Source organism: Gopherus flavomarginatus, chromosome 3, assembly GCF_025201925.1.
Source record: "Gopherus flavomarginatus isolate rGopFla2 chromosome 3, rGopFla2.mat.asm, whole genome shotgun sequence".
In the NCBI taxonomy this organism is placed as follows: Eukaryota; Metazoa; Chordata; order Testudines; family Testudinidae; genus Gopherus; species Gopherus flavomarginatus.
Genome location: NC_066619.1, coordinates 237,968,856 through 238,249,308, shown reverse-complemented (window position 1 = coordinate 238,249,308; position 280,453 = coordinate 237,968,856). Strand labels below are relative to the sequence as shown.

The window sequence follows — 280,453 nt, the reverse complement described above, 5'->3', positions numbered from 1 at the left end:
TGAGGTGGGTAAGGTAATATCTGTTATTGGAACAAGTTCTGTTGGTGAGAGAGAGAAGCTTTCAAGTTTATACTGAGCTCCTCTTCAGGTCTGTTCCACCTTGTATTAGCATAAGTAGTTACATATTTCAAGGCACCATTCAGGTGAAATTACTAGTTAACACCTCCCCAGTCAGAAGGGGAAAAGGAGACACACACATCTCAGGGTTTGTTTGTTTGTTTTCCTTCTTCACCACTTATGGGCATGGCTACACTTGCAGATGCAGAGTGCTTTGAGTTAAACCAGTCTTCGTAGAGTGCAGTAGGGAAGCACTGCAGTCTGTCCACACTGATAGCTTCAAGCACACTGGCAGGGCCATATTTGCAGCGGCATTGGGAGCAGTGCATTATGGGCAGCTATCCCAGCATGCAAGTGACTAACATGCTTTTCAAATTGGGGTGGGGTAGAGTGTGACAGGAAGTGTGTTTGTGTGTGGGGGGGAAGAGACTGACTGTGGGTTTTGGTGGGGGCTGAGAGCATGTCAGCATGCTGTCTTGTAAGTTCAGATAGCAGCAGACCTCCCCCTTGGCTCACTCTCCCACACACAGCACTCCATACTAATGGTTGCTTTGTCTTGGAGCAGATAAGCAGCCAGCTGTCAGAAACGGAGCTTTCAAAGGACATATCCACTTTTCTATAGTGATTCAAAACAATGACAAAAGTGGCCACTTGACTTAAGGGGATAATGGGACGTTTCTGGAGGCTGATCAGAGCGCAGTAATGCAACCCTTCATCCACATTGACGCCTGGGCGTTGTAGACAAGGCACAGCAAACGTTACTCCTCTCACCGAGGTGGAGTACCAGGACCGCTCTAGCTTCAAAGTCAGAGTGCTCTATGTGCCTCACCAGTGTGGACGGGGAGTGAGCTAGTGCACCCGGGGGTGCTTTAATGTGCACTAACTCACAAGTGTAGCCAAGCCCAGTGACTCTAGAGGTGTTGACTGGCCACTTCACCTTGAAATATGTGTTTTGCTAAACAATCTGTATTTAGTTGTGACATTTTCCAGACCTGAAGAAGAACTCTGTATGTGCTCAAAAGCCCATCCCTCTTACCATCAGAACTTGGTTCAATTACAGATATTACCTCACCCACCTTGTCTCTAATACCCTGGGATCAACGTGACTACAAAAACATTGCATTAAAATAACAAGCACCAGGGCTATTATTTTCTTCCATGCAAAGGCTTCCCAAAGCTGCTCCATTACTACTATAGACTTTCAATTATTCTCAGACAAATGATTAAATAACCCATAAACATTTCAGTGGGAGTTAAATTTGAATAAGTATGTGTAAAAGTTTGATCAGCACCCTAGTTATTACATACACACAAGTATTTTCACCAGCAGGATGGTAACCAGGTAATGTTTCTTATTATGTGTGCATTGTCTGCTCTCTCCTATGAACTCCTAAGTAAATAAAATATGTCATCAAATGAAACTACTCATCCTTCTATAAAAAGTTAATATCTAAAGTAAACTTCTAGTAACACTTTCCTTTCAGTCTCACATTAAATTGCTCAAGTTCTATTGAAATAAATACAAATTTAGAAGTGTATTAGTTTTCTTCTACATTATTTTCTGTTGCATACTATTTTGACTAAAAAATGATTCTTAATTGCTTTCCACAACTGATACAAATAATGTAATGTATATTGATCAGGGCCGGCGCTTCCATTTAGGCGACCTAGGCGGTCACCTAGGGCACCAGGATTTAGGAGGGCGGCATTTTGCAGCTCTCGGCGGCAATTCGGTGGCGGGGGGTCCTTCCGCTCTCCGAGTCTTCGGCGGCAATTCTGCGGAGGGTCCTTCACTCGCTCCGGGACCTGCTGCTGACGTACCCCAAAGACTGGGAGTGCGCAAGGACCCCCCCGCCGCAGAATTGCCGCCGCCGACCGGGAGTGAAGAAGGACCCCCGCCTAGGGCACCAAAACCCTGGCGCCGCTCCTGATATTGATTGGCTACTGATTGTAGCTCCAGCAGGTTAAAAAGCTATCAATATTTTAATGTTAGGGTGGGCTGTAATTCTCTGTACAAATAGATGTTTCTATCCTAGTTTTTAGTCCTGCTGTCTTCACAAAATTGTCCATTATTTATACTGTAGTTTCCTGGGTTTTTTTAATTTACATATATATTATTAGTATGTCAAATCTCTACAGCACTTTAGTTTATAAGGGGAAAAACATATGCTACCTGTACATCATTTCATCTAGGTCTTCTTAACACATCGTCGATGTGTGTAGTGTTGGCTGTGGGATATCACCAAATGATTGAGGGTATTTTTTTTTCTATTAAGTACTGTGTTCCAAATGCTTAGAATGAGATTAGTTCTTATAATGAGTTTATAGGAATACGAAAATCAACGTGGAGGGTACTTTACTTATTTATACAGATTTTAGTTACAAGGGTCCAATCCTATGACAAAACTCCCATTGACTTCAAAAGGAGCAAGTTCAGACTCATAGGAAATACTGAAAAAAGGAACATATGGCATGAAGATTGAATGGATCTGATACTTATCTCACAGCGCTTTATACTGGTATAATTCTGTTGACATTCATGGAATGACTCCCGATTTAAACTAGTAATGGAGATCAGAATAAGATCTGGCATCTTTACAATAAATTAAAGGTTCACAAGGCACACTGTCACATATGATCCTGATCCTGCAATTCGTATTCATGCAGATAGGCCTACTAACTTCAGGGGGATTACCTCTATGAGTTAATGGATTCAGGATTAGGCCCTTAATAGTCCCTTTTTACTGTTATTCTTTGTCATTGGCTTAATTATACTTGAAGATTATGTTTTTATGAATATAGATACAGATTCTCCACATTTGGGAAACTGGACATTCATTTCTTAGTCCCTAAATAAAAAGGACTTGTAAAGTGCTGAGCAAATCCTAGAGACTAGAAGTACCCAGAACTCCCATTAAAGTCACCACCTTGAAGGACTAAGCCCTGGATAAATTTATTTTATAACAATTAATAATCTGAGAAATTGTCACTTAATTTAGCAGCCACATTTTCAGTTCAATTATTTTCCTCTGTCACATCTTCCGTTCCATTTAATTACTTTCCTCACCATACTGCATAATAAAGGAACAGGTTCTATACTAAATAGTACAGTATATTTTATTGTTTTGTTATTTGTTTACATGACATTTGGTAAGAAGAAAAATGAACACAATCTATTTTTACCCCTCGGAATGTTTCATTACCAAGTGTGATGCTGAATGCAGGTTATGTTGAACAAGTGGAACTGTGTTAAACCCTATGGACATCTCTGTCCAAGTGACTGAGTTGCTTCCAGCCTAATTCCTTATGTTGCATTCCACTGATGTCCCCTCAGAAACAGTCTCTCTAGGGAACATAGGCCCTCTGACTCCAGTTCCACTGATCATGATGTGCCTCCCTATTGTACAAACACTTTAATATAAACATTAAAAAGAAATTACTGGCATTGAGAACCCCACCCAGTGTCTCTTTGGCCATAGGTTTCTAGCACCATAGCTAAATTGGAGTCTAATATTTACCACATCCTCAGCTGGTTACATAGCTTAAGACAGTTTGGTCTCCTCCACAGGTGGTCACACTGGGAGTGACTTATCTTTGTCTCCCTGTCTCTTGTCTCCAAATCTAGCAAGCTCCCTAAGGAGTCTCCTCCCTCCCTGTGCGGTTGGCCCCTGGATGATTCTCTGTCTCTCCATTCTGTGATGATCTCTGTAGGCTCTGAGTGTTTTGTCACTTGTCCCTCTTGTGGGGTGACCTCATATGATTTAAATGCCACTACACCACTCAGGACTTCTTTAATCCACTCCTTCCGGTCTCTTTCTATTGGCTGGATCCTCACAGAATTACCTGTCTCCAGTGCCAGTATGTTCCTGACCTGTTGTATTCTAGTGCAACTCTAATACTCTCATTGTTGGCTAGATCCTCTCAGTGGAATCCCCATTCTGGCTGCAACAGGTCCCCTCTTTAGTGGCAAAGGTTTGGGCCTTTGACCCATAAGTGCCTGCACTGGACTGGTTTAGCAACCTGTGATGGTGCATTTGTGCGTACTAAAAATTTTAACAAGGTGTCCAAATCAGAAGAATCAGCCTAGTGTAACAATCCCATTATCATTGAATACAGTATCCAGAATACCATAGCTCATGAAATGGGTCTTCAGTTTACCAGTCACTAACTTGTTTCTTGCATCAAGCAGGTCATCAACCTCCCAAAAATTTGAATAGTAGTCCACTATAATCACATTCCACTTTTCACTGAAGGTAAATAACTTCGCTCCCACTGTTTCCCCTGGAAATTGTCTGGGGAACCACACAGACTTCTGGCCTGCTGTGACTTCAGACCACACTTTGTTTTCTGATCTCCAGTCTTCAACATCAGCCTGACTCTGACCCTGCTCTTGCCTTCTGATTTCAGCCTGATACTACCTCTAATCTGCAGTTTCCAACCCCAGTCTTACACTGACTCTTGCTTACTGAACCAGGCTCTAGCGCTTCCTCCAACCCCTGCTCATGGACTACTTTCTCATAGCTGTCTTTGATGTGTTGACTCCAGCCCAGCTGCAACCACTAGGCCATACCATCTGTGTCCCAGTCCATATATTAGTCCATACAACTTCTTTTTGCTTTTTTCACTGAAGCTATAAAAATTTGACACTGCACCCTTATGAAATCCCTGGCTTTTATGACCGTATTCCCCAAAAGGAACCTGTGGTGCTTACTATCCACCTGCACAAACTTCAGTCAGTACCATCTGTTATTTTTTGGGTTAGTTACTATGAGGCCACATTTTCCTATGTGTGGTTTTATGCTCTTATTATACATTAGATTGTGCCTGCTGTTTGTAATGGATGTGTTTGAGTCCAATTCACCCCAAGGAATCACACTGCAGGAGGTCCTGCTATCCACACAGCATTTCCCTGTTGACATTGTTGCATGCACAGAGGTTGGTATTGACACATGTTGCTTTCCCATCCTGACAGCCTGGACTTGTTATGTTCTCAGACTCAAGAAGAGAGTAATGATATTACCAGTCTGATGTGCCATCCCCGCCCCCCTGTGCAAGTCTGACTGAATATTTCTGAGATTCCTTTTCCTCTGCTCTTGTTCATCCCACTCCAATGGTTCAGCTTGCCACATTCCTCACAATGCTGTCCTGATTGGGGAGCAGAGGCTCTTCTCCTTTACTTGCTCATGCAGTCTCCTACAGAAAAAAGTATGGAACCCTGGATACCTATTCTCACTGCATGTAGTCCTTGCAGCATTGTGCATCCTAGAGTTTTCATCCTTTTACTCTAGGCTTCTGCTGCGAGCCCCATGTCTATGTATGAATCTAATGTGAAATCGCCCTCCTCAAGCAGCTGCTTCTGCAGGTGGTAATCCCAAGCGCCACATGCTATCCTGTCCCAAATTAGGGAGCCTGTCAAGTCCACAAAATTGCATGTAGCAACCAGTGTGCCCAAATCACTAAACAAAGGAATCTATCCTTTGGATTAGTTTGTAAAAACAGAGTCATGCCACAATTTTGTTTTGCTTTGGGGAGCAATAGTTCCCCAGGCCTCCTAGGATGGCTGTGAGGCTTAAGGCAGTAGTTGCAGACCTCTCTGCCTTCTTCCCCAATGAGACAAAATAGGAGTTTACTTTCCTGCTGTTGTCATCCTTCTGTGTGGCCACAGGCATCCATACACACTCTGAGATCTGGCACATCTGTAGACTATAGGTTTTCAGACACTTCTACGGGTCTATGGGAACATTGCCACCTGATCGGCTGCTTTTTCCCCATTCCCCTACTTGTAGGGAAAGGGCAGACAATCAATATCTTATCTCTTAGCATGTGTAGCAGGTAATACTCCTGACCACCACTACCCAGCCTCCCCATTATGAGTAGCTGCTCCCAGCCCCTTAGGCCTGCAGAGAGGGTAAGGTCCCTCTCTTCCCCCTGGAAAGCTCTGTGTCTTGCCAATGAGGTCCACGTTAGGGGTTGTAGCTCCCAGAATTCCCTACCTTCTTAATGTCAGTGGTTACTGCCCCCAGGTGCCTCCGCTCCATGCCATTCCCTTATATATCCCTACTTAATTTGTTGTCCTCCTCCCCCATAAGCTGCCCCTTCCCTCATTGTACTATTACTCTCTGATTTCCCCCATAGGCTAGCCCTTCCACCACTGTGCTGCCTCTGTCTTCCATGACACGATGTTCCCCCTTTTCACAAGTATCTTACTGCTCCAGCTGGTTTTTGGGGGTATCCAATTCCTTCCATACCTGTCTTCCGGTTTCTAGATAGGAAGCTCCTAAGGGAGACTATGACAAGAAGTGTGCAAAAGACATAAGTCTATCCATAGACTTTTGGGTCTAGAGAGAACCCATCCTTCTATCTAAGGTATTTATATGGCCCCCATTTCCACAGTATCAGAGCATCTCACAATCTTTAATGCATTTATCCTCCCCTGTGAGGTATGGAAGTGCAGTCATCCCCGTTTTATAGACAGAGAACTGAGGCACATAGAAACTGACTTGCCCAAGGTCACACTGGAAGTTCATGGTGGAGAAGGAAACTGAGCCAAGCTGTCTCAAGTCTCAGGCTAACACCCTAGCCATGAGACCATCCTTCTTTTCTTAGGTTTATCTTTCTGTTTGGGATGCATTACAAAACCAAGGACTCAAAGCCAAGTATTCCAACTAAGCCAAGTGACTGCATGTGATGGCATGTCCACCCCACACAGGATTGGAGGTGGTTAAGTGGCCAGGTAGGCCTATTAACTCCACAGGCTGCACCTGGAGGAAGAGCCAGGGAGCAGGGAATTGATTGTGAGCAAACTTAGCTGGGAAGGAAGAAGTGGGGCCTATACAGCCAGGAAGCTGGCAACAGAAAAAGCAGTGGTCAGTCCCTGGGAAGAGTCCAGAGAAGGAGCAGTGATGGTTGGGAGAAGAAAGCCCAGAACTGATGGGTATAGGTCCTTGAAGTAGCGAGTGGGCCCAGGTTCCCCTACCAGCCACCAAGGGCATGGCATACATTGCCAGGGGCAGTGAATGGGAAGCAGCTCTGGGTCACTGTGGGAATGACAGGGAATTGAAGGACTTTACTCCAGAAGGGGAAACTCTGAGTGACCTAGCCAGAGGGCTGAGTCAAAGAGGATGCTGTGGTTCCTGCAACAAGAGAGGAGCTGCAGACCTGAGTGAGAGATGAGGTGACAGCATGTGACCAAAGGAAGGGGCATCAGCCTCTAAGATCTAATTCCCAGAGTGACCAGGAGGAGGTATCAGACGACCAGTGAGTGAAGCAACCTGGGATACTGCAGTATTGCAAGTTCAACTATAATAAAATAAATACAAAATCTAAATTCTATTCCCTTCCCTCCTTTTACCCAATTCCTTGTAAAACCACCACAAGTGTCAGAAATTAAATAAGTAAAATGAAACCCATTAATGTTTCCTGTCATATAGTGGCTGCCACCTGCCTTTCTTGCCCCTTCAGCAGGGCCCCTTTAAAATCTCACTTCATTTCCAGTCCAAAATCCTTTAATTCACTCTTTGCCAGCCTGGCAACAGTTTGTCAAAAACTGAACTCTAACATCCAAAAACAAATGAAGCTTTTCCATCAGTTCCATGTCCTCAAAGGATGTATGTACACCAGCTCTTAAACCCTGAGACACACTACCACAGGTTATGTCAACATTGCAATTAAACACTTGCAGCTAAACTATCAGCTGATGCAGGGCTTGGACTAAAGAGCTGTTTAACTGTACTATAGACATTCAGGCTTGGGCTCTGGTACCCCCTGAGGGGGAAGGGTCTCAGAACTTGGGCTCCAGTTCAAGCCTGAATGTCTACACAGCAATTAAACAACCCCTCAGCCTGAGCCCCATGAGCCTGAGTCAGCTGACACAGGCCAGCTGCAGGTTTTTAATTGCAGTGTAAACATACCCTTAGGGCCTGACTGTACAGACTCAGGGTCACAGGGCTCATGTTATAGTGCTCAGAACAGCAGTATTAACATTCAGGCTTGGGCTGGAGCTTCAGCTCCGAAGCCTGGGAGATAGGAGTGGGTTTCAGAGCCCAAGCTGCATCATCTATACTGCAGATTTAATTCCACAGAGTGCAAGCCCTAGTCTCTAGCCTCAGGCTCTGAGACTCACTGCTGCAGGTTTTAAAACACAGTGTAAACATACTCACATTCCCCTATTTACTGAGTATCCTTAGATAACCCCCAGGCATCCTCCAGCAATCCTGGAGGATTGCCATACTTGTTGTCATACTTTTCATGACAACAGATAGGAAGTGGGGGACAGGCCACATCCCCCTCCCCTAACTGGACCTCCAAACAATATCCAAAACCCGATGTGGACATTAGGCCAAAAAGATTGCCTGACTCTGCTTTAAAGATAGGGTTCCTATGGGTAGGATGCCTCACCCTAGGGTTAGAGTCCCTATGAGTAGGGCACTTGGAGCTAGGCTTAGGGTTGCTATGGGTAGGGCTTCCCGCCCTAGGGTTAGAGTTCCTATGGGTGGGGCACTTGGAGATAGGATTACGGTTCCTATAGCTAGGGGGCACAGCCCTAGGATTAGGGTCTCTATCACCTGTGCACTTGGAGCTAGCGTTAGGGTTCCTATGGGTAGGGAACTTGGAGCTAGGAGCATTTGCTCTACCCATAGGAACCCTAATCCTAGCTCCAAGTGCCCTACCTACAGCAACCCTAACCCTAGATCAAAGTGCCCTACCCATAGGAACCCTAATCCTAGGGCGGGAAGCCCTACCCATAGGAACCCAAAAGCTATCTCCAAGTGCCCTAGCCATAGAAACCCTAACCTTAGCTCAAAGTGTACTACCAAAAGGAACCCTAACCCTAGCTCCAAGTGACCTATCCATAGCAACCCTAACCCTAGGGCGGGAAGCCCTACCCAAACAAACCCTAACCCTAGTTTCAATTGCTCTACTCATAGAAACTCCAACCCTAGCTCTAAGTGCCCTACTCATAGGAACCCTAAAACAAGCTCCAAGAGCGATACCCATAGGAACCCTAACCCTAGCTACAAGTGCCCTACCCAAGGGAACCCTAACACTAGGGGAGGAAGCACTACCCATAGAAACCATAACCCTAGCGCCAAGTGCACTACTCATAGGAACCCTAACCTTAGTTCCAAGTGCCTTGCCCATGGGAACATTAACCCTATGGTGAGAAGCCCTACTCATAGGAACCCTAACACTAGCTCCAAGTCCTCTACCCATAGGAACTCTAAACTTAGCTATAAGTACCCTACCCACAGCAAACCTAACACTAGGGTGGGAAGACCTACCCATAGGAACCCTAACACTAGCTTCAAGTGCACTACCTATAGGAACTCTAACCTTGGCTCCAAGTGCCCTAACCATAGGAACCCAAACTCTAGCTCCAAGTACCCTATGCATAGGAATCCTAAAACCTTAGTTCCAAGTGCCCTACCCATAGGAACCCTAACCCTAGCTCCAATTGCCCTACCAATAGGAACCCTAACCCTAGCTCCAAGTGCCCTCCCCATAGGAACCCAAACTCTAGTTCCAAGTGCCCTACCCATACAAAACCTAACGGTTGCTCAAAGTGCCCTACCCATAGGACCTCAACCCTAGATCCAAGTACCCTGCCCATAGGAACCTTAAACCTAACTGCAAGTGCCCTACCCATAGGAACCCTGACTCTAGGTCGGGAAGCCGTACCCATAGGAACCCAACTGTAGGTCGGGAAGCCCTACCCATAGGAACCTTATCCCTAGGTGGGGAAGCCCTACCCATAGGAACACTAACCCTATCTCCAAATGCCCTACCTATAGGTACTTTAACCCTAGGTCAGGAAACCCTACCCATAGGAATCCTAACCCTGGCTCCAAGTGCCCTACCCATAGGAACACTGACCGTAGGATGGGAAGCCCTACCCAAAGGAACCCTAACTCTAGGTCGGGAAGTTTTGCCCATAGGAACCTTAACCCTAGGTCAGGAAGCCCTACCCATAGGAACCCGATACCTAGATCCAAGTGCTTTATTGTTTGGAACCTTATCTCTACGTCGGGAAGTCCTATCGATAGGAACCCTAACCCTACATCGGGAATGCCTACACATAAGAACCCTAACCCTAGGTCGGGAAGCTCTACCCATAGGAAAACTAACCCTAGCTCCAAGTGCCCTACCCATAGGAACCCTAGCCCTAGGTCTGGAATCCCTACCCATAGGAAACCTAGCCCTAGGTCAAGAATCCCTTTCCATAGGAACCCTAACCTTAGGTCGAGAATGCCACCCATTAGGAGCTCTAACCCTAGATCTGGAAGCCCTAACCATAGGAACACTAACCATAGCTCCAAGAACCCTACCCAGAGGAACACTAACCCTAGCTCCAAGGGCCCAACCCACAGGAACCCTATCGCTAGCTATAAGTGCCCTACCCATAGGAACCCTAACCCTAGGTCGAGAAGCCCTAGCCATAGGAACCCTAACCCTAGCTCCATTTGTCTTACCCTAGGAACCCTAACCACTCCTAGGTGGGGAATCCCTTCCCATAGGAACCATAACCCTTGGTCGGGAACCCCTACCCCTAGGAACATTAACCCTAGCTCCAAGTGCCCTACCCATAGGAACCCTAACCCTAGCCCCAAGTGTCCTACCCTTACAAACCCTAACACTAGATCCAAGTTTCCTACCCATAGATACCCTAACCTTACGGCGGGAAGCCCAACCTATAGGAACCCTAACCCTACCTCCACATGTACTACCCATAGGAAAGCTAACCCTAGCTCCAAGTACCCAAACCGTAGGAACCTTAACCCTATGGCAGGAAGACCTACTCATAGGAACCTTAACCCTACCTCCAAGTGCCCTACCGATTGGAACCCTAACCTTAGCTTAAAGTGCGCTACCCATAGGAACCTTAACACTTGGGCGGGAAGCCCTACCCATAGGAACCCTAACCCTAGCTTCAAGTGCCCTACCGTAGGAAGCCTAATCCTAACTCCATATGCCCTACCCATAGGAATCCTAAACCTAGCTCCAAGTGCTCTACCCATAGGAACCCTAACACTAGGGCAGGAAGTCTTACCCATAGAATCCCTAACCCTAGCTCCAATTGTTTTACCTATAGGAACCCTAACCCTAGCTTCAAGTGCCTTGCCCATATGAACCCTAACCCTAGCTCCAAGAACTCTACGCATAGGAATCATAATTATAGCTCCAGTTGCCCTACCCATGCGAACCCTAATCCTAGCGCCATATGTCCTACTGACAGGAACCGTAGCCTTAGCTCAAAATGCCCTACTCATAGGAACCCTAACCCTTGGGCGAAAGCCCTACCCATGGGAACACTAAACCTAGCTCCAAGTTCCCTACACTTAGGAACCCAACCCTATCTCAAGGAACCCTGCCCATAGGAACCCTAACCCTAGGGCGAGAAAACCAACCCATATGAACCCTAACCCTAGCTCCAAGAATCCTACTCATAGGAACCCTAACCCTAGGGCCAAAAGCCCTACCAATAGGAACCCAAACCCTAGCTTTAAGTGTCCTACCGATAGGAACCCTTACCCTAGCTTTAAGTTCCCTGCCCATAGGAAACCTAACCCTAGCTGCAAGTGCCCTACCCATAGGAACCCTAACCCTAGTTCCAAGTGCCCTGCCCATAGAATCCCTACCCCTAACTCCAAGTGCCCTGCCCATAGCAACCCTAACTCTAGCTCCAAGCACCCTACCCATTGGAATCCTAACTCTAAGTCAGTAAGACCTACCCATGGGAACCCTAACCCTATGTCTAAGTGCCCTAACCATAGGAACCCTAACCCAAGCTCCATGTGCCCTACCCATAGTAAACCTAAACCTAGGGCAGGAAGCCCTACCCATACGAACTCTAACAGTCACTCCAAGTGGAGCTAGAGTTAAGGTTCCTAAGGGTAGGGCACTTGGAGCTAGGATTACAGTTCCTATGAGTAGGGCTTCCCCCCGTAGGGTTTGGGTTCCTATGGGTAGTGCACTTCAAGCTAGGGTTAGGGTTCCAAGGGGTAGAGCACTTGGAGCTAGGGTTAGGGTTCCTGTGCATAGGGTACTTGGAGCTAGGGTTTGGATTCCTATGGGGAGGCTTTCCCGCCCTAGGGTTAGGGTTCATAATTTTGGGCACTTGGAGCTAGAGTTAGGGTTCCTAAGGGTATGGCATTTGGACGTAGGGTTAGGGTTTCTATGGGTAAGGCTTCCCGCCCTAGGGTTAGGGTTCCTATGGGGAGGGCACTTGGAGCTGGGTTAGTGTTCCTATGGGTAGGGCAGTTGGAGCTAGGCTTAGGGTTCCCATGCGTAGGGCTTCCCGCCCTAGGGTTAGAGTTTCATAGGGTCGGGAATTTGTAGCTAGGGTTGGGTTCCTATGGGGAGGATTTCTTTCCCTAGGGTTAGGGTTCCTAATTGCAGGGCACTTGGAGCTAGGGTTACGGTTCCTATGTGTAGGGTTTCCCACCCTGTTTAGGGTTCCTAAGTGTAGTGCACTTCAAGCTAGGGTTAGGGTTCCAAGGGGTAGAGTACTTCGAGCTAGGGTTAGGGTTCCTGTGCGTAGGGTACTTGGAGCTCAGGTTTGGGTTCCTATGGGCAGGGCTTCCCACCCTAGGGTTAGGGTTCATAATTTTGGGCACCTGGAGCTAGGGTTAGGGTTCCTAAGGGTATGGCATCTGGATGTAGGGTTAGGGTTGCTATGGGTAGGGCATCCCACCCTAGGGTTAGGGTTCCTATGTGTAGGGTTCTTGGAGATAGGGTTAAGGTTCCTAAGGCTAAGGCACTTGGACCTAGGGTTAGGGTTCCGGTTCCTATAGGTAGTGCTTCTCACCCTAGGGTTAGGGTTCAGAAGGTTAGGGTACTTGGAGCTAGGGTTAGGGTTCGTATGCATAGGGCACTTGGAGCTAGGGTTAGGGTTCCTATGGCTAGGGCTTCCCGCCCTAGTGTTAGGGTTCCTAAGTATAGGGCACTTGGAGCTAAGGTTAGGATTCCTATGGGTAGAGCACCCAGCCCTACAGTTAGGGTTCCTATGTGTAGGGCACTTGGAGATAGGGTTAGGGTTCCTATGGCTAGGGCTTCCCGCACTAGGTTTAGGTTTCCTAAGGGTAGGGCACTTGGAGGTAGAGAGCACATTATTAGAAAAGAGGGCATCATGTTAGTTAAGTTTAAGCTCTAGAATGTGTATTATTTTATCTTATGTGTAACTCTTTGTTTCCAGTATTTCTGTTTTCTGTCATTTGATTCTCTGTTCTTTGTTATATAAACGTACATATCTTTATGGAGAAAGCACATATAAGTGCTGTATGTTACATGGAGCTGTGTTCTACAGTATAACTGGTAAACTGTGGTGGACTGTTCCTTTGGGAACTGTGGGTCTGATCATTCTATGAGTGTCCCGCAGATAAGGGGCTGGGCACTCCAGGGGGATGCTCAGAGGAATTGTGGGTCGGAGTATATCTATCACTTAGCAGAAAGGGGACAGCAGAGCCTGTGTGGGCTGAGACGGGACTGCTGGTGTTGTCTGTGGCTACAAGTGTCAGGGAGCTGACTCCTAGCAGGCACGGACAAGGCTCCCTCACACACAAGTGGAAGTGAGGTGCCTCAAAAAGCTGGGTACCCTCAGGGAGTATTACACCCTGGCAACAGGGTTATCCTGCCATGGCCAGATATATCAGCTCTATGTCCAGAATATACTGACATATTATAAGTAGAGCTGTAGAGCTCAAAGCACTATACAAAGGAGGTAAGCATCATTATCTGCCCCCACTCACCCACCTGCACATCCATCCTGTGTATTGAATGCTGTGGGAAAATAGTTTGTGATCATGTAATTAAAGACTGTATCATACAAAAGGAATGAATTAAACAGGCAATTTTAATTCAGGCATTTCCTAACTCTTGAGTGTTTTTCTTTGCAACCCTAATAATGTTCTTTTAATGTCTTGAGTATGTGTAAATATTATATAGGCTATGCTTTTCTCATGTGTCCTCTTTAACAAGTGGGCTTTTCAGAGGTTTTGGAGTGGAACTTGAAACTGTTATTTTTATTTTACATTATTTATTTACAACATGTTTGCTTTTACTAAAGGTTATACCCTAAGGTGCCAAGTGAATAGATTGCCGTGGGACAACTATATTTAATACGTGCCACCAACTTTTAGGGTTTTAGATTCTTCTCCCAATATTGAATTTGTATCCCTTATTTACATTCATTATGCAAGGAAAGGCTTGTTATACTGTATCGCAGAATTTTGCTATACTATGTCATAGTATTCACAAATACTCGATACTAAGAAAATATATGATCAAAAATTGGAGAAAGTTTTTCCCAAGAGAATTCTCTATTATTTAATAATGATAGTGAAAATGTGTACATGGTAGAATTAGTGTGATAAATGAAGGAAATTCAGATTTAAGATGGCCAGTCAACAGTTACTTCACCCTCTGTGGAAACTGCAGAGTTCTCAGATATACATAATGGTAGATAAATGCCTCAATATCTAAGTACAATAATGTTACACCTTATTACACGTGATTTAATATTAGTTTCCTCATACTACTTTTCCTTACTTTAACAGGGTATTTAAAAAGGGGCAGCCAGGAATTGAGATGACATTATTTTTGTGGTTCCAAATCTGAATGGATGGATTTTATTTCTGCTACTGACATAATCATGGAACTGAAACTTTGTTAATACTCGCTTGCTCATATTACACTCACACACAATTTACTTTGCCAAGATGCACAATATGTTAGACTCGATCCTTCAAACACTTAAGCATATGCAGAACTTCATTCAATGGAACTATTCATGTGAGTAAAGTTACACACGTGCCTAAGTATTTGCAGGATTAAGAGCTGGTCCTGTAAATCTACTAGACTCTGACATTTTCCCAAATAAAGACCAGGATCAAATGCAGTTGCAATGTGATTTTGTTTCTACAAGTTACAGGTAGTTTGAACAGAATATGAAGTAAGTGAAAGAAACCAAAGAAGCAAACCCCAATGAATGGGCTACCATGGCATTGTTGGGATGTGTATGGTGGAACAAGAAAGTAGACTGAAAAGAAGAAAGAAAGAAAAGTAATAAGAAGAGCAGAAGATAACCATCTATGGAATATCTCAATCTAGTTACTCCAACACCAGGTATTCTTGACCTTGAGAAGTGGGCAAGTGAGGAGCACACTGAGAATAGATTGAGGACAGACAGTAGTTCAGTCAAGACCAAGAGAAAAACACTGAACATAGAGGGAAGGAGGAATTAAAGCCTAGATTTTTCTGGGTCAAAATCAGGTGGTTGAGTGTCAAACTTCTTGGGTCTTATTGACATTTTTTATTAGAATCTACAGTGAGTTAATTAATGGCCTCCATCTTGTTTTTGGCAAAGATGCTCACTAGTGTATGACAGGTCCAGAAAAACAATTCTTGCTATTGTTTTGCTTACTGTTAATCTGTTCTGTCAGATTCTACTTTTAGACTATTTAGTCTAAGTACTGTAATTTCTGCTGCCCTAATTTTCTCTCATTACCGATGCTCAGTCTTTTTCCCTACAGTATAGAAAACAAATTTGCAAAGAGAATGCCCCATTAATCAGATTGATTCTAAGACATTAATGAGTTTTAATTAAAAAACAGGGATGGTATCCCTAGCCTCTCTTTGCCAGAAGCTGGGAATGGGCAACAGGGGATGGATCACTTCATGATTACCTGTTCTGTTCATTCCCTCTGAAGCCTCAGGCATTGACCACTGTCAGAAGACAGGCTACTGGGCTAGATGTACCTTTAGTCCAACCCAGTATAGCCATTCTTATGTACTAAAACTAAACAGTGACATTTAAAATATCCATCCACAAGCTTAATAATAATAAATAAATCAATCTTGGGTTCCCCTGGAGCACTCTTTGCTGACTTTTCACACTTGCATTTTTTCTAATATGTCCCCATATCCTATTTAAAATATAATTGTTCCTGTGGAACAATAACTTAGTCTTTACTAAGATAAATGGTTTGTGTTTCTCCAGTATTCGTATCATTTTCATTTTGCATTCTGCTGATTTTAACACAGCACAAGCTAGACAATACTTTACTGAAAAGCAAATTGTTATTTCAATCAGAAAGCTTCTTTTCCCTAGACAAAATAGAGTTAATGACTTGATTGAAATAGGCAGTTTTCCTTTCTCAAACAGTTCCTCATTGTATGAAATTAAAGGAAATGCTGACTTCACAGTAGTTTTTCGTGCTACCTTACAAGGAACCTTTTCAGGAATGAATGACGTGTCATAGGCAAAAATTGGTAGTAAAAACATTTTTGCATTTAAACATTTTGGGGAAAATAAAACTCTGAAAACAGTATTTTTCATATATATATATATCTCTAACCTGGGCCTTATCTGCATGCCATAGTTCTAAGTTTAAAGTAAAAGTTGTACTAGTATAACTATGTCCATGTTACAGCTTTTACCACTATAATGATTTCAGATTTTTTTTAAATCACCCTCCTCACTGATTTAGTTACCCCAGTACAAAATCTGTGTGTTGACTTGGTTTTAGAAGCAGTCTTGGATAGAACACCTGGACCAGAACTGCAACACTGAACACAATAAAAGATTTGACATTAACTTAAATAATACATACCTAGCTCTTAAGGGCACTTTTCATCTAGAGTTCTCAAAGATCTGTATCATCATCTGTTTTTGACAGATGGGGAAACTGAGGCACAGGGCAGTGAAGTGTCTTGCCCAAGGTCTCCCAGCAGGCCAGAGGCAGAGATGGGAATAGGACTGAGGTCTTCTGAGTGTTCTTATATAAGTTCTTACATCAGTTTCATAACCATACTAACTGAGCACTTTCCAGTAGAGCATTAAACAGTATGACTATACATTTGTCACATTTTTTGTTCTTTTACTCACTAGGCCACACTGACTCTGCTGGAGTCAGCACTGTAGCCTAGAGCATGGGACTGGGTTCTATTCCCAACTCTGCCACCAGCCTGCTGGGTGACCTTTGGCAAGTCACTTCACTGCTCTGTGCCTCACTTTCCCCATTTGTAAAATGGGGATATTGATACCTAGCTCCTTTGTAAACTGTTTTGAGATCTATTGATAAAAGGTAAGAGATAGGTATCACTGTTGTTATTAAATGGAGGCTGGTTTGGACATCTGTGGAGCACCTACAAATCATGCTGGAGCCAATAGCAATTATGAGTGTTCAGCAGGAGCTTACCATGTCAGTATACGGTCCTTAGTTTACATAAAGATAATTTTTGGAAGAGAAGGACTTCTTCTACTTCATGGTGGATATGGAATCTGTAAAAACTCTCAGATTAAGATATAGCTTTTAACAAAGAAATTACCCCTTTTCCCAACCCCCCTGGTTGTTATAATTAGTTCAGGAATAAAGGGCCAGATCCTGTGATGCACACTTATCTGAGCAGTCCCCTCAAGGTAGAGTTTCTACTGAACATGATTGTAAGATTGGGTGCTAAAGCCCAGATCCTCAAAGGTACCTAGCTCCCACTGAAATCAATTGGGATGCTCTGGAACTAAACTTCTAAGCATTAAGGGTTTAGTCCTGCACCCAATAGCCTTTGATTCTCCACTGCTTTGTGTAATCACTTACATCTGCACAAAAGAGTGCAAAGCAGGTGTAAAACACTGCCATTTCCATTTGGTAGCATTGTAGGCCCGCTTTACACACATATTATATAACTCCAAAAAGTGCAAGGCAATGAAGTCTCAGGGCATAAGCCCCTCTAAGCTGTGCGACCGCACTGCAGCCTATTAAGCACCACACAGGCACTCACGGCTGTGTGGGGAGAGGTGCCCCTCCCCCAGCCCCAACCTGTGCTGCCCAGTTGGTACCGGGTTTATAATGGTGCCAGGCCCATGTTCAGCAGGGGCCCCGCTGGTCCAGCCCAGCGCTCTACTTCATTTGTGCTGTGGCCAGTGGCCACAGTGCTGGCTCCTTACCTATCTTCTCTGGCCCCTCTCCCACGCTCCTCTAGACCCACAGGCCCAGGGCTTCTCCTCTCACTTGGCTGGCTGAGGACTCCTCTCTCCACCACCTTAGAGATAATGGAGAACATATTGCAGACATTACAAATCATTGAAAGTTAATATAATAAAAGAGTTAAAAAGTAGCTTATTGATATTGCTGATTTACACAAATGTGCAGACAGATCTAGTTTTCTGTAATAATAAATCTGAAAGGATTGTTGCAGGTTTTAACATCAACAAAAATGCATAAAATTATGCATAGATTGAAAAAAGCATGGCCTTTTCCATTTAAAATTACAGAGAAGAAAGTTGACAAGGAATGTGATTTGGGAGGGAAAAAGTTATTGACTGTGAGATGGAGATCACAGAAGGAGAAAGATGAAAGAAAAATTAAATGGAGAATTTTCCCTGATAGATTGAGCAGTCATCTGCTTTTTATATATGTATAAATATTTGTGTGAAATGAAGTGGTAATCTGACTTGCACATTTCTATTCAAGTAATATACTATCTTTTGTTTTTAAAATGGATTAGGTCTAGTATATATTTCAAAGATTAATCACAGTTTAGTCAAAGAGTAATTGAAATTACAAACAGTGGGGAAAATAGATGTTTAGAATCCTAAATAAAGTAGTTTGAAAAAATAAAAATGTTCAAATAAAAACTTTCTTAAAGGGTTAGAATGTGAAGGAAACATGGTGTGCATTTGGTAGTATAGGTTTCTTATACCAGTTGATATGAGAATTAAACAGAAGGAAACTTTAAGGCATGGCAATCAGAATGAGATGAGATTGTGGAGGACAATGGGGAACCAAGTTTTATTACGATGCCAGTAAGGCAACTGGTAACTGAAATCAGTCTGATCAAGAGAGTGTAACAACAGAGTTTAAAAGCTCTGCAAATGAGGACCTCTCAGGTGTGTTTGCATTGCAAAGGGAATAACCAATCCTACAAGTCTCCAAACATTCCAGTAGTGGCAATGCAATCAGTGAAGGAAAAATGAGCAAAGCAGGAAGTATCGGAGAGTACATGATAACTATAGGTGCCACAAGCGGCAGATCTGTTTATGGGATCAATAACATATTTGTATCTAGACAATTCCCAAGCCACTAATTTCTGGCCTCTGTGAAAGAAAACATCTGCTGCAGGGACTTTGCATTCAGAGTATGTTCAATCTTTTATGCACAATTTGGTCCTCTATGCATATGATGAGACATTTATAGTGGCGCCTCACATAAACCATGCCTCCCTCATGAAATCTTGCAGTGGGGTAGGTTATTGGAAGCTAGCAGCCATTACAATGGTAATTTGAGCTGGGACACAATAATGGCATCGCATTATGAACCAATAACGGGATACTAATGTTTGTAGTATACTCTTGCAGTGCATAGTAATGAAGAGAAATGCACGTTTAAAATTAATCCTTAATTATTTGGATGAATTTCTGTTAGCTAAGCTCCCAAACATTTAAACTTGCCAAAAATGTCAGCAGTCATTCAGGGCTTTGGGAGTCTCATTACCAAAGGATAAAAATATTCTCCTAGCAATCAACGTTTTAGGGGGTATTAGCTTTAGTTTGTATTGAATCAAGCCACCTGAGCCACTGAGAGTGGGTTTTAAAATCTTTGGATTAGCATACAAATTTAGTCCTGTAGAGCAAGTGATCTTCTGCCGTTCAGTGTACCCACACAGGAATGAACACATGCTATCTTTTCATCAGAACGAGGAGGCAACATAATAGGGAAAGTTTGGCATTTTAGGTACAGTCAGCTCTAAACAAACAAAACAAAAGAAACAGCCATTTAGCTGATACCAATGATTTCACTAAACTTCACCAACTGTGTTTACAAAACGCTTTGTATCTTACTTACCAGGGCTCATCCCTTGTTGCAAGGTTGCTTGAAAGCAAGTAGACTCAGCAGGGCAGTAATAAAGTGAGCTTGTAATACTGCACTTTAGGAAGCTCCACATATCTGAGAATGGCAGCAGCTAAGAATGATGTGAAGGCAGCCTGCTCATCTCTTGGAGGGGCTGAACAGCTTGTGTTGCTTATTTGGAGGGTGGGGCATGATCAAGCAAAAAGGCATATAGTATGATTATGCCTGCCACAGTACCATATATTGGCCCAAATTCTACTTTGCTACAACAATGACTTCAGTGAAGTTAATCAGAATTTGTAGTAGCATGTCTGAGAGAAGAATTTGGCTCAGTGAAAGTTTAAATTCAGACTTTTCTCTTTTTTTTTCTTTTTTTAAGTTTTGATTTAAGAAACTTGTTTGATTTAGCAAAGCTTTTTAAGAACAATGTATGAGAACTCCAGAAATCCTCTTGGGTATGGTTATCCCAAGCAAGTGTATGTAGAACAATTTGATTGTTCCGATTCCTTTCAGCAAAAGGCTTGTGCAATTTTCTTTCATTTCAGGGGTGGGGTAAGATTTAAAGGAAATCTAATAAATACTCAGAAGATGCACTAAAATGTGCAGAGTACATTACAGCTACTATATATAGATCATATATTCATCAGCCTATTTGGCAAGTCTCTGCCTACTGGAAAAGCTGATAGACATTAAGCAGGGAATTCAAGTCAAAGGAATGCTAGAAGGCTGACAGAGACAGGAAAAGAAAGTAGCAGATAGGTAACAGGCTATCATTTATTAACCATTAAAGGCTATTTTACGTGCTGTTCATTAGGAGGCCTCCCTTGGACTGAACAGAAAAAGGCCCAAGATAGTGATCTTCACAGACAATGATTTTTAATATATAAAAGAAGGTGTATTTTCTCAGAATAGTAAATTGGCACCCTCCCAGGTGTCATGAATTGTTATTTCCAGTGAAATGTTGGTGAGTGGCTGCTCACAGTTTAGGTTAACAAATTACTTTTTAAAGGTCTGGTGGTGGTTTAGATCATTTAATTGAGGTCAATTAAGTAAATTTCTAGAAGTTTGGTCACATTTGGGTCAATTAATTAAGTTTGGGACTATTTTTAAAAAGTTTATATTTCACACTTCTGTGCAGAATTACAGCTGAAACTAATTGTGTATATGAAAAGCAGTCATCTTTCTCTACTCCCACCCACCGGTAGCTATATTTCTATTATTTGTAATGGTGTAGAAGCTAGGAACCCCAGTGATGCAAATGCAGTGGCACTGATTCTCATTTACAGTAAAGCCTCTTTATGCCAATCTGGTGGTAAAAGTGATTCAAATATAGAGTTCAGTTACATTTAAACTCCCCTTAAGTCCCTGTTACTCTCCTCAGGTGGTGTAAAATGGCCTCGATGTAAATGAAAATCCAGCCCAATGTCTGATTGGGGGGAAAACTGAGAATATTTAATGAATAAAGACAGGAAGTGGAAATGTATAACTAATGGTAATACAGTAACTCCTCACTTAAAATCATCCCAGTTAACACTGTTTTGTTGTTATGTTGCTGATCAATTAGCGAACATACTCATTTAAAATTGCGCAATGCTCCCTTATGAAGTGTTTAGTAGCTGCCTGCTTTGTCCACTGCTTGCAAAAAGAGCAGCCCATTAGAGCTAGCTGGTGGGGGCTTGGAACCAGGGTGGATGACAGCCCCCCTATCAGCTCCCCAACTCTCTTAAGTTCCCTGTGTGGCAGCCACCCAGCAGGCTATCAAATGACGGCAGTTCAGCTGTTCCTCCCTCTACTGCCATGTGCTGCTCCTGCCTTCAGCCTTGGAGCTGTTCCCGGGAGCTTCCTGCTTTCTGTGAGGGGGGAAGAGTGGGGTTAATATCAGGGTGTCCCCCTCTCCCCTGCTTACCCCATCTCCCCATAGCAGGGGCAGACATGACAGGGCTCAGGACAGAGGGAGTGTGCTGGTAACAGCTGCTGTCTCAGCTTCCTGGTCCACTTAAAAATGCAATCTACTTAGATTGGTTCAGCATACTTAAAGGGGCAATGAGCATCTCTCTCTCACACACACACACACACACAGAGTGTGTGTCTCTGTCTGCCATGCTGTTTCCCTCCCTCCATTTGTGCTGCCTTGTAGAATATGAGGCTACATTAACAACAATCTGTTAACCCTTGAGAGCTCAGCCAAGTTCTAGTTCAACATTTAGCAGTAAGACATTCCTTGGGAGATACCTCACCCTCTGACTCCACCACATCAACCAAGCTTCACAATCATCATTGCTGTGTACAGGATTAAATTGTTTGTTTAAAACTTATACTGTGTGTACATATATATAATACAGTCTTTTGTCTGGTGAAAAAAAAATTCCCTGGAACCTAACCCGCACCCATTTACATTAATTCTTATGAGGAAATTTGATTTGCTTAACACTGTTTTGCTTAAAGTCACATTTTTCAGGAACATAACTACAACATTAAGCGAGGAGTTACTGTGATATGATAAGTTATTTAGGCCTCAGTACATTTCTATCATGGGCTATTAAGAGTGATATTATTTATATTATCACAGTAGGAAGAGACATTTTCTCTGTGTGCTGGTAGGCACATATCCAATAACATCACATAGGCTGGTTATTCAGGTTAACAAAGTTTTCTCCCACCTCATGCTCCCTTTCCTCCCCACCTCCTACCAGCATAGACTAGTTTGTAAAGTAGGGTTTAGTAGTTGCATTAAAGCAAACATTCTTTCCCCAGAAAATTGAACATTTGCAGCAGCAGCCTAACACTTTCAGCTTGTCTCTGCTGAGTCTGTAACCGGAGCTATTTTTGAGGTGACTGTAGCCATGAGGGAGGATAGCAGCTTCAGGCTTGTTTTTTTATCAGTTCAAGCTCATAACCTTATTGTCTGGAATGAAATAATCATACGCTGTTGAGAATGTAAGGCAGGAGGGAAGAATAGTGAGGAGAGGTGTCAAAAGGGGAGTTGTTGCACCACTTCGCTTTTCCTTGGCCTGAAAATGAAATCTGGAAAACAGGAAAGCTTTTATTTTATTACCACCCAGAATGGTAGCAAGACAGAGCATTTTGTTATGAGAAAACATCTACTGTATTTTCATTTTTCTGTTGCTGTAACATTCTGGTCTTTTCTCACTGCTTAAATATATACCTAGTTGAGTTACGCCCATGTTGTGGTACATATATACTCACGAGGCACCACCTGATAGTTTTATTCTCCTGTGCAGCTGACTTAACCTACAGTTAAATAATTCATTTTATATTAGTAATCTCTCGGAGAAGCATGATACAGATGTAGAAATCTTCATGTAGGCAAGCTCTCAACCATGGAGCAGGGTGGCACAGTGGAAATGTGCTGGATTCATAACACAGTGGTCAATGGTTTGAAAACACTCTCTGCTAGTTCAAGGGTAATAACTCAGTAGAACAATTTCTGAGATGTTGTGATGAATTCTTCATCAGTGGCAATTCTTAAATCAAGACTGAATGTTTGTCTTAAAGATATGTTCAAGGTCAAAATTATTTTGGGGAAATTCTAAGGACCTGTATATGCAAGAGGTCACAAATAATCACAGTGGTCCCTTCTGGCCTTTAGAATCTATGACTCTGTGACAGTCAGTCAATAGCAACAGAACATAAGTGCAAAGTTAGGACTGAAATAGCCAAGAGGCTTACGCATTCATTTTTAAGGCCCCAATTCCGCAATCTGATCCATACAGGCAGACTTTTATACCTGTGCAGAGTCTCAGGCACAGGCTCTGATAACACATCAGATTTCAAAACCGGGGCCTAAGTTAACCACGCATTCCTCGTTATTTTTATGATGGGTTTTTCAAGTTACCAGGACAAAAACAGTTGACCAAAACAAAAAGAGGAAAGGGCAAAGTATTATTACATAAGGTATAACAGGCATTAGATGTAGAGGAGGAAGGCAACCGAATAAGCATTAACAGTTACACAGGAAGAAAATTAAGGGTTAGATATTGCTTTCTTTAATCACAATTAGTCCCATTGATTTAAAAACAAGGGAGTGAGCAGACATTGTGAGCTCAATTAGCCCAAATAAAACTTAAAGAGAATCATTCTAAGGAAAAACAACCAAAATGATATGGGACCAACAATCATTTCAGCACTTTGCATTTGTATCACACTCTTTTCAATCATATTGTTTTGTCAGTTTCAATAGTCTTTAGGACAGGGAATATATCTTTTACTTTCCTGTAAAGCACTAACAATAATAATTATTATTATAATAAAAAACTAATAACAGTGTGCCTTGTGAGGTACTATATAAATTGGCACGCGGATTTAAATTTATATCATTAATAAGTCTCTCTGAAAATTCTGGGCCAAAAAGGTACCAGAAGGTTGGAGAAAAACAAATACAGTAAAAGGTTTCAAAAATGGGAAGAAATGTCATCCTGGCAAACAATGATTCAGATGTACAATTTTAATCCCTAGTAAATTATCAACAGAAAACATTCTCTGAATAACTAGGGTCATAACTTGACACATGAATCTTCTGTGGTACAGATCCCTCATGGCCTCTGAAGTCTAGCTGGGCCCTACAGCTATTCTTAGCGGGGACAGGGACACATCAGCAGCAGCCATTCATGTAGCCACCACATCCTGCATCTTACCTCCTACCACTGCAGGTAGGGTCTATGAAACTGCCTCCACTGTTTTATATGGCATGGTATGGCAGGTGATGCTGGGGGATGAGGGACTATGCCATTGCTGACATACCAAAAGATTGTGTAGGGATCTTGCCCACTTAATGTCAGCTAGGGGTATGGACTAAGTTGGGAGCCCACAGCCTGCAGAGATAGCTGCTAGCTCAGAAACGGAACTGTCAGCTGGGGAAGATAGGACCAAAGGGGTTGAGGATCTCCACATCCCAGGGCAATCAGAGGGCAGAAGTAGCAGAGCTCCATCCCTTAGGACACCTCCAAATTCTCAAAGCCACGGAGGATTGTCTGTCCTCTATTCATGCTTTTCTTCCCCAGGGAAGCGCTACAGTGTTGACTAAAGCTTCAGGGCTGTGGTAACCTCATCAACATCTCTGTAGGGAAGAGAGAGGGGGAGAATATATAAAGGGCCAGTCATCCCTGTGTGTTTTATGGACAACTCATTTGTGTGAGATCTCTGCCCATTTTAGCAGCTCCATGGGTCTGGACCACAGAACCACTCAGACCTGTCTGCCAGCACTCAGGCTTGGTCAGGCCAGCATGGAGTCCCTTAACACACCCTTCACCCCAGCACAGTAGAAGGCTGGAATATGACTTCTATAAGGTATCAGAACCATGAGCAATAAGCACTGTGGTTTATAAAGTACAGATCGTGCTCAACAAACATGATTGTTTCATTTGGTAGTATTACAAAATTAGTGGATGAAAGGAATGTGAGAACATACCTGTAATTTATTTGGTTTTTACTAAAGCATTTAGTGCTGTGCTCTAGGAAATTTTTACTTGTAAAACTAATCCAAATCGGCTCGGATTACATGGAGTGGAAAGTGGCAGGAGAGTTAATGGCTAAAGAGGCATGGCAATGTGTGGAGATGAGGGAGGAGCCTAATGGCTATTGCAAAGAAGCAGGAGTGTTTCAAAGGCAGAAAGAGAAGTTGGGGACCAACCCTCACTGAAAGTCAGTGGCGTTGGGCACCTATTGCTCCTTTGTGCCTTTGAAAATCTTCACCATCATTACAAATTAGCTGGAAGTTGAAATAAGCAGCATGTAAATGAAATTCAGTAACAGAAAGAGATCTAGAGATATTAGAAACATGGACAGAATACAACAAAACCTGATTGGAGCTTGGGAAGTAATTTAAAACATATGCTGTATATTTCTAATGGAAAGGAGGAATTGGGAAGCAGTGATGCTGAAAAAGACCCACGGGGTGAATGCAGGCAACAAATTTGAATTTGTAATACCCGGTGGCAGTAAATAAAAAAGACAACACAACATTAGGTTCATATGCAGAGGCATCATATCATAGAGCAGAGCGATAATAGTCTCCCTCTCTATTGCACTTGTCTGACCAAACCTGGAAAGCTGCGTTAATATGTCGGTACCTCATTACTAAAAAGGTATTGATTAACTAGGAGTTTGGAGAAGACAAACAACAAAAGCAACAAAAATTATTAGAGGGTCTGAAAGACTGACTTACCTGTAGGTTCTGCTGCAATACTTGCTATGGAATTCTATGCTTTAAGACACACACTTAGAGTCTAAGGCTAGATTCACAAAGGAACTTAGGCATGGCATGCTGACCATCAATGTGCCTAACTTTTAGGTGCCTTGAAATCATTGGGATTCATAAAGCCCGAGTTAGGCACTTGGGCTTACTATACAATGAATGAGGAGAGAGGTGTCTCAGATTGGGATTCACAGAAGCCAGCACATTAAGCAGTTCCCCCATGGGAGGTGCCAAGGAGAGGGTTGTGTCCTAAACTCCACCCCTCTCAGGGAGTTCAGCACCTAAATCCAGGATGAAAAGAGGCTCCTCTCTCTGCGTGGCATTCTCAGCAACAAGTCTGCAGTTAACATTAGGTGTTTATGCCATTATTGTTGTAGCTGCTGCACTGCCACCACTTTTAACCACAGGGGTAGGGTACTCACCATGGATGTGGGAAACCCTTAATTCAAGTCCCATCTTTGTCTAGGGGGCAAAAAGATTTCAATAGAGATCTGCCACCTCTCAGGTGAGTTCCATGACCCCTTGGTTGTTGGGTATTCTGATGGGGGTGGCGGGCTCCCTCTGTCTCTCCTCTTAAAACTGTTCCACTGTGGATAAATAGTTTTAAAAGGCCATTGGAAGAAGGGAGCTGGACCCTGGGGCTCCCAGGTGAATGCTGTAACCTCTGGACCACAGAGTCAATCTCATGCTTGCTCGATCTCTGTGGCCCAATGACTCTTTCATTATCAATTCACAGTGGGACAGCTTCAACAGGAGAGATTGAGGGAGGCCCACATCTGAATATCTTATAGTCCAGGGACTGGAGTGTGCACATGAAAGGTGGCAAGATCCCTGTTCAAATGCTCTCTCCTCATTTGGAGGGAGATCTGAAGTGGGGGTCTCCCACATCCCAGCTGAGTACCCTAACCACTGGGCTAAAAGTTCCGAGTGAGGTCCTCCACTCCTGCTGAGCTTGCCTATTGGTGGGGCCACACAGGCAAGTTAGGCAGAGGAACGCCTATCTTCCCATGATTCGTGTATTGCTCTGGAGCAGGAGTCAGCAACCTTAGGGGTCCCATCAGGGTAATCCACTAACAGGCCATGAGATATTTTGTTTAAGTTCACTGTCCACAAGCACAGCCCCCTGCAACTCCCAGTGGCCGTGGTTCTCCATTTCTGGCCAATGGGAGCTGTGGGAAGCAGCAACCAGCACATCCCTTTGGCCTGTGCTGCTTCCCACAGCTCCCATTGGCCAGGAACGGCAGACCCCAGCCACTGGGAACTGCGGTGGGCCGTGACTGCTGATGGTCAACATAATCAAAATGTCTTGCAGCCCGCCAGCAAATTAACCCTGAGGGATGTGTGCCATAGGTTACCGACCCCTGCTCTGGAGCTTAGGCATCTAGAACCTAGAAGGGAATAGCAGTGCACATCCCCAAAGGCAGAAACATAGGCACTTTGTCTAAATTGCTGCCATAAAACCTCCCAATAAGCAAGTTTTGGTGCCTTCACAATTTGGTGATAGTTCTGCTGAGGTTTTGTGAATCCTATTGGGGCCTGATTCTGGGATTTAGGCACCTAACGTGACATTTAGGCACCTAAGTCCTTTTGTGAACCGAGCCCTATGTCTTTAAAGTTAAACTTTCAGCATCGGATTTTCAGAGGTGCCCAGTATTGGCCTAACTCTACTCCCATTGGAGTTCTACCATTGAGATCAGTGGTGACAGAGCTAGCCCAGTCCTGAGGCCTAGATCCTCAAAGGTATTTGCATGCCTAACTGCCATTTATATCAATGGGAGTTAGGAGACCTGTGAGGACCTGGGCCTGACTGATTTTGTAAATCCCACTCGCATTTTGTAAAAACAAACTTACATTTCTCCTTACAAAGAACGAACAGACATCAGAGAGCAATTTGTTTCTCTGATTCAAGATGTACTATCAAATCAAAGCTAATCATTAGGGAAGGTGTGCTAGGGTATATTTCTAGACATAGTCAAGTGTAATAAATGGAGATAGTATCATAGCAGAGAAGATTAAAGAAAGAATTATTGCATAGAAAAGGAAATAGTTAACAATAATAATACAAAGAAGATAATCTTATAAGAGTATCACAAATATAGGTAGAATAGGGTTAACTAAACCCTCATCTGTTTTTTTTAATTTAAAATTATTTCTTAATTTTAACAGCGAGCATTATTTATGTGTGGAAGTGCTTGACTACAGAAAGTTCTCTCCTCATTTTGAGATAGAGCCTCAATTGGTTCTTGGAGAAAAAAATATTCACTTTTGTCATAGGTTTCACCCCCACTCTGAACTTTAAGGTACAGATGTGGGGACCTGCATGAGAACCCCTAAGCTTAATTACCAGCTTAGATCTGGTTGCTGCCACCACTCAAATCATTTAAAACAGCTGTTTATGAGTCATTTGGGAAACTCTGTCTTCCCCCCCAAAATCTCTCCCTCCCAAGTACTGTAACCCTTCCCTGGGTAACCTTGAAAGACTTTTCCACCAATTTCCTGGTGAACACCAATCCAAACCCCTTGGATCTTAAAACAAGGTAGAAATCAATCAAGTTCTTAAAAAGAAGACTTTTAATTAAGGAAAAGGGGTAAAAGAAATACCTCTAAGAGATTAGCATACTAGCTAATACTAGTCTCACAGACAACAGATTTAAAACACAGAGAATGTTCCTCTGGGCAAAAACCTTAGTACACAAAAGAAAACCTAATTTGATTATCCCTCTAATGTAAAAAGACAAAGTCACAAAAGGAAGAAACATAAGCTAATTCATTCCTTCTGTAATACTCACTGCCCTGGGTGATTCCTTGATCTTTTCACTCTGGCACAGAACTTAATGAAGAGAACAAAGGAAAAACTTCCCTCCTTCCTCTTGAAAAATCTTGTTCCCCCTTTGGTTCCTCTGGTCAGGTGTCAGCTAGACTAGGTGAACTTCTTAACCCTTTACTGTCTGTTTATGACAACTTTCCAGACAATTAGTTATGTAAATTCAGAGTGATCAGCAATCACAGAATAGAAGTGATGTTGGCTTTCTTTTTAAGGACTCTTCAAGAGAATGTGGCTTTGGCAGTCCATGTTGATGTGCTTCCCTAGTGGTGGAAAAGCCTATGAAGGGGGAAACTCTTTTCCCATGATACTTGGACTTGGTCCTGCAAGATGCTGAGCATTGATGTAAAAACAGCTATCAGCTGGGCAAGAGGCTTGGATTTGTCCTATTGAGGATAATCAGAGGGCTGAGGTAACAGAATTCAGCCATGTTAAGACTCCTCCAAATCTTTGCTGTCACAAAGGGTCATTTTCCCTCCTATCTTCCTTCTGATCTTCCCTGTAGCAGTTGTACAGGAATTACTATAGCCTCAGGGCTACTGTGGCTTCATCAAGACAGTCGCCTTAGCTAGAAATTTCAGTCGGATCATTAATGTGCTTGAAATCAAGCTTATTCTTCAATGCTTTGCTAAGTCAGAGCTAGATTGCTCAATGCCTATGGTATTTAGCCCATAAAGATGAACTATGAGTTACTATTTGTGTGAAATGTAATGTTTTTACATCAGACATGAACATGAAATCACAGGAGAATGCAGTTTAAGCTTCAAAAGCAGTTCAGATAGACTTGGGCAAAATGGGAATTTTTGGAAGGTCACCAGTTCAGAAGATACCATACACTGCCATATACAAATCTAATTAAGTAGATGAGAAAAATAAATGCTCCATTATAGGCTGCCTTTAGATAAGGTTCACATTAAGTACATCTGGCTTATATTGTCTGAGAAGACACTGATGTACAGCACTGAAGAATTTAAGGAACACAAACCTATTTAAGGGTCATATGTGCACCCAGCTCCCACTGACCACACTGCAATTTGAAAACACCACAAGCCCTAAGAGTTTAAACTTTTAACATTTTATGGATTGATTATATTACATTAATGAATTACATGTCTCTTAAACAACTAGTAGATAAAAGTAACACTAGTTTAAGGATTGTATGTTGCTTCAGAAGGTAGATAGGCCATTTATTTCCTATCAGTGCTGCTACCTGTGTTTATATTAATTTAATATATTCCTTGTGACTAGCATTAATCTATTCTGGTGTGACTTCTTGCTAAGTGTTGTGTTATTAAATAATAATTTAACTTAATCTAATATTGCACATACAATGTTATACATATAACATTCCCTCCTATTGTTTATATTCCTTTAATTTACAGACAAAACTGCTCTAGAAATGGTTTAAAGTCAAATACTAGGGGGAAGGATGGCTTGGTGGTTTGAGCATGGGCCTGCTAAACCCAGCCTTGTGAGTTCAATCCTTGAGGAACCTATTTAGGGATCTGGTTTAAAAATCTACCTGGGGATTAGTCCTGCTTTGAGCAGGCGGGTTGGACTAGATGATCTCCTGAGGTCTCTTCCAATTCTATGAGGAAATACTGTAGTTTAAAAACACCATAGTCCACATCCTGTAGTACTTATCAAGCCCTTTTTAAGGTAAAATTCAAATTTAATGCAACATGAATGGTTCCTGAGTAAAGACTAGATAAGAACTTACGGATTTGATCACCTGTGAATAGCTTGAAACCTGTAAAAGATCAAGTGAAGCTGTCAAATAATTTGTATGTAATGGAACTATAATATTTAGAAAATATTCTATTTGTAGCTCATATTTAATCTATGAAATATTTTTTCTGTATCTCTCTCCCTCATTCTTCATTCCTAACCATATATACATGAATATATTACCAGAGGCGTAGCGAGCGCCCTTCGTACCCTCCGACCGGAGGGGGCCCCACAAGGAAGGGGGCCCCTAAAAGTGGCAAAAAAATGTAAAGTATAACTAGGTAAGTGACATTTATTGACGCTATTGCACAATCCATGTCGGTTTTACTGACAAAACCGTGAAGTCATTATGATACATCATAATGCTATTGGCTACATCAGTTGTCTGTGGGTCAGTTTCGAATTTTAGTTGGACCCATTCAAAGAATGTGTATTTGTGTTCATAATGGCGGTCAGCGGATAAATGTTATTAATTTAGTTGTTTAGTTTTTTATCGTTTCTGCATTGTAAGGGGCCCCGGACATATGTTCGGAGGGGGCCACATTCTTTGTTGCTACGGCCCTGTATATTACATTATTCTCTTAAGAATTCATTGCTCCTTCTCACTCCAAGCTTTGGGCCATATACTCCTCTTTGTGGCATGCAGTGGAGGGGAATCAAACTCCAGTAAGTTGGTGGGGAAGGGCCACATGCCCAGGGGGGTAGGTGGCTACAATGTTGCATTCCTCCACCGCTCATTGCTACCCTTTGTGCCATCTACCATAGCTTAGCTGAAGGGAGGCTTGGCGAGGGACAGAAGGAGTGGCAGGGGAAAAGCTGGTCAGCAAAATATTATTTCTCTTAATTTAATCATAAATTGCAATGTATTTGTACTTCCCTTCTACTACTTGCACATGCAGTGGTGGGTTAGATGTGGTACAAGTCAGTGCAGTTGATGGGAATGGGTGCTAGGAGACTTGCTAAGCAAGGTTCTAGCCAGATGAAAGCCCAGAGAACTGCAAGATGGTCCCCTGTGAATCATCCACAGTTTTTACTGCCAATGCCCCCTCCTGGATTAGCTCCACTGTGGGCTGTTTCTGAGAAGGAACTCTGTGATGAAACAGCAGGGACCCAGGGTTAGTAGATCTGTCCTCCCCTCAGGGGCAGCTCTAGGCATTTTGCCACCCCAAGGACGGCGGCATGCCTGCGGAGGGTCCGCTGGTCCCGCGGCTTCGGCGGACCTCCCACAGCCTGCAGGAGGTCCGCCGAAGCCATGGGACCAGCAGACCCTCTGCAGGAAAGCCTGCGGGAGGTCCGCTGAAGCTGCGGGACCAGTGGACCCTCCGCAGGCATGCCGCCAAAGGCAGCCTGCCTGCCGCCCTCACGGTGACCGGCAGAGCGCCCCCCGTGCCTTGCCGCCCCAAGCATGCGCTTGGCGTGCTGGGGCCTGGAGCCTCCCCTGCCTCCCCTTCCACAAATTTGAATACACAAAAGGTGGGATTTTGCCAATTGTGACATCAGAATTAATTTCAGTGGAAATAGTTATGATACAACAAATGAAAGATTATGGGTCCCATTGAGATGCGATGGCAAAGAGTAGTGCAAGTCTAATGAGGTATGTGTAAGTTATACCTCAGAAGTAAATGAAAACTACAATGTCCTGTGGTGTATAAACATGCATATAAGGGGTTTGATTGCAATCTGATATCTGAACAGTAGACTGGCTGTGCATAGACTAGTGATTCCAGCAAAATACCAATACCAATGTTGATAGCACACCTAAGGTTGCTAGTGTTAAGTTGCTCATTTGTCTTTGAAAAATGCCTTTATGGTTCACTGCATTGGCTGATTGGACCATGCTGAATGTACTTGCTGCCTATTATTATGAACGAGTGCTTCTTGGACTCAGTATGCTGTCACACCTGACTTTACACTGTGCCTTGTCTTCCTTCACCAGCTCTGACTGTGTTCAGTCTGGCAACATCCCAAACATGCCCCCTTTCCTTCTACCCACACCCTCACAGACTTTCCATCATTATTTATTGCCGCAATACCTTTTACATTCTGAATTTAACCTCAAGAACAGAACAGATAAGCTCATAAGTAAAAGACTGATATAAGAATGTCCTTAGTAACTATGAAAAACATAGGACAGGTGAGTGGAGAAAATAGTATCTAGGAGAAAAATTGCTTTTAGACAGAAGTTTCCAAAGTTTTTGCAGGTCAGATCTTGAAGGAATGAAGATATTTGATAACCTGTACTATATAAGCTGATGTACATAAACACTGTCTTTACAGGGAACCAAACCATACTGTGATCCTGCAAAGTGCTAAGAAACTCTTCAGAATTTCTGAGCTCTTTCTAAGAACTGAATTGAAAGCACTCAGCATCTCTCAGAATTGACTCAGCATTGTTTCCAGGTTATCAAATATGTTCCATTTGTGTTTTCCAGCTTTTGTGAGAGAGAGAGTGAGTGTGTGTGTGTGTGTGTGTGTAAAGTATATAAAATTTCATACATTATAAGACCAGAAGGGACAACTGTGATCCTCTAATTAGGTCCATCAATGGCTAACAGCCCGGATAGGCAGGGATGGTGTCCTTACCCTGTTTGCCAGAAGCTGGGAATGAGTGACAGGGAATGGATCACTTGATGATTACCTGTTCTGTTCATTCACTCTAAGGCACCTGGCATTGGTCACTGTCAGAAGACAGGATACTGGGCTAGATGGACCTTTGGTCTGACCCAATATGGCTGTTCTTAGGTTCTTAGTCTAACCTCCTGTATAACACAGGCCATGAGTCTTTCCTGAATATGTTCTAGTTCAAACAGGAATTAATATTTTAGAAAAGCATCTCATCTTATTTAATTTGTCAATGAGGGTAATTCATCATAACCTTTGGCAAGTTGTTCCAATGGTTAATAAACCTCAACATTAAAAATTTGCAGTTTATTTATTTACAGTTATATAGGCAACATGACAGATGCTGGTAGGTCAAACAAATTTGCAAAAGCAGATGGTTTTTTTAAGAAGACACAAATGGCTGTTAAGCTATTCAGCAATTTTTGAATCTTTATTTGTTTTGATCAACTTGCATGATACTAAACTCAAATCAGTTTCTTGCTGTAATACCTGCAGCAGGTTGCTTAATGCATGATGACATTTTGATTCTCTAAGGATTGAACATTTGTACAGCGGTTTGTGCAGCCACAGCAAAAAAAAGGGACAAATTTAAGAAAAATATTAGCTTCAAGCAACTACAACTTTTAAAAATAATTTTCTTAAACTTAATTATTGAAATGATTTGCGATGAAAATGGAAGGATCATATTTAAGTCTGTTAAACTGATTCTGTTTCAGAATAAATTTCAAAGCATGTACAGTAGGCTAACCTTGCAGCCACTGTTGACTTTTATCTTTCTTGCTTGAAGAAGATTCTAGGAGACCAAACAGAGAGATAGACACAGAGGGATGGCCATTAGATCATTTAGGCTGACCTCCTGAATATCACAGACCATTGAAGTTTCATCCAAGATATCCCTATATTAAACCCAATGACTTAGTTAAATTAAAGCATTTCAGTGCTCAGGAAATTCAACTGTTGTATGCGACAAGCAGAGAATAGGAGAGAATGCCTGAGGTCCATGCAATGGCAGGGAGTAGATTAGGTGAGACATGCTCTGCTGTTCCCAGTAGGCAATCCCTACTCCCATCCTCCATCCCCGCCCAAAATTTCCTGACAATCTAATCTGGGGGAAATTCCTTCCCACCTCAAATCTGGCAGTCAGTTTGACCCTGAGCATGTGAGCAAGACAGCCAGACATCTAAGAAAAAGAATTCTCTGTACAACCTGAGAACAATGGTCCAGTCCATCTGGTGTCCCATCTCCAGCATAATATATCTAGCCAATTGTGTACCAAGAGAAAAAAATTCCTTCTTGACTCCTGCAGATGATAGTCTGAAGCATGAGATTTGATTTTAATCATTGTCTTAATGCAGAGCTACAAGCATTATGAGCATGTTGAGGGCAATGCAGGCAATCCCATAATCCCCATAGCCCATCGTGGAAGGGGATGAACAGGAGGATTCATAAATTCAGATTTCAAGGCTAGGAGGGACCAACCAGCCCAATTCCCTGCCCATGCACACAGGCCATATAATTTTGCTCAGAAACTGCACAAAAGCAGATATATTAGAAACATTTTGCCTTAAAAACACCAAGTGATGTTGAGTCCACTGCCTCCCCTGGCAAGCTGTTCCAATGTTTATCCTCACTGCTATGAAATTGTGACTTATTTCAAGGTTGAATTTGTCCCCCTTCCAGCTATTGGATCTTGTTATGCTTTTTGTCAGCAAGTCTGAAAAGCCGCTATATTTTCCATGTGTATCTAAACACACAGTGATCAAATCACATCTCAACAGTCTCTTCAATAAACTGAGTTCCTTAATCCTCACATTGTAAAGCTTGTTCTCCAGCTCCTGCCTGAATCATCTTTGTGGCCCCCTTTTTGAACTCTCCACAGTATTACAACACCCCTCTTGAAGTGTAGACAGAAGAATGGGACACATTATTCTAGTAGCTGTCTTACTAGTGCTGTTTACAGAGACAAGATCATATCCCCACTGCTATTTGATATTCCCCTTTTTATACATCCAAGGATCCTATTAGCCCTTTTAGCCACAGCATTGCACTGAAATCTCATGTTGAGGCAAATATTTATGGTGACCCTGAAGTCCTTCTCTGAATTAATGCTTTCCAATAGAGTCTCCCATCTGATAGGAATAACCTACATTGTTGGTTCCCAGAAGAATTAACCCAAATTTGGCCGAATTAAAATGTATTATTCTGGTTTCTGACCATTTAACCAGGTAATTCAGATCACTCTGTAACAGCAATTTATCCTCCTAATTATTTAGTACCCCACTAATCTTTGTGTCATTAGCAAACTGTACCAGCTAATATTTTAAATCATTGTCTAGATTGTTGATATAAATATTAAATAGAATAGGACTGACAACTGCTCCATGCGGGACTCTGTTAGAATTTAGAATACCATTTAAAATACCCACTATCCATGACAATATCTATTACAATACCAAATAAACCAAATATCAATCACCAATTATTATAACTTAAAATGCACTAAATCCTAATTTTAATATAAAATAAAGCAAAAAGAATACATAAAATTGAAAATAAATAATGAAATAAAAATAAAAAAGTTGAAATCAAAATCAAACCTTTTGATTGATCCAAAACAGCTTTATTTAATTTGATTTCGTGGAAAATTTCAAAATTTTATCTTTTGTTCCAATTCAGTACAATTTTTTTTTTAAATGTCAGTTTCCCATTGAACAGAATTCTGAGTTTTGACCATGTTTACTTGTGGACGGAAGTGAATTCCAAAGTCAAGGATTCCTCACAATGAACGCCTCACTCGTTGTATACAAGGGACTCAAAGTTCGAGCACTTTGACTAATCTAACTGTGGCAATATTGCACAGAAAAAGATGGTCTCTCTGGACAATAGTTCTCATAGCAACTGGGGCCAGATTTTCACAAGAATTCTGCTATTTAGGCACCAAAATAAAAAGCCAGATTTTCAGAAGGGCTCAGCATACTGGATGAGTTCTTTTGAACATCTGGCCATAGGTTTCACTATTGGAGCTATTCAGAGCTGAGTACTTTTGAAAATCAATTATGTGCACTGAGCACCTGAAAATCTGGCCTTGGGGGCTTTTTTGAAAACCTTGTTCCCAGGAGCTCATATTTGTTTTGATGTGGTTCTCCTGGTATTTTTGTTGGGTTTTTATTTTGTTATATATATGCTGCTATGTATTTATGTTAGAGAAGGCAGGGTCAAACAAATGCATCTCGCACTTGGAGCGGAAAGTGAGGAGGTTTGTGATGGGTCTTAGTTCCTGGGGGAGTTCATTTCACAGAATCAGACCAGACCCCAAGAAATCTCTGTCTCTTGCAAAGACAAGCCTTACTCTTATCAGACAGAGTTCCATTGTGCCAGAGGAGTGTACTTGTTGATCGTGATCTTCATCCTGGAGCTGTGGATGAGCTTTTAGACATTCTGGTCCCAGATCATGGAGTGCATTAAACATTATAAATAAGACCTTTAACTTGATAGTTACTAGGTTTACATAGTGATTATGCCTTCTGAAGGAATGAAGTGGCGGAGCAGCTATCAAGAATATGCAATTTTTCATTAAAAATGACCTCCTATATCACAGGACTCATAGGGTGCAAAGGTGATGGGGATGATCCTGGTGTTTGCAACCTTTATTTACTAAATCTAGCTAAAATGATTATTAAGAACAGAATTGTGTCTTCTTACATTGCTGCAAGAACATCTATAGATCTTCATAACTCTCTCTCTATATATATATATGAGTATAATAATAGTATTAATAATTATTAACACTTATGCACACATTTGCCAATTCTTTCGAAGCTCTCCTCCATGCTCCCGCAACACTTTTATAGATTCAAAACATGTTTGTTTTAACCAGAGATTTTATGTTATATTGAAAAAGATATTGATTTTCATATCTGGTTTATGAATTCAGTTTTTGTCTACTCTAGAGTTGAATATTCATACTAACCTCATCACTTGTAAGTGTAGTACACCAGGTTATTGACATTTTGAAATCCAATATTTTAAGAGGAGTTTTCCAATAGCTGTCAGAATTGGTTTTTGTTTGGTCAGTTAAAGTATTTCGTTAGTGCACTCCTGGTTGAGATCTTTATCATAATTGGTTGTGTGCTTTAAAATCAGTAATGTGGTTCTGTTGATCTTACTGAGTGTCTGTCAAAAACTCCAGTTAAACTCTAGCACCCAAACATTTACTTACTGGCTGTTAAAACATATTTTCTTTGTTTTTGTTTTTTTCAGTAACAGAGTTGAAGTATTATGCAAACACAAAACAAATTGTAACAATTAGCCTTAGATCTACTCAAAGAAGACAATGATAGCCGAGAAAATCTACCAGATGGTTCTTTTTAATAAATACATTAATGTCTTTTTTATTTTTCTCCAATTTTGTTGACTAACATGATAACAGAAACTTTCAGATCATCAAACCAGTTTTCACAATCTGCCATTAAGTTTGCATTTCACAGAAATAGTTCTGACAAGTACTAATAGATGAATGTTGGTGCAATAATGAAACAGTATAAGGCATATTTACACCATCCTTACATACAGAACACTGTACACACAAAAAATCACAGATCTGCAAATTCAATCCCCAAGACATTTTACGCTTATAGGCTTGGCATTAAACAAATATTTACCCAAGCAACAGACAAACCTCTTGTTCTTGTGTGATTTATTTGTAATATTGTGCTCATGCAAAATAGATATTTGCTTTATTGCATTAACATTGAAAGAGTATTCGGATTTGGTTCTGTAACCAGTTCTATCAAATTTAAAACCCTGTTTCTCTCCATCCATAGCAAGGTTGAGTAATTTTTACTGATGACATAAAGTGAGCAGTGATCTGATGATTGGGTTTTTTATTTGATGAGTTACAAATTGACAATGAATCCCAGATGATTATAGTGTGAAAACCAACTTTCTTGATCATGCACATTTTGTTTTACTAATATAAAATGGTTTAGACCAGATTCATCTTGTATTTGTTTAATTTTTTTTTAAGAAACCGTGTACTATCCAACATCCACTGTTCACAGAAAGAAATAAGCAGCAGGAATCACTCTGACTGCAGAGTGGACCATAAGGAGGACAGCAGTAGGATAGTGGCAACTTTAATAAACATCAAATGCACCAGAGATACTTCATGAGGGAGGCAATTAACTATAACCCATATTTTTGTAAGAGTTCAGACTGCCATGGCCGTTTGCGCTCTGGAAAGTAATCTGGAATATGGATTTTTTTAAAATCTTGAATACATTTTTTCATTTCTTCTTCAACACTCAGCTTCTCACATACCTTCTTTTTAGAAAGATTTGTTTCTCTAGACTTGCTAATGAGAGTTTGAAAGAGTTCACTGTTCCTACGTTTGTCTGGAGGTGGCATCCACTGCACTGGGGCCTTCTTTGATGGACGATCCAAAGTTAGAGTATTTGGCTGGTGTGCTGTTGACTGTTGGGTGCTAGCAGCATTTTCTTGAGGAGTGCTAGCCTCTGAATGGCTGTCACAACTAGAGGTGGACAACTCATTGCAGGAAGTCCCACTTTCGCTTCCCTTGTCTGTGACTTTGTCATGCTTCCTTTCTTCGTGTTCTTGTTTGGGAGACACTGTTCTCTGAGGTGATCCTAAAAAAAGCAAAAAAAAAAAATTATAAACATTAACTAGACAGCAACTTAAACAGAAAATTAGGCTCTGTTTTTACAATTTTTAACACTATTTTGTGATGCACTTTTGTAAACTACAGATCAGATTCTCAGCTGGCATAGGATGGTGTGGCTTCATTTTATTTGCTAGCACTACGCCATTTTATCACAACTGAGAGTCTGGACCTAACTTTCTGTTCAATATGAAGTTAACACAATAGTCTCCCTACTGAAATATATTTCCATGTCAAGAATAAATTCATCTCTTGGATTCTTCTGCAGGCAATGAAATGTGCATAATGTTGACAGATTATCTGCACCAGAAATCCCTCCAGGCATGTTTAAATGAGCTATTTTGCCATTATGCTCCAAGTAGCTTATTATGGAAAACTAGATTGTTGGAGTATTAGGAAAATAATGCCATACAATTTGCAAAACTTGTCCTTTGCTTAAGTAAAAATGGTTTTAGGGTTCCGGTTATGTTATAGAAAACTCTGGCTTACTCTGTTCTAACAAATATCCACTAGTTCTGTGTTCTGTAGATGTCGCCATTGCACTGAAGCACCTGACTCAAAGCAATGCTGTTCTACAGGTAGCATCATATATGCTACTAATGGAGAGTCTCGGGCCGATTCTTATCACACACTTGTTTAGTATTAGTGTCTGTGATGTCTACCACATCTACGTAATCTCCCTTGGGTTGTTTACCAGAGAGGCAGAAGGGCAGTTTTGTAGGTCACAAGACTTCATAGTAGACTTGGGTGAACATTTTTTTTGCATGGAAATTTGTTCAGATAAAAAAAAAAGGAACGTGCTTTGCCTGTGTTCATGCCCCCCTCTTTGTTTGCTTTCCATGTAGATTCTATCAAACAAAGGTACTGACAGAAATGATTGATAAAACTATCCACATTACAACAAAATATTCATGGAAAGTGAACATTGGATTCCTAAATGTAATTACTTGTACTGAAAACCTGATTCTAAGAGCTATGCTCATCCAGACTGGAAACAGAAACAATCCCTTGGGTCCTATATGTTAAACCATAGCAAACCAACACAGCTCAAATATGGAATTTCAGATAATGAATATTTCAATGAATTATCCACAATCTATAGACCAAGAATTATTAGCAGAAAATATTCTCTAAATAAGTCTGAAAAAACAGCTACTCATGGAAAATTCACAAACAGAAAAAGTTAAACTATCTGAACAGGTTACAGAAGATTCTCTCAAGCTCTGTTTCCTACAATAAAAAAATGTCAAGTTGGAAATGTTAGAAGAATTGTGATATTACCACTTATTCATATTTTACTTTTCAGGACAGATATTTGTTTCTTTTAAACATTAATAGATCAGACTCAAAATTAGGGTGAGCATATTCAAATCCAAATTATTTGCCTGCTTCCTCTGCAGATGCACTGGAGAAGAAAGGAGTTGGCTTGGAGAGTCTCTCTGTTTAGTGCACACCCTCTCTGAGCTTCTGTAAATCAGCCTATTACATTTATTTGAAATGTTGCTTTTACTGTGTGTACAGTAGTGAAACTGATAATGATCTTTCTTCTCCACTCACAGTTCTTTTATTCATACAGTATGTCTCAAGTTTTTTCTGTTTGTTTATAAGTAGATTTGCTTTTACAGGAGATTATTATACTGCAGAGTTCTCATAAAAGTTGCAAGCATATGCATAGATCATTAAGACACTTCAGGTTTTCTATTTTGATGAACTATTAAAAGGGTGTTAGGAGCAGAAGAATCTTATTTCCTCCACAGTATAGAAGTTACAGCTGAATATGACACATATGGATAAATATAGAGATGGAAATAAATATCATGATCATTTGAAAATAAAAAAAAAATTCAACACATCACTTGTGTCCAATATACAGTAATGGAAAACCTATCAGGAAACAAATAATTCTGTTAAATACACAGATTAGATAAAGAGTTAGTTAATAGAGCAGATCAGGCAATAATGATTTTTCTAGCACTTTTTTTGACAAAAAATGAAACACTTCTAATAAATACTTGCCATTTTTGTCAAACAATAAAAACAATATCAAAGTGTGATTTTTTTTCAATTTTTTAAAAAAACTGGAAGAAAGTTGAGTTTTGATTTTTTCAATGATAACCTGAACATTTTCAATTAAAATATTTTTGTGGAAAATTGTTTTATCAAAAAGCCATTTTTCATCCAAAAAAAAAAAAGTTTTGACAACATCTGAGGATCTGCTCCCAAAAGTTCATCAATTTTTTAAAGAAATTTATGTGCAAAAAGTGTTAGGGTAAAAACCTGGCCCCATTGAAGTCAATGGCAAAATACCAATTGACTTGAATGGGGCCAGGATTTCATCCTGATCTTTCTATAGTGAAAACATTATATGACCCTAAATCTCATTTATATTAAGACTCTTATACACTATTCTGAGAGGAAAGAGATCTTAAAGTGGGCAGGAATGTGATTAGGGCCCTTTTACTCTGTCAGGGCAATGTAAAGGAGCCTTAGCATAAAGGAAAATCAGGACTATAATCATTTGCCTTCCAGTAACTCAAAAATGTGAAACAGATTTTGTGTTTTTTAAAATCATCATTGGGTGAAACTATGTTAAAAACATTCAACTCAAAAGGAAAATCTCCGAGAAAGTTTGAATATGTGAAAAGAGAGGGTTATAACAAAAGCCTGACTGTAACCTTAGTGTTTGCTATAAGTCAAAAGCTGTAATAGCAAAGTGCTTAAGGAACCATTATAGAGGAACTAAAGGAAATGGCGAGAATCATAAAAATATCATGAGGATTATGAAAATGGGCAAAGGCAAGATATGTCCCTTGATTTATTCCATTAGGTTTTATTATATTCAAATGATAAAAGGACAAAATGATTTGTCCATAATAATTCTAGTTCTGTATTACTGTACTCAGCGCAGGGGAGAGGGATCTCACTTGCCTAACATCAACAAAACATTTGATAGTGGGTTGAGTACAGTCAGATCTTATTATGTACAGAAGTGTTCAGATGTTCAGGAATGTTTATTTGCTGCTTGAACACATGGACAGTTCAAAACGAAGAGTGTGTATGTGATTGCACACTTGATGAAGCCTTTTATTTTAATCTCTTTACCTGCCTTTGTATGATAAAAAGACTCACAAATGATGCTGCAGCAGGCACAATTCCTTCAGGGGAAATTACCCTTTAATAGTGTTAAGCTCAATGGTGTGTGAATGGTTATGCGGTATTTGAAGTGAATGAATTGATTTATCTTTAAGATTAGGACCACATGCCTGTGAGTGATAAGTGCTTTGTATCAAAAAAAAAAAAACAATTAAAAGAAAACCTTGTGTCATAGTTACTCCATCTGGTGTAAACTTGGAATCAAGACAGTCTTTACAATATCTTTTACCTAAACACCTTTTTGAAAAGGTAAGATGGCATGGGTGATGAGGACTCCTTGAGGAAAGCCATCTGGGTGGGGACATTCATCCATTCATTTCTAATTACTGCTTCTTGATTTATACATAGTAATCCTGTCTAGATATATAAAGAGGGGAATTTATTCGCTATGAGATAGGTCAGACAATGGACACCACTATCCAATCTAATCTTTTCTTCAGGATATTACACATGCATATTTTTTGGATGTATTGCTTTTCCACGAGGGTTTTTTTTTTATTAAATATAGCATTACCTACAGGGGAAAACACTGAGCGAAACTGTTTTACTGGCAAGTCATCATCTTCCAGGGAAATCAACTAGTCCAAAAACTGTCTAGTGTTTATGACTTAATAGTAATAAATCTGTAATTTTTTAAAAAAATATTATGCCTATTGTGAAAAGTGCCATTTCCTGGCAAGTAGGTTACACAAGGCAACCATAAAAATGAGGGCAAGCTGCAGCATTGCACATCCAACCAAACAGAAAGGAAATACATTGAAGATGATTTACTGGGGAGATGCAGACAGCCAGAACACTGACATGGTACCTCCTCCCAAAATGGTTTCCTACACACTCCAGAGGGTTGGGAGAAACCTATGTTGGAAGATACAAGAAGAAAGGAAATGAGGGTAGGGAAAATGTAATATAGAAACATTGAAAGACAAGTTAGGAACAATCAGCATCTACCAATGCCTACTACAAGCACAAGAAGTGCATTGAATTCAGCATACTTGGAACCTAATTGACAACCCTAGTTTAGTTCTGTAGAGCAGTTTTTCTCAACCTGTGTATCACAATCATAGGGGGCTCATAAAAGGCAAGTGGGGGGGGGTAAGGTCACGAGACATTAAACATTTTTTTACAAACTAAGCAAAGAAAACCTTGCTCCTTTACTCCTTGCATGCCCTTACTCTTGAAGGCTAAGTATTGCATGTCTAATTCTCAAAACACCCAAACAAATACATTAGATAGGCTTATTGTCATCATAGATACATATTTTATTCTTAGTTTTCTAGTAAACAGAAGGTGGTTGCAAAATTTTTTACTTTGAGAAAGAAGTTACCAACCTGAAAAAGACAGAGGACAGCAGCATCTCTCCTCAGACCTTTAAGGGAAATTCTTTTCCCATATCAAATTTGATGATGATAAGATTAATCATGTATATGCAAGTAGAGCTGGTTGGGAATTTTCGATTAAATGTGTTTTCATCAGAGAATGCTGATCTGTCAAAATTAAAACGTTCACAGAAAACATTTCTGGTTCCACAAAAAGTCCATCTAGAAAGTTTCTCAGGTCTAGGATTGAATAAGAAGACCCATGCCAGAATAGCTCTCGCTGAACTGGAGCAGTGACTTGAACCTGAATGTTCCATGTCCCAAGTGAGCTCTATAACCACTATGCTATAAAGTCAGTCTCTCTTTCTCTGAACCAATGAATATTTCATTATTTATACAAAGTGAGATAGCTTCAATGAGAGAGATCGAGAGAAAGATGTGGGAGGCCCAGATTCAAGTCCCTGCTCTGAATCACGTCCCATGTGAATGCCCTAAACACAAGACTATTGGCTATTCTGGAATGGGTCTCTCTCTTGCTCGCACTCACACTCCTGTTTTTTTGCCACAAAATTTTTGAAAGGTCTTGTTTCCATTCTGCTTCGTAACAAAAACAAAAGCCCAAACCTCAACAATTTCTGTGAAATAGAATTCTCATTTTCCAGCCAGCCCTACATGGAAGCAAGAATCACCACAGTTAAGGAGCTAATCACATTTACAGCCCGCGTTACCTCTGATTTCAGTGGGAGCTTCCAGTTACTCAGCACATGTGAAAATCAATCCACTTACGAAGATGCTTAAATATGAATTGAAGACATCCATGTCTGAGAATCTTGGTCCAAATCATTTGTTTTAAGAAATCTTTATTCAGAACTTGTATTAATTTTTTTCCTGCTTCATTGTCAAAGGTCCTATTATTGTAATTTGTTCTGACAATATAATCACCACTTTGCAGTACACAAAAATCAACACAGTTCTTATTGTCTCCTTTTTCCTATATTTTTTAAATATAATTTCAAACAATTTTATTTGTTAATTTTTTCAGTTCCCATGTTGTTTTCTCACATTTTTCTTTGTTAGCTATTATTTTACAAGCCCTAGAAAAAATGCCTAATCTTCACCACTCGCTCTTCCATTTTTCATAATTTTCTTTCCTACAAACATGTGTAACAAAATAATGTTAATATGAATTTGCATCATATGTAAAAACATGCTAACAGAGACTTAGCAGAATACCAAGCATGGGCTCTGGTATTAGAAAATGGCTCACATTAGAGAAATCATGCCCTAGATAACACTGATCTTGGCAGTCTGTATATAGTGTTACATTATACTAATGACAGTACTTCAGGCAATATGGAAAATGCAAAACAATGGGAAATGCACTCTTGAATCAAATTCCTGCTGTACATTTGGTTATTGAGAAGTAATAGAGAATTAAATCAACTGGAAGAAATAGAGACCACAGTGAATTATCTTCAGGATTCAAGAACTAGTAACAGGGCTATAATTCACAAAATACCCATCTTAGATTTGTGTAGTTCTGTACCCGTAACACAGGCCCCCTGGATATTGGCAATTTCTCAGTCTGCAAGAATCCTGTCACAGGGTCAGAAATTTCTGCTGAGAGCTTTTAGTGTCTTATTAACTATTGAATGGGGACAGTCAAGTGCTGTGATTCTTTGGAACTTTCTTGTCACAAGCCTGAAATACAATTCAAATTAATTATGTCAACACTGATGGTGCTAGCCATCCCTTGTTTTATCATTAAGATCTTATACATAAAAAAAAAAAGAAACAGAATATGAAACCAATAGGGCATTACATCCTAAAATATGTAAACATGTGCCAATAACAACATACTAACTATAGGTCCAAATTGCTAGATTTGCTTTATAGATTATTCAGCACATATCCACTCTGGGTAAACAATTTCTTTCTCTTGATTAATTTTGTGAAAAAAAAAAAAGACACACACGCCTAATTTTTATGATGTACATTTTAAATAAAAAAGCATTATGTTAAAATATGTAAAGTTACTGCCTTTAATGACAGAGTATAATGCAAGCAGAAAGGATTATTGTACATACAGTCAGTGTGCAAATAGTATTCCATCTTCACATAAAAAAGCAAACGTGTTAAGCTCCAAAACATGTCAATCTAATGAATACACAACCTCAAAAGACTAAGGCCTGATTCACTATTGTGTTGCTCCAGTTTTACACTTGTATATCTCCTTTGAAATCAGTGGAGTTACACAGGCACTAACCTGCAGTAACACAGTGACGAATCAGGCCTGAAATATTTAACAGAAAGACACACATATTTGCAGAAGGGGAGAAGGTGAAAGATTTGCAGTAACATAGAATTAACAGAATTTAAGGAAAAGAGATTATGGATCACCATTAAAAAGTCAATAGTCATTAAGCTACCCTACAGGGATATTGGAGATATCACAATATTTCCTTATATTTATATATACTTGTTACAGGCAAGCCAGGCACACGGATCCAGTTCTGCACCAAATAAATCCTATTCAAGTAATAAAAATAGGTCCTAGATGGGACTTATTCTTATTTGTATTTACATAATGCCTAAGATCCCTAGCCTTTGAACAAGACCCCACTGTGTTAGGGGCTGTACAAACACAGAAGAAAAAGATGGTCCCTACCCCAAAGAGTTTATAAACTAATTATAAGACAGGAGACCATAGATGGATTCAGACTGATAGATGGGGGAGTACAAGGAAACAAGAAGACAATACTGGTCAGCCTGGTATGCAGTGGAATCAGCACACCAGGGGCCAAACAATTGGCAAGTTTTTTGCGGGCATCACAACAGAAACAGAGAGTTTGAAGAAGGATAATGAGGTACTTTTGCAGATGTTTACAAGGAACTCTTCCCACCTGTGAGGGGCAGCATGGGAGAAAGTACAAATGCGCTTACTGGAAAATCTAACAAATAAGCGCTGGAGAAAGGTATCATGGGCCAATCAGAGGCAGGAGTTGATACCTCTATAGCAAATGAGAGATGATAGGTAGGATGGGAATAGGTGATGAAAGATCTTGAAAGTGAAGATAGGTAGCTTGTGTTTGATGCGATAGAGAAGGAGGAGCCACAGGAAGGATGCAAAAAGATGGGTAAAAATGATGGGCTAGGTCAGAGAATGCAGTAGCATTCTGAACGGACATGAATGGGGCATGTTACAGTAATCCAGATGTGAGTTGCGAGCCTCAGCAAGAGTAGTAGCTATGTGAATAGACAGGAAAGGCTGTATCTTAGATGTTATGCATACAGAATCACCATGATTTAGATTAAAGCCTTAATGTGAGGCCCTAGACAGAGATTCAAGTCAAAGACGATGCCCAGGTAATGGCCCTGAGTGACAGGCAAGATGATGGTATTCTCCACAGTGATCAAGAATGGAAGTAGCATGGAGGGCTTAGAGTGTGGGGGGGAGACTAGCTTTGTTTTAGTGATGTTGAATATGAGCTGATAGCTAGACAGCCACAAGAAGATGTCAGAGAGAGGCTGAGATTTTAATTTTGACAGAAGGAGACAGGCCTGGAGAAGTGAGGTAGATCTGTGAGTCACCAGCATAGAGGTGGTAGCTGAATTTGTATTTGGGGATGAGATTACCTGGAGATAAGGTGTCAAGTGAGAAGAGAAGGGGATCAAGAAAATATCCCGAAATATCCAGAAAGGTGGATGGGGATGAGGACATTCCTTCAAAGAACACGCTGAAGGAATGATTAGAGAGGTAGAAGAACCAGGAGAGGACAGAATCATGAGAGGCAAGGAAGGACAAGATTTTAATAAGAACATGGTCAACTGCGTCAAAGACGTCTGATAGGTCATGTAGAATGAGGATGGAGCACTTGTTTTGAGCTTTAGCTAGGAAGAGGTCATTAGAGACTTTGATGAGAATGATGTCGGTGCAGTGCAAGGGGCAGAAGCTGGACTGGAGAGAGTCTAAGATGGCACTGGAGGAGAAGACCTCAATAGCGATTGGAAACAATGTGTTCAATGAGCTCAGAAGATGAAAGGGAGGTGGGGTGACAGTTGGAGAGATAAGTGGCATCAAGAGTGGTTTTCTGAGAGAGTAGCAGGCTTTGCTTGGGGCCAGCAGGCCTAGTGGTCATACTGCATCCAAACAGTCTCTCCAAACCTTGAGGTGACTCTTCTGGCCAGTCCAAGGGCATGGCTGCCAAGATACAGTTTGTTCCCTCTCCCCGGTCCTCCAGGATCTCTCAGGAGGTGGGACCCAAGCTCTACCTCTCCATCGGGTCCCAGCCCAGGGCCCAATGGGAGAGAAGTGAGGGATTGCTCAGTCCCTTCTGGCTGCCACTCCAGATCAGCTTTCCCTGGGCCATTTTCTATTTTCCCTGTTTCCCTTCAATTTGGGGTATGGCCCCCAGCCTTCTGCTTCCACAGTCTCAGTAGTTCAGGGCATCAGCTTAGGAGAGGAGGTTTGCTTCCTAGCTCACTCTGAGTCCAGGTCTCCCTCCTCTTAGCCAAGGGGGAAGATGGATCCCTGTCAAGCCTTATTCACAGCCCCAGTCCTTCTCTTCTAGATTGCTCCGCCTCAGCGGCTGCAGTCTGTCTGCCTTCTTGTAGCCAGGCTCTCCTCCACGTTCCCCTCATGTTGTAATACCAGAGCTCCCTTTTAAGCATATCCTTCATGGGGATCATGCCCAGCAGCTTCTTCGCCCAGTACCATTCTACCACTCTTTTAACCTGCGTGTAGGATCTATAAACCCCATCATAGAAGGGAAAGAGCTAGGGGTGGGGGCAGGGACAAAGAGAGAGAGATTAAAAAGAAGTGTATGGTAGAGGATGAGAATAGGTGCTAGAGCAATCAGGAGATGGGATGGGATGCTGTCACTAGGTAAGTGGAGGGGTTACGGGACAGCAGATGAGAAACTTCTACATGTGTGAGAGAGGAAGAAAAGGAAGGGACTTAAGTGGTGAATTCTGCTTTTTATTTATAATTTTCTATTAATTTTTCCAAATACAACAAATTTATCAAAATACTAGATCTCTTATAATATACAAAATAAATAAAGTACTGCTTTAAAAGTAAATAAAGAAGGTTAGGATAAGGGAGGGGAGGGGAAGCAACATAGCTATCTTCAGAGTCTATGTTACTAATAAACCTTTAAAAAGTCAGCCCAAATTGCTTTGAATTTTCTGCCAGTCATTCATTAGCTGCGAGCTAAGCCATATCCCTGTGCCAAGCTTCAATATTTAGTGGGGATCAACTTTTCCATTTTCGCAGGATTAATTTTTTAGTGATCAAACTTGCATGTTGGAACCACGTTACCAGGTAATACCCGGGCATCGGGAATATACCCAAGAATGAAACTTAAGGGGGAAGGCCCCAGCTTAGCATCCAAATATCAAATTGGTCCTTTGACCCACTTAAGTGGTGCCTTCTGCACAGGGGTGAGTTTCACCCTCAGATATCACTGTCTAGAAACTATCGGTACATACTGATCCGTTAATGGTGTACAGTCATGGGACCAGATGTTCTACTTTGCCAATTTAATTCTCAAGGAGCGAGAATTCATTATTCTTCTATTTTAAAACTTTTAATAATCCAATTAGGGAGCAGAGGCAATACATGTGATTTAGTTGTCCAATGATATACAACAAAAAGTCAAAGTTGAATAATTTGCACACAACTCAGTCTGAAATTATGTTAATCTAAACTATGTGGTGAATACTTGTGACAAACAGAAATCAAGATTGTAGACATTTGTGAATAGTACAAAGGGTTAAATTAATCTGATAATTTATTTGCAATGCATTACATGATCAGCTATAGTAAAAATTATTATAAGTCATGGTATTTTTGTTAAAACAAAACAGATTGTTTTCTAAAGAAAATAGCCATGTATGACAAAGTCAGGCCTGAAGGCTGCAAGAGGGTGTGAGAAGGCAGATATATTATCCCTAGAATGTTAAAGGCCCTCTTCCCTATAAGCTGAGAAAGGGTTACCTTAGGTCAGTTAGAAACACCTGGATCCAGTTAAGGGCTGCCTGAGACCTTTTAAAACCAGGAGGGCAAGAGAGACAAGCTAGTGGCAGCAGAGAAGTAAACTTCTTTAGCCTGAGTGCCTGTTAGGGGAAGGACTGACACCCCGGGGCAAGCTATATGGAGACAGTCAGCCCCAGCGAGGAGGCAAGGGAAGGTATCACCCTTTGTTTTTGTGTTTACAGGACTATTCCCCTTTTGTTTGGTGGATGATCATCCTGTAGGCCTATCCTGAGGCCTACCCAGGAAATATGGCCAAAGGAGCACAGAAGTGGGCAGGACAAATGCTGCCAGAGTGGAGTGAGGCTGATTTACCCCACGCCCACCATCGCCAGAGGGGGAAGTGCTTGTTAGGGTGAGGCAAAAGAAGTGCCTTGCCACACATGGTACAATTTGTAAGAATTTATTTTTAATTCTTTCAGAAGAATCATTTTTAAAATCTAAAAGAATAAAAAAAATTCTGGATGGGATTCTTGCAAAATGAATGTAAAGAACTACCAGATCAGAGTGGTAGTGTTTTTAAAGAAAGTTGAATCTTTCACATATTCAAATGACCCCAGGCACTGGGGCTTTAAGAGAAACACCAAATATTGTGAAAGTCACAGCAAACTGGGTGTCGACAATACTGAGATAAAGACCAATGGTATCTATATAATTTAGCTGTACAAAAAGTAGGAATAAAGTACACAAAGAATGATACAAGAAAGTAGAATGTGAAAATTGCAGAGACGTGTTACATTTATTTATAAAATTTTGCATGAGTACTACAAACTGGGAAAACACCTAGTTCTGAGGACTATTTAAATTAGGCAAAGCGTGGCATAGGGTAGATATTCTCTTTTCATTATAAGATTACACTGGTGTTGAACTGCGGGAAGGAACCAGACACAGACAGCTTGTTTGCTCAGGAAGGCGCCCCGTTAGCCGGCGTGGCAGCCCTTTTATTCTTTCTGGTTACATTGTCAGCATGAATCAGCATGAATCACAGCCTTGTTTACTTGTTTTTTACTGGCGGAGGATTTCCCTTATCTCCCTGCTTTTCACCCGCTGCTTGCAAGCGTGACGTGCTATGTTTTTCATTTTACTCAGGCATGTAGTGCTGTACTTGCCTGGTCTTATAATCAGGGGGGGTAACGGGGGGTTGCAGGAATTAACTATCTGGTGGTTTGCCAGCCAGGATCAATCCCTACACTGAGATAAAGACCAATGGTATCTATATAATTTAGCTGTACAAAAAGTAGGAATAAAGTACACAAAGAATGATACAAGAAAGTAGAATGTGAAAATTGCAGAGACGTGTTACATTTATTTATAAAATTTTGCATTAGTACTACAAACTGGGAAAACACCTAGTTCTGAGGACTATTTAAATTAGGCAAAGCGTGGCATAGGGTAGATATTCTCTTTTCATTATAAGATTACACTGGTGTTGAACAACAATATTGAAGAAGTATGGAAAAGAGGAAACAGCCCTGAAAAAAAGATCAGTTTGGAAACACAACAGATACTATTTAAGAAAAACTTTTACATTAAAATCTCATATCTGCTAAATAAACTGCAACAATTTTCTCTCACCATAGTTAACCTCCCTCCCAATGAAAACACATTTGCAGGTTGTTGCTATAATTCTAATAGTTCCATCTGGAATTTATCCAAAAGGCACAGTCAGTAATTGTTTATACTACAGTTTCATTAAGTCAGAACTAATTTATTTTGTCTTATTTTCTTTCCCTGCTTGGACCACCATAAAGGAGGATTGGCCAGCAGGTGAAACAATTACTTGGGAATACTGTCACAGAGAAAAATGCAATGCTGCAATAGCACCACTCAATGCATATTCGTAAGTAGCTATTTACATTGTATACAAGCTCATTCAGTACTATACTCACTTCACGAGTTAGGATTTTCATTCCATTTCAACAGTGAGAGTTTTCCTAAGTTTTAGTTGTGCAATTAGATAAAACTCGTAAAAGAATATAAAATATGAACAAAAACTATAGATAAGTTTGATTTGGTATTAAAACAGATGTTTCTTCTCTCCTGTAACAGTCATACACTTTGCAACATTTGCTATTTTGAAATCTCATAAGAACATAAGAACAGCCATATTGGGTAAGACCAAAGGTCCATCCCGTCCAGTATCCTGTCTGCCGACAGTGGCCAATGCCAGATGCCCCAGAGGGAGTGAACTTAACAGGTAATGATCAAATGATCTCTCTCCTGACATCCATCTCCATCCTCTGACAGAGGCTAGAGACATCATTCCTTATCCATCCTGGCTAGTAGCCATTAATGGACTTAACCTCCATGAATTTATCCAGTTCTCTTTTAAACTTGTTATAGTCCCTAGCCTTCACAACCTCCTCAGGTAAGGAGTTCCACAGACTGACTGTGCGCTGTGTGAAGAACTTCCTTTTATTTGTTTTAGACCTGGTGCCCATTAATTTCATTTGGTGGCCCCTAGTTCTTATATTATGGGAAGAAGTAAATAATTTTTCCTTATTCACTTTCTTCACACCACTCATGATTTTATATACTTCTCTCATATCTGAAAAGTCCTAGCCTCTTCAATCTCTCCTCATATGGGATCCATTCCAAACCCCTAATAATTTTAGTTGCCCTTCTCTGAACATTTTCTAATGTCAGTATATCTTTTTTGAGATGAGGAGACCACATCTGTATGCAATATTCAAGATGTGGGTGTACCATGGATTTATATAAGGGCAATAAGATATTCTCCATCTTATTCTCTATTCCTTTTTTAACGATTCCTATCATCCTGTTTGCTTTTTTGACTGCCGAGGCACACTGCGTGGATGTCTTCAGAGAACTATCCACAATGACTCCAAGATCTCTTTCCTGATAAACTGTAGCTAAATTAGCCCTCATCATATTGTGTATATACAGTTTTCCAGTGTGCATTACTTTACATTTATCCACATAAAATGTGTGGATCTCATCCATAACCAAAGATGTAGTGGTGTTTTTTTACAGTAACACAAGGAGAACTTGTTTCAAATAACTTCCATTAACCTTACATCTAACTAAGAGCACACAAGCCAAAGCCTGCTCCAAGCTGCAGCAGGCAGTTTCCTGTTCTGATCAGCATTCAGAACTTTGCATTGTTGCCTGAGGAGGATGACCTTTTGAACTGTCAAGCAACACTCAACACCCTTACCTAACAAAAGCATAAACAGGGTTATATCAGGGGTATAGAAGCTGTATGCATAGGTACCAACAATGATACACAGCAATATTATGCAGAGTGCTGAGGTAGGTAGAAATGGATGGGTGGAATCCCTAGGTAGGGATGTTGGGTGGCTGCACTGACGAATGGCCCCTACACTTTATTTTTGGAGGGCCAGTGTGTGTTCCCTCAGTGACTATCCCTGGACCCACCTGCTGATATGAAAAAATGGGTGAAATCACAAACCTTAAGAATTTGTCTAGAACAGAAGTCGGCAACCTTTCAGAAGTAGTGTGCCGAGTCTTTATTTATTCACTCTCTAATTGAAGGTTTTGCATGCCAGTAATACATTTTAACATTTTTAGAAGGTCTCTTTCTATAAGTCTATAATATATAACCAAACTATTGTTGTATGTAAAGTAAATAAGGTTTTCAAAATGTTTAAGAAGCTTAATTTAAAATTAAATTAAAATGCAGAGCCCCCCAGACCGGTGGCCAGGACCCAGGCAGTATGAGTGCCACTGAAAATCAGCTTGCATGCCACCTTCGGCACAGGTGCCGTAGGTTGCCTACCCTTGGTCTAGAAGCTCAGTCACTTACACAAGCATCAGATTTCTGGCTGTACTCTACACAGTGATATAAAAAGGAGAGGAGATCCACGCGCCATCTCTTGCTCAGCTTTGCCCACCTGCTGAGAGGAACCCCAGCAGAATCGTTGCATCTGACTGTCCTCAACGTACACTGATGTAAATCAGGAGTAACTCCACTGAACTTAATGGACTTATTAGAGTTGCCCCCTCTGAGGCAGTCAGTCTGTGAATGAGGCCAGGTACCTGGGATGGGGAAACTATTGGGAGGAGCTCAAATCTTTGAAAATTATATAGATTTGGAGGGATTTAGGTGTGGTCTAGGGAGTCACTTCCCCATTAGCTGGTGTCTGTCCCAGCACACTGCACGTATGCAGGGTGGGCTCGGGTGCTGGTCAGGAGGCCACGGCATGCTCCCAGCCATGATGTGTGCAGCTGGTAGTTAAGATCACTATACATGCAGCTGCACATATTGACAGCAAAAAATGCAGTAAATTATCTCTTCTGACCGGCAACTGTTCTAGCACTAAAAAAATCAGCCAGGCTGCTCAAAAACTGGCCAGTAGATACCATGCAACAAAACTGTTTGGGGCTGACAAACTGAGAAAAGTAAGGATAGTCATAATAGAGGCTCCAATTCTGTCAACCAGATGTAACAGGATTAATATATCAGAATCCTTGTTTCTAATAGTTCCCTTCCATTTGAGTTGGACTCTGCAGAAATTATTTTAACAACCTCCTTTCATTTGGTTTTCTTTAGCCTTAAAGTAAGTTTAGTGATCTCCCCCTGAGCCTTATGGGGAGGGATGACACCACTGCACTTGGTGGAGCCGAACCAGCTACAGCCTCCCACCCACTGGAAGCAGAGAGGCAAGACAGGAAGTTTAAAAGGCGGGCCCTACAGCTCAGTTGTGAGAGAGTCAGGGAAGGGTGCAGATATCCCTCGCCCACTGCCAAGCTCTGCGCCAGAGACCGAGCTCCACAGTGCCAAAGACCCAGAGGAGATGTCAGAACTGTCGACTGACAAATACCCAGAGCAGCTACTGAGACTGCCACTGGCTATGTACACTGGGGAGATGGAGGAACCCCAGGAGACAGAGGTACACTCAGAAGGGGTAATAGAAAGTAGCTCAGGGACACCAGACATTAGTCCAGTTGGATTCTCGCTGACCCAGTGATGGAACCTTCCGCCACTGCCAGAGACCCAGTGGAGTAGGGTGGGCCCAAGTTCCCGTACCCCCTGTTGTCATCTCCAACCGCACCCCCCCCGGGTTGGCAGCCTACCCACCTCAGGCTGAATGGCTTGCATTTGCTTATTGCTCTACCCTGCCCACAGGGCCAGAACCCTTAGGCCTTGTCGACACTACAGAGTTTTGTCAACAAAAGTCAGCTTTTGTTGACAAAACAGTGGGGATGTACACACTGCAATGCTCCTTTCGCCAACAAAACTCTCCTGCTTTGCTGACAAAATAAAACCACCTCAGCAAGAGGCATAGAGCTTTTTGCTGCAAAGTTACATTGACAAAGTGTCAGTGTAGATGCTGCTCTCCAGAAGATGCCCCACAGTGACCAGCCTCACCGCTCTGCTCAGCAGTTAGAACTTCACTGCCCTACACCCAGGTACACAGGCTTCTGGCCCTCCCACTTTAAAGGTCCAGGAATTTTTTTTAATTCCACTCTCTGTTTGCTCAGCATGGACAGCTCACATCACATCTTCCCAGCTGATCTTGGTGACTCCACATAGGAAATGCTTTCCCACTTAGAGCACACCTGAGCTGTTGGATCTGCTGGCGCTTTGGAGAGAGGAGGCTGTGCAGTCCCAGCTCCACTCCAGCCATAGGAACTTCGATACCTATGGTCAGATTTCTTGTGCCACGTTGGATAAGGGCTATGAATGAAACACACATCAGGACCATGAGAAGATAAAGGAGCTGAGGCAGGCATACCAGAAGACAAGGAAGTAAACTCTTCATTTTGCTGCTGCCCAGAAGACCTGCTACTTCTATAAGAAGCTGGACACCATCCTCGGTGGAGATCCCATCTCCATTACCAAGAGTACCATGGACACTTCAGTGGGGCTGGAGACGGCAGACAGCAGACTCAACCCCAAGGATGAATTCATGGATGAGGAGGTCGAGTTGGAGAACGATGTGATTTTTTTTTAATTGATGCTGCTCGGTTATATGAGGTAGAGCTGCCCTTTGGGTTTGTATATTCTAGAAATGTGTGAAGGGATAGAAATGTACATGACTAGTTGTGCTTGCTTGTGCTTCACATTCTCCTATGCAGCTAAGCAGTATGATGGAACAGTGTGTTAATGCACAATGAGATTTCCTGGAAATCCTCTAGAGAGATCTCTAAGCAACTCTCCTGGAGGTACTCGCTTGTGCTGAAGGTTACTTGGCAGAGCTGGTTTGTTCCCTCCCCTGTTGTAGAAACTTTCCAGTGCCAATCGGCAATCACTTGTACAGGCAAGTTACAGAGATAAACACCTACAAGATCTCTATCAAGCATTCTTAAAACTACAATACCCACCTGCTGAAGTGAAAAAAACAGATTGACAGAGCCAGAAGAGTACCCAGAAGCCACCTACTACAGGACAGGCCCAACAAAGAAAATAACAGTATACCACTAGCCATCACCTACAGCCCCCAACTAAAACCTCTCCAGCGCATCATCAAAGATCTACAACCTATCCTTAAAGATGATCCCTCACTCTCACAGATCTTGGGAGACAGGCCAGTCCTCGTTTATAGACAGCTCCCCAACCTGAAGCAAATACTCACCAGCAACCGCACACCATACAACATAAACACTAACCCAGGAACCTATCCTTACAACAAAGTCCGATGCCAGCTCTGTCCACATATCTATTCAAGTGACACCATCATAGGACCTAATCACATCAGCCACGCCATCAGGGGCTCGTTCACCTGCACATCTACCAACATGATATATGGCATCGTGTGCCAGCAATGCCCCTCTGCCACGTACATTGGCCAAACCGGACAGTCTCTACGCAAAAGAATAAATGGACATAAATCTGACATCAGGAATCATAACATTCAAAAACCAGAGGGAGAACACTTTAACCTCTCTAACCACTCAGTGACAGACCTGAAGGTGGCAATTTTGCAACAAAAAAACTTCAAAAACAGACTCCAAAGAGAGACTGCTGAACTGGAATTAATATGCAAATTAAATACAATTAACTCAGGCCTAAACAGAGACTGGGAATGGTTGGATCATTACACTAATTTAATCTATTTCCCTATGTTAAGTTCTCCTCACACCTTCTATGGGTCATCTTAATTATCACTTCAAAAGTTTTTTTTTCCTGCTGATGATAGCTCATCTCAGTTGATTAGACTCTTCCTGTTGTTATGCATACTTCCATCTTTTCACGTTCTCTGTATATATAAATATCTCCTGTCTGTGTGTTCCATTCTATGCATCTGAAGAAGTGAGCTGTAGCTCACGAAAGCTCATGTTGAAATAAATTTGTTAGTCTCTAAGGTGTCACAAGTACTCCTGTTCTTTTTGCGGATACAGACTAACACAGCTGCTACTCTGAAACCCTTCAAAGAGCAGATGCCCATAGGTGAAAATCACATCTGATTTGATGATGTGTTTCTATTCATGTTTTGTCTTTGTTTTTCTAGGGAATTCCTCCCGACTCATACACACTTCCCCTATTGATTGTGAGCACTATGGATTACAAGATGCATATTGTGATAACAACGCGTGGTAAGGAACCCTATTTACCCTTTGCCACTCAGTTCCACCTTCACCATGTCACACAGATTTGATTTAGAAAACAAGTAAAACTACATGGTGAACAGCAGCTGCAGTGGAATTCTTATTTATGAAACCATTTAAAACCCAAAAGTCATTGGCTTTTCTTCACATGCAAAACTTTTCACAATAATCCCAGTAGTGTCCTTGAAATCCTTTTCACCTTCTGTCATTGTTATGCTGATTTTCTAGTTGCTCCTCCTTATGGGTGTCTATAGTCAGAAACTGGAAAAAAACAATAAAGTGGACATCACTGTTATGTCAGTTTGCTATACATTGATCACTTTGTCTATACAAAAATATGGTGCACCTCTACCTTGATATAACGCTGTCCTTGGGAGCTAAAAAATCTTACCGCGTTATAGGTGAAACCGTGTTATATCGAACTTGCTTTGATCCGCCGGAGTGCGCAGCCTCGTCTCCCTCTCCCCTCCCCGGAGTGCTGCTTTATCACGTTATATCCAAATTCATGTTATATCGGGTCACGTTATATTGGGGTAGAGGTGTATAGTAAAACTCATATTTAAATCGCTGGATTATTAAACATTTTAGCACACATGTTATAACATGGGTGAAGGTAATCCTGATTAATCTTAAATGCTCCTTTCCTTATTTCTGATTTGAGCTTGGAGTTCCATTATGATATCCTCTATAGACTTATCCTATCTTACTGGCACAACAGAACGTATAGCTCTACTGTTCTTTAGGTAATATCTGAAATATCTGTCTAAAGCTTTTGAATGTTTTTGTGTAAGAATAGGAAAGTGAGAGGGAAAAAGTATAAATAATTTTACATATACAAATTAGAGAAGAACACGAGTGTTTATCAAAAGTGCAAATACAAATCAGTGATTCACATCTGAAAGACTTTTTACATCTCTACTTACTGCATTATGTGATACTATATAGGCTAATAACAGGAAAAATGTTACTTTCCCACAGCAGGTAGAGGTGTAATTATCCAACAATCACCATGTATTTTGCTTCCTACTGCTATTGTCGTACTGAGAAATGAGCATCTCAATTCTGGCCAAGCAGCAAAGAATCCTGTGGCACCTTATAGACTAACAGACGTTTTGGACCATGAGCTTTCGTGGGTGAATACCCATTTCGTCAGATGCATGTAGTGGAAATTTCCAGGGGCAGGTATATATATGCAAGCAAGCTAGAGATAACGAGGTTAGTTCAATCAGGGAGGATGAGGCCCTCTTCTAGCAGCTGAGGTGTGAAAACCAAGGGAGGAGAAACTGGTTCTGTAGTTGGCAAGCCATTCACAGTCTTTGTTTAATTCTGAGCTGATGATGTCAAATTTGCAGATGAACTGAAGCTCAGCAGTTTCTCTTTGAAGTCTGGTTCTGAAGTTTTTTTGCTGCAGGATGGCCACCTTAAGGCCTGCTATAGTGTGTCCAGGGAGGTTGAAGTGTTCTCCTATAGGTTTTTTTATATTGCCATTCCTAATATCTGATTTGTGTCCATTTATCCTCTTCTGTAGAGACTGTCTAGTTTGGCCGATGTACATAGCAGAGGGGCATTGCTGGCATATGATGTCGTACATTACATTGATGGACTTGCAGGTGAATGAACTGGTGATGGTGTGGCTGATCTGGTTAGGTCCTGTGATGGTGTCGCTGGTGTAGATATGTGGGCAGAGTTGGCATCAAGGTTTGTTGCATGGATTGGTTCCTGAGCTAGAGTTACTATGGTGCGGCGTGCAGTTACTGGTGAGAATATGTTTCAAGTTGGCAGGTTGTCTGTGGGCGAGGACTGGCCTGCCACCCAAGGCCTGTGAAAGTGTGGGATCATTGTCCAGGATGGGTTGTAGATCCCTGATGATGCGTTAGAGGGATTTCAGCTGGGGACTGTATGTGATGGCCAGTGGAGTCCTGTTGCTTTCTTTCTTGGGTTTGTCTTGCAGTAGAAGGCTTCTGGGTACACGTGTGGCTCTGTTGATCTGTTTCCTTATTTCCTCGTGCGGGTATTGTAGTTTTGTAATTCTGGCCAATTTATATGGATTAATTTTAGATATATTGAGTCAGATTCTGACCAGTCTTACATTGACCTGAATCTAGATTAACCCTAGCAAAGATAATGGAGTGATTCATGACCTCAGAAAGTTTGGTTCTATGCATGTATGTGATTTTTAAAATTAGTTTGCTTTTTCCTTCCCTTCCTTATGATTCTTATGGTGATTATTTTCCAGACTTTTGCCTTGATTCTTACTCTCTGCCTACCTGTAGAGCTGCGTTGCTATCCCTACTGAATCAGGTATTTCTAACATTCAATCTCAACTCATAACCCAAAATGTCTACTTTAACCTTTCCTAGTAAAATAGGCTCCTACCTGCATCTCCTCTCCTTGCCTTGAATCACCTCATTGTACCCAACTGCTTCCTTTTCCCACATATTGCTTTCAACAGCCAAACTCCTTTCCATACAAATCAGCTCAAGCCCAGATGCCACATAGTCTACTGAAGCATCTGCCACTGCTACCTCTCTCTCCTCAAAAGGTAAGGAAAGGGTTCTGCGGAAGGTAATGATGCTACCCCACATGATGTTGCTGGCTAGGAATGCAGATGCACCAGATTTATCTAGTCAAGATTGTTATAATACAAAATTTTTAGTTTGTAAGTAATGCAGGAGATTAAGCATGGTAACGTAAGACTGCACACTCTCAGTCAACTCTGCATTGCTACTACCTATGTCATCTGGATGAGTACACTCTTTGTCCTTTAATCAACAGATTGATTATAGATTATAGATGACAATTTACTAACTCAGAAAGTGTTGCAGTCAACCTGGGGGAATTCTTTATTAGACCTTATCCTAACAGATAAAGAGGAACCTGTCACAGAATAACAAAAAATAATGGTGCTGTAGATCTTTCAGATAATGACCACACAATGGAAACAGGAGTTGTACCTCAGCTTTTGCAATATCATCTAAGAGACACAAAACAATCTAAGAAGAATTTATCCACCTAAATTTAACTCAGATAAGGACTTCTAGGAGAATTAGTCCTGCAGTTCCAAGTAGTGTAGGCAGTCATGAGTACTGCTAAGACCACTAAACCATATCTTCAGGCATATCCCTCCCTATTCACAAATCAATGTCACTCTTGACTCAAACACTTTGAAATACTACTTCTTATCATAAATCACTTGTGTATGTGTATGTTACTGTGAGATGGTACTCTCTTCTCAGGGATGGGTAGTGCTCCAAATCTATTTGATATCTGGCCTGAACAACTGATCAAGCCCAGTAGTGAAAACAAAATAATTCAGTGGTCCAGTTCCTTTGCTAGTTCCCCAGGAAAGCTCATCAACCACTCTCAACATGATTTCGAAGAAGTTCTGCTGCTGTAAAAACAAAGGGCAGATATGTTTGTGTCCGATATTCAACTGCAGGTGTCTTGACAATCCTTCTGTATAACAATTCTCTAAAGTACAGTGGCCTGGTCTATACTACAATTTTAGGTCGAATTTAGTAGCATTACCTCAATTTAAGCCTGGACCTGTCCACATGACGAAGCCCTTTTTTTCAACTTAAAGGGCTCTTTAAATCGATTTCTTTACTCCACCTCCAACGAGGGGATTAGTGCTGAAATAGGCATTGCCGAGTCGAATTTGGGGTAGTGTGGATGCAATTCGATGGTATTGGCTTCCGGGAACTATCCCAGAGTGCTCCATTGTGACCACTCTGAACAGTGCTCTCAACTCAGATGCACTGGCCAGGTAGACAGGAAAAGGCCTGCGAACTTTTGAATTTCGTTTCCTGTTTGGCCAGCATGGCGAGCAGATCAGCACAGGTGACCATGCAGAGCTCAGCAGCATGATGTACAAATTGCCGGGGCGCATTGCCTGGCCCATACTTTGTGAGAAGTCTTTGTCCATGTCTATGTCCTCATCGCTCTCGTCACCGTGCTGCCATTGCTTCCTCACCTGGTTTTGCTTTCGCAGCTTCTGGTTCTGCGCTGAAAAAAGGCGTGAAACAATTGTCTGCCATTTCTCTGACAGAGGGAGGCGCAACTGATGACATGGCTTACAGGGAATTAAAATCAACAAAAGGGGTGGCTTTGTATCAAGGAGAAACACAAACAACTGTCACACAGAACGGCCCCTCAAGGATTGAACTCAAAACCCTGGGTTTAGCAGGCTGTTGATTTCACAAACAAAATGGGGTCAATTTCTTGTTTTGATCCATTTCATCTATCTTTTACATCTTAGGGTGGCAGCAGACGGTGCAGTACAACTGCTAGCCATCTTCATCTCTTGGGTGCTTGGCAGAAGATGCTGCATTACACTGCTAGCCATCGTCATCTCCTGGCTGCTCGCCAGAAGATGGTGCAGTATGACTGCCAGCCATTGTCATCTCCTGGGTGCTCGGCAGAAAATAGGAATGACCTGGCTGAGTCACTCTCATGTCTGCCCAGGCACCCCAACTGACCTCACCAAGGTCGGCTAAAAGAGCATCCAGGATGACGATGACGATGTTTACCAATCATAATGCACCATCTGCTGCCAAAAGGCTATGAGCTGCTGCTGTGTAGCAATGCAGTCCCATGTCTGCCAGCACCCAAGAGACATACGGTGATGGTGAGCTGAGCGGTATCCATTTTTGCCCCATCAGGCATTGGGATCTCAGCCCAGAATTCCAACGGGCAGCGGAGACTGTGGGAACTGTGGGATAGCTACTCACAGTTCAACGCTCCGGAAGTCGATGCTAGCCTCGGTGCTGTGGACGCAGTCCACCGCCTTAATGCACTTAGAGCATTTTGTGTGGGGATACGCACAATCGACTGTATAAAAACGATCTCTAAAAATCCAACTTCTATAAATTCAATCTAATTTCTTAGTGTAGACATACCCAGTGTCTACCAAAATCTGGCCTGTATACTGTGGTAACAGGAGAAAGCAGGAATGAACATTAACTACTCATTTCTATTCTTTGTCTGTCCTTCATGTGCAGATTTTTTCTACTCTTTTTAACTGCTCTATGAAGAGGGAAATAGGTCAAATAGTGATTTTAGTTTTGCCTCATCTAAGTACTGCAGTACTAATGTGCTGTGCAAAATAGTGGATAGTTTGCATGTAACAGGCAGATTACCAAAAAGCCTTTAAGAAGCAGGCAGCTAAAAATTAAACCATGATAAAATATGAACAAGGAGGGGAAAGGAATGAGTCTTTCTACTGAGCTTATTTGGTACTTCCAATAGGAAAGAAACAAGTTAAATGTACCATACTGTAGGTGAATTTCACTACTTTCATATGATGGAGTCATTCTTTTCTTTGCCTGTTTGGATAACGGAGCTGGAGAGAAGGCAATCCCATACAAAACAATTGCTGGACACTATAAACTTTCCTTGATTCTATGGATTGTATTATACTCTGGATCACTTTGAAACAGACTTGGCAAAGGCAACCTAGTCTATCTGGTCATAGTGATAGCACATCCAGCTTTCAGTAAAATATTGTCATAATAATAGGTGCATGTGTGCTCTACCTATCATTGATTTCATATCATTTCAGGTCACTGTTACAGGCTACCAGTCTCAGCATAGTCTGTATTATGGTTCCTTCCCACACTGGCCCCTCAAATTGAGTAACATATATCAGCTTGTGGAGTGTGATGCAGATGTTGCCATCTCTGCTACTGTTGTTCCTATCTATAACTGTGACACAATCTGTTAAATTGAGAGAGATAATTATTGATGATATAATTAAATAATGATAATAACAATGTGTTAGGTACTGAGTGACTTTTTCTATAATTTAAGAAGCAACTCCTCACCACCACAATCTGTGTATGGCTAGCTAGACAGCAGTACAAAATTAAATATCTATATTTCAGAGTAGTTAGTAAAAAACAAGTTATTTAATGTGAATCCATAAATTAACGTGGAGCCATCACTTTATTTTAGTTCCCGTGAGGTTAGAATTAGTAAGTAAGCTGTATGTCTCTCCAGTGCGTCTGCATGATATGCCATGTCTCTCCAAAACATCTGTATGGCAAGCCATCTATACAATTTTGGGGGTCAAGTAATTGGAAACACAATCTACCGTATGTCCTTCTCGGTGCAGAGCTTTAAAGTTCTTACTTCCCCACAGAGGCCACAGAAGCAACAGATGAGTCAGGGGCCAGCCTTAGTACCTACCAGAACCAAAATGTCCATCTCAGGAACTCGGACCCAAGAGGGTATCCCCCACTACCACCATGCAAATCCTAACCAACTAATAACACCAGAATTAGAGAGTGAAGCTCAAAATTCCCCATGCTCCTCTGGAGACCACAGCATCTCTTTGCTTATATGTTGAACTCTTTCTCCTACCAATCATCTGTCTTGGTCTTTTTAGATTGCCAACTCCCCAGAGCAGGGACAATGCATCCTATGCGTTTGTACAGTGCCAAGCACAATGGGGCTGTGATTCTGACTGGAACCTTTGGGCACCAAGGCAATAGCAATGAAGTAGAATTTTAATGAATTAGAAATGTAACAAATAATCTTCCCTCTTACTGGTTCATAAACATTTGGTTTTCTTCCTTCGTTGAAATGCTGAATCAGAAAGCTGTGACATTTAGCTCCATCATTTAGGCCATTCATTTGTATTCCATAACTTCTGTGGAGAACTGACGTGTGATAATCCTCTAGCCCATGAATAATGTTCTTGGCTGGCAAATCTACTGACATGTGGGAAATATTTCAATCTTCTCCCAGTTTCTCTCTAATGTTCAGGCTTCTGACTTCCTATAATTTCATCAGTAATGTTTACTGAAAATTGATTCAGAGTAACAGAAGAGACAGATGAGCCTCACACTTCACCAGTTAACAGCACATAGTCATTAACAAAACAATCTATGTACTTGGCAGATACTATATCTTGGGCAAAAGTGACTATGAAGATCACTTATAATGACTTATGGACATTAGGGCTCTACACATTAGTCAGTCCCTGATATAAGCTAATGCAGCTCCATCAATATTAGCGGAGGATCACTTGCTTACCTTGGGGATGAATTCAGCTCTACATTCCTTTTTCAAATTCCTATGCAACATGATCCCAGTTCCCCTACTCGACACCTATCTTCCCCACCTGCATTTCAGTGTTGATTTTTTCACCCCACAATTTACATAAATAGTCCTGTAAAACACCATGCATATTTTTGGCACTGTAGAAATTATGGGCCAGAAACTGGCATGTGGCTAAACTGCACAGCGACAAAGTCAGGGTGTGTGCGCAAAATTGGCTGAAGCTTACTTTTGCTCTACCCTGATCTTGGTGCAGAGCAGTGCAGCCCAGACTCCCATGTTGTGTTTGAACAGCCGGAGAGCTACTCTCCTACCTCGGGTTGCAACAGCCCTGTCCGAAAGCACAGAAAAGGGCAGGCACAGCACAGAGGGGTCAAGCCACATCCCCTTTCCTCCAGCTTATCCCTTCTAACCAACAGCAGGGAGGATGATTGGCATTAGGTATATCTACACCTGCTCTGTGCCATCTGAGAATCACTGCATTGCGGTGATCTTTCCAGGTCAGGTTAACCTGTCTTTAAAGGCAGATTTTGTGCACAGCAGCCATACCACACTCAAGAATCTGTCTCATAGACAGTATTACACTTACAATTTGAAGACACTGTTCATATAAGAGGGCAGGAGTGGTGGAGTGGAACTCATTGCAGCATGGCCAAATCCAAGCTGTCATGGATTAGCGTTGAGCAGAGCTTTAGAATTCATGTAATTCAGGCTGCAGAGTGGGCTGGAATATGGAAAACAATTCCCAGGTTTAAGGCAGATGTACCGTACAATAGTTTAGTTCCTGAAGTAGGACATGCTTTTGGAAAAGGAGAGAATAAAGCGGTAGAGCTACAGAATAGAAAACAGAAATATAGGATGATTCATATTTTCTAGTTACGTAAGTACAGATTTTAATGGAACATAAACTTATCTTTTGACCCATAAAGCTTCTATCTTCCCCTCCCCCCAAACAAACAACCCCCCCCAAAAAAAAACTTGATTAAAAAAAACAGTCAAGAGATCAAGGAAGAGGCATTTCCTAATCCTATAAGGTAAGGTGATAAAAAGCAAGCTAACAGGATAATGAGATAAGGAAAACAGCCTAATTGTTGATAAAATGTCAATATTCCAATAACTGTGTACCAGCAGTCCATTAGATTTAATTAGGCTCTCTCTCAGCAAGCAATAAGTCATGTGAAAGACGAATTTCAAGGGAAATCAGCTGACTGCTGTGAAACACTCAAGGGTTGGTTTACCAAAGCTAAGAAAAGTCTTTGGGTAAATTAAGGAATACCATACACATGTTCAACAATTTGGGGTTTGGAAAAAGACCAATGTCTCATATTACAAGACCATTACGAGATTACATATGAAAATCTAGAGGTGCTACTGATTTAGTGGGTTTTTCAAAAATCATCATCTCACTTCTTACTGGCATCACTGAAGAGAGATTTTAAAGCAGGACCTGAATTCAGAAGATTGGTGCATTTGATAAGGATGGCATCTGTCCTTAGGCCTCAATCTTGCAACTGATAGCGTCTGGGTTGGCTGCTGCATCTATATGGAACTCCACTGATTTCAACAGGGCTCCATGTGAGCACAGCATTCTGCCCACATGCTATCAGATGCAGGATTGGAGTCACTAGTTCACTCTCCATGCATTTCCCCCACACTGGAGTATATAAAGATATAAATGGGAAGTCAGAAGATGGGCTAAGTATGTGGGCCGGGGTGGAGAGGTGGGAGGAAGAAGAGAGATACAACAGACAATCCAGGGTGGAAATGTGAGCAAAGAATAAAAATGGAGATCTGAATTAAATCTATGTTGGAAATGTGACTAGAAATTAAATATAGACATGTATGTGGACTAAACTTTTGCTTGCAGAGTTAAGCAAGATCATGTGATTTTTTTAACAGAGCTGCTTTCAGCCTGATTGAAAAAATATGTCAGACAGATATGAATGTGAAGTTTAAAGTCTTTAATGGATGAAGCAAATGGACTGAAGCAAAAGGAAAAAGTTTGCCTCAGTAGAATCACAGCATCATACAAGACATAATAGGAGCACAGTATATGTTCTTTTCAAATCTAAAATACAAACAAAAATTGCAATATTTAAGACAGGTTTTATGTAAAATGATTCTCAGTACTGTTCTATTTACAAAACAATTTTATGAAATTGTGGTAAGACATGAGCTGTTTGGGAGGGCCACTTTCCTTCCCTGATATTCACACAAGTATTGATGGCCCTACTCTGGTCATAAGCAAGCAATAAATCTTCCTCTCTCCCTCATAAAGTATACATGCACTGGGTTAGATGTGGTTCTTTTTGGTTTCATACTGTATGTTAAACATTTTGCAGAAACAGTACAAAAGGAAAAACCTTCCTTTCTTTTTAACAGCCTTGTACAGCTGTATTTTCTATGGAATCTCTGGAAACCTGAGCATAAATGCAGTCCAATGGACAAAATCTGCCTTCATGTTAGAACTTGGAAAATACTGGGAAAACATTTCCACAAATACCCACTGGAAATTTTAAATTAATTCATTCGGACTTTTTTGTCTCTTTTTTGTGTTCTCTTTATATTCATATTCTAGCAAATGGCTTTAATGATAGAAATGTTAGCTGAAACAGTGACTTCAAGTGAATTGGAGAATATTGGCAGAAAGTGAATTCTCAATTTGTAACCTAATCTACCTGTCACCTCCAGCACTGTACTTTCATAAGTATTTAAAAATAGAAATAATAATCTCTCTCCCCTCTCTTCTTTCAGCCTGTAAGAAAAATACCTTGATTAGTTTAAAGGTTCTTTTTTTTAATGTTTGTGTGTAAAACTGATTGAGGAGAAGCTAATAAAAAGTTTGAGGTTTGTATTTAGTTTTGACAATAATAAAGTTATCTTAATCTTTTACAGCATTAAGGTCTATAGTCCTGAGAAAGTTCAGTCTCCTCCCTCTTTTGGGCAACAGTGTCTTTGTTCCAGTGTAACAGAGCTCTTGGAAGAGGTCAAGGTTACAGAGGAAGAGAGGATCTCTCAGGCTGAATCACATGGAGGGCTTTGACTATACAGGACAGGTACCTTCAGCACGACTGTGTCCTCAACAGAGAGCCTGTGTCGAGAGCTGATTTTTCATGGAGACCTGTGCTGCTAAGCAGACACAGAATACTGGGTTTGGTAATAGCTGGAGGTCTTTTGGGGTATGTGGCTTCATTCCTAAAAAAGATCAGTTGCAATTATCAAAATATTGAGGTCACAAATACCTGGATTACCCTGACCAGGTCTGAGTCCAAGAGAATGGGTGACACTTTCTGACTAGTCACAGATAGAAGTGGGCATTTTTAATTACATGGCTATTTGGGGATCCAGCAACAACACTGAGAAGAACAAGTCTACTCTTATTAGACTTAACTATATGAAAGTAAATACTGTTGCAGTTGTTGTTGTTATAGAAAGGTGGATAGGTAGGAAGAAAAAGGGTGTGCTGAGGATGGAGAATGGGCGTTTCTGAGGAGAAATGCACGCATATAAGTGTCATCTTCAGCATGGCAATGAAGCATTTCTTTCTTAGATTCATAGATTCCAGGACCAGAATGGACCACTGAGATCATCTCATCTGACCTCCTGTATAAGATAAGCCATAGCATTGCCTCAAAACAATCCCTACAGCAGATCTTTTAGAAAAACATCCAATCTTGATTTAAAAATTGTCACTGACTGTAAACTGTTCCAGTGGTTAATTACCCACATTGTCAAAAATCGAGGCCTCATTTTCAGTCTGAATTTTTCTCGCTTAAATTTCCAGTCATTGGATCATGTTATACCTTTCTCCACTAGACTGAAGAGCCCATTATTAAATATTTTTTCCCCTGGTAGATATAGTGACACTTCTGGGTTCAGCCCAGACCAGTAAGGGATTGTGCAACCAGGGCGGTCTATGTATTGTGCCACCCTAAGCACAGCAGTCAGGCGGCTTTCAGCGGCATGTCTGCGGGAGGTCCACCATTCCCGCGCCTTCGGCGTACCCATCGCTCAATTGCCGCCAAAGCCGCGGGACCGGCAGACCACCTGCAAGCATGCTTGGTGCGCTGGTGCCTGGAGCCACCCGTGTGCAACTCTGGGAGTGTTCACTGCTATGGCTCACAGCCCCAACACCAACAGCCAGCACACAAGCATGCAGGTCAGACCCTGGCTTCTACCGCCCACTTACTTTTTGCAGAGTGACACAAACACCCTACCAGTCCTGAATTTCCCCAAAACCATCTACGTGACAATCTGCTGGGGTTCCCAGAATTGTGAGTTAATGTGTTACCCATCTCAGCCTTAACAAGTGAGAGATTTGCTACTGCTAGGCTACGTGGCAACTCCCTGACATACCGGCTTGCCTGCTCTATCAGTCCAAACACTGCCTGGCAGGTAACAAACAGTTGAACCCCAACTCCTGAGTTCCCTGGAGATGTCTCATTGAAGTATCCTGCCTGCTCCTGGAACTCTGACAGAAGTTATTAAATTTGTTGTTCCTTTAAAGAGACAATACACTGCATCTCATTAGTTTAGCTGGAGGTTGATAAACACTCTTATTTCAATTAAAGAACTGAACAAGTTTATTAGTCAAAAAGTCACAGGTTCAAATGATACCAAGTATAAGGAGTAAAGATAGAAAGGGTTACAAACAAAAGTAAAAACGCACTTCCAAGACTAAAAAATGGAACTTCAGCAAGTTACAATTTTTACCTAAGCAGGTTTCTCACCTATGTTCAGATCCCAGAGATTTCAACCCCCGTGGTTGATGGACTTAAAGTTCTGTGATTTCAAGAACTGTTGGCCTTAATCCCCCAAGTGATGGGCAACTATGGGGTTCTCTCCCCTTTATTTCTATAGTCCAGTAAACCCTTGAAATGTATTCTTTGAAAAGTAAGTCAGACAAGGCTCCTCTCTCCTGCTGGAGTGTAGATACCCAGCTGTCTTTTCAAAGCATGGCCTCTGATTGACCCTGCTTCAAGAGGTAGGAATGCTTCCTGAAAGTGAGAAAGTGCAGTCTCCATCCCCCTGCTGACTAGTATGTAAATGGGGCTTCGATTGTTTTAATTCCACACTGCCTAAATTGCATTAGAGACAGGTAGATAGCTGCGTTCCCTCCTGTCCGGGAGAAAGCCTGTTTCTCCCTGTGTTTGGTCACAGACTTTAAAGCATAACATCAGTGAGAATCCATAATTCTTCATATAGGATTAATGCCTACATTTCACAATGATATTAATCACCAGTGTGTCACAGCTTTTCAGAAAACACCTTACTCGATACATTTTTATAATATAGTAATATTATATACAGTCAGTTGATTCAATTGTTTATCAATTGAAGGTCAGACCCCGGTCTTTATAGTTAAGAAGGTATTTTCCACACCACCAACACTAGTTTCATGGCTTTGTTTACTTTTTTGTAAATGCACCTTAATTGTCTCTGCCTGAAAAGCAGGCTGGTCAAAAAAGTCAATACACATTCCTCATATAAGGCAGATTGTGATTATGGACTACTTGCCAAACAAACATAATTCTAGCATATAACCCTTTGTACACATACATACATACATCACTCAAGAATATTAATGAGTTAATCAATGATTTATTAGTTTACCAATGATACATTACATGCCACCTTTTGGGTATATATCATGACAACAGTGTGTTATGTGCAATAAGTATCTCAGCCCTCACAAGAGTTGCTGACACAGAGTAGTAAACAACAAATGGGCCTCTGTCACAGATACTAATCGATTGTAATTAAGTCACCCCTTAACCTTTTGTTTGCTAAGTTAAATAGATTGAGGTTTTTGAGTCTATCTTTTAAAGACATGTTTTCTAATCCTTTAATCATTCTCCTGGCTCTTTTCCAAACCCTCTCCCGTTTATCAACCTCCTTAAATTGTGGGCACCAGAACTGGACCCAGTATTGCAGCAGGGATCCATCTAGTGGCCAAACACAGAAGTAAAATAACCGCTCTACTCCTACTTGAGATTCCCCTGTTTATGCATCCCAGGACTGCATTAGCTCTTTTGGCCATAGGGTCACACTGGGAGCTCACGTTCGGCTGATTATCCTCCACAACTCCCAAATCTTTTTCACAGTTACTACTTTCCAGGACAGAGTCATCCCTTCTGCAAGTATGGTCTATATTCTTTGTTCCTAGATGCATACATTTATCTGTATTAAAATGCATTATTTGTTTGCACCTAGTTTACTGAACAATCCAGATTGCTCTGAATCAGAGACCTGTCCTCTTCATTATTTATCACTGCTCCAATTTTTATGTCATCTGCAAACTTTATCAGTGAGGATACCAGCATCACCTCAGTCTTTCCTGGGTTCATCTTTTGGACATCTGCTCTTCATTCAAGTGACAAAGGAAGAGTTGCTTATAATGACTCTCTGACTTCAGTTTGAGAGGAATGCTCTAACTCAGTGCTTCTCAAAGTCGGGCTGCCCCTTGTTCAGGCAAAGCCCCTGGCGGTCCAGGCCAGTTTGTTTACATTCTGCGTCCGCAGGTTTGGCTGATCATGGCGCCTACTGGCCGCGGTTCACCACTGCAGACCAATGGGGGCTGCGGGAAGGGTGGCCAGCACATCCTTTGGCCCGTGCCGTTTCCCGCAGCCCCCATTGGCCTGGAGCAGTGATCCACATGGGAGCCATGATCGGCCGAACCTGTCGACGTGGCAGGTAAACAAATTGGCCCGGACCACCAGGAGCTTTCCCTGAGCAAGCAGCGAACCGGCTTTGAGAAGCACTGATCTAAGTATTCCAGGATATTACTGTTAATTCCTGCAGCTTCTTGGAAGAAAGACATGAGTATTTGATATTTAACATTATCAGCGGCTGAAGAGATGAGCATGGACTTACATCCCTAGTCTACAGACAGGAAGTCATCGAACATAGCAACAAATACTGTCTCTGTTCTATTCTCTGCCCTGAGGTCTGACTGAGAGGAATCCAGGTTACTGGCAGCTGACAGGTAGTGCTGGAGACTAGTTTTTGGTATATTTTCAATTAGCCTGCTTAACAAAAAAAGAAGATATGTACTGAGCATATCTGCTGAGCTTCTAGTGTAAAATGATTCTTTTTATTTATTTTTTTTAGTACTCAGAGTAATTCCACATTTTAGGATTAGTGGTCAATTCCCCTCAAAGGAATGATGACCACTTCTGTCAATAGGAGGTTCCAGGTGCTCTATATTCTCTTTTGCAATGGAGGAAGGACAGGATCAGAGTTGCAGAAAGTAGCCTTGACTGCCATTTGTACTTCCATGATTACTTCCTGTGCGAATGAGCTGAACAATTTTTAGGAGGATGGGTTTCTAGTCTCTCAGATTGTTTGTCTTGGTGACCATGAGGCCCTTTCAGATGAGGGTGGTCTTTGCGAAATAAGATAATTCTTCACAGTGATTGGTGCTGAATTCTGGGGTCAACTGGTGGCAGTCTGAGTTACAAAGCAATTTACATGACTATTAGTATTGGAAGCCCGATTGCAAGAATTATGGCCATCTGAAGTGGCTGATGTGTCCAATCAAGGCAGTTCACATTCTGAATTGTAAATATCAACATGTGAGAAGAATAACTTATATGGAAATACTGACCTATAAAATAATTTAAAGTTGATGTTGTAAGTAGATTTCATCTTGATAAACTTTAAAGTAACTCTTCTCTCTCAAGATGAAGATTTCAGAAGATAAACTGTTTGACCTATACCCTCGCTCCAGAATAGGAAGGCAGAAGAGGGAAGGATAAGAAACTGAGATTAAATGTATTATAAAATTGAATTTATTTTTAATATTGCTGAATGATGAATGCTAAGTGACTGATTTGTTATCCAATTAGCTGTTTTATAGGATTTTTTAATATTGAACTTTCCATAAACTGGTCAAACAATAACATCTTAAGATCTTTCACCTAGATAAGACCATGCCAGCCTCCTCAAAAGTGGTCAAATGATCCCACAGATATTTTATTTTTTTTATTGGCAGGGAGGAGGGGGTTACAGATGTCAGTATGAGGCATTCAAAACACTGAATTTTTTTAAATTGCTTATTTAAGTGGACTTTTCCAGGTTGACTCTAGTGAATTATGACCTAACTCAAACCAAACTGGACCAAGTTGTGTGGCACCAGATTAGGCCTTGCATCCAATTTCTCCTAAGACCATGGAGAGAGGCACTGCAAGGCTGAGTAGGCAGTTTGCAAATTATAAAAACAGAGATAAGGCCGAGAAACCTCGCTTTTCAGGTCAATACACCACCTGAGGGAAGACTAACTTTCCAGAATGTCCGAAATCAGCCACCTTGGGAACAGAAAGTCATAACATCAACAGACAGACCACTCCAGCCTCTCCCTAAACCCGAAGGATGCCCTCTAGCAAGAAGTACTGGCATCCTCTGCTCTCTGTTCCAGCTCTTACTCTACAAGAGTCCAGAAGACAGAGAGCTGAAATGTTCATGAACTCCCTCTTCTTTATTTTTGGCTTTTGTTTTTATTAACTGGGAGATATTCTTTTTATTTTTAGGGTATATACAAGAAAGCATGGCTATATGCATGCATAAATATTAGCGCACCAATAAAGTTCACACAGGAAAGGTGCTGAAAATGTTCCGTAAGTTTAAACAGTCCTAAATACTGTCTCAAATTATTCAAAATGTGTCCTACGTTTTAAAGGCCTGAGAGACATGAGATTGTCATCTGTAATCTCTGGTAAATCAGTTATTAAATTCCCTGGTAGCAGAGGAACGGGGAAGGAAAGATTTGGCCATCACATAAGATTTGAAGTCTAGCACATAAGAGTTATACTTGGCTCTGAGGTTGTGGTTTAGACGTTAGATAGTTTGGTTTCAGTTTTAAGATACTTAACCATTCTAATTAGATTTGATTTACTTCGATAAAATTCTTTAGTAGTGAATCTATAACCAACTCTTTAGTGTAGACTGCTTCTTAGAATGTATATAAGGACTGATTGTTCTGGGTATTTATTTGAGGATTTAACAAATTTTAGCATTTAATTCCAATCCAACATGAAGACTAACTTGTTGATTTGCCCTTGGTTTGATAGTTAGAGTGCTTTATGCACAGTTTAATTTTATATTATTATATGATCTTTTTAATTATTAGTATTTTATTATATTATTAGCTTAGCTTTGGAAATATATTTTCTTAGGTTTTTTTTTATTTTTTTTTGTTTTGTTTGTGGCTTAATACAATTTATAAGAAAATACTTAAGTCACATTTCATTCAAGCAAGGTTGGTCCAGGACCTTTGAGGGCCTGGGATGGATAACAGCCTGTCAATCTAAAAGCCTGACCAGCTCCCCCTAATATGTCTTTGTTCTGACAAAAAATTGTGCAGTGAATTGTTCACAAACAAGTGAGAGACCAAAAATGATTGGCAAATAACTTTCATACAATGAATAAATTAGATAAAGTGTTGATGTTTGTGGACAATTCTGAGAGAAAAAGTATCATTAAATAAATCAATCTTTACAAATTATTTACCCAACTCTACCTTAGGACTGCAGTCAAGTTCAGTGAGAACTGCACATGCACTGCCAGATTTTGGCGTTTAGATTCTGCTTCAAGCAGTCTGTGTAGAACAATAATTGAAAAGTAGCAGTACGATTAAATCTAACCAATACGTGACAGAGTAGCCCATCTGAGAAAACACTTTGCTGATAGTTACTGAAAGTTGCTATTTGTATATCTCTGATGTACATTTTAAAAACCACATAAACTACCTAAAAGGAAGATTATTTTAACAGTTTGCTGAAACAGAGAGCATATTGATTTCAAGCAATTTATAACACTAACTGCCCAGCTCATCTGCACTGAGCAGAGGTAATTCTCAAGCCCTTTGCCCATCAGCATCTCTAATCTAAACAGTGCATCATAGAAAAGGGCTGAGCATATATGGGAAATGGTGTGACTGGGCACATTTGCTTAATTGTGATCCAGAGCTGCTTAGCTAGGCATGACCCCTCTTCAGGAAGGTTTACACTCCTACTCTAGGTTGCAGTAAGTTAGTGGCCCCACTGAAATGCTCTGTTTGGGTGACTCTGCATTACTTTCTCTGTTATCTAATTTAGGGCATGGGCACTTTAAAAAGCCTTTTTTAATGGGTTACTAAATTATTTATGTAGCTCGAAGACTTAGCAAATTTACATATGGTGATTGCATTAATTGAAAACACCACAACTCCCTTGCTAATCTACATCCATCACCTATCACTTCCTTAACTTTTCCTTTTATTCCTTTTTAGGTAAAGACCATCAAACGCTTTAGTATTTATAAAACTACCAGTTATTACAGCAAGTAAAAAACCAGCAAAAAAATTAATCAAAAATGTAGTTATTTTTAGTCAAAAATTTTAATATTTTTTGATTGGCTCTAATAATCAGGTTTGATTGGCCCTATCAGTTATATATAAAATTAAATCTGTAAGAACATTGCATACATGCTTATGGCCCCATCACTTATTATGACCACATTTAGTGTTATTCACTTCAAACTATATGATGTATGTCTCACTGATTACTCCAGTAGCAGAAATTTGGGGCCCAAAACAATGCCAGAATACCTCTGTATCTGAGGCATTAATGTAGTTTCCCCTTCTGCTATCTGTGGTATTTACTTACTATAGAATTGATGTTACAATTTTTGTACTTTAAGCAAAACAGTATTTTACTTTCTAACAGAAAATGTGGATAATAAACATCTGTTTAGAAAAGGGATAATGGACTGATGCTGAATTTGGTGTCTGTTCAAGGTATTTTGAATTTTATACATGTCACTTCATTTTGTTAATTCATCTATGGGTCCTCCATATAATATGAATGAGTATTCTAATAAAAATAAATTCAACATCTAGAAATATTCAAAAGGAAGATGCTTTTCCTTTGGGATATATAATTCATTCATTTGTTCTACCTAATCAGTATCCACATTAAGATAAATTCTGTGATGGAAAAACAACTTTTACCAATACAAGGCTTAAAGTTAATATTCATGACTGAGAATTATGTTTTTTGTAGATATATCTGCAACCATTTTATTTCACTAATCCTTCATGAAAGGAGTTGAAGAATTCTGAAGAGTTGCACTTTAAAAGCTTAATGAATATCGCTTGAATAAAAAATTGTAGGGTTCATGAAGCTGTAACAAGTTTTGTAGGTTGAGGCAATGAAGCACACCATAGTCTATGGTTATAAAACCACATCATATAAATCATTAGTCTGTACAGAGAAACACTGTGAATTCCTAGAAGTTTACTTTTTACACTTTGCTTTGGAAATCCTTTGTATCATAAAACTGTATGTTAACTAAGGAAGGCATATGGCTGTACCCTCTGATTATAATGTTTACACTGGAGGATATGAAATTATGGACTGATGAAAAACATTACCTTTGATACGAAAGTGACAATGTATCCAACCAATGCACTAACAGTATTGCTTTATGATCTGCGTTAAATGAAACAGGCATCAGAAGGCTGGAGACAGTAGAGATGAGGGTTCTTCAGAAGATCACAGCCATAAAGTGGAATGATTTTAAGATAAATTAAGAAGGAAAGTGGAGAGTAGGATGTGAAATCAGGGTATGGACTTGGCTGCAATCATAAATATAACAATTGTGGGGACACAGTAGTAGACAAAATGATGATAGGATGCCAAAGAAAATAATGAAAACGCTTCCAAGGTCAGTCAAACCTATAGGCCAACCATCGACTAGATGGCGAGACATCATATGCAGGAACGTGACCAGGCTGGGCTTAATGGAGGAACAAGCCAGGCACAGACATGAATGGCGATGTTGTACTGCTCCCTATGTCTGTAAAGATGCTTGGGATGAGAAGAAGAGGAAGAAGAAATATGCTAATTTAATTTATCCATTATATAAAAGTTGTGAAAGAGGATGGATTTGTCACATCCTTTAAATAAACATGAAAACATTTCAGAGACTTTATGGCCTAAATTCTGTACAGAATGTTACCGTTGTTACCTCTTACTGCATGTGAAATAATCATACCAGACATGATGACCTCTTCAGTTTCTTCTCCTACTTCCATGCCTCTTCCCAGATTACCCCTACACATGGAGCAAACCTACCAGCCCAGTTCACCAACCCCACTCTGTCTGTTAATTCCAAGCACTCTTGAAAGTTCAGTTTTGCCATGTCACCTTTATGAAGCAAGTTAATTCACATTAAAATTTTGACTAAATAAATTTATAAGAATCATCAAGATTGATGTTATTTACCAAAATTAAGTAATAGTGTTATCCCATTGTCCCTCACCATTATGTTGAAAGAACTGTTAGTATATTGGCTTGGAGTACTCATAGAACTTTGTGAAATAATGATAAGAGAAAAACAATGAAAATTACTAGAAGATGAATTTTATACCATTCTTATAGAGTGATCTATTTTTATAAACCTATTTTTGCAACTGTTTAAGGCTGGTGTTGTGCTTGGGTCTGATTATAACAAAAACCACAAGAATGGAGTATTCAAGGGAACATAGTTCGTCTCACAGGTCCATAGTAAAATTTGATCATAAAGGTGGTATTAACTTCTGACTGTTTAAAACTCTTGTTTTGAACCTATGCTAAGCTCTATAGGTCAAGATGTTTTGATTCTTTGTAAAAATTAGAGCATAGCAGAGATTTGCCACTGAAAACAGGATGTTATGATGTGAGTGCAGGCATATATGGAATATGACATTTTGATAACGATAGCTTGATGCTAAACCACAAATTATAATCTGCAATAAACAAGGGGATCTATAAAAGACCTGTAAACTGTAAACCAACTTGGACCAGTGCGAGTGGGCAGACTGATATCCCAGGTTGGTTTTGTATGTACACATTTATTTTGGTATTATAGTTTGGTCATGACCATAAAAAATTAATTCAATTCTTAATAAAATAAAATAAAAAAGTAAAAAGCCAGGTCATGCTTCTGTCATATATGACATTGGAGTATAACTTGTGTTATACAGGGTATGGTTCCTATTATATTGTGTACAAACTGAGTTTGTGTATAAATTGAGATTACTGGAAATAAGAGTGATATTGATAATGCTAACCAATTTAAGCTGTTCAAAGGACAATTCTCTTCTGATAGAAGAAGCCACGGAAGGCAATATGCTGCTGGCCCTGCTCCTAAAGATCTGTTTCTCAAGGTGTGGTGAAGAAAGTTCATTTCTCGACATCCATGAATCTCCAGTAATGGGGTAGTAGGAAATGATGTATTCTTACCAGTAATATATAATATCAAAAAAATTGAAAATTCTTTTACAAATTTTCATTTTATCGATAAACAAGATTGCATTATTCTTTGCATGGCATCTAGGACGCTGGCAGACCAGGTGCCAGCTCATACCAAGGCTCCTCAGCCTCCCTGAATACTGACAAATGCATAGCTGGGAACCATTCTGGCTTCTGTGTGTGTTAGTATTGTTACAATAAATAGTAGAGTGATAACAATGTGTTTAGATTATACGAAATACTGTAGGATGTTGCATGTATTAATCTTAGTTAAAATATCTGTAACCCATGTTATAAGGTAATATTTAAGTGCTTGTTCCATATCTATGAAAATGTTTGCTAAGACTGTAAAACCCCCACAGTCAGGAGAGAAGCATTACCAGGTTTGAAATATTTGTTTACCACAGGAGGTGTCGTCTCCTCCCCAACAAAAGAAGGCCTATAGACACCAGACATAACATTGTGGAACATCAGTGGACAAAAACACTTTGATGACTGCTTTCCCCACGCCTATGAAGAGGGATGTGCAGAACTCTGGTCCCATCACAGCTTGAATGGGGGCAGGAGGGAATAAAAAATCCTATTAAGGAGAAACTATCATCGCTATGCTGCTTGGAACTTGGAGCATAAGCAAGGGATCCTGAAGCTGTTTAGTTTGGGTTAGCCCTAAAGGACATATTGTGACAGGGCAAGGCCAGATGGCTATAGAAAAGTAGTGTGAGACAGATATATTAGCCCCTGGTTAAACAAATCCCTGGTACCAGGATAAGTAAATGGCAGCTGCTCCGGGTCAATTAAGACACCTGGGGCCAATTAAGAGCTTTCCAGAAGGCAGGGAGGATGCTAGGTTGATTGGGACACCTGAAGCCAATCAGGGACTGGCTGAAACTAGTTAAAAGCCTCCCACTTAGTTAGGTGGGTGTGCATGTCAGGAGTGTGAGAAGTTATGCTGTTGGAGTGACTGAGCTGTACACACCATATTAGGCACAAGGAAGGAGGCCCTGAGGTAAGAGTGAAGTGGAGCTTGAGGAAGTGGGGGCTGCTGTGGGGAAGTAGACCAGGGAATTGTACGTGTCCTGTTCCTAAAAGGTCAGCTACCATAGCTGATACTATTAGGGTCTCTGGGCTGGAGCCCAGAGTAGAGGGCAGGCGCAGGCTCCTCCTTGATTAATCACAGAGACTGGGAGACAACAGAGACTGTGCAAGGGAGGATAGCTTCCCCTCACCTCCCTCGCTGGCTTATGATGAAACTGTTGGTGTCACTAAGCATAACCCTATGTAACTCAGGAGGGTGGAAGGCCACAAGAGTATGGAGCCTTCCTGGTTTTAGGCCTCAGCAGACAAGAGTCCCTCCATGTTTGAACTTTAATCGACCTAAAAGGCCAGGTGTAACAGCCGTTATCAGTTGCAACAGTTCTAACTGGTCTAAAGCAGAAATAATGAGGCCTGTGCACCTTTAGCAGAAGGACAAGATAACTTGCAGAAGGAAAACTTACTAACGAGCTGCCGCGGCCAAGATTACTTAATGCACCTGCGCTTACGTAATTGCTACAGGGGGAGGAAGGAGGAGGAGGGAGGGGAAACGGGGGATTGCTAGTCAGTGAGAAAAGTTCTCATGGATATAAAGGAACAGACTGCTTGTTTTAGGTGTGCTTGATCTGAGTCAATCTCCCTGCACCGCTTTGAGATCTCAAATAAACTTGGTTTGCTTCTCCACCCTGGTGTGTTTATTGGCGCGGCACACCGGGCGACGGACCCCCCCGCTGTTGCTTGGCCTCAGGCAGTTATCTGCCGGCAACAGTTCTTGGCGCCCAACGTGGGGCATTGAGGCTAAAATTAGCCTTGCCTGGATCCCTTCTGGTGGTCGACGGATTGCGGTGACGACCGACGCCCAGCGCGCACCGGTGACTTCACCGGGGGCCTCGGCGGAGACGCAGTTCGACTGACACCAGAGGGCACAACGGTGCAACGCGCTCGAGTAGTGGAGAAGCAGTTGAGGGCGACGGTGAGGAACCGGTCCCTTGGATAAGGTAGGAACAGTCCAGTGGTCTGGATTTTTGCCTGTTATGACCTGGGGACGCCCAGTGTCACCCTAGGATATGGGGCAGGGACAGAGTACAGGCAGGGCACGGTGTACACCCTTAGAATGCATTCTAGCGAATTGGGAAGTGCTTGGATCAGATCCACTAACTAAAAGCAAACTAAAAAGTTCTGTATAGTAGACTGGCCTCAATATCAACTAGAGGACCAGAAAGGTGGCCACCGGAAGGATCACTTAATTATAACACGATCCTCCAATTACTCCTGTTTTGTCAGTAAATGGGTAGCTTCTGAAGCTGTTTGTATGGAGAGCTCTTGTAAAAATACCCCACTGTAGCTCCAGTTCTTCCCTCTGTCTGGCAGAGTGCAGGGATCCAAAAGCAGGTTAGGGATAGTGCAGGGACAAAGGAGGGACCTGTTTAGAAAGGGGAGACCCCATGTCCTAGTGCACTCTCTCCCTGTTGTAGCTAAAAAGCAAGATCAGATGCAGAATGGTACTGGGGGCCAGTATGAGTGACTGTTACCGGAAGACGCCCAGAGTACCCTGTGAAGCAAAAGCTCGTGACCAGGACTACTCTAACGCAAGCCCGGTAACTAGTGGATCTTTAGGAGGTCCAACCCATGGTGGGCTGACTTGGCCTGGCATCGTCCGGTGAGGAAGCTGCCTGGGTCTAGGAGTGTGTGTACCCATCTTCCCTTCCCCTTTCCTTTCTGTGTGGGCTACTGACAGTCTGATCATCTCACTGGATGCAATCAGAGTAAGCGGCGCCGTCTCCCAGAGACTAGCCGACGCTCTTTGCTGAAGGGAGGTGTAGGAGGGTCGTGGCCATCCTCGTTAGCCTCTCCTGTGTGAGTACCCTGTAGGGAAAAATCCTTAGTTTATGAGCCGCTAGCGCGGACAGGGCACCCTCCCTGTGTGTGTAAGTGGAAAATGGGTGGGGGACAGTCTAAACATTCCATCTCACCCCCTAAAGGTACCCCAGCATATTACATGTACGTACATTATAGTTCAACAACCTGCAGGTATTTAGAGAATTGGAATATTTACACGGTGAAAATCCATCTAAATAATGCCCACTAGAAGGTACTTCAATCTAGATAAGATCATACATCTAAGAGGAGCGTTTAATCACCAAAAAGCCCTGACACAGGGTGAGCAAATTTGTCTATTGAGGAAAGGAACGGGTTAATTTAAAAATCATCTTGGCCCAGGGATGGAAGGGGGGGATTGCTCTGCGTTCAGGGTCAGGAATCGGCGCGGACTGTGCTTGGTGCAGGGAGGGGCTGCTTTCGGCCCCAGCTGGCTGTGAAGGAAAAAATATAGACAGAGGCGAAGCAAAGGAAATACAAGTTACAGAATTGAGAATACACTTCCAAAGCTTAACTGTCCAGTAAGATCCAACAGTGTGCCTTTCTGACCCCGGAGCCGGTGTGGCTTGGTGACACTGAAGAAGCCGCAGGCAGCTGACCTGGACTGGAATCTCTGAAAGAGATGCTGCAGAAGATTCCAGGGTGCAAGAGAACAGCCCTCCAAAGAGCGGAAGCATGTTAGAAATTCTGGACAAACTGTATACAGGATAATCTCCAGTCCACCTCTCCCCCCTTCTCTGAACATTATACACAGAAGTGGCCAGTCTGGACGTACGTGTGTGGGTATGAAAGGGGCTTGGGGCATTAATGTTTTCCTGAGTGATGAGGGAGCGTTCCCAACACTCTCCGTTGTTGTTTTATTATTTTATTAATGGAGCTTTAAAATACAGTTATATGGTGTGTTTTCTTTATCTTCTCCCAACGATCCTGTAGTGTCAGCCTGATCACCTGACACGAGGGATAGATTGGTAACAGAAATTTGTCACAGTTTGGTGAGCAATTAAGAAGGGGGGAGCCCTGCAGAATTTACACCATCTATTTGTTTTACCCTTGTTATTTTGTGTTTGCTTTGCTTGGTACTGTTGGTGTTATATGTTGAGAACTGCATGAGTAAAAGTGAGTCCTAATAGGATAAGAAAACGCTATCTGGTTCTGGTTCTGTTCTGTTTAACCGGTTACTGTTGTTTTTCTGCTCTGTTCATTTGGGCGTTAGGAGTGTGGGCAGAACTGAACCTCTTGTTCGTAATTCCTCGGAGTGGAAGCCATGTGTGCAAGAAAGTTCTGAGGTTGAATTGAGATCCTTCTGTCCCGTCCCCTGTAGCGGTCAGTGTATAGAAGTGGGAAAGTCTGGCTTAGACTGTAATTCCCTCTGCTCTCTGTGTAATTCTCTTTTCTGTTTAAGTGTCAAACAGATGAATGAGTCTCTGGGTAAACCCTCTAAGAATAGTCCTTTAAATTATATGTTAAGTAAATGGCCTTTGCCCAATGGGCCATGTGTTTTTGTCCAGGTGGCAAGCCTCATGAAGGAGGACTTGGGTAGTCTTGTGAGTAAGAATGTTTAAGGGAAGAGACCAGGAGGGGTGGGGGCTAGATGAGAAGCCCACCCTCCTAGCTAAACTGGTAGTGGAACAAGTTGGTGCCCATGGAAGGGACGGTTCAGCAAGAAAAGCAGGATCGGGCCCAGGCGGGCAGGCAACAGACAGAGAGATTGGAAAACAGGTTGGAAAACTTTAAGGGTGTAGTGGAAGGAAGGAGTCAGTAAGTGTAAGCATGGAGATTTCAAATACCCAGGACTTACTTGGAATGGTGATTTAAGTTGATAAAAGTGGCTGTTGGGAGACAAGCAAGTGATTTAAGGGAGAGTGAGAAGTTAACTCTGTAGTTGCTGAACGAAACAGCAGTTGAACTTTGTAAAAATGCTAAAGAAAAAAAAGTTTTTGGTGTCTGTGAAATGTTTGTAAATAAATTCAGGAAAAGAAGTTATTGGATTGCAATCATTTGGTTTGGCTATGAACAATTTAGTTGAATTAGCTGAAGAATGTATACAGTGTTATGTAATTGAAAACCTGGGCTGCCTATGGCCACGTCCAGACTAGGAATTAAAATCGATTTTAGATACGCAACTTCAGCTACGAGAATAACGTAGCTGAAGTCGAATTTCTAAAATCGAGGTACTCACCAGTCTGGACGGGGCGGCATCGATGTCCGCGGCTCTCCGCGTCGATTCCGGAACTCCGTTCGGATTGATGGAGTTCCGGAATCGATGTAAGCGCGCTCGGGGATCGATACACCGCGTCCAGACTAGACGCGATATATCGATCCCCGAGCAATCGATTTTAACCCGCCGATGCCGCGGGTTAGTCTGGACGAGGGCTATGAAACAAATACAAGAAACTATGGGGTAATTCCTCTGTTTTGCCTGAAGCCAACAAGAGTATTTGTATATTTCAAGCGATGATTGTCTGCCCAGAAGGGGTGGGTAGACCTCTCTTTTTTTTGTCTTTCAGATAATCAGAGAAAACTGATGCCAGCTGAACAGCATTCAACGTACCATGCATTTACTGGCACAATAGGAATCATGTTTTGTGTTCTATGTTCTGTCCTGTGGTGTTTGTCTTGTGGCCGGAATTTTTGTGTTTAATATTTTTATAAAATAGTCTAGTTTAAAATCAAACAAAAAGATTAAATTAAAATGCAGATATTTGTTTTGTTCAACTTGGAATACAAAGTGTTTGGATAAATCAGGAGAATGTAATATACTAAAGTCTAATGCATTTCCTTAAGTAAAGAAAAGAAATTTCATTGGCCAAACTGTTAATTGCAAAAATTGTTGTTAAAATTTGCATACCAACAGTCTTTGAAAGCAAAGACATGAAAAGTTAACCCACTCCCCATATTGTACATGGGATCTTTTTGGCTACCTCAGATTTCTAGCCAGAGGGCTGGGGATGGTGAAAGGCTATTGGACTAGAGGTTGTATTGAGTGAACTCCTCAAAGTGGGTGTGCTTGTCCTGGCTTGTTGCTCCAAAGCTCTGTAATAAGGTTATTTTAGTAAAAGGGTGTGTGTGGCATATATTAAATAATAAGACTAATGTACTGTATAATGACAATGTTTATGTCTTCATTGTTGGGAAGAAGGTGTATAAGTAAAAAGTGGAAGTTTCCTTTGCAGGTTAAAATAAGCCAAGAAGGGAAGAAGGACAAAGAACAGAATGAATTAACTGAAAAAAAATAAAATAAAATAGCAAGCTCAGGCTATAGATAAGACACTGACTCCATTCAAGAACACTGCTCACAGTTAAGACTTGGCTAACAACCAGGAAAAGGAGGGCTTGAATTTGCCCACGCAGCTATGAGATTTGCAAAACATTGCCAGGCACTAATGAAATGTGTTAAGTTTCTTTTCTCACAGGTAAAGAAGCGCTACCCAAAGACCCTAGCAGCCCTACCACTCTTTGGAACCAGGAGACGGGATTGATGTAAAGGTCCACCGACGAAAGTCTGCTCTGGCTCCACCCTGGAAAGGCCCTTAAGTCCCGGTGACTACCACCATCGCTGTAAAATGTCAAAGACTGACTGCATGGACCCAAGAGTCTCACTGCAAAAAGACCCCTCCACATCGGGAGAATTCTCCTACTGATGATTAGCCTATTTCACCTTCTAGCTCCACTGTGCCTTCTGGACAGTAGGGAAAAAGTACAAGGATGCTGCACCACGACTGTTTTGGGAAAGAAGAAGGAACACTCGCTCCACTGAAATTGCCAAAGTCCAGGAATTCCTGACTAGAAAGAACATTAAGAACTGACCCTGGTGAAGAAACAAAGAATTATACACTGGTGGGAGGACATTTGTGGGACCCATGTTTGGGAATGTGGTATTAATTGGATTTTGGGGTTTATTCTACAGGCTGCGCCCTGTGTCCTGGAGAGTGACTAATAATGTAACCCCCCTCCTATGCTATTAATGTCGATGCCTTTTGAAAGTACCTGAGAATAGTTAAATAACAGGTGTATTATAGTACTACACCAAGGAAAGATGGTATTGAATATCACTGAGGCTGGGAAGGAATTGCAGTGGGATCTAGTATGTTTAGGAATTCGGGATTTCCTGAATTACCAGATGATGGCCATTTGAAGTGATCTTGAGTACCAGACTTGGCCCACTGCCCTTACAGACGCATCAGAAATACCATCTGATCTGTGATCATGGAGACATACTTGGACACTTCCTGGGTGGAAGTGTGGCTTCCCAGGGCAGGATGTGCGCCCTTATAGGGGATGAATGCTGTACTTATGTCCCAGAAGACGCACAGGATATTAAAAAGTACATCCTGTCAGCCAAACAGGCTTTTAAACAGTGGAAGGCCCAGGAAAGGAAACCCACTATTTCTGATTCCCTCTGGGGCTGGTTACTTAACCTGGGAAAAATAGGGGAAGGCATTGTTCACCTCCTGCTCACTGGTGTGGTGTTGTGTATTGTTACTCTTCTCTTGCTTGCTTGCTGTAAAGCACTTCAGCTCCCTAGAGCTAAATCACGTTATCCTTTAAATGTGAGAACACTCAGCCAAAAGTTTGTTGAGTATTCTCAAAGGAGGGAGTTGTTGGTGTCACTAAGCATAACCCTATGTAACTCAGGAGGGTGGAAGGCCACAAGAGTATGGAGCCTTCCTGGTTTTAGGCCTCAGCAGACAAGAGTCCCTCCATGTTTGAACTTTAATCGACCTAAAAGGCCAGGTGTAACAGCCGTTATCAGTTGCAACAGTTCTAACTGGTCTAAAGCAGAAATAATGAGGCCTCTGCACCTTTAGCAGAAGGACAAGATAACTTGCAGAAGGAAAACTTACTAACGAGCTGCCGCGGCCAAGATTACTTAATGCACCTGCGCTTACGTAATTGCTACAGGGGGAGGAAGGAGGAGGAGGGAGGGGAAACGGGGGATTGCTAGTCAGTGAGAAAAGTTCTCATGGATATAAAGGAACAGACTGCTTGTTTTAGGTGTGCTTGATCTGAGTCAATCTCCCTGCACCGCTTTGAGATCTCAAATAAACTTGGTTTGCTTCTCCACCCTGGTGTGTTTATTGGCGCGGCACACCGGGCGACGGACCCCCCCGCTGTTGCTTGGCCTCAGGCAGTTATCTGCCGGCAACAAAACTGGCTCAGTAGACTGTGACTCTGGTCTCTAGAGAGAGAAGGGTTAAAGTGGAGGGTCACAGTGAGACTCTGAGGCTAGTGAAATCTGTCAAAAAATGCAGGATCCATGGAGACCAGGACAGAGCTTTGTCACAATATATAGCAGCTATTATCACCTTTTGGAACCTAAAACTGTAATTGATTTGAGTGTGTACATTCTTCTGCTTTAACTTTGTAGATAACTCATTTCTTTTCTTAGTTAATAAATATTTTATTAGTTTATTATGGATTGGCAATGAGTGTTGTCTGTGATAAGAGGTCTGGGATGCAACTGACCTGGGGTAAGTGACTGGTCCTCTGGGACTGGGAGTAACCTGAATATTATTGTGATTTTTGGCGTAAGGGCCTACCTATCAGAAAAGCAGGCTTGCCTGGGTGGCAAGATAGACTCGAGTGCCCAAGAGGGCAAGTTCTGTGACTCCATGCTAAGGATGTTATAGGCCTTTTGGAGCTTACACTTGTTACTTAGTTGGTGAAATCTAATTTTAGAACATACATCCTATTTGGGGTTTGTGCCCTACTTCTTAATGGTCTGCTCAGAGGCTGGCACCCACATTCGTGAGCCTATTCATACACCTTGACACTGGCATAGTCAGAAGGATTTGCATGCCACAGATCAGCTGGATTTACAGAGTTTTAAAGGTTAAAGATTAGTCACAATGAGTGAACCACAGTCATTTCATGGTCTTGACACAAAAGATCTTGAACAGTTAAGCAAAAGGGGAATATCCTTTAAAAGGACCAGGAACTGAGAGTTTTGCTCATAAATTTTGACCAGACATCCAAGCATCCTCCTGTCCCAGACTCCACAAAGAAAAACTTCAATAGAACTGGCCTGAATGCAGCATCTGAGAGCCCAGGAAGAACAGAAGCACAATATACTGATGGCAGAGCTGTGAATCAAGAAGACCAAAGAAGCCAAGGACGCTGAGGAGAAAACCCACCGAAGACACATGGAACAACTAGAAGCTGAGGAGAGGGCATACCAGGAACAGACCAAACCTCATGTACTGCAACTCAGAGTACTGGAGCAGCAAAAGGAGCTCCCCCAGCCAGTGAGTACACAAGGGAGTGGGAGAATGTCTGCCCAATTTATAAAGAGACTGACTGTACAAAAGGGTTCCTGTCCATCTTTGAGAGACTGTGGAGGGATCCACAAAGTCCTGGAAGCTAAATGGATGCCTATGTTCTTGACCAGTTTAACTAGGAAAGCCAGACCAGTTTAACTAGGAAAGACAGACAAGTTTTTAATGATATGGAGGAGGGTGATGCTATGGTATAAAAGATATTTTAAGAAAATGTATTTAACAGGCTTAAGATTTCCCATTGAGTCCTATAGATTGAAATATAGAAATCTTAAAATGTTTGACAATATCATATGTTAAATAAGTGCACAAAATGTGTAATTTTATGAGAAAATGGATAATGGGGGAAGGGGATGAAGGTGATTATGAAAAACGGTTTGACCTGATAGCCGAAGAACAATTGTTATGGGTAGCTACATAGGAGGTAAAGGCATCTATCTGTGACAACAAATCTTTCACTGTTTTGGAGGATGCCAAAATTGCTGATGAATATGCTGAATCAAGAGCTTGGGAGGGGAGGGGTACAAATTCCAGGGGAAGGGAAATCCCCTTGTCACCCAGGTTAAGAGGAAGGAGGGGTCTGGGAATAAACCTAACTCCAATTTTTATATTAAAAAAAAAAACTGCAGGAGAGCCCAGGCTTTAAAATCCCCTATCCTAAGGAAAAATGGGTTGTCTGCCATCACTGTGGGGTTCCTGGACATATAAAACCAAACTCCATGATCCACAACCCCACCAATGAGTGGTGCTTCCACTGCCCTAGAAGCAATAGAAGAGGAGGTGAAAGGCCCGGTGATCTACATTAGAATTAGGGAGATTTATTACGAATGCTAAGGTAAATGGCATAGAATGTAAGGGCTGGAAAGACACAGCATCCCAAGTCACTTTGGCCAAGGAAAGTTTGGTAAGGGAGAAAGACAAACTTCCTGGCAAGAGTTTAAATATATGAGCTTTGGCTGAATTCTCTGTACATCTGACTAAGGTCCAGCTCAAGTGGAAGAATTTTAAGGGAAATGTAGATTTTAAGAATCAATTTCCTTTGGATATTTTAATATTTTAGCCATGTCTAAGCAAGTTAATGTCCTAACTTGCAGCCAGAAACAGTATGGCTCTAACTCACCTGCTTTGTCTGTGTACAGCAGAGAGGGCTGCAAGGGGGAGGGAAGTATTTTCAGTCCTTTGTCAGCTGAAAGTAGCACTTTGTCCTCAGAGGAAGGATTTGAAATTCCATTGCTCTGCCAGAATCTGCTCTCAACTTAAGTGAGACTCAAAAGGAGTTTAGTAACACTCAACAGGGTGATCTTTCCCTGGACCAGGAAAGGGTTGCAGGTCAGAATAACACCCTGTTGGGGAAAGGAAGGTTTTTTTGTTGTTGTTGTTGGTTTTTGAAAGAGGGTTGTTGTACCAAGAGGCTCCCATAGATAAAAAGAGGTATCCTGGGGAGGTTTGCAAGCAGGTGCTGATGCCTAAGTACAGGACAGAGTTGTTGGAGTAAGCCCATGATTGCCCATTTGCTGGACATTTAGGAGTGGAAAGAACCTGTGAGAGGCTTAAACAGAATTTCTACTGGCCTCACATGTTTGAAACAGTAAAAAAATTACTGTAAAAGTTTTGCCCTGTGTGTCAGAAGTGTAAGATGTTAAATGGACCATGCAGGGCACCCTTGCAGCTGTTGCCCATTATTAAGGAGGAGTTTACCAGAATGTCTGTGGATTTTGTAGGGGCTCTCACCTAACCTTCCAAGAATGGAAAGAAATATATACTTGTTGTGGATTCTGCCAACACATACCCTGAAGCAATAGCTCTATCTAATATAAAAACTAAAACCATGGGTTACTGCCTTATTCACCATTTTTAGCAGAGTCTGTGTCCCCAGGGAAATCTTGTCAGACAATGGTGCAAATTTCACATCTGCAATTTTCCAAAAGTTATGGGAGTTGTGTGGAGTAATGCATAAATAGGCTGCCCCGTCATCCAGAAACTTATGGTCTGATGGAAAGATTTAATGAGGCATTGACAGCTAAGTTGGAGATGTATGTTACTAGGTGAGAGAATGACTGGGTGTGTTGCTCCCTTATTTGTTATTCACATACAGGAATGTACCCCAGAAATCCATTGGGTTAGCTCCCTTTGATCTCCTGTCTGGGAGACAAATGAGGGGAAACAGACTTGATCTGAAGCTCTCAAGAGGGTAATACAGAAGAGACAAGATAGCCGGACAGCATCATTATATTAGTGGCAGAAGAAACAACGTGCTACAAGATACACCCAATCTTTATTTATGTTTTTCATTGTATGGGTTTTTTAGCAATGGTTTCGTGTTCATTAAGAACTTAATGAAAGATCGAGAGTTCTATGAAATAAATGTTAACATTTTCTCCAAGGAAAGAGACCTGCAGGGCCCATGTACCAAAAACAAAAACAATTACCACGTGGATGGTGGACCTGCTCATAGCAACTACCATAGCAACAACTGCATAGCCTCTTTCATGTCCAAAAGTTGACCCAGGATCAAAGAGTGGACTTATTGCTATTCCGATACCTGGGACTTTAATTAATAATGTACATTTTATAGATGTATTTATGGTTATAAATTTGTCACACTGGAATATGGCAAACATTAGAATTTGTACATATACTAATGGGTCTAGACTGTATACGTCTGTGCTATGTGAAAAATTGGCTGTATATCAAAATCAAATAAGAAATACTACTGGGGTCAGAAAATTCAATCCTCCTCTCATATTTTTTTAGAACACAGGGGTTCTAGAGCCTTGTTATAGGAGGCTTGGAAGCAGGGACGGCTTTATGACCTGCGGGGCCCCATTCCAATACCCAACGGCAGTCCGGGGCTTCAGCGGAACTTCAAAGCACGGGGGGGTCCACTCCAGGTCTTCCACGGCACCAAAGGACCCCCTGCCATTGAAATGCCAAAGACCCCCGAAGCATGGCCCTCTTACGTGCAGGGCCCGATTCAGAGGAATTGGGTGAATTGGTTTAAAGCTGGCCCTGCTTGGAAGGCCAGTCAGCCTAGTGGTTGGAGTACCTGATTTCCTGCCACCTTCTTCCATGATTGAGGTACTTTTGTCTTTAAGGTGTGAGGTAGGGGTACCAGACCCCTGCCCACTCCACCAGGTCCCAGTCCAAGGCCATGTGTAAGTCAATCCCTGAGTAGGGGACTTCCCAGTAGGGTGTTTACGTCCACTGCCCTGGGCTACTTTCTACTGTTGCTCCTTCAGTTTGGGGCATAGCTCCTATAGTCCAAGTTCCAGCGGTAGCTTATCTCTAATAGTGTACCCTCATTGACCCTGGGAAGCATCCTGCTTCAGTCCCAGGTTCCTCTGTGTGTGGCAGCCATAAGTTTGGCAGGGTCAGAACCCCCCCAAGGTCTCTGCGCTTCAGTCACCTGGGTCCCTCCTAGGCTGGGTGCTCCTAGGCCTCTTTCTCTGACTCCTTTGGCCAGGAAGATGGTGTTTGGTCCATGGTGGCTGTGTCAGTTGACTGTCTCAGTTGGAAGGCTAGTGATCCTTCCCTTAGGCAGGAAGGCAGCTAGCTCCTGCCTCTTAACCAGTCAACCCTGAACTAAGCCAGGCTCCCTTCTTTTCTCTCCCCTCCAGGCCTGGAATTGACTGCAGGTATAATAGGGAGGGGCTAGCTGAGCGAAGGTTCTCTTTAACTCCTTCCATGCTGGTGAGTGGTTTCTCTGCTTCACCACAAGGAGAAACAAAATTATAGAATCTATTTTGGGTCTTTCTGAATCGGGTATATCACTTTGGAACAGGGCTGACATAGAGAATACCAAAACAAATGAACAAAAAAACCAGAAAAACAAGTTAGCTATTTCAGTTATGAGGCTGATATAGTACTTAATAACAAATGAAATTGATGGGCTAGCTCAAGATGTAATTAATGTTAATAGTGGAAAGATAACTGCATGGGTAAGGAAATAATTTGTACTGCTTATGGTAGTTCTATATTACAATCTGTGGATGGAGTACTAAAGAATCTTTAGGAAAACAGAGTGCCTCGTTTAATTAAAGACAACCAAACGGTATTGTCCTAAATATACCAAAGGAAATCAGGCTATAAGTTGGGCCTGTGTTCCGATGTTACTGATTTAGATGACACTCCAGGTAAACAAAACTACAATGTATTAGATCAGGGATCAATTCAATGATTCCATAGAGTTTAAAATCATCAAATTTTGATGTAGACTTGTTTATAAGCTGACCCCCACTCTTTGATGCATCACTTTTTTACCAAAAATATTCAGCTTATGAAAGAGTATATAAGGTAATTCCATTTAATAGTATCAGGAAGTTGAGGTTGGTAACACCACACGCCAGTGTCAATGCCAATCTCCTATGTGTTTCTTTTCTTGTCACTGCCTGTGCTTAATTGAATTCTTGGCCAGAAGGATAAGTTGGCAGCTTTCCATTCAACAGGTTACCTGGAAGGAAACTTTTATAAAGAAAGCCTGGAGATATTGGAGCTTTTGGTATTTCATGATGAATCCAGGGTCTGGAGAGCCCCTCATAAGCTCTGCTGGTCTGTAAAAAGGAATTTGTACATATGCCAATGTTATGTGTGACAAAACAACTCCAGTCTTTGGATATGCTGGACTGGAAAAAGAGTCAGAGACCAGTGAGCTAGCTGCCCATATGGCTCACCAAGTGGTGTCAGCTGACTGTGAGAGTGGCATATAACATGAAGGGACAGCACTGTGTGGTAATTAGCCATAAAAACTATCAATATGGGTCTCCAATGTGACTTGTTACTGATTTCTGTTTTACACCCCCTAGAAAAAACCATCATAGGACACAATGTTGTTATTCCTGTCTCATATTGGGGTGGGGAACAACACTGATGGTATTCCAGAAGAAATGGATCTTGACCAATACATACCCCTGTTCAAGAGCCACATAAATATTTTAACTCTGTCTTAAAAAGTTATTAACTAAAAAGGATACTCATGTCATCTAAATCAGTAACAGCATGGCCTAGTTCAGAGAACAACTGGATGACCTAATTCACAATAATAATTCTGAAGTATAAATAACTCATACATGGTTAGAAATTGGATTTAAGGTTTTCCTTGTACTAAAGATATTAGTTATATTTATTTGTTGTGTTGCTTACAATCTGTAACCCTGGTCCTCCCCCAGCCCATTTTGTTAACTTAATTTAGTCTGTCATATACATTGTAAGCTCTTAAGAGCAGGGACAGCATCTTTAATTGTACTTAGCTTAGCACACTTTTGGGTAACATAAAAACAAAGAGCAACAACAACAATACTCACTGTGTACCACTCCTTTATGAAAGTGGCTCGGAGGAAGAACGGGATGTAGTATTACTTTGTTAAAGTCTTCTTAGTCTCCCAAGTCTATCTGAACACAAATTGCACTTCACGGTGAAGTCAAAAGTGATTCAGAGTCCTCATCTCTCCTATAATGAGAGGTGCTAGAAGGTGAATAAATTGGCCTCAGGACAAGGGGCTATCTGTACAGCTGCACTGAGCCTAAACTAACGGGACTGCAGAAGAAAAGTGGCATATTTCTGCTCCGCCAATCTTGAGGCCACTGGTGGACAAAATGGACCCTGGAGTAATTTAAAGGAGCCTATAAATTATGCCAGTTGCAGGGACGAATTGGACACAGTACTATATTCTCCAGAAGCTAGCATAAAACCAGCTATGCCGGCTTTACAACAGTGGAGGTTTTCTCCATGCTGAGGAAACCCCTATCAGCCTCTTAGGGCTGATTTATTGTTCCTTTTTTTTGGTACCAATCTGGCAGTAGAAAGGGATGTTAGCTGGAAATTAGGATTTATCTGTCCCTTTATCTCCAGATTTAAATATAGTTGTGGTTTTTTTTAAACACACAAGAAAGATGACACAAGTCAGTGCACAAATAAACAAAAAATAACAATAAAAAGCTGAGCCAAATAAGATGGCAAAATATGCACCACATCGAACCCTCACTGCAGAGACCTATTCTCGCCTTCTGAAATCAAGGCAGGACAACCAGAATATTAGAAAGTGTAGCTACGTTTAGAAAGGAACAATTTTCCAGAAAACCCTCAAAGCCTTTGAGCTCCAGCTCCATGATCTGGACTACATTCCTCTGGATTGCCTTTGTGGGACCTCACTCCCGCAAGATGACTCTTTAAAGCAGATATTCATAAACTTGGTTCGTGGCTTTTTCAGGGTAAGCCCCTGGTGGGCCGCAAGATGCTTTGTTTACATGAGCATCCGCAGGTACGACCACTCGCAGCTCCCAGTGGCCACGCTTCACCATTCCCGGCCAATGGGAGCTGAAGGAAGTGGTGTGGGCTGGGCCACCATGTTCCGCAGCTCCCATTGGCTGGGAACGGCGAACCATGGCCACTCGGAGCTGGGAGTGGCCAAACCTGTGGACGCTCATGTAAACAAAGCATCTCGCGGCCCGCCAGTGGCTTATCCTGAACAAGCCACAAACCAAGTTTGGGAACCCTTGCTTTAAAGCCTAGCAGGGCACTAACCCTGACGAGAGGCAGCTGCAACTGAAAAAAAATTCCCACAGACACACAAATCTTCCACATAGGCCAGAATAATGAAATGCATATAAATAAAAAATATTGAATATATCTATCTCATAGAGCTGGAAGTGACCTTGAAGGTCATTGAGTCTAGTCCCCTGCCTTCACTAGCAGGACCAAGTACTGATTTTGTCCCAGATCCCTAAATGGCCCCCTTCAAGGACTGAACTCACAACCCTGCATTTAGCGGGCCAATGCTCAAACCACTGAGCTATCCCTTCTTGCATTTAAAGATAGAAGATTTTTAATAAATATGAATGAAAAAAAGCTTTTTACTAAAAAAAATTGCCTCATTTCTTCTAAAGTAGCAACCACGTGCTTTTACTTGATAAAAGGAGCAAATTCATGAAAGAGTGGCTGGATTTGTCAGGAAAATAACTTACATTTATGTCATGAATAAGTAACATTTTCACTTCCTTCATTGACAAACTGAGACATTCAATACCCCTATTTCACCCTACAAAAATCAGCATTTCTCCTTCCAGGTATGTGTACAGTATTATTTGAGTGTAACTGAGATACAGGAGAGTTGCAGAAAATAAACTTGCTGAAAGAATTTGAACCCAAAGCTCATCTGGTTACCAAAGTCCCAGAGACTCTGAAATCTATTCAGTGACCTAGGCAATATTTTAATCAACTCCCTCCCAAAATCAGCAAGTCTAACCATGCAAGATTGCAATACTTGAATATACAAGTGCAATTTCTCCTGGCATGAGAAGAGTATATTTTTAGCATAGCAGATCAAGAGGAAAAATCAAGTTGGATTATGGAAACAGCTGCCACAGAGAGAACCAAACAGGCTGACTCTACAGTTTAAATGTGGAGGGAGATACAGTTTACCAAGAAATCTATAAACACTCTTGAAGAAACAAAATTATTTCTAGATACACTCTTGTCCTTCTCAGCTGGAACCAGATGACAAATCAGTTTTAGAATCCTAATTACAAAAAGAGAGACAACTCTAGATGTCCAATGAAAATCAGTAAAGCAACAAGGCCAGATGGCCTCAAACAGGAGCTCTATCATGCAGTGCAGAGTCTCTTAATCCCCAAAATGAAAATAATTCAGTTACATTCTAAAAGGATTTGGGTTTGAGTGTGATATTCTTTAAACCTGATAACTATTTAAGATGTTTCTCATTACACCATCCTTCAGTCCTCAGACGTGGGCTGTAAGGTATTTGTACAGATTTCTGCTTCACAATGGGAGAATATTTTTCATTAACGTAAACTACTTCACCTAGGTGACGATTAATAATACTTCACTGTTTTTTAAAACAGGATCTGGTAGGCTGGGTTAGAATTACAATTCCTTTTTAGTTATAATTCCTGATAACATTTGTTCTCAACCTTTTCCATACAGTGACCCCATATTATGAGAGCAAAATGTTTCTGGACCCACCACCTCCCTGATCTAGGTATAAAGAGAGGGAAGGTTGTTGCCATCCCTGATGTTCAGTTGGAGAACCCATGTACTACCTGGTATAGGTGATGGAAATAGGACAGTGGATTCAGTCTGTGCAGCAACACCCGAAGAGAGGTTAGGAGTCGATGCATCATGGGTCCTATCCCACTTAGTGAGAAACAGATTTTTTTTTAATAAAAAAAAATCCTGCAGGTCCTGGGACTCAGAGGTGAAAGATAAGGGAAGTTACAGAAACATTTCTTGTCTCCCTCCACTTCCCTCTGCTGCCATCCCACTCCGGGATGTCCAGAAGGTGGGATAAAGGGGGAAGCAAAACCACCACTCCCAGAAAATCACCACACCAAGTATTAGAAAATGGGACATGTTTTTTCCCAAAAAGCAAATTTAAAAAACATCTGATCTTTTTTTCAAAATTTCACAACAAGCTCTATTCAATACCTACTGTCCCTCTAGCAACTTCCACCTAAAAGCAGCTATGCATTCTTCCTATGACCAAAATAATATGCAGTTGCAAAAGATCTGGACAAACCCAGATAAAAACTAGACTGTATTTTTAGTCTTAAGTGAAAAAAGACTGAAAATCACTGATACAGACTAAGGATACATCTACACCTGGAAACAGCTGCCACAGAGAGTGTTTGCAGACACTTTCAGGTGGCATGCTGTTTCCTGGAGGGAACAGTTTGGAAGTGACATCTCCTGGGGAGTTGTCTGAGAAGCCAGAAGGCTGGAGAAGCCACAATAAAGCTGGAGTTTTTAAAATTATCCTTGTATCATAATGAGATCTTCTTATGGCAGATGATCCAGACACAATGAAGAATAAAACACGGTGGCAGCAATAATCGAATCCTAGACAGAAGAAGAGACCATTCAGAGCTGCACTGCAGAGAGCAGAATACTTCTGGATGTACATGGTTTATTTTACAAGACAAGGTTGATAACAGAAAATAGAGGGCCTGAAACCTCCAGGAACATTAAACCTGCAAGCTAAGAATTTAGTTCAGGCATGGGAGAATCGGAAAGAGGAATTTAACCTCTATATAAATATTGTGATGGCAGATAAAGAGGATGCTGTGTAAATAAATCTTTTTTTTTTACCTGACTGGAACAAGGGAGAGAGAGATAAGTAAGAATCTGTGCATGGAAATCCCAACTCAATGCACCTTAAAAGCAAAAATGGGCTGTTATGATACTCACTGTAAACCCAGGAAGAATAAACTGTTGCAAGATATAATTTCCTTATTCAAGATCAAGCAGCTGAGGAGGGCATGGATGAGTACAGCACTGACTTACAAATGCTAGCAGCCAGCTGCAATTTTGGAAATATTAAAGATTCATTAATAAGAGACAGGAGGGTGTGTGGGATACACAACTCACAGTATGAGAGTGGTTGCTGAGGGAAGCTGACTTAACTTTGGGAAAAGCTTGGAGATATCTAGGGCTGCAGAGCTTTCCAAAGAGAGGATCAGAACCCTGGAAGGGCAGTTGGCATTCACTGTCTATGCAATACACAAAGAAATCAAAACCAGATACAACATCAGAAAATTACAACAGTATAGATACATGCAAATACTGTGGGAGAAAACATTTAAGACAAAGAAAAGTGTCTGGCTTATGAGGAAAACATACCATATCTGTGATAAATGTAATCATTTTGCAGCCAAGTGTTTGTCCAGAGAGAAGAAAAACAAATCGAGGTAGCATACAAAGTAACTGAAGAGAGTAACAGTGAGTATAAGGGCAATATGTAGGTGACTGAACAGCTGGGAAGCACACTGCAAGAATACCCTGAGAAGCACCAAAAACAGTTGTATGCAGTGGAAAGAAAGTGATACGATTTCAATTAGACCGCGACACAAATTGTAGCATTATCCCAATCTGTCTGGTGAACCAGACATGTGGTTCGAAGAGACTAACCAGCTGTTAATGTACAACCATATATACTTAAGTCTGTGGGGAAATACACAATTCAATTAAGAAAACCAATCAGCACAAAGCTATGGCCCATGTGACATCCTTAGGGCCACACAGGTACAACTGGATGTGGCCCACAATGGTAAAGAGGTTGAGACCACTGAGATGGCAGTGCCACTTCTGAGCAGCAAGATCGCCCAAGCAATGAACCTGATAAAAGCATAGTTCCAGAACATAATGAATGTAGATAGTGGGGTGACTGAAGATACCTTGGATGGTATTGCCTGGGACCAGGAGGTGAAGCGGAGGGAGTACAGAAATGTATTTCAGGAAGCTGGACAGCTAAAAGGTGTATATAAAATAGAGACTGACACCGTGTGAAGCCAGTGAAACTGTCAAAAAGCGAAGTACCCATTGCATTACTGCAGCCAGCACAAAGCCTACAGAATCATGAACTTATACAGCCTGTAGAGAAGAGCACAGACTGGATAAGCAGTCTAGTGGTGGTAAGAAAGTCATCAGAAAAAATGAGACTATGCATAGACCAAAGTCTTAAATAAAGCTTTGAAATGGAACCATTTCCCTCTGCTTATAATAGAGCAGTGATTCTCAACCAGGGACATGCTTACCCTTGGGGTTACACTGAGGTCTTCCAGGGAGTACATCAATTCATCTAGATATTAGCCTAGTTTTACAACAGGCTACATAAAAAGCACCAGTGAAGTCAGTATAATCTAAAATTTCATACAGACAATGACTTGATTACACTGCTCTATCTACTATACACTGAAATGTGAGTACAATATTTATATTCCAATTGATTTATTTCATAATTATATGGTAAAAATGATAAAGTAAGCAATTTTTCAAAAACAGTGTGCTGTGACACTTTTGTATTTTTGTCTGACTGCATAAGCAAGTAGTTTTTATGTGAGGTGTAACTTGGGGGTAGAGGTGGTACACAAGACAAATCAGACTCCTGAAAGGAGTACTGTAATCTGGAAAGGTTGAGAGCCAGTGTAATAGAGGACTATTACCAGATCTGTCTAAAGGAAAACATTTTTACAGTATGTGGTGTAAAAAATGGATTCTGGTACATTGAACTGGATGAAGAATCCAGTTACTTGACAACCTTGGCAACTCCATTTGGGAGATACCAATGGTTAAGGATGCCAGGGGGAATCGGTCCAGCACCAAAAATATTCCAGAGCAGACTGACCCAAGCATTGAAAGGCCTGATGGGAACATGGCAACAGCAGACAATATAGTGGGAGAAGATGACAATCCAGAAAAAGCTCAACAAGATCATGCCTATATATTACTACAAATTTTACAGAGATGGAGAAAAAAACAACAACATTACATTTAATTTAGTCAAGCTCCGGTTGAGGGTAACCATGGTGCCATAGATTGACATTTGTTGACCTCCAAAGGCCTGAAAGTAGACTTAGAGAAATTTAGGGCAATTAGACAAATGTCAAGATGCAGCGATGTTAAAGGAGTTCAAAGATTTTTGGGAATAGTCAGTTATTTCGCAGACTTTTACAACCATCTGCTTGAGAGCTGTGAGATTCTGAGAAAATTCCAGAAAATAAAAGAGATGACTGGGAAGACTCTCATTTTGAAATATTATAATGCAAAGGAACTCCTGGTGCTGCAATGTGATACAGCCGAATTGGGTCTAAGGGCTGCCATGCTGTAAGGGGGACAACCTGTTGCATTCACAAGTAGAGAATTATCTGTGAAGGAGAAGGGCTATGCTCAAATTGAAAAAGTGTTGTTAGCAATACTTTTTGGAATGGACAAATTTCACCAATATGCTTACGGTCACATTGTGGACATACAATCTGACCATAACCTCTCAAAAGCATTTGGAGAAAACCATTACTCAGAGTACCAAGATGCTTACAGCGGACAATGATGCAACTGCAGAGATACAACATACAGATCAAGTATTACCAAAGCACAGACTTTGTGTTGGAGGACACCATGAGCTATGCATACCTGTCAGAACCAAGCAAGGAGAGATCTGTAGAGAGTGAGGTAGAGACAATAAATACAGTACAGTACTTACCTATCTTAGAAGAAAGACAGAGATACACAGAGAGGTACAGAACAAGCAGAATGGTGCAGACATTGATACTCGTGATCCTACAGGATGGACAACGACAAAAGATCAAATATCTAAACAGATAACACCATTCTTTCAGATAACAGATGACTTTTGTTATACAGAATGGCATTATATTTCTGGGAGTAAGAGCAGTTATTCCAGGCGTATATAGCAATGAGATTATGCACAAAATTCATTCATTATATCTGGGAACTGAAAGTTGCTTCAAGTGAGCCAGAGAGACTATATACGGGCCAAAAGTGAATGAGCAATTACAGACATTCATGGCTCCTGTGAAGGGACTGCCAGTACACGGAAGCCAATCAGGGTGAGGCTCCAGTCCACCCCAGGCTACCCAGCACCACCAAGGAAGGAGAGACAGCAGAAACCCTAAGACTATTAGCTTTGGAAGGACGGGTGGGAAGTAGCCCAGGGGAACTAAACATTGATCCAGTTGTGGAACCGGGGATTAACTGAGTGTGTTTCAGAATGATCCCTGCTAAGTAGGTCGTGGATACTCACCCCCCCATCCGCACTCCTGCAGACAGGGCTCTGGTCCCCCTACTCCAGCTGCCAACCCTCCCATGGGTGGAAGCCCACTTCCCTCTGGCCATGAGGCTGCACAGCCCTGCTTAGAAGGGTAGTCCTACTGACTCTGGCCACACTGCACCACAGCAAAAGGTAGTCTTATTGACTCCAGCCATTAGGCTACACTGCCTGTCCAGAAGGGTAGTTCTGTTGAATCTGGCTGCTAGGCTACACTGCCCTGCAGTGAAGAGTAGTCCTCTTGACTCTATCCTTTGAGCCATGCTGCTCCGGGAAACAGGGCTGCTGTGGCGCCTCAGGAGATTGGGCCATTTGGGCCACCTAAGTTCTACTCTAATGCCCCCACAACCTAATAGCCCCTAACTCTGTAACAGGTGGAAATGAATGCCTGATTTGATTTTTAGTTTTGTTTGAGGCTATACCCTTTAATATGTTCTTATTTATAAAAAAAAATCTAACTTCTAATTAGTTTGATACAGCAAGATAGGTAGGTTAGACTGAGCAGACTCAAGCCTTTTAGCAAAACGGTTTTACATTCGATTACTGGACCTCTAGGCTAAGGTCTTTGACTCTCTGTCTCCTAGTGCCCAGCTGGAAATATTTTTCTAGAAAGAGACTGAAACAATAAAAAGGAAAGACATAACCCCAAGGCATCCCTCTCTCTCTCCCTGCCCGTCACATTCACTGAACCTGAAGTGACAAAGGAAACATTCATGTGACTCTAGGAGAAGGGTCCTGACCTACAGAGTTTGGTCAGCAAGTCTTCAGAAAGCATTTGGTGAGAATCTTTGCTTGAACCTGAAGTAGTTTAAGTTAGTTATCAGTAAAGTTTTATCTTTAATGTTCTTGTATCAATTTCTGACTTTTATGTATCATTACTCGTACTCACTTAAAATGTATTTGTAGTTAATAAACTTGTTTTATCTAATCCAATGTGTTTAAACTGAAACGTCTGGATAAACCAATTTGGGGTGACAAGTTGTGTGCATATTATCCTCAAAGAAATCATGGATACAATATAATCCATACACTCCAAGAGAGGGCTGTGCAGTACAGAACATACATTTCTGGGGGAAAATCTAAGACTGGGGATGTGTTTGGGGGCACCCTGCAGTATAACCAAGGCACGTAAGAGCCAGAGTCTAACCCAAGTGTGACTGGCAGGCTGCAGTTACACAAAGACACTCAGGGTGTGGCTTGCATGCTGGAAGGCTGTTTGGGAGCAGCCCAGGTGGGAACTACTTCAACAAGGCATTGTAGGGCATGCAAGGTTGCAGAGCAGGTATGACACAGCTGCTCATTAGTCTGGATTGTACCCTGGTATGGCAAAATTATAGAAATTTTCTTCTCTCTCTATTTATCAGTAGTCTTTGCAACTTTTGGATGGGAGTAAAAATGAAAAATACCACAAAACCCTACTGCCAAACTATTTAGCCAAACTAAAGTCACCAATCACTTCTCAGCTGATGTCCCAAGCAAGTTGAAGATGCTTTTTCAGTAGTGTACTGTAGGAGCTGGAAGACAAAAACAGGAGGCCAAAGGGATTCTCCCTTGTTCATTTTTAAATTAGCCAATAATTTTAGTTTAAATAAGTTAAGTTTCTTGTAACTGTGTTCTACTCATGACTGAAAATGAAGACTGGATGATTAATTCTGGAAAGAAAGTATACATTTGGTGTAAATGTAAATGAATAAATAAAATACATGTACATCTGAGAGCTCTGCCAGGTTTTCTGGTAGCGTTTCACTAGGTTTTGGCAGAATTCTACACCTCCCCTAGTATACCGCTTGAATTACCAGACCTTCAAATGTTTGACACTAAATACAAAATTAATTTTAAAATGATAAAAAAACCATCACTGGACATGGAGAATAATGACCATAGTCGTCTTTTTAACAGCCTGTAACACATTTGAAGACTATCATCAAGTTCTTCTTCAGTCTTCTTTTCTCAGGACTAAACATGCCCAGTTATTTTAAATGTTTCTTTATAGTTTGAGTTTTCTAAACCTTTTATCCACTTATATTGCTCTCCTCTGGACTCTCTAATTTGTCCACCTTTCCTAAAGTGTGATGCCCAGAATTGGACACAGTATTCCAGCTGAGACCTCATCTGTCCTGAGTAGAACAGGACAAATATCTCCCTTATCTTACATACAACACTGATGTTGATACAACCCATAATGTTATTAGCCTTTTGCATAGCTGGATCACATTATTGACTCATATTCAATTTGTGATCCACTGTAATATTCAGATCCTTCACAGCAGTACTACTACCTAGCCACTTATTCCCCATATTGTAATTATGCATTTGATTTTTCCTTCCTAAGTGTAGTACTATGCACTTATCTTTATTGAATTCATCTCATTGATTTCAAACCAATTCTCCAATTTGTTGAGTAGTTTTGAATTCAAATCCTGCCTCTCAAAGCACTTTCAACCCCTCAGTGTCATCTGCAAATTTTATAAGCCTACCCTCCACTCCATTATTCAAGTCATTAAAAAAAACTGACTAGTACCAGACCCAAGATTGACCCCTGAAAATCCCTACCAGATTCACCTCCCAGTTTGACAGTGACCTATTGATAATTATTTTTGATTATGGTCTTTCAACCAGTTGTGCACCCACTTTATAGTAATTTCATCTAGACTATATTTCCCTAGTTTGCTTATGAGAATGTCATGTGGGACTGTGTCAAAAGCCTTACTAAAATCAAGATACTTCACCTCTACTACTTCCCACCAATACAGTAGGGCAGCAGTCCTCTCAAAAAAAGAAATTAGATTGGCTTGGAATGATTTGTTCTTGACAAATCCATGCTGGCTATTCCTTATAATACTGTTATCTTCTAGATCGTTACAAACTGATTGTTTAATAATTTGTTCCAGTATCTTTTCAGATATCAAAATTAGGCTGACTGGTCTATAATTCCCCAGATAGTCTTTGTTCCCCTTTCGATACTGTGTGTGCCCTTCTCCAGTCCTTTGGGACTTCACCCATCCTCCGTAAACTGTCAAAGATAATTGCAAAAAATTCTGACATTGCATCAGCTAGTTCCTTATGTATCCCTAGATTAATTTCATCCGGCCCTGCCAACTTGAATATACCCAATTTATTTAAATATTCTTAAATCTGTTCTTTCTCTATATTGGCTTGTATGCCTTCTCCCTTGGTGTTAATATTAATTGTATTAAGTATATCAGTCCACTATTGGATCTGAGAGAAGTTAGTTTCCTCTTTTAAGAATTCATGATGAGTGAAATTTAAGTATTTCTTAAATTGACACTGCAAACTTGTTATTAAATTGGCTTTAGTGAACTTTCAATTGGTGAAGAGAAAAACAATGATAGTTAGAAAAAGATCTTATGAGTAGCGGTAGGTCAAGCCATGGTATTGTTCTACTAACAACAGTAGTATCTTAACAACCTGGGAAGTATTTGGGGTGGTGGGTACCACATGCACAGGAAATTAACATGAATCAATGCAGGATCTGTTCAAAGCAGTGGTCCTCTTAGCATTACCCTTAATGCTCAACTGGCTGCCTCCTTCTCCTCTTCCTCCACCCACCACACCTCCTTCTGGTGGAAGGCTGCTATGATCCTTCCATCCTGACCACCACATCTCCTGATAGCCACTGCTACTCCTCACAGCCAGAGGGAAAGGGCTCTGGGACCCCACTTTCTCTGTGGCCAATGGTGTGCTGTCAGTCAGAGAAAGGGAGATCCAGGCCCCTCTGTTCTCTATGACTGCTGATGGGGATAGAGGGGGGAGGAGATCTGTTCATCTTCTCTTGTTCTCCCCTATTTCTCCATAGCCACCATTCCTGCCTCTTTGCAAGGGGAGGAAGGAGTGAAAATCATAGTACTGCCTCACCCAGGTCTGAGGAAAGACAAGTAAAGATCCTGGCCATGTCCACCATCTATTCCAAGATATGAGGGGTGGGGAAGGGGGATTGAAAATTACTAATTTAGAGAGACCCCAAAGGGAGTTCACTTGGACCCCTATAAGCCAGTGACTCTCCACAAAGTTTGAGGAATTGGACGCCAGAAAGTTTGGTGTAGTTTCCCATGGAGGCAAGCCAGGCATTTGGAACCTGGGCTGAGCTCTCCCACTGCAGAAAGTCTGGTGTATTGGAATTCATTATGGCTTCTCCTTTCTGTACGACACCATGAATATTCAACTATTGTGCAAATTATGGTATTGGGTCATTAGTATAAAATATCCAGTTTTCAGGGCCTGTACTCTTAAGTGTTATGTAAAATCTCAGCCAGCCTTGGAACTTCCTGTCTTGCCCTTTAAGAAAGGCTCGCTCAATTCTCCCTGTAACAGCTGCTGTCCCTGCAGCATATTACAAGATAAAAAGATAAGAGAGAAGTAAATTGTTGTGTTCCAGTGGAATTTTCTGAGTTGAATTTTTCTGAATCAGAACCCCCCACTTTACTAGTCAACAGAGATAAGCTGGCTTTCACAGCTTGATCTGTTGTCATGAGACCCCCCTCATTACTTGATATTTAAAGCTTGATAAACACTATTTGAAATGAGCAATAAAAACAAGAGCACTACTTCTAGACTGACTATTGAATTGTGCTCTGTGCAAAGGCTGAATGCACCACATATATGTAATTTGCAGCATATTCAAGATCCATTCCTGAAAACAAGTGTGCAGTTGATATCTCAGAGCTGCACACTGGAAACACAGAGTACTTTGAATGTCAAAATGCACAATCTTTTGGCAGTGTTTTTATATTACATTTCATAGGATGTTTGTAGCAAGTATCTGACAACATTAACTTATTTAAATTGATTTTCAAATAAGCCGAAGTCATTTTAAATAATTCCTGAAATGCTGTCATTATGCTGTCAAGCTCTAAGCTCCATGTAATTCTTTATTAAAAATGAGCAGCAATCTTTTGGCATTCTGCATTCTATATCCAATACCATCATAGCTCATGGGACTGGGATCACAGTACTACCCCATGTGCTCCTTACCCTGCTTCTCAATGATGTGTCTGCTAGAGGAACAACTCTTTTAGCAGCTTAAATGGTGCGGCAAGTTAGCCTTATAGCACTTCTGCTAGTAGGCAGGCTGAGAGTTTATTCCCCTGCTATGATAAGGCTCATTTTTGTTTCCCTCCATACTCTACAGTAAGCCTGTGCTGAGGAACAGAAATGCCCATTCCTCAAGAGAAGAGAAACTGTGGAAGGCAGGGCAGTATCTCTTACCTTCTTTTGGGATGTAGATGGGTGCAGGACATGGAGAGGCAGATGAAGGGAGTAGTTCCCCGAACCTAGGCCAAATGAATGTTACAGAAAGGAGTGTGGAGATCTAGGAAATTTCAGATTTATTTTTATGAAGGATAGGTGACTCAGTTTCCTCCATTGCAATGTACTGTTACCCACTAAGGTGCAGGGCTTACCTTGTCCTCTTCTGATAGGGAGATGTGAAAGCTATGAAATTTTGGAAGCATGAAAACTTGAAACTATTATACTGAGATGTGTTATACGCTATGAGCACATGGACTACATTAATGACTGCTTCATTACTGTAGCTAGTCCTCAAGGGGGGGATTCTTTATTTAGTCCTAAATAGGGCACAGAATCTGATAATCTGGTCCAAGTGGTGAAGACAGCTGAACCACTTGGTAACAGCGACCATACTATAATTACATTTAACAACCCTGTAGGGGGAAAAATACCAAAGAAACCCACCACATTTAACTTCAAAAAGGGGAATACAAAAATGAGAAAGCTAGTTAAATGGATATTAAAAGGAACAATCACAAGAGTGAAATGCCTGCAAGCAGCATGGAAACGTTTAAAAAACATCATGAGAGGCTCAAAATAAATTTATACCCAAATTAAAAAAAAACACCAGTGAGAGGACCAAAAAATGCCATCATTGCTAAACAAGAGAGTAAAAGAGGTTGTTAGAAGCAAAAAGGCATCCTTTAAAAACTGCAAGTCAGAGCCTTCTGAGGAAAACACAAAGGAACATAAACTCTTACAAATTAAGTATAAAAGTATAATTAGGCTAAAAAAGAATTAGAAGAGCAGCTAGCAAAAGACGCAAAAACTAACAGCAAAATAATTTTAAAGTACATAGGAAGCAGGAAGCCTGCCAAACAAAAGTGGTGCCATAGGATAATGGAGGTATTAAAGGAGCGCTAAAAGAAGTGAAAGCTATTGACAAAAAGCTAAATGAATTCTTTGCATTGGTCTTCTCGGCTCAGGATGTGAGGGAGAGTTCACATCTGAGCCATTCTTTTTAGGTGACAAATCTGAGGAACTGTCCTAGATTGAGGTTTCATTAGAGAAGATTTTGGAACAAATTGGTAAATTAAACAGTAATAAGTCACCTGGACCAGATGGTATTCACCCAAGAGATCTGAAGGAACTTAAATATGAAACTGCATCTCAAAAAAGATATATTAAAATTGGAAAAAGTACAGAGAAAGGCAACAAAAATGATTAGGGGTATGAAACAGCTTACATATGAGGAGAGATTACAAAGACTGAGACCGTTCTGTTTAGAAAAGAGATAACTAAGGGGGGATATGATAGAAGGCTATAAATTCATAGAAGGCATGGATAAAGTGAATACATAATTGTTATTTGCTTCTTCACATAATACAAGAACCAGGGGTCACCCAATGAAATTAATAGGCAGCAGGTTTACAACAAACGTAATTAAGTACTTCTTCATACAAAGCACGGTCAACCGTGGAACTCATTGCCAGCAGATGCTATGAAATCCAAAAGTATAACTGGTTTAAAAAAAGACTTAAGTAAGTTCATGGAAGATAGATCCATCAATGGTTGTTAGCCAAGATGATAGGGGACACATCCCCTTGCTCTGGGTGTCCCTACCCTCTGATTACCGGAAGCTGCTAGTAGACAACACGGGATGGCTCACTTGAAAATTGCCCTATTCCATTCATTTCCTCTGAAGCATGGGTTTGATGGACTGTCAGAACCTACCAGGGTCTCCGTGTGAAAGATGGGTGACACCTAGTAAGCTTAGCATGCATGTACACTGTTTATTGCTTCATTATATGTTTTCTTTGTAGTGATTTTGTCGTAAATAAATGCACTGTGTTTATGAATGTTGGCTGGTCACTGGCATAACCTGTCATAGTCTCTGGGAGATAACAGAACAGCAGGCACTGGACTAAAGTCAGACCTACTGGGACAAGCAGAGTGAACTTGAAGGGGTCTGCAACTTTAAATCTCTGGTCTGGAGGGAGAGAAAGATAGGCTCCTGCCCACAGAGAGGTGATGGCTAGAGGCCTGAGACCTAAAGAGGTGCCCTGGAGGAGACCATGGAGGGAACAGAGGAATTGAACCTGGTTCTTTTATATCCCAGGAAATTTTTTTTTCCCATATTGATGTCTCTTTCACAGCTATGCTTGATATAACAGCTTTGATTAAACATTTTACATAATTGTTAGCTTCCTGAAGGGAGTGGAATTATCAGGTGTTTCAGTCATATTCCAGATGGCAAGAAATTAGTAACAAAAGACACGATAACAAAATTTGTCAGAAGGAAATATGTTGTAACTTGCATGGAACATGGAAGGAGCAGCACAGTTTGCAAGAGGGAAGAGTTTGGCGAAGATGTGTGCAAATGGATAAAACGCTAGTTGAGCTGCTCCAACTCTGTTGGGAAATATATAGCTAAAAGTAAATTGCAAAGAGGCAGGAAACAACTGAGACCTGCTGGAAGGATAAGGAAAAGACAGAACACCAAAACTACTACTTTGTGGCAAGCTTCCACCTTTAAGACTTGACATCAGAGATGATAAACTGTATATAGGGGCAAACCCATTCACAGAATGATTATTTTGAATCTGAGTGACAATACACACTATCTGTAGTTATTCTTGCAGAATTCTGTTTATCACAAGGGAAAAAACACACCGCCCTCATGTTCCACTGTAAGGAAATCATCCGCGTTGTAAGCATCTGGTCAGTTGCGCTTTGTAACTAGTAAGTTGCCCAGTATTCAGCTGATTTAGATCTGTGAATTTCCTTTAACATTAGCTATTTAGATTTTTTTGTAAAATGAAACACTGAAAAAACAGCACCTGAAATTGTTGTTTCCTTTGTAAATAAAAGGGCAGATATGTATTTGAATGGTTACCCCATGGGCAGGCTGCAATGTTCTGTGCTTAGTGTTAGCTTAGAGCGTTAGCCTGTGCTGAGGGGGTTAGTTTTGCCATTGAATTAAATGGGAGCAAGTTGAGTCATGGATCTCACATACAGGGCTGAAACTAGAGGTGGCTGAACTAATCATTACAGAGTATATTTGCTATAAATGCCTACTAAGTCAATGGAAAGAAATGTTTGCAAGTTGATTGCACACTATGGAGTTAGGGACATATGAACACCTAGATTAATGGACGGATATGATAATACTGTGTGTAGATAGATATGCTATAATAATGTCATTTAGCTGACATGTACTTCACAGGAGATATGTACCTCATGCTAACCCACTAATATTCACTTGATTATAGTATATGTTTGATTCACAAAAGGAGTATTACTTATGGCACTTCAAATATTTCTTCATATTTTTAAAAGGTATTTGTGACAGGCTTTTTAAACTTGACACCTTTTCAAATCAGTTCATAAAAAAGGAACTTTCCTGAATTGAATTGAGCTTATCACTATGCTGCTGCTGCAGACAGTATATAACAGCCATCTGATTATGGAAGAGAAACCTTTTATTTAAAGTTTTAAAATGCAGTTCTTGTTTAATTTTCAATACCCACAGAAAACTCTGGGTTGGTTCTGTGTTCTCAGCCTGCTAGAGTCCTTTCTGTTTAACTTTAAAACACATTCCCACCTCTGAAGCAGTGAAGATAACTATTACCTTCAGTGAGGTGAAATGGAAAGTCAGGGGCAGGTTAACCACATGAAGGCTTCTGTAGATAAGAATGTTTGGCATGAAGGATTCCTGGCCCTTTAAAAACCAGGTACTATGTAGGCTCAAGACTGACTACTAACTCACTTCCTAGTCAATTTCAGCAATCAGAAATATTTTTGGGGGGTAGGGGGAGGGAGGAATTATACAGCCAAATCATTGCTTCCAGCTCTTTCACTTTTAAAGCAGCCTGATGTTTGATATTGCTTATTGATATTAGTTGCTTCAACTTACATGAAAGAAACAGTTTGCTGTAAATTTGCCTTTTTTCTTTTGAAGGAGTTATGGGTCACATTGTGGCTCGCTTCTGGGAGGTATATAGGGCTGGGAGAGGTTGCAGCTACTGCTCTTTATCCTCTTTTGTGCATCGAGATAGGAAGAACTGCAGTTCCCATGCTCCCTGGAATGAACATAAGAACACCCATACAGGGTCAGACCAAAGGCCCATCTAGCCCAGTATCCTGTTTTCCAACAGTGGCCAAAGCTTCCACTTTTTAAAGGATGCCTTTTTGCTTCTCACTGCTTCTTTTACTTTGTTGTTTAGCCATGGTGGCACTTTTTTGGTAGCAGGGATTGCTCCCTCTGTGTAAAGAGGCAAAGAGCGGACAGGAGGAGGTGGGACCATGGTCTTACCTCCCACAACTAAAGCTAACCCCTAGATGCTGAGGGAAATATTCTACACCAGTGTTTCTCAATCTTCTTGATACTAGGGACCAGCTTCCTGCCTTCCTAAACTGTGTCAGGGAAATCTCAGGGACTGGTCTTTGAGAAACACTGTTCTAGACCCTTTTAAGGAGTATAGCAGCAGACAAAGTATTGCTACAGAGCTCCAAGAAGCAGTGTAGATGACAGATAAGACATGGATTTTATTAAAGATGTAAACAAGGAAAGGGAATTGGGAAGACAAGATGGGTGAGGTAACATCTGTGACATTCTATACCTTGGGGGAACGTCCTGGAATGCCCATATTCCTCATTTTTATAATCGTGATCTTACATATAAAGCATGCCTTGTAAGGTATCAGGGGAACAGTTGTGATCTGCTGAAAGTCATTTCTCTATCCATATATGTATACCATTAATGCATATGAAGTTATGAGAATTGTATTGTATGATTGTCACTAAAACGTGCTGTAAATTGGGAAATCAGCCAGATATTACTTCCTCAGCGGCAACAGCAAGGAAAGTAACCAACATCCGGGTAAGGTGTCAAACAACCTAACAACAGCCATTGTCCAGCAAAGGAGCTGCAATTCAATGAGGCCACACCAGAGGAATTACTCAACCTTGCCTGGAGACTCAGAAATGCCCCCAGACATGCCTGGACTTGTGCTCCCCAAGCACATGGACTGAGGGTATAAAACCGAACACAGGGGGCCCATGCTTGGCCTTTCTCCTTCACCCACCTATGCTGCAAGCAACAAGGACACTCTGAAAACTGCAACTGAGAGAACTGGCCCAGGTTAAAAGGACAAACCTGTATATTAAGGACTGCAATATCCAGTGGGGTGAGAAAAACTGCTTAATCTAGTTGTTGCCCAGTCTAATAGGGTTGAGAGTTTAGACTTTGTGCTTATATTTTATTTCTGTTGTTAACTAACTTTGACTTTTTGCCTATCACTTAATATCACTTAATCTATCTTTTGTAGTCAATGAATTTGTTTTACTGTGTATCTTTACCAGTGAATTTGTATAAAGTGTGTGTGGCAAATCTGCTCAGGTTTTGCAAAGGCGGGTGTATATCCACTTTCCAATGCTGAAGTGGTGAACCAATTAATAAATCTGCATTGCTCATCTTGAGGAGTGCAAGATGGTATATTCCTGAGGTACAGTGCTGGGAGCTGCAGGGATTGGGCTGGTGCCCTTCCCTGTGTGATTCATGAGTGGCCCTGGGAGCATTCATGCAATCTAGCTAGGTGTTGGGCTCCACATGCGGTTGTGCTGAGTGATAACAGTGCCTGGAGGGGTTTGCAGCTGGTCACTAGCACGGCATTATGAGAGACAGCCCATGCTGGAGAGCATTCAGGGGGGCATACCAGTCCCACAATCCCAGGCTGCAGCCCAAGGATCCTGTCACAATATCTTTTATTGGACCAACTTTCATTGGTGAGAGAGACAAGCTTTCAAGCGTTCACAGTTCTCTTCTGTGGAGCATACAACTCCATCCCTGACTTAAGATGACATGAATGGGAAAACATCTAAGAGAGAAAAAATCAATGCATTATTGAGGAAGAAGTCCGAGCATCTGATTCATCCTGTGTGGTTCCAGGTCTACATCAGTGTAACTCTTGATTTCAGTGGAGTATAGTTGTAGTGCATCAGGTCCCAACAATTGACTCATCTTTTCTCAGCCCGGCAAGAATAGCAGAGTTCTTTTACTTTTGTACTATTTCAACAGGCGTGCTCATTCCTTAATTCAAGGGTACATAAGAGACCTGATACACAGGGAAGTATGCTGCCTTAACAGTATCCAATACGTTATTAAGAGTGAGTTTGCCTTCAAATTTTGTTTTTATTGACTTTCCTCTAGAGCGACTGTTAAGTCTGAGTTGCCCTTAATTGTGTGTGAAGAATGATGATTGTGCTGCTTGCTAATGGACACTTGTTGCTATTAGCACGCTTGATCCTGACTGAGTCCACTTATAAAAGTACATTTTATATTTCAACTTTTGTCCTTAAATGTTCAACAGTCATTCTAGCCTCCTCATCCCCAGGTACAGCTTATAAAGAGTATTCGTTATTCCATTCCAGTAAGGACCAACCATTAAATGGGCACTATTCAGCTATTTCTTTGTCTAGGTATATCCATGACTGTTCCTTTCCTTCCCTGCCCCACCCCCTCACTATAGCTACTGAGCACCTCCTCAATGAATGGCAGTGTTAGAGCAGGTTCTCAAAATCAGTGACTAAGGCTATCAGATACAAGGTACCCATAAAGCAGTTCTCGGGATTTCAACAGCCTTGTAGTGATATTTTCTATTATTTTTCTTACATATTCCCTGTTTTCTTTTCTATAGAGTAATCATATGCATAATCAATCATCCTGCACCCAGGATAGCCAAATACTAACAAAGCCCAATATGCCATCCCAGAGATAAGATCAAGGTCTTCCCTTATAGGCCAGGAGCACTCTTTCCAAAAATGTTCCTAACCTCCACTTGACATAAGGCAAAGCAACAGCCACAAAGCTTCTCACAAACTTGTATATGGAATATTTATTACAGTACACTCCAGTGCTCATGGGGCTGTGACTTTCAAAATGTTAATGTAAGCAATTTTATAGCACTTTAACTATATGTAATCTCTTCCTGCCCCAACAAGTTCCCCTTCCAGAAAACTGATATTGCCAGTAAGCCACATAATAAAGCACATTATTAAATAGTTTAATTATATTTTAGAAAAAAGAGTGTTTGCATGATTACATAGGAATAGAATATGACACAAACTTTAAAATATGAAATTCTTGTTGGGATATACTCACACATACTGTGAACCAGAGAGCACAGTGCAGTTCAGCAGGGGAATGTTCAAACGCATCCTTTCCAGGCTCTAGATGCTGGGTAACTAGGCTGCTCTAATTTTCGCCAGCTAACAGCTATAAAGGGGCTAATACTGCAACTGGAGATTAGTGGGATGTAGGGAAGCCCTAACACACCTCCTATGCCAGCAGCACAGAGATGGAAAACGTTAAAGCCAATACTCCGGCTCTACATCACTAGAGAATCCACCCACTCAGGAACAATTCTCCTGTGGCCACTACACCAGCTTTATATCCATAATCTGTCATCAACCCAGTGAAAAGCAGCTACAGTGAACCCTGGGCTTTGGGCCATGTTGTACTGGACACTGTACAAATATACCAATAGATTTGGTCCCTGCTATCATGAGTTTACAATCTAGGGAAAGAATCCATTTATAGATTATTACATAAAAAATAACATGCTTTATAAAGGTAAGGCCAGATTCTGATTTCAATTGCAATGGTGTAAATCCAGGGTAACTCATTAAATTTCATCAACCCACAGATTTTTTCACTGGAGTCCAGATTATATTTTGGATAAAGTCTTTTTATACTGCATTATACAAAAGACAACAGTACTGATGTTTCAGTCAAGTTTCTTATGCAACCATTTACTTTCCCACTCTACTTCCAGAATGGGTTTTCACAGAGCATAATCATTCATGCATGTGCACAAGTCATCAATAAATCAACATCATGCCAACTGGTTTGCAGCCTTTGAGGCACCACAATGTTAGTGGATGTCCAAATATCCTCAGTACCAAAACCCAACCATTTCCATCTGTTCGGAGATTGTTTTTCATTCCACCAGACACAGTCTTGGCTACAGTGATAACATACGTATGTGACCTCCATGATTAGTTATTGCCACATATATCTAGGAACAGAGCCACACAGGGGTCTAAAATGCAGTGACCCATCTGCTTGGTAATGCACACCACAGAGAGGACATTACTCTGATGCACTCGCTCCCATTGAATAGAGTCCAGTTCAAGTTTTGTCCTGATATTCAGATGTCCATGAGATAGGTCCCACCTAACCAAAAGTTCTCGTCTCTCTGCTACTATTATGATCTCTCACAGCAGCTGTGTTCCACTGACTCGTGAATGCAGGAATCCTAACATTCACAGGAACTCGACCAAAACAAAGGAACTCACTACCAAAAGGAAAATGGCCATAATTTGCATGCAGAACTCTTTGGCTTGGCTTTCTCTCAATAAACTCTTCTCATACAGAAGCACATGCATATAAATAAATCTATTTTTTTCAAACTCTATAAATTAATAATTTTATTACCCATACGTTCTGGAGAAGGAGACAGAAATAACTATGAAAATCTTTGTCTATTTTAAAATAATTTGCTGCTGAATGATCAGCTGCACTGAGCTCACCTTTCTGTCATCTGAGCTTTCCCTGGCCAGGGGAATCTTCAGCTGACTATACAGAGCATTTTGCAAAGCTGCAGGGGCCTAGAATTTCACCCTTTACAAGTGGGGCCTTATACAAGGGGTACCTACAAGGTGGCCAGATAGCTTGGTTGCTCATGATGTACAGAGAGACTTTGACAAACCAGTCAAGTGCCTGAAACCACTATGGCTTATTGTTAAAGAAAGCCTAGTCAGCAAGCTGTTAAAAGCAAGTCTCAGCTTGACCAAGGCAGGAGGGGAGGGGGTTTTGGGTGTCACCGAAAGGGCAGCTTGACCCCGCGTCCTTCCTGATAAGAATTGAATTAAAATTGCTGATACATGCATTTTCAAAGGGTAGGATATGCCCCAGGAATGTCTATTGAGGTTTCAAGGCTGCAAGTTCTGGAAAAACCCACACCTGATTAATCAATAATCAGAAGGAACCTCTTGCTTGAAACTGCTTACTTAAGATTTCTTTAATTACTAAGTATAAATAAGGGGAAAAAGCTTGAGACAGGTGGGACTCGTTTTGGGACTAGCCTCTCCCTCTGGATGCATCTTGTGTTCCCCAGCAGCAAACGGGCTGACGCTGTATCACTCGAAAGCCACACTAAGCTTTGGTAATTATCAAGGGTTGGGGGTATTTTACTAACTTGTTGCAGACGTGTGTAAGTGCTTGAGACTAAGTAAAGTTGAGCTTTAAGTGAAAGCACTCGTGTTGTCTTGTTTGTGCCAGCCATCTATCGGTCGGACGGCAGTGTCTCCCCTGATTTATTTCCTGACACCTCCTCACACAGAGTAAAGTTACTAAGAGCTTTGGGTTGAAAGAACCCCAGGTAACAATGATACTATTGTTAGTACATCTCTACATCATGGAATCATAACAAACCTATACTAGCAAAGATATGCGTTCAAGACTGTAACCAAGAATTTATAGTTTGATGTTTGTGTCATTGCAACTAGATTGACTTTGGCAGGGCTTGTCCTGTGCTTGCTATGTTATATGTAAGTAGAAAACAAATATTTTAAAGAAAAATTATGGACCTCTATAAAAGGAGCTATTATTGTTGCCCCTTCTTATGACACCAGTGTCACCCCTGCAACTGAGCAGTTGCAGAATTCGAGGGCCTTGCTGAGTGATTTCCTGTGGAAGAGAAATCCATGGTATGGAGTCTGGGTAAGCTGTAAATGTAACTTATTTTATTTATACATATATCAGTCCTGAAATGAGATAGTCAAACGGCATCCAGAGAAATCCCTTCAGGAATCTCAGTCCAGCACCAATACATGGGGCCCAGAGAGTAACTTTGCCACAAAAACTAACACTAATCAGAGGCCAAGCTGGTGAGCAAACTTGCATCTCACTTTCTACCCAGAACCTGGCATAACTTGAGCAAGCAGCATGTCTTCCCAAGAGCTATGTCTTACATGCTGAAAAAAGGAACTTAGAAGACCACTTGTAACAGTTTCAGCTAGTGATGCCTGACATAACATTGTTCTGTGTTTCACCATAGGCAATAAGCCTATTGTAGAATTCCTTGATATAACCTGTTTTGTTGATTGTCATAAATCACAACTATCATACTGTATTTATTTACACTTATTACACTTACTGTTACTAACACTGTTTTGTATGGCTATTACCTTTTGCTACATTTTTGCTAGAGAATGAAAGATCTCTCTAAAATAATAATAATAGCACACATCATATTTTTGTTGTCTAATATGTTAATACTTTAATCTAGAACACATCTCAAAAAGGACTAGTATATATGGATTCCAAGTAAAATCAGCAAAGGCCCAGGTATACTTAATCCTGCATGCCTCACCCTGGGGAGATGTATTAGATGAATTCTTGAATTTCCTTGCAGTCCTACATTTCTATTCCTAACTTCTGACTGTTTTAATTCTTTTGAATGACTAGAAAACAACTCTAAGATATTTTCATGCATAACTCCTGTTGATTTCAATGGGAGTTAGGAGCATAAATACCTTTACAAATCTGGCCCTAAGTCTCTATTTCATCTACCTATTGTTCATTTCTGATATGATCCAGACATCTCTAAAGTTGTTAGAAACAAACTTACACAAGAATGAAAATGGACATTAACACCATTTTCAGGGAAGATTTATTCTTCTAATAAGCTCTAACAGAGATTTGTGACCATACCCAATAAGGAGCTCAAGCCTTTCAGTGAGGATCTGAACTCCCTCAATTCCCTGAGAAAACAGTATGAGTTGTAATTACTCAGGACCTTGCAGAATGTGACCCTTGATTCTCAGAGACAAAAAAAAAGTTATTTATTAAATTAATGAGTAAAAGTTACAGGTCATGAATTTCCTTATCTTAATTGCCAGCTGATGAAATCAGTCTCTTTTTGCATAGCTCAACACTGCACGAGTTATATTTGCTGTTCTCCACAAACAAGAACTTTTAGGAGACTGAAGTTCAAGTGAGGAAGTTCTGATGACAAAAGCAAAATGGACACATGTTGAGAAGTAAATCTTAGTAAATCAGATTGATATTTAATTTGATTCAAAATCTTTTTGCAGCCATTTTATCAATAAATGCCTCAGATGTTTTAAAACAAAAAATAGTTTAATTTGTTTGTTGGTAATATAAAATATATAAATCTCACCCTCTCAAGCCTCTCTATTTCAAGTAAAACATAGGACTTTCATCACTGTGCCTTCCATCTTTGCCAGTCTCCTATTGCAGTCTTAGCTTTCAATTCTGCTTCTGTTGTGCATTTCCATGTTATCCTTGGTCTACCTCATGGCCTTTTGTCATGGGGTTCTAGTCCAACGCCTATCTTATTATATCATTCAGGTTTTTCCTCCAGGTATGACCTAGCCATCTCCATTTTCGTTCCATAATTTCCTGTCCTGTTGGTTTCTGTTTCCAATGATCTCCAGGCCTACCCACAATTAGTAGGATTGAAAATCAACACCGAGAAAACTAAAACCATGAGAATTAACACACAACAATAAACACCAGTAACAATTTCTGGCACTGACATAGAAGAGGTCTAATATTTCACATATCTTGGCAGCATTGTAAGTGCAGCAGCTGGAACAGACAAAGACATTAAAGTCAGAACAGTGAAAGTCAGACAAGCCTTTGTAACTCTAAAGCCAATCAGGAGAAACAGAAATCTTACCCTCCAAATTAAACTTTGAATATTTAACATCATTGTAAAGTTAGTCTTACTATATGAGCTGAAACCTTGAGACTTAAGACCTTATTATCTAAATTCCAAGTGTTCATAAGCTGCTGCCTTAAACAAATACTCAATATAAGATGGCCAGAAAAAAATCACAAAGGAAGAACTCTTGAGGAGGAAAATATACAAGTATATGTAAATCTATGACATACGTACTGTAGTACAAGTTTACACAATCAATATCCTTACATATTGTTTTTTCATCCCATTACAGAAAGGGGTATTCTTGCATTAATATAAGATCATTATTTTTAAGGAGGTATTACTTGTTAAATACCTTGAGTGAGTTCTTGGCCAACTGAAATTGCAAGAATATGGATTTCTTATCACATGAATACACACTATAATGGCTCAGAAATTGCTATGCATTACATTTTATTTTACCATGGTATTTCTGATATTTCTTATTACAAATATAGGAAGAATCATGGGAAAAACATAGACCACAACAACAGCAGGAGTGGATCAAGATAGGGTCCATAAATGCTTAGATCTGAGAAGGAGGGGACATAGTATGCAACCTCACTACAAACACTGCCTCCACTATTAAATATTTGTGGGAAAAGGGGACAGGACATCTCTATTGTACAAATCTGAATGTGAGTGGATTACCAAAGTTTGAGGTTTTTGTCTGTTTCCATGTGTTTTTCTACAGTCACAAGGCTGGGTTGTGAAAATGTAGGCATGCACAATGGAATTTTGTGAAAGAAAACCTCTCTTGATAATGAAGTTTAGATCTATTTATCACTATATGCAATGAGATGTAAAACACCAAATTCCATTTCAGTGGGATTTTTTTTGCAACAATGATGCAGTTTTTCTTGCATTTTTTATAATGATGTGAAAAAATGTGTTCAAAGTCTTCAGTGCTTTAATATTTTGCCCTCCATTTTGAGGCATATTATGCTAGGAGAATTATTGAAAATCCATTTCTTAAATTTTAGACTTCCTCTTTCAGATTTTCCCACCCTATCTCTGTGTGCACCCAATTCTGCTACCGTGTGCACCTAAAACATCTTGTCCAGTTAAAATCATAGCATTTCAAAAATCAAATTAATATGGTTGTTATTCCAAGGATCTTCAGGAAAGTTATCGTTACAAATTTGCACAGTATGTTTGCTGCTCCTGCTCGGGGCAAGCTGCTTGCAATCTGCTATACCAGTGTTCTATACAAATGGAGTACCAGGAACAAACAAAAAAAAAGATAAATAGGGAAACATACCAAAAACAGAAGCCTGTGGCTAAATTCTGCCTTCTGTTATGGCCATGCAAGCCCACTGAAGTCACTCAATGAAGAGTTGGTCCCCTGGAGTCAAGATTTCTAGTGGCTGTGTAACGTAATTGATGTTACTCACAGCTCTTCACACCACAAAAAAGAGCTGAAAGCCACATACTCAGGCATTCAGAGATGTTAATTACCTGAAACTTCTTTTAGGAAACAATGACCATTGATCTGATTGTTAACCTTTCCTGATTATTTAACTCAACTTCCCATTTCTGCGGAAAGAGACAGATATCAGTCCCTTGCTGCCACTGTGAACAAACAGTTTTAATAACATTTACCTTTGTTGTTAGTTCTTATTGTCTTATGGCTTGTCTACACCTCATTCCAAAATAATTAATGCACTTGCAAAGCAAAGTGATTATTCCCAAATGAAGTCCTTTTTATTCTGCAATATCATATCTGTGCAGGGAACTATTCTGGTGAATTTCCCTGGGTAGACAGGCCCTTATTCAATGTATGCTCTTTTAGGCTCTGCCCAGTAAATGTCAGACACAGGAGTTCACACTAGTAGATTACATTTCAGGATCAGAGTCTTAATTACCATCTTCTGGTAAAATAAATATTGTTAAAGCACTATGCGAACTCCAAGCTTTCAAAGTCATAAGTTAGGGCTCAAAAAAAAAATCACAAGATTGGCTTATAAATAATTATTTTTTTAAATGAGGGTTCATTTTATTTGTCTTCTGGTTTCTGATGCTTTCAGGTGCACTTGATACATGATTTCAAGCTTATCTCCACAACCACAAGGTCAAGAAATTTACTTTAAAAAAACAAAAGCTCACATTCTCAGGTAATTAGATGAATCTGTGAGCTGGGGCTTTAAATCAAATGGACACTCACCTAATAGCATGAGACTCATGACAAAATAGAGTTGGAAAACTACACTGTTAAATCATCCAACATAATCACCCAACAGCACTTTACATGACAGGTCAGTATCAACATCCTCATTTCACAGATGGAAAACTGAGGCCAATTTGACTAAAGTCCCTCAGCAAACCTGTGGTGGAGCCAGGAATTGAACCCAGATTTCCTGAATCCTATTCCAGTGTCCTTCCGCTAGGACACACTGTCTCCAAAAAGACATCTCTCACAGTCAGATTTAACAACTTGTCTATAATAACTTCTCCAGCTTTGTTCAAAGGGCAGCTTTTTATTTTAAATCTTATGCACAGAGTTAAAAAATGAACATAATTCTGTTACATTAAACCTTAGTTTACTAATCACTACTTGCTGTACACTAAAGTCTCTAGGATCAGCTGCAAGTAGCAAATGTACATGACAGAGGAGTGCTTAGCATGGGGTGGTGGGGGGACAGATGGGGAAAACAAGGGTGGGCAGGGAGCTGTCAGCTTGTGATAGCACACTGATTCTCTTGGTACTACATAGCTCCAGCCATAATCTCAGCCATGACATATGTTGAAGTAACCTAAGGTCTCCAAGGAACTATCTATTAGCCGAGGATTGGCAGAGCACATCAGTGCTCCAGCCATGCCCCTCTATTCCTGGTGCTCTCTTTACACCATGGCCAGGACAAGGAGGTGGCGTAAGAGCCGGCTGTATCAGCTTTAGGCACTGACAGGTCCCTACACTGAGGGAATTTATGTATTCATTTTACCTTCTGCAACAAAAAATAGTATTCCAGATGTTTGCTTTTAAATTTTCAGTTTTTTTCAACCTGGCTTGTCTAGTAAATGCAGAAATAATCTTCCACTTCAGAGTTATAATGAAAAATCCCTTATGAACCTTTGTCATAATTGTCCCATTCTCTGCCAGTGTGGTGCCCTACATTCTTGTATCTATACAAGCAGAATTCAACTCATCTGGTAAATATTTATATTAGTTTAAAAAAAAAAAAGATGCCAAATTTTTAGTAGGTTATCTTTAAAATATAAGAGGGGGGGCATTATATTGCTCTGCCTTGATGTCTTGTCAATTGCCTCAAATTGCCAATATTTTTCCAGGCCAATAATTTTCTAAGCTGCAAGGATAGCCATAAAAACTGATTCACACACTTGATTTCTTTTTCATAATCCATTTTCTCCAATATTTTGCCTTCTATTTTAAAAGCTAGATTTTTCAAAACGATTTCATTGTTATGTAAATGCAGCCTGAGTCTGTGCTTTTGAGAAAAAGAGAGATGTTTGCATGTTACTGGTATGTCAAATCACCAGTGGCTGAGAGTACTGAGAGTGCAGGATCTGTTTGAGGTAGGAACCAGTTTTTACTTTCAAACACACTGTAAGAGGTCAGGTTCTGATCCACATTTAGGCCCTGAACATGGAACGCCATCTAGGCAAACCCAGGTGCCCATGTGTAGTTAGGGACCATTCTGTTAAACCAGATGAAGCAGAAAGCCTTTATCTCCCAGCCTGTCCATGAGTGTGCAGAATTCAAATGTTGAAACAAAAACAAACAAAATAAATCCCTTATAGGATAGTTTGTTGAAAGGACAAGTGCTGAATATTAGTGTGGAAAGACAGTATCAGAACACCCCTATCCATTTCTAATGTCTGGGTCTAAAAGAAAACTATACATGAAATATAAATAATTAAGTGTGCAAGGCTAGTGAGCTTTAAAATACCTTTCTATTCAAAGGCAGATAGGACTATTACTTTTCCTTAACATATCACCGTGTTTTTAACCTTTAGATTCTTGATGCTGTTTAAAATGTACAAGCATATAGCAAGATTGTTTATCATCCTCAAGGTCAGATGCTCATCTAGAGCCAATCAGACATTAACCAGTGCCATTGCTGTGGATGAGTAATCAGGCCAAACACTGCATTCTCTTTGATATTATGAAGAAAAGATGTTGACAGGGAGAGAAATGCCTTCTCACTTGAATTCTAAAAAATGTTCAAAACCCAATTTACTCTCAGTCTCTGTGATTTGCTGATCTGTCTTCTTCTTCTGCTATTCAGGGTTCATTTGCCTCTACCATAACTTGTCAGGGACTGCAGGTCATGAACAAGTGGTGCACAGGGCTCTTAGGAGCTAATCAATTCCAACTTTCCATCCTGTGACCTGCTAATCAGTTGCCAGAATAGAAGCTGAACTCTGGCAGAGGATGTCAGTCTTGGGATCTGATTGATGGAATGCTGGGGGCCTGTCTCAAACTCTGATCTCCTGGTATCTGACCCACCCTGACTCCCAATTCCTGCTCTGACCACTAGGTCAGACCATGCCCAGGTCATGACAGTTTGCATGGGCCACCGGAGTGGGCCCACTGCTGGAAGAATGGACTTGACTAAGCCTTCAGGAGCACTGGATGCCTGGCAGACAACCAAACCCTGCAGGCCTGGGTCGTCCAGCTGTCCTTGGAGAACCATCTGTTACAGAAGCAAGTCAAGCAGTTGCGTGCTGAAATCACTGCATTCCAGACTTGGCTAGCACAGCTCTGTTCCCAATAGAGCTGCCAGAATGGTTTGATGGTAACTGCCATCAACTTTGGGGGGTTTAAAAACCAGGGCTTTCTCCTTTTCATGATGCATCCTCAGTCCTATATTACTGATTGGACAAAGGTGAGCTTGGTCATCAGCCTGCTCCCCAGGGAAGCATTACACTGATCCTCCCCCTTCTTGAAGTATGACAGCCCAATACTGTTGAACTATGCCCAATATTGTTGAACTATGAGGTCTTCCTCCAAACCACGTTGGTACTATTGGATGAGACGCACTAAACTTGAACAGCAGAGGCTGCCCGAAGGAATCTCAAACAGGCACAGGGCACTTTAGCCTATGCCACACAATTTTGCTTCTTCACAGCCAATACAAATGGGAACAAGGTGGCACAGATGAAGCTATGTCAGAACTCCCCTCAAAATACGAAGACCACAGCAATGTTTTTGAAAAGAAGAATATGGAAATCCTAAATCTACATCAGGACTATGAAGACCCAATAGAGCTGCATCCAGGAGCAAAAATGCCATTTGGACAGATTTATGCTATCTCAGAATCTGATCTAACAGCGCTCCAAGAATACCTCCAGAACAACCTGGCCTAAGAGTTTATCCACAAGTTGACCTCACTGGTTGACACACCAGTGCTATTCATCAAGAAGAAAGATGTCAGCCTCTGACTCTGCATGGAGTACTGTTCATTGAATCAGATAACTATCAGGAATCGTTACTCACTACCCCGATTCATCAGCTGCTGGACGACATGGAGGCTGCCTGTATATTCACCAACTTGCCTCTGTGGGGGCATACAATGAATCAGGGAAGGGGATGAATGGAAGACCACCTTTCAGAGTCGGTGGACAGCCACAATGAATATCTTGTAATGCCTTTCAAGTTGACCAAATGCCCTGGCCACCTTCCAACATTTTATAAATGACGTGTTCTGACACATATTGGACCAGTACATAATAGTCTACATAGACAACTGTAGCGGGGTGGTCACCCGCTCCTGCCCTGAGGGGTTTAAAACAGCCCAGGAGAGGGCTGTGGCTGGGGGCAAGCAGCTCCCAGGCTGATTGGGAAAACAGGCACAGTTTTGGCCATGCCCCAAACAGACCTCAGCTAGCCCTTATAAAAGGGGTGTGAGCCAGAGGCTAAGGGAGAGTCTCCTCTAGCTGTGAAGGGAGATGGGCCTGGCTGCTAGGGAGTGTATCAGGGTACCTGAGGTGGAGCAGGGTTGGAGAAAGGTGAGAGGAGCTGGGGAGCTCCTGCCTGGCAACTCCCAGGCTGCCGGCCTTGTGCAAAGCCAAATAGGTACTGGGGTTGCAGGGGGCAGCCCAAGGGTAGATGGAGGCAGTAGGTCAAACCCTCCCTTGCCTGTGAGGCTTATACACTGCAGTCTGCCCCAGTGAACGGGGGCTAGATGGTGAGTGGCAGTAGCCTTATGCTGAGGTGAGGTGGGGATAATGGGTTGGGGGGTTCCCCTGGGTGGGGAGACCCATAAACAGTGGGAGTACTGTCAGGGGGCAGCCCTCAAGAGAAAGGGGCACCGGGGTCTGGGAGGAACAAGGGGGGGCAGCATAAGGAAAGACACCGGTCAACAGAAGGTGCTCTGGAGGATGGAAAGCTAATTCCCTGGATGACCATCAGGAGAGTCACGGCAGTGAGTCTTGCCTCGTTACAACAACATATTGATTTTCTCCAACAACCCTGAACAGAATACTACTCATGTCCAGACAGTCCTGGAATACTTATGGCAGCATGGACTTTACACCAAACTCAAAACATGTGCCTTCGATCAGTCCTCCATGGAATTCTTGGGCTTCATCTTATCCCCAGAAGGGATCCAGGTGGACCCACATAAGATACAAACCATCCAAGATTGTCTGACTCCCCACACTATACGTGACCTGCAACGATTACTGGGGTTTGCTAATTTCTATCGACAACTTATCTTGAATTTTTCAGAAAACAAATCAAGCCTCTTACCACTCTCCTCTGGAAAAATGTCCATTTCTATTGGTCTTCCAATGCCTAGCATGCATTCAATCAGCTGAAACTCATCTTTACTACAGCACCCATATTGTCTTGCCTCACTGTCACACAAACCTTCACTGTAGAAGATGACACCTCCAGTATGGCAACTGGTGCTCACCTCTCCCAGAGACTTGGTCCGAAACAAGTATTACTCTATACTTTTATTACTCAAAGAAGCTCACTCCTACAGAGCTAAATTACTAAATACTTGGTAAGGAGCTTCTGGCGATAAAAGCATCTTTACAGAATGGACGGAGCTTGCCACCCACTACAGGTATTCAATGACCATAAAAACCGGGAATATCTATGTAGGGTGACAGCCTTAAAACAACAACAATAGCCTCAGTGGGCCCTATTTTATTCATGATTCAATTTCTTTATCACATACTGCCCTGGATCCAAAAATGGTAAGGTGGATGCCCTATCCTGAAGATACAATATCAATCCACCAGGAACCAACCTTCATTCTCAAAACCTTTAACTTTCTCAGTGCAGCTCATCACTAGAATATATTCAGATTGATACTCTGTGCCTCTGCCTCAGAAATTCCATCTGACAAATGAGCTGTTATCAACAAGCAGCCTCATGACTTCCGGGAAGCAACTGTGTATGTAAGGGACCGCGTCTATGTGCCCTCAGGACCTGCAAGACTAGCAGTCCTGCAACTAAGCCATGTTTTTCCCCTAGCAGGACACTTGGAGGGCTTTGAAATCCAAGGACTAATATGCCACTCCTTTTGGTGGCCCTGGATACGCGTGACAATACAGTTGTTCATTGCCTCCTGCAATGTTTGTGTCCATGCCACAACCCCATGCCACAAGCCCTGTGGTCTACTTCAGCCCTTAGACTCCCCATTTCGACCTTGGACGGCCATCACCAGAGACTTTATTGTAGAATTACCAGAGTCCAACAGATTTACAACAGTTTTAACAGTAGTGGACCACTTTACCAACATGGCCCGCTTCATCCCTAGCGCAGGTCTCCCCTTCACTGAAGAGATAGCCCAGCTACAAATCTGCCATGTAGTTTGCCTCCACAGCCCTTCTGGAGCACATCATGTCCGACTGAGGGTCTCACTTCATGGCCCAATTCTGGCACGAGGCCTTGCACTTACCCGGAGGCCACACACGTCTTTCTTATGCTTACCATCCCCAGTCCAACAGCCAGACAGAAAGGGCCAACCAGATTTTCAAGCAGTATCTGCGATGCTACATCATAGTCACCAGGACAATTGGTCCTCCCTTCTCCATTTTGCAGAGTTTGCCTACTGCAAAACGGACCATGCTTCTACAGGTCAAAGCATCCTGTGCCCTTTGTTTTTTTAAACCAACTACGAGTATCATCCCCGATTCCACCTGCAATTACTTGCATCCTCTTTCAGCCTGGCCACCTCAGACCTAGTGCACCATATCTGTCAAGCCCAGGAAGAATTGAAAAAGCTCCTGGAAAAAGCAAGATCAAACCAGCATCAACAGGAAGGCCCCACCTAGTCAGTGGGGAAAAAAGGCCCTCCACAGAGCATCTCCACACAGGCAGATCTGCTCACAAGCTGGACTTCCAGTTCCCTGGCCCTTTTAAGGTCCTGTGACAGGTTAATCCAGTAAATTTTGAACTCCAACTACCTCGCTCTCTGAAGATTTACCCGGTGTTTCATGTATCACTTCTGAAACCCTATAAAGAAAACCCTCACATGATCCAGCCACCTCCTCCACCAGTACAGGTACAGGCCCACAAGTAATACAGAGGTCACAAGATCATGGACTCTAAATGTAAATGTAGCAGGCTCTGGTATTGTATTGGCTGGGCAAGGTAGGGTCCTGAGGAGCACACCTGGGAGTCTGATGAAAATGTACACACTCCTGCACTTGTGAGAGAGTGCCATAAGAATCACCCAAAAAAGCTTGGCCCCATCTTGACCTGAGGACACCCCTTAGGGGGTAGATAATGTCAAGGACTGCAGATCTTGAACCCTAGTCCACAGAGCTGTGAAGAGTTAGTTACTTCCAACCTGCCACCCAATGACTGGCTAATCAGCTGCCAGAATAGAAGCTGAATTCTGACAGAGGACTCCTGTATGGGGATCTGACTGGTGGTACACCGGGGGCCCTGGTTTGTTCCCAACTCTTATTTAAACCAAGCACAGGAACACGACATTGTCCACACAACTGGGTTCTGCCTACTTAGGTCTGCTTCCCCTTCAATACCTGTTCCTACTGATTTCCTAGTAACTTGACCCTGCCTGACACTTGACTCCTGGTTTGCCCTCTGGCTTTCCTCTGACTCTCACTTCCTGGTAGATAAGCCAGCCTGACTCCCAACTTCTGCTCTGGCCACTAGATCAGACTGCCCATGCCCCCATCCTGATACATCTATACCAAAAACTCCTTTTCCACAGTCACAAAAGCTTCACTGTATTTACTCATTTTAAAAAAGAAAAGCATATTCAATTGTTAGTGAATTCCCAATAACTGAATCCCAATACTACTGATTATATACTGTGACAGGTTTATGAAGGAAAGTGTGGACATATCAGGAGCCATAGGTCTTTAAACATTCACAGAAAGAATTTCAAAAACATAGTCTCAAATATTTACACTGGAAACAATTCTCAGAGTTACAGTCAAGGGAAAAAAACATCCTATGTGTCCAAATAAAACAGCTCAGATTTACATACTGAGTGATTGCAGTAAACTGCTGACAAACAAGCTACAGACCAAGAATTATGGACTGAATATAAATTAGTCACTTATTTCGAACAAATAAATTTGAGAAAAGTACAATTTGTGTGTGGATTATTAATGAATAAGGAGAAAAGCAAAATTTTACCAAATAAATAATTAAATTTGAAATATTGAATTTTGAATTATTTTACTAGTTCTACTCATGGCACTGGTAGCATGCTTTGGTGCTTCAAAACTTTCTAAATACTAAAATAATCAAGTTTTAAAATTTAACAAAATCATTTCTACAAAAATTATACGGAATATGCAGATGGATTTTAGATAGCTAAAGCTTACCAGTAGAACTTACACAAAGTACTTCATAATTTTCAAGCATATTGGTTTAAGTTCTCGTGGGTCAGACAATGGTCCATCTAGCCCATTACTCAGTCTTCTACAAATGACCAATGCCAGATGCTTCAGAAGAAATAGAATGAGGCAATTGAGTGATCCATACAATCTCCACTGTGAGCTCTAAGTACAATTTACTCATTATCTTGCCACAACATCACATTTCCACCAGCAAGCAATCTTTGATTAGTTTCATTATTCTTCCCTAAAAATATTAAATAACTTTTTAATAATAAATTATATCGGCTAAATAGTATCTTGGAATATATGCGGCCCTGCCCTACTGAAATCAATGAAATCTGCATGTGAACATTCAAAGGCATAAATTTGCCCTGAAGTTCCATCACAGGTACCATAGCTGAACATTAGCAACAGTTCTAGTATAGTAAAGCTCATAATGATTATATGGGAGACTTTTAAAGCCACAAATGGTAGTTAAGTGCTCAACTCTCATTGACTAAATATTTAAATATGAAATTTCTGCTGATCTTTATTACCATATGCTCTGAAAACAAATACTACCTATGATTTTACCAGAAACATCAAAGCAGTTGAAAATGTTGTGCAATGCTTACAATTTTCCATTTGGCTTATGGACAAAGGGTAAGGCTTTTAAGAATCTTTCGGAATATACTGAAGGCACGGTGGTCTTATTAAGAAAATCCCCTGACCTCCCAACAAAAATACCAGCTTGCATAGTACACTAAAGTCCAGAGGGACATATGCAGGTGGGTTGACGTGCAGGTGGGCTAAGGCAAAAATCCTGATATACACCTCTACCCTGGTGAAACCGTGTTATATCGAACTTATATCAAACTTGCTTGGATCTGCCGGAGTGCACAGCCCCGCTCCCCAGAGCGCTGCTTTACCATGTTATATCCGAATTCGTGTAACTTTATTTCCATTTCAACAGTAGCCTTTGCATTACATGTTAGATGAAAAAGTTGGAAGTCTTTCACAGAAAAATGCGCTTGGTATTTTGAAGGCAATTATCATTTTAGCATATTATGTGGAACTAAAGGCCAGAGGAAAAGATTATTATTCAGAATGCACTGCTTTTTTTTCTTACTTAGGTATTCTCTGACAAAGACATGAGAAAATGTAGATTTTAACCTTTTAGATATGTACTTCACATGGTTTCTGTCACTGAATGCAACACTATAACTATCACTGATGGTGTTGACTAAGTGTAAGTCCTGTCATGATTACTGAGGAATTACCATCAATTAAACCAACAATTTAGTTACAGTCATTTTAAAGAGAAAATCCAAAAGATTACAGGAAATCATGCCACTTGAAACTGACAGCAAATGTTGTAATGGACAGAAACACATGGAAGTTCTACAGATATAGCAAAAAATGTAAAACTTTTCAAATACAAAGGAAGTCTGAACAGATGTCATACCTCACAATATATTTCAAACATTAATGATTATTCTTACCATTTAAAATAACATGTATTTATTTTAAATGGCACATCATATTGGTACATATATGATCCTATAACCTAAAAGCAACATGAACATATCTTGTAAATGGATTCCTATTCTGCTATTCCCACATAATTATTCACAATACTTTCTACAAATAGATGCAGAAAATATTGCACATGATAAAGGGTGAAATTTGTGACTGAAAAGCTATGTGGAAAGCTTCAGATCTGATAATGCCAATAATGCCATCTGCTACAGCTAAATATTGTTCCAAAGCCAACAGGTGTGTGTATTTTTTAAATGTTGCCACTCAGACTAATGGGAATGATATGACATAAGCTGTATCCATTCAAAATAATGAATGAGAATTTTAAAATAATCAATGTAAGTGTTCAAATATCAGAGTAGAATTAATATTTACTTGTGGAAGGGATCTGAAAAAACTGTGAAATTCAAATCTCATGCTACTTCCTATTTATTGCAAAGTGCATCTACTCCAAGTGAATTTCTGAAATAGACTGCCTTATCAATTTTCCGCAGCAGAATTACATTGCAACAATGGTTAAAATTCACTTTGCACCAAAAGCCCAAGGCAAGCAAAACTTCCAAGTTAGTAGTAAAAATATCTTTTTGTCACTAGAAGAGAGAATTAATCCCATTATCAAAACACAGCAGCAAGCCTGTTTCTGGAATTACATCCAAGTTATAGCTTTGAAAATTAGCATTTTTTCATTTTATTTTAATTTTTAGAATACTGTCTTCTAGCAAACTGTCACAGAAGAAATATGAAGAGGAAAAACTAGCTTTTGGGTTGGCAGCATTCATCTATTAGAAGTGTCACCTGCAGATTAGATCTATAGAACAGAGGTAAGTAACCTAAATGTGTTCACCTACAAAACCTTTAGGCAGGTCATTGCAGTCATGAACCACCCTTTGGGCAAATTTATGCATCTGAATGTTCTCTTGTCGTATCATGTGAATTAAACTGGAAATAACAAAGCAATTCAAACTCAAGTCTTTTAGCTACTTAGCATTTCTAAATTATTATACTAGTTTATGGCATATTTTTCTTTCTGTTTAAAAGGCTAAAATAGTTTCTTCCAAAGTATTTTTTCTAGTATTATGGCTATTGCTTTATTCTGTTTTTTGTAGTTGATGGTGTTTTGTTAATTTTTGAAAAGTTCAACCTTCAAGCAATTTGTACTGATTTCTATGGGCTTTGGCTCATCTCCCCATTACAATTTCTCTTCCTCCTTTTCTACTGCAAGCACTTCATATCATCCTTCACTTTGACCACAGTCCTGCCGTGTGCTGACCGTTCTAAACTCCCATTAACTTCAGTGGGATTTGGGGACACTCAGCTCCTCCCAGGAGTACTCAGCACCTTTAGGTCTTCTGAGGTCTGAGACAGGAAGCATACCAAAACTATTTTGAGAGATCCCAAAATATTTTTCTCATTCTATGGCACCAGTGATCAAACATGGATGTGACTGACGGGTGCAGTTGGATTTGAAAACTAGCTGGTCCATTATCATGTTAATGTTAGAATTTGACATTGGGTGAAAAAATATCTCAATTACATTTTCTTTTATGCGTTAATGCCAACATTTTTGGAATAAAGTCAAAACATTAAAAATCAAGCAATGGCTGATTAGTTGCTTGGACCCTTAATATGACAACATCTGGATAATCTGAATGATATTGCATTTACAGGATAATCCAATGAATGTAATGACCTAGAAGTAGTGGACTTTAGACAGAGTACAATATAAAATGTTCTTGGAATTCTTATCTAAGCACTAATGTTGCATATATTTAATTTGCAACTGTCTTTGAAAATTAGTGATGAGACAGAAAAATGTTTTTCTGAGGCAATTCATTCCCGCTTTCAAGAATTCTATGCAGTTATTTGTCCTGTGTCCTTATGTTAAAGTTTAAGAATAATAATACATTAGGCAATGACTTGCTGTTTTAAGATCTGAAAGTATATTAAACAACATGATAATTTGGTGGCAAATGCATAATAAAGTCACATTAACTGTAATGTATGCAGCCGCATGGTACTGTGGTACAGTTAAAAAAATAATTAGACTAATACTTTGTACAAAGAAATATGCCTTTATTATCTCAGTGGGACATAACCCTGGCCTTTAACTTGAAATAAGTCAGCAAGTTACCTTCCTAATAAACAATGCAATATTAATATCACAGTTGGGAACAGCTCTCTGAATACTCACAGCAGATACCAAAACCGTTGCTCAATTTAGGCTGGAAACACAGTATTTCATTTTTAATGGGTATCTTTGGCTTCAAATAACAGAAGAACAAGTAGAGTGTGGATTATAACTTTAGTAATTTTATATGAAGTTAAAGGACAAACCAGTCCACACAGCAGCAAATATAAAGTCAGTTGTAAAAAAACATGTTTGTTGAAGCTGATTCAAGCCATTGCCCAGTAGTTTTGCCAGACTATCCTTTCTCACACTCCAGCCTGTGCCCGTTTTCACACTAGCCAACCAGCTCCTGGTTCAGACAACCACGCAGCAATGAGAAGGCACCAGGAGTTTGTAATATCACCCCTGAGTTGTTGAAGACAGGTGGTATTGTACCTGGCTACATGGGTTTTCCCAGACCATTTTGAACACTAATATCCTCCCTGACGACTCGAAGAAGGGTGTTATTCTGCCTTTGTTCAAAAAGGGCAATAAGGTTGAATGTAACACCTAGAGAGGTATTATGCTGTTGTCTATTCTAAGGAAGGTATTCACGTCCGTATTAATGTCTCCAATCAACGATGTACTCCGTGGCACTAGCAAAGGCCAGAATAGTCAGTGCACCGTCAGACTTAGTCATTCTCTTCTCGATCAGATCTTTTTCTTGAGACAGCTTTTTGAAAAGATGGCTAAATTTAATAAATCATGCACAGCACTTTTTATAGGCTTCCTTGAGGCCTTTGCTTCCATTCATAAGGCAAGTTTATGGGATCTGAGAAGATAGTGTAATTGATAGAAAAGTCATTGATGGAAGAATTATATAATGGAATGGAAAGCTGTATTCAAGTTAAAGACAGATGCATGGCATGGTTTTCTGTCTCCACTGAAGTCTGGCAAGGCTGTGTTCTAGTCACCATTGTTGTTTAATATTGGCATTGGTTGGTTGATGGATAAGCTTGAGGAGGCAGCTGTTGGTGACACTGAGCTGAACTCCATTCTGGTCTGAGGTCTCAAATATGCTGACACATTGTCTTTCTGGCACAGTTTGGTGAACGGCTGCAGCTGATGGCTAGTCTGGTCAGGCAAGAAACACCATACATTGATCTGGTTATTAATCCTGTTAAAATAAAGTTCCTGGTCACTACCATCAAGCAGCCTGCAGCTCCAATTTACAACCAGCTAAGTATTAGCCTGTCCAGACAGGACTCTGAGCAGCTGGCAACTGTCAAATACTTGCGCAGTGCCAAAGATAGTGAGAATGCTTGAAAGATGTGGACATTTATATAGCAGAGCTGTTGCCACATTTCAGCAGCATGTGTGGGGATGTAAGACCATCAAACTTGCTACAAAGCTATGGATTTATAGGTAACCCTTCTGCCCCTCTGAGTTGGCAGCAACAAGGGCCGGGTTCAGTATCCAGGGGTTCCGTTTCAATAACACCATGCATAACCGGCTCGAGCCCCCACCCAGTGACCTGGGACACTTATATACCACACCTTCCTGGGCGCCTCTAGGAGGCAATACTTTCCCTCTCGCAAGCACGGAGTCTGAGTGTAGCAAAATCCTTTTAATAAAAGGAAGGAAACAATGCGGCATCCCATTGGAGAAACACCACAAACAAGATTATAACACAAACCATAAACAAAACCCACCTCCAAGTACATTTGGCAATGTCCTTTCCCCTTTAGGGTCTTAAGTCCAATTACCCCAAAGTCCAACAACCCAAAAGTCTCTGGTCAGTGCCACCCCAGAATTCAAGAGTTTATCTGCTGAGTTTTACCCCCACAGCCTGGGTGAAAAGTGGGGGGGAGTCCACACAGGGTGTTAAGGGGCACCTTACATGGGCCAGGGCCAACTGCTCCAACTCTCCGTGAAGTTCTGCTGCAGCCTTCACCACGACCCGCTCCACCACACCAGCTGTGCTGCTCCTCCAGCTGTCCATGCAAACCACTTCACTCTGCTCACTGCTCCATGGGCTGCTCCAACACGCTGCAAACCGCTCTGCTCTGCTCTGCTCGCTGCTTAACGATAGGTCTTCAGGCTCCCCCACAGGTTAACACAGCACTTAGCGATCTCAGCTCAGCTCAGCTCAGCCCCTTCAGTGATTTCAGCTCTTAGTAGGGGAGCCCTGGTGTTGGTGCACCATTGGCTCAACATGAATTCAGCTCAGCAGTCTTTAGATGGACTCCTAATGGAATCAAAATTAGCTCTACTCTTTAACAATGGAGAGAGAAGGATGTGCAATTGGTGTTCCAGGCCCTTAAAAGGGACCCATACCATCAGGTGTACACACACACACACACACACACACACACACACACACACACACACACACACACACACACACACACACACACACACACACACACACACACACACACACACACACACACACACACACACACACACACACACACACACACACACACACACACACACCAGCCCCCAACCTCTCTCTCCTCATGGGGTTTTGGAACCCATGTCCCATGTATAGCAAGTACCACCCAACTGAGGTTGAGTCATCTCTGTCACAAAGCAGTCCCACAGCTCCCCATTCACACAATCAGGGTGACAAACTTTTTTTTTCCTCCTGCCCCAATAACAAAGAAATTAGGGATCCCAGAGCTGTTAAAATAACCATCCCAGTCTGCTGTGGGCTTATGCTAAGTGGGGGGTGGATGCCAATGCAAATCTTTCCCCACTCTTTGAAATTCTTGGAATTCTTTCCACATTCCCTACAATTCACCACTAGATGTCAGGGTAGCGCTCATCCTGACTCTGCTTACATCTAGAACCACTATTATACCAATTCTGTTGTATGGAATCAAAACATGGCCACTAATGAAGGCTGCAAAACACCAGATTGCTGTTTGATTCATCATCTTTGTCAGCTACTCATATTAAGTGACAGGACAAGCAACATGGTTTAATAGACTAAGCACAGCCGTGGGCAGAGGTGGCCCTAGACTAGCTGCCAGCAACTAGCGTCCTAGGTGAACCATGCAATTGGTGTCTCCCACCCCCAAACCCCAAGGGCAGATTTTTTGGTAAACTGGGTTTTTTGGTTTTTGGTAACCTGGGAAACAGTTTGCCTCTTTTTTCCTTTTAATGTTTTTAACTTTGTTTAAAAAAAAAAAAGGCTTAATTATTTGGTTTGTCTGTCCTTCCTTCTGTCCAACAAATGTTTCTGAGATCAGATAAAATAGAGACACAACATTTTCAGAATAGATTTGTACACAACAGCTAGATGATTTTTCAGTCTGGTTTCAAATAAAAATGCATTAAAAATGTTAATTATAATTTTTATTATTACAAATCCAAAATCATTCATTACGCTATCCTGCTTTAACTGCCATTACCATCACATGCAATACAGAAAGAAATAAAACTCTTCAATTAACTTTTATCTGTATTTACAAAACACTCCAAATAAAAAACTCTGTGCTCTTAAAACATGACTTTTCTTGCTTTAAGTTTTGAAAATTCAGCCACTAGTTCTTTTAGATCCAGTTTTCCAGCTATTTCATGCTCTACTGACATTGTGGCAAGTCCAACAAGTCTCTCTTGCACCGTTGTTGAACACAAATATGTTTTTATCAATTTTAACTTTGAGAAGCTATGTTCCTCAATAGCTACGGAAACTGGTAAAGTTAAAAAAATGCATAACACTATAAAAATGTTTGGAAAACTGTCTGTGAGTTTATTTTCACAAAAAAACTTCAGCACTTCTTCAGGAGTGGAATGTTTCTTAAGTCATCTTGAAAAAGCCTGAAGCTCACTACACAAATCTGTAGCGTCAATGTCTTTTGAATTTTCATGAGTCAATGCTGACTCCAGTTTTATAAAAAATTCTCTTATATGTTTTGCTGTTTTCTTTTGCAAGCTGTGGATATCATATAGAAAGCCAAATACTGACTCTAGCTGCTTCATCTGTTGAAATCTTTTGTCAACTGAGTGAATAGCAGTATCAAGGACAATGAAGTAGAAATTAACTCTGAACCATTGTTTTGGGTTCTGAATGGGTGTGTCTTATCCTTCATACGAAAACTGCAGTTTATTTTGCCGAATGTGAACTGGCTCTGGTTCAAATTCTTTCAGAAAGTCTATTTCTTCAGCAAGTTCAAGCGAATCTACTAGTGTTCTTTCGAACCCATCATCACTTCTGAAGTCCTCCAGAATATTTTTAGTTTGCTGCAGTTTTTGAATAGCAGAATGTATGTTCAAATTCTTTTCCTGAAGCTGCTTACTAGTGAGGTTAATCTCAGAAAGGATATTATACCACAAAATGAGTGAAGTCACAAATTTGAACTTGGAAAGGCCATTTGCAGGAGCTTCTGCATCTGAATGTGCCGTATTGCCAGATAATCCAGTAAAGGTAGTATCATCAGAAATTTCAATTAGGGCATCTTAAATGTTTCCAAGTTCATAGCAAAGAGGCTTCAAAGCATCAGTGTGACTCTCCCATCTTGTTTAAGTGGTTTCACAGTTACAGAATTCACATGGCGAGTCAGAATCTCCCAGTGGCATGTTGAGTCTGAGAAAAACACAAACATGTTGCACCAGGTCAAAGAAACTGCTTGCCTCCAAACAGCATCTAGCAGCATCATGAACAACCACATTCAGAGAATGCACACTGCAAGGAATGAAAAAGGCCCTAGGATTGATTTCCATCATTCTCCTTTGCACACCATTGTCTTTATTACTTTTTTTGTCATATTACTCCCATTATCATGGCCTTGGCCATGTAAGTTTTCAACAGATAATGACATTGTTTCAAGCTCTTGTAGAATAGTTTCAGTCATAAATGCTCCAGTCATCTCCTTCAGTTGTACGAAACCCCAAAAATGTTCCTTTATGAGCACTTCAACGTTATCTTCATCTGCAGATTTTCCATATCCACAAAACAAATGATCATTGTCATTTGTTCAACATGACTCATATCTGGTGTACAGTCCAGTATTATTGAAAAGTACTTTGCAGAGTGGGAAGCTTCTACAATTTTCTTTTTAATGTCATTTGCTAGGATTTGAATCAGTTCATTCTGCATATTTTTTCATAAGTAATGAACCTGGGTTTCATGATCACTTATTTTATGTAGATATTTCTTCATTACTGGATCAAACAAAGCTAGGTATTCAACAAATTTTAAAAAGTTTCCATTACCTGGAGTGTGTAATTTTTCATTTTTACCGCAGCTGCAGAATGCTAAATTTTGCTCACCAAGAACTCTCACTAAAGCAATCAGATGCTCTAATATTTGTTGCCAATATTCTTTTTTTCCTTGATCACACGTAAATTTTTTTCATCAACACTTTCCTTTTTTCAATCATAATTCAAGTTCTTTCCAATGTTGAAAACATTCCAAATGCTCTATACTTCTTTCATGTGAAGAGAGAATTGAAGATGTTTTTCTAGTCCTTCGAACCATTTCCCGTAAGTGATGTACCAATTGCTTGATTTCTAAACAACTTGCAGCAAAAGCAAAACACAGAGTCCTTCGACACTGAATATTGTAACCAGTTTCAATTAATTTCTTCCCCATTCATGAGTTTTCTCTTGTAATGCTGAGCAGAGAATTTTCTTTTATTTCCATCCTTAGTGAAGGGAAATTCATGAACTTTTTCGGGTTCATGTTCCACAAGAATTTGCTGCACACTGTCATCACTCTGGGCCATGAAGCTGGGTCCCCATACGGTAACTTGTTTGTAACTTCCTCATCCTTTCTTCCTTCTACTTCATTTACTTCAATTTCTGCATGTGTCTCTGAAGGTGAATAAATTTTCTCCACTTCCATATCAGTCTGATGCTGTGAGCTGCCTTCATCTAGAAGTAAGTTTCCATCATCTTGAGTTTCCAAGTTGCTTCCCTGCAGATGTGAGCTAACTTCCTCTCCAAGTAAAATTCCTTCATCTGGATGCTGTGAACTGCTTCCATCTTTATTTGGATTAAAGAGAAGATATTTTAGGAAGGATCCCTGATGTTTTGCTTGGTCCTTTCCCTTCTCAGCCTTTTGTTTACGATACTCAGCTCCTGAGGGTTTTCTTTTTCCTCTTCCTGCCACGGGGCATTTGAATATTGTTATGTACTGTGCTCCCAACTGCAAGCATTATTGCATTAAGGATGGCTGACACACCACATAGCTGGTGATTTAAACCATATTGCAGCCATCCCAACACGTATTTGCACACTTAAAGGTTCAGTGATTAGTAACATACACTCACTTACCTATTAAAACAGTTACAGCATTTACAGGGAAACACAATGACCTTTTCTGATGTTATAACCCAACACTGGTTGTTTGGAAAGTAATCCCCTTACTCATGGTTACCTGCTTGGAGCATGACATCACTTTCATAGTCTATTAAGCATTAATGCTGTTACTTTTCTTTTATGGACCTTATTTATTACATGTGAACCAGTTATAACAAAGAAAAGTTCATCATTATACAGCCAGATAGTAACACTAAGGTTTAATAATGCTTAAAGATACTCACATTTTGGATTTATAATGCTGACAGATGTTATTCTTTACTCTTTGGCACCAAGAAACACAATTTTCCGCAGTATTCGCTTGAATCTTAACCATCTACCTGTGATATGTGTTAAAAATGACCATTTCACATGTATCAACTCGCAATATCTCCACTCTACATGAATTTCCGGCTATGTGACCTTGGTATATTTGAGTTAGGTGTCACTAGCATTGCAGCTCTTGCCGCTGGCGGATGTCTTTCATTGTGGCTGAGTTATTGCTTATCAAAATTGCTGAGTGGGTCACTGTAACAGGGCAGCCCCTCCTCGCACTAGCCCCAGCAGCGTAAGACCAGTAGCTCTGGTGGCGGACGTCGCGCCCTGCTCCTACTGGGCATGTTCCAAGTGCTTTGGGAGTATAAAAGGAGGGAACTCATCTCAGTCTGGGCTGGTGGCCGCAGGGGAAGGGCCTACCCGGGAAGCTCCTGCGGAGAACCAGTCACCACCCTTGAACTCGCTGGGACCTGAAGCTTCCCCTGAATAGCACAAAGCCCAGCTGTGGGTGGAGCCCGAGAAGGCTACGGACCTGGAGGCCCACGGAGAACATGGAGATTTGTGGGAAACCCCAACTTCATCTTGGTAGGAAGCAACCCGGGGGGGGGGGGGAGGTGGCGAACTGGTACCTTGTTCCCGGTAAGCCTCAGAGTGTTTCAGTAGGACCCCCCGCTGAGTTCGTGGCAAGGTCCTACGGCACCATTAGGGGCAATTCTATGGACTCTGGACACTAGGCCATGTTACCCCATAACCAGGGGCAATTTGATGGACTCTGGCCTCTAGGCCGTGTTACCCCGTAACCAGGGGGAATTCAATGAACTCTGGCCTCTAGGCCGTGTTGCCCTGCAACAAGGGGCATGAACCCTCAGTCACCTTGACCCTATGTCACAAATTGAAAAAAAAAATGCTAAAATATTATTTATTTTTTCAGTAAATAAGAGTTGACATATTAATAAATTCTCAGAAATGTAGAGAAATGAATTATAATTCATATTTCCTTCGTACATGCACAGGAATTGAAATAATGACATCTTTGTTATTTTATTTTTATTTCTTTTATCTTCTTTTTTTTTTCATTTTTTTATTTGATTTTTTTCCTTGAATTTGATGCCCCATTTAACTTGGCACCCTAGGGCAACCACCTAGTTCGCCGATATGGACAGGCCAACCCTGGCCATGGGAGCTAGAGTTCTAATCCTTGCTCTCACATGGACTTGGCAAATAGTATAGTACTGAAATGGGGATACTATTAGTTTCCTATGGCAAAAATGTTGTGAAGGTTCATGTTTTAAAGTTGGAGTAATAAAGCACTCCAGGTAATAAATATTAGTAAGGTGACAATGCAGAACAGGGAAATTAGCTAAGCTACAGCCTTTTCAGCAGTTAATATACACGCAGTAGAAGCATCTAACAGAAAGTTCTGAAAACCTAGCAGTCAGCTGCTCTCCTCCAGATATCATACTTAATTCTACATACAGTAAAGTGATAATCAGAATGCCAGCTGGCCTGTCTATCAGTGATGTACACTGACTGTATAAAAATACACCAGAAACTACAAGCTATGTATTGCAGCAAATTTATATCCTATTTCAGAATAAGAAGTGTTCAGTTTTGCTGGCAGTTTTGTTGTACCATTTGTAGACTCCTTCCCCTACAAATTCCTTTCAGAACATCAGTAGCTGTTAATATCACAAATGCCTAAATTAAGTCAAGGAGTTGATGTAAAGGGGCTACTTTCCCAAGGCTTTAAAAGAAAACAGCGGTGAAGCCTCTCTTAAGGGAGACACACCTGATGTGACTGCATTTGAAAAATATAATGCAATGTCCAGCCTCGCATTTTTGACCAAGGCTCTGGAAAAGGGGAAGGTGATTTAATGAAGCCTGAGGCAGAGCTGGAGCTGAAGATAGGTGATGTCGGGAGCCCAGTAGCAGGACTGCCCAGACAGTGGAGTTCAAAGCAGGGAGCAGGAGCTAGGCACATGTAGGGAGGACGCAGGCAGCGACAGGCTCTGGAGGGATCCACTCCTGTTTCCCCCTCAGTCTTCCCATTGTCCCTGTTTCCCTCTCAGCTCCCTTCACTGCCCCCATGCTCCTCCCAACTCCTCCCTAAATCTCCCCACTTGCTCCAAAGTTCACCAGAGGGCCCCGATAGAAAGTAAAGATTCATTCTAGTTCCCAGGAACCACTGCCACCTGCTGTGCTCCCTGAATAGTTAGCTGTAATTTAGAAAAGACTGGTCTGGTTCAAGCAGTGTCAGTACTTGACAAAAATCCCATTCCTTGCTTTATATAGGGCTCACTTGTAGTATCTGTAAAGACACATACCAGGTTACTAGCATGGGAGTGACGAGGCTATTGCCAGTGTAAACTAGGGACCATATTCTTAGGGCTGGTCATTCTGTGCCCATCCCAGTTCAGAGGGTACCAGCAGTTGCTGGGTTCATTCCCATGACTTGTCCCACAGCACAGTGTTCTTTAGCTGAGGGCCATGCCTTCCTTTCCCGCAGCCATGCCCTACATCTGATGGGCAGGAAGGGGATGCAAGAGCTTCTATGGAGACTATATAGCAAATAGGATTCCCCTACTCCTGGAGAATCCACGTGTCCCTTTAAGTCAGATTTAAGGCTGCCTTGCACTGATGCTCTGTTTTCAAAGGCTTGGAAGGGAGAAGGAAGGGTTTTTAATTTTTTTTTTTTTTGCTTTATACAATTTATTAACCCTCAAAAGTTTTAGGCAAAGGCGGGGATCTTATTTATCACACAAATTCAACCTACCTGAAATTTTAATCAGCTTGTGATATGCAAGTGCCAAGTACTGTTATTAATTATTACCTACTGCTTACAGATACCCTTTAAAATATCTAGTAATGCACCAGGCTGCATGCAACTAATTCCTGGTAGTTTGTACTGATTAAGGGCCCAGTCCTGTAAACTCTTACTCAGTGGGATTACTCACATGATTGTCGGTTTGTAGAATTGGTCCCTAATGTTGGATTTATCGAAATTAAATCAGCACTACAGAAGCTATTGTTTTTTTAGATGCATCACTTCCTCAAAGTGAAAAGGAAGTAGGCACCACCCTCCAATGAGTAAGTTGTATTCTTAAGTTACAAAACAAACGTCATATGGCCAGAGATGGCCAAATCTTCAGTAGGTGCCCAAAATATGGATTAAATATACATGAATTCAAAGGGACAGCAAATAAATTAACTTCTGAGACTTTATACACTCTTATAATATGGTTTTGAGATTTTTCTTTTGGAAAAAATAAAGCTCAGGATTGCCAGTTGCTCTATTCACATTTTCTACTTCACGATATAATGTAGGCACAAAACCTTCATGACAATAGATTCTGAATAGTGTTGCCTTCATATGCATGTCATATTGATAGGCATTTTACATTGCCATTAATGTCAGAATTCAGAAAAACTGAAGTATATTTCATAATGCTGAGTTGATCTATGCAGTATAGAATACAGGATTTTGTAATTAAACCAAACTTTTGCAAATGTGGTACAAATGTTACTATGGAAAATTATTAGCAGTTCCATTTTTTTCTTCTTTTAGACAATATGTTGCCCGTCTACCAGGGACATGGATTTTAAATCCATTAGAAACAGCTGAAAACTTCTCTATGAAGAAGCAAAATTTTTCATTTTTCTTTTCAGTTCAGAATCTTCAGTCAGTTCACAAATAGAGTATGTACTTACAGTCCAAGAAAAGTAGAAATCAGAGTGTTGGAGTAATGACAGAGCAGGCCAGATAGGAAGCAAGCAGAACCTCGTGGCTTTTGGAAGTGTTTATCTGGGTTAACTAATAAACCACTCATGCAAAAAATGCATTTTAGAAATATAATTAGAAAACAGGAAGATTCAGTATTAAGTAGACTTCAAAAGAGGAGGGAAAATTCAGAATTTTACCCCTTTCTTCACTGTATCACACAAGAACTTTCAGCTGTTTCTAAAGGATTTTCAGATAAATCTTCCTGGTACAGTAAATAAATTTTAGTAAGAATCTGACTATATAGCATAGAAGTAAGTTAATGGAATAGCAGCTTTTAGTGTTTGAGTTTCACTTGGCAAAATGGAATACATCTGCCACTTGGGATATCAAATAAAGCAAGTGCACTTAAGAATTTTAATGACATAACAGACATATCCCATGAAGTTCAAAATTATAGCATGTTTCAACACATTTTGGAAATGTGCTGTTAGTTTGATTTGGAATTGTGCTAGAGCTGCCAAACAATCAAAAAATCGTCACAATTAATCACATTAAAAAAAAAATCACCTCATACAAGTACTGTAATGCAATCTCTATTGTGATACTGCAACTTTAAAATGTAGAATTATTATTATTTTTACATAACTGCACTCAAAACCAAAACAATGTAAAACTTTATAGCCTACAAGTTAAAGCATGAAAGGTCATAAAAATGTTTATCATATCTGGCTTGGCTTGTAAGTATCTTGCAACACCAACTACAACAGTGCCATGCAAATGCCTGTTCTCACTTTCAAGTGACATTGTAAACAGGAAGCAGGCAGCAGTATCTCTCAAATGTAAACAAACTTGTTTGTCTTAGAAATTGGCTAACCAAAAAGTAGGACTGAGTGAATTTGTATGGGGTGAATTGAAAAATATTATTTCTTTGGTTTATCTTTTTTACAGTGCAAATATTTTAATAAAAAATGAGCAGTATAAACTTTGTATTCTGTGTTGTAATTGAAATCAATATTTGAAAAAGTAAAAAAAAATCCAAAAATATTTATAATAAATTTAAATTAGTATTCTATTGCTGTTTAATAGTGTGATTAAAACTGAGATTAATCATGACTATTTTTTAATCTAGTTAATTTGTTTTTCATTAAATGCATGAATTAACTGTAATTAATTGACAGCCTTAAATTGTACTGTTCATAGAATCATAGAATATCAGGGTTGGAAGGGACCTCAGGAGGTCATCTAGTCCAACCCCCTGCTCAAAGCAGAACCAATTCCCAACTAAATCATTCCAGCCAGGGCTTTGTCAAGCCTGATCTTAAAAACCTCTACAGAAGGAGATTCCACCACCTCCCTAGGTAACCCATTCCAGTACTTCACTACCCTCCTAGTGAAAAAGGTTTTCCTAATATCCAACCTAAACCTCCCCCACTGCAACTTGAGACCATTATTCCTTGCTCTGTCATCTGCTACCACTGAGAACAGTCTAGATCCCTCCTCTTTGGAACGCCCCCTTCAGGTAGTTGAAAGCAGCTGTCAAATCCCCCCTCATTCTTCTCTTCTGCAGACTAAACAATCCTAGTTCCCTCAGCCTCTCCTCATAAGTCATGTGCTCCAGCCCCCTAATCATTTCTGTTGCTCTCTGCTGGACTCTTTCCAATATTTCCAAGTTTCTTCTAGTGTGGGGCCCAAAACTGGACACAGTACTCCAGATGAGGCCTCTCCAATGTCAAATAGAGGGGAATGATCATGTCCCTCAATCTGCTGGCAATGCCCCTACTTATACAGCCCAAAATGCTGTTAGCCTTCTTGGCAACAACGGCACACTGTTGACTCATATCCAGCTTCTCATCCACTGTAACCCCTAGGTTCGTTTCTGCAGAACTCCTGCCTAGCCATTCGGTCCCTACTCTGTAGCAGTGCATGGGATTCTTCCATCCTAAGTGCAGGACTCTGCACTTGTCCTTGTTGAACCTCTCAGGTTTCTTTTGGCCCAACCCTCTAATTTGTCTAGGTCCCTCTGTATTCTATCCCTACCCTCCAGTGTATCTACCACTCCTCCCAGTTTAGTGTCATCTGCAAACTTGCTGAGAGTGCCATCTTCCAGATTATTAATGAAGATATTGAACAAAACCGGCCCCAGGTTTTGGGGCACTCTGCTTGATACCGGCTGCCAATTAGACATCAAGCCATCCATCACTACCTGTTGAGCCCGATGATCTAGCCAGCTTTCTAGCCACCTTATAGTCCATTCATCCAGCCCATACTTCTTTAACTTGCCAGCAAGAATACTGTGGGAGATCGTATCAAAAGCTTTGCTAAAGTCAAGGAATAACACATCCACTGCTTTCCCCTCATCCACAGACCCAGTTATCTTCTCATAGAAGGCAATTAGGTTAGTCAGGCATGACTTACCCTTGGTGAATCCATGCTGACTGTTCCTGATCACTTTCCTCTCCTCTAAGTGCTTCAAAGTTGATTCCTTGAGGACCTGCTCCATGATTTTTCCAGGGATTGAGGTAAGGCTGACTGACCTATAGTTTCCCGGATCCTCCTCCTTCCCTTTTTTAAAGATGGGCACTACATTAGCTTTTTTCCAGTCATCCTGGATCTCCCCCACCTATCCCCATGAGTTTTCAAAGATAATGGCCAACGGCTCTGCAATCACATCTCCCAACTCCTTTAGCACCCTCGGATGCAGTACATCCGGCCCATGGACTTGTGCTCATCCAGCTTTTTTAAATAGTCCCAAACAATTTATTTCTTCACAGAGAATTGGTCACTTCCTCCCCATGCTCTGCTGCCCAGTGAAGCAGTCTGGGAGCTGACCTTGTTCATGAAGACAGAGGCAAAAAAAGCATTGAATACGTTAGCTTTTTCCACATCCTCTGTCACTAGGTTGCCTCCTTCATTCAGTACGGGGCCCACACTTTCCTTGACTTTCTTCTTGTTGCTAACATACCTGAAGAAACCCTTCTTGTTACTCTTAACATCTCTTGCTAGCTGCAACTCCAAGTGTGATTTGGCCTTCCTCCTGCATGCCTGAGCAATATTTTTATACTCCTCCCTGGTCATTTGTCCAATCTTCCACTTCTTGTAAGCTTCCTTTTTGAGTTTAAGATCAACAAGGATCTCACTGTTAAGCCAAGCTGATCACCTGCCATATTTACTATTCTTTCTACACATTGGGATGGTTTGTTCCTGTAGCCTCAATAAGGATTCTTTAAAATACAGCCAGCTCTCCTGGACTCCTTTCCCCCTCATGTTATTCTCCCAGGGGATCCTGCCCATCAGTTCCCTGAGGGAATCCAAAGTCTGCTTTTCTGAAGTCTAGTGTCCGTATTCTGCTGTTCTCTTTTCTTCCTTCTGTCAGGATCCTGAACTTGACCATCTCATGGTCACTGCCCAGGTTCCCATCCACTTTTGCTTCCCCTACTAATTCTTTCTGGTTTGTGAGCAGCAGGTCAAGAAGAGCTCTGTCCCTAGTTGATTCCTCCAGCACTTGCACCAGGAAATTGTCCCTTACACTTTCCAAAAAGTTTGTGGATTGTCTGTTCACTGCTGTATTGCTCTCCAGGCAGATATCAGAGTGATTAAAGTCTCCCACGAGAACCAGGGCCTGCGATTCAGTAACTTTTGCTAGTTGCCGGAAGAAAGCTTCGTCCACCTTATCCCCCTGGTCTGGTGGTCTATTGCAGGCTCGCACCATGACATCACCCTTGTTGCTCACACTTCTAAACTTAATCCAGAGACTCTCAGGTTTTTCTGCAGTTTCATACCAGAGCTCTGAGCAGTCATACTGCTCTCCTACATACAATGCAACTCCCCAACCTTTTCTACTCTGCCTGTCCTTCCTGAACAGCTTATATTCATCCATGACAGTACTCCGGTCATGTGGGTTATCCCACCAAGTTATCCCTCCACTCACATCATAGTTCTTTGATTGTGCCAGGACTTCCACTTCTCTCTGCTTGTTTCCCAGGTTCTTGCATTTGTGTATAGGCACTTAAGATAATTGGCTGATCATCCTGCTTTCTCAGTATGAGACAGGAGTCCTCCCCTCTTGCGCTCTCCTCTTCGTGCTTCTCTCGGTATCCCATTTCTCCATTACCTCAGGGCTTTGGTCTCCTTCCTCTGGCGAACCTAGTTTAAAGCCCTCCTCACTAGGTTAGCCAGCCTGCTTGCGAAGATGTTCTTCCCTCTCTTCGTTCGGTGGAGCCCATCTCTGCCTAGCAGTCCTCCTTCATGGAACATCATCCCATGGTCAAAGAATTCAAAGCCTTCTTTCTGACACCATCTGCATAGCCATTCATTGACTTCCACAATTTGATGATCTCTACCCAGGCCTTTTCTTTGCACAGAGAGGATGGATGAGAACACTACTTGCGCCTCAAACTTCTTTATCCTTCTTCCCAGAGCCACCCAGTCTGTAGTGATCCACTCAGGGTCATTCTTGGCAGTATCATTGGTGCCCACGTGGAGAAGCAGGCAAGGGTAGCAATCTGAGGGCTTGATGATTCTCGGCAGTCTCTCCGTCACATCCTGAATCCTAGCTCCTGGCAAGTAGCAGACCTCTCAGGTTTCCCAGTCAGGGCAGCAGATAGATGACTCAGTCCCCCTGAAGAGGGAGTCCCCGACCACCCCCCGCTCCTTCTCTTGGGAGCGGTGGTTGTGGAACCCCCATCCCTAGGACAGTGCATCTCATGCCTTCCAATCACTGGAGTCTCCTTCGGCTCCCTTCCCTCAGATGTATCATCTAGTACACTCTCCGCATTAGTACCTTGATTTGTATAAGTTATATTGCTTTATTAAAAAGCTTTATGAGGATGGGCATGGTGTGGGGGGGGGAGGGGAACAGAAGAGAAAACAGAGCTCCAGCCCTCAATTCCATATATTCTTGGTCTGAAAAAGTTTTGTTTCTGACCATTCTCTAGATTGCTTATTTGTCTCTAACACGAGTACCTCACCCGTTTTCTGCTGCTGGCACACTAGCATGCTTTCTTCATGCCAATCACAGCAAGAGCAGCACAGACTCAAGCTACCACTCTGACTTTGATATGGCAGGAGCAAAGCAATCTGAGCCGAGCTGCAAGTCAGGCAGCCATGTGAAATAGTCAGATTCATTCAGCATAACATCTGAAATAGAGGATTCCCAGTAATACATTTTCAGAGCAAGACAGAGTAATTATTTGTGGTATGTTTTGGACTGGCTATTCTGATATTTAAATTAAAATGTCAGATCTGTTTTTAGTTGCTATGTCCACAATGCTGTGGCTATTCTGATTAAATATGTTGTGTCTTTTCTTGCAGACTATTTAGGATACCAGATGACTGAGTATGTTGCTCCTATTTCTCCTTCCCTCCAACGCCCCAACACATATAACTCCTCTTGAATTCTAATACTTTCTGATGCTCTTGCCATCTTCAGACAGATGATTTTAAATGCAAATTTAATTCAATATTAAATTTGCAACGTCAAAGTGACATTCAGGAAATGCAAACATTAAGCTGCCAGAAGTATTCTCACATCCTTTATGTTTAAGTTTTTTTATAGGATACCCAGTAATATATTAAGCTAAACACTTAACTAGGGGTAAAAAAAGAATAGAAAATGCAACATGGTAAGTGAAAATAGCTCTGAGAACCTTAACTTTTAGCAATTTTAATATTTTGGGAACTTTTACTGGATACACTTAAAGTTGCATAAACAGCTTAGAGTACTCACCTGGGATGTGAGAGACCCATGTTCAATTCCCACCTCTGTCTCAGAAACAGAAGATTTGAACAGGGGTCTCCCAGCTCTATAATCCAGTGGTTAGGGCACCCACCCAGCCTGGGTGACACAGGATCCAGTCCCCCTGCTCCAATGCACTCAGAGCTGGCAGATCCTGATTCAGATCCTTCCAATCCTTCCTATCCTTGTCTCCTGCATCTCAGGTGAGTTCTCTAAACACTGGCTAAACCTTATAAGGTGGGCACCACTTCCAGCCAGATTCTGAATGGAACCCGACTGGAACATCCTCTGAGCACACCTATCAGCTCAGGCTTCACAGGTGAGATAGGACTCCCGTGCCTATGCCACAGAAATGTAGGTGCTTACTGAACTCATACTCAGAAAACTTAAGTGCCAAATGAGCTTAGACACCTATAGGGTCAAGCAGTAACTAAACGGGTGTTCTGCAGATCATAGTGGTACTTAAGACTGGGGCTTACACATCTAAGAACCTTTGTGGATCTGGGTCAAACGGAACAAGTGGGCGATAAAAAGGCAAACAGATCATTCAGTTGAGGTAATTTTGCAGACCAGCTCAGAGCACAGGTAGCAGGTTACACTAAAGACTGATGGCACTGAAACCAACCGATGTATTAGTAGGAGTGTTGTAAACAAGACACAAGAAGTAATTCTTCTGCTCTACTCTACTCTGATTAGGCTTCAACTGGAGTATTGTGTCCAGTTCTGGGCACCACATTTCAGGAAGGATGTGGACAAATTGGAGAGAGTCCAGAGAAGAGCAACAAAAATGATTAAAGGTCTAGAAAACATGACCTATGAGGGAAAATTGAAAAATATGGGTTTGTTTAGTCTGGAAAAGAGAAGACTAAGAGGGAACACAACAGTTTTCAAGTATGTAAAAGGTTGTTACAAGGAGGAGGAAGAAAAAAAAATTCTTAACCTCTGAGGATAGGACAAGAAGCAATGGGCTTAAATTGCAGCAAGGGAAGTTTAGTTTGGACATTAGGAAAAACTTCCTAACTGTCAAGGTGATTAAGCACTGGAATAAATTGCCTTTGGAGGTTGTGGAATCTCCATCATTGGAGATGTTTAAGAGCAAGTTAGACAAGCACCTGTCAGGAATGAGCTAGATAATTAGTCCTGCCATGAGAGCAGGGGACTGGACTAGATGACCTCTCGAGGTCCCTTCCAGTTCTAGGGTTGTTTTTACACTCTTCCATGTGGCTAGGTTGGAAGGACTTGAATACTTACATCATGGCTATGCAAGTCCTGAATTTTGCAACTACTGTCAGCTTTCCTTGGCTGCACAGAGTTTCCTGCTGCCATAGCCACCATACTTAGAGAGGAAACTAATGGGACCTTTCTCTGATTTCAACAAAAAAGGAAGGTGTCTTTTCTACACAAGGAAGAAGAGACGAAAAACTTGAAATCCCTCCTCATCTCAAACACAAACATGATCTAAAAAACAAAAACTCAGACTGGTCTGTCATTCATTTTGACATTCACATTCTTTTTAAGAACAGGTCAAAGTGCTCAGGTACTATGGGTCAGACAGGGCAATGAGCGAAAGAGGGAGATTTTCTGAGAGAAATGTTTGTAAAAATTGACAGAAGGTGGCAGATAAAAACTGGTAGGAAAGAAGTAACTAAAATGTTTCACCCATTTGCACATGCCTACCTCACTACATCAAACTGTCAGGTATAGAAGAAGCTGTGAAATATTCTATTCCTGAATTTTGAAAAAATAAACAATTTAATAAGAGATGGAAGTTAATATAAATGCCAACTGATATTAAAACAGAGTTGTATTGAGGATTAACTCAAGAGCTGTTAACTCCTAATTAACTCAATTTTAAAAAGTTAATTTAACATTCAATAGCTGTATTGAATCTAAATTAGGGGGGTATGATTTTCATACACATTCAGCACTTGGCCTAACTCTGCCTCCACTAAAGTCAGTGAGAGTTTTATCAAGTCAGGCCAATGCTGAGTGGTTCTGAAAATCTTAAATAATACTTAGGCTATGTGTTACCCAAGAACCTCTTAATGCCAACTAACAAGGGGGTGCAGAAGAGTTACAGGATCTCTTGGGTTTGACATATATACTCTAGTTCACCAAAAAGTGTCATGTGAGGTCTCATATGAAACCAGCGTCATATTGGTCATCAATATCATTATGAAATGTATGCACAGATAGTGTAAGAAGTTATGTATATATACTGAAAACATGCTCTTAAAGTTGTTTCGCAGGATAGGTAGGGGGTTGGCCACCAGACAAGAGATGCATATCCAGCTAGCTGTTTACAGGTAAATTGAGTATAGTCTCATTCACAATGGATGTCCCATTACTAGTTTGAACTGAATGCAAAGGAAAAGTTATGGATACTTCAGAAAAACTAGCTGAAAGTCAAAAACAGCAGGAGACCAAGAACCTTATCTGGTAGTATACCAAAAATTTGTTGGCGTATATTTGGATGGACAGAGAAGACACCCAGATACCCTTCACTGAGGAATTAAAGGGACGGCAGCTTTGCTTCATGAAAAAGGGAGTCTCAACCAAGGTTGGTTGAAAACACTGATGAGAACTTGGGGTGCAATAAACTTCTTTTGACAGGAAATCAACCTGTTAGTTAAGTTTAGTCTCCAGAGAGTGTGTTATGATTTTTTTATATGTAACCATTTGTTCCAATATTTTTACTCACTACCACTTGAATCTCTCTCTTTCTCTCTTTTTGTTTGGGGGGGGGAGGGGATAGGTATATTTATAGTGAAAACAAGAATAAGTTTAAATGCTGTGGTGTTAAAGTGCTGATCTTGAGTTGAACCTTATAAACTGCTGTATTCTGTTCCTTTAGGAAGGACAGTCTAGCGGTTGTTCAGTGGATAAGGAGCTGGGCACTGCAGGGAACATGCCAAACATTTGGTGACTAGTGTGTGCCTACTGCTACCTCTTCAGAGAGAGTGAGGCCCTTGGAGGCCTGGAAGGCAGTGCTTGTGCTGCCAGAGGCTGGTGGTTTCAGGGAGCTGATTCATAGCAGGCACAGACACAGGGCCGGTTCTGGCTTTCTTGCCACCCCAAGCGAAAAAAAAAAGGGGGGGGGGGCATGGCCAAAGCAGAAAAGCAGGGGGGAAGAAAAAACCTGCGGCACAGCTGGAGTGGCACAGTAGGGGGAAAAATAAATAATAGCACGGTGCCTGGATGAGAGGAAGCTGGTGCCTGGAGCCAGTCCTGCTCACAATGAAATACTTGCAAACACTCTGCAGACAGCAAAGAGTCCTGTGGCACCTTATAGACTAACAGACATTCTGGAGCATGAGCTTTCATGGGTGAATACCCACTTCGTCAGATGCAAGACTCTGCAGACAGAATTACTTTGCAGAAATCAATGGATGAAAAATTGAATGAAAAATTGCCAACAAAGAAAATCTTATTCTATTCTAGCACACAGAGGCATAAAAACAGGACACAGTAGTGGCAGAGGGGACTCACAGGCTGCACACCTGGTCCTTAAGAATCATGGACAGCAGTGTTAGGAAGAAAAGAAGAAAGGGTCCAGAAAAAGTTAAGGCTAGAATATGAGACTCTGCACAGATTATCCACTGTTCACACCATGGAAGTTGGCACGGTGGTATAGAGAGTGCTACCTTAGCAGTTGGGGGGAGGGATAGCTCAGCAGTTTGAGCATTAGCCTGCTAAACCCAGGGTTGTGAGTTCAATCCTTGAGGGGGCCACTTAGGGAGCTAGGGCAAAATCAGTATTTGGTCCTGCTAATGAAGGCACGAGGTTGGATGCAATGACTCTTCAGGGTCCCTTCCAGCTCTATGAGATAGGTATTTATATACAAGCTGTAATAACCCTTAATGAGTAGCCCCACAGCTTCTCTGTGGCATGGGAAGCTTTGATACTCCAACCCCTGTACATCTGATTAGCTACCAGTCTATTTCCTCAGGCTGGGGCTGAGTTGAGGCTTTGGGCCCATGACAGCAACAAGTAGATATAAACAGAGTATCTTGATAAGGGTCTGTTGCTGACCACCATTCATGGACAAAGCAAAAGAGACAGCTATACACAATGAAATAGGGCTTCCAGAACAAAGAGGAACTGCAATGGTAGTTTTTAAAATGCAAACAGCAACAGAAATAACCAGAAAGGAGGTAATCCTCAGCTTTGTTTAACGATATGTGTGTCAGATTCAATTCTGCTCTCAGAGTTACATCAGTGCAACTGAAAACATAATTTGACCTTAGGAGGAAATATTAAAGGTAGTGAAAGTAAAGGAATCTTCAGGGAACAGTGAACAAGAAGCCTGTATTTGAGTTTATTCAAGTTAAAGGGGGACAGCATGAGGAAAAATAGGGTAAAAGAAACAACATTTTTCCCCATTAAAAAAAAAAGGTTAATAATTGAAGGAAGGGGGGAAAAAAATCAAACCACACTGGATTGTATTTTACAACCGATGTGACAGAGTGGCAAGGTTAGCTACTTTTCAATTGGTGTTATTCAATCCAGAGAACAAATGTATCCATTTAGAAATAATTACACAAGAAAAAAGATTGCTACAGTGAAAAAATATTAAGGTAATGTATCAGAGGGTAGCCGTGTTAGTCCGGATCTGTAAAAGCAGCAAAGAATCCTGTGGCACCTTATAGACTAACAGACGTTTTGGAGCATGAGCTTTCGTGGGTGAATACCCACTTCCTCAGATGCATGTAATGGAAATATCCAGGGGCAGGTATATATATGTGTGCTAGCAAGCAAGCTAGAGATAACGAGGTCAGTTCAATCAGGGAGGATGAGGCCCTGTTCTAGCAGTTGAGGTGTGAAAACCAAGAGAGGAGAAACTGGTTCTGTAATTGGCAAGCCATTCACAGTCTTTGTTCAATCCTGAGCTGATGGTGTCAAATTTGCAGATGAACTGAAGCTCAGCAGTTTCTCTTTGAAGTCTGGTCCTGAAGTTTTTTTGCTGCAGGATGGCCACCTTAAGGTCTGCTATAGTGTGGCCAGGGAGGTTGAAGTGCTCTCCTACAGGTTTTTGTATATTGCCATTCCTAATGTCTGATTTGTGTCCATTTATCCTTTTCCGTAGAGACTGTCCAGTTTGGCCGATGTACATAGCAGAGGGGCATTGCTGGCATATGATGGCGTATATTACATTGGTGGATGTGCAGGTGAATGAACCAGTGATGGTGTGGCTGATCTGGTTAGGTCCTGTGATGGTGTCGCTGGTGTAGATATGTGGGCAGAGTTGGCATCGAGGTTTGTTGCATGGATTGGTTCCTGAGCGAGAGTTATTATGGTGTGGTGTGCAGTTACTGGTGAGAATATGTTTCAGGTTGGCAGGTTGTCTGTGGGCAAGGATTGGCCTGCCACCCAAGGCCTGTGAAAGTGTGGGATCATTGTCCAGGATGGGTTGTAGATCCCTGATGATGCGTTGGAGGGGTTTTAGCTGGGGGCTGTATGTGATGGCCAGTGGAGTCCTGTTGGTTTCTCTCTTGGGTTTGTCTTGCAGTAGGAGGCTTCTGGGTATACGTCTGGCTCTGTTGATCTGTTTCCTTATTTCCTCGTGCGGGTATTGTAGTTTTGAGAATGCTTGGTGGAGATTTTGTAGGTGTTGGTCTCTGTCTGAGGGGTTAGAGCAGATGCGGTTGTACCTCAGTGCTTGGCTGTAGACAATGGATCGTGTGATGTGCCCGGGATGGAAGCTGGAGGCATGAAGGTAGGCATAGCGGTCGGTGGGTTTTCGATATAGGGTGGTGTTAATGTGACCATCACTTATTTGCACCGTGGTGTCAAGAAAGTGGACCTCCCGTGTAGATTGGTCCAGGCTGAGGTTGATGGTGGGGTGGAAGCTGTTGAAATCATGGTGGAATTTTTCCAGAGTCTCCTTCCCATGGGTCCAGATGATGAAGATGTCATCAATGTAGCGTAGATAGAGAAGGGGTGTGAGTGGACGAGAGCTCGTTATCTCTAGCTTGCTTGCTAGCACACATATATATACCTGCCCCTGGATATTTCCATTACATGCATCTGAGGAAGTGGGTATTCACCCACGAAAGCTCATGCTCCAAAACGTCTGTTAGTCTATAAGGTGCCACAGGATTCTTTGCTGCTTTTAAGGTAATGTAGGAACTATTAAAAATGAGGCATGTATAAAAGACACTGATGCAAAAGCAACAACAGAAGAGAAAAGTCAGAATATAAAGGAGGAAAATGAAAACTGCAGAGAGAAGAGTAAAAGAAAAATGATATCACATTGGAAGGAATAATAAAGTAGTTTAAGCATATCAAGGGAAAGAAAGATAAAAGGAAGAACACTGTAGGTCCAATTAAGAATGAAAAAGGCAGAGGCTGGGAGAATAGCAGAAGAGCTAAATAAAGATGGCTGCAGGTGTATGTATGACCGGAGAAACTACTCAAGGACATACTGATGAGAGGAAGCTTGAAGCAGGCTTGGTGAGTCAGGATATCTTCCAGATCATCGCAGAAAGTAGACTCAAATGCAACCTGGGAAATTTAACTGATAATTGCCTGGACAGAATGGGATCCAAACCAGAAATCCTCCAAAATTAAATAAAGAATAATCTCTCTCCATATGGAGATCATATTTGAGGCTGGAAGAAGGTAAATGAGATAAGGCAATAGTTAAAAATCTGTAAACCTGACTTTTGTCTCAGGAAGACTGCTAGGAACTTTTTTTCCCAGGAATAAAATGGTATGAATGTTTACATGGCAAGGCACAAGGATGGATTAGATGAACCTCTGGGTTTTCCTATCACTATTAAACTACACTTTAGGGGAAATAGTCTTTGAAGATTGTTGAATTTCTGAGAAAATGCAGCATGGATTGTGGTTATAAAAATGCTACAGGATGTCAGTTAGATGGTGCTAATTTGGGTATGAAAATACTAATAAGATGGTCAGCTTTTCCCCCCAATTTTTAACAAGACTTCATTATATTTTTAGAAGGGTGAGTGTTGTGTCTCTTTGACTGACTCAGATTAAAAGACTTCCTTTTAACAGCCACTAGATCTGCATACCATTCACATTGATTAGTGGAGTCAGTGGGAGAATGCTGCTGTGCTACCCATATGGCCATTTTATTACTGTTGTACCTGGTGGGATTAATGTGGAAGACCAATGGCTACCTAAAATCCTTGCCTTTTATTCCTGGGGACCATGTTTCATTATATTTTTCCATTTGTGCAGCTTTAGTGACATACCACAAACTACTGTCTTTTGGAAGGAATTCAATTATTTTCTTACTGTTGGCCTTCTTCCAGATTTCTCAAAGGCCTGTACCCAGTAGCCATCCCCAATCCATCATCTGCTCACTTCTGATCAAATATAAAAAAAAAGAAAGAAAGAAATAAAAACTAAACTCAACGGCTCTCCCAATCCTGGTCCATATGAAAGAATATTGTCTTAAGCAATTTATCCTAGAGACCTTACAGCCTCTCCCCCGTGCCCCCCCACCATGAATTAGCATCTGTATTTCATTTAAAAACAGACTTGGAACCAACTGATAATTTATTATTAATTAGTGAAAGTATTTAAGTAGCATCTTTGAGACCTACCATCCAATACAGCTTGTGTTGCATTTCTACTACAAGCCATCTGTGTCTTGTACTTTGGCAAAAACATGCAGTAAGCTACAGGAGGGAATGTGTTTCTGTGGAGTGCAGGAAATAGCTGCAAAAACACCTAGCTATTTTGCAAGGAATTTCAGGGGTTGTGAACCCCACAGTAACAGACAGGCTGAACAATTGCTTGGCCTCCAAGCAGTAGTACTGGAATCTCAGTTAGGATAGTTGATCCAGTAGAGATCAGTGAGAGAAAAGGTGGAATTTCTTTACCTATATTCCTCTTTGTTGCCTTCCCAGCTTCCTTGATGTTGATATAGTAAAGAAAATAAAACTGGAAAAAAAAGGTAGAAGCTACATGCTCTATATACCCAAGAGTATGCCAAGTGTAGAACTGATAAATGAAATTGTTTTCAATTGTTCACTTTATTAATGTAACTTCTGTTCACCATTCACTACACTTGCCTATACTGTAACTTCTGTTCCATATTGTAATTCAAACCCCATTTTAAAACACTCACTCCATTTTGTAAAAGCTTCCTCCAACCTTCATTTTTGCAAACCTTGCTGTAATCTTATTAGTTTAGTTTAGATGTGTGAATGAGGTATGTATGAATGATGGAATCAACCTCCAGCCCCAGCCTGTCCTGATGACATAAAGTTCAAATACCAACGGCTGAAGACCTAGACAACAGCCCTAAACAAAGTAAGAAGCAGCCACCCTAAAAAGAAAAGGACAACAGAAGGAAGATCAAAGCCAGGTTCAAGGCTGAAAGTCACGCCTGCAATTGATGGGTGATCAATCTAAACCCAGAGACAGCGTGACACAGCAAGACCTATAGACTTTGAATCCAAACTAAAAGCCTATAAAAAAGAAGGGTGAGATGAGAGACTCTGGGTAACATTCTGCTGCCAACATGGAAGAACATTGGTGCCTGCCCAACAGAGATCCAGCTCAGCCTTGTGCCCAGCTTTCCTGGCCAGTTAGCTGCCACAAGCTACGAACCCAAGCTGCAAAATCAAGCCATGAACTTAAGCCATCTTCAGGACTGGTAACTATGCAGCAGCTGCAGAACACCTGATGAATGTGGGTGTGGGTGTGTGTGAATGTGTGTGTGTGTATAGGTATTAGGTATAATGTGTGTGTGTGTGTGTGTGTGTGTGTGTGTGTGTGTGTATAGGTAATAGGTATAATGTGTGTGTATAAGAATTAAGATATTAGTTATTAGTCATAAATTGTTATCATAATAAATGTGGCATCTTTGCCTTGTCCCCTTTAATAAGATCCTGCTGGTTTTTACTGGTCTAATATAATTGGTACAACACAAGTTCAGTCAAATTTTCTTTTAAAAAAATCTATTCATGGCAGTATTTTTTCCTAGCCTCAGGCACAGCATTCTTGTTTTTTAAAATGTTTGTGTCAGTGAGTAAGTGGAGGCATCACATAAAATTGAGCTGTTCCAAGTGACTGAAACAGTCAGTTTTTGAAGGAGGGGGTTTGCAGCCCTTGTAGTAGCAGAAAACTTCTTGAAAATATGAATCCTAAGGACTCAAAGACCCAAGATAAAAAAAATCTATTTTTATTATTTTATTTTATATCTTATGATCTTCTTGGGGCCTGACTCATGAACTTTAAACACTGTGTCTGTTTTATTTCAAGTTAACTTTCTGTTATGTAACTCCAAGTCTCTTACTTTCTCAGGTCACTTTCAGTTCCAGTTTCCATTTATTTCTAGTCACTGTCCCCCAGAAACCTCAGCTGATGTGATCACAAGAACACTTCTCATGAACTCAACAGCAGCAGGGGACAAGTCATTAAATGCAAAGCACACAGACAGCTCTGTGGATAGTGAGCTCACTACCTGCCTCATCTCCTGTAGCCAGGGATAAGGTATATTTAAGTTTTATAGACCAGATAAGTATTGATTAAAGCTATAACACAAGGACCCACAGGCCCTAAACCTGTAAGCTAGCTAGTTTAGCCAAATGGAACAAGGCCTAAGAAGGCCTGAATAGGCTGACACAAGTAACTAACCAGCCAGTGACCTAGAGTCACCAGATAAAGTATTGCAGTAAGCGGATTTGCTATGTGCTGATGACTATGGAGTAAGAAACCACAAGATACTAGTTGGTACCAGTTATTGATATTTTGCACAAATCCTAAGGTATAAGTGAAACTTTCAGATGTTTAACTGCAGGATGGCTACGACAAATAACTGATTTAAATGCTAATAAGTGTAAGGTAACTAACTAATGCACCTATAGGAGACAGGAATCCCAATATTAATAAGCTCTGGAAGCACAGATAAGGATAAAAGCCTGAATTCATTATAAATATGTATACAAGAAAGTGGGCATCCGTACAACCCATTTAAAAAGTTGCTTCCTGACCTGTGTGCTGTGGGGTGCATTGGGACATGCCAGATGGATGACCACATGCTGATCAACTTATCTACTTTGGGACTCCCAACAGGGAGGTGTAAGTAATGCAAGTGATGTACATTATGTATTATGCTTCTGTCCTGTGTAAATATTTGTGGGTTTGGTTTTCCTTGCAAAGGAAATTATAATCTGTCTAAAATGTTTCTCATGTGCTCGTCGACTGTCTCACTCTGATGATAATCCTAATACCTTAGCCGATCTGGAGGCCGGAGCCTCTCAGACCACTGCAGTCTAAATTATCAATCCACAATTAATTTCTAAACCTATCAATTAGGCGACAACCCCCTTATCATTGCCCTTCACTGTTGAGGAGGTAAACAAGGAACTCTCACCTCACAAAAGCCACAGGACCTGATGGAGTCTTTTCAGGATTTCTTAAAATCCTCAACAAAAACAGCAAAGAATCCTGTGGCACCTTATAGACTAACAGACGTTTTGGAGCATGAGCTTTTGTGGGTGAATACCCACTTCGTCAGATGCATGTGGTGGAAATTTCCAGGGGCAGGTATATATATGTACACACACACCTGCCCCTGGAAATTTCCACCACATGCATCTGATGAAGTGGGTATTCACCCACGAAAGCTCATGCTCCAAAACGTCTGTTAGTCTATAAGGTGCCACAGGATTCTTTGCTGCTTTTACAGATCCAGACTAACATGGCTACCCCTCTGATACTCAACAAAAACAGAAATGGCTGGCAGCACTGTTCCCTAATATCCATTCCTTAGGCTTCATCATCACTGCCAGGCCTGAGAAGTCAACCAGCAATTTCTCATTGTACCAGCCCATATCACTCCTCTGCATGTCATATAAACTCACAGAGTTAATATTACTGGCAAAGATTTTGCACAAGTGGGTTTCTAACCAGACCACAGCTGTAATAACCAATTATTAGACTTAACAACACACAATGAAGGCAGGATTTCAGTAAAAACTCAACACTAGGGCAGTTTTCTTAGACTTATCTGCCACCTACAACACCATATGGAAAAATGGCCTTGTCCTGAAAGCCAGTAATATTATCCCATACAATGGAATTATATAATTCTTTGGACAAGTTCTGACTAATCATAGGTTTCACATTTTCCTTTGTGATCAGGTCAGCAGGCCATGTACACTTTCCACAATGGCCTACTATGGGCATCAGACCTAGCATCAATTCTTTTTAATATCTAAACCAGTGTCCTTCCCCAGACATCATCACAGAAAATTGTCTATGCTGATGACATTGCTCTGACTATACAGGCAGGGGATTTGCCTATCGTAGAACAGAACCTAACAAAGGACCTTAAAACCATGAAAGAACATATCTTACGTTCGCAGATAAAGTCAAACCCACCAAAACTGTCATGTCAGCATTCCATCTAAACAACTGAAAGGCCATGGTAGAACTGCACATGGGCTTCTGTGGCCAGCACATAAAATACAATTTCACCCCAAATATCTTGGTGTGATATTAGATCAAAGCCTTACATACCACCAGCACCTGAAAAATATTCATGAAAAAGTCAAGGTGCATGTAAATCTCATCTAGAAACTCGCAGGAACAACCTGGGGAATTGATGCAAAAGCCCTACAGACCTTTCACTGGCGTTTGTCTATTCTACTGCAGAATACTGCTGACCCATCTGAGCACATAGCTCTCACTCATCACTTGTTGACTCAACACCGCCATGTGGATTACTACATGCATCATAAAAATCAATGCCACAGTTGTGACTTCCTATAATGATTAACATCCATCCACCACAAATCAGCAGTGACAAGTGAATCCATCAGGAATCCCTTTGTGGCTAAGAGAATAAGCATGTTTCAATATGTGAAGACCTAAATAACATACTCAAGATCCAACTCAAATTCAGAAAACCTCTTTGGCTTGCAGGGCAAGAGCTCAAAGACTCCAGGTTTTCTGCTGAAGATCAATGGTGAGCAAGGTAGGAAGACACCAATGTCTCAAATACACATCTTATCAAGGACCCAACTGAAGAACCAAGTGACTTTTCACTCCCATCAAAAATATGGTCCACTCTGAATCTTATCTGCCCCTGAAATGGCATGTGCACCTGCATTTTCTATAAATGAGGACTGAGACACAATCATGTTTGTGACTCAGGAAACAGATTTCCAATTATGGAACACCTCAACAGTCAATGTCCAAAATAATCAGAACCTCTTGGTATTTCTGTCATCCACTCCATGTCAGCTAAAGCATTTTAATCTTCTAGGGCCATGCTTCTCTGCCTGTGGTTGCAATACACAGCAATGACTCTTAAATGTACAATTTTGTATATAGAGAATCCTTAATTTGAAGAGCCTATGATTTAGGATATGTTGCATGAGTGCACCATAGCAACTACTGTGCTATAAAAAAGCATTCTATGAACATTTTTCCCATTCTAGGTCTATATATAAAATTTTGCATGGCATGAGCTCTCTGGGGGCCAAATTCTGAAGACCTGGAGTTGGAAAACTGTCATAGAACGCTATGATGCACTAATACTTGTTTCCTACTCAGAGAAGCTCCTGTTGACATTACTGGGAATTTGCCCAACTGAATTCATAGTAAAACCTAAAGTCCCCAGCATTTGGCCCACTGAAAAAATATACACCCAGCATTTTAATTCCAAGTTGAAAGACATCAAGTTTTGGCAGAGCAGGGAATTGAAAACAGATCTCCCAAGTGCCAGGCTGGCACCCTAATCACTGGACTGTCCTTCATGTGTTTGTCTCTTCCCCCACACCACACTGTATTAATCTTTTCCCCTTCTGCCCCCGCAACACAAACGTACAGTTGTTGAAGTTACCATCACTCCAGCCAGGAGTGTTAAATATAGCTTTCTCTAGAATTCTTTTGACTAGTGATAGAAATTCTGCCAGAAAACAAAGCTAGCTATTCTCTTAAAGGATAGTAAATTGTGCTCGTGATCATTCCAGCTCCTTTGGAGTCAGAGGGGAATTTGCTCCTCATTATTGCTACATTGTCACTGAACTACTCAGCTAGCCCCCTTCTTTTATTCCTTTTCTCTTCCTCCAGTGAGCTTGTTTGTCCTTAGGCCAGGTCTACACTACAGACTTATATTGGTATAACTATGTTGCTCAGGGATTTTTAAAAATCCACACACCTCGGAGCAATGTAATTATGCCAACCTCCCCCTGGTTTAGACAGCACTATCTTGATGGAAGCTTCTCCCATCAACATAGCTACTGCCTTTCGCAGAAGTGAAGTTCTGCTGTCAGCATAGGAGCATCTTCACTTAAGCACTACAGAACAGGAAAATCAGAATGAATATCCTAATTTGGAGGGCAGGTGTTGAATAAAGATTGTGGGCTAGATTATGTTCTATGTGCATTAGGTGGGGCAGAATCTGCAGCAGCTGGAATCTCTAAGGTTGTAACTAGTGTCATCGCCTACTCTAATTTCCATGCTCACTCAATAGTGTTGGACAGCAGATGGTAGCAGATGGTGGGGAGAGTATGCAGCTATTGCCCATCCCATCCCCATCCACCAGGAATTGCACTCTTCAGTCAGATTTCAGCCTGCACAAAGGAAAGGAAATTATTTGCATCTTTCTTTGCACACCTGTACAGGAGTTGAACAGAATCCAGGCCTGTATCAGCAATTCTTTTATTTCTCAATGCTAAAAGGAAATGTGAAATAGGATTTCTCCCTCAGCTGGGAAAAGTAAATTAAGCCCCTGTAGTACACAAGTGCTAATGTACTGCCATCTAGTGTGGAAAAATCAATATAACTACAACAAAGAGGCAAAAAAAGGAGGAGGTTGGCAACATGGTAGCTCGAGTCCTGCCAGTTTCCATCAATGACATTTTTTTTACCTTTAATTTTTATTAAAACTACTCCAGAGTTCTTTCCTTCTCATGGTTCTTTAAAAGAATACCAAATGAATCCTTTATAGCAAGATCATTGACATGATAGAATGTAATGGCTTCTGAGCCCTTATGCTGTAACGTGTCAGTATGGATTTAGGAAGCCTTTATTCTCTGGATCTTCATTTGAAGAGTCAATTTGTGTATTAAAAATAATTCTACAGTTTTTCATGGAAGTGGTCACCATGTAGAAAAAAAATGTTTTTTGTTTTTAAATTTAAAAGTGTATGTTATTTTAGATTTGCAATTCTAAGAGTGTCAATAATTCAGACATTTAATATGTTATATAGAAAGCAGCAGAATTTAACGGATGGAGGATAAGACTGAAAATCAGGAACCCCTTCTGACATGCTCATGGCAAAGCCCCTAGACCTCAACTGAACACTGATGAAAACATAACAGAATTAGTCTGGCTCATCTGGGTGTTAGCATTGTTAAAATAGATGTTAAGTTTATAAGAATATGTTTAGTGACTTTATAAAGTACTTGTGGGATGCTGCATATATTAATCTTACTTATACTACCTGTACCCCATGTTATAAATTTATATTAGGGGGTTGCCTTGTAATCCTCTGTAATTGTGTAAATTAAACAGGAAAGAAGCATTAATTAATGTAAAATACTGGCTTCCTACAGAAGGTGTCAGGTCCTACCCACCAAGAAAGCCCATTGAAACCAGATGAGCCATTGTGAAACATCAAACAACAAAGACTTTGTTAACTGCATTCTTCCTCACCCACTCCATGAACTCATCCCACTGTCTTGAACTCTGGAGGGAACGGAATATCCCCAGCAAGAAGAAACTGTATCTCTGTGCTGCTTGGACTTTGGGAGGGCAAGGTCTCTAAGCATAAGAAGGGATCCCCAGCTGCCTGCCCTGGGTTAGCCCTAAAGGACATACAGAGCTTGCTTTTATTACCTTTTGAAGCTTTTATTATCTTTTGAAATGTAAGACTGTAACTCTTGTGTATATATGTTTACCTGCTTTAGTCTTGTAAATGAGAGATTTATTTTTCTTAGTTTAGAAGTCTTTAGTTAGTTTATTATAGGATTGGCTACAAGCATTGTTTTTGGTGTAAGATCTAAATTGCAATTGACCTGGGGTAAGTGACCGATGTTTCAGGATTGGAAGTAACCTAAATATTATTGTGATTTTTGGTGTTAGGTGTCATCTATTACAAAGGCAATCTTGCCTAGGTAGCAAGATCATAGAATATCAGGGTTAGAAGGGACCTCAGGAGGTCATCTAGTCCAACCCCCTGCTCAAAGCAGGACCAATCCCCAACTAAATCATCCCAGCCAGGGCTTTGTCAAGCCTGACCTTAAAAATCTCAAAGGAAGGAGATTCCACCACCTCCCTAGGTAACCCATTCCAGTGCTTCACCACCCTCCTAATGAATTTTTTTCCCTAACATCCAACCTAAACTTCCCCCTCTGTAACTTGAGACCATTACTCCTTGTTCTGTCATCTGCTACCACTGAGAACAGTCTAGATCCATCGTCTTTGGAACCCCCCCTTCAGGTAGTTGAAAGCAGCTGTCAAATCCTGCCTCATTCTTCTCTTCTGCAGACTAAACAATCCCAGTTCCCTCAGTCTCTCCTCATAAGTCATGTGCTCCAGCCCCCTAATCATTTTTATTGCCCTCTGCTGGACTCTTTCCAATTTTTCCACATCTTTCTTGTAGTGTGGGGCCCAAAACTGGACACAGTACTCCAGATGAGGCCTCACCAATGTCAAATAGAGGGGAATGATCATGTCCCTCAATCTGCTGGCAATGCCTCTACTTATGCAGCCCAAAATGCCATTAGCCTTCTTGACAACAAGGGCACACTGTCGACTCATATCCAGCTTCTCGTCCACTGTAAGCCCTAGATAGATCGGAGTACCCAAGGGGCTGTCTGTGATTCTATGTTAAGGTTGTTAGAGAGCTTGAGGTGTTCACATTTGATAATTGGTTGGTGAAATCTAAGCATAGAACTCACAAGCAGTTTTGGATTTGTGACCTGTTTCTTAACAATCTGCCCTGAGGTTGATAATTTACGCTCTTTAGCCATTAAGTACAGCTTTACTCTCCTACCGAGTTCTAATTCTGTCTCCCTGCACTAACTTCCTTTAGGTCTGATTCTCCATTGTTTTACACCCTGCATAGTCATTTTGCATTGTGCAAAGGACATACAGAGAATTCCATCTGATCTGGTAGTCCATGTGCCAACTCTGCACAGGTGTAAGTGATTACACATGGTTTAAGGCAGTGGAGAATCAGGCTCTGTCTCTATAATATTTACATACCTCACAGGGCTGTTGAAAGAATAAGTTAATATTTATGAACTTCTCTGCTCATGTTTGTAATTCAGTGAGCCTTACATATATGCAAATAAACACAGTGGTGACTGTTCTTACACAAGCTTTTCGATCATGTAATTCCATTGAAATCAGTAGGGTTGCAGTGGTGTAAAATGGAGTGATTTGGTGGTGAATAAGGGTCCCAGTAAACTATTTAAAAACAAAAATATTGATATGATACAATGCTAATATTATGGGAGGGGATGATATACAGAGACACTGGGGCAACAATGTGTGAGGGCAAGTTTAGAACCATGTGGCCACCTCTCTCCGTAAAATGCACAAATTTCAATGACATTTCATACTCTTGTAAAACTCTAATTAATCAGACACTTACCTAGGCTGAAAAGCAAAGTTATTTAATATTACTAATCTGCTGGTTGAAATTCATTCCTGGACTCAATGGAGTAAGACCAGAGATGAATGTAACCTACAGTGTTTATCCCAAGTGTCAGTCATGTTTCCCATCTCATCTCTGTAAGTCAAGTAACACGAGAGTCTTTACTTCTTTTCAGAATTTCAGAGACACACTTTTCACAGATTACTTGGCTGATGCAGAGACACAATATCACCCCTCATCACAGCATAACTATATTTAGATTCCCTGCTGTATCAGTGGCTTTGGAAATCCATATGGCAGGATTCTGCTGCTTCTTTAAAATAAGGACACAGCAGTGTTTCTTTGGGGAACAAAGGAAGAGAGGGGGAAAAGAAGTTTAAATGACACTGAGACCACTTTTCTGTCAAAGGAGGTTTAGTAAAACATGCTACCACAAATGAGATACAGAGAGAAAAGATAATTGAGCATTTGTAAATAGCAAGAGAACAGTAACATATACAAAAAGAAGAATTATTTTGACATTTCTTTTATAGATTAGGTAATGTATTTCATGTAGGAATACATAACAAAAAGTTTCAGAATCAATATTTTATTTGAAATACCAGTACATAAGCAGGATCTTTTAAAGAATTTTCTATAAATTAACCTATAGTACCTTTCCAAGTTATGAAATCTTCTGATCCTTAGAACACTGAAAATCTTATTGACTTAAAACAGGTTTTGTACTAGGATCAAATCAGTTTTTATTTTTCTATGCTACTGTAATCATCTAGCAATTTTGTTTTGTTACACATACTCCAAAATAATTCACTTACTTTCTTAATATTCTATTCATTCTACGGGACCTGAGGATTCCAAGCTATTCTGATCATTTATTAAATAAAAATATATTATACAGATAAACAGTAGTATTCATTCAAAATTCTGCAAGCTCTTTACAAAAGGTGGGTAAAATTATCCCAGTTTTATAAATGGAGAAAATGAGGTAATGACTATGACCTACCTCAAATTATACAGCATGTCAGTGATAGAACTTCAATACATACAGGTAATTCTAAAAATAATAATAATAAACCTCACAGTATCTGGTCTTTGAAATATGAGAACTGAATTCAAACTACTAGACTACCACTAACATCTTTTCATGAATTTTATGTTGTGTGCCTGCTTCAAGAGTGTTTTTCAATCAGATTTTGTTTATTTTAGGCTTTATTTGGAAATATCCTATTGTCACTGTACAGTTGGTACACAGTTCTAAAGGTGGTAGTAACAGTGAGAGCAATAGGATAAAGAGGGCACTGGTAGTTTTATCACACAAGTCCAAATTAAGGCACCACAGGCCTATGACACCAGGTCTTAGATTTGTGCGATAACACTTCAACTTTTTTTTTTTAAATTAGGTTTCTAGTCCTCATGGTTGTGAAGAAAATACATATTATACATATAAAATGATGGGCTCTAAATTGGCTGTTACTATTCAAGAAAGATCTTGAAGTCATTGTGGATAGTTCTTTGAAAACATCCATTCAATGTGCAGTGGCAGTCAAAAAAAGCAAACAGAATGTTGGGAATAATTAAGAAAGGGATAGATAATAAGACAGAAACTATCATATTGCCTCCATATAAATCCATGGTATGCCCACATCTTGAACACTGCATGCAGATGTGGTTGCCCCATCTCAAAAAAGATATATTGGAATTGGAAAAGGTTCAGAAAAGGACAACAAAAATGATCATGCCATATGAGGAGAGATTAATAAGACTGGGACTTTTCAACTTGGAAAAGAGATGACTAAGGGGGGATATGATAAAGGTCTATAAAATCATGACTGGTGTGGAGAAAGTAAATAAGGAAGTGTTATTTACTCCTTCTCATAATACAAGAACTAGGGGGTCACCAAATGAAATTAATGGTCAGCAGGTTTAAAACAAATAAAAGGAAGTATTTTTTCACACAACACACAGTCAACCTGTGGAATTCCTTGCCAGAGGATGTTGGGAAGGCCAAGCCTATAACAGAGTTCAAAAAAGAACTAGATAAGTTCATGGAGGATAGGTCCATCAATGGCTATTATCCAGGATAGACAGGGATGGTGTTCCCTAGCCTTTGTTGCCAGAAGTTGGGAATGGGCGACAGGAGATGCATCACTTGGTGATTATCTGTTCTGTTAATTCCCTCTGGGGCACCTGCCATTGGCCACTGTTGGAAGACAGGATACTGGGCTAGACGGACCTTTGGTCTGACCCTGTATGGTCGTTTTTATGTTCATAAAATCTTGGAAATGTGACCCGAGTGTAAGCAATCTAGAAACCAACCAAAGCCCACAGAGAGCCTGAAATAATAGCCCAAATATGGGCTAATCCATCTAAGATACAAGATCCATTACTCTGAGGACATCACCAATACAAGCTCTACATAGGACTGTATGTGACAGAAGGAGAAGGGAGCAGTGGGCTTGGCCTACCCACCCAAGCAGATACAATCTGGCCGCTCGGATGAGTATGGGGGGGCTCCTGCTGCCACCCCAAAGGATAAGGTGGGGGGATCCCCTGCTGCTAACATGTTTCTCCCAATGGGAGAGGGGCCAACGGTCATTCCTTGATGGAAAAAGGGCCCCATGCCTCTGCTTTGCTGATAGAGAAGGGAGGCCTCTCTGACCACTAATCCAAATGGGGACCCAGCCATAGTGAAGGGCTTTGAAGGCAGAACCACTGAACCCTGTGTTAGGGGCACCATATTGCCTTCATCCAGCCCTCATATGGTTGTGTCATCTGGACTTGCTTTGAGGAGATGTGGTGAGCCACTGGTAAAGACATCAATCTACACGGCACTTGCTACCACCATGAGATCTACACTGAGATATTTCCCCCACAAGAATCTAGCATAGCACAGGCTCAGGGTAGACTCTGAAATTCACTCTGCATGTCCAGCTATAGAACACCTCTTAATGGGACAAATTCTCAGTTGGTGTAAACTGCATGGCTCTACTGACTTCAGAGAGATTATAAACAATTTACACCAGCTAATGATCTGTCCAAACATTGATCTAGTTTATTTCTGTGTTACATACACATCATACTTCAGTTGCTGCAAGCAATACCTTCAGTTTTAGTTTATTTTCCTAAGAGAGTTTTAATAGTAAAAATTCCTGATGAATTACTTTAGCAATCATTTTAGCAGTGTGGTACAGGCAGGAAAAGAGTGTGGTATCTTTTTGATAAGCCACCTAATTTAGAGTCAGTCATCTAAAAATATAAATTCATTTTATCAAGTAGTCTTGGGTCAAATGTAAATTTAATTCTAATCTGCCCAGTTGAAAGCATGATTTTGATGTTGATGTCTTTGAAGGGTGCCTTTCAAATATCTGCATCCTTCAGTATTTTATGTTCTACTTTCTGCTTGAACAAACAAGATAGGATCTCAATTTCTACAGGTAAGCCTAAAACCAAAGATGATTCAGATTCAGACTGGCAAAATAAATGAACAGATGAAATATTTGAATCTTCACTTGAAACAGGAGAGATAGCGAGGTGGAACTGGAAAACAGCTAACCTAACTACCATATTTAAAAAAAAAAAAAAAGAATATTCCAGGAAATGTAGACTAATCAAAGCTTTCCATATGAGAATATTCTAACCGGCTAGGAACAAACATAAGAAAGTACACTAGTGGTAGCCAATTATTTATAATGGTAAATCAATCTCTAAGTTAAAAACTTTCAAGGAAGTGATAATGAGGAGGGACAGTGGTAAAGAACTAATACAGAGGCAATTTTTTGGAGAACCTAAGTGATTTAGCAGCCTAAGTCATATCATGCAATGAATATCAATGGGACTTAGAAGCCAAAATCACTTACTCATTTTTGAAAATTTTACCCTTAATCCACAAGAAAGTAGAGAAGGGTTCAAGGCCAGATCTACACTATAGACATATATCAGTATAACTACGTCACTCAGAGGTGTGAAAAATCCACACCTGAGTGATGTAGTTATACTGACCTAACTCCCCCGTGAAGATAGCACTACGTCAACGGGGAGTTTCTCCTGTCAACATAGCTACCATCTCTCGGAATTGTGGATTAACTACGCCGATGGGAGAAGCTCTCCCATCAGCCCAGTAGTATCTTCACTAAAATATTACAGCTGTGCAGGTGCACTAGGGATGTAAAAGTTTAACCAATTAACCAATAAGTTTAATGCTTATTAGTTTCTATTAACAATCAAACCCCGCCCGGGGTCCCGGCTGCTGCTCAGCCCACCCAGAACCCCAGCAGCCGGGAGCCCTGCCTAAAACGTGGGGTGCTGTAGCACCCCCTGCACTCCTAGTTCCACGTTTAAACGTGTAACTGATAGAATTTTAATTGGTTACATGGTTATTGTTTACATGTTATTTACATCCCTAAGGGGCACCACTGCAGCTATGCCACTGTAGTGCTGTAGGTGAAGACATGCCCCAAATTGGATAACAAAGGCTTTGACTTCAAGTGTGGCATATCTGCAACTTGCACTGCAAATCCCGCAAAGTACCGTATACCTTACTATCACCACCCTTTTAAACTCATTGATGAGCCACACGCTCATGGACAACTTTCAAAGATTTCAAAACTTTGTTTCATATTAAAATTTCTGTATGAACACAGGCAGTGTGCAAATAGACATTCCATAAGTAAAAACAGACAAAGCTTCAAAAGCTGTAATAACATGGGAAAGCACAAAGTTCATCCCACAGGTCATCAGCACCTAACACTACTGCACAGGAATATTCCCGTGCATGAAAAGAGAAAAAGGAAATTAAATAGACATGAACATGAGTTTAGTTCTGAGGGTATAGAGAAGCAGTTATCACAGAATTGTTTCAGAAAGTGATAGGCACAAAGAAGAGAAAGTGGGGAGAAGGGGGGAATGTTCTTTAAGAAAAGAGTCTAAGTCTTTTAGAAATCAAAGTTATAAGCAAAGAAACCCTAGAATTTAGTACTCATCAATATCCTTTAAATGTTATTCCTTCCCTGTTATAAGTGATTGTGTTTGTCTAACATGAAAACATATTCATAATTACAAGTTAAGGAACATTCTAGTAAAACTGCAAAGCCTGAAGCTTTCAGGGTCTGGAAGTCCATTCTATAGATCAATAGCCGCCATACCATATAAAATTAACAAAAAGATGTTAGCTGTGGTTTAGTGGACAGAACTCAGTCCTAGTATTCCTAAGAGAGAATACTATGACGTTGAATTTGTACTAATTTGTAGAGTTTCAATGTTTATAACTTTGGTTTCTAAGAGTTTTATTGAGAGAACTCCAAATATTTTAATGCATTTCTTGACATTGATATTAATAAAGTACAGTTCAAATCAGAGATCAGAATGCAGGGTTTTTTTTTCAAGTTAACAGCTTCATTATGCATATTTCAAAATAGAATTTGATTCTTCTACTGCATGTTTCATGGTAACTAGCCATAAATCAGTGTAATTTTCTGTGTAATAAAATCATCTTGCTGCACTTTGAACAGTCTTCCCTGATATCAAATGTAGTGTATTTAAAAAGATTCTGGGCAAAATTCAGCATTAGCAGAAGTAGGTGCAAATCTCATTCATGACAATGGGACTGTTTCATTTACACCAGCACATAATCAGGTCCTTCATGTTTTAAACAAGTGTGAGAGTTGCTGTACATATCCCATCTTCAGAAACATCCATGTAGTCATTCATGGGCCATATAATTTAAAGCCTGACAAGTTTATTTTATAATGGTAATTATACAACTAATAACTCAAGATGAAATTTAGAATAAACAATAACATGCTTTTTCTAGGTTGGAGAGAGTACAGTAGGTGGGAGGAGACAATGCTTCATGGAACTGGTGGGTACCATCTATTTGACCACAGCTGACAGCATCTGCCCTTTGGCTGTTAAGATAAATGTACCAAGTTGGACTCATTACTAAATGTGGGGTTGACAAGCCTCAAGGATTGCCCTGGAGTCTCCAGGATTTAAAAATTAATATTTCATTAAAGATTATGTCATATGATGAAACCTCTAGGAATATGTCCAATCTAAATTTGCAACCTTAGTCTCGATGTAACCCAAATAATCAAAAGTGCACTCTTCTATCCCCAGCTGGCAAGAAGACTGTCTAGTCCTCTTGACGGATGCTTTACTAAGGTAGTTGGTATATTTAGGAATACAGAAAATAGCAAACTGGATCAGACCAATGGTTCATCTAGTCTTGTACCATCACACACAGGATGCAACGGAAGTTGTGAAAAGTCTTATGGTAGACAATTATGGAATAACCTGCACATAGGTATAGTTTCCTCCTGACCCCGAAGAATTAGTTTGGTTGACTTTTGTAATGTGGTGATTCCTCTTGCTCCCTAATCTCTGTCTTTTAGGATATACCTGAATTTCCAATGTGGGAACTGGGGGTGGGTGGAAAAGCTTTTAGGTCCTTTTTATACCTCAAAGAAGCAAAAAGGGGGAGAAGAGGATACAAGCCCAGTTTATTTTCCATGGCATGTCAGCCTTAAGAACAGACTACAGTGGCATCCATGAAGGTCATTGCACATTATACATTGTTTTGCCATATCTGTGTAAGTCAAGACTTCCATAAAACCCTATCCTTCAAATAGTTACATGCTTACTGATGCCAAAGACACTATTTGTGTGCTTGAAGTTAAACATGTGTGCAAGTCTTTGCAGGACAGTGGCATTAGCTCCTATGTGCACTGTAGACTATACAGGCTGGCAAAAAGAGTTGTGAGGAGCTTGATCCTACACCATTAAAGTTAATGTGAACGTTTCTATTGACTTAAATAGGATCACCCTCAAGCTCTAAATCTGGTATTTTCAAAGGACCTTAAGGAAACTTGGTGCTTATCTCCCTTAGACTGAAATTTTTAAAAGGAGTCCAGGAATTTGTAATATCAATGTTAGTTGTAAGCTTTGTATCACACTACATATGCTAAAGGTTTTTTTTAAATTTTGTAATAACTATATTATTCATATAAGAGAAGAATAATTTAAGAATCTAGATTTTAAGAAAATAAGTAGTTATTGTTCCTCATTATGTCAAATGTTATTCCAGCCATGGGGCTCTATTGAGCAGAGACTGCCAATTATACCAAACTATGAGTGAGTTTTATTGTGTAATCAAGTGAGAACTAAGAAAGCAAGACCATTTCCATATGACTCAGGTCAGGATTTTGACTCTTTTTGCCACAAACATAACATATAGCTGAAAAGATCAACTCTTTGTATCACCTAGTCTCTATCGTTTTCAAAGATATCTGTTTCATGTGGACATATGGCTCTTTTAAAATGACTCCCACTTTGTTTTAAATAGGAATTTCCTTACGCACATTTCCATGTAGTATTTCATAGAATCATAGACTATTAGGGTTGGAAGGGACCTCAGGAGGTCATCTAGTCCAACCCCCTGCTCCAAGCAGGACCAATCCCCAGATTTTTACCCCAGTTCCCTTAATGGCCCCCTCAGGGATTGAACTCACAACCCTGGGTTTATAGTAGGCCAATGCTCAATCCCCTGAGCTATCCTTCTCCCCCTCCCTCATAGCTTTGACTTCACAATTCAACATTTCCTATGCTGCTACAGTAACACTTTTACAATACATGCTTTTTGTAATCTCAGATTCTAAGTAACATTCAGTCTTTATGGTTATCTTACTACAGCTCAAGGAGAACCACTGAAGAAACTTGTGCATTGTTCACATTTGATTCATATGCAGTTGAAGAAAGGCTTCGGTTTTAACCCAAAAGAAATGTGGATAGCTTTTCAGTCACCAAATGAAAGCAGAGTCAGAGCTGGGGGGAAATAAGCGTCTAAGCTGGAAAGTTTAGGCAGGAATTGAACTCTCACATTAAAGCAACTCAAAATTGATAAAACAAAACATCAAAAGTGAAAAAAAAACAGGGCTGCCTGCCACATATTTGTAAAATGTGTAAAGTAGGGCAAGCAAGATGATTCTAGGCTTGAATAATATTAGTTTGCTATACTTGCTATTAGGAAAAGATGAAAAAAAGTGATCATACACTCATGGGGGGGGAAAGACATCCAAAAGGAATTATTCAAAATTATAAAATGCTCTGATAAAATGAAATTACCAAAAATCTCCACACTGTGATGCTGAGTGCTTAAAAATACAGGTTTCACATCCTAAGAGTAAAGATATTTAAACTACAAGAGCAAATTTAAGCAGAACTCTTTCTGCATGAAACAGGTAAAATAGTCAGATAAGACAGCCATGGCATACTGTATTAAATCAGTTAGGACACAGCTAGCCAAGATTATGGAGAGATAATTAAAATCTACACAACGATGAAGAAGGAAGAGGATGTTGAGGTAAGTGTGGAAGAAATAGGTTTCTTGGCCCAAGTATAGGGTTGCTAAATTTGGTTGAACCTATTCATGGAGATTTCATCACATGGCATAATCTTTATTAAAGATTCATCTTTAATTCCTGGAGACTTCAGGACAATCCTGGAGGCTTCGCAATCCTACTCAAGAGGCTGTTTTTCCTATCTCATATACTTTTTACTCCATGAGCTTTGGATCAGGCCTTTAGTATGCATGTGCTAGTCCCAGATTCAACCAGGATACTATAAAACAAGTAGAAATAATATGAATTGATCGTGTGGGTTCAGAAAGAACCTGTCCTCTCCCTTTTCCTTAACCCTAGTATATCATTAGTTTCCTTTACATTTAGCTGCATGATTGGAGCTTTACAGTTAAGAAGCTGGCAGTGGCTGCTATCACAGAAATGATACTATCTGTTGCGATGTGGCAGTTCCCATGTTCCTATCTAATGAGTTAATTTCAGAGTTTGAAGATTCCTTCCCAATAAATAGCTGAAGCTTATCCAAAACTCTATGGTTAAGAAATTGAGGCAGAAGTCTTGCAAGACCTTTCTCTTGAAGTTTCTTTATTTTAATAACATTTCTGTTTCAGTGCTAGCTGTAAGTAGGACAAGCAGCAAAGCATAACAATTAAAAGTTAACTTTTTAAACTTTAGGAAATATTCAAATCAGAGATTTAAATAAGGTTTAGTCCTCTTAATTTTATCTGAAATAGTTACTCTTTCTTCATTGGGAAGTGAAGTGTTTTCAAAAGACAAATGCTCAGTAAAACCACTTACACACATAAGTAACTTGTAAATCCATTAACTAGCTCAAAAGCAGTAATTTTTATAGGGTTACAAGGTGCAACATTTAATACGTTTCACTTCCTGAGTTGTACTCAAATAACTACTTGGCACTTTGCAGGAACATTATGGCAATTCCATTGGAAAGGTAACTTTGTGGTTGATCACTTTTATCAGCACTGTACTTGCACAGTAATTTCACTGTTGTTGACCAATTAAGTTACTTTAAGTGAATTACAGAATGAGAGCTAATCACTGCTGGAAAACAGTGGCAATGTCAGTAGAAATGCCATAATTCCTCTATTGTTAAACCTTCAAAATTAACAGAAGCAGCCAACAATGAAACAGGTGAAGTTTCTCACCAAGAGTGAAGCTGGTAAGTATTGGCTATTCACTAGAGCCAACCTTTCAAAAAATGGCACCCTCAACATGGGCTCCGAAATCAACACTTAGTGCCTACTATTCAAAAGTGCTGAGCACCTGAAAGTTCCCACTGAACTCCACTTAGCCTTCTGAAAATTGTCCACTTTTGGGGGTACCTAAGTATAGATCTAGAAGCCTAACTTTACATTCTTTTTTGTTAAGATATTGGCTTTGGGTCATAAAGAACAGTAAGAACTATTTGTTAGTAGTTTTGTCACTAAAAAAACCCTAGTTTTTTTTAAAACACATTAAAAAATAGCAAAATAATGGCAAATCCTGTCAAACTGCAGAAGATTTTAGACTTTTGCAAGAAGAGAAACCAAGCAGTTTTACTCATATCATCCACAGTACTAACAATTGCAGAGTTACTACTTTTCACTCACGTCTGAAAGTACTCCAAATCATTTAATTTACAAAATGAGTTTTCCAGGTTACCATATGCCAAGAGCAAGACATCTTCAGACTTTCTACTCTACTCTATATCTTGTAGCTGGATTTAAGTTCATTTTAGAACTTTAACAGCAGGATCTGGGATGTAGGAACAGTGTGTCATTCAGTTTATTCAGCTGGGGGGATTGTTTATACCTCTTTATCTATCTACAAGCAAGAACTTTTATCTTCCTGCTTTCCAGTTTAAAAAGTGAATAAACTGAAGTACTGAATTAATTTTTTTAAAAATCCAAGGAACTATTCCTATTTTATATTTTTAAAATATTCATGAAATTGTACTGCTCATGAAAAATGCCATCTTAACAACCCTTGGGATTTAAGACCCTAATCCTGGAAAGATGTTTGCATGTGTTTGATTTTGTGCACTGAAGCCAGTAGCACTCTTCACTATGCATATGGTTAAGAATGCATGTAAGTCTTTGGAGTATGGGATCTAAGTTATCTGTTTATATTCATAGAAAATGTTTAGATTCAGGAAGATTTAATCTTTCCCATACATCCCTACCAATCCATCTAACCTGACACAAATGGACTACCTACAAAAGGTCAGTCCTTGGCCTCTCTCCTTAAATTAGCAAATGGTACCAAATACAGTTCTGGAAGAGACCAGCAGTTTCACTATTTCTTCTGTAAGATGTTGCATTCACCAAAGCAGGAAAACAATAAAGTTGATTCTAAAAAAAATGGTGCACCAGGAATGTACTCTCATAGATATAGTAGGTTTTATTTATAATTTATGGCAATAGCATTTTATTAATATGCTACCTAAATGTTATCTGGGTCTGATTTATAGTGGATTTATAGCCAGGATTCAGTCTAGCTTCCACTAATTGGAGGGGGGAAATTGAACTCAGACAATTAAATGTGGTCACATTATAATTTGTGTTGCCAGGGTGCATAGAAGCCTTAGTAGTGAGTGGACCAAGGAACCACCACACAAGGTGTTGTACAGACACAGACCACAAACACAGTTTGTTAAGGCCCTTGGGGAAGGGACCAAGGGTAAGACAAGAGACAAGTGGATACAAACCAACTGACAGTGGAATACAAGAAAACACCATATTATTGGTTAGCATGATAGGCAGTGATCTCAGTGCACCGACAGCCTAACCATTATCAAGATTTTTGTAGGTATCACAGAAAAGAAGATTTTTGAGGAACATAATGAGTTAGTTTTGCAGATGTGTATGGAGACCTCCAACCAACTGTGAGGGGCAGCATGAGAGAAAGCATGAAGGTCCTTGTTTGAAACTTTAAAAAGCAGGTGATGTAGGCTAATGTGATGGAAGACCAGAGTCAACAGCTTGATTGTGAATGACAGATAGGGTGCGGACAGGCAATGAAAGGCCTTGAAAGTGAAAACAAGCATCTTACTTTTGATGTGATAGAGAAGGGTGACCCTAGTGGTGGGTTACAAAAAGAGGTGACATAATCAAAGCAACAGGGTAGGAAAATGATCTTTGCAACAGCAACATGAATAGATACGGGGGGCAGGGGGAGGCAAGACTGCATTTGTCAAGACCACAGAGAAGGATGTTGCTGTAGTTGAGATGTGATGAGAGCCTGGGTGAGATTTTTAGCTATGTAGACAACATAAAAGAATGATACCTTAGAGATGTTTTGCAGAGAGAATTGACAAGATATAGATATGGCCTGGATGTGAGGACATAGAGAGACATCAGAATAACAGATGACATCCTGGGGTGAGTAACAGGCAAGATGGTGGTATTGCCTATAGTGATTAAGAAAGAAGTAGCAGGGAGACCTGAAGGTGGGGGGGAAGATTCAGAGGTCGGTTAGCTATGTCGAACTTAAACTGAAGAGTAGAAGGAGTGATTAGAGAGGTAGAAGAAGAAACAGGAGGGAACAGGGTCACAGAAGCAGAGGGAGGATACGATTTCAAGAAGAGCACGGCAGTTGTTCTGGTAGGCAGCAGACAGGTCATGGAGAATGAAGGAGTAGAGGTTCTGAGCTTTGGCCAGGAAGAGGTCACTGGAGATTTTAGCAAGAGCAATTTCAGTGGAGTACAAGGGGCAGAAGCCAGATTGAAGAGGTACTACAATGGAATTGGAGGAGAGGAACTCCAGAAAAGGACTGCAAACAGCACATGTGATAAACTTAGAGATGAAAGGGAAATGGGATTTGGGGCCAACAGCGGGGGTTTTAAGATGGAAGAGACTAAAGCATACTTGTATTGCAAAGAGAAAGAGCCAGAGGAGAGTAGGAGGTTAAAGAGAAGAGTAAGGGAGAGGATGAGAGTGGGCCCAAAGGAGATCAAGAGATGGGAGGGGGTTATTAGGTGAAATGGAGGGGTTAAAGGAGGAAAGCTGATGAGAAATATCTGCATCTTTGACAGGGGAAAAGGAGATGAGAGTTGCAGGGAAGAGAAGCCAAGCTGAGGGGATGAGGAAGGTCATGTACTTTGTCAGTTTGCTCTTGGAAGAGATAGGTAAGATCTTACATGGAGGAAGCATCAGAGGCAGGAGGCAGCGATGATTAGAGGAGTGAATCAAAGGCAGTTGAGATTGCAGGTGTGAGATTCAATGAAGCTGGAGACAGAGTTGTTTAGCACGGAAGATGGCAGAACTTAAGAAGAAGCGAGTGAATTTGGAGTAGAGGAAGTTAGGCTGGTCACAGGAATTCTACCTGAGATACTCAATAGTGTGAGACCTGGCGTGGAGGAAGCATATGAAGGGGATGACCTTAGGATGGGGTTGGCAGGGCGATTTGCACTGGGAGAGAGGGACAGAAGAGTCAAAGGTAGAGGAGAGTGAAGTTGTAGATGCTATTATTTATGAGCATAATTCTACCAATTTTGATGCCTAACTATCTCAATTGCAGGTGCTTTAAAGGTAGCTAGGAATGTAAACATGGGTATTGGAGGCTAGGGTTGAAGCTTGGCTAAAATTGATGGCGAAATAATTAGGTTCTCTCAAGATTATGTGTAAAATGTCTAAGTGATTTAATAGGACAGGCTTCAAAGTCACTTAGGGCCTTTTGAAAATCTTTTCCTGTATTTTCAAATATAGGGTAAGTCGTATGTAATCACACCACCCCAAACAAAATTGTCTAATTAATCATTATCCCCAAGAAACCTCAGATAAACTCTGAAACATTATCTGACCAAACACACTGCTCTTTTCAACACATTACATCTTTAGTCTATTCATTTTAGCTCTGCCTGATGAATTTCTGCACAAAATCTGAGCAAACGGCAACCACAAACACTATGCTATTTTCAGAGACCAAATTTAGTAACAGCAAAAACTTTGCATCTTTATGTCTCACTTGCTTCTAAACATTTAAATGTATAAATAAAATTTTCAAATTTTCTTACACTCTGACTTTTAAACATACTCAAATTAACTCCCTCACTGTGCCATTGGTCACTACTTTAATATAAGTACTAACCCAGGATTAAGTCCTGCAAGCTCAGTCTGGAATCTGAAAGTGAAGGCAAGTTCTTTCTGATTTACATACCACCCACAACAGAGATTCTGCAATCAGATTTAGTTAATAATTCTGTTGATGAAGCATGCCCCAGAAGACACTCTAGTTATTTCCCCTGGGGCAACTGAGCTGGGAAAGCACGCTAAGTATTTGCACTTCTGTCTACCTGATTACTTGCACAAATGCTCAGATGAAGAGCAGTACTCAAAAATGCTCTCTCCAAACTAACTTTATGCGGCTTCCCTTGTCAATGTACCAGAGATGTTCAGAAAGGTTTCTTGTTAATTAAAATAACACTTTCTAAATGCATCTGACTGGCTCAATTTACAATAATTCTATGTAAGAATGGGCACATAAGGGAACGCTTAAAACTCTCTAGTTAAAATATGTTTCAGAGCGTAGATCCACTGATGAAGTGGGTTATAGCCCTGTCATAAACAGATAGTTAAAAGAGGCATTAACCCTTACTTGTAAAGGGTTAAGAAGTTCACCTAGTCTAGCTGACACCTGACCAGAGGAACCAATGGGGGAACAAGATGTTTCAAAAGGAAGGAGGGAAGTTTCCTTTGCTTAGTCAGTTTCAGTTTCAGCCTGAGTGAAAAAGATCAAGGAACAAGCCTCTTATCAGAGTAGTAAGTTTTAGAAAGGGATAAATAGGTTTATGTTTATTTTCTTTTGTAACTTGTCTTGGTGCCATTAAGGGAATTATCAAATAGGGTATTTTTGTGTGTATTAAGATTTTTGCCCAAGGGAACATCCTGTGTTTTCTATCTGTTGTCTGTGAGGTCAGCTGTATGCTGTCTCCCAGAGGTTATTTTTTCTTTTACCTTTCTTTTCTTTAATTAAAAGCCTTCTTTTTAAGAACCTGATTGATTTTTTCTTGTTTTAAGATCCAAGGGGATTGGATCTGGACTCACTAGGAATTGGTGGGGGGAAAGGAGGGGGGATGGTTAAATTCTCCTTGTTTAAAGATCCAAGGGATTTGGATCAGTGTCCACCAGGGAATTGGTGGAGAAGTCTCTTGAGGCCACCCAGGGAGGGGAAGGTTTTTGGGGAAAAGAGAGTGATCCAGGTACTCAGAAATTCTGGATGGTGGCAGCGAGCGAGACTAGATCTAAGCTGGCAATTAAGCTTAGAAGTGTCCATGCAGGTCCTCACATCTGTACCCTAAAGTTCAGAGTGGGGGTGAGACCTACCACAAGCCCACAAAAGCTTATGCTCAAATAAATTTGTTAGTCTCTAAGGTGCTACAAGGACTCCCTGTTGTTCTAGTTAAAATATGTTTCAACATTAGTACTAGGTTCACAACACTTTTACTCCTGCATTCACAACACTCTGTTTTATCTTACTGCAAGTTCTCTGACACAATGTCACAGAACTAAGAGGCAGAGAGACACACTGCATGAAAACAAAAGCAGGTAGAAACAGCAAAAGAACATAAATTGCTCAGAATGGGAAAAGAGAAGAGACGTGCCAACACCTCATCCCAATTTTTGTTTTCCATATTTATAGAAATAATACGTTTTTGTTAAAGAAAATTTAGTATTAGACTTGTTTTTAATGAAAAAACATCCTAGCTACAGATTTGGAATGTTTAGATACCAGATCTCTCTACTGGTCCAAAAACTACAGAAAAATTACCTGTTTTCCCCATACTCTCTCTTCCCCATTTCATATACAAGACTACAGCACAAAAAACTTATAGACTAGAAAAAAGGAAACAATATTCATTCAAGTTTTCACGCTCTTAATTTGTTACATGTACATAGGATTGAAGCCATGAATAAACATAAATAGTGATCAGATTCAGAAACACAGAAGTGTTGTGACTATCTTGTAGGTTAATTTTCTCTTGGTAGTCACTGACGTCCAGAATTTGAAAACCACAGAAATATATGTGTATAACTTGCACAAAAAAGTCTGTTGTGTGCAAAATTTACTTTTTCAATCTGGCTTTCCAGTCAGCTAGGTTATTGTTTCTAATGCTGTTGACACTAGCATTGGTTTTTATGAGCTAAAAGGCAATCCTGAGAAGCATGATTTGGCCAGAATTGGCCTCAATCTCCTGGTGACTATTAAAAGCAATCCGGGAGATTTTAATAAGCCAAATGTCCAGTCAGCGATGCAGCAGGACTAAGGCAGGCTCCCTACGTGCCCTGGCTCCGTGCAGCTCCTGGAACTGGTCAGCATGCCCTCGTTCCGCACGCTGCCCCTGCACCCCATCCCAACCACTGACTTCGCAGCTCCCATTGGCCGGGAATCACTCCTGACTTGCTGGCCACTTCCAGGAGCCACCCAAGGTAAGCACCGCCCAGCTAGAGCCCACACCCCTCACCCCCTCCCACATCCCAAACTCCTGCCCCTGCACCCCAAACCCCCTCCTGCACCAGCCTTGAGGCCCCTCCTGGACTCCAAACCCTCAGAGCCTGCACCCCGAGCCGGAGCCCTCACCCCCCTCCTACACCCCAACCCTCTGCCCCAGCCCGGTGAAAGTGAATGAGGGTGTGGAAGAGTAAGCAACAGGAGGAGGGGGGATGGAGTGAGCAGGGTTGTGGCCTCAGAGAAGAGGCAGGGAAGGAACATGCCCTCGGGGAAGAGGCAGGGCAGGAGGCAGGGCAAGGGTGTTTGGGTTTGCGCGATTATAAAGTTGGCAACACTACTTAGAACATAGATTTTTATCCATCATTCCCCCCCATACACACACTAGAATCACAACTTCTAGCTTGTGATTCTACTTATTTTGCCAGTGTCATCAAGATAACTAAAGCTGCTTGTGTTTCAGGAAAAAAAGGAAATGTCTCAGAATTCAGCTGTTTACAAGAAACAGAATATGCAGAGTAGAACAGTGGTGCCGGAATCAGCATTTCCCCCCAATATTGATTAAAAAGTGTGAAAATCAGCACTTTCCCTGCATGCATTTTACTGTCCTACAAGGTGCTTTTAAAATAGCAGTTTTTGTTGTCTGACCCTGTTCTCTCTTTTCACTGATATGGTCTGCAAAAAGTCAATTGGTAGTTGCCATTATAATTGTAGTATCAGTGTCACTCTTTGAAAATCACTGACTGTATATAAATTACTAGACCCAACAAGAGTGAACTTATTCAAACTACTTAATTTAAATATTTATTTTTAATAAGAGGTGAGCATGCAGAAACTCCATTCATGCTCAACCAGCTTTCAGAAAGTTACCAGGAAAGATCACAAGGTTGTCAAAACCAGAAATGCAAAACAGGGCTTTAATTTCAGTTTTAGATATTTTAAAATCCCAGCAGAAAACAAAATATAAATCATGCCAGGAAAGATTAGGGAAAGTTCTTTTCCCACCTGAAAATGAACCTAAAACAACAGGAACTATGTAACTCCTTTGGCTAGCAAGATTGCTTGTAAAGTGTAATCTTGAAACAGTAATTTAATTATCATAGAGTTCAATTTTATTATCATCACATCTGTGGAACCCTCACCCATGAGAAGAGAGGTTGCTATACAAGTGTTCATAATTTTGATAGATTGTTGCATAAGGAAGAGCAACCAAAAACATTTCATTGTAAGTTCAATATTATGTCAACCCTGATAACAAGGCTGCATTGTGCTTCTCTTCCTAACTTCACTGAACCTTAATAACACTCTCTCCACACTTTACTGCAATTAATAAAAAAAAAACAGTTTGTATCCCAGGAATAGTCTTCTGCAAAGGACAAGCTATTACTCCACATATTTTGGGGACTATACCTAGTTATCTGAGCTGGTTTTAAATACCATTTTAAATAATGAAGTTCAAGTTAACAGGGTTTAAATACTGTTTATCTGTCCACTATGGACAATGAGCCAAATTCTGCACTGATTTACACCCCGTACATTCCCATTGACTCGAATGTGGTGAAAGTCAAAGAATTTTAAAAACAACATCTTCCTAGTTTAGACTTTAAAGTTAATATAATAATAGACCATTTATTTTATGGTGTCCACAGTGTGCTAGCTGACACTGTAAAAATAAATATAATCCATTCTTACACTACCTTTCAATTCTAAACTATGATGACCTATTTTTAATCTGTGTCACTTGAACGTGTTTAAAATTATGTTTAAACCATGTTAACAGTATTGGCTTTGTGACTATAATGTTTTGATTATTTATTTTTAAACCTTGATCACTCTTTTGTAAAGTAATGCATTCTCAAAATGAACGTTCCATTTAATGACTGTAGTTACACTTGTGTAAAACTAACATTAGTGGGCACTAAGATGTTTCATTGCATGCCAAATCTCTGCATGTGAAAAACAACAATATTAAAACACAAAAGACTACATGTCATAAACAGATAAGAAAAGTTAATAGCACAGAAGTACTTTACATCTCTCTAACTGTAAAGGGTTAACAAGTTCAGTAAGCCTGGCTGTCACCTGACCAGAGGACCAATCAGAGAACAGGATACTTTCAAATCTTGAGGGAGGGAAGTTTTTGTGCTGTGCTGTTAGTTTTGGTGGTTGTTCACTCTGGGGGCTCAGAGGGACCAGATGTGCAACCAGGTTTCTCTCCAATCTCTCCAATACAGGCTCTTATAAATTCAGACTAGTGAGTACTAGGTAGATAAAGCGAGTTAGGCTTATGGTTGTTTTCTTTATTTGCAAATGTGTATTTGGTTGGAAGGAGTTCAAATGTGTATTTGGTTGAAAGGAGTTCAAATTGGTATTTTGCTGAAAAGATTCTAATTTGTACTTGTATACTTAGGCTGGGAGGGTATTCCCAGTGTCTATAGCTGAAAGACCCTGTACCAATTCCATCTTTTTTAAAATTTACAAAGATAATTTTTACTGTTTTTTCTTTCTTTAATTAAAAGCTTTTCTTGTTTAAGAACCTAATTGTTTTTTTATTCTGGTGAGACCCCAGGGGACTGGATCTGGATTCACCAGGGAATTGGTGGGGAGAAAGAAGGGAAGAGGGAGAGAGAGGTTGATTTCTCTCTGTGCCAGGATTACTTTCTCTCAGGAAGAGTCTGGGAGGGGGAAAGAGAAGGAGGGAGGAAGGTGAATTGTACTCTCTGTTTTGTGATTCAAGGAGTTTGAATCACAGTGATCTTCCAGGGTAACCCAGGGAGGGGAAGTCTGGGAGAGGCAACGGTGGGGGAAAGGGTTTACTTTCCTTGTGGTAAGATCCAGAGGGTCTGGGTCTTGGGCGTCCCCGGGCAAGGTTTTTGGGGGACCAGAGTGTACCAGGCACTGAAATTCCTGGTTGGTGGCAGCGCTACAGGTTCTAAGCTGGTAATTGAGCTTAGAGGAATTCATGCTGGTACCCCATCTTTTGGACACTAAGGTTCAGAGTGGGGATTCTACCATGACACTACATAAATAGAATGTTAGGACTGACACACATGCAAAGCTATTCTGAGCTGAAGCTGCCAAAATACTTAAAACTAGTCCTTACTGTGCAAGTCACTGTAATACACATGGTTCCTGTCAAAGGCTCCCACAACACTAAGTAATACTAAATACTTGGAATATTATTCTACTACTCTAACACTGTAAAGTGATACCTCAATACAGTAAACATTTTATTTGACCCATATATGCTAAATCTATAAGGGAGTAGGAGGGAAGGAATATTCCAGTTCTTCAAATTTCATAATTTTTATCTTCTTAATTTTACATTACAGTGTATATGAAAAAAGAAAATATTTTAAAAGCAGGTAGACCTCAGCACATTCAGAGAAAGGCCATTTTAACAGATGTTCACTTGAATGAAATTTGTTACACTCATTCCAAGAATGGTCAGCAAGTTGTACTCTCGTGCTCTAGGTAACTAGAATTTTCCAATGAGCTCACCACTGTAGTATCAGAGCTCCTTATAAGTTCTAAAAGTAAACACGTTAAGTATCTTTATGTTTTATTATTTGTATTCCAATAATGCCCAAAAGTCTGAAACAGAACTGGATGTACATTGTACTAAACATTGTGCAAACAAGCAGTTTTTCTAAATGAGCAAAAAAAGATGAATTCTTCAAGTGAGTTTGCTGAGTCAATAAAAACAAACAAAAACCATAGCACCTGCATACATAGGTGGACATTATTTTGACCATTTGAGCTGGTCATATTATAGTTTCCTAGGCACATTTGTCCTGTCTTGCATACCCTTTCTGCAGGGGAAGGAAGAACAGATACTTTCCACCCCTCTGCCCCCACCCCCAGGTGGGCAAGGAGTGGGTGGAGAGGTGTGGGTTACTGGGCAGAACTTTGACAGAAGTATGTGAGGAGGATCTTGATAAGGAACAGTAGCAGATGATTCCTTCCCCTCTGGAGTAAGGGGGTAAATTAGGGAAGAAACTGTGACTATTAGTTGCCTGAGTTTCTCCTGGGATGGTGCAGGTATGTGCTGCCCCCTGTTGAGGGGGATGCAAGTCTCAGTCTTGTCTTTGCGTAAGAAGAGAGCAGCACTGGGTTTCTGGTTCCTCAAGGAAGTTCTGAGAAGTATAGGGAGGTCACTCACCAGCCAGTGCTCCCTCACATGAATAAGCATGGTGTAGCAGTGTCTTCAACTGGCACCACCTGTCAATAGCCTCTCTGAGCCTATGGTGCCTTACCTCTTCTCACAATTCAGCCCTCCATTGAGGTCATTTATAGTCCTGCCTCTTCCAGGCTAATAATAAGTCCAATAAAACAAGTCTAATGATCTTATCCCAGGCTTTCAGTCCCACCCTGGGCTCAAAAGTCTGTCTCTCTCTTTGTATCCAGGGGCCTTTACACCCCCTTCCTTGGGGTCAGAAAAGGAACCAAGGCCATCCCTCTACTCTGTGTTCCAATCCAAGGACCCTATATTCAGCAGCTAAGGTCTGCTTCCTCATAATCACTGCTGAGTTCCTAGTCCACTTTCTGCCTTTATCTGCCTCCAGGCCCCTTTCAGAGAGCAACTATTTACAATGCTTTCTCCCTGAGGGTATCAGCATTTTGTGCCACTTTCTGCCACTGAGAGTGATGCAAAGTCCTCCCTCAGCCCTGCTCTATGCTTCAAATGTAGGTTGACATAGCTACAGTGGTCAAGGGTGTGAAAAATTCACACACACCCAAGCACCACAGTTAAATCAACCTAACCCCCAGAGTAGATGCAGATCGAAAGAATTCTTCCATCAACCTACCTACCGCTGCTAGGAAAGGGAGTGCATTACCTACATTGATAGGAAAACCTCTTTTGTCACTGCAGTAAGCATCTATGCTACATTACTAGCTGTAATGTAGACATGGCCTTAGACTCCCTGACAGCAGCCCATTCTGCTTGGTCTCCAGGCTTTTATCCCAGCTCTTGATAGTCCACCAATTAGCTGTAGTCCCCTTAGTAACTGGCAGGGTGGGGTTTACACACCCCACCACAGGAAAGGATTTATATGCTTACCTAAGGCTACGTATACTCTACCGCCTATGTTGGCAAAACTTATGTCATGCAGGGGTGTGAATATTTCACCCCCCCGAGTGACGTAAATTACACCGATATAAGTGCTAGTGTGTACCGCGCTATGTTGGCGGGAGAGCTTATGCTGCTCACAGGCATCAGTTTTTCATGCCAACTGGAGAGCTCTCTCCCGTCAGCACAGAGCATCTTCACCACATCTGCTAGTTTATGGGAGAATAGCCAGTAATGGCCCAGTCCTCCTTTGAAGTGAACTAAAAGCAGAGGGTACTGAACACAATGCTATAGGTATTGCGTATTTCAGAGGATCAGCTCCAAAGACATCAACAGAGAGAGAGCAAACGAAGAGTTTTACTCTAAATGGGCACACTCCGATATTATGAGTAGCAGAAGAGGCAATTAATAAGCTATATTTATGGATGATCTATACTTATCTGTGAACTACAGATTTAGCCAAAAGAAAAACAATCCACAAGAGAGATGTCACAAATTAAAATCACAGAGCGGATACAAATGAGAAATGAGGAATCATGAGGCAATACTTTGGAAAAGGGCAAATATAGTGCCCATCTATAAAAAGGGAAATAAAAACAACCCAGGAAACTACAGACTAGTTAGTTTAACTTCTGTGCCAGGGAAGATAATGGAGCAAGTAATTAAAGAAATCATCTGCAAATACTTGGAAGGTGGTAAGGTGATAGGGAATAGCCTGCATGGATTTGTAAAGAACAAATCATGTCAAACCAATCTGATAGCTTTCTTTGATAGCATAACGAGTCTTGTGGATAAGGGAGAAGCGGTGGATGTGGTATACCTAGACTTTAGTAAGGCATTTGATATGGTCTCGCATGATATCCTTATCGATAAACTAGACAAATACAAACTAGGCAAATACAATTTAGATGGGGCTACTATAAGGTGGGTGCATAACTGGCTGGATAACCATATTCAGAGAGTAGTTATTAATGGCTCCCAATCCTGCTGGAAAGGTATAACAAGTGGGGTTCCGCTGGGGTCTGTTTTGGGACCGGCTCTGTTCAATATCTTCATCAACGACTTAGATGTTGGCATAGAAAGTACGCTTATTAAGTTTGCAGACGATACCAAACTGGGAGGGATTGGAACTGCTTTGGAGGACAGGGTCAAAATTCAAAATGATCTGGACAAATTGGAGAAATGGTCTGAGGTAAACCGGATGAAGGTCAATAAAGACAAATGCAAAGTGCTCCACTTAGGAAGGAACAATCAGTTTCACACATACAGAATGGAAAGAGACTGTCTAGGAAGGAGTATGGCAGAAAGAGATCTAGGGGTCATAGTGGACCACAAGCTAAATATGAGTCAACAGTGTGATACTGTTGCAAAAAAATCAAATGTGATTCTGGGATGCATTAGCAGGTGTGTTGTAAACAAGACACAAGAAATCATTCTTCCGCTCTACTCTGCGTTGGTTAGGCCTCAACTGGAGTATTGTGTCCAGTTCTGGGCACCGCATTTCAAGAAAGATGTGGAGAAATTGGAGAGGGTCCAGAGAAGAGCAACAAGAATGATGAAAGATCTTGAGAACATGATCTATGAAGGAAGGCTGAAAGAATTGAGTTTATTTAGTTTGGAAAAGAGAAGACTGAGAGGGGACATGATAGCAGTTTTCAGGTATCTAAAAGGGTGTCATCAGGAGGAGGGAGAAAACTTGTTTACCTTAGCCTCTAATGATAGAACAAGAAGCAATGGGCTTAAACTGCAGCAAGGGAGATTTAGGTTGGACATTAGGAAAAAGTTCCTAACTGTCAGGGTAGTTAAACACTGGAATAAATTGCCTAGAGAGGTTGTGGAATCTCTATCTCTGAAGATATTTAAGAGTAGGTTAGATAAATGTCTATCAGGGATGGTCTAGACAGTATTTGGTCCTGCCATGAGGGCAGGGGACTGGACTCGATGACCTCTCGAGGTCCCTTCCAGTCCTAGAGTCTATGAATCTATGAATATGATATCAAGCAAGATCAGAAACTTTAGAAATAGAAGAAATGAAACAAGTGCACTAAGAAGAGACCCAGGAAGCTCAGCTACCAACTATCAGACTGAGCCAAGCTCTGGAAGAAAATTTTTAGAAAACAGAAGCAGGAATAATCCTGATCAGCAACTCCATACTTAAGAAGATTTGTGGCCCAGATTTAAAAAAAAAAAGAAAAAAAAGGGTACCATGACATTATAAAATATGTTGCAATAAGGATCCTAAAGAAGGTTGAGGTTTATCACCAATTATAATTCACACTGGAACTTGTCACCACCGAAAAATCATTTTATATGATCAGTGGGACTACTTGTGGTGTAGGGTACTACTCAACAGGAGGGTAGCAGAATTGAGCTCAAAATGAGATTTAACTTGCAAAATTATAATAAAAATGATTTAAAATCTCCATGTATCTGAGGAAAATAATATGAGAAAATTAAGGCTTTCAAATGATTAAAAAAAATTGTAATTAATCACAAGATTTAAAAAAACAGTTGTGATTACAATTTTAATTGAACTGTTACACAATAATAAAACAACAATTTAAAAATATATTATAAATATGTAGATATTTTTCTACATTTTCAAATATATTGATTTCAATTACAACACAATACAAAATATACAGTGCTCACTTTATATTATTTTAATTACAAATATTTGCACTAGTCAAAAAATGAAGAAATAGTATTTTCTCAGTTCACCTTATACAAGTATTATAATGCAATCTCTTTATTGTGAAAGTACAACTTATCAGTATGGAATTATTTGAGTTTTTTACATAACTGCACTCAAAAACAAAGTTTTAGAACCTACAAGTCCACTCAGTCCTACTTCTTGTTCAGCCAATCACTAAGACAAAGAAGTTTGTTTACATTTATGGGAGATAATGCTGCCTGCTTTTTATTTACAATGTCACATGAAAGTGAAAACATGGCACTGGTGGAGTCGGTGTAGCAAGATATTTATGTGCCAGATATGATAAATATTTGTATGCCCCTTCATGCTTCAACTTGTAGGGTCTAAAATTTTACAAATATTTTGTTTTTGAGTGCAGTTACTAAAAAAAAAAAAAAAATTCTACATCTGTAAGATTGCACTACAGTACTTTAGATATTTTGCAATAACATTTCTGCATCAGATTAAAATACTATTACTTTTATCTTTTTTACAGTGGAAATGTGTGAAATAAAAAATATAAAGTGAGCACTGTACACTTTGTATTCTATGTTGTAATTGAAGTCAATATATTTGAAAATGTACAAAAACATCCAAGAATATTTATAATAAATTTAAATTGGTATTCTACTATTGTTTAACAGTGCAATTAAAACTGTGATTAGTCATGACAAATTTTTTTAGTCTAGTTAATTCATTTTGAGATAACCGCAAGCATTAACTGCAATTAATTGACAGTCCTAGAAAAAATGTACAAAATAGTAGGGACGAACCTGGAAAGCAGTAATGCTGAAAGCGAGCTAGGGAAGACAATGGACAGCAGATTAGACAGAAGAAGTTTACTATGTGACAGCAGAAAAGCCCAATGCAATTACAGCTGTGTACACAGTGGTGCCATGGGACAGAACAAGGGCATAACGGTACCTCTCTCTGTAGTCCTGGAGCAGCTGCACGTAGAATATTGCATTTAGTTATTTCCCATAGAGACACTGGAAAAACTGAAGAAATTTCAGGAAAGAATGAAAATGGTCAGAGGTTGAGGTTTCTGAAGTATGAAGACATTAAAAGAATTAAATACGCATGTCTAGTCTAACAAATTGCTAGCAGGGAGGGAGAGAAATATAAATATTAGAAGGCTGTAAATACCAAGTATGAAGATTAATTATTTAAATGAGTACAAATAATATAACCAGGAGTATTATTATTTTTTAATATAAGTAGAACGATAGTGCCAATGGGCCAGCTGACAATATGACCCCATTGTGCTAGGCACACAGGGAAATAGATAGTGCCTGCCCCACAGAGCTTACACTCTAAACAGACAAGACAGACAAAGAGTAGCGGAAGGGATACAACACAGCAGCAGAGTCAACGATGGGTTGGTCTGCAAGTCTCATGTTAGAGAAAGTGGTGGCCATCCCCTGGAGATGGGGCCTAGTTTGGACTCTATCTCCTCCCCCAGACAATACTGCTGAGGCTATTTCTTCTGTTTGCTCTGACCACTCAAAGTAGAATGTCAAGAAAAAAACAAAAAAATGGACAAAATTAAAGTAACCTTCAGGGAAAAAAATACTGTCCGTAAGATCTACTAGGCTGGATAACAGTCTCCCATAGGAAGTGGTGGAACGGTAGACTGAAAAACTAGATTGAACAAAACCCTAGTACAATAGGGCACTAGCTTGTGTTTTCAGAAAGATGTTCTATATGACCTAATACATCTTTCCTATCTTTAACTTCTATGATAGATAAATTATCTATGGTTAACCCATACTGACTCCCCTCATAAATGAAGTGTCATAAGTACAGATGGCCAAAAAATATTCAAATTCCAATATTTTTCAAAGGAAAAAGCTTTTGTTTATGTGGTTTTGCTGGGTTTTTTGTTTGTTTTGTTTTTTTACAAAAAAATTCTCAGTTTTGAACAGCTCCAGTCATAATAAGTAAGTCATCACATTGGCACAGTATGAATTGTAGCGATACACACACACACTTTTTTTTCCTTTCTCCAGTTTTGCAGCACTCAAACAGTTCTACAGACATCTGAATAATCAGATGCTTATAATGCCTTGAAAATAGAATAGGAGAAGTTTCATTTGATAGAAATGATTATTGATAACAAGGTGAGCTTATTCTCCTTTTGTTGTACACGTGAAATTCTCATTGATGTCAGTGTGGGAGTGACACTTTTCTACATATACAAGCTTTATACTTTAAAGTCTTTGTAAAAATGATGACACATGAGAGAGAGTCCGCCAACATTCTGCAGTGGGAATCAGTGTATTCTTCTGTCCAATATTGCTCCCCAAAAATGCTGTGTCCATATTTATGAAACAGACCTTATTCATTAGTTCCCATATATTAGTTAAAAAACTTAAAAATTGACATAATTACTACAAACAACATAAAAATAACAAATTATCACTGCTTGGCCCCGGCTGGTATGGCTATATATTAAAAACAATTAAGCATCTGAACCTTCCTCTTTTCCAGAATTACTGAAATCCAAGCAAGAATACCAATTAAGTAATAGACACTGGATTCTATCATGCAAATGTTCACTCATGAACGTTAACATTTCCCCTTGCAGAGAGAACTAACACAGACCTATACACCACTTAAATCTTAATGAAGTCCTATTTTGAGGCCTTAAGTGTTGCATATGCTTTTTGCTGGTCATTTACATAGGACTGAATTTCACCCATTGTTAGATTCTACTTATGGGAGTAGACTCATTTAGGTTACGGAAAAAATACGAGTAAATTAATTCTATAATCCTTAATGATTATACAGGATGGAAAACCTAAAAAGGACAGTGATGTTTAGTTGATTAAAATTAAAAAAAAACACAAAAAAAACCAAACAAAAAAACCAGTCAAGTACACACAGTATGCAAATAAAAGTGTTGACCCTGCACTAGTTATCACTGCTTCAGTTTGGACACGAGTTTTTTCTGTTCATTCAACCAGCATATGATTTTTAACAAGAGAGCAAATTACTTTTTCCTCAAAAAGTATACACATTTTTTATCAAACTACAAACACTTTTCCAGAAACACATTGGAATAGTTTTGGTTCGTTCAAGCTAACAGAATGCCTTATAACTTTTTAGAGGTTGAAATGTAATGTACTCCTCCGCTGGACCTACTGTTGCCAACCCTCCAGGATAGTTCTGGAGTTTCCAGAAATTAAAAATTAATCTTTAATTAATGATTATGTCATGTGATGAAACCTCCAGGAATACATCCAACCAAAATTCACAACCCTGTTTGGGCCTGGCCCAGTTTGCAAAAGAACATGGTTTTGGAGGGACTTAAGGATTCCTGCTCTCTAAGGAAACAAAAGCTGGGATCCTTCTGAAAATTAATCCAACCTAGCAGGTGACCGTACCCTATTTTTAAATATGATTTTATTGTGGAAGGTATCAAAGCTAGGCCTTACCAACATCCTGTTTAAAAAAAAAAATCAGCTCATGGGTCTTGCTTGCTTTTATTAAAGTATTAAACAGAATTAAAGGGGTTCATGATACAGTTTTAATTGCAACAATGACATTATATCATTTGTAGAGAAGCTCAGATTTTATAATAAATTAATCAAATATAAAAGCAAACATACTTTAAAAATACATACTATTATTATTTATTTTTGCATGGTTTGAAATCAATACATAAAGCAAATTTATGTCTTATTTGACTAATAAGGGAAATTAATGTCCCAGAATGCTGGACTTGATAAGATAAATGAACCAAAATAGTATAACGTGGCAGAAAAAGAAATAATTTTCCCATAATAGCAATTTACAGGTGCACAGTTTGATCATCTCTTTGCATTCAGAGATTTATGTTTGGGAAGAATGACAAGAGATAGAATATGCATAATTTATTTATTTTTAGACTGAATCAAGGTGTGAGCTGTTACCACTGCAAGGCAGGATATTCAATAATTGCTTTGCTTTGGTTTTCTAAAAGCCAAGAGACTGATCAAATTGGCTATGGTCCTGTGCAACTGTCTTACAGAACCAACAAGCCTAGATCCTGACATGATCAGAAATTTTGAAATGTTTTCAGGCTGTATGGTCCGTTTTAGATGCAGGCAAACATCGATGAGGGAGTTAGTACTACACCTCTACCTCGATATAACGCTGTCCATGGGAGCCAAAAAATCTTACCGCATTATAGGTGAAACTGTGTTACATTGAACTTGCTTTGATGCACCAGAGTGCGCAGCCTTGCTCCCCGCCCCCCCCCCCCCCCCCGGAGCACTCCTTTACCGCCTTATATCCAAATTTGTGTTATATCAGGTGGCGTTATATCGAGGTAGCGGTGTATCACCAATTTATTACCTGATGGTGGGAGGGTGGATCCAAAATATCTGCATCTATGTGGATCTACCTGTCTTCTCTCCCAAGATGATGCCACATAAGAGCCAATAGAGGCTACTTTAGCTTTTTCTCTTGATTAGAGAAATCTCCACTGAATGGCTCTGCTATCATTCTATGGCCTGGAGAGGGCCCTGGAGATTTCTGTTGACCAGCCCACCCCAGGCACACATACTAGGAACTGAGCTGTGGATTTGGCGCTTTAAGAGAAGCTGACACCTCACATAATATTTTATCAATGTGCATTTTTCCACTTTTTAAAATGTCACTGTTTTTTCTTCTTTTTTTCATTATGAAAACAAAAAGGACTATTTTAATAAAAACACGGTATTTGTTTCCTAAACGTTCATCTCTTCCCACTCATCTCTTCCCGCTGGTTATTCCCTGCTGATTATGAAGTCATTATCACTTGTCTGTGACAATTTCCACAGAAACCATAGTGATCTCATAGAGGGGTATGACTTCAGGTGGAAAATAAGCAACATAAATCCATGCAAATATCACTAGTTACAAATGGAAATGGGAAAGCAGAAAATGTTATATGTGAAACAAAAATGTCTAGACAGAAAAAAATTTAAAGATTTTCACAAGGCATTACTGGATCTTTCTTATAATTAAGATGTCAACTCAGAAGAGACAGCTTCCAGCTGAGCACCAAGATCTCAACACCCATAATTCAGACTGAGTAGCAGATGTTAAATGTGAAATCCATTAAAACCAATTAGATTTTCGAGAAGAAGGTACAGTAATAGCATGTGGAGGCAATCCCATATTACACAACAGCACCAAGAAAAACAAAGAAGTCAAACAGCTCAAAATGTAAGTGGCATGTTTTATCTGAAAAGTGATCAACCAGGATCTCAGTTCTGAGCTGCCTGCAATCATTTCAAGTAAAGAACTAACTTTGGCCTACTCTTGCAATATTAAAAACATTTTTATGGGGTGTGATGGGATGTCCACAGCACTGGAAGAGTTTAAGATGGACAGGCAGGCCAATTAACAACGTGGGCTGCACCTGGAGGAGGAGCCAGGGAGCATGGAACTAATTGAGAGCAGACTCAGCTGTGCAGGAACAGGTGGGGCCTGTATAAAGCCAGGTATCTGGAAACAGATGGGGGCTAATAGGAAAGGTGGCAGGAAGCAGCCACTCCCTGAGAGGAGATTTAGGAGCTGGTATAACCAGAGAGTGAGAGAGCACGGGAACCAGGTGTGGCAAGAAGCAGCCCAGAGAAGTATCAGCGAGGGTTGGTAGAGGACTGTTGAGCTGAGGGTCTCTGGGCTGGAACCTGGAGTAGAGGATAGGCCTGGGCTCCGCTGCCAGCCACTGAGGGAGTGATACTGTGGGGCAGTGAAAAGGAAGACTGCCTAGGACTGCTAGGATGAAGGAACTGTGTTTCCCCAGAAGGGAGGAACACCGCATCACCTGGCCGGAGGCCTGAGTCACGAAGAGGACACTGTGGTTCCTGGGACTGACAGGGGATGCAGACCAGAGGGAGAGACAGGATGATGACCTACAAACCACAAAGGGGGTACTGACCTCAAGAGCTAATCCCCAGAGCAACCAGGAGGAGGAGCCAGCAGACCAGCAGTGAGTGATGCACCCTGTGAGATGAGGCAACAGGAGGAGTAGGGCAATGGTGATCGCATACTATGCGCAACCAGCCAATTAATCAACACTTTTGGATGACAGCTTGGAAATATCCTGCAGAGAAGAAGCGGGGTAGACCCCTTCTTTCTCTCCCTAACCCCATGTGTATGCATCATTATACATAGTAAGCTGTGTCACTCTGGTATCATCTGGGGCATGGGGGGGACAGATAAATTCTGTTTTATACTTGGAAGTTAACTTTCATGGGGGGATTGTACTCAATGTATCAGAGAAAAAATGCAGTTCATTCTCCTGTAGCTGTATGGGTTTCGAAGTGTCAATATGAATTAAAAAGTAAACTTATTTTGGATTACTAAACAGACATGACTTGCACTACAAGAAGCAAATCCACTGAGCACTTTTCAGAGCGGAGAACACTTTAAAGTTAAATGTTGGTCATGCAGCAATTGTATAGGTACCTACTAGCTTACACACAACTGGGGGCACTACAACCTGATTTCTTAGAGTTCTGGACAACACTAAGGAGGAATGACTGAATCTTTGCTTTTCAGGAAATGTTAAAGCTGTTGCATGACTTCCTCGTGTGCAGTGTCAAACAAATTTTGTTTCTTGAATCAAAGTTAGACTGCAACCATCAGCCTAATTATGGATAACTGTTCTCTAAACTAAGTAAATAAAGCAGTCATAAGTGGATTTGATCTACAATAAGCTTTAAAAAATGAATATGGTAAAATTGTAGCTGATCATTTCAAACCAAAACACCTAGTAAAGTTGGAGGTATACTATTACACTAAGTTTAAATAATGGTGAAAAGCAAAACTAAGTTTGACAGCATGAAGTTAACAGTACAATGTACAGACTAAAGGAGACATTCTCCTTCAAACTTACATCAGTAGTTCCCTATGGGTGATCAGTGCATGTATCCAAGCGCTGGATCTGACCCTAAGGAAGGTGTTTGGAAGTATATTTCTCAATAATCTAATGGATCACTATATCTTACTAAATCGCTGTATAGCGTGTCATTCTTAGAAAACAGTTAAAGGTCCACAATCTACAAATAAACAGTCAACAAATCCTGAGGTCTCTGTGACTATTATATGATTAGAGTACAATTATTAACACTGAGCCTGGTAAGTCTGAGACTAACATGAATAACAAGATAGCTAAAAGGATTTTTTTAAGTTGTTGAAAGATGAAAACGTGAATATGTAACAGCAAAATTAGGCTTCTTTCCTGCATAAACATCCAATTAACATTCTGATGTGGGACAAAAAAAAAATTATAAACACACAACTTTGTAACAGAACAAGGTTCAATTCTTTTAGTGCTTTAGTTGTGAAAACATGAAGGGCTCTTATATCTTTAGCGAACCACTCCATGGTGAGTGCAGTGTGACTACTACCAGCCTCCTAAACAGTGAGAGTTCTGGGAAAATCACCCTTGTAGCAGGCCCAATTCCTCCTCATGTTCCAGCATGCATAGCGGAAGTGTGGCTGCTGCGCCATATTTGAAGAGATTGCAGTATCCACTCTTTTCTATGCCTAGCCAGCTCAGCTTGTGGGTAAGGAGAGGATGAGACCATGGCACTGTTAGCTTCCCCATTCCTGTGGGAGAATCTAGTGCCAGCAAATACATTAGCCCTGAGTAGTCCTTCCACTCCACGCAGGGCCGGCTCCAAGTTTTTTGCTGCCTCAAGCAAAACAATTTTCCTGTGCCTCCTCAACCCTGCCCCAACTCTGCCCCTTTCCCGCCCCATTTCAACCCCTTCCCCAAATCCCTGGCCCCGCCTCCTCCCCAGGGCATATCACATTTCCCCTCCTACCCCTCCCTGGGAGGGAGGGGGGAGAAGCGGAGTGGCCGCGTGCTCGGGGGAGGAGGTGGAGATGAGCTGGGGAGTGTGGGTCCTCTGCCCCCCCCAGATTACTTCCTGCAGCCCTCCTCACGGCCCCCCCACCGCAGCTCACCTCCGCTCTGCCTGCTACCCTAAGTGTGCCGCCTCCGCTCCTCTTCTCCCCCCTCCCTCCCAGGCCTGCCACATGAATCAGCTGTTTTGCGGCAAATCTGGGAGGTGGGGGGGAGAAGCGGAGCGGCGATGTGCTTGGGGGAGCAGGCAGCAGTGGAGCGCAGGTTTGCTGGGGGGGTGGTTCCTCTGCTCCCCACCCCAAGGATTACTTCCTGTGACCATCCCTGCGCCCCCCACTGCCACAGCTCATCTCCACTCAGGGCCAGCTGCCAGTTTTTAGCACCCCAAGCAAAAAAAAAAAAAAAAAAAGGGGCGGAGCTGGAATGCCGCCCCAAGCACATGCTTGGAGCAACGGTGCCTAGAGCCAGCCCTGCACTCATGGTGAGGAGCACAAAGGCAGGGGTGCAAGGGATAGCCATTCCCCCACTGTGTACTTGTGCTTGGGCCAACCACAATCTTGCCTTTACATTTCTAAAGCAAGGTAACCAATCAGACTATACTGTTTAACAAAATGTGTTAATTACACCATCAATCTGAAATACAGTTTGTTTCAAAAAATGATTTAAAAGCAGTTTCAGGTAGTTCACTATGCCTTTGTCCCTCTGCCTGTTTCTGTGATTTTACAAAAATTTTTCCTCACCCTGTTGCTATGTGAAAGACCCACACAACCATTAGGGAAAACTGTCTAATTATACAAAAGAAACCATAAAATTATTCTGAACAAAGTGCTGTCAAATGCATAAACCAAACAAGCTGGAAAAAATGGGGAAAGCATTTTTCACTAATTTCTTTCAGCTATAGGAATCTTAGGTGTTACTTTTAACAATAGTAAGTTAAAAAACAAAACCCTCAGACAGAAGGATAATTTTTAAGTTGAAATATATTTTAAAAAAATTAACCATGTTCTACTTTTTACAATTAAAAAAAATGGAAAAATACAAACAAAATAAAAATTACAATGAGATCAAATTCATCTCTCATATAATTACACTGAAGCCAATGGAGTTACACCAAAGATTAATTTGCCCAGTGATGTAAAACAGAGCACTGGTCTTTACAGTAACATACAACACACTGCATAATCCAAAACATTATGAAAATCACCCAACAGAGACCTACAAATAGTTCAGGGACAATAAATAATTCTGGGTCAGTTCCTACTGATGTCAGTGGCAAACTCCTCTTGTCTTCAGTGGGACAGGTTTTGACCCTAAGGGGACATTTAATTTAATATAGGGTGTGATCCTGTAAACCTGCCATGTGTAAGATTCTCATGACCCACATGAGGCTTACAGAATCAAGACAATAATTGATATATTTAAACAATAAAGTTACATTCCGAACTAAAAATCCTTTGTCATGAATATTTAAACTTTGCAATGCTTTAGTGGACAAGAACAGATCTTAAAGTTCTAAGAAAAAAATATGGATTAATAAATATGGTTAATAGAACCATAATATTTGTCTTTTCACATTTGAATGAAATCTTTTTAAAAATCACTATTAGATTAATATGCACACACAAATATATAATTACATACTTGGAAAGCTATTTCTGGAAAAAACAGAACTTTGGATATTTTCACAGTCTCAGTAATAACTATCAGAAATTTATTATATATTTAAGCATATCTATTCATCTCTCCCACAACACAAAAGACACACAGAGGAGGAAAATTAAAATTAAAATAGTTTACAAAGTCAATCCAGAAAAGTGAAATGAAAGCCCTCCTAAAACTCAGTGTTTGTTGCCTTAGTTAGAAGCAGTGTGATTTGATAGATCTTGGGAATTAATTTTCAAAATAGCAGTTTAATACACACTGTGCTGACCATCTACATAACACAGTGTAGTATACATTATTGAATTAATTTTCCCTCTGATGGCAAGCTGTTGAAACCTATCCATTCTGATAAACACTCTGCCCAGCTATAGTTTTGTAAACAAAACAGGTTGCTTCATTTAGTCTTACTAGGGGAGAAGTTAGAAGTGGTTCTATCTACCACCTACTCTCCCAGGCAGATGTTTTACTAAAACATTCCTTCTGTGCTCAAAAAGCATGAAAGCATACAAGAGGAGCCACTGAATGGAAAACTATTATCTCTTCCACAGGCTTTAACTCAACTCTCCAATACATTAAAAAGGTTTAAGGCTTCTTGTGTCTTTGAAAGAAAAATCTCTGCCAAATGATTTGGTGTTTTCTATCCAACTGCGTTTTCATTAGTCCAAATCGCTCTCTAGTCATCGTCCTACATAGTGCGATTTAAAGTGTGCAGTCTAACAACAAATATCCACATTTCATCTGCCATTTTTGAAAGACCCAAGGTCTGAAAGTATATCACAGTACACTACAAAAGAATTATTTAAGGGACTATGTACATGCCATGGAGTTTTCTTCTTTGATACCCTTTAGAAGTTTATTCTCCCATCACGGTCCAGTTCTATCCTTCACTGAAAATGTGCCCAGATGGAGTCTGTTTATTTTGCAGTTAATGAGAACGGAAGGAAATGTAGCGATAAAATATTAAAACCTTTCCTTGCTTCCAGCATTGCTGTTTTAATCTTTGCAAAGCCCAACTTGAACAAAAAACAGTGAAACCCTTAAAGTCAGACATGACTGCTCTCTCCCAAACTCACGTACATCTTTAAAGAGAGAAAGAGATAAAAGCAAGGCTGGTGGTTGTTACTCTAGACAGCTTTTGACTAGCGATAACTATGTTTTTGACGTATGATGCAAAAAAACCCATCTGAAATACTGTGGATTCACTCAGAACCTCTCTCCAGCTTCCTAACATTAGTCATAATACCTGACAAGCACCAGCCCCGCTATTAGCCAGTGCCTGTGCACTGTGCACTATTCAGAAACAATTTCTTACAAATTCCAGATTAAGCTCTTTTACATATGGTACAAATAAATACACACTCACCTTCATTGTAAAGCTATAAGTTTTCATGAATGACTGAACTAAACGCACTGTAGGAAGCAGCAATCCTATGGACATTTTGAAAGGGAAAAGCATCTGATCTTAACAAATTAGGACCACAACCTGTTCTTCCAAAGGCACCTCAGTTAGGATTACTTCGACTCTACTGCTCGGGGGGTGGGGGCCGTTCCCTTGCTTTGTCCCCATAAAGCAAAAGCAGCAGCAAAAGTAAGTGGAATTTGATGCGGGGGGAGGGAGAAGCTAACCCTTTTCTACGTCTTTAAATAGATGCTGCCAAGTCTCTCCCTCCATCCTTTGCGGGGGGGAGTGAATATTTTAAAGTATTTTTATAAAAGAGGGTTTTGCAATGAGGCATGCACAAGCTCTCACTCAGAACTGGCCCTGCTCCTGGACACTGCAATCCGGGCTGAGTCCTGGCGGAGGAAAACACCTGCCTGCCCTACCACACATGAATACACCAGCCCTTGGCCTGCCTCCCTGGGGACTACTGCCAGGTGGGCAACTTACTGTAGAAGATGTACTCGGTGTAGCTGCTCCAGATCTTGTCCTCCCTGTACTGGTTGATGAAGGCGGCGGTGCCGGTGGAGTTACAAGCCACCATGTGGAAGCCGGCCTCCGAGAGCCGGTCAAACGCCTGCTCCAGGTAGGTGAACTTGAGGTAGAAGCGGGAGGTGTATTTCTCCGGGGGCCGGTCGGGGTCCCGGCTCTCGTTGAGCGTCTCACCGAACACCTCCTTGGCCAGCGCGATCCTGCCGCACACCATAATCCGGGCCACCCTGCGGAACTTGGCGTCCGCCTGGTTCTCCCGCACCGTGGTGTACGAGCCCCGGTAGCCGACGGTGAGGAAGCCCGAGCGCTTCTCCGCCGCCCGCAGCACGAGGTCGCCGCTGCCCTGCGAGTTGCTGTCCTCCAGGTCGCTCTGGCAGCCCTCGTCGTTGAGCGAGCCCTGCTTGGTGACCTTGGGGGAGAGCAGCTTGACCAGCTCCCCCAGCTGGAAGTACTCGGCCTCCCGCAGCAGCCGCTCCTTCTCCGGGAAGTGCTCGGGCAGCGCCAGCTGCTTGTCCCGCAGATAATCCAGCACGTACCTGAAGAGGAAGCCGTCGCGGTCGATGAAGAAGCGCGCCCGGCTGTCCCTGGGCAGCTCCCTGGCGGCCGCCTGGCTGCCCCGGCGCGGAGAGAACATGCTGGCCAAGGTGCTGTCCGGGACGCTGAGCAGCGTGGAGTGCTTGGTCACATACACCTGGCCGCCCACGTTCAGCTCCACCACCTCGGGGAAGGGCGAGCAGGACGGCGCGGCGGAGGAGGACCCCATGTCACTGATGGGCAGGATGCTGCTGCCGCCGCCCGTGTCCTTCAAAGCCATGGCTGCAATGGACGGAGGGAGCGTCTCCAAGCCCCCCTCGCCCGGACGGCGCGCGTCTGCTCAGGCGGGCGGGCTCCGCTCGGCTGGAGGGCTCGGCCCACGTGTGCGCCCGGCTCCGTGTCCCAGCTGCAGGGAACTTCCTCGGGGCGCGCCCTCTCCCCCTCACTGCCCCATCCGGAGCGCCCCTCAGTGCCCCCCCTCCCTGGGAAGCGTCTTCCCAGGCGTGGGCCCCGCTCCCTGTCCCCAGAGAAGGTACCAGTCCCTGCGCCCCAGTCGGAGGGCTTTCCCAAGGCGCTGTGGCAGCAGCTGTAGCCCCTTTATAGTGCCGCGCAGTCCGCAGGAGTGCGAGGGGCGGTGTGTGGGACCAGCTCCTCGGCATGAACAGCCCTGCCTCTGCCCGCCGCTGCTTCCCCGCTGTGCCTGAGCAGCAGCAACTCCCAGCCCCAGGCAGCAGCAGCAGCAATTCGGGAAAGCCGCGCTGACGTCAAGCCCCGGCAGCAAGGAGAAGTGGCTGGAACTTGGCAAGCAGCTGTCACTTAAAGGGGCAACCTGAAGGGCGTTACTAGGAGTGGGTAAGAACCGGATCCTGCCAGGTTTTATCCCAGTCCCCTACATTCTGCTGCCTAAACCATTCTGGTGCGCCGCTGGGAGAAGCTGCACAGCTATTGAATTCAAACGGTAAAACTGCAGCTATGCAACCAAATATTAGCCAGATCCAGTAGGATACAGGCTGTGCTGGGAGTGGGGCAGACTTTTTTTTTTTTTGTAACTGAAGAATCAATAGGTCTTCTCTATTTCTGGTTATGCTTCGATACGTCTAGGTCTGGGGGGATTTTTTTTTTAGTACAATGGGAATAGCTAGACTTGTTCTCTGATTAGGTAATAGAAATTGGGAATTTGAGCAAGAAATTGGCGGGATCCACATGCCAAATCTAGGTTTTTTTGTGGTGCTGTTGTGTCATGGCACAAGGTATTTTTTGTACAGTAGAAGGAGTTAGAATTGTTCTCCATTGAGGCAGAGCTGCCCAGAGGGGTTCAGGGGGCCTAGGGCAAAGCGGCGGAGCTGCGGCGCTTGTACTCACCCGGCGACGGTCGCTCTGTGTCTTCAGCAGCACTGAAGGCCCCCCTCCCCCCCGAAAAGCCGCTAAAGACCCGGACAGCCGCCGGGCCAGGCCTCGCGGGGCATTTTGGTAGTGGGCGGCCGTTCAGTTGCTCCGCGTCTTTGGCAGCACTGAAGGGCCCCCCGCCACCGAAGACGTGGACGACTGCCGGGCCAAGGTTCGCCCTGCGGGGCCTGTGGCAAATTGCCCTACTTCCCCCCCCCCCGGCGGCCCTAAATTGAGGTAATGGAATTTGAGGGCTTGGGTACAAAAACCAGTCGGCAGCAGGTAGATCCCACTTTTATCTTTTTCTGGCATTTCTCACCCAACCGGTAGAGAGCACTGATCACCAAGTGCCTGCGCTGAAAATGTCAAAGACCACCATAAGAAAACCCAATCTGTCATTTTACAGAAGTAAGGAAGGGGTAGGAGTGACTGAGTTTAGATTAAACTACAAATATGTCTGGTACTACTTTTACAAGTCTTGATTTAGTGTGATCTTGACCACTAACTGTGGGTTTGTAAAACTAATAAGTGGTCCTAAGAATGAATGAACTAGAGGAAAGGGTGTTTCACCATAAATGAATGAATTTCCATGTCCTTTCCAGTGTTCTGGGATGTTTTATTTAAAATGCTGATGAAGCTCAGAAAGATCAGTGTTCAAATGGCTGGGTGCCTGGGAGACATGGGGGTGGGTTTGCCCTTTTTAGTCACCAGTGAAAGTGATTTCATTGTTTTGCCCTAGCTAAAATCATGGCTTCTCTGAAGTGTGCTGGTTTTTGCAATTGACAGTTGCACCAAATTTATATTTAAGAGACCTAGGACTGGAACATGAAATAGCTGGGATGTTGCAATATAGGACTGAAGTGTGGTAAGGGCTTTTAAGGAGCTAACCCTACTCTCTCTATATGTACTCTTCTTCCCAAAGGCATTATGCCTATTCCTGGCTGGTGTCATGCCTCCAGCCTCCATTAAGGAAGTAATGCATCTCCCTGAACTCTCCCCTCCTCCCCAACACACACATACATAGCCTCTAAGGTGCTCTGGCTCCAGAAGCATTACAGAAGCTCCCCGACTTACACAAGCGTTCCATTCCGGAATGCCTTGCATAAGTAGAATTTTACATAAGTCAGTAACGTATCTCCAACACACACACACACACAAAAAGCTTACGGAACGTACAGAACTTTTTTCATAAAGTCCGGATTTCTGTAAGTCGGGTTTGCGTAACCCAGGGAGGGTCTGTACATATTTAACAGTATCAGGAGTAGCATGTTAGTCTATATCCACAAAAACAACAAGGAGTCCGGTTAAGGTTTTATAGGGACAGTCCCGATATTTGTGGCTTTTTCTTATATAGGCTCCTATTATCCCCCAGGCCCTGTCTCAATTTTTCACACTTGCTATCTGGTCAGCCCAAGTCCGGACTTCTTGATATTTAACAGTCTTCACAGTTAGGTTTCTAAGGATGTTTAACTTGAACAATGTAAATGAGATCATTCACCATGTAGGTTTCCCAAAGTTCAGCAGGTTTCATTTGATACTTACGTCAAAGTTATGCAAAGATGTGTGTAAAATAGATGTTAACATATTACTCTGAGAAGGAGAACATTTCCTTTCAGAATTATTAGGAAGGAGAGAGAATCCTTCAGTTTAATGCTCTGGCAGTGCCTCAGTCATTTGAATAATCTTTATACTTAACGCTAGTCACTGATTTATTAAAGATCACACTTGCCTGCCCCTCATCTGATTGGCTCAATGTTTGGGGTTTTTTGTGCTCAGGCTCCAGGTACTAAAAGTCCACTCCTGCTCTCACTGGAGTCAGTGACAAAACTTCAAAGGACTTCAAAGGAGCAAGAACTGATATGAATGGTATAAGATAGCATATTCACTTAGTGCTTAGCACATTAAGGTCCTAGCCTATGAATGGGGCTTCTAGGCCTAACTCAATACAATTTTATTTTTATATATTTATTTCTTCATAATCTTATGCCTCTCTTAAGCGAGGGTCTCTGACCGATGCTTAAACTGAAGAGAGGACACTAGAGGAAGTTTTGCCATGACCTAGCACCCTTATTCACATGGCTACATGTGTGGTTAAAAGTCAATTTCCTGTACTCAGTTCTACCAGTTTTGAAGTGGAAACAGAATATGTTAGGAATGAAAAGACCTGCTTTCGTGTGACTTATTGCTCAATCAGGTAGAGCTGGTTGACAAATTTCCATAATTTTTCCTCAAGTTTCAGCCAGATCTGCTTTTAGCTAGTTTTATAATTAAGTCTACATTTCAATATATTGAAGTAAATTCTTTTTAAGAGGAATGACTTTACCACAGAAGAGGAATCCAGATTAAGGCAAATGGTTGAAAGACATTAATTTTAATATGCATTCACTGTTATAATCCGAGGTCAGTACAATCTTATGGCATGTATACGTTTATTTGAATGAAGGCTGTAGAGTTAACTAACTTTGTTTCGTGTACATGTTTATGTACATGTTTCATTTCAAAATAAAGCAACAAAAAATTAATAAAATACTTAACACATTTCAGGCAAAGAATGAAGTGCAATTGAAATTTGGATCATAATTCTGGACAAAGGAACTACAGAAACTCCATAGCCTTCATGGATAAGTGAATTATACATCCTGAATGCCCTGCTAATAAGATGCCTGGTCCTGTGGTGCTCTTGCTCAAGTTAGTGGGAGTTGTGCCTGTGTATAGATTTGCTGGGTCAGGCCTGAAGAGCAGTTTATCATGCAGTAAAAGTACCAAATGATAAATATGCTATAGAGTTTAGCACTGTAATAAGTTATAGAAATTATAGGTGATTATGTTGTAGCCCAACAAATGACAACGAAGTTGTAGATTATAGTGCAACATTTACTGCCCAATTCATTTATTGCTAGCACAAGTATGTTTATATCACATTATAATAAAACACTTGGAGACCAATTCTGCAAGCACTTATGTGAGTAATTTTACTCTCAGAAGTAATCCCTTGAATTCAATGGGACTGCTCATGTGAGTAAAGCTACTTGGGTGGGAGTCTGCAGCATCAGGAACCTAAGCAGTGTTGTAAATTTATATAACACTTTATACATTTCGATTAGTATTATAGATTAGTTAGTTGCACTGCTGGGACTGAAATGAGAATAAACTAGTATGTGCATTTAATTTTGAGAAAAACACCGAGACTTTCCTTGTAGAGTACATAGTTACTGATTGTTCTAAAAGTAGGAATGGTTATACACATTGCTATAGCTACATTTTATTGTGTTTGGAGTTCCAAAAGGAATGTTCAGCAATAGATCTGATGTTAACTTTAACTAGACAGGCTAATCAAGAACAGTTTGGGTAGTTTGCTACACAAGGATTGTGGGAGTTTTGATTTTGAATGGTTTGTGTGTTCTCATGTTCCAAAAGCATTTACAAAGGTTGCTGTAAAGTAAGCTCTTGTGTATTGTGACTGCATGAGTTTGCCTGAATTATTTCCTTCTTGGACTATGTGAGTTTGTTGGAAAACTTGATGTGTTCTCAAGGTCCTAAAGCATTTATAAAATGGGAAGACTGCTAGGTAAGAGATTAAAATCCAGGACCTCCATGGTAGCATTCTCTGAAACACTTTCTGTTTCATGTGCAGGGCCAATTAGAGAGGCAAAACTGCATGGTCTCAATGCATGGATGAGAAGGTACTGTAGGGAGGATGGTTTCAGGTTTATTAGGAACTGGGGAACCTTCTGGAAAATGAGGAGTCAATACAGGAAGGATGGGCTCCACCTAAGCCAAAATGGAACCAGACTGCTGTCGTTTAAAATTAAATAGATCATAGAGGAGTTTTTAAACTAAGGGATGGGGGGAATCTACAGGTGCGGAGGAGCACACAGTTCAGATAGAGACATCCCTTAGGGGAGGATCTATTAAAGAGGAGAGGATAGAAGTTGATAAAGTGCAGGGAGGAACTGAAGAGAGAGAGTCAAATGAAAGAGTCCCATTAAATTACCTCACATGAAGGCAGACAACTAAATATTGACAAATTTTATAAGTGTATACAAATGCTTAGTCTAAATACTAAGCAAGGCTGGATTTAGGAATAAGCGACCACCTGGAGCACTGGACTTGGGGGGCACCAAGATTGGGGTGCTGTTTTTGTTGTTAGTGACAAAAGGGAAAATAGAATGTTTGAAGTAAAATGTTTCAGGTATTCCATATGTGACTTCATTTTTTATGAACCTTTTAGAATGTTCTGGACCTTTATAGAATCTTGTGGAACCTTCAAGACTTTCTGAGAACTACATTTTCCTCCTAGAATATTGTCAACCATGCCATCGCGAGTATATAAGGGGCAGGGCATTGCCAGTGAGACAGAAGAATGAACTGAAGTGACCCCAGCTATGATATTGTGACAATGGTGCAAACATGAAGAGAAGAAACAGTGGTGTCCAGGCAAGGATCCTTGCGCTGAATCCAAGAGCTTTCTTTGTGCCTTGTGAGTGCCATTCCATCAGCCTGGTTGTGTCAAATGTAGCGTCATCTTTTTTAGATTCAATATCTCTCTTTGGAGTACTACAAAGGATATACGTCCTGTTTTCAGCATTAACAATCAGGCGGAAGATCCCCATGGACAATGTTAAAATCTGACTATGAAATCGATAAGTGATACTCACTGGAAGAGCCACATTGACAGTGTAAGGCCAGTGAGATACCAAGTGACTGAGATGTACATGCCCTGATAGAACCGGCGCAGTTGAGTAAAGCCAACGCTGGAATCCGACACGAGGTGCAAAGCCTGGCAAACCAGATCACTGACTTAAAATTTCTGATCTCAGGTGTGGTTTGGCATGATATCCTACTCCAAGTAAACATTATAAGCAAGCCATTACAAACTCAGGTGATGGACATCACAATTGCTACTACTCTGATGAGAAGCTGCATTGATTTTGTTGTGGCCTACAAAGAAAACAGATTTGGAGAGCCATCGCTGCTGCCAAAGAAATGGCAGAAAACTTAGAAGTTGAGCCTGTCTTCAAGGAAACTCATATTCATCAGAAGAAGAGAGACTTTGGTTACAAGGGCAGAGATGAGGTAATGGGAAGCTCAGAAGAAACTGAGGGGCAGGATCCCCTGGGAGGCTAACATGAGAGGGAAAGGTGTCTAGGAAAGCTGACAGTATTTTAAAGAAGACTCACTGAGGGCACAGGAACAAACCATCCCGATGTGCAGAAAGAATAGCAAATATGGCAGGTGACCAGCTTGGCTTAACAGTGAAATCTTCGGTGAGCTTAAACACAAAAAGGAAGCTTACAAGAAGTGCAATCTTGGACAGATGACTAGGGAGGAGTATAAATATATGCTCAAGCATGCAGGAGTGTAATCAGGAAGGCCAAACACAACTGGAGTTGCAGCTAGCAAGGGATGTGAAGGGTAACAAGACGGGTATGTTAGCAACAAGAAAAAGCTCAGAGAAAGTGTGGGACCCTTAATGAAGGGCGAGGCAACCTAGTGACAGATGATATGGAAAAAGCTGAAGTACTCAATGCTTTTTTTTTCTCGGTCTTCACAGACAAGGTCAGCTCCCACACTGCTGTCCTGGGCAACACAGTATGGGGAGGAGGTGAGCAGCCCTCAGTGGTGAAAGAACAGATTAAGGACTATTTAGAAAAGATGGACATTCACAAATCCCTCGGTCCAGATCGAATGCATCCGAGGGTGCTGAGGAAATTGGCTGATATGATTGCAGAGCCATTATCTTTGAAAACTCATGGCAGTTGAGGGAAGGTCATGGACAATTGGAAAAAGGCAAATATAGTGCCCATCTTTGAAAAAGAGAAGAAGGAAAACCCGGGGAACTAAAGACTGATCAGCCTCACCTCAGTCCCTGGAAAAAGCAGGAGCAGGTCCTCAAGCAAACTATTTTGAAGCACTTGGAGGAGAGGAAGGTGATCAGGAACAGTTAACATGGATTCACCAAGTCATGTCTGACCAACCTGATTGCCTTCTATGATGAGATAGGTGGCTCTGTGGATATGGGAAAAGCAGAGGACTTGATAACGTTTGACTTTAACAAAGCTTTTGATACAGTATCCCACGGTAATTTTGCCAGCAAGTTAAAAAAGTATGGATTGGATGAATGGATTAGAAGATGGATAGAAAGCTGGCTAGATTGTCAGGCTCAATGGGTAGTGATCAATGGCTCGATATCTAGTTGGCAGCCGGTATCAAGCAGAGTGCCTCAGTGCTCGGTCCAGGGGCCGGTTTTGTTCAACATCTTTATTAATGATCTGGATGATGGGATGCATTGCACCCTCAGCAAGTTCGCAGATGACACTAAACTGGGGGGAGAGGTAGATATGCTAGAGGGTAGGGATAGAGTCCAGAGTGACCTAAACAAACTGGAGGATTGGGCCAAAAGAAATCTAATGAGGTTAAACAAGAACAAGTGCAGAGTCCTGCGCTTAGGATGGAAGAATCCCATGCACCACTACAGGCTGGGACCAACTGGCTAAGCAGCAGATCTGAAGAAAATGACCCGGGGATTACAGTGGATGAGAAGCTGGATATGAGTCAGCAGTGTGCCCTTGTTGCCAAGAAGGCTAATGGCATATTGGGCTGCATTAATAGGAGCGTTGCCAGCAGATTGAGAGAAATGATTATTCCCCTCTATTCGGCACTGATGAGGCCACATCTGGAGTATTGTGTCCAGTTTTGGACCCCCCATTACAGAAAGGATGAGGACAAACTGGAGAGAGTCCAGTGGAGGGCAACGAAAATGATCAAGGGGCTGGGGCACATGACTTACGAGGAGAGGCTGAGGGAACTGGGCTTGTTTAGTCTGCAGAAGAGAAGAGTGTGGGGGGATTTGATAGCAGCCTTCAACTACCTGAAGGGGGGTTCCAAAGAGGATGGAGCTCGGCTGTTCTCAGTGGTGGCAGATAACAGAACAAGGAGCAATGGTCTCAATTGCAGTGGGGGAGGTCTAGGTTGGATATTAGGAAACACTATTTCACTAGTAGGGTGGTAAAGCACTGGAATGGGTTACCTAGGGAGGTGGTAGAATCTCCTTCCTTAGAGGTTTTTAAGGCCTGGCTTGACAAAGCCCTGGCTGGGATGATTTAGTTGGTGTTGGCCCTGCTTTAGGCAGGGGGTTGGACTAGATGACCTCCTGAGGTCTCTTCCAACCCTAATCTTCTATGATTCTATGATTCCACTACATGCATCTGACAGAGTGGGTATTCACCCACGAAAGCTCATGCTCCAATACATCTGTTAGTCTATAAGGTGCCACAGAACTCTTTGCTGCTTTTACAGATCCAGACTAACACGGCTACCCCTCTGATACTTGATTGTGATGGTGACTGTGAAATGCTCAGAGAGATTAGAGACACTACAAAAATAGAAAACTCAGTAATAATGTGGGATTTCAACTATCCCCATATTGATTGGATGCATGTCACCATAGGATGGGATACAGAGATAAAATATCTAGGCACCATTAATGACTGCTTCTTGGAGCAGCTAGTCCTGAAACCCACAAAGGGAGAGGCAATTCTTGATTTACTCCTAAGTGGCTCACAGGGTCTGGTCCTAGAAGTGAACATAGTTGAACCGTTCAGTAATAGCAACCATAATGTAATTACATTTAACATCCTTGTGGGGAGGAAAACACCAAAGAAGTCCCACTATAGTAGCATTTAATGTCAGAAAAGAGCACTATACAAAAATAAGGAAGCTAGTTAAATGGAAATTTAAAGGAACAGTTACAAGAATGAAATGCCTGCAAGATAAATGGAAACTTTTTAAGAACACCATTATAGAGGCTCAGATTAAATGTATATCCCAAATTAAAAAAAAACAGTAAGATGGCCAAAAAATGTCAATATAGGTAAACAGAGTAAGAAAGAGATGGTTAGAGGCAAAAAGGTATCCTTTAAAAAACTGGAAGTCAAATCCTACTGAGAAAAGTAGAAAGGAACATAAACTCTGTCAGCTCAAGGGTAAAAGTATAATTAGGCTAAAAAAGAATTTGAAGAGCAACTAACAAAAAACCCAAAAACCAACAGCAAAAAAAAAAAGTGTAAATACATCAGAAGTAGGAAGCCTGCAAAACAGTCAGAGGAACCACTGCACAATCAAGATGCTAAAGGAACACTAAGGAAGACATGGCCATTGTGGAAAAGCTAAATGAATTCTTTGCATTGGTCTTCACTGCAGTGGTTCTGAGGGAGATTCCCATATCCAAACCATACTTTTTAGGTGAAAAATTTTATGAACTGTTCCAGACTGCGGTGTTGATAGAGAAGGTTTTGGCACAAATTGATAAATTAAACAGTAATAAGTCACCAGGGCCAGATGGTATTCACCCAAGAATTCTGAAGAAACTCAAATATGAAATTGCAGAACTACTAAGTATGGTCAGCCCCTGTCCCAGATGACTGGAGGATAACTAATGTAACACTGATTTTTAAAAAGGGTTCCAGAGGCAATGCTGGCAATTATAGGCCAGTAAGCCTAACACCAATACTAGGAAAATTGATTGAAACCATAGTAAAGAATAATGAGGAGTACTTGTGGCACCTTAAAGACTAACAAATTTATTTGGGCATAAACTTTCATGGGCTAAAACCCACTTCATCAGACGCATGGAGTGGAAAATTCAGTAGGGAAGATATATATACAGATTACATGAAAAGACGGGGGTTGCCTTACCAATTCTAACGAAACAATTCAATTAAAGTGGACTATTATAAGGAGGAGGAAAAATCACTTTTGTAGTGGTAATCAGGGTAGCCCATTTCAAACAGTTGACAAGAAGGTGTGAGTAACAGTAGAGGGAAAAATTAGCATGGGGAAATAGTTTTTAGTTTGTGTAATGACCCATCCCTGACCAGTCTTTATTCAGGCCTAATTTGATGGTGTCCAGTTTGCAAATTAATTCCAGTTCTGCGGTTTCTCATTGGAGTCTGTTTTTGAAATTTTTTTGTTGAAGAATTGCCACTTTTAAATCTGAAATTGAGTGTCCCGGGAGGTTGAAGTGTTCTCTGACTGGTTTTTGAATGTTATAATTCTTGACATGTGATTTGTGTCCATTTATTCTTTTGCATAGAGACTGTCCAGTTTGGCCAATGTATATGGCAGAAGGGCATTGCTGGCACAAGATGGCATATCACATTTGTAGATGTGCAGGTGAAAGAGCCCCTGATGGTGTGGCTGATGTGATTAGGTCCTATGATGGTATCCCTTGAATAGATATGTGGACGGAGTTGGGAACGGGGTTTGTTGCAAGGATAGTTTCCTGGGTTGGTGTTTTTGGACAGAAATCATAATGCCACAATATAACTCTATGGTACACCCTCTCTCAAAATATACATTAGTATTGGAAAAGGTATGGAAGAGCTTCTATATGAGGAGAGAGAAAAAAGACTGAGACTGTTCAGCTTGGAAAAGAGATGACTAAGTAGGGGTATGATAGAGGTCTATAAAATCGTGATAGTTGTCGAGAAGGTGAATAAGTAAGTGTTATATACTCCTACACATAACACAAGAATCAGGGATCACCTGATGAAATTAATAGGCAGCAGATTTAAAACAAACAAAACTCAGCACTTCTTCAGACAATGCACTCTCAACCTGTTGAACTCATTGCCAGGGGATGTTGTGAAGGCCAAAAGTAAAACTTGGTTAAAAAAATAATTAGCTAGTTCCATTGATGGCTATAAGCTAAGATTGTCAGAGACACAATCCCATGCTCTGGATATCCCAAAGCTTCTGACTGCCAAATGCTGATACTGGATGACCGGGGATGGATCACTCAATAATTGCCCTTTTCTGCTAATTTCTTCTGAAGCATCTGGCATCGGCCACTGTCAGAAGAGAGGATACTGAGCTAGATGGACCATTGGTCTGATTCAGTATGGACAGTCTTATGTTTTTAAAATGTTGAGCTCTCACAGCTCACTTGGTGTTTTTGGTGCTCAACACTTCTGGTAAGCTGGCCCGATATGTCTGAGTGGGCATATATCTGCAGTCAAAGTGTGACAAATTCTGCACACCGCATAACTGAGTGCAGATTTTTCCTACCTCATGTGGCTTATATAAAATTTTTGTTGGATTGGCAATCATCCTTATTTTGTCCTTATTAAGAAAAAAGGTAGGGAAATTTAATACATTAGCACTGTTAACATAAAATTATAGTTGAGAATATACATAAAGATCAGGAAATTCAAAGTTCTGGCCCCCAAATCCATCATAACTTGGCCACAGTGTACATACATAGGTGTGGACACAGATACACACAAACACACTAGATGCATGGAAGGTTCAAAGCTAAAGGTGCTGTGGGAACCTTAACTCAGAATTTCCTGATTGTTATGCATTTCATCTGTCAGCCACAGCCTTGTATTAACTCTGAAAGGTGCAGTGAGTATGTATATATGACTAATAGAATAAGTGACAAAAGAAGAGCTGTTCCAGGTTATGGCTCCAATTCTGTAAATATTTTAGGCACATAAGTGAGAATGTATGGATGGATGAGCCCCATTAAGTTTGATGAGACTATTCATGTATGCAAAGTTACTCATGTGCATCTGTATTTGCAAGATTTGTTTCTGTCTCAGTTACCTTGTTTTTGATAGGAGTGCGGCCTGGACAATTTTGATATGCACGGTTTCAACATGTTATCTGGTATGTATGTTATTATGTAACAATAAAATAATAATTTAGAGCTTAATATGTACTTATTTACCTCTGTAAGAGACTATACTGGCTTTTTGGTTTTTCGTTGTAAACATCTACTTACAAAACTTTTGCTTTTTCCTTATATTCTTTATACTTTTTCTTAAAGTTTCACTGAAACACCAAATCAGAGCGTAAGGACAGAATGTCTTCATCTTGCAGGGTGCTGCATTCAAAAAAGAAACTTGCAGAATTCATTGTAAGGACAAATTAATGATAGCTTTGGAATACAAGGATGCTAGAAGTGACAAGGCTCCCCAGAGTAGCATAATCAGCTAACAAATCTGAGTGCAAAATTCAATGGTATCTACTAGTAACAATGTAAATGTGATTTTTACAGCTAAGGGAGATGTTGACATTGTTTTTATTACAATTATTTTGGCAATCAAAGGAAAAGGAATATAGTGACATTCGTGGTAGCGGACTGTCTAGTGGGATTTGGAAATTGGTAATTTCCACTACTTAGAAGACTGTAAATAAATAAAAAATAAAAAAATCAAAATCTTTTGAATACAATGGACCAAACTTTACTCCCACTTACACTGGTGTAAATCCAGAATAACTCCATTGACTTCAGTGCAATTACACTGGGATAAAATGAGAACAGACTTTGGGCCAAATAGAATGCAAAAAGAAGCCTTGGGGAAACTAGTATTGAGAATCATGTATTTCAGGAACAATATTGTACATTCCCATTGAATTCCTGTTGTTATACTGACAGATTATAACTGCTGTGCGCTGTGATTGACAGATAAACATAAGAATTTTCATGAAGGCAACATGGATTTTAACAGACCAAGCTGTATGTTATCTAATCCCTATGACAGCAAAGTGTCAGTTGTAAGTAAACTAAATGGAAATAAACATCCACAACAGTCTCATAAATTTTCAGTTAAAATATTTTCAGACAACAAGGCTCTTATTTTAAAATGAACTTTACCATTCAGTTATATAATGCTGTGACTAACTTGCAAGTAATTACTAAACTATGAGAAGAACTCTCCCATAGAAAAAGGGCAAGTACATTATAAGCATCCAACTCACCTCGGTTGTGAGTTAATCTATCAATTCTTGCCAGGTCTTCAAGACCTGACATTTTTTGGGGGGTGGGGGAGGGGAGAGAGGACTTTCAGGAATTACCTCTTTGCACCATCAACTCATTTTTTGCATGCTGAATGATCACTGTTGGAAGATATGGTCATCTCATGATAAATAAAATAGTGCGTATCTATAGATTAGCAAGGAAGCCCAAATCTTTACTGAGTGTGGCATTGTCATAAACAGAAAGCTAAGGGTTAATGTCTCTTTCACCTGAAGCACCTGACCAGAGGACCAATCAGAAAACCGGATTTTTTTCAACTCTGGGTGGAGGGAAGTTTGTGTCTAAGTCTTTGTTTTCTGTCTGCCTGCTTTCTCTGAGCTTTGGAGAAGTAGTTTCTACTTTCTAGTCTTCTGTTTCTAAGTGTAAGGACAAAGAGATCAGATAGTAAGTTATATGGTTTCTTTTCTTTGGTATTTGCATGAATATAAGTGCTGGAGTGCTTTAATTTGTATTCTTTTTGAATAAGGCTGTTTATTCAATATTCTTTTAAGCAATAGACCCTGTATTTTGTCACCTTAATACAGAGAGACCATTTGTATGTAATTTTTCTTTCTTTTTTATATAAAGCTTTCTTTTAAGACCTGTTGGAGTTTTCTTTTCTGGGAAATTTCAGGGAAATTGAGTCTGTACTCACCAGGGAATTGGTGGGAGGAAGAAATCAGGGGGGAGATCTGTGTGTGTTGGATTTGCTAGCCTGATTTTGCATTCCCTCTGGGTGAAGAGGAAAGTGCTTTTTGTTTCCAGGACTGGGAACGGAGAGGGGGAGTCACTCTGTTTGGATTCACAGAGCTTGTGTCTGTGTATCTCTCCAGGAGCACCTGGAGGGGGGAAGGGAAAAAGGATTATTTCCCTTTGTTGTGAGACTCAAGGGATTTGGGTCTTGGGGTCCCCAGGGAAGGTTTTTCAGGGGGACCAGAGTGCCCCAAAACACTCTAATTTTTTGGATGGTGGCAGCAAGTACCAGGTCCAAGCTGGTAACTAAGCTTGGAGGTTTTCATGCTAACCCCCATATTTTGGACGCTAAGGTCCAAATCTGGGACTAAGGTTATGACAGGCATCTCTAGCAAATATGTACATAGAAGAAATGTAAAGGGAAAGGAGTAAATGAAGAAAATGCTAAAAGGGAAATGTACTGTTGCAATGCAAATGTGCTATATAACAAATTAATATGGAATTTATAGATATAAATATACAGGAACATAAGCTCAATAATAGAAGGCTGTAAAAATGCCTTCATAAAAATGGGAAGAAGTTTAACAAAGTAAGTAGAATGAGAGGGTTAGTCATATGAAGAGAAGTGGGATATTACGGGATAACTTAAACCTAGCCGGAAGATTACATTAACTGGGCTATTAACAATAAAGAATATAGATTAGATGCAGCAGGCAGAATTGTAAAATGGGAGGTGTGTCCCTTTTTATGAGCAATGAGGGTGGGATTGCATAATCCTCTTTCACTTTTAGGCAGGGAGAGGATGAAAGCCGCCTTAATATCAGTCAAGTCAGAGACAAAGCAGCAGCAATCTGGCACTTCCACCAAGCTTCTAGACTCAATGCTATATGAGAAGCAAGTGGATGGGGATTCTTCAGGTTCTCAGGGGAGTAATCAGCAAGAGGTTGGAGAAGTGGGACACATAGGCACTCTGTGGAGCCTCAGCCCATGGCAAACCCAGAGAATATCCATTGTAAACACTTTGAGATCTACGGATGGAAAGGACTGTATAATATCAGATAAGTATTATGACTAAATTTCTGTGGGAGCTCATGCTGACCGTTTCAGCATTAATTCCTGCTCCATCTCAGGAAGGAAGGGAAAGCACAGGTGTGGATGGCAAGCCAATTGCATCATATCTCTTAGGTAAGGGGGACTCTGGAGGGGTAGCACAGAGGCATGGACCACCTGTGCCGACCTTTCAACATCAACATAGCTGGAGGAACACATACTCTGCTCTTACTATAGTCCCACAAGCCCCTCTACCCCCAAAAGGGATAACATGGTAGTGTGTCTATGGGCATCTACTTTTCTCCTTCTTCATGATTTTTTGTGCTAGCCATTGACATAGACCTGAATTTGTTTTTTCGTTAAAGGAAGGCAGGGCCGCCCAGAGGATTCAGTGGGTCTGGGGTCTTCAGCGGTGGGGGGCCTCCGCTTCGGCAGCAATTCAGTGGCGGGGGGTCCTTCCGCTCCGGGACCCGCTGCCGAAGTGCCCTGAAGACCCGCGGTGGGAGCCCCCCCCGCCAAATTACCGCCAAAGACGCGGCACTTCAGCGGTAATTTGGCAGCAGGGGATCCAGAGTGGAAGAAGTTCTGGGGGCCCGGGCCCCGCGAGAGTTTTCCCGGGCCCCCAGAGCGAGTGAAAGACCCTGCTCCAGGGGCCCCAAAAAACTCTCGTGGGGGCCCCTGCGGGGCCTGGGGCAAATTGCTCCACTTACCCTCCCCTCTGGACGTCCCTGAAGGAAGGTTGGTGGAGAAACTGATAGTTACTAATGCTGAAGTGTTATTCTGAATTTAATTTGAAGAGGTTTCATAGAATAAACTAGTTACAGGAATATTTTATACTCCACCTTTGCCAAAAAGAACAGCTGGACTGTGAAATGACTGAGTAAATGAAGCAGCATATGAAAGGTCAGGAGAGCCAGAGCAGTAATGAGAGATTTTCTTAACCTAGTCATAGGTGCGAGTGAATTAAATGGCAGAAATGAAGCTAGCAGTATGTATGTGGTGTGGAACAGGATTGCTTTTCAACTCAGTATGTTTCAAAATACTTTGAAGAAGAATAACATTGAGAATGACAGACCCCACCAAGACTAAAATGTGAAGGAGGAGAGAATGTGGAGGGCAATTCTGGCAGATATGTTGGGTTTAAGAGTGAGCTCAGAAAAAGTTAGAGGTGAAACCCAAAAGCATGTACTATTGGATGATAAAATGACGTGCTACATGCTCTGATGATTAAAATCTAATGGACTGAGGTACTGGGGAGATTGGGGGATGTTTCATTAAAATTATTGAATATACTGTGTTCTGCAAAAAGATAAGAGTAATAGAAAGTAAATAAAAGACGAATAAATGAATTAATATAACATTTAAAAATAGCCCTGTGTATTTTTGGATCTGACTTGTGAATACAGTAGTAGAGAGTTAATTGGCTGCCATCTATTCATTCTTTCTAAATTAAAATCAAATTATTTAATAGCATTATATTCACACCCGGTCTGGCTACAGATGGGTATATTTTACTGAGGAACACGCAAGATGAGATACACTAAACTTCCATGATGTCATCTTTGTATTCTACACATTTAAACCTTTCCATTTTTAAAAAGGAAAGCCATGTTTTATACTAGTCAAAGCTTTTTATTAAAAAAAAAGGTGAATATGCTTTATATAACCTCTAGTTTTGTTATTATCATGATTACTATTATTTGTTTGGTGATAGCAAGGAACTTAGCACTGTAAAAGATGTTGAATGGAGCCAAGCATTTCACAGAAGAACTTATAGTCCAGAGCCAGACAGTGGACTAAATTGACACCAGTTGAGGATCTATCCTGAGGTGTTGAAGTGAAGTGAAAAGAGCAAGGGATGCAGGGAATATGAAGACATTGTATAATAAATGTAGGTTGAAGCAGATTTTTAAAATGAGTGTGAAGAGTTTAAACTAAACGTGTAATAAATTGCCAGTGGAGAGATTTGTTGAGGGGACTGACATGATCTGTGTGAAGGAAAAGAGAATTCTTTTGTGGCAACATTTGAGACAGACTATTGAGGAGCAAAACTAGAGTCAGACAGGCCCAGGAAGAGGAGGCTGTGGCAGTATAGATGAGAAACTACCAGAATATAGGGAGAGCTTTAGCTATAGGCATGAAAAGTAAAGAAATGGGGTGAATTCCTGGCCACACTGAAGTCAGTTGCAAAACTTCCATTGTCATCAATAGTATTTCATGTGTGGATTTGAGAGATAGATCCTTTAAAAACTAATCCAGCACCACTGCACTCCAAAATTATATTCTGAAGTCTGATACAGCAGGGAACAAATTGGTGAGTACTATAACACAGAATAATCATCTAAATAATTTAACCCTGCTACAAAATAACTTCCTTTCCCACTCCTCACCCTTTCTAGACCTGAGGGGACTCTCTACACTTGAATGAAATATTTGAGGCCAAAAGATCAATGAATCATACAAAAAAGCACTGAAAACACAAGGAGATACACACAGAGAGAGGCAGAAAGTGAGTTATTAACTGTTAGATTGGAAAAGAGAAAAGGAATCACTTTTTGAGCACAGTAAAATATCACCGAGTAAAACAACAAAACAATCAATCTTCCAACTTGTCAGAGTGTACTCTAGAGACTTTAGTGGAAAGTAATTTTAATTCCTGCCCCCTTGATTTTGCAGAGGGCTGATCTCTGATTACTAATAAATGAAATTCTCCCATGTGAAGGGCCAATACAGAGCCTGTGTATGACATAAATCTCATTTACACCTTCAATATTGGGTTTAAGTGGGACTGTAAATTGCTGTGCAACTATTGTGAATTAGGCCATATAAGCACATTTTCTTGGTTTTATAGTGAGGTTGCAATACAAGTCATTTCTTTAAATGAGCAGCAAAACATTCTCACCATCACAGGTCAACAATGCCCCATTGTTTGCTGTCACCTGCATCCCACAGACGAACATTTCATTTCATTTCCACTCTCTATAGTGCATATGTTCATTATACAGAGATTTGTCTGAGTTAAGTTACATTTACATTCAAATGACAAGTTATGATTCATTTAAAAGATCCTTTGGTAGCATAAATGGCCTGATTAGAAATATATAATTATGGCACATTATATCATCCAAGTCTTTACGATGCAACATTCAGACAGCCTTTAGTGTTTATTTTCAGTGACGTCCAGAAACTGAGTCTGTTGCCAACCTTGGTCATGCAGAGAATGGAAATTTAAAGAGTCATTTTCATTTATAATAAACACACCCAGCTGGGATCACAGCTGCTAACTAAAGATGCCAAGCTCATGCTTCCTGCTACCTGGAATGGTCTAATTATTAAAACACCTAGACTGTGTCTCAAGACTATAACTGAAAGAGATCGAGATTCATTTAGGAATATCCCTGAACACTGAAAAAACAAGACAGCTGAAACAACATCATATCACGTAGCAGTGGGGGATATTTTATACAGTGGCATAAATTGAAAGATGAGTTAAATGAAGCTGAAGTAATGAACTTCCAGGGGTATGAACCTGAAAATCTTAATTGACCCAGTTTGTCTGATCTCCTTGTACAAAACCATTTAAAATCAATAATTGAACAAAACAAAGAACATTTCTGCCACTAACTATTTACTTAGCACTTTTATAAAGTGAAGACTCAGAAGAGCAAGTGGAAAAGGACAACATTTATGAAAGTGGATCCCCCTTGTCCTGTTTACAAAAGCAAATGATATGATAAATTAGTGAGGGGAATGTTCTTTGCGTTTGATGGCATAAAGAGACTGACCTTTTTCAACACAAACAGTTGTTATGTTTCCATGTACCCTGATGGAAGTACAGTGCTAAGGCAATTACATCCACAAGATGATAAGGGATTAGAGTACAAACTCTATCAGAGGAAAATCTGGCATGGTACAGCAAAACTGGTCCTATATCTACCCACGCTGCAAACTTCATTTTCCAAAGCCTTATGAGATACTGGGAACTTTTAAAAAACTGGAAGGGAGTTGGTCCCTGAGGCTTTGAAACTGCATGCAGGATCCTTGCTGGGCTGGGTCCCCCAACAACAACATGCCTGCTATCTATCTTAAGGCTTCAGTCCTAGAGATGGACTTGAACTGCCACAGAGTTATTGTTCTGCAGACCTTAGAAGCTGTGCAAGAATCACAGCTCTTGCATAGTTCATCAGTGGTTAAAGAAGTAGGAGATCAGAACAGAAGGGGAACTTACTAGTTCTGGTGGCTGTCATTATGTCTCAGATGAGGTATTGCACCATGTTGCCATGATGAGATGCACCATGGGGAAGAAGATCAAGACAAAAGAAGTATATCTGAAAGGCATTTTTGTGTAGAGTGACCATACATCCCATTTTGGTGGGAATAGTCTCTTTTCTAAGCCCTGTCCCTGGCTTTTTTTTTTAAAGGAGGCATTTGTCTCATTTGCTCTTGTCAGCTTGATCAGTTGGCAAGAGCAAATGGGACAAATGCCCACTTTTGTCAAAAAAGTGGAGTTTGGGGGGAAGCGAGCAAAGATGCCAGCCCCCTGCTGCGGGGGATGGGGGAGAAGCAGGTAGGCAGGCATGGGGCTGGAAGACAGTGTTTCAGCATGCGAGGGGGCCAGCGACCAGCAACAGCACTGAGAGAGGGAGCCTTGGGTAAGCGGCTGAGGGTATCCAGTTTTTCTCTTTGGGAAATATGGTCACTTTATTTTTATCTCATGCAGGATGCTAACCAATTAAACAAGAGTGTGTTTCTGTGTACAATGTGCAGAAGTGAGGCAGAGGAGGCTCCTTGCCTCTTCTCCAATAAAGGCTGCCATTTAGACTTGATCAGACAGGAGAATCGGCACTGATGTCAAATGAACAAGTAAAATTAAGGGGTCTGGTACTCCTTATCCCAGGTCATGTTTGATGTACTGAGGCAATTTTCTGTATTTTAGGAGATTTTTAAGATAGTTCAGGAGAAAAGTTTAGTTTTTATTTTGCATAAAACCTGACTAGTTTTTATTCAACAAACATGCACCAGAACCACCAAAACCAGAAGGTCCCACTCTAGAAAGAAGAATTTGCTTCTAGCTGTTAGTATAATGATCTCTCCATCAAAGGCCAGGTTTCTGTCCTCTTCTCCTACATGATCATGTCCCCTAACATCTATATCAAAACATTTTAGCATAATATTTTGGCACCAGACTTTCTATATAGGAATTTAATATATATATTGATATACTTTGTCTCCCAAGTTTGCTGTTTGTCTTCTTTTCCCTGTCATTCTTACTTTCCTTCTCTCTGTCCAGTTTTTTTCTGTGGTTTTTCAGTTCTTTGTAAATATCATTTCACTTCCTCCATCACAAACTTCTGTGTCCACCATAATCTCCTTGGTTCTCCTCCACAGCAGCTCGCTCACTTTCCCCCCTTTGACTCCTGTCATTCTCCTCCTTCCATCCTCCCTCCCTGACTCTCCATCTCCTATATTCATTCCTCCCCACTCTGCTACAGGAATAGAAATAGTTGACAGGGCTATTTTGTTGCATCTGGGATATTTTGTCCATGGATTAGACCAGGTGCTGGTGAGGGTGGTGGGTTTTCTCTTCCATCCCCATCTCCTTATAGATCTGGAAGGAAGGCAGAACTGATGAACAGACAGATCTTCATGCAGAAGAAACAGAAGAAATTCCTCTTCTCTCATCAGCTACTGCTGCTGCTCCACTTGCATGGAGGAAGGCTAGGAGCCGAAGAATCTTCCTAACAGCAAACATGTCCTGCTGATCTTCCTAGTTCATGATTCCCCCATCTGAAATGTCCTCACTGCACTAGCCAGTCAGGAGGTGTGAGGAATGGGGGAACCTGTGCTCCTTCCAGCCACAAAGAAGGACAGGAGAACAAGCTCTTTCCCCCATTAGCAAATGGAGTGCTGTTCTTCACCACGTTGATCTGAGCTCCACAGGACATAACTCCATTAATGTGGAGCCTAGACACCATTCAGGACTAGAACTCTGTGCAGTCCAGTTCTGAAGAGTTCCTAAACTCTTCAGGACTGGTAGTCATCCTATAATATGCTAGATTAGACAATCAGGAGCTCTGCAGGATCCAAGCTCTTGTGCAGTTTAGGACAGGTCAGAACTTCCAGACATCCTCATGGAACATACTAACCTTTGCATAATGAAGGTTTGTTTAGTGGGATTTGGATAATCCCATTTAACTACATACACACAGAATCATAAACACATAGGGCCAGAAGGGACCTCAACAGGTCATCTAGTCCATCTCCATGCAGTGAGACAAGACCAAGTATAGCTAGACCAGGGGTCTCAAACACGTGGCCTGTGGAGTTATTTTCTGCTGCCTGCCAAGCTCCCCTTCTCTCCCCCGAGTTATTTCCTATGGCCTGCCAAGCTCTCCTCCCCCCGCCACAGCACGTTGTGTCCGTGCTCCTCCACCTACCTCCCAGTGCTTCCCGCCAAACAGCTGTTTGGTGGCACTTAGGGCTTCCCAGGAGGGAGAGGAAGGAGTGGGGAGCCACACGCTCAGGGGAAGAGGCAGGGCACAAGTGGGGCCTCAGGGAAGGGGTGAAGTGGGGTCGGGGCTGGAGGAAGAGTGAGGGCCTTTAACAGAAGTAATTCTAAAAGTGCGTATTTTGTCCTTTGAGCGAGGTGCACTACTGACAAAGGTGAAAGTAAGCAGGTGCGGTCCAGTCCAGCGTACCGGCAAGAGCCAGTACACCATGCTGGACCGCATCGACTCCCACAGAGGCGATTGAAAGGGCTCTGGGCTGCTTGCAGCTGTGGGAAGCCCAGAGCCCTTTAAATCCTGGCCACGGCTCCGGCGGCCAGGTTGAGGCCAGGATTTAAAGGGCTCAGAGCTCCCTGCGGCTGCGGGCAGCCCAGAGCCCTTTAAATCCCAGCCGCGGCTCCGGCGGCTGGGCTGGGGCCAGGATTTAAAGGGCTCAGAGCTCCCCGTGGCTGCGGGCAGCCCAGAGCCCTCTAAATCCCAGCCATGGCTCCGGTGGCAGGGCTGGGGCTGGAATTTAAAGGGCTCAGAGCTCCCGGCTGCTGCAGGCAGCCCTGAGCCCTTTAAATCCCAGCCGCAGCTCTGGCAGCCGGTCTGGGCCCAGGATTTAAAGGGCTCCGGGCTTTCCTCAGCGGCCCTTTAAATCCCAGCTCCAGCCCCGCAAAGCTCGGGATTCCCCCTGGCAGCCAGAGCCCCGGGGCCTTTAATTTGCCCCTGAGCCCCAGGGAGCTCCCAGCCACCTCTGCAGCTCACAGCCCCTGGTTGATTTAAAGGTTCTGGGTCTCCCAGCCACAGCTGGTTCCCCAGGGCCTTTAAATCTTGAGAGGCCACGCCTCTTCTGGATGAGGCCACGCCCCCATCAGGACTTCAGTAGTACCAGTAAGTCCTGTAAGTTACTTTCACCCCGACTACTGAGTGTTTATATTTTATTAAAACCCCTCAGAAATGACTTCATTGAAAAAAATAACACTCATGGGAGAATTTATATTTTTTCAGAGGTAAAAGATAAAATTCAATGCCTTATTTATCAGCAAATGATTGCTGTTCCCAAGGAGTATAACGTATGTCGGCACTACGACACTGTCAAGGTATTTTTTCCCCACTTTGAACTTTAGCGTCCAAAAGTGGGAACCTGCATGGACCCTTCTAAGCTTAATTCCTAGCTTAGATCTGATAATGCTGCACCCAGCCAAAATATAGTGTTCGGCACACTTTCTGTTCCCCCAAAACTTTCCCTGGGGAACCCAAGACCCAAACCCCTTGGGTCTTAAAACAAGGAGAAATAAACCATCCCTCCTACACTGATCCAAACTCCTTGGATCTTAAAACAAAGAGGAATCAACCTTTCCCCCTCTCCTTTCCCCCCACCAATCCCTGTTGAGTTCAGACCCAATCCCCTGGGGTCTTAAAACAAGGAAAAAAATCAGTCAGGTTCTTAAAAAAGAAAGCTTTTAATTAAAGAAAGAAAAAGTAAAAATTATCTCTGTAAAATCAGGGTGGTAAATGCTTATAGGGTATTCAGATTCATATAAACTAGAGGGACTTCCACCCCACAGCCTGAGATTCAAAGTTACAGCAAACAGAGGTAAAAATCCTTCCAGCAAAATACACATTTACAAGTTAAGAAAACAAACATAAGACTAATCCGCCTTTCCTGGCTATACTTACTATTTTGAAACGTGAGAGACTGATTCAGAAAGATTGGAGAAAACCTGGGTGCACGTCTGGTCCCTCTTAGCCCCAAGAGTGAACAAGCCCCAAAACAAAAAGCACAAACAAAGGCTTCCCTCCACTGAGATTTGAAAGTGTCTTGTCCCCCGATTGGTCCTCTGGTCAGATGTCAGCCAGGTTTACTGAGCTTCTTAACCCTTTACAGGTAAAAGAGACATTAACCCTTAACCATCTGTTTATGACAGACACGATGCACCATGAAAAATATGATGCATTCACTGGAAAAATCTGAGAGGAAAAAGTTCGGCAACTTAAAGCAGCATTTGCCAAGCAAAGAAATTTCTTTTCTGAGATTAACAAGTCTAGCGAAGATTCAGTAAAAGCAAGTTTTATGATAAGCGAAATGATAGCGAAATCATCGCAACCTTTTACAGAAGGCCTATTCGTAAAAGAATGCCTTTTGAAGTGAAACTTTATGTCTTGATAGAAAGAAAGTTTTTGAAGGCATAAGCTTGTCTGCCAATACAGTTGCCTGCAGGATAACGGATTTAGCAGATAATGTGCAAAAGCAATTGATTCAAATGGCAAAAGACTTTGAAGCATTTTCAGTTGCTCTTGATGAGAGTACAGATTTATCAGATACTGCACAGTGCGCAGTGTTCATTAGCGATGTGGATTGCAATTTGAAAATAACTGAAGAATTGCTGGACTTAATGCCACTGAAAGGTACCACAATGGGACATGGCATATTTCAAGGACTGGAAGAGTGCATTGAAAAAGCTGCGCTGCCATGGAACATACTCGTATCTTTGGCTACAGACGGTGCTCCATCAATGTGCTCTGAAAACATTGGTGAAGTTGGATTATTGAAGACCAAACTGAACAGCCTCAATATACCAGAAATTAGCTTCTCCAGTATACCTTGCATTTTGCACAAAGAAGCCCTGTGTAGTAAAAGTCTACAAATGAAGGAAGTTATGGATGGAGTTGTTAAAACCATTAATTTTATATGTGTATGAGGGCTGAATCACAGACAGTTCCTTCTTTTCTAGCAAGTATGGACAACGAATATGGGGAACTTCTATATCACACTGAAGTTAGATGGCTGAGTCGTGGAAATGTTTTGAAGCATTTTTTTTGCACTTAGGAGATTGATTCCTTCATGAAAATGAACAACAAGGAGGTTCCACAGCTTGCTGCTTCCACTTTTATCTGCAACCTTGCTTTTCTAACAGATGTATCTGATCACCTGAATGCACTGAACTTGAAGCTTCAGGGTAGAAAACAGATGATAACACAGATGTATGACAGTGTTAAGTCATTCAAAGTCAAGCTTACTTTGTGGGGGAAACAGCTGACTGCTTTTGGTCCATTTCTCAACTCTGAATTCCTTAGGAAAAGTTGAATCCAAATCCTTGAAAGAACATGCAGAGATCATTTCTAACTTACACAAACAGTTTGACGTGCGGTTTAAAGATTTCAAGGCACTTGAACCACATTTTCAACTTTTTTCCACACCGTTTGCTGTGGAAATTGACTATGTTGCAGAGGAAATGCAGATGGAGTTAGTGGAGCTTCAGTGTGATACCATGTTGAAGCAGAAGTAGACAGATATTGGAATTCCAGAATTCTACCAGTTTCTTTCACAAGAAAGATTTCCCATGTTATTCTCTGCTTCTGCAAGGATAATGGCAATGTTTGGAAGTACATATATATGTGAACAGTTTTTATCTTCCATGAAGATTAACAAATCTGTGTTAAGGTCAAGACTCACTGATGAACATTTGAAAGCAACACTGAGATTGGTTTTGTCTCAGGATATCAAACCTAATGTTGATGCTCTGGTTGATGCAAAACGCTGCCAGCTAAGTGGCCAAAAATGAAATGACTGTCAAAATTAGCACTGACTTTTTGCATTACAGTTTTTAAAAAGTTAATACATTGACTTTTAATAGCATAAATATATTACTTTTCATTTTTTAGTATGCTTTTGTATTATTGTATGGCAACGTTTCAGTGATGCAACCCTCAGGCCAATGTACTAGTCCCCATGTGGCCCTCATGGTGATTTGAGTTTGAGATCCCTGGGGCTAGAAAGACAAGATGGGTGAGGTAATATCTTTTATTGGACCAACTTCTGTTAGTAAGAGAGACAAGCTTTCGAGTCACACAGAGCTCTTTAATCTGCCCTTAGAAACCTCCATTGGAAACCTGTTCCAGTGCTTAACTATCCTTGTAGTTAGAAAGGTTTTCCTAATATCTAACCTAAATCTCCCTTGCTTCAAATTAAACAGATTCTTTCTTGCTCTACCTTCTGTGAACATGGAGAACAATTGATCACCAGCCTCTTTGTAATATCCCTTAACACATTAGAAGCCTTATCAAGTGGCCCTTCAGTCTTCTTTTCTCAAGACTAAATATACCCTATTTTTTAACCTTTCCTCATAGGCCAGGTTTTCTAAACTTTTTATCATTTTGTTGCTGCACTCTGAACTCTCTCCAGTTTCTCTACATCAATGGTTCTCAAACTTTTGTACTGGTGACCCCTTTCACATAGCTAGCCTCTTATGCAACTCCCCCCTAATAAATTAAAAACACTTTTTTATACATTTAACACCATTATAAATGCTGGAGGCAAAGTGAAGCTTGGGGTGGAGGCTGACAGCTTGAGACCCCTCATGTAATAGCCTTGTGACCCCCGGAGGGGTCCTGACCCTCAGTTTCAGAACCCCTGGTCTACATCATTCCTAAATTGTGGCTCCCGAACTGGACACAGTACTCCAGCTGAGGCCTCACCAGTGCTGAGTAGAGGGGACAATGACGTCCCTTGTTTTACATAAAACACTCCAGTTAATACACCCTAGAATATTAGCCATTTTTGCAACTGCATCACATTGTGGACTCATTCTATCTGAGCCACTACCATCTCTAGATCTTATTCAGCAGCACCCCCACCTTGCCAGTTATTCTCCATTTTGTAGTTGTGCATTTGATTTTTCTTCTTTCTAAGTGAAGTACTTTAAACTTGTCACTGTTTAATTTCATTTTGTTGATTTCAAACCAATTCTCCAAGTTGTCAAGTATCAAGGAGTAGCCATGTTAGTCTGTATCCACAAAAACAACAAGAAGTCCTTGTGAGGTTTTTTTACCCACGAAAGCTTATGCCCAAATAAATCTGTTAGTCTTTAAGGTGGCACCAGACTCCTTGTTGTTCAAGTTGTCAAGGTTGTTCTAAATTCTAATCATGTCTTCCGAAGCAACCCATCCCAGCTTGATGTCACCTGGCTATTTTATAAGCATACTCTCCATTCCATTATTCAAGTCATTAATAAAAATATGGACTAGTTCCAGATCTATGAGATCCTGTGGGACCCCACTAGATACATTTCCCCAGTTTGACAGTGAACACTTGATAACTACTGAGTACTGTCTTTCAACCATGTTTGCATCCACCTGATAGTAATTTAATCTAGATCACATTTCCCTACTTTGCTTATGAGAATGTCACGTGGAGGTGTGTCAAAAGCCTTAAAAAAATCAAGATATATCACCTCTACCGCTTCCCTCCATCCTCTAGACCAGTAACCCTGTCAAAGAAGGAAATTAGGTTAGTTAGGTATGTTTTGTTCTTGACAAAGTCATATTGACTATTATTTATCACCGTATTATCCTCTAGAGGTGTACAAATTGATTATCTAATAATATCTTTGCAGGTATCAAAGTTAGGATGACTGGTCTATAATTCCCTGGGTCCTCTTTGTTTCCCTTGTTAAAGAAAGGCACTATGTTTGCTCTTCTGTTGTCCTCTGAGACCTCACCTATACTTCACAAGTTCTCCAAAATAATCACTAACATTTCTGAGATTTCATCAGCTAGCTCCTTATGTGCCTGAGGGTAAATTTCATCAGGCCCTGCTGACTTGAATACATCTAAACATATCTAAATATTCTTTAACCAATCCTTTCCCTGTTTTGACTTGCATTTCTTCCCTCTTTTTGTTAATATTAATTGTATTAAGTATGTGGGCATAACGAACCTTTTTTAGTGAAGATTGAAGCAAAATAGGCATTAAACACCTCAGCCTTCTTGATGTCCATTCGTAGCTCTCCTTCCCCACTAAGTAGAGGACGTATACTTTCCTTCATCTTTCTCTTGCTCCTAATGTATTTACAAGACCTTTACTTATTGCCTTTTATGTCCCTTGCTAGGTGTAACTCATTGTGTGCCTTAGCCTTTCTGATTTTGTCCCAACATTCTTGTGCTATTCTTTTGTAATTAACCTTAGCGATCTGCACCCAAAGGATAGCATAACAGGGGGAATCTGCCTGCCAAGCACCCCATCATAGCCAGAGGTCACTCTGTAGCACCCTGCCTCTGTTTCCCCCTCTTCAGGGTCCTTTAGGAACTCTCAGTTCAAAGGTGGTAGACTGGCTTAGGCCCAGGCTCTCCAGCCCCCAGGAAAAGCAACCTTTTTACAGATAGGTTGACTTAAGTTGATGTTTGGTTTTGCAAAGTATTGTCAGCATAGTTTGAAAAGATGACCAGCAGTAAGATTGAAGTGACTTTTCTAATGTAATTGAAAGTCATGTGTCCCTTATAGTCAATAGTAGAGCTCCAGCAATAACTCAGGCAGCTATCTTTAGCAGTAACACTGAAGTGTTCATCATATTTAACATTTTCCAGCCCTTACATTCACTTACAATTTCACTTTCATTCAGAATAATATTGAGTAAAGCTCCATAGACTCACAGGGCTCCTCTACACTACAAAATTAGGTCAGCTTAATTTAGGTTGACCTACAGCCACTGCTGTAATTCAATCACCTCTTGGTGTTCACATTACCCTCCTTCTGCCGGTGGTGTGTGTCCTCACCAGGAGTGTATGTATCGATTGAAGTGGGGCATTACGGGGCACTGACAGCCCTTTCGGACTCACAGTTGAAGCCACTCACTGGCTCCAGCTCCAGGGCGAAGCCTACCAGCAGTGAAATTGACATTCTTGTCAATTTCACAACTCCAACTGTGAGCTGCCACTGTGGATCCAGACAATAGCCGTCTTGAAACTGACAAGAATGACAGCCAACAGCCGAAGTAAGTAACACAGACATTTTGTAGCCCTAACTACACTGACATAAGTGCTGCACCTCTCATGGAGGTGGAGTTATTATGTCAGTGTAGCAGGCCACTTACTTTGGTGGAAGCATCATTCTAGTGTAGACACTGACATAATTAGTTGCCTTATGTCAACCTAACTTTATAATGTAGACCAAGCTCTGCTTTGAATGTATGTGTAGCGATAGCATGTAATACTTTTGCATTGCTTGCTCTCCAATGTGTTTTTCTTTAGTGCAGTTACCAAGACTGAAAGCAACAGAAGAGCAACTAAATGTATCCCAAATACTGCATTAATGCTTGTCTTTTTTGAATCCCTGAGTCTTGCAGATACCCTCATTGATATTGGACCTGTGTTCCCCGTATACCTGCTTTACCACTCTTAGTTCTTGATCCAGCTATATGGTGAAGAACCATCTGAAGGCTGAGAGTTTAGCCAGAGCATAAATCTGAGAGGAAGTCTGTAAGGAAAGCAGCCAGAAATGCTAGCAGGTGTGGTGAAGATGACTGATAGCATGAGGGAATCAATTAAGTGGAGGGAGGTATAGTTAGGGTCATGGTATCAAGAGGGTTAGGGAGATGGTAAGACCCATGCTGTGTTGGGGGTAGACAGGAAAAGACTCCCATTGATATTAATGAGTTACGTGTGCATAGTTGCAGTTGTGTTGATTTATTTGTAGGAAGACATTTCCTTCCTGTAAATATTCTAACTGTAATTTCCCAGTTCCAGGGAATGTATTTTAATCCTTTTCCTTGCTTTATTTTTCTGTGGTTTGCATTATTAATAGCTAAATACAATACAGTATTATATTTAATCTGGCATGCAATTTTGAGGCCACTTTGTAGCTTCTGCTCACCATTAGGTGTTTCACAAATCAGGACCTAATCATTCAAGAATCAATATCCTCCCTTTTATTTTCTAAAGCTGACCCTGTGTTGAAGATTTTTTTTGATTGGTCCCAGGGTCATGTTTTACCCAATGGCTGATCCATATCTTCTGAATCTAGACCCATTTTAGTTACTTAGAGTTATGTTGCCACTTTACAGTCTGCCTTTAGTAAGGGGCAACTCATAACTGTGCTTCCCCAGGAGCAGACCAAAGAGGAAATTATGACTCTGATAGTCATGGTTTGGTCTCTGCTTCTCCCCTTGCTTTGGGCAAGGGGTAAACTGTCTGCCCTTTATCAGACTCACATTACTTCTCCCTGTGCACTGATCAGTGTTGGCAAGGAGGAGTCAAGGCTCCATCCTTTCCCCACTCCTGCCCCCACCATTTCCTGCCTACCTGTATGTGAGGACGGGTAACTGCCAAGAAGGCTGCTTTTCCCCTGACCCTCAAGTGCTGTGCCTGTGATGAAAGTAGTCCACCTTAGGGAATACACCCCCTTACTCCCTTGACAAATACATCAGGCAACCCTTCATCTTGTTCTTAAAGAACAAAAAACTCAGAGTAAAATGCAAGAATAAAATCTGTGCAGAGATTAAAAGGTGAAGAGCCAGGCCAATGGGACTTTATTTTTTTTATTCTAGAAAGGCTGGTACAGCAGCCAAAAGCCACACACATATGAATTGTCGAGTAGTACCAAACTGCACACCAACACCCAGCAGTGAAGGCCTAACGCTGCCAACTTCTCAGTAAAAAGCCTACTTAAATCACAATAAAAGACTCAAGTCCTAGCGTAATATTTATTTAGACCTGTGACCTGTCAGTTCCTTGCCTCTAGTGCTGGGAGGTAGAGGGGATTTCATGCCCTGTTTCAATGCAGACACAAATGTAACTAACTAGTACCAATTTGGAGAATGTGAGCAGGCTGATGAAGAGACATAAAGACATGCAAATAAAATGCTCAATACTGGGACCTTAAGGTCTGTACTTAAATGGCACAAATTATGCTGAAATCTGGAGAATCATTTCTCTTTTAATTTAAGTGATTTTTTTTCTAACCAGGTGGCTAGTCTCAAGTTCTCATACATACACAGTTTTTTAAAAATAAAAATAAAACAAGTTATCTATGGATTTCATGTTAGGTGGCTGATAAATTGAGGCAATAAAACAACTATTGTGCCAATGCATTTAATAGTAATTGTCTCCATAATTTTCCACTTTATCCAGTTTCCATGTTTATAAATGAGCTTGGCATCACTCCAGGTTACTCAGAGATGTTAAGACCAGCAGGGACGATTGTGATGATCTAGTCTGACCTCCTCCACATTGCATAGAGTATCCCGTAATGAAAGAATATATTAAGCGGATACCTTGTGTAACCCTTCTGCCCCTCTGAGTTGGCAGCAACAAGGGCCGGGTTCAGTATCCAGGGGTTCCGTTTCAATAACACCATGCATAACCGGCTTGAACCCCCACCCAGCGACCTGGGATATTTACATACCACACCCCCCTGGGCGCCTCTAAGAGGCAATACTTCCCCTCTCGCAAGCACGGAGTCTGAGTGTAGCAAAATCCTTTTAATAAAGGAAGGAAACAATGCGCATCCCATTGGAGAAACACCACAAACAAGATTATAATACAAACCATAAACAAAACCCACCTCCAAGTACTTTTGGCAATGTCCTTTTCCCCTTAGGATCTTAAGCCCAATCACCCCAAAGTCCAACAACCCAAAAGTCTCTGGTCAGTGCCACCCCAGAATTCAAAAGTTTATCTGCAGAGTTTTACCCCCGCAGCGTGGGTGGAAATAGGGGGGGGAAGAGTCCACACAAAGTGTTAAGGGGCACCTTAGGTGGGCCAAGGCCAACTGCTCTGCCTCTCCATGGAGTTCTGCTGCAGCCTTCACCACGACCAGCTCCGCTACACCAGCTGTGCCGCTCCTCCAGCCGTCCCTGCAAACCGCTTCACTCTGCTCACTGTTCCATGGGCTGCTCCAACATGCTGCAAACTGCTCCGCTCTGCCAGCTGCTTAACGATAGGTCTTCAGGCTCCCCCACTAGTTAACACAGCACTCAGTGATCTCAGCTCAGCTCTTTCAGTGATTTCAACTCTTAGTAGGGGAGCCCTGGTGCTGGTGCACCATTGGCCCAACATGAATTCAGCTCAGCAGTCTCTAGATGGACTCCTAATGGAATCAAAATTAGCTCTACTCTTTTACAGTGGAGAGAGGAAGATGTGCAATTGGTATTCCAGGCCCTCAAAAAGGGCCTATACCATCAGGCACACACACCAGTCCCCAACCTGTCTCAATTCACTGGGTTTTGGAACCCATGTCCCTTGTCTAGCAAGTGTCACTTAATTTATATTGAGACATCTCTGTCATAAAGCAGTCTCATAATTCCTCATTCACATAATCAGGTGGCAACACTTTATTTATCCTTCCCCAATAACAAAGAAATTGGGGGTCCCAGAGCTGTCAAAATAACCATCCCAGGCTGCCTCAATATCTGAGATTCCACACTTCCTGAAATTCTTTCCACACTTCCCATAATTCACCACCAGATGTCAGGGTAGAGCTCATCCTGACTTTGCTTACACTTGCTTTTGCTTTTCATAAATTATTCTAGATACCAAGCAAGTCTCTGCTATGTGTTTTGTGTTTTTGTTTTGTGCGTGTGTGTTACACAATATTGGACTGCAGAAATCCACATAGGCACGTGGATGCTAAGCTGAAGTCTGCATAAACTACTGACTAGATATACCAAGGTCAAAGTGAAAAGTGTTTCTAACTCTTGGGTCATTACATCAGGGCTGAGATCTTGAGGTAGTGCCTTGCCCAAGGAATGGGGTTGGATATTGGGCAGCTACACAGTGAATGGGAATGAGACATCCCTAATGGAATGGAGTGGCTGTGGAGCTGCTCCAGTCCAGGAGAAAATAAACTCTGGGGCCCACCTCTAGTGCATCCATACCCTAATCTATCTGTGTTGCACAGCTAGTCTAAGTGCTGCAGAAAGGATGTAGGTCCAGAATCCACCAGTTCCTCTCCAGAAAAATCTCTGTCAAGAAATCTCACACAGATCTCCATCATAGCAAATGAGGGGGCTGGATTTGCCCTTTGGTGTTCTGAGCACAGATGCTCTTCTCATCCATTTAATAAAAGTGAAGCATTTGGTTAAAGAAATCAAAGGGGATGCTTTATTACTATTCGATATATAAGATGAAATGGAAAATAAACATTAGTAAGAGAAAGTGAAGTCTTTGTTTCATACCTGGATGTCCCTAGAGACCACTAAGTCCTCTACAAATGAGCTGGATATTCATGCCACTGTCGGGTGTTTTGGATCCTGTCCATTTCCCTTACTATTTCCATAGAATCACAGAAGTTAGATGTAGGGAAATCTATTTAGGCCATCTAGTCTGCCTCCTGCCAGGGATGGATTATGTTTACTGGTGTTGTGCCAGCTCCCTAACTCCAAAGCAGCACTTATTTTTCCTCTGTGTCAGGGATAGAATATTGCTGGCAAAAATATTGTGAAAAAAATATTGCAGTATTTTCAATGGAGGCCAGCTAGCAGAGAGAATGGAGTGAGGGGAAAAGACAAAAGGGGAGGAAGACAAAGGAGAAAATAATGGAGTGCAAAACAGGGGAAAGAAATACAGTCACCATAAAGAAGAAAAAAATAACCATAGAAGGTAAACAAAATAAACGAGCGTATAGGAAACATTTTAAAAGGACAAAAAATAACCCAAGATTAAAATGAATGACTGAAAGGGGAAAAAATAACAAAAGACATGTGGAGCAGTCAAATAGTGACAACTAATCACCAGAAGAAAACAAAAAGCTTTTACTTTTTAACCTCAATGTTTTTCCCTTGGGTGACAAGTCAGCCAGAAGAGCTGTAGGAGAGTGGTTGATGACGAGTATATCAGCCCTAGCCCTAGAATGGTAAAGACCGTTTTCCCCAGGAGCTGAAAAGAGGTTACATCAGGTCAGCTAGGGACACCAGAGTCCAATTAATGGCTGCCTGTGACTTTTAACATCCCCCCCCCCCTTTTCTGGTGAGAGAGTGGGAGGAGAGATGGGAGATAAGCTGTGGGGAAGGCTTCTCCTGAATGGAAAGCTGCTCTCCTCCCTATAGGGGAAGGACTGATATCCAGAAGGCAGCATACTGAGACAACCTCCCATAGAGGGGGCAGGGAAAAGTATTTCCTTCTTAGTATTATTAATTTATTTCTGTTTGGCTGAAAATACTCCTTGGGCTTTTCTTAAGGCCCACCTTGCAAATATGGAAAACTTATGTGAGGAATAAAGTCTCTCCAGCATGGGGCTGTGTCATAAACAGATAGTTAAGGGTTAAGAGAACAGGAGTACTTCGTGTCTCTTTTCCATGTAAAGGGTTAAGAAGTTCAGTGAGCCTGGCTGTCACCTGACCAGAGGACCAATCAGGGGACAGGATACTTTCAAATCTTGAGGGAGGGAAGTTTGTGTGTGTGCTGTTAGTTTTTGGTGGTTGTTCTCTCTGGGTTCTGAGAGTGACCAGACGTGCAACCAGGTTTCTCTCCAATCTCTCTGATACAGTCTCTTATATGTCCAGAATAGTAAGTACTAGGTAGATAAGGGGAGTTAGGCTCCTGTTTGTTTTCTTTATTTGCAAACGTGTATTTGGCTGGAAGGAGTTCAAATTTGTATTTTGCTAAAAAGATTTTACTTTGTACTTGTATACTTAGGCTGGGAGGGTATTCCCAGTGTCTATAGCTGAAAGACTCTGTAACATATTCCATCTTAAATTTACAAAGATAATTTTTTACTGTTTTTTCTTTCTTTAATTAAAAGCTTTTCTTGTTTAAGAACCTGATTGTTCTTTTTATTCTGGTGAGACCCCAGGGGACTGGGTCTGGATCCACCAGGGAATTGGTGGAGAGAAAGGAGGGAAGGGGGAGAGAGAGGCTAATTTCTCTCTGTGTTAGGGTTACCTTCTCTCTCAGGGAGAGTCTGGGAGGGGGAGAGAGAAGGAGGGGGGAAGGTGAATTTTCCTCTCTGTTTTGAGATTCAAGGAGTTTTGAATCACAGTGATCTTCCAGGGTAACCCAGGGAGGGGAAGCCTGGGAGAGGCAACGGTGGGGGAAAGGGTTTACTTTCCTTGTGTTAAGATCCAGCGGGTCTGGGTCCTGGGGGTCCCCGGGCAAGGTTTTGGGGGGGACCAGAGTGTACCAGGCACTGGAATTCCTGGTTGGTGGCAGCGCTACAAGTACTAAGCTGGTAATTGAGCTTAGAGGAATTCATGCTGGTACCCCATCTTTTGGACGCTAAGGTTCAGAGTGGGGAATTGTACCATGACAGGCTGATTTACTCCAGCCCTTCCTCCATCCCACCCCACCCCTGGCAGAGGGGGAAATGCTGTGCCTGGCACTGCAAAGGAGTTGCCCTGCAACAATCAGATCTTGGAGTTAGAAATAAGGCTAAAAAAATCTGGGAGAAATATCCCTGTTTTTATCATCCAGTTCTTCTTTCACTGATCAGACACATTTTTTTAGCAAACTTATCAGATTATTGAGCATCTGTTTTCATGTTGCATACTTACTCTGATGCTTTTCTATATATGTTTTTGACCAATAGCATTGTGTTTACTCGGTGATGAAATGCTGACTTTAATTTACCTTTTTAGTAGGATCTTTTAGGATTAATACTCTTCTGCACAGTGGTTTTTCTGTTGCAATTAGATGGGAAATAATAAGGAGCCAAAAAGGGTTGGAGAACAAAAATAATGTGATCTGTATCACAAGTAATATTCAGTTTCTAAAGCATGAATTAATTGTAGCTTGTTTACTTTTAGATATTAGAAATAACAGTTGCAGTTAATAGTAGTAATTCATTACTACTAACATTTATTGTTGTTAGTAACAGTACAAGTACAAGCAATAATTCTGCATCAGCCAGCTGCTATAAAGCCATTAATTAGTATAGAGGAAATATGGCCCTAGTACGAGATGTCAATATGTACAGTCAACATCATTAATAAATACAGTAAAAGTATTGACTATGTCTCAGATTTTCTAAATTAACTTGAGACACTTTAATGGGGGACTGATGTTCAAGAAGTGATGTTCAGCACCTTCTGCAAATCAGATCCCGTTGAAGTGTCTCCAGGTGTACCCCCAAAATCACAAGTCAATTTGAAAATCTTGGCCTATTAGTGTAGCATCAGCCTTCCTCTGTAGAATTATTTTGTTGTGAAACTTTCCATAATCTCACACCAGAAGGTCTTCCTATGAAAAGGTATAGGTGCATTGCAGAGATGACACAACATAAAACAGTTCTGATCTGATTCATTCTCATACATCAATAAAACAAGCAATTAGATTGCAAGCTCTTCAGAGCAATATCTTTGTATAGTGCATAGCACAGAGGGGTTGATTAGGGCCTTTGGGCATTACACCATACAAATAATAGGACACCAAGGAGTGTTACCTACTGGTGGCTGAAGTTTTCAAAATATGCTGCCTCTTTCCACCCTAAAAAGAACAGGAGTACTTGTGGCACCTTAGGGACTAACAAATTTATTTCAGCATGAGCTTTCGTGAGCTACAGCTCACTTCTTCGGATGCATAGAGTGGAACACACAGACAGGAAATATTTATACATACAGAGAACATGAAAAGGTGGAAGTATGCATAACAATAGGAATAGTCTAACCAATTGAGATGAGCTATCATCAGCAGGAGAAATCCTGTTGTAGGAGCTCTGTGTTCTCCGAAAGGAGTGCCAGAATCACTACAAGCAATGCACATGTAGATAAACTGACTGACTGGTTCAGAACGTTCCACATCACGGTTATAAAAGCTTTGCTCCTCTGACCATTCTCAATTCCTCTTTGCCTCAGTGAAGTCTAGTTAAAGTTTCTAAAGGAGTGTCACTGTGATGCTAACAACTTCATTTACTGCTAACTAGCCATTCCTTCTCCCTCAAGAAATTGCCTCTTCAAATCTCCACCCTCTGATTCTAGGAAGCAATAGCAATTCCCAGAAGGAGGTTTTAGGAGTAGTCATTAAAAAAAGCTGAAGGACTGTCCCCAACAAACATCAAATCTGACTCCAGAGTTGAGGGGAGTAATATTTTTTACATGTATGATTTGAACTCCAAGAGTGCATCTACTCTAGAAAAAAATAATCTCTGTGTCAGAGCAACAGCCAGCAAAAGTTACACTAATGCTCGCCTAGGCCATTATGGAAAAGGGGATTCAGAGCAGATTCTTACAACACAGTGGAGAGAAGGCCAAGCCCTGCGTACATTAGCCCTTACATCATGGTTACCACTAACACAGCTCAGCCATTGCTGAAAGTGCCTGTAATATGGATACTATTTTTGTAATATAGACGAGGCCTTTGTGGCATAGGCATAATACTGAGACAATCTTTACCCTGAAGCAATATGACTTTTATTATCTGCAAAAGCCACAAACAGTTGAGATGACAAACAGAAAGGCTTAGTCCTGTACATATGACAACTTATGGCTCTTTTCACATCCATCCTATACAACTTGACGTCTCTCAGCAAGTCATGCCTGGGAAAGAAGGCAGTTATAGACTGGTATATATGGCATGGCATCATCACCTTAGGAATAAATATTAGAGGGTCTTGCAAAACTACTTGCTCAAGGTGGCGCATAGTACAAGTTGGGTCAGCCATAAGAACTTTTATCTCACTCACTACCTCTTCTTGCTGTGAGAAAGCAATCTTTAGCCAGAGATAATGGCATGAACACTATCCGATGGCTTTAAGGAAGAGACCATCAGCTGGCAGTACACCAGATTTAAATCTCATGCATTTGTGTTTTAAATTGTTGGGAATACATACAACAGCCCTTTAAGAAATCAATTAATTGATGGGTGAAAAAACACCAAGGATCTTTGTAAAGTAAATTAAATAAAATAACTAACCAATTTCCTCTGAATACCAGTACGGTACTCCTGCTAAAGTCCCAGGAACATCTGCCATGAGCTGCAGAGACTGCAATCTGGCAGCAGGGATTTCTTTGTGCCTTGCTCATGTAGCCTCATTTCCCTAAATTTTTCCCACTATTGTCACTTTTGGTGCAGCTTCACTTGTAGTAGAATCAGTGGGAGCTCTAGTTTAGAGAAGTACTAAACAGCATTTTAAGTATTTCCTTGTTTGACCCTGCCTGGAACAAGTCAAGACAAGATGACACAGTGGTTAAACCTCTAGCGGCCATTGCAACGTTGTTCATGCTAATATTCCCATTGCAACTGATGGGAAGAAGAATGGAGTCCTGACAGGGGGAAGGTGCTCATGTTGTTCTCTAGCTACTACATTGACAGACTAGATGTTAAAAATCTAGGTAAACAGACAGATAGATAGATGTGAGGTAACAGGTTGAGCCCACATTAGACCAGAGCGAAGCTCTCAAGTCCTGTTCTACTGTATCTTCTGCACATCTGTGGGGAAAGAGGAAACAAAGGCAAAGGATACAGGAGACTTTTCCCACACTGTAGACTGAAAACATCCAATATCTATCCTGTGCCTCTGCTCAGAGGGTGCCCTCTCAGGGGCACAGTCTGTCCCAGTGAAAATAATATTTATTTAGAAAAATATATGAGAGTTCTGCTAACTGATTTTATCCTTGTCAATATTTTCTATTCTAGAAAACATACAAATATCTTGTTTGTGTGGAGATCTTTAATACCTCATGACAGTGAAATCATAGGTCAAAATCAAGATCTTATCCCAAAGTTAGAGTAAATTACCTTAGTTGTGACATGTGGCACGATCTTCAATTCCTAAAATGGAGGAGTTACATTTCAATAGTTCACATATTCCATTCAGGATGTCCAAATTATATTTAGTGAACACCGCTTTGCTAAAAATAGATGCTGTTCTGCACAAGTATTAGATTGGTTCTTGCTATGCCACTTCTTTAGTAGGAAAAAAAAAGCAATTTTGATTTGTGTTCTGCTTTGCTAATATCCAAAAAATAATTTGTTAAATTTTATAGTCCCATTAATTCATAACTGGAAACAACACACACTAAACCATAAGGTTTTACACAGTTGCTGACAGTTACCACATCAGGACACAAAAGTGTCATCAGTTGTATGGTAATATAAACATACAACTCTTGTGATAGATATATCACAACAGAATTGTATGTGTGTATATATACACACACACAGAGTAAGATTTTGCAATAATTCTATTTTGTTCTATTGAACAAATTAAATGCTATACAAATACTGCCTTTTTAAATAATTTTTGTTAGCCCCCCTCAGGTTAAGTGTGTGCCTTCATGTGCATTGCATGAAAACACATATTGTGAAAGCTACCAAAGGCAGAAAAGAATTTGATATGAAGATCCTTTCGAAAGAAAGACAATAGATAGAAAACATAACTGTTTTTATAGTTCAAAATGAATTTTATGTAAAATATAATTCATGATAAAAAAATGTGCCTATTTAAGCTGTTTTGTCCAGCTTGAAATAGTATCTTTCTGTGCCAGCTTTTCGTGTCGTTCATATGATTACTGCAATCATTTCAACAAAACTGTCTAGATATTTAAAGTGGTAAAACTAAAATCAATCTAATTATCCACAGCAAATCTACCTTCCATCAATTTGCATTATAAAGGCAGAAGAATTGGACATTATTTACCACTTCTGACTGCAGTTTCAAAGAGGCATACTTATGTACGCACACCATTTGTTAGAATTCTGAAAGCAATTGTTTCATCTTAGTGTGCATTTTGATAGTAGAAAATGGAGAGTGATTACTAATAAGAGATCCATCATAAAAATACCTCTGTAAACTACACAGGCATTATAACAACAGGATTTATTTTTCTTGAGACACACTCACTGAAAAATTAGCCCACAATATGTATAATCTTCTAAATGTGGAGCTTGACCTGAAAGGCATTGCGTGTCAATGACTGATATTAATGAAGTGGCAACCACACAGTAACCTTCAGAATCAAGTCTTTTGGGTGGAGAGAGATGTGAAGATGCTGGTTTTCTAATGCACACATAGCTTGATGTCAAGTATCAGAGTGGTAGCCATGTTGGTCTGATGAGTGGATATTCACCCACGAAAGCTTATGCTCCAATACATCTGTTAGTCTATAAGGTGCCACAAACTCATAGCTTGATGTTGATTTGTAGAGCTCATGTTTTAAAAGTTGGGAAAATAGCAATATGTTTAAGCGGCTACCTCCAGAAAAACACTGTCATATGCATGCATGAGATATTGAACCTCTGATGTGTATATGTGTCAAAACCCTGATTTTTCTTTGACAAATTGCATGTTTTCCACAAAACTGTCCATTGTCAAAAAAAAAGCCATTTTCCTTAAAAAACCCATTTCAATGGAATTTTTTTCACCAGATATAATTGAAATCCTACCATAAACTACAATATCTCAAAATCAGCCAAACAAATCTCTCTATTCCTTCATTCCCTAACCTTTGAAAGACTGCCTCTCTCCTCATATCATACTGCCCCATTTGGGACCAGAATACAGCACTTGAACAGAAGCCTTGATTCATCAGTCCACAACTACTGAAAGGACTCAAACTCATTATTAACTTCTATGGAACTTAATCAAAGGCTTATATGCATCGCTGAATAGGGATGGACTTATGCACGTGCTGAAGGGCTTTGCTGAAGTCGGGCATATAAATGAGAGAGACACTGTTGGCAGGGTATTCTCTGCAAGGCCCAGCTGACTCTAGTACTTGCTTCTCCCCTTAGTTCACCAGTGCACAGAGCTGTTAGCCTTCCAAAAAAATGCTACAGACCTATCCTTTCTAACAAGCATTTGGGGGAGACGCTGCCTGATGGGAACTTTTTAAACGGTTATTTAGAGCATTGGTGCGTAGAGGAAATAGCTTTTTAGCTATTTATGGTTGAATAAGCAGTTCATTATTTTTAGTTATTGGATAGCAATGGCCAACTTGATGCAGACATTACTGGGTGAGATTCTTTGGCCTATGGCAGGAGGTCAGACTGAATGGTCCCTTCTGTCCTTAAAAATCTATGAATCCATGAACTTTAATTGTTGAAAGGATACTCAGAACACAGGATAGGGGCCTATTACACAAACATCTTTCATAAATGGAGGCTCCAATTCAAGAAAGCATTTAAGCACATGCTTAAGTTTGACCGACTTTGACAGGATTCATACACATTCTTAAAGTTAAGCATGTGCTGAGGTGCTTTTCTTTCCTGACTCAGAGCCTGAAAGAGGGAGATTAAAGAAAGAAGAAAATTATAATATAATGTTTGGACATTATCAAAACAAAACATTTTGATAAAGTCATTTCATTGTTTCCAAACTGAAATATTTCAGAATTTCTGTTCACAAAATATTTTGAGATTTCAACTTTTTGTCTCTATTTGAGATGAAAAGAAACGGGTGGATAGAAATTCTGTTTTCTGACTAGCTCCACCATATATACCCTTCATGGTGGGTTTTAACTAGTGATTCCACAGACCTCAAGCTCCAATATGTGCTGCCAAGGAAAGAGGGTCTCTGTAGATGTCCACCACACATACCTCACAATCTTCTTCCTGGTGTCCTACTGTAGCTGTGCTGTGCTAGCTGGGCTACCATTAGGCCCCAGTTGAACAAAGTTTCACACATACTGGTGTGTTTTGCAGTATTGGAGCCTATATAAAAGTAAAAGATGGTTATTAATAAAATAGATTATTTTAGAGTTGATTCTTTTATAGGATGTACTGTTTGCTAAACTTTATTTACATCTCTAATTAAATGTATGTTAATATGTAGTACAAAAACATGCAAAAATATTTATAATGAATTTAAGTTGGTATTCTATTATTAACAATGTGATTAAAATTGCAATTAATCATGACTTTTTTTAAATCTCACAATTAATTGCTATTTTAATAGTTTGACAGCCCTAATATACATATAATTAAATATAATAATTGTGATGTTTATGAATGGACTACCTAGGTTGGCTGAAATCCTATACAGTATTTAACTACAGAACAGGTACAGCATGGGATACCTCTCCCCCTCACTGCCTACCAATGTACCTCTACCAAGAACTTCTGGGTCTGCTGGCTAGGGAATTCAACGCAAGAAAACTGATTTAACCTAACAATAGCAAATAGTAATAACTATTGTTTATATGAGATTGCATTAGTGTTTGTTCCATTTAATGAGAATGCATTTAACTAAATAATGGTTAATAAGCAGTTAATTGGTATTTAACTAGGTATTAAATACATGTGAAATACACAAATTACAAAATAAAGATCCAGGGGTTTATTTTCCTGGCTATTCAGCAGGCCTTGGTAATGGTGACAAGTTTTCGTAGGCATCAGTCCATCAACACAGTGGTGCTTCTTTTGGGACAGACACAATTCCACTAGGAACTGCACCAAGACAAACAAATTCATTTCAAATTGGTCCCCAAGCAGCTATTCAGGTGTTAAAAACCTTTGGGCTTACACTGGCCTTTGATGGGAAATAATCTTTTTCAGTTCGGTCAGCTTCCAAATCCACCCCAAAACTCAGTCTTAAACTACAGATTACAATACAACAAAACTGTTCAGAAACATTTGTTTGAATTCTGAACCACTGTCTACTTTGATTATGTGTTTGTACCTTTTACTGTTTACTAGAATTCACATTAACAAGATTTTTTTCACAAAAATATTTGGAGAATAGCTGTTCAAATGAATATCTATATTCACATACAAAAAGGGCATTTATACACCATCAGAAGTATTTGCTACTCTTTAAATATTGGGAATTTATCTTTCATCATTCATTCATTCATTCTGTACTTAGGGGACTGGTCACACACTATGAATAATGAATAACAATCAAATAAAGGCCCCGATTCAGCAAGGTTATTAAGCATATGTCTAACTTTAAGCATTTGAGTAGTCCCATTAAAATCACATACTTAAATACATGCCTGTGCCTTGCTGAATCATGGGTCAAAGGAAGCAATTTGCAAACTTTTCATAAACAGACATTTATTCTCAAATATAATTCACAAATGCTTGCAAATAAATACTTTCTCAAAAAATCAGTTTTTGTTTGTGAACAATTCATGAGAGAGGTAAAAATGAGTAAGTTTGTTTATTTATTCACAGCAAATAATTTGACCATGTCAACACATGCCTTGGTGCATTCAATATACTGTACAATACACCGTACTCTAAATACAGAGCACCTTCTGTACAAAAAAGACAAAAGGCCTCTAAGTGGTACTTAGATACCATAGTGATGATATCACTGGAAATACTATAGATAGAAAGACAGGCTGGTTAACAGCACTTTGCACAGTCACACACTTTTAAAGTAATGTTTTTGAAGAGTGACATTTGCTGTTAATTGCACAAGCAATTTGTTTTGTTCCAGCTAATCTTTGTTTTCCTTTCTGAAACATTGAGCATGATCCAGTACCCCTGGGAATCAGGGGAAAGATTCCAAATGACTTCAATGGGCTTTGGATCAGGCCCATTAGTAAGTTTCTATTACAACCAAAAGAAAGTGAAAGATTTCCCTGTTGTGCCGTCTTGGCCAACGCTGGTAGGGTTAATGGGGACTGAACTGAGGCACCTCCAGACCTAAAAACATGAGTCTCTTTAGCTAGAGTGCTGTATCTTTTGCTCTTTACACATATGATGTTACTGACATAATGTGTGACTGCATAGATCATTGTTGTAACCACTGTTGCAGCAAATATTGTACAAAGCTTGTTGTGTAAGGTGTCTATGGAAAGGTTATAATTTGCTGATTACACTGGTCTACAATTTTTTGAGAAGTCGTCTGCTTCAGAGATAAAATGTGCTATTTATTATGTATTTTGATATGCTGAATTCAAATATGACAATTAAAACAACTGATTGGCTACTGTTTCTAAGATATTTAAGTTTTTACATTTTATGTCTATGTATATTGTGTAGATAGTAGAGTTTTAATCATAAATTGTAAACCTAGGTCTTTTCATGTGTTTATGGTTGCTTTACATGATAATATTTCACCTGTCCTGTTTATGTAACGCTTTAAAAATCAGCGAAAGGGTTATATAAATAAAATTTATTATGAAACAAAAGGCAAAAAACTATTATGTACATAGTTTAGTCCTATTCAGTGTCTACTCGACGCTTCTTGGCTTGTCTCTTGTATTCATTAAATGGAGCATCTCTTGTCACTGTCCAGCAATAGTCTGCAAGCATTGATGGGCTCCATTTGCCCTGATAGCCTGCCAGGAGATTCCACTGCTGTAGTCTGGAGCCCAACAGCTCTTACTCACTCTTGGGTAGTTCCAAATCCCTGACAATGTCATTCAGTTCACCTTGTGTTATGAGGTGTGGTTCAGAGGAGGACGATGGGAGAAAGTGTGGGTCCTGTGACATTGATGGTTCAGGACCAGAAGTTTCATCCTCTTCTTCTTCCTCATCTGACTCAAGTGAGAATGATTCTGGTGCATCAGGAACCGGCAGTCCTTCTCCGTGGGGTACTGGGCGTATAGCTGATGGAATGTTTGGATAATGCACAGTCCACTTTTTCTTCTTTGACACACCTTTCCCAACTGTCACGTATCAGAGGGGTAGCCATGTTAGTCTGGATCTGTAAAAGCAGCAAAGAATCCTGTGGCACCTTATAGACTAACAGACGTTTTGGAGCATGAGCTTTCGTGGGTGAATACCCACTTCTTCAGATGCATGTGGTGGAAATTTCCAGGGGCAGGTATATATATGCTAGCAAGCAAGCTAGAGATAACGAGGTCAGTTCAATCAGGGAGAATGAGGCCCTGTTCTAGCAGTTGAGGTGTGAAAACCAAGAGAGGAGAAACCGGTTCTGTAGTTGGCAAGCCATTCACAGTCTTTGTTCAATCCTGAGCTGATGGTGTCAAATTTGCAGATGAACTGAAGCTCAGCAGTTTCTCTTTGAAATCTGGTCCTGAAGTTTTTTTGCTGCAGGATGGCCATCTGCGTCCAGGATTTCCGGGTTTGTGGATCTTGGGTAGTAGATAGAATAGTAGAGCCCCGACCAGGGTTATTCTATCTACTACCCAAGATCCACAAACCCGGAAATCCTGGACGCCCCATCATCTCGGGCATTGGCACTCTCACTGAAGGACTGTCTGGATATATGGACTCTCTACTCAGACCCTATGCCACCAGCACTCCCAGCTATCTCCGTGACACCACTGATTTCCTGAGGAAACTACAATGCATTGGTCACCTCCCAGAAAACACCATCCTAGCCACCATGGATGTAGAGGCTCTCTACACAAACATCCCACACACAGATGGAATACAAGCTGTCAGGAACACTATCCCTGACGATGCCACAGCACAACTGGCTGCTGAGCTCTGTGCCTTTATACTTACACACAACTATTTCAAATTTGATGACAATATATATCTCCAGATCAGTGGCACTGCTATTGGCACCCGCATGGCCCCACAATATGCCAATATCTTTATGGCCGACCTGGAACAACGCTTCCTCAGCTCTCGTCCACTCACACCCCTTCTCTACCTACGCTACATTGATGACATCTTCATCATCTGGACCCATGGGAAGGAGACTCTGGAAAAATTCCACCACGATTTCAACAGCTTCCACCCCACCATCAACCTCAGCCTGGACCAATCTACATGGGAGGTCCACTTTCTTGACACCACGGTGCAAATAAGAGATGGTCACATTAACACCACCCTATATCAAAAACCTACCGACCGCTATGCCTACCTTCATGCCTCCAGCTTCCATCCCGGACACATCACACGATCCATTGTCTACAGCCAAGCACTGAGGTACAACCGCATCTGCTCTAACCCCTCAGACAGAGACCAACACCTACAAAATCTCCACCAAGCATTCTCAAAACTACAATACCCACACGAGGAAATAAGGAAACAGATCAACAGAGCCAGACGTGTACCCAGAAGCCTCCTACTGCAAGACAAACCCAAGAAAGAAACCAACAGGACTCCACTGGCCATCACATACAGCCCCCAGCTAAAACCCCTCCAACGCATCATCAAGGATCTACAACCCATCCTGGACAATGATCCCACACTTTCACAGGCCTTGGGTGGCAGGCCAGTCCTTGCCCACAGACAACCTGCCAACTTGAAACATATTCTCACCAGTAACTGCACACCGCACCATAATAACTCTCGCTCAGGAACCAATCCATGCAACAAACCTCGATGCCAACTCTGCCCACATATCTACACCAGCGACACCATCACAGGACCTAACCAGATCAGCCACACCATCACTGGTTCATTCACCTGCACATCCACCAATGTAATATACGCCATCATATGCCAGCAATGCCCCTCTGCTATGTACATCGGCCAAACTGGACAGTCTCTACGGAAAAGGATAAATGGACACAAATCAGACATTAGGAATGGCAATATACAAAAACCTGTAGGAGAGCACTTCAACCTCCCTGGCCACACTATTGCAGACCTTAAGGTGGCCATCCTGCAGCAAAAAAACTTCAGGACCAGACTTCAAAGAGAAACTGCTGAGCTTCAGTTCATCTGCAAATTTGACACCATCAGCTCAGGATTGAACAAAGACTGTGAATGGCTTGCCAACTACAGAACCGGTTTCTCCTCTCTTGGTTTTCACACCTCAACTGCTAGAACAGGTCCTCATCCTCCCTGATTGAACTGACCTCGTTATCTCTAGCTTGCTTGCTAGCATATATATACCTGCCCCTGGAAATTTCCACCACATGCATCTGAAGAAGTGGGTATTCACCCACGAAAGCTCATGCTCCAAAACGTCTGTTAGTCTATAAGGTGCCCAGGATTCTTTGCTGCTTTCCCAACTGGAGGCACCATGCAGAAGTAACAATTGCTGGTATGATCTGTTGGCTCTCTCCAAATCATTGGCACTGCAAAAGGCATAGATTTCCTTTTCCTGTTCAACCACTGGCCAAAATTTGTTGCACAAGTGTTGCAGCATATGTGTGGGGCCCACCTCTTGTCCTGATCTCCAATTTTGCAGCCAAAATAAAGGTGATAGGCTTTCTTAACCAGAGTGGTTATACTGCGCTTTTGTGATGCAAAAAAGTCACTTCACCACAAACATAGCAGAAGTTATCTGCACTGTTCACACAAGTATGAGGCATCTCTGCTCACTTTGGCTAAACAGAAATGTGTCCCTTTGCAAAATCAAACACTGACAAAGAAGAGAGCAGGACACTGTATGATTTCTAGAGCTGATATAGGGCAATTTGTTCAGCAGAGTGATGTAAGCTTCGTTATGATTGCATCATCCATGACTTCTAGGAATAACATGATGCAATTCATCTCATGTATGACGCAATATCAGCTTCAGATTGCATCATTCATTGTTTTGCCTAAAAAGCAAGTACTGTCCAAACCCAGTCATAGATTTATTCATAGATCCAGTCAAAGATGTATTTTAGTCATTTCTGGTTTAAATTGAGATCCCTCCCCTTTATAACTCACTTATCCTCCGCCATTCCCAAGTCAAGGGTTGTATATACTGACCCAATAGCATATCTTGAAAACTAGAGCCAATCAAGAATTTTAAGCATCATTTTCTTTCTCAGTGACCCAGAATTAGTAAAGTTGGACTACATTTATTTCAGAAGCATTTTGGCTGTAGAGCAGTGTTATGATTATGCTATCTGTGTGGATGTATCATTTTTGTAGTTGAAATTATAAATATTGGCTATGTACTTGTATATCAATGTGTTTTGATTTTAAGTAGCCCCAGTGAAGCATTTGGTCAGCTTCTTGAGAAAGGACTATTCTCAGTAAGTGCCCAATAAAGAAAGACGTAACTGAACTTTGGAAGACACCAATCCACATCTGAGCTTTCCTGGGAACGTTCAAACTAACATGTAAACAGTGGCCTTGTCTTGTAAAGAACTGATTCATGCATGGACATGTGACTTGCCCATATGACTGCATCTTGCTACTGTGAATTCCACAGTAAGAACAAAGGCAGCTGCATCTCCTCCATCTTGTCTTCAATCTTGCTTCTTACTTCTGGAGGAACTTTGCTACAAATTGTAGCTCTGAATAAAGGATTGAATGACCAATCCCAGCTGTGGATGTACTCCAGAGACTTAATATGAACCTGCAGTTCCTTCCATCACTGCTACAAGCCTGAACCAAGAACTTTGCCATTACTGTAAGTAATTGATTCCATTTAACCAATTCTAGCTGTCATCTATATCTTTTTCCTTTTATGAATAAACCTTTAGATTCTAAAGGATTGGCAACAGCATGATTTGTGGGTAAGATCTGACTTGTATATTGACCTGGGTTTGGGGCTTGGTCCTTTGGGATCAGGAGAACCTTTTTTCTTTTACTGGGGTGTTGGTTTTCGTAACCATTCGTCCCAATAATGAGTGGCACTGGTGGTGATACTGGGAAACTGGAGTGTCTAAGGGAATTGCTTGTGTGACTTATGGTTAGCCAGTGGGGTAAAACTAAAGTCCTCTCTGTTTGGCTAGTTTAGTTTGCCTTAACAGTAAAGGAACTCCAGCTTTGGGCTGTACTGCCCTGCTTTAGCAATTTGTCCTGGATTGGTAGTCTCAGTTAGGTCCCACCAAAGCCAGCATCATTACAACACAATAAAAGTAATAGGAAGGAACCACATGGGCATAGACGAGTCCAAATAACTATGTTATACACAACTATACACAACATTCAAGGCCTAGTTACATAAACACGTTGCAGTTCTGGCAAGTTTCTTAACACAGAGGGCTTACAAACTTTTTAGAGGAATGCTACTCAATTCCTAAACACAACATATTCTTCCCACTTTAATGTAAAAGGACATTTTAAAAGTTGCAAATACATTATCACTAAATATATGACCAGCTACAAGTTAAGTCTGAGAGGTGGATTATGAGTTCTTTCTGGATAATGTCATTTAGGCATCATAATAATATCTGGAGCAGTGTCTGTACTTTCTTGTGTAGCTGTATCAGCAACATCTTCCTGCTCTGTAGTGTTATGGTCACTTGTGGCAGAACCAATGACAGGAGGCTCTCTGGTACCATCACAACGCACTATCTGGTCTGTACTGTAGGCTCAGAATTTTGAACAGGCATCACTGATGTAGAACATCCTGCTGATCTTATGCTCAAAAAATGCTTTATCTGTCTTCTCCATGACATGTGTGGTGCCACCTCTGCCTAATGAGACAGAGGACCAATCTGTGACACAATCACTTGAGGTTTCCAGGAATTATCTTAGCAGGTATCTTGAAACTCCTAGAAAGTGTACTGAGTTCAGTTGTCACTTGCAATCTGTTCAGGAACTCCTGTCCTTGAAAACAAGAGTCTTAATGCTTCTACCATCTGCACTGAATTAGTTGAATTCATACAGAATATTTCTGTCCATTTAGAATAGGCATCTACTGCAATCAAAACCGTATATTCAATACATGGCCCAGAGTACTCCATGTGGATTCCTTGTGAGGGCGTAGTTGGCCACTCCCAAGGAGGCGAAGGAGCCAAGTTATGCATTATGTTGTATTTGCTGATAATCTTGATGTTATTTTGCCACTTTCTCTATTTGTGTATATATTTCTCGCCACCACACAAAACTCATAGCAAGGACTTTCATTTTTACGGTTCCCAAGTGATTCAGATGTAATTCTTGGAGAATGCAAAATCTGAGCTTCAAAAGAATAACTATGCTGGTGCCACACATTGGATAACTTTGTTACATACACAACAGTCCTTTCTGAGCAAAGAAAGCTAGAAACAGTTGTTTGTGCCTCCACCCATTCACTGTGATGCCATCCACTTTAGCCAGCACTGGATCATTTTTAATTTCACATTATATCATGGCATTTGTTAGAGGAGTTGGGGGCAGGAGTCAATTTGTGTCACATAGGACAGATCAATAGTCTGATTCCCTTCAGTATGTTACCTGCCACTTCCAACGGCAAGCGATCGACATTTCCATGTTGGTTGGTACTTTTGAACTCAATACTGTAATAGTGAATACCTAATAATATTACCCAGCTCTGTCAATATGCTGCAGCCATTCCCAGAACTCCTTTTTTCGGGGGGGGGGGGGAAATTGAAAGTGGAGGTTGATGATCTGTAACCAGAGTAAAATGTTTCCTATACACATATTGGTGACACTTCTTTAACTCCTCAAACTGAATTCAAAGCTTGGTCTATCAATCTGAGCATAGTTAACATCTGCCAAGGTAAGAGATTTAGGAACAAAGGCAATCATCCTTTCAATATAATTTTCCATCACATAGGAAATTACTGCTCCTATTACATTAGGGGAATTGTCAGAAGCTAACTTTCTAAGCAAAAATATACTGTGTGTAGGGGTCCCCTCAGCTTCTTGGCCTCATCAACAGCCTTAGTACACTGAGTGAATCAACAACATTTCTGTCCAATATGTAGAAGCTATTGTACGCTATTGATATATTAGGCAAGACCATCACCAGAAAGGAATGCAATTATGATGCTTTAGCTTTGTCTTGTAGTCTTGATGGGTTGGTATTACCCATAATATCTCAGCCCACCACAGTGATCAGTGCTAAGGCTCCCAAAAAACTACTGATTCAGGATTACCATGGTGAGAATTACCAATAGAGATATTATTAGAGATAGAGATAAACCATAAGGGGTCCAGCATCAGTGCTTTCATACTCACATCCCCTGGGGAAACATCAGGATGAGTGAGATGATTATCAGGTGGCTGTCCTGTTGGATGTTTCCCAATATGGTTCCTTGCCTACTTAGATTAGCCAACAGCTTAAAACTGAGTTTCTTTTACACCCCCTGAAAGTGTTGACCCTTTCTTCTTATTTACACTTCCACACTTCTTGAATTTTAGGGTGCTGTATTTCTCATAGGTTACCCCCTTTGTTACCCTTATTCTCATTAACATGTGTCAATGAGTTCCCATAGCAACTTCAGGTTATTACAAAATTCCCCAAAATGTTACTATTAGGCATCTTGCAGTATTAACTGGCACAGTGCTGCATATTTTCCAGAATATTGCCGCATAGTTTCCAGAACATCAGCACTCAAATCTTTCACTGTAATCTTGTAATTTACTGGTATATGGTTATCCCTCGGTCAACTAGTCACGTCAACCTGTTTCAGGCCTGAGGTCTTCTATAGCCATACTAAATTGCTCCCAGGCCTAAAGGCTGTACCCTTACGTTGCAGCCTTACCTTACTTATCCATAACCCACAACTTAAACCTATTAAGCACACATTGATTAACTGCAAGGATGAATGAATATACAAATGCATGATCCAATCACATAATTATATAATCACATCAAATGATGAATTACAGTTTTATGATTTATGCAACTTATCTTTATTAACAGTATGGCTACAATATGTAACTCAGACTTCGAAAAAATTCATATTCTTTTTTGTTTACTCTGAGCCCATACTTTAGGCAGCTTCACAAATGACTTTTGAAGGTTCTTAGGTGCTCTTCCTCACTAGCTCAAGTTAGCACTAGATTGTCCAAGTAACAGTGAGTGTGAGGCATATCCTGTAATACCTTGGCCCTGGCTCATTGCCTAATAGCAGGTGTGGATGCTATTCCAAACACTTGCCATTTATATCGAAATAAGCCTTTCTGTGTGATAATTATGAGGTACTTCCTGTCTGTCATCAACCTCCAAGTATATGTAGGCTTAAGATTAATCTTGGAGAAATGCATACACCCAGTGAATGAAGTATGTATATCCTAGATCTACATCCAAAACTCAGTTAACGATAACCTTCAAGTCACCACAGCTATGGCCATTCTTTTTCATTACTGACTGTATAGGAATGTTCCCTGTGCTCCAGTTAAACTTGGATAAAATTCCAGAGTCCAGTAAGTGCTGAAATTCTGCTTCTACCTTTGGCCATATCACAAGAGCTACTGTACAAACTTGCAATATTTAGAAATTTATCCCTCTGCAAGCACATTCTTCACTTTCACATGCTTTAAGGTTCCAATATCATCTTGAAAGACATCAGCTGCCTTGTCCAAAAGTTCAACTAATTTTTATTTTTGGGCTGATTCCTAGTTGTTTTTTAAACCTGCAGGCATTTTATGCTTTGCTAATCCCCCTGAAGCTCTCTCGGCCACTCTCTACCAAACAACGACAGGTTTAGCATATGTCTTTACAGTTATAAGTTACCTTCACTATAATAATGCCCCAGAGAGCAACACTCTCCCAAGTATGCTTTTAGTAATACTGAGGTTCTCCGTAACTTCACCCCTTTTAAATTGTCTTTGATAATCCTGCTATGAAATTACAGAAACAGCAGACTCTGTATCAAGCTCCATTTTAAATCTTACTCCTTCTACTTGTAAAGTAACCAACAACAACATTTCATTTGTTTTCTAAATAAAAACAGTTATAGAATTGCTGCCACTTTCTCATGTTCCACATTCCATGTTGTCATCTACAAGCTGATGACTCTGAAATCTTCTAATAATGAGGTGGTGATTGTGCTGATCTGTATGTTTTCTGTGTGGGACCATTTGTTGTCTCTACAGGGTTTGTCCCTGAGCCAACAATCCTTTGTATTGAGACACCATTTTCCACAAGGAGAGCAGACAGTCACTGAAGTGTTGTCCATGTGTTACTTTAAAATGTTCATTAACATGCAGTAAGTGCTAAGTCATTAAGCCTGACCCATTCAAACATTGTGCGGTCTTTTGCACAGGCCCTGAAGTTTAACCTTTTTGTAGGAAGTCTCATCTCAGATATTTCAGTAAAGATATTGATATCATGCTTTTACCATTTCTGCTACAATACTGTAGAGAACACTCTTACAAGTGCAGGGGGGTGAACAAGAAAGCCTGATGTGTGTTTTCCATTTCTTATTTCTACAATTCTCCATCTCTATGAAATACAAGCTGAAAACTAATCACTCTCTGAAAATGCATCAGGAAACTCATTTTAAAATTAGCTTTTGTCAGGTCATTTTCTCCTTTAAGGAAAAAAATAAAATGAAACTGTAAAGGCCAACAGTTAAACTGGCTGCACAGTGCAGACCCTGCAATTCATTCTTCCCCTTTTTGGGAAAAGGATGTGGTGATGAAAAGAAGCAGAAGTTAAGAGTTTACACCTCCAAGGAGCCTGAGGCTCCTCAGAGGAATCCCAATGCAAACCTCTCAGATTTTGGGACATCTGTGTAGTAAGTCTGTCTTCCACATGGAGTCCTGTTCCCCTCCCTCACATATCTAGAAGCATGACTGACACGGGCTCCCTAATCGCATCTCTACTGTGCTCCCCTTTCAAAAGAGGAAGAGACTATAAAAGGGGCATTCATGCCGCAATGAACAGCATTAATTTATGTTGCAAACACAAGGATTGTTGCTATGGGAACATGTCATCCCCTTTCTGGCTGGCCACTTCCTGCAACAACGTAAATTAATATTATGTTGCTACCTTGGCAGGGCTGCTTGTGGCTACATGGCAGGGGATAGCATAGCACATAGTTACTGTTCCTTGGGACTGTATTGATGGGAATAGTGTATGTACTTGCCCCCTGTGCTGTGCAGAAAAGGTGAGCATATCATCCATTATTTTTAAGTTTCACATTAAGAAAAGTCAAGCCTATAGAAATAATTCAAGGCTCATGCTCACTACGGTTGCAGATACAGTGAAAGAATTAGTTTTTCCTAAATAAAAATTATAGGTATAGTCTATTTTAAAATGGGCTTTGAGTGGTGACTTTCCACATGGCACATAGGGGAGGTACATGGAACCATAGCTGTTGTGTCTCTAAGTCTTTGCACTGATCATTTACCCCCACAGCTTTTAATAGGAAATAAGGGTACTGTGGCAAATTGCCAGTACTGTTATGCTGGGTCTCACGCTTTCTCTTCTTTGGGGAAGGTTCAGGGCACCATTGCTTGCCTCTGAATCAGTATTTTAATTACCACACTATTGTCCTTGAGGAGGGGAGTGGAGAGGGAGGGACCTGGGCCCACCCTCTTCTCCAGGTCCCAACCCAGGCCCTGAGGTTTGTGGTGAACCACTTGAACTAGCAGTTTCTTCCCCTGGGCTACTTCCTTCTCCTGCTCTTCAGTTTGTGAAGGGGCTTCTTGCCCTCCTTCTACATAAGCCAGGTGCCCCTTACCTAGAGTTTTTTTGGATTTCTCAGCCCACCACAGCACTCCTCCAAACTTTCCTTTTGGTCTCTCTTCAAAACTGTTCTCTGCTCTAACCAAACCTTCCTGCTCCAACTCCCACCCTGTCTGGCTGAAGCAGGGGTTTTTTATCACATGACTGACTGCTGGTGCTCTAATTGGCTTCTGGTGCTCTAATTGGCTTCAGGTGATCTGGTTAATCTATAGCAAACCTTCCTCCCCTTGCAGGGGATAAGGCTCCTTGCTAACACTCTCCTGCTGCCCTCTGGCCATGCTGTATCACAGTACACATAAGGATTCCCTTGACAGCAGGTGTATTGTGCCAACTCCTGCTTTGCTGGACATGGGGGCTAGTAGATGTCCTGTAGTAGTGAGACTGCATTGGTCCCCTTTGCTTAAATGGATCCGGAAACCCCTGCCTCTAAGACCCTTTACACACAGAAGAGTTCTGAACCCATTTATATAAAAGAATATTAGGCACGGGAAGGGGTACAGACCAAGAGGCTGAAATGGGAATAGGGAACAGCAACAGCAAAATAGTGAAACAATAGCACAATCCTTTTTCCACCTTTGGAGAGGCCCAAAGCTTCCCCTTTCCCACTTCCCCCAAGGACACTCTAATCCTACAAGTGGCACACAGAGAGGTGAGATGCACTAGCAGGTGAGGTAGCTGCTCCATCTAGGCCCCTGGCATGTTGAGGTGCTGCTCCTTGGCCACCTGGCCTTCACCTGCCCTCAGGACACTCACGAGTCTGAGTCCAAAGTGCTCACAAATCCCCATCTAGCAATGTCCATCACAGTCCTTTCCCCAGGCTCAGGCACCCTCCTCCCCCCAGAGAGTCACGCTGTTCTCCTTCCTTCCACAGAGCCACACCCATCTGCACACACACTACAGCCAAGATGGCTGGACTCCTCCAACTTCTTGCCCATCTAGACTGTTGATCATCCAGGAATGGGCTGCTCACACTTATGCTCCATCTGCTGGTTTATTACAATATGCTTGTTGCAGAGAAGTAGCAAGGAGGTTTTTCAGATCCATCTTTAAGAAAGATTTGCAACTCCAAGCAGAGTTCTTTAGTAGGTAAAATTACAGCTGCAGCATTTAGCATGCATCTTGTATAAACTCTCAGTGATGAGAAAGTTTGGTATTGAATAGTGAATTCTGCCCAAGCCACAGGCTCTCAGTCTTTTCCCTAAACATTGCTGATAAATTGGTACTACAGTACAAAACAAATAGACTTAGAAACTGACAGCTTCTCCTCACAGTGCTGACCTCATTTTTCAGATGCTAAGAATCACAAACTATCCACATATTCTTACTATTTTCATTAGGGACACAGATTGTTTTATGTCTCATTACTATTTATTGGCTTTTCAAGGACCTGCTTGGATTCTAATTCCAAATAAAACCATTTCCCCTAAGGTGCAGTGGTGATTTCTCACCTCAAGAAGGATAAAAAAGTGGAGGAGAATGTGGTATCAGTTAATTTATTTACAAGTCCCTGCCTCTAGTGATTAATATCTATCTGAATCACAAGGAATCTGCTTTCAAGCTCTTTTCCCATTAAAAATGTGGCAACCTTTCTTTCAACACAAACTCTTGACAGACATTCACAGTAATTCTCCAGTCTACAGGAAGTTTGAAAGCCAATTTTTCACTGTCCCTAAAATTATATGGCTCTCTCTCATCACATTGAAATTGGTTTTGAGCTTAAAACTTTGGTTTTGCTGTTCCAACCTTAAGATTCAATAGTATGGTTTACTCCCTTATTTCAAATTTACTCATTTAACAGAGCAAAATCAGGGCCCCATTTCCCTAGTTCATGCACAAGCAATTGTGTTCAATAGTGTTCATGTATTTAGTAGGGAAGAATAATTTTCTCCGCTGCAGAAATCACTGAGTGAAATTCTATGGCCTGTGTCATGCAGAAGGTCAGACTAAAATGATCACAGTAGTCCTTTTTGTCATTAGAATCTATGTGCCAGATCCTCAGATTGATTGGCATAGCTCTATTAGAGTCACGGGAATACACCAGTTTACACAAGCTGAGGCTTCGGCCCTATGGATTTATGTATTGCACAAGTTTTACAGTGAGCAGTGAAAGGCCTGACCCAAAAGACCACTGAAGCCAGTGGAAGGATTTCTAGTGACTCTGTTGGGCTCTTGATCAGGACCTAAATGAGAGATCTACCCACTGAACAGAGAGCTTAAAATATATTACTGAAAAGAGTATCCTTATCCCCTTTTGACCCAATAGCCAAAGTTCAGGGTCCTGAGGGTTGTTTCCATTAGGAGGAGAAATTGATGATGGAGTCAAGTATTTTCTTTGATGCAATCTTGTTTATGTACAAAATATGCATACAGTTTGTTTCCCTGAACATAGTAGGGATCAGGGCCGACTCAGGCACCAGCTAAGGAAGCAGGTACTTGGGGCGGCCAATACAAAGGGGCAGCACTCCATCCGCTATTGGGGCGGCACGTCTGGGTCTTCGGCAGCAGGTCCCTAAGTCTCTCTCTTCCTCTTTGAGCTGACGCTGAAGTACCGCCGAAGAGGAAGAGAGGGAGTGAAGGACCTGCTGCTGTACTGCCGCTGAAGAATGGAGCGGCACAATTGAGCTGCCGCCGAAGTGCTGCCGATTGGCTTTTTTTTTCCCCCCCTGCCACTTGAGGTGGCAGAAAACCTGGAGCCGGCCCTGGTAGGGATTGATCAGCAGCAGACAGTTTCTTTGTTCATTGTTTCAAGCCTGCATTTGCAGCCAGCACTCTGTGCCCTAAAAAACCAAAACCAAAACAAACACACACACTTTCTTGCAAGACCACATTACCACTACTCCTGTTACTGTCTGCTTGGCTTTCTCACCTCTTCAGCTCTGTCCAGCCACCTCTCTGCCCGCTCCCCACCTTCCTCCACACACACACCCTGCGCCCCAGCCCACAGAGTTCAAATTTGTGAGTGGACCTTTGTTTTGACCAGAGTCATTGTCTTGTGTTTGGGGTGGAGGCCTCTTAACTATTTCCACTACCTTATTACATTTGGGATAAATGTAAAAAGCCATTGTAAGTTGGTGGATACATCTGACGCATAAGAAGGTTTAACAATCCATAACAGTATATTAACACTTATATTTACATTGTAGATGTATTTAAAAATAAGTCTATAATAAAATGAGTTTACATAGACAAAATATTTTGTTTTATCATTTTGGATAGACAGTAAGTGTTTGTGGTTGGGGAAGGGTGTTTTTTTTGGCAGCCTTCCTATTGATTTAAGTTTCTTATTCATTACGTCCTGTGCAACCTGCATACTGAATGGGGTGACGGGTAATGTGGAAATAATACTATGCAATGATATTATTAGAGATTGTGGCCCACGTTCTGTGCTGTGTGCATAGAAGGGGTGTAGAAGACTGCATTACACATGCAATCTGGAGACTCTCATTGTGCTAAACTACTTAGAGATTCTGCAGTGATCTGGATAAAATGAAATTAAATATGTACCCAGGATTCCAGGCAGACTGATACAGCCCATGAAGAAACTCACACCACCACCTCTTCACTTCTATTTTTAGGGAGCTAGCTAGATGAAAGCTAGCATGGGTATGTGTACATGAACTACAAGTCACATCTTCAGTTGCAGTAAAGACATAACCATAGCTTCACGCCCTCCTTCTGGTTGCCTTGTCCCTCACACTAATGGTTGTCATAGCAGTGCGTCGTGTGTGCAAATAGGCAGAGGAGCTATGCACTGATGTTGATTTTGTGGTAAAGATGGTCTGCTAGAGACCATAAATGTGTATTAATTACATTTCCATTGTGATGGCAGCATCCAGCCATCAGTAATATGTTAAGAAGAGTGATTTGGAGGATAAATGCGTAGAATCACTTTTAGTGTCGGTAATGGTAGTAGCACATATCAGACATCTGTAAAACTTTCACACTAGTTCTTAAGCTTTCTGATCTACATATGCATTTCTCACAGAAACCAACAAACATGACTATGTTGATTAAGCAGGATAATATAAAGCACAACAACAAAAACATTTAAAGAAGGACAAAATATGCAGAACTAGAGCTGAAAAATGTAAATGAAAACGTTTTTGTCAGAAAATGTCTCCAAAGATTTTTGGGGTTTTGTTGAAAAATTGAACAAATTAAACTCCCCCAATTTTTCACTTTTCAGGTTTTGGATGCAAAAGTTGAAAAATGGTGTCAAAAATGGCAATTCCTGCAGAAGGCCATTTTTTGACAAAAAAGTTCCAAAGAAAAATTTCAGCCAGCTCTAGCCCAAAGTGAAAATAAGCTCCTTTTTTTAGTAAAAGGAAGCAGACTATAAATAATCAGTAACTGTCAGAATATGAACAGCGTATAGTGGATAAATACCTGTATCAAATTATTACTGACAATGGACACTGAAAGATGTTCATTATTGAACTGCAGAGCAAAATTATTAGTAGAAATCTCTTCCTGGTTAAGTCTACAATGCATTGTTACTCAGAGATGTATGCTGATCAACAATAATCAAATGAAAATGACTGTTCCTAATGACAATGCAAACACTACTAAATATAGTACTCACATTGCCTATATTATCATAATATTTAAGTGTCTTTAATGAATTTTCCTTTACAACACCTTTCTGATGAGACTTGAAATTAGACGAAGGTTTCTAACCATTAGAGGAGTGAAATTCTGGAACAGCCTTCCAACGGAAGTAGTGGGGGCAAAAGATATATCTGACTTTAAGATTAAGCTTGATAAGTTTATGGAGGGGATGGTATGATAGGATAGCCTAATTTCTGGCAATTAATTTGGCTACTGATCTTTGATTATCAGCAGGTAAGTATGCCCAATGATGGGATGTTAGATGGGGTGGGATCTGAGTTACTACAGAGAATTCTTTCCTGGGTGCTGGCTGGTGAGTCTTGCCCACATGCTCAGGGTTTAACTGATCGCCATATCTGGGTCGGGAAAGAATTTTCTTCCAGGGCAGATTGGCAGAGGCCCTGGAGGTTTTTCGCCTTCCTCTGCAGCGTGGGGCACGGGTCACTTGCTGGAGGATTCTCTGCAGCTTGAGGTCTTCAAACCACAATTTGAGGACTTCAATAACTCAGATATAGATTAGGAGGTTATTATAGAAGTGGATGGGTGAGATTCTGTGGCCTGCATTGTGCAGGAGGTCAGACTAGATGATCATAATGGTCCCTTCTGACCTTAAAGTCTATGAGTCTATGAAGTACTATTATCTCTATTTTTATTGAGAAACAGAGGCACAGAGAGATGAAGCGCCTTACCAAAGTCACACAGGAAGTGTGTTGTCCTAGGAAGTCCCAGTTTCAGGCTAGCACACTAACAACCATATTTTCCCCTTCATAATGAAACCTCCTCCCTTAATCTATTAATAGTTCCTTAAATGTGACAGTATCTTAATATTTTGTGAAATATTGATAAATACCTGTATACAGAATTTTATGTGTGAGCTGATATCAGTGGTTTCATATCACTCATACCTACATGCAAACCATTGTGCATGCCCCCAGAACATTGTCGGCCACACACTTTGACCTGTATATGCAGAGGTGATAAAGCATACGTGTAGCTTCCATTACGTTTGTAGAATTGTTTTGTCAGAGAACCACTATCACAGGTATTGCCAGAAAACAATGAAGTCACAACCACAACCATTTCCTTTACCTTGACTAGTGACACAGCACCATATCCCAAAGATTATTGCCATGTATAGCATTTTTCAAGAGCAGAATTCATGCAAGATGCTTCCCCTGGTGCTTAACCCACAGTACATACAAGAAAATATTTGTAATTATTTCATTTACATGTCACTGTAATAGGTTGTGCTTTGCTGCAGTGTAAATAGGCTGTGTAGCTGTCCTCTAGCTGTTTTGTTGTATGATCCTCAGTGTCAAATGACTAACCTAACAGCTCAAGAAAAAGATAGTAGCCAATGCTATATATGTAACATTTCCCACACACACACTTGTCCTTTAAAGGTGAGGAGCATGTTTGCAAGAATGCATTCCATTGACATATGAGCTAAAGTTCCAAAAGAAATCCTTGCTGTGATATCATCCAGCAGCATTCAGAGAGAGACATCAGTTTTAGTTATCTAGAGGTGGAGGACAGTCTTTAAATCTGCTCATCCATTGTCAAGAACTCAGCTGGCTCTGGGTGTGGTTGCCTAGCAACCCAATGAACTTGGCTGGGCCCAATAAGCCCTCACTAAGTGACTATGTTCCCTGACTGGACAGAAGGGCCAACTGATCACTATTTAAGCCTGGTAGCAACAGGAGCCCACTGGCTGCTCAATGTGGTCCATGCCCCCAGCTGCTCCAGACCTGTGTATTGTCCAGCCATTGCTCCACTCCAGCCCTAGTCCCTGCCTACTTTTGAACTCCTAACTCCTGGCATTGACCACTGACTTGTCTCCTGTCTCCACAACTCCAGCTCTGCCCTTTGGTCAAAATCGGGAGCCAGAACAGTACCATTGGCTTGCCTCCTGACTGCACCCCAGTTCTGCCCTCTGATTCTGCTCTGACCATTAGACCAGATTCCTGCTCCAACCACTAGGTCACCTCACCATCTCTGTGTGTGACAGTCGGAGCAGCCCAGTAGAAGATAAGAAGGGACTCTGCCCCATGAAATGGAGCTCCCCTCTGGAAAGACCCCAAGCAGGAGCTCAACCCCCCTTCTCAGACATTGGGGATCTACAGGAACTGCAGGCTCATGTTGCCATGCTATGTGACCAGATTGCAGCCCTCCAGACCCAGGTACAAGCTCAAGCAGCATCTTCTGTCTGCTCAACTCTTGCATCCACTCTTGCAAGTCTAAGCTGCCCCTACCTGATAAGTTTGATGGAGATCATGCTAAGTTAAACAGCGTTGTCTCCAGTTCTTATTGTGGCCAGTCAGGACTGATCCATAGAGTATGAGTGAGATTAGTACTTATTCTGCTCAATGGAGAGACCTTGAAAGTGAGTGTTTCCTGCTGCAGATGGGTCCTGTCCTGTCCTATCCATGAATAATTTAAGAACTTTGTACAGGCAATGGCAGGCATCTCCAATGTTCCTAACTGAGAACATACTGCAGAAGCTGCTCTCCTCATCCTTAGGCAGGGTGCCAGGTCCATCGCCAAATAAATGGTGGAATTTCATTGTCTGGCTGCAATGCTGCATAGCCTCAGTCCAGTGGATGACACCACTTCAGGCAGAGACTCAGTGACCATATCAAAGATTAATTTCACCCGTTCCATACTCACAGGTGCACCAGACCTACTTCCTGTCCAGCCCTCACTCCATTCCTTGCCTGATCTGCTCCAGGCCTAGTCCTGTCTACCTCTGAAGCCCTTATTCCTAACTCCAGGATCTGATCACTGGTTTGTCTCCAGCTCTGCCTTTTGTTTTTGTTTTGACTCCTCGCTCCAACAATTGGCTTGCCTCATGATCATGCCTCCAGTTCTGCTCTGACCACTAGGTTGCATCACCTACATGTTGGTCTGTGATACCCATATGATAAAATGAATTATCATGTAATACTTCTGTAGTGATTACTAAAAACAACCACAGTATGAACCTGCTGGAGATGTGGTCATGATATGAGAAATAGTTCTTTCACTAATGAAACACACAGCCATGCTACACCTGCTGTGTGCACATGCACCATGTTATATAACCACCAAGGATAGCTGGGATAGAGTCAACAACAATGTAGGTGTTATATGCCTCAGAAAATACTTTTGCTGTTTTCTGCATTTAGCATAAGAAAAACTGATGCTGTGAGGGACATTCCTGTGCATTGTATCTTTGCCTTTTCACTGTGTGATACTCTTGAGAGACAACTCTGAGACATAATCTATTCATGGGGGCATTTCTGGACAATTGCTTTTATAGGCTGATTTCCAACTCTACTCCAGCAGGAGCCACTGAATAACTTAACCGACATCCTGGAAAGCAACAGTTCTAATGCATAGCCAGTTTGTAAGTAAGTGACCATATTAAGTAAGGTGACCAGACAGCAAGTGTGAAAAATTGGGACAGATGGTGGGGGTAATAGGAGCCTATATAAGAAAAAGACCCAAAAATTGGGACAGTACCTCTAAAATCAGGACATCTGGTCACGCTAACATTTTGGCACGATGTTTAGTGCAGCAACCTGTGAAGTAGTAGACAAAAAGTATATAACCCTCATTGCTGCTGTCATGAATTTGCTGTCTTTTAAGTTGAATTTATATTTTTGAGACAGGTGGTCCTTGCATAGGGCAGGAAGCCTCATGGGTATTCCAATTTCAGTCATGGGACTACTTATGCTAGTGCCAACAATTATTCAGTACACTCCTTACTATGGAATTTTAATGCAGGTGGACTATCTCGCTGTGTTGCTACTCTGCAATCCTTTGCACATCTATATGCACCATTTGCACAAAGGTTGAAATGTAAACAAATTTATACTGTACTCATCCTTTATTGTGGATTAGTGTTATTTAGTAATACCTTCCTCTGGCAAATTGACTCACTGCAGAAAATGCACTATGGCATTTTAGAGCAGATCACATTATCACGCCTACTTCTGAAAACCAAAGTGCTATTCCTGCTTTTCATAAGGAATAACTGCCTGTAGCATTTTCCATTCTGCAGTGTGTCAAAAGTGGACTCCCACCATTAGGTTAACAATTCAGAAAAGCTAATGAACGTTAATGCATGGCTATCATATTACTGTATAATGAACACATTCAATCTAGTGCATCAGTTTATGACCCTGAATTTTAAGGATATTGTTTCCTGGGACCTTTTAAATTTAATGTGCCATTGTACACATCCTGTACAATGGGGTCCTGATTCTGTTTGGTGTCTTTAAGCACTATTGAAATACGAATAGTACTTGTATTCATATTTACAGCTGGGTGAAATTTTTCAACCAACATTTTTGGTTAAAAATTTTAAATTCAGCATCACAAACACATTGTGAATTCAGGTCAATTTTGCCAAATTATTTTGGTTAAAAATTCTGGAAAAAATCACATTTCTGTGACAGATAAGGCAATTTCCTGCAATATCCTTCAAAAACCTTAATGAATTAAGTTTAATTATCTTTGGCATCCACTGTAATAAATAATGGTTTATGCATTATTGTGGGCCAGGATTCCATGTAATTTCTCTGTAGGGGAGTGATGAGATGTGAATCCTGGGAAGTATTGTGAACTTCATAAGACTATAAGGAACAATGTGCCAGACAAGAATGGACTTTCAGGACAAAAGGTGTCAAATCATTTGCCTGGAGAAACTCTAGGGAGATAAGAATACAAAATTTCCTACCTCTGGTTATGCACAAACCCTGTCTTTTGAAGCTATGTACTGGGGAGAGGACTGTTGTCTGCTGATTATCTGTTCCCAAAATCTGAAGATCAAAGGCCCCATCTGAATAAAGGAAAGACTGAACTACTCGTGGAGGTGCGAATTCTGAGCATAGGTAAGGTTGCCAACTTTCTACTTGCACAAAACTGAACACCCTTGCCCCAACCCCTTCCCCACCCCTCCTGAGGCCCCACCCATTCTCTGAGGCCCCGACCCCACTCATTCCCTCTTCCCACGCACCCTCACTCGCTCATTTTCACTGGGCTGGGGAAAGGGGTTGGAGTGGGGTAGGCAGAAAGTGCTCTGGCTGGGGGTGCGGACTCTGGGGTTGGGCCAGAAATGAGGAGTTCAGGGCATGGGAGAAGGCTCTGGGCTGAGGCCGTAGGTTGCAATGTGGGAGGGGGTGAGGGCTCCTGCTGGGGGTATGGGCTCTAGGGTGAGGCATGAGATGAGGGGTTTGGGGTGCAGAAGGGGGCTCCGGGCTGGAGGGTGGAGCCAAGGGGTTCAGCGTATGGGAGGAGCCTCTGTGCTGAGGCAGGACGTTGGGGTATGGAATCTTGCCGGGGGTGCGGGTTCTGGGGTGGGGCCAGAAAGGATAGTTTCAGGGTATAGGAGGGGGCTGTTGCCTGGGGCAGAGGGTTGGAGTGTATGGCAGGGTGAGGGCTCTGGTATGGGGACAGTAATAAAAGATTTGATGTGCAGGAGGGGGCTCCAGGCTGGGGCTCAGGGGTTTGGACTTCAGGAGCGGGTTCCGAGCTGTGGTAGAGGCTTGGGAGGGAGGTGTGAGAGCTCTGGCTGGAGGTGCAGACTCTGGGGTGGGGCTGGGAATGAGGGGTTTGAGGTGTAGGAGGGTGCTCTGGGCTGGAACTGAGGAGTTTGGAGGCAGGAGGGGGTCTGGTCTGGGGCAGAGGGTGAGGGCTCTGACTGGGGGTGTGGGCTCTGGGATGGGGCTAGGGATAAGGAGTTTGGGGTGCAGGAGGGGGATCTGGGATAGGACCAAGGGGTTTGGAGGGTGGGAGGGGGGTCAGAGCTGGGAGAGGGGATTAGGGCATGGGAGGCAGTTAGGGGTGAAGGCTCCAGGTGGCACTTACCTCTGGCACTTCCCAGAAGCAGCGGCATGTCCCTCCTCTGGCTCCTCTGCAGAGGCGCAGCCAGGCAGCTCTGCATGCTTGTCCTGTCCACAGGTGCCACCCCTGCAGCTCCCATTGACCACAGTTCCTGGCCAATGGGAGCTGTGGAGCTGGTGCTTGGGGCAGATGCAGCGTGCGGAGCCCCCCAGCTGCCCCTACATATAGGAGCTGGAGGAGGGACATGCTGCTGCTTCCAGGAGCTGTGCGTAGCCAGGGCAGGCAGGTAGCCCTGCTGTGCCACCAACAGGACTTTTAAAAGCCTGGTAAGTGCTGACAAGACCTGCTAGGGTCCCTTTTTGACCGGGTGTTCCCGTCAAAAACCTAAGCAGAGACTGTTATGAACTTGCAACTGTAGAGGAAAAAGCCAGCACACATACCCCTTTGCAGTGTTTGAAGGGCTGATTCCTACCAGACCCTTTGTTGGCATTGGAGGTTGATCTCTGGTAAGCTCATTACTGTGCATACAGGTTCTTTTAATATTTAATATGTTCTCTCTAATGCTTTCACCTTAAGAATAAATGTTCATGTTTATAAGTTACCACACAACCCTTTATAACTGCTGGCTATTACAGATGTTCAAAACCTTCAAAGATAGGGCAAAGCACAAACACTAGTCTGTTTAGGCTGTTTGGCTTGCTGGGATATCACAGTCTTGGCATTGAATTATGCAGCCTGGAAAAACCCATCAGGAGGGAGAGATTTCACAATGGAAAGAGGTAAATAGCGTTCCCCAAGGATGTGTACTGGAACCAGTGCTGTTCAACATATTCATGAATGATCTGGAAAATGAGGTAAACAGTGAGGTGGCAAAGTTTGCAGACTATTCAGAATTACTTGAGATACTTAACTCTATGCAGTTAGCATTGGACTTAAAAAGGATCTCATAAAACCGGATGACTAGGCAACAAAATGGGAACTGAAATTCAGAGTTGAATAAATAATCCCAACTATACATACCAAATAATGGGGTCTAAATTAGCTTTTACCACTCAAGAAAGATCTTGGAGTCATCGTGGATAGTTCTCTGAAAACACCTGATCAATATGCAGCTAACAGAATGTTAAGACCCATAAAACAGAAAATATCATAATGCCACTATATAACTCCATGGTACTCCCTCATCTCAAATACTGCATGCAATTCTGGTCACACCATGTCAAAAAAGATACTAGAATTGGAAAAGGTGCAGAGAAGAGCAACAAAAATGATTAGGGGTATGGAACAGTTTTCGTATGATGAAAGGTTAAAAACACCTGTGACAGTTCAGCTTAGAAAAAGATGGGAAATATGATAGAGGTCTATAAAATCATGAATGGTGTAGAGAAAGTAAATAGGGAGGTGTTATTTACCCTCTCACATAACACAAGAACCAGGGGTCACCCAATGAAATTAGTAGACATCAGGTTTAAAACAAACATAAGGAAGTACTTCTTCATAGAACACACACACACAGTTAACCTGTGGAAATTGTTGCCAGGGGATGTTATGAATGCCAAAAGTATAGCTGCATTTAAAAAAAAGAATTACATAAGTTCATAGAGGATAACTCAGTGGCTATTAAGCAAGATGGTCAGCAGTGCAACCCACTGCTCTGGGTGTCACTAAACCTCTAGCTACCAGGTGCTGGGACTGATCTACAAGAGATGGGTCACTTGATGATGATTGCCCTGTTCTGTTCATTCTCTCTGAAGCATCTGATACTGACCATTGTCAGAAGATAGGATACTGGGCTAGATGGATCTGTGATGTTACACCCCATATTCTTCATAGAAATATGGTTATGATATGAATATGGCATACCTAAGATATACTCAGGGGTGAAAGTAAGCTAGGCCACTTACTGGTATGGGCTGGGGGGCGGGGATCTGGCCCCCAGAAGGGGCAGGGCCTCAGGCAGAAGGGGTGGGGCTGGGGGTCAAGATCCCCCAACCAGCCCTTTCAGGCCTCCTGGCCCATGCCGCCCAGGACTCCTGTGTTGATTTAAAGGACCTGGGGCTCCGGATGCCGCTGCTGCACTAGCACCAGTGGCGTCTGAAGCACTGGGCCCTTTTAAATCGCTGGCCCCAGGGCAACTGCTCCCTTTGCACCTCCCTTGCCCATCAGGGGCTGCAGGGGAGGGGGGCCAATGGGGCAGGGACATTAAAGTGCTGCAGGTCCCTTTGCCGCAGCAGCTCTTTAACATTCCTGCACCCCCCACCGACCTGCAGGGGGGGCACAGGAATGTTAAAGCGCTGCCGCAGCAAAGGACCATCCTTAAAGCTCTGCTGCAGCAGTGCTTTAATGTCCCTGCCTGTTCTGCCTCCCCTATTGTCAGCCCTGCTGGTACGGACCTTACCAGCAGGGCCACAGACGGAGGGAAGAGCCAGCGATGTTAAAGCAGCGTTTTAGGGATGGTCCTTTGCTGCGGCAGTGCTTTGAAGATCCTTAAAGCGCCGCCACAGCAAAGGACCATCCCTACAGTGCTGCCACGGCAGTGCTTTAACGTCACTCCCCATTCCCTCCTCCCCCTCCCCCTGGCGACGGTCCTGCCAGTACGGACCCTACCGGCAGGGCTGCTGACAGGAAAGGCAAAAGGGGCAGGGACATTAAAGCACTGCTATGGGCTGGTGCAGGTTCTTACCGGCTCACTTTTACCCCTGGATATACTTTATGCAATATGGATCATGTAGGATATCATTGGAAAGGTTATGATTTACTGAATGTGATTATCCAATTTGTATGCATGTATCATTTCTGTATCTAAAGTTAGGAATATTGACTATGTAACAATTACAACTGTGCGTGTACTTGGGGGAATGCCTACCATACACTAGGCAATCCTCCTGAATAACCCATTTAAGAAGGACAATAGAACTTTGAAAAGACATCCTGGAACGCAGCTGTGACACTTCAAGGTCAGGTGATAATGTGACCAGATGCAAAATACCCCTTGGACACTGCTGGTACTTTTCCACTGGAGGGGAATGGGTGCCAAACAAAGGATTCCTGCCTTAGGTAAATCCTTTTAAGGCTGAAGAGGGGGTTGATCTTGACTCTCCTCCATTGCCTACCCAAGAAGGACTCATGAAAGAACCCAAAGGGACAAAGGAACTAACCTGAAGGGAAAGGCAAGGGTGAGTCCAGAATAAGAAAGGGGTCCAGTCTGTAGTAAGAAATAACTAGAACTCTGAGCCACAGAAACTCTGCATTTGGCCTAATTCAACGTTTAGGGTGAGAAATTACATTTTGCAACCTGTTTCTTTAGTGAATCAAGCTTAGTTTGTGTGTTTTGTTTGATTTGCTTAGTAATCAGTTGTGCTCTGTTTAGTATCACTTATAATCACTTAAAATCTGCCTTTTGTAGTTAATGAATTTGTTTTTGTTTATTATTAAACCCAGTTGTGCAATTTCTAACTGGGGGGAGGGCAAGAAGTTGTGCATATTTCTCTTCACATTGAAGAAAATGGTGAATTTTTATAAGCTTGCTCTCTGCAGATTCTTCTCTACAGCACAAGACAATATACCTTTGGGTTTATCTCCCAAAAGGGGCATGCATATGAATGCTGGGTGAGTCCTTTCACACACAGCTGACTTCAGTCTGTGTCTGCAGCTTGGTGTGGCCCTACCTGTGTGGGTGTGCTGCAAGAGGCTGGAGAGCCTAATTCAGCAAAACAGGGAGAGGGAATCCATGCTGGTGGAACAAGAGAGGCTCAGTGAAACCCTAGTAAATTGGGTGACATCTGGGTCCAGGGGGGGGGTCCAACCCTTCACAGGACCATTAATCTGACCCAGTATGGCCATTCTTATGTTCTTATGATAGAGACGCAGGCCTCTACCCAAGGGAGGTAACAGTTGGGAGCTGGAAGCCTAGAAGCAGGTGTTCTTAAAGGACCACTGAGAGGGAATACAGATGCAATTGCCCTGAACTGTGACACATATAGGGCAGCATGTATGGGATCTATGACAGTGTGAATTGCTGTAAGTGCCAGCAACAGTGAAAACAAATACTACTGAAGGAAAAAGCAAGAACAACAATGTCTCAGTCTTTTGAGGAAGAGAACAGCAAAAAGACAGGAGAAAATGAATTCTGAACTGCTAAACAGTAGTCGGTTAGTTGAGCTATGCAAAGAAAGGGTACTCGACACTGAGAAATGGACAAGGCTGCTGCTAGTTGATTTGTTGTAGTCTGATACCAGAAGAGAAATGATAGTCCAGGTCATGCAGAGAAATCTTGGACCCAACTCCCTGTAGGCATGGGAACTAGGAGTGGGGGGGGGGTGCTGCAGCACCCCCAGACTTCCAGCTGCCAGCCTCGTAATCAGGGTCCTGGCTGCCAGCCCCGCACCTGGGGTCCTGGCTGACGCCCTATGCCAAGGGCTCTTCTGCCACTCACAGCCTCAGCACTGAGGGAGGGGGGCATGGACAGGGGTAAGAGAGACGGCTTTCAGCATCCTCACTATTAAAAATGTTCCAGTGCCACTGGCAGCAACCATGTTCCATTGCAATCAAATGGACCACTGCAATAGGAATTGTGGGCTGATCGACAGAGCAGGAGAAACTGCAGCTGGATAGGGACAGATTGTGTCTGGAAACCAGGCTACTTGCAGACTGGGACATGCAATGTAGCATGAGGGAGGAGGAGAACCAACACCAGCACAAGGATAAAAAGGAAGACAAAGAGTGTCAACATCAGTACAAGATATATAAACTGTGTTAGCAGAACCGTAGTCAGAGTATTTTAGGAATGGGGTCTGACATGAATGTGTTTCCATATGCTTTTGAAATCTGGTTCCAGTACCATCTAGGACAAAGGCATTGGACATTTCCACTCTTGTAGGCAGAGGGGATTATAAAGATTATGATTGCTGTTAAAATAAGCGTTGTTGGAAAGTTTTAACTGACCCCTTAAGTGTATAGGAGTAGGTTTGGGGGCATTTAGAAAAAACAGACATGACCTGTGCTTAGCTGTCAACTCAAATTAAGGGTTAACTAAGAAAAAGGGTTGCCACAGCAACAAGGCTTATGAATGAATGGATTTAGAAGAATTCTATAAACTCTGCCACCCCAACCTAAAATCATGATTAATAGACAAAAGTCCTAGAGATGTGAACTCTAGCTGGGAAATGGGCAGGACCTTATATGAATAGGTGGCCTGGGTTTTATAGAAAACCTAGTAGGGGTGGAACGAGATCAGAGGACAAGGTTTGGGCCAAAACCAAAACCCATGCCTGGGAGATGGATACCAATTTTTAGAAGTCCTGGGGCAGGCATTCCTTATGTAGCCAGTAGGGTCACTTTCCTTGGGATTGCTCATTCTACCCACTGAGGCCCAGTGCAATGCAAGAAGGGTGAGCTGCACCCCAACCTCACAGAACTAACGGAGAAACTGAATGTCCACATGGAGGGATCACACAAGTCTGCTGATGGCATATAGTGTCCATGCTGAGCCATTCACATTCCAAATCACCACCCAGATGTTATTCTGTACCTACTCTACTGGGTGCAGATCCATTCAAACACAAATGGGAGCAGAAGATGGTAGTTAATGGAGAGATATTCATTAGGTGGAGAGGTTCTGGGACAGCTAAGACTGTAGGTAAGGTCCATGTTGTGAAGCTCCCTCAAGTCTCTCAGGGTGTGAAATGCGGGTTAAAGTTCTTGGAGTCAAAGCCTTTGCTCTGCCTACAGCAGATTTCTATAGAGGTGTATTGTCAGATGTTCCATATTCTTTGCTTTTGGGGCATGATACTATGGCTTTAAAAGCAGGAAAGGTGAATTTGCCTCTCCCCCAGTTAGCTCCAGAGCTGCAAGGGACTGTGTTACATGCAAATGTAGTAGCTGACAGAGAGATGGGGTGGGTGAGTGGGTGTCCACTCCTCACAGTATCCAAGAGGAATCAGATTATCTCCCTATATACCTGAGGAGAGGAAACAGGAGACAGCCTCCTGCCCAAGGGCAGGGAGGACACCTACTGACTTGAAGGGAAATTCTGAGTACTGAAACCAAGACCAGGGAACCAGAGGCAGTACAGAGCCTGGCAATGGCAGTGTCTCCAGCAAAAAGTAGGGACACAGAGGCAACTGTGGTGCACTGCCAAATCTATAACACCCAGCCAGGGTGTACGACAGCTGCTGGGAGCTGATAAAGGTAACAACAACTGAGAAGGATTGGGAATTTCTTCCCACAGTCTGACTGCCTGATAGTCTGTGAAAATGGACAGGACCCTGAGCCTGGTGAAGAGGAATTCTGCTCACGCTGGCTCAGGGAATGGGGAACAAAAAGCCAACTGAGCAGAGTTGCAGGGAATCAATACTCCTTCGCCCCACCCCCAAAGAAGGTGAGATTAGGAGTCCCCAGACCCTGATTCCAAGGAGATGGGGCAGAGAACAGAATTTGGCTATCAGGGAGGTTTGAAGAATCTTCCTTGCCTGATCCCTCTGCTGTTAATAGCCATACATGGCTGAAAGCCACTTTGCAGGGAGGCAACCCTACCTTATTTCTCACAAACAAATGCTGCTTGTAATACATTCAGGGAGGCAGGGAACCTCACCCCATTATTGGGGCAGCTGGCCCCTTGAGAGACAAAAGACACCACACACACATTCCCCAGAAACTGGATGAGAGGTAAGAGTAGGAGGTCCAGGTCTCAAGTTTGCACCCAAAGGTTTTGGGGTAGCAAGAGGCATGTGAGACTTCTGCCCTATAGGTTCTGAACAGAGGAATTATATGGGATGGTTGTCAAGGGGCACTGTACAGTTTTGAAGGATGTATATTGGCTTTCCAGCAAAATGTTCACTATATGTGCAGTTTAAATGTGAAATTATGAAAGGCAGTGGCAGAAACACCCTCCACGCAATAGGTCTGCCCAGGAAATAAGTCAACGGGTTCCCCTTGGGTGATGGTCAAGCACCTGGTTACATGCACTTCTTTAAGGGGAGAAGACATCAGATATGAAAATTTCTTGCAATATTCTTAAAATCTTATTGAATTAAGTTTAAATATTTTTGGAGTCTATTGTATTAAATGAATGGTGTATGGATTATTGTGGGGTGGGACTGTACATAACCTCTCTAGCAGGGAGATGTGAAGTGAAACCTGGGAAGTATTATGAATTTCAAAGGACTGTATTGAACATTGGGCCAGACAAGAATGGACTTTGGGGGAAGCATCAAGTGGTTTTTTCTGGGGAATGGCTAGAGGGAGGTGAATGCAAATTTCCCCACCTCCAGTTCTGGAAAAACCCAGCCTTTTATAACTACACACTGAGGAGAGAACCACTCTGCTGTTCTTGGATTCTCAAGAGCAAGAGCCCAAGCTGTGTAAGGGAAAGGCTAATCTGTTCAAGGGTGTGCTAGTTCTGAGGTAAGACTATTACAAACTGGTAACCACAGAAAAAGCCCTTGATGAGGTTTGAAGGACTGACTGTGACCAGAGCCCTTGTTGGAGTTGGGAAGTGATTTCTGGTAAGCTAAGCATGTAGGTTTTTACTGTCTTTAATATGTTTTCTCTGTAATGGTTTCACCTTATGAAAATATGTGCTTGCTCGCAAGGAGTTGTACGGTAACTTAACTGCCGACAGTTACAGCTTCATAGCCTTCAAAAAGAGAGCAAAGCATAGACAGTGGTCAGTATTGGTCTGGCTTGCTGGGGACAGCAGTATAAGAATGGAATTGTGCAGCCTGGAAGAAATCGCAGTCAGTAAGGAGACAGACGTAGGTCTCAGCCCATGAGAGAAGACCCATAAGGAGCCAGGAGTCTCAAAATGGTGCCCACTTGGTGGACCTCAGAGGGGGAAAATATGCCCTGAATTGTAACATTTTCATTTTGACATTTTCAAAACAAAACATTATTTTATCTGAAACAACTTAATTTTGAAGTTCCTTTTAATTTTATTTTTTTTAAATAAAAAAATATTCAAAATAAAAACAATGTTTAGTTTCAGTTTTAACAAAAATATTTAATTCAACTGAAACTTTTTGATTTGCCAAAACTTGCACATTTTTCCAAAAGTTTGATACCAAAATTTTTCCAGAAATCCCAGGAAACTGGAAAATCCATTATTCACCCAGCTGTCCTCAGAACACCCTTTAGAGGCTCTGTAGAGCACTTCTGCTGGTTCTCTCTGCATTCCTAAGTGCACTACCTGACTAGACGTATGTCTACACTACCCATTGGATCGGTGGGCAGCGATCAATCCAGCGGGGGTCGATTTATCGCATCTACTCTAGACACAATAAATCGACCCCCAAATGCTCTACTGTCAACTTCTGTACTCCACCACCATGAGAGGTGCAGGCGGAGTCAACAGGGGAGTGGCAGCAGTCGACTCACTGCAGTGAAGACACTGTGTGAGTAGGTCTAAGTACATCGACTTCTGCTATGTTATTCACGTAGCTGAAGTTGCGTAACTTAGATCGATCCCCCCACCAGGCCTAGAAGAACAGCCTCTCTCTGCCAGTCTCAGGATCAGCTGCAAACTAAGAAATGCCAGTGCTTAGCAGTTGCACAGGTTTTCATTTGGTAACCATTTCTTTATTTCTCTGAATGCTAGCTTTTCTACAAATTAGCGGAGGTGTATTAATAAGCACAAAAGGGCATTAGGTTCCCACCTCCCAGCAACTTTCACTAGTATTTAGGCACTTAGCTGCCCTTTGTGCCTTTCAAAATCTCCTTTTGGTTGCTACAAAAAGAACTCAATTTACTTCCACCCTTCTTATTGTGTTTTAAAAATGTGTGTTTTGTTTTTCTGTGTTCATTTCTTGCTCAATACCATTATATTTGAATTACAGCAAAATAAGTGTGATTGTTTTCTTTAATTACAGATAAAATCTTTCCATTGCAGTGTGTGTTGTTTAAGATTTTTATTACTGCAACTGTGTAGAGATCACTATGAATTGCAGTGTTCTTTTGGTTCAGTGATGCAGCACCAAGGTTATTGGGTTTCTTTAAGCTAATGATGAGACCATAACTCTAGAAAATGTGCATGGAAATCACAGGGTCACAGTGAGCATATTGTCATTGTCACAGATGTTATTCTTCCAAAATCACTTAGGGGCATCCAATATAGATAAACCACAACCATGCAGGTAGAAGACTGTTTAAACAGTTAAATCAAGGCTTGTAAATAAAAAAATCACCAACAGGACAACTGTCCAAATGCTGTTACCAGACAGCATTCAGCCCCTCAGGCTGGGTGTTACTATACCAGTGCCTGACAGGGGAACCCTGGCCTACCTGCTACACCAGGCATCATCTCAGGGACCCTATAGCCAACAATCCAGGTCCTCAGTCCCCACCCCTGTTGCTATTTCCCTGGGCTCCTTCTTTCCATCCCTCACTAGCTTCTCATTTCTGGCTCTGGGTTTACCATTGGAGACTATGTTGCCCTCTGTGGCTACTTCACCTCTCCTAGTGTCTTGCCAGACTCCTTACTGCAGGGCAGGATCCCACTGCTTACACTCCCCTGGGCTTGCTCCTGACAACCTCCCTCTTTCCAGGGACTCACCATAGACTCCTTCCTCTATCGTCCCCTTCTACTGTCAGTTTCTTGGCTTTGCAGTGCTGGCCCAGCTCTTCCCCAGATGGGCAGCACTCTCAGTTAATTCTAGCCCTTCTCTCAGGTAATGCTGGGTAACCTAACTGGCCTCTCAGGCCCTCATTACCCCTATCAGGGCTGGCCAGAGGGGTGCACACTCCATCACAGCTAAGCAAAGTATTTAACATATATTTAACACAGCATAGTAACTCCTCACTTAAAGTCATCCTGGGTAACACTGTTTCATTGCTACGTTGCTGATCGATTAGAGAACGTGCTAATTTAAAGTTGTGCAATGCTTCCTTATAAGGTTGTTTGGCAGCCATCTGCTTTGTCCACTGCTTGCAGGAAGACCAGCCCGTTGGAGCTAGCTGGTGGGGGCTTGGAACCAGGGTGGACCAGCAGCCCCCCTATCAGCTCCCTGCTCCCCTAAGTTCCCTGTGCAGCAGCTGCCCAGCAGGCTATCAATTACCTGCAGTTCAGCTGTCCCTCCCCCTGCCATGTGCTGCTCCTGCCCCCTGCCTTGGAGCTGCTCCCGGGAGCCTTCTGCTAGCTGAGCAAGAGGATGGGGAAAGGGGAACTAATGTTAAGATGTCCCCCTTCCCCTTGCTCCCATCTTACCCCATCTCCATAGAGTAGAGGGGGGGACACAGGAGGGAGCTTTCTGGCAGCAGCATCTGTCTCAACTTGCTAATCTACTTAAAAAGGCAATGTAAGTAGAGTGGTTCAGTGTACTTTCAGGCAAGTGTCCTAATCACTTGGCTATGGAATGCTCTGATATGGAGTTCCCCCAATCTCTCCTGTTGAGGTTGTTCCATTGTAATAAAATAATCAAATAATTAAATCATAATTGGACCAGACAACTGAGAATGACTTTATAGTCCTCTGGTTAGGGAGCTCATCTGAGAGGTAGCAGATTCCTGTTCTAATCTCTTCTGATCATCAGGCAGAGGGGAAGCTTGAAATTGGGTCTCCCACATGCCAAGTAAGTGCCCCAACTGCTGAGATAAAGATTGTAATTAAATCCTTGTCCTCCTCCTCCAGCTGTTTTACATGGAATTAGATGATCTTTAAGCACACCTAATGGATTGGTCCTCGGGTCCTAGTACATGACATAGGTGGCAGAATGCCTATCTTCTCCCAGTTTGTGGATTGCCAGCAAAGACAGTTGCCTCCCTGTAGCCTGGACATAGGTACCTATATCTAGTGAGGGGGGTGGAACTTAGGACACCCCTCTCCTCCGCATCGCTCATTGGCTAGCGTGCTGCTTAAAATGACCTTCTCTCCCTATTCACTATATATAGAGCCAAGGCACCTTACTCTGACTTTGTGGTTTGCAATGTTGTTCCTGTGGTTTTGCTAAGTACCTAAACATTAGGCACTTTAACACCTAAGCCCCTGGCTACTGCAGAGCTCTTGCCTCATTTATAGAGAGTGCACTTATTGTGTATTTTAAAGTCCTGGAAATATGTAGAGAGTAGTATGGAGCAATCAGTGATCAACACTTGCACAGTAACCAAAAGTTGCACTTATCCAGATTTTTTTAATATGCAAAAAAGATCTGACATGCTCACTGCAACACTCTTCTGTTGGTATTGGCTGTTAATAAAAAGTGCTATTGTCTTTAATCTACTGCAAATGTGCCAGCTATGTTTTTCAAACCTTCCTAATTTGGCAAAGTCAAATGGGTTTTCATTACAAAATGAGCAGCATCTCTCTCCTTAAGGGTTATTATCTTCCATCTCATTTCAACCTTTTGTCCCCAACTGGTTCAAAGATAGAAGTACTAAAATGTTTGCAAAATCTGTTTTTGAGTGAGAAGAGTGTGCTTTCTTACTCTTGGTATGTTCCAAAAGAGCTAAACAGTTCTTCATCAAACTTGGAAAAAGTAAAATCATGTGACACCAAGGACCTTTTTTTCCCACTACCAGTCTGGTAGTATTTTACACTCACTTTGCTCTCATCACTTTACACAGGTGTAATTGACCACATGAGGTTCAAGACAGTGGAGAAGCAGGCCCAAAACCTGGACAATTTCAGCACAATAGATAAAGTTTCAGAAAATTGTAAGCAACTGAAAAAGGGGTCTTAGAATGAAAATGCTTAGGCAACCTTAGCTAAAGCTGTTGCTCCAACTGTTATTTTTATCTATCTATTTATACATTACACACACACCAATAAATAAACAGGTCAATAAGAGAGAAGAACATGTTCTACTGGAGAAGCATTTAAAACACAGAAGCTTAGGACTTCAGTTTAAGAGCTAATTACAGAGGCACAGTAAAACCTATATATTATTTAAAAACTAATTATGCTGTATGAGTTTGCAGAAGTTCAGGGAGAGTATGCAGGCAAATTAACATTAACTATACAGTAAAATATTTTGTGCTGGTGTAAGCTGACAGATTCTTTGAAGTCAATGGTGTTTCCCAATTTACAAAATCAGAGAATTTGACTCCATATACAGAGGCACTAGAAAACAATTCAGGTCAATATCAGCAGAGCTCACTCTCTCTACAGTCAGCAAGTTGTCTGATTTTCATTAGCTTCTTGTTAATAAAACTGTAGCCACTGTGATCAAACTTCTTCTCTCAGGGGCTCCCCTTATTCACCCTCTCAGAGCTGTTCTCTGGATTCTGTTTACACTCCATTCTATTTTAGAGAAATCTCTGATTCCTTTAGGGGAAAAGTAAAGCAACATGCACTTTTTGGAGCAGCAGTCCACTCCAAAGCATTCTTGGGTAGCATCAGCGGTAACAAACCTTTCAGTTTCTGGCCACAGCATCACTTAATAGTCTGGTTTGAAGCCTCACACTACCTGACAATTTCTCAGTCTAGTTTACCATACCTTCCACAGAATCTTCTGGAACCTTTCCTCCATATCCCTATAACGTGACAATTTGCCTCTTGTCCATAGTATGTACCCTGTTGGAATCATTGTTTGAAATGAGAGAATAGAGGCTAAATAACCATAGTTTTTGTGCATGCAGTTTGTAAATATCCAAGGTTGAATTTTCAGATTCATAGTGAGGATAGCTTAGAAATCAGGAGATAGACCATAAAAATGATTTTTACTTCTTTGTAAAAGCTAATGATTTTTAGGCTCATCAAATGATTGGCTGGGTTCTGACTCATGATTATTGAACTATTGGAGTTGGCAACACTCAAAAAAAACAGTTCAAAAATTGTGTGTGTTTATGAGGAGAGGAGAAAACATGAATTAAAAAATCACACAGTGATCAATTGGTATTTTATAATTCTCTCTTTAGCAAGTTGAAACTAATGGCCTACCACACTTTTTAACCTTTTTATGCAGGGATGTGGGAAAATGAAATAGCATGGTACAAATAGTTCAGAGGGGGGAAAAGTATAGTGCTGTTGGTTTGGTTTTGGGAGAAGCATGTCCAAAACAAAGCAATGTGATGGTAATATTCTGCCATCACACATGCATGTTTTGTAGTGATTTTATTTGAGGCCTGATCATTTTCAACCTATTGTCTCTTTACATTTCCATTCCATTGCTGTTATATATGAGAGAGTAGCACAGTGATGTTATTACTAACTAAAGGCTCTATAGAACACACCTTGGTAAAACTGACCAGAGAACCAAAAAAGAGCAGAGAGACTAGAGGAATGCTGGCACCTTGGAATGCTTCTTTCAGGTGGAAAAAATCTGGAATATCATGAGTAAATTAGGGGAGTGGTCACCAATTCATGTATTTCCAGTCCCAGCCTGCCTCAATCTGTAAGAACCACCAAATCCATGGACTAGTGGTAAAGAATCTTTTGCAGGTTCAGAGAGAAGTGGGGGATTCTAGAGAGTCACTACCCCTACAACACACATGCACTGGCTTCTGGTCACACTGATAAAGAGGAATATAGACCTAAATCTGCAAAACTATGAAGCACAGTGAGATGCGTAAGAATGACACACTGCATTATAGACACACTAACTCCTCTAACAACACACTCTACTTCATGTGCTTAGCCAACAGTGATAAACACAAGTACAAGCAAATGCCAAGTTATTCTTTCCTCGGGTTCCCATTGTCACCTGCACTTTTTTCTCTTGGGATTAAGCTCTTTGGGGTATGTTTTGCCTTCATTTTGGAAAGCAAGTGTTGGAGCTTAATAAGTAGAATAAATAACAATAGTTGCATCACTTCATATCACACATTTTCTCTTCACATTTGCATTTGTTCTGTCAATGGCCCTTTGATGGCAAAGTTGCAAGGTGTCCATTATTTCCTTAAGTTATACTTGTTGTCTATTAACATAAAAAACATAATATGGAAGGCTTGATTCACGGCTGCCCCATACCTTCTGTAGTCATGTACCCTACCTAATGCGTGGGTATAAAATGCTGCTAGATGAGAATGGAAGCATTTTACACCTGTTTTGCATTGGTGGAAATGGCTATACAATGTGCAGGACAACTTTGAATCAGGCTCTGATTGCTTAATTTTTTAAAATTGAAAACATCTAAAACTCACAAAACTCTTAATTATTTCTTTGAATTGTCTTTTTGTTGCTGTGTTATGGGAAGTAAGTGAAGCTCTGTATGTATCTTTCCCTCTTGGTGAAGGTGGATGAATACAGCAAATATTTTTCCATAAATAATCAGTGGAATTTGGTCAGTTCATGCTTGTGCCCCTTTTGCGTTTATTTCCTGACAACACTAGTGTGATCAAGTTGTGCTGAAGTTCAGCAAAACCAAATTTCAAAGTTGCCCTCACAAGCATTCACAGCAATCAGTTATTAAATTTGCAAAGGCAAGTATTTGCACCATAAGTGCTTGTGGGGCTCCTTCAATAAGAAAGTAGAAACACATAGCATGTGGCTCATCTGAGCAAACACAACTAACCCGAGCCCCAATCCTGCAAAGACTTACAAAGGTTATTAGTTTTACACACTCTGAATAGTTTCATTGAGGTCAGTGGGACTACTCACACAGCACAGAGTTAAACATGTACATAACTCTTTGCAGGATCGGGACCCTAGTCAGTTCAGATAGTGAATACTGAATACCTACACACAACTATTCACTATCAATCCACAGAGGTAAAATATTTAGCAGAAAATTCACTGAATAGTTTTGAATAATGAAAACACTGGAGAAAAATCAATGAATATTCCTCAAAGAGAAAAATGGGTAAAAACATTGATTACAATTTAGTTTATTATTATGTTTATTATTCAGTTCTGCCATTACAGTGTTGTTTCTCGAGCCTTTTTATGACTACATTCTTCAGTTTCTTTCACTAACACAGGATACTGCCTCTTAAAATGTTAAGCATACCCAGACATCTTTATTCCCGTCTGATGACTTGATACTCCCAATAGTACTTTTTGAAATATTTTATGCATTCTGTGCTCCAGCACTGTTACAAAAATGTTGGGTTGCTGCAATACTAACAGCAGTGAATAGATTTTTTTTCTGTATACAAAATGAGTGAGATTTGTACTTCGCTTGCACAAATGCAGTTCTGCCTTTCAGGAGACATATTTAGTAGTTACCTTTGCTTAGTGCAGTGTTTTTTCTGCAGTGACAGCAGGTAGGGGTTTAGTGGCAATTTTAGACTCTAGCATTACTGTACATTATGTACAGTATAACAAAACTTTGCAGAGCCACATTTCTTAAAAAAAAACAAAACCAAAAAACATGATGACATTCCTAGTTTGCTTACTTTGTATTGCAATAACTTCACTCTTGCTGTCCATGTTTGGCAATTCTTCAACATTATAAACAAAGGCCATTCAACCTCTTTAAAAAGAAAAAGGAAAGACTTCTTTTTTATATTCATGTAAAATGCCAAATTGAACATTACTTGCATTAAAACAATTACCTGAAACTTTTCACTTGAGTTACTATGCCTATAAAATACTGCATTGTTATTGCATTTCACTTACCCCTTCCACAATATATATTATCTCCATCAAAACACTGCAAGTACACAATATCATTGTTTAAAATTACATTTATTTTGCATATTTCCTCCCTAAGATGCCTTATTTTTACTAGTATCTGAGCAAAATGTTTTTAAGGTTTGAGATTTTAGAATGTTGTTATTAAATTTATCGTCCTGATTTTATTTCTTTATCCATGATCCATTAAGAAAATAAAAGGTAAATCATAATCTATTTTTGTTAATGGAATTTCTTGTGAATCTAGGAGGCTTAAAGTAAAAACACCCACAGACATAGAATATTATCAGGCTGCCACAAAGTACATTTCAGAAAACAGTCAGAAGTGCAAAAAGACCATAAAGTAGAGCACAGGGATAAGCCACGAGAAGCTGCTGGCCTTCCATGGCTAATGCAGAGATAAAAATTTTGGAAGCTGACAGACTGCACCATCCAATAATAATCAGAGCTAACAAGGTTCCAAGTATCCCCCTATAAAGCAAAAATAAAACAAAGAATCCACTGGTTAATATGTGCAGAATGATGTCTTATCACAGTCTCGTTCATGTCTAAGATCTTGTTGTTAATAAGGCAGTAGTCACTGGTACAAACAAGGAATGACTTATGTAATGAAAGTCAAGGTTGAGCAGTGAATTAAAACAATAAAACATCAAGCAAAATTGATTGCTCCATTTCAGATGGAAACAACAGCTCCATCAATGGTATTACTTGGAAGACTAGCAAGCTTCCAACTACTTTGTCCAGGGCTATAGGCAAAACTGGGCTCTGAGCTTTTAAATTTCAAAGTGAACAGAAATTCAGCTAAAATCAACATGCACAATATGTTATGATTTAAATGAGGCTATGCAGATTTGCTCTTTTACCAAGACAGCCTGATGGTCTCTAGAGGCCATGTGTGGTAGGGAATATGAGCTTGAGAAAAGACAAAGTCTTGTATCACTCACTTGTGATCACTCACACTGGCTCTTACATCATTCCTTCTCTGCCCCATTGGCATAGAGCACACACTAGAGGTGTGTCAGGAGAATCATAGAATATCAGGGTTGGAAGGGACTTCAGGAGGTCATGTAGTCCACCCTCTGCTCAAAGCAGGACCAATTCTAATTAAATCATACCAGCCAGGGCTTTGTCAAGCCTGACCTTAAAAACCTCTAAGGAAGGAGATTTCACCACCTCCCTAGGTAACCCATTCCAGTGCTTCACCACCCTCTTGGTGAAAATGTTTTTCCTAATATCCAACCTAAACCTCCCCCACTGCAACTTGAGACCATTACTCCTTGTTCTGTCATCTGCTACCACTGAGAACAGTCTACCTCCATCCTCTTTGAAACCCCCTTTCAGGTAGTTGAAAGCAGCTCTCAAATCCCTCCTCATTCTTCTCTTCTGCAGACTAAACAATCCCAGTTCCCTTAGCCTCTCCTCATAAGTCATGTGCTCCAACCCCTTAATCATTTTTGTTGCCCTCCGCTGGACTCTTTCCAATTTTCCCACATCCTCCTTGTAGTGTAGGGCAAGCAAACAGGACACAGTACTCCAGATGAGGCCTCACCAATCTCGAATACAGGGGAATGATCACATCCCTTGATCTGCTGGCAATGCTCCTACTTTTACAGCCCAAAATGCTATTAGCCTTCTTGGCAACAAGGGTACACTGTTAACTCATATCCAGCTTCTCGTCCACTGTAACCTCTAGGTCCTTTTCTGCAGAACTGCTGCCTAGCCAGTCGGTCCCCAGCCTGTAGCAGCGCATGGGATTCTTCCATCCTAAGTGTAGGACTGTGCACTTGTCCTCGTTGAATCTCATCATATTTCTTTTGGTCTAATCCTCTAATTTGTCTAGGTCCTTCTGTATCCTATCCCTACCCGCCAGCATATCTACCACTCCTCCCAGTTTAGTGTCATCTGCAAACTTGCTCAGGGTGTGATCCATGCCATCCTCCAGATCATTAATGAAGATATTGAACAAAACCGGAAAGAATGTAGCAGGTGCATGCTGTGCAGTGGCAATTCCCATCTAGCATAATAGCACTTTGGGGGCAATGAGAAATTGGTGCAATTTAGAGCAGAACTGTGGCTGCTCTACTTTGCACTGGGAGCCAAAATGGCCACCCCGGCTGGCTCCAGGATTGATAGTGATGGAAAGATGGCATAAAGTCACCTTTGCCCTAGTCAGCCAAGAGCTGCTTAGGTGCACTTAAAGATTCAGCTCTCAGTCTAACAGCACATTCCTGCTGAAATAAATGGTTTAGCACTAGTATGGCTCTGGTGCCAGTGGTGTCTATGAAGGCCAAATCCTCAGGCACCTTCCAGGAGCACAAAAGTCTCAAAATGCAAGGAAAATTGAAAGACTGGACAACAGAGCCTATTCAGGCAGGCTACATTTGTGTGCTATGGAGCCAAGCTCTAAGGTACAATTTGCACAGGAACATGGAAGGGGATTTGTGGAACATGGAAGGTTTTCAACTTCGGATCTGCACACAACATGGACTTATTGACCAGAGCACAAAGATGGGGAATAATTGCTGACCACGTCTTCACAAAACCTGTAGATGTGCCCAGTTGCTGCAAACTGGGCCCGAGGATTCCATTCTTCAGCCCCATACTCACTTGCCTTAGCACACAGCCCCAGTAAATGGGATATTCCCTCTGTTCAAGGATTTTGTCTAAAGAAGGGTTTCCAAGGGGGAGGGGAGAGATCAGCAAACTGCTTATTTAAATCTATTCTTATCAGACACTATTACCCCTAGAAAATGTACTCAGCTTGTGATTAGGCACAGTGCCATCTTAGATTGACATGAATAGCCCTGTGAAAAATTGAATTTTGTTTCACACATTTTTGCTTGAAAGTGTTGGCTATTTCTTTTGTGCCACTTTGCACCCTCCTTGTCCCAAATTTTGATTCATTCAAAGTTAAAATGAAATTGCTAATTTTGCATAAAAAATATGAAAAAAAGAATTTTCATGTTTATGACCCTAACAGCTGTCTTTGCTGAGAGAATGAGCTCGGTTTCAGTACAGAATTCTCTCTCTTTGTATCTTATCTGCCCATTATCTTAGGTAAATTTTCTGTGAAAAGAGACCAAACTAAAGCTAGTCACGAAATTTAAAATTAGAAATTGAGAAAATGCTTCATTAAAATTTCAAACTTTGACCAAAGAACTCTTCTGATTTTGATCAGCTCTATTTAAAAAACAAATAAACGTTTCCTTGAAAACTGCCAGTTGCCTTTAACAGCTTGCAGTTAGATGACCTCAGTATTTGTAGTATTTAAGGCATTTCCTGTTGTAAGTAAGGACACACAAAGGGACATTGCAGATACTGATGGAATCTTATCTATTTCTGATAAAATTGTCAAGTTTTAAGAGCTACCACTGTAAATATTTTTGGATTTCTAAAGATAGACTTTTAGTAGGTTTACAGCTTATTACAAATGTATTGTATGTGCTTGGGGATTTTCTGAAGCAGACACCAGCACCCTGGTTCAAAGTTGAAACCTGGATTTGAACTACTACTGCTGTAGTTTTACAAAACAAAAATCAGAGG

At 41.2% G+C, this 280,453-nt stretch overlaps 2 protein-coding genes across 3 annotated transcripts in view; both read right to left on the bottom strand.

Moving 5' to 3' along the window:
- Nucleotides 1-37,658: 37,658 nt before the first annotated feature.
- Nucleotides 37,659-198,117, bottom strand: KCTD8 (potassium channel tetramerization domain containing 8). Its single transcript, XM_050947841.1, has 2 exons — nt 197,142-198,117; nt 37,659-38,934 (listed from the first exon to the last, which is right to left on the bottom strand). The coding sequence occupies exons 1-2, from the start codon at nt 197,995-197,997 to the stop codon at nt 38,474-38,476; spliced, it is 1,317 nt and encodes a 438-aa protein (XP_050803798.1). The 5' UTR covers nt 197,998-198,117; the 3' UTR covers nt 37,659-38,473.
- Nucleotides 198,118-276,146: 78,029 nt separating this feature from the next.
- YIPF7 (Yip1 domain family member 7) overlaps nt 276,147-280,453 on the bottom strand; it is a 20,099-nt gene continuing 15,792 nt past the window's right edge. For both annotated transcript variants that reach the window (XM_050948043.1, XM_050948042.1), the window contains exon 6: nt 276,147-277,381. In XM_050948043.1, the coding sequence (XP_050804000.1) occupies nt 277,219-277,381 (163 nt within the window). In that variant the 3' untranslated portion in view covers nt 276,147-277,218. The remainder of the gene's footprint in view (nt 277,382-280,453) is intronic.

Excerpts from the sequence above, each read along its gene's own strand:
- KCTD8 (XM_050947841.1), bottom strand. The coding sequence starts at position 197,997 with ATGGCTTTGAAGGACACGGGCGGCGGCAGCAGCATCCTGCCCATCAGT. Across the intron at positions 38,935-197,141 it reads CACCGAGTACATCTTCTACA|GATCACCTCAGAGAACAGTG; the intron begins GTAAGTTGCCCA and ends TGCTTTTTTTAG.